A 288,358-nucleotide genomic window follows, 5' to 3' on the forward strand; every position below is an offset into this window, starting at 1 on the left:
CTATTAACGCAGCTATTAACCCTGTGTGACCAACTTTTTACTATTGATGATGCGTATGCAGCATCAATAGTAAAATGATCTAATGTTACAAATAATAATAATAATAAAAAAAAAAGGTTATTTTCACCCTCCGATGTGCACGCTGTCCTTGGCAGTGCAAGCAGCAGGCTCCGGTGGCAAGGATGCTATGCGAGAAGGACCTTCCATAACGTCACGGTCATGTGACCGCGACGTCTTCACAGGTCCTGCGCTCATACCAACCCTGGGACCGGAATCTGCCGCGTGCACCCCACACAGGCGCCACTACGTGACCAGTGTTATTTACTACTAGCCTTTGAACCCGTTCTACGCCCGGGTGGTGAGCATTTATATTGGTATATGGTCTCCATCCTGGTATGTGCTGCTCGATCCTGCGTCCCCATCCTGTCATGTGCTGCTCCATCCTGTGTCCCCACCCTGTCATGTGCTGCACCCATCCTGCGCCCCCATCCTGTCATGTGCTGCTCCACCCTGCGTTCCCATCCTGTCATGTGCTGCTCCATCCTGCTTCCCATCCTGTAATGTGCTGCTCCATCCTGCGTCCCCATCCTGTCATGTGCTGCTCCATCCTGCGTCCCCATCCTGTCATGTGCTGCTCCATCCTGCGTCCCCATCCTGTCATGTGCTGCTCCATCCTGCGCCCCCATCCTGTCATGTGCTGCTCCATCCTGCGCCCCCATCCTGTCATGTGCTGCTCCCATCCTGCGCCCCCATCCTGTCATGTGCTGCACCCATCCTGCGCCCCCATTCTATCATGTGCTGCTCCCATCCTGCGCCCCCATTCTGACATGTGCTGCACCCATCCTGCGCCTCCATTCTGACATGTGCTGCTCCCATCCTACGCCCCCATCCTGTCATGTGCTGCTCCCATCCTGCGCCCCCCTTGTGTCATGTGCTGCATCCATCCTGCGCCCCCGTTCTGTCATGTGCTGCATCCATCCTGCACCCCCGTTCTGTCATGTGCTGCTCCCATCCTGCGCCCCCGTTCTGTCATGTGCTGCTCCCATCCTGCGTCACCATTCTTTAATTTGCTGCTCCCATCAATATGCCCCATACGCTGCTCCATAAAGGTTGATGGCCCCATAAGATGCTCCATAGTATATGCCTCATATGCTGCTCCATTATGGTTGATGGCCCCATAAGATGCTCCATAGTATATGCCTCATATGCTGCTGCATTATGGTTGATGGCCCCCATAAGATTCTCCATAGTATATGCCCCGTATACTGCTCCATAAAGGTTTATGGCCCCCATAAGATGCTCCATAGTATATGCCCCGTACACTGCTCCATAAAGGTTTATGGCCCCCATAAGATGCTCCATAGTATATGCCCTGTACACTGCTCCATAAAGGTTGATGGCCCCCATAAGATGCTCCATAGTATATGCCCCGTACACTGCTCCATTATGGTTTATGGCCCCCATAAGATGCTCCATAGTATATGCCCCGTATGCTGCTCCATAAAGGTTTATGGCCCCCATAAGATGCTCCATAGTATATGCCCCGTACACTGCTCCATAAAGGTTTATGGCCCCCATAAGATGCTCCATAGTATATGCCCTGTACACTGCTCCATAAAGGTTGATGGCCCCCATAAGATGCTCCATAGTATATGCCCCGTACACTGCTCCATTATGGTTTATGGCCCCCATAAGATGCTCCATAGTATATGCCCCGTATGCTGCTCCATAAAGGTTTATGGCCCCCATAAGATGCTCCATAGTATATGCCCCGTACACTGCTCCATAAAGGTTTATGGCCCCCATAAGATGCTCCATAGTATATGCCCCGTATGGTGCTGCGATATATAAAAAAAAATAACATTTTGCGCAGGCGTGTACTATGGAGGACAGAGAATGAACTTCAATCCAATATTGCAGCCAGCATGCAGCCAGCGGGTAAGGAAAGGGTGAATCAAACACCCGAAAACTCCGCCTCTATGGCAGAAAATTGTTCCCTCCAAATTCAGGTGACAGAGTCCCTTTAAACATTAGATTTAGAGTACATTTGCAGTTTTAATAAAAAATAAGTGAACCCATTGATACTACCCCTAATTCTGCAACGGATTGAGTAAAATGAAAGAAGGCAAGCAAGGGTCTGTGTACAACGTGCACCTTTTGCAACCAACTAGAGTAGAAAAATAGCTGCAGCCATAACCTAATTTGATAACCGGATAGTTAATGTTGAAATTTTTCTCTAACACATAATTAAAGGAAAGCTCCAGAAAAACCTCCAAAACTCTGGAAATGCAGCTTCTCCTCTACTGCCATCCAGTGGACAACTTGCATTACTATCTAAGATTTAAAGTTACATCACTTTGTGTGATAAAACAGTGCGCCATCGCCATCTGCTGGCAGGAAATGAATTATGACTGTTTGTAGTTTTGGTCTTCAGCCCCCAGCTTGTATATTGTATATAACCAGACACGTAATTATTGCAGAGGACGCAAATGTGACCGGGCCTGAAAGAGAAGGAGACGTGTCTGGTGACATGATAATGTCACTTCATAACGTCCGTATAATTTCCCCCTTCTCACTAGAGGGACTTTATTTTTCCATTGTTCCATTTTTCCATTTTTGCTTTGTGGGACAAGTTGTACTTTTGAATGAAACGTTTATTGAATTAATAATAATAAAAAAAATTTAAAAATGGAGCAAAATTGCAAAAATCAGCTCAATTTTGCAGTTTTTTGGGGGATTTAGTTTTTACAATGTTCACTATATGGTAAAAAATGAGCCAGCACTATAATTCTCCATGTCAGCATGAGTACGCAGATGCCAAAGATGAAAGTATATTTCTTTAATTTAAAAGGTTAAAAAAAATTCAAAACGTCACTTAAAAAAAAAATTGCCTTTGTCGCTTTTTTCTGAGACCCCTCTTGTTTTCAGTACTCACGGTATGGGCTATGTGGGGGCTTATTTTTTGCGCCCTGAGCTGTCATTTTTATTGACACCATTTTGAGGTAGATACGATACTTTGGTCGCCTGTTATTGCATTTTTTTAGGTGCTGTTCTGGCTCTAAAATGTAAATCTGGAAATTTGATAATTTTTCGTGTTATACCATTTACTGATTGTATTAATTTTAGACTTTGATAGATAGGACTTTGTGTATTTTTTAATTTATTTTTAATGGGATAAAAGGAGAGTGATTTTGACTTTGATTTTTTTTGTTCTTTTTTTAATTAACTTATTCCTGTACTTGTTTGTCCCCTTAGGGGACTTGAATCTGCAATAGTTGGATCGATTGTACGATACACAGTAACACCACAGTATTGCTGCATATAGCAAATCGTGGTCTCCTATGAACACCAGCCACCGCAGCCATCGCATTGCACTAGGACTAATGTTAAACTATGGGGCAGCTCCCAGCAGCCGACTTTTTGTCGGCCGTTTTCCTCGGTCCGAGACAATCACAGCATGCTGCGATTGTCTCGGACTGAGGAAAACTCTCGGCTCACTCGCACCCATATAAGCCTATGGGTGCGAGTGAGACAGCACACACCACTCAAATATCATCCGAGTGATGTGCGTTATAAGCGGACCCCAGCAATGGAGGAGATGGAGAAATTCATTTCTCTGCCTCCTCCGCAGCTGTGCTCCGATCCTCCCTGTGCAAGAGAATCGGAGCACAGACGCATGACACTCGGCTCCTGCTCTTAGAGATAGCAGCAGGGAGGGAGGTATTCATAAAGTTCCACTGGAGAGGGGATAAAGCATTTAGAGACTCAGAGAGGTCAGAAAATACAGGCTATAGAAAAGGAATAAATAAGTGCAGGATAGAAGCAGTAGCCTGGATACACACAGACTTCACATCCAGCCTATATTACTGAGAGACACTCCTATAAGAAAAAAATCCAAAACTTGGATCAGACTGCAAACTGCATATCAGATGGTCAAACTACATATCAGCTGAAACTTAATTTTATTAACTAAAAGTAACCATAGGATATTTTCAAGAGAACATAGGGTAAAATGTGAAGGAAAATCAATATTAAATCGGCATCTCGTGCAGATTTTTAATTCCAGTGTGAACATAGCTATTCACAAGACTGGAAATATATTTGCATTACACGTAATAAATTCCATCACATACATTATAGACCAGAAATATTTAATCATTAATGAACAAATAAATCTGAGAAAACAAATTTTCAAGAAAATTTAATATTTTTTCTTTACAATCTCTTTCCATAAGAAACAAAAACATATAATCTTCTTTCTTAAAAAATAAATTAAAAAATGTACAAGAAAACAATGGGCACGGCTTACAATGGTGTAACAGCTGGAATATGGATCTCAGAATAGAGAGGAAATACTTAGCAATGGCTTCATAAAGATTTTTCCCAAAAATCGACTAAACGGTTAAGGTGCAAATTTTACAGAACCTTAAGCAAAAGAGTAAAAAATTAAATTTTAGGTTGTGAGATTTCAAGTTAAAGTGACCAGTTTCCATGAATATCCAGTAGACTATCGAAAATACTAATGTCCAACCAATTGTCTTATTTTTTAAAGGTTTTTGGGTGATTCAGAAGATACTCAAGCCTATTAGGACATATGGATGCCAATAAGCGGGGAAGGGGGGGGAGGGGGGGGTTTGGGGGGGTTTCCGGAGAAAAGAGCTGCTGCGAATAGTGATTACAGCTCTGGAGGACTTTGTGACATGTGCTATATTCCTATCCATTCGCTTGTAATAGTGCTATGTAGTACTACATTTCTCGTGTAGTGAGTGGTGATCTTAAAGGGGATTTTCATTGTTTATAGGAGGCCTATTACTTGCCAAAAATGTGCCATTTTTTTAGCTGCTGTAAATGCTGCCGTTTTTCTTTTGTTCCTATGACTCTCCATTCCTGAGATATCGCCCTTTATTCTCTGGATATAAATCTACCCCAGTTAGCACAGTGGGTGTGGTAAACAAGATGACGCCCACAGAGAAGAGCTATGAACCACGCCCACTTTACTATCAAGACTAGATTTATATACAGGGAAGAGGGGGCCATATCTCAGGAACGGAGAGGCGCAGAAACAAAAGAAAAACAGCGCCGGATTCAGGAGAACAGCGGGATTAACACCAGATAAAAAATTACATATTAATCACAAGTAATGGGTCCTTTTAAAAGGGTTGTCCAGGACTATCCATAGCTTAACCTGGCTCTGTATAATTAGTGAGTCTTCTGCCACACGTTGTCTTTTCCTTTAAGGCTAATAATGGATTTGTTTATGAAACGCCATCATTTTACATCACTTCTTACATTCCACTAAGAAAGTGGCCTCCAGCCTGCGGTTCTGCATGCAGTTGCTGGCAATTGTTGGTGATCATGTAAGTTGGCCTGTCATTGGTCGCTCAAGTTGCAACAGTGACAGTAACTTTGTGACAGTGATTGTCCGACATTCACAGTAATTGTCCTGAAATGTATGGAAACTTACAGTAAGTTGGAGGGGAAGGGGTTAAAAGCACCATGAATAAATCCCTGATCATAGGACACGCACCTATTGCCCACATGAGGTGGAGGCGGACATTTTTTTTATGCAATTCACCTTCATTATAAATGGGGGTCACCGCACTAAAGAGGACGCCATTATTTACTACTTAGTATCTAGGAAGACATTGGCAGTCAGGCGGGAACTCTATAAATTACATTGGGGTAAAATTAAAATCTACAGAAAACACTTGTGATAATAACAGTACGATATGGCGGATCAAACTCAAAAATAAGAATTTAAAGAGGCTACAAAATCATGGCCTTTTGTCTTCCAGAAACAGAGGCATTCTTAGTGATTGGTTGTGTCTGGTATTATAGTTCAGACTAAATAAAGTATTTATGAAGGAAAGCAGCCATGTTTTTCTTAGAAGGAAACTGTACTTTCAAGTACAGACTAAGCTGTCATATGGAGTAACATTACTTCAGGCCATTATATGACTTATAACTGGCGTTTTCCCCTCTGCAGGCTCTCTCTCTTTTTATTTGCAATTGACTCTGTGCTTGTGAGAAGAGACTAGCTACAATGATGTCTCTCATACACAGCACACAGATTCCTGCTCTTTTTTCCCAGACAGAAGCCGCATAAAGGAAATTGTACAGAAGTACTAAGCAGTGTAGATGTGACTCCATCACCGGAACAAGGTAACAATTTAATCTCTGTGTCTCCGTATGCCCGTTTTCTCTCTCTCCAGAGTATAATATGAGGTGTAACCTGACATCTCACTGTGTCGTCTTGCCTTTAACAAGCTTTTTTTTTCCCCCGGAGTAGATGATGAGTCCAGAAAGCAGGGGACAGGAAGAGGTGGCTCATAAGTAGAGAAAGAAGCAGATTTTTTTGCTAAAATATATTACAAAGTTCCTATATTGTTTTTTTTTCAAAGTTTGTTGAAAGTACAGTTCCTATTAAACCTGTACAACTTTATTTTATGGCCTGGGCTAAAAAGATAATTGAGGTTCCTCCAGTCATTTTACAAAAATCTGTATGTAGCCCCATATAAAAGGGGGTCTTGGGTGACAGTTTCTCACTCCCTACAGCAGAAACAGTAAAGGAGAACAGAAACCTGCTCACTTTCTTGCGAAAATAGCACCACCCCTGTCTACAGGTTGGTTGTGGCATTGCAGCTAAGCCCCTCTCCCTTCATTGCAATACCAAGCCCGACCTATGGACTGGTGTGGCAATTTTCTTGGGAGAAAGCAGCCTTGTCATTAAGTAGCCTTGCCCTTTTGCATGATTCCTATATGGTGCCAACATCCCATGGCATGATCAGTTTCCCAGAAGTCACAGTTACGGTAAATGCAGGTGGCGGTATATCAATTATTATGTAGCACCATAAAATAAAAAAAAAATCGGGAAAGCAAACAAATAACTCCTCCCTCCCCACGTGAGCGAGAGGTAAACATTTAAAAAGCAAATATACAATTCAGTCTTTAGTCACTTCTCCGTTGGGAAATTTTGACCTCGGCAAGAGCCGATGCCGGACGTGGAGCTAAAGAGGTAATAAATACTGTCTTTTCTGCATATATAAAATATAAAATCTGGTGAGGTGGTGGGGGATGTGGGGCCGGCGACATGCTCGCTATCGCTTCTCAGACGTCCTTCGTTGCAGGGAATGGGCGCAGGAAGAACAGCACGCTTGTTTGTAATAGGCGTAGACACAGAGCCGAGCTTGCACCACCACGGCGCAGTTGTGATATCGATCGCGGCAGTTGTCATCTAGATAGGGGAAGATGGAAAAGTTACACCAAGAAAAAGCAAAAGCTTACACAGACAATCACGTGCTACATGTACATGCATTTGGTGCTTATTTGGGATTTTTGGGGTTTGTTTCGTGGTGGGGATTCTTACTTTTAGATGATTGGTAAAAGGGGTGAGATAACAAAGAAGGTCTCTGTTCTTGACGATTCAGAGGAGCCTACTGGGATAACCTGGCCATGCTCATTTCCAGACATCACATCCTCAAATATCTTCGACTCACATGCATGCACATGTCAGTAGACCACAACGGGAGTACGGTATGCTCGGCATCGGGAGGCAAGCAGGGCCGGTGAAGTCACATCAACAGTATCTTCCTGATACAGCCTATCTGCTCTACTCTTTAGAATTTGACTGGTGCAAATCCACTCCACTTTCCAGTGTGGAGAGGAAAATATTGAGCAGCTGTCCTATTCTGTTGAATCGATGCCTGCTCCTCGCACATGCAAGCCAGAAGCTATCTGTAGATGTGACCTCACCGGCTCCCGATTTGGAGCGTCAGGTATCGCAAAGCCATATTACGTCTTGAATAGAGTATCATGACGAGAGCTGTCTTAGGTTACATGGTTCAAAGATAACTTAGGTTCAGGAGAGGCGTACATCTGTGTATTTCATGCTTTTCTAAGCTATCTTTTAGCCATTTTTGCAGTATATTTGGATCTCCTGCTTCTCTTCAGTATAGCTAACCAAGGAAACATGGCACAACATTTCCAGTTTATGGATCTGAATTGAAAAAAATGCAGGAGGGACACACATCTGTGTATTTCCTGCCTTCCTAAGCTGTGCTGTAACCATTAGGCCACTAGTAGAACATACAGTGCCTTGCGAAAGTATTGGCCCCTGGAACTTTTCCCACATATCATACTTCAAACATAAAGTTACCAAATGTAAATTTTTGGAGAAGAATCAACAACAAGTGGAACACAATTGTGAAGTTGAGCGACATTTATTGGTTATTTTAAATTTTTGTGGAAATTCAAAAACTGAAAAGCGGGACATGCAATATTATTCAGGTCCTTTAACTTACCGTATTTTCCGGCGTATAAGACGACTGGGCGTATAAGACGACCCCCAACTTTTCCAGTTAAAATATAAAATCTTCTCAAAAGTCGGGGGTTGTCTTATAAGCTGGGTGTCGTCGTATAGGGTGGGTGCGGAGCAATCTGCGGTCGACGTATATAGTGGGGGGGAGTGGTCCCAATGATGAGGTGAGGGAGCGCCTCACCAGAAGGTGTAAGTGAAGCAAACTGTCAGCGTCTGGGATGCCAGGGTTATGCAAAAAAGAGAGAGAGTGATGCTGTGCCTAGAAAAACACTCCTCTTTCACTCATCTGGCTCGCCCTTGTATCCTATTATCTCCTTCTCTGCCTCTGTTTCACTTACACCTTCCCGGTGAGGCGCCCCCTCACCTTGTCATTGGGACCGCTCCCCCCACAATATGCGGCGACCGCAGATTACTCCGCATCTGCCCTATAAGACGACACCTGGCGTATAAGACGACACCCGACTTTTGAGAAGATTTTCAGGGGTTAAAAAGTACTCTTATTCGCCAGAAAATACAGTAATACTTTGTTGCAGACCTTTTGCTGCGATTACAACTGCAAGTCACTTGGGGTATGTCTCTATCAGTTTTGTACATCGAGAGACTGAAATTCTTGCCCATTCTTCCTTGGCAAACAGCTCGAGCTCAGTGAGGTTTGATGGAGATCGTTTGTGAACAGCAGTTTTCAGCTCTTTCCACAGATTCTCGATTGGACTGAGGTCTGGACTTTGACTTGGCCATTCTAACATCTGGATACGTTTATTTGTGAACCATTCCATTGTATATTTTGCTTTATGTTTGGGATCATTGTCTTGTTGGAAGACAAATCTCCATCCCAGTCTCAGGTCTTTTGCAGACTCCAACAGGTTTTTTTCAAGAATGGTCCTGTATTTGGCTCCATCCATCTTCCCACCATGTTTGACAGTGGGGATGGTGTGTTCAGGGTGATGAGCTGTGTTGCCTTTACGCCAAACATATCATTTGGCATTGTTGCCAAAAAGTTCGATTTTGCTTTCATCTGACCAGAGCACCTTCTTCCACATGTTTGGTGTGTCTCCCAGGTGGCTTGTTGCAAACTTTAAACAACACTTTTTATGGATATCTTTGAGAAATAGTTTTCTTCTTGCCACTCTTCCATAAAGGCCAGATTTGTGCAGTGTACGACTGATTGTTGTCCTATGGACAGACTGTCCCACCTAGATCTCTGCAGTTCATCCACAGTGATCATGAGCCTCTTGGCTGCATCTCTGATCAGTCTTCTCCTTGTTTGAGATGAAAATTTAGAGGGACAGCCGGGTCTTGGTAGATTTACAGTGGTATGATACTCCTTCCATTTCAATATGATCGCTTGCACAGTGCTCCTTGGGATGTTTAAAGTTTTGAAAATCATTTTGTATCCAAATCCGGCTTTAAACTTCTCCACAACATTATTACGGACCTGCCTGTTGTATTCCTTGGTCTTCATGATGCTCTCTGTGCTTCAAACAGAACCCTGAGACTATCACAGCGCAGGTGCATTTATACGGAGACTTGATTACACACAGGTGGATTATATTTATCATCATTAGGCATTTAGGACAACATTTGATCATTCAGAGATCCACAATGAACTTCTGGAGTGAGTTTGCTGCACTGAAAGTAAAGGGGTCGAATAATATTGCACGCCTCACTTTTCAGTTTTTGAATTTCCACAAAAATGTAAAATAACCAATCAATTTCATTCAACTTCACAATTGTGTTCCAATTGTTGTTGATTCTTCACCAAAACATACATTTGGTATCTTTATGTTTGAAGGATGATATGTGGGAAAAGGTTGAAAAGTTCCAGGGGGCCGAATACTTTTGCAAGGCACTGTACATGCTGTAGATTGTCTATGATCTTCAAAGGTACAGGTCACAAAATGTCAAGATCTTGAGATAAAAAGATGCAGGAGAGAAGCACATCTGTGGATTTTTTGTCTGTCATTTTCTCTCCAGGTATAAAAACTGGAACATTTGTAACAAGTTCCCTTGAAGATCAAGGACACCAATGGACACGTATGTTCATGGACACTGTATAGCATGTATGTTCTATCAGTAGGCTAATATTTAATAAAGTAGCTTAGAAAGGCGAGAAATTCAAAGATGTGTGTCTCTCCTACCTCCTTTTCCCTCCCGGTCCGTGAATTGGAAATTTTGTGACATGTTCCTCTTGGCTTCTGTCGCTATACTGAAGAGAAGCAGGCGATCCTGGAAAATGGAACCAAGAGAGTCTGACGTGCCAAGAATTTGGAAACTTTTTGAACTTTATGGAAATTGTTTAAGCTTCTACATCAGCAAGAGAATAGTATTTGATCTTCTCATGCTCCACTCGAGATAATGTTAGTGAGGACATGGAGATGGCATGGAAGCAAAAATTGAGAATATTTGTGCCACATAGTTAATTCCACAACGCACATCAAATAAAGCCAGGACAGACTAAGCTCAGCCACTACAGCTAATGTCTATAACGATTAGGAATGGGTTCTAATGATCAAGCCGCCATCATCGACTTGTGCGCACTGCAAAGCATTTCCGATTTATTAACCTCTGAGCTGCTGGAGCGGTCGGCAAGGGTAATGTCAGGTCAAGGCTGGACGGTTCCCTCTCTCTCCTCACCTAGTACAGAGGAACAGGGCTGCGGATTACATGCTTTCTTCTCGTCAGGTTTAGAATCCAGATCGCACTGATGGCTGTAGGTCTTGTCAGCTGCAAGGCACCGCACCTCCCTTACCTGTATGCCACCTTCGCAAGACTGTGAACACTAGAGGGCATTATGAAGAAAAAAAAAATAAAGAATGAGGTCAATGGTGTGAAACTGATTTTAGATTATGATGGTGCCAATGTCCGCCACTCACGGTGCCCCAAGGTGTGGTGAACCAACGTGACCCGCAAGATCCGGCATTGCATGACTGTAGGCTTGGCGGCTTCTCTAGGTGGGAACACTCGGATGGATCGCTGACATTAAAGTCTGACCCCATTTTACTGACACAGATCACATCACGTCTCTGCGAACCTTCATCACACTCTGCAGAGCACTGTAGCAAAAAAGGAATGAGACCCCATTGGTGAAAATGACCTTAATTTTTCGGGGTTGGAGGGGATAATGATTTGAAGCAGGACTATGTACCTGAGACCAAGGTCCGGTGTACCACTTTATTGTTCGCTCACAAGGCCCACTGTTGCACACTCGCATGTCGGAAGGTTTATTTCCTGGGCAGCCATCTTGTGAGTCGTCACTGGGAGAACTCGAGAGACAAAAGACCGAACGGCGCTGGATCCCAGGTCCACATTCAGAAGAACACTGCAAATTGTGAAACCCAAGAAGAAGATATTACATGGGACATCCAAAAGTGATGGCTTGAGCATTCAACAGGTACTCAATGAAGCAAAGCATTAAATGTCTCAATCCCACTTTAGTGGATGTAAGGTGATCAAACTTCAAAGAGGTTGTGAAAAATTAGAAAATCACTTTCTGGATACAAAGCAACCATGTTTTTTCCAAATGTTCTTTCCCATTTTTGGGTTTATTTTTTACGGCCTTTGTTGAGCGATAAAAATGATTTATAAGAAGATTCTTCAGGTCAGCAAAATTACAGCGATACTAAATTTGCAAAAAAAAGTTCTAAACTTTTTGTAAAACAACAAGAAAATTAATAAAAATTGGTTGGTTTCACAATTTTTCATAGACCATTAACTTTTTTCCTGATTTTTTTTTTTGGTCTATAGAGCCATATGAGAGCCTGTTTTTATTGTTTCTATTTTGGGTGAATACAACATTTTGAAAGCTTTTTATTACATTTTTGGGCAGAAGTGTGGCAACTGAAAATGATCAATTCTGGGGTTTTGCCTGTTTCTATTCTATACGGCATTTACATTTTATGGGTAAAATCATTTTTAGAATGAATATGATTTTTAAAAATTTTTCTTTTTGGATTGAAAACTTTTAAATGTTTATTTTGCTAAATAAAATAAACTTAAGGTTTTAGAGAAACAATAAAGCAACAAACACAATACAATAATAAAACACCATTTGCACTAAGAGAGAAAAAAGGCCACAAGCAAAAATAGAGGCTATGGTAATTCCTAAATCAGAAATTACTGGGGAAAAAAAAGTTAAATATTTTTTAAAACTTTTTTATTATTTTTTAGTCACCCTAGGGGACTTGAATCTGTGATCGCTTGTATACTGCTATACCACATTTCCTATGAAGCCCAGCATGTGGACACCCAATACGGGGTGACACTATGAATACACCCCTTTAATGCCACTGTCATTGTCTGATATGGTGAAAGCCCCTTTTAAAGGTTATCGTCCTGCCCTGATGGCCGTGGATATGAGTATATAACTGTATAGGTCACACGGTTATAAGAGTAGACTTACTGTGGAGCTCCAGTCATTGTGGAACCAGCTCCGGACGCAGGGACCCATATCGCACGCCTCGTTGTTCCTCGGGCGGAGACGGTTGCTGCATTCTCCTTCTCCAACAATCTCCCCTTGATTACTGATACATCGGACATGACGGGTCCTCTGGCCAAGGCCACACATGACTGAACACTGTGGGTAAAATATAAGTTATCTTCTCATTAATTATCCAGTTTCTCTACGGGCGGCTTCCTCGGCAGTCCATTACCGTGCTCCAGTTGCTTTGGATCTCCCAGTGGCTACAGATGCGCAGTTGGCACGTCTGGGTGACATTCGGCTTGGCCAAGTTGCCACACCTTTGTGGGTGAACCATAGTGGTCCGGTTGGCGTACATCTGTCGGCACAAGACTTGCCGGTGTTGTATCCCACTGCCACACGTCCTGCTGCAAACTGACCAGTTACCAACGTCCCAGCTGAAAAGAAGCGAAGAACATGAAAAAAGTAGAAACTTTTCATATGGTTCTCATAGTTGTTCTTTTGCTTCTACAAAATCTTTGATATCCTGTTCTTGGATAACAAAATCACTCAAATTGGACGAAATATTTCTTTCTAGAACGCTGCCGGTGTACAATGCATTTTCCATGGTGACTCAGACAGTTCAGCGCCTTCCAGTTCACATTGCCAAAGACCAAGACTGTCTGGCACGCAGAGCCCTTGGATAACGATTACGAACATTGAAGTTGAGTGAAAATGGCTGTAAAATGGGTCTCAAGTAACTGAAATGTATATCAGGTCTGCTTTCATGCTTGGAAAATTGGGATCAGACCAAACCTCAGATCATTCCTTATCGCCAAGCCATGCTCATTTCCAATAGACCTTTTCCATACCCTATTGGCAGGTATCAAGTTCATGTATTTTATATTTTAAAATATATGGTCTGTTCAGTTTTAATTAAATCTTTGTAACCAATGCCAAATTAAACTCTGGTGACTCAGATCTACTGAGAGAACTCTGCTACATCAGTGTGCTGGCTCTATAGCATTCACTGCTTGGCAACCTCTGCTGAAAATTGCACCTCGGCTCTTATTTTCTGGTATGCAATTTACCCCTTCGGAAAGGTCATCAATATAAGATCGGTGGTGGGTGTCTCAACATCCAGCCGCCCCACAGATCATCTGTTATTAACTCTGATGGCATTCCAATGTTAACACTAGATGGCAAAGCTCTGTTCAATATGTAGTAGTTGCTACCTAAAACTGCAGATCAGCTCTTTAGAGAGCACAGTGACTCAGCTTTGGTTTCTCAACCTTGAGTCAGTTCTGCTACATCACTGTGTCTGCTCTGCTTTATTAAACTCTAATGCTGACTCGACTCTATTATACAGATTTCTCATCGTTCAGTCTATTCTGCTACATCACTGTGCCAGCTTTGCCACATTAAAATCTACTCAGATTCCTCATCATTCAGTAAACTCTGCTACATCACTGTACTGGTTCTGCTACAATTAAATTAGTTGGTAAAACAGCTCAGCTACCCTGATTCCTTATTGCTGTGTCTACTCTACTTAACCTGTTGCAATGACTCTTAGGCTGCCGTCACACTAGCAGTATTTGGTCAGTATTTTCCATCAGTATTTGTAAGCCAAAACCAGGAGTGGGTGATAAATTCAGAAGTGGTGCATATGTTTCTATTATACTTTTCCTCTAATTGTTCCACTCCTGGTTTTGGCTTACAAATACTGATGTAAAATACTGACCAAATACTGATAGTGTGACGGCAGCCTTATTCTACTACTCCATTTGCCTTCGTGCCAGTTTGACCACTTCTGCCATCATGGTACTAACTGTAACCCATCTGCACTGGCACCAGGACCTGCTGTTCTAAAAACTTCTTGAATTATGCCAGTGTAAAACTGGCCTAACTGTGAGCTATGTAAGGCAATACAGATTTTGTTTGAGGGTGACAAAGTTTCAAAACTTTAACAGCAAGTGTAAATTTCCCCTGCAGCAGAAATTAAGGAGTAACTAAACTTTTAATTTGTATTTACCAATTTTCTCCAGCACGGAAAGTTCTGAAACTTTGCATATCAATTTATTAGGCAATTTGTCTTCTTACATGTAAAAATAATTGTGTTTTTTCTAGTCTATGTGGATGCCTTCATAATATGACATGCTCATTTGAAGTATAGATGCTGGCAGTGATGGGTCAGAACTTATCTCCTCATCTCCTTTATCAGCACAATCTCCTGCAGCAGCTTATCCCTAGAGTTAGGGTACCGTCACACAGTGACATTTTGATCGCTACGACGGCACGATTCGTGACGTTCCAGCGATATAGTTACGATCTCGCAGTGTCTGACACGCTGCTGCGATCAGGGACCCCGCTGAGAATCGTACATCGTAGCAGATCGTTTGAAACTTTCTTTCGTCGTCTAGTGTCCCGCTGTGGCGGCATGAACGCATGGTGTAACAAAGGTGTGCACGATATTGTATACGATGTGCGCATAGTAACCAACGGCTTCTACATCGCACATACGTCATGAAATTATCGCTCCAGCGTCGTACATTGCAAAGTGTGACAGCAGTCTACGACGCTGGAGCGATATTGTTACGATGCTGGAGCGTCACGGATCGTGCCGTCGTAGCGATCAAAATGCCACTGTGTGATGGTACCCTAAGTAAGACTTTGTTGCTTCTTATCCCCATAGGTATTGAGACTTAAAGGGAACCTGTCAGCAGATTTTGCCACTACAAGATGCGGCCACTGCCTTTCAGGGCTTATCTACAGCATTCTATAATGCTGTAGATAAGCCCCCAGACCAACCTGCAAGTGAAGAAAAATATTATACTCACCCAGGGGCGGTCCGGTCCGATGGGTGTCGCAGGTCCCGGGTCCGGCACCTTCCATCTTTTTGCAACGCCACCCTCCTGCTTCTTCATCGCTCCTCGGCAACGGCGCTCCTGCACAGGCGTACTTCTCTGAATGGTTGAGGGCAGAGTAAAGTACTCCGGGAAAGGTCAGAGAGGCCCAGCACCTGTGCACTGCAGTACTTTACTCAACAGGGCAGAGAAGTACGCCTGTGCAGGAGCGCGATGCCGGGGAGCCTTTGAAGCAAGCAGGAGGGTGTCGTCGCAAGAAGATGGGAGGTGCCAGACCCGGACCTGCGATACCCATTGGACCGGACTGCATTATATAATGCTGTAGATAAGCCCTGAAAGGCAGTGGCCGCAACTTATAGCAGCAAAATCAGCTGAGAGGTTCCCTTTAATGTCACAGCTGTTGTCGAGTGTCCCCGGACCAGGGGTTCCTTCCCTGTCCCTAATGCTAGGGGTACCCTAGGTCGCCCTGCTCCCTGGATTACTTCTGATGGTGAAGACATCAGGGGCCACGTATCTTGCCTTAACTCCTGAATCCGCCCTCAGTCTGTACCCTTCCTCCACCCAGGGAAGAGGGGAGTAGTAGTGTACCGTGTAAGGAGGTGGTGGGGACCAGTTGCTCCCTCTCTCCTTTATGTCGGGAACGTGTCCCCCATGCGGTGCTTTGATAGTTTGGCTATGTACTAACGTATTACTGTCACGTACTGCTGTTTTATTGTATATGTACTGTGTGACTGTTCTCTTTATTTTATGTTCCTGTATTGTATTGAACATGATTAGTTCAGGGACAGTAAGGGTTAACAAAAATGGGCTGGGTTAGCAGCCTGGAAGAAGCAGCAATTTTCTTCCCTGCTGGGAGCAGAATACACCACTGGAAGGGAGAAAGTGCTGCCAACGGACTGCTGAGCAGCTGGAACGGGCATTAGGACTGTGCGAGTGCCCACCAAGGGACTGTTAGGTTTCAGGAGCCGAATGGGAGCTGCAGCTACTGCTGATGTGCTAGACTTTGTTATGGAGAGCACAGGAAGTCATATCTCCTTCATTTCATCTTTAATAAACAAGTTTTCTACTGTTGGGAACGGAGCTGTTCCTGTGTAGAGAGCAACCGAGTGCTGAAGGTAATTTGACTGAGCTACAGGGCTTTTCATGAGTAAGGGGTCTGGGTGCTCACTGACTGTGACCTAGTGGACTCGCCCATGACTACCACCCTGTGCCACCTTGTTACATACTGTAATACACCAACCAACTAACAAGGTAATATGAACAGGGATACAAGGAAAATACCAATCATACAAATATACTCACACATATAGCAGAGGTATACATCGGAGAGTGGAGGATGGAGTTAAACCAAAGTAGGAGAAGAAAGGGGATTATAACACTCACAAAGCCTAGCAATAGTCACAGATAAATCCACCAAACGCCTTCTCCAATAACAATCACCAACAACCTCCAGCCATGCAGCATAAGTTAACTCTGACACTGAATGCTAGCAAGGGCCCAGATTATATAGGAGAGTGGAATGGCTAACAGTGCACAGCTGAGAGCCTTAATGCAGGAAAGCTTCTGGGAGCTCTCAGCTGAGCAGATTAACCTCTGCACTGCTAAAAGAAATTTACACCGTTTAATAAGAAGGTGAAGTGCTTCTAATCAGCGCCGTAGTAGGAGAAATCAGACGCTGTAGTCTTCTGGTTCCTCTCTGTCACGGTAAACCCATGACTCTTAATTGCTGACTCTTTAATTGCAAGCATCTGTACTCCAAATGAGTATACCCCGATATCAATGCAGCCGAAGGCAGGCAAATACACTGAGGAAAAGCAGGGGTTTGGAAGCCACTTACACACAGGGATGAAGACAAGTCCACTAATAAAGTGACTTTCAAAGTTTCATAACTTCCCACGCTAGACAAAATTATTAAAAAAAACCTGAATGTTTAGTTACTCTTTAAGCTCTTCATGGTATTCAATGGCATCTTTGAAATGCTGGGTCCTCTATAGAGATTGCACTCTGTGTATGTGCTCTGCTGTCTCGCTGATGGTAAATGTTGGATATAGGTGGTCTCACAGTTTGTTATTGTTTATCAGGTATATATATATAAGCTCTGCACTCACAATGCAGGGCAGGGCTGGGTGTTGCAGGCCTCCTCCTGAGGGAACGGCTTTGTTGATGAGTCACATTCATCCTCATTAACTTCATCCAAAGAACTCCTGGAGACGCACTGGTGGACAGGGTACCAGAACCCTAAAAAAAAAAAAGTGTTACTGAGATAAAAAAAACCTGCCAAATAATCTCATGTATTTATATGGTAGGGTTCACAAGCAAAAATATTTTGACCAAAAAATGCTTCAAGTCCTGGCTGAAGGAATCAAGTAAAAGCGTGAGGAGCACAGTTTGTGTAGGGCCTCCTTCCATGTTCCCTTTGAAACTAATAAAATAAAGTGCCATCATGTGCCTAAAAAATACTACTGTACAGTGCATCCATCCTACGAGACAACCCCAACATAAAGGTGCCACTTAGTCCTTCAAGTACCAGGCTTTATGTGACCTGTTTTTGGCGGGACAGTCTTGGGACTTGAGGTGCAAAAGAACTAGATGAACTCGACTGTTAGTTGGGTTCACTGGTCAGTTATGGGGTGGCACTGGTTCACTTCTTACGATAAGTCATCAACCACAGATCAGTGGGGGTCACAACGCTTGATATTCCCGTTGATGAGTTGTTTGCTCCAGCAGTGACCAAATGTCTGGATTTGTACGGCACAGCTCCATTCAATGTGTAGCAGGACCACTCACCTTTCCCACAGGTGACCGAGCATGGCGTATTTCCAACACGTCTCCAGAAAAACTGAGGTTGCTCTGGCCAATAGTGGACAGGGGGAGCCGAAAGAGGAGGGATGCGGATGTTGCGCTGCAAAGTGCCAGCTGGCCGGACTGGAGGTGGTGGTGGCCTTGCTTGAGGCGGTGGGACCACTCGGGGACGTTCCTCCACAGGATGATTTCGTATGCTGGTCTGTGGCAGGGAATCGCTAGAAACCACTGACCTCAGAGATCCTACAGAGAGAATATATGTTAGGTAAAAGTTAGAATCTGGATGAAACCAGATGGTGAGGTCCATGGGTCAAGGATGGTAGCTGGCACACCTTCATTTTTGGCTCTCTATGAAGAAACAGAGGAAGAGAACAGTCTCTAGTGCCACCTACTGAACCCAGAAACAGCTGCCTGAAAATGGCGGAAATCCTGGTTTAGCTGTAAATCCTAACGGGCCTCATACACTATAGATGGCTGTGGGCCGAATGATTGTATACATATCGAACTTACAAACATAGGAGTCTACGAGTGAGGCACTAATAGACTACTCTGGGGCGGCTTATCTTGCCAAGAAAGAAAAAGAAATGTGCGTCAAAATTTTCTCAGAGAGATGAGCTGGAATGCCCCTGCCGGTATTAGCCTCATGTATTTGGGGACCTTGAGTCATGTGACAATGCTCGTTAAAGGGTCAATATTGACTTCTAGGAATGCTGCTTCCAATAGGTGGCACCAGAGACCCTGCTCGCTTCCTAAATAATGAATCTCCAGAAAGGGGTCTCTTACCGTATTCCTGAGATGGGACATGGGAGACATGCCCAGGGTTATCAGAGACGGAGGGTGAGGAGACAAAATACTGAAAAGATACCCCAGGATTATCTTGCTGAAATATCATCTGTAATAAAAATGAAAAAAAAAAGTTAGCTGCATAGATCCTCGAGCATGCTGGGAATTGTAGTTTGGCTACAGCTGCAGTAAGAGGTGTTTGGCACTGGGTGGTGCTGCAGCCCCTATGTATGTTGTATCTGGAACACTCGACATACTGATCAGACACTACAGTTGTGCAATGTGACCTCTATAATTACACAGGACTGCACATTATGACTTTTAATATTACACCGGACTGCACAATGTGACACAAGACTTGTTAGTCCTGAAGACACAAAAGAGAATAGTAAAACCAAAAACACTCAGTTTGAAAAAATGTTGCAGTAATCCGCAAGTGCTAGTAAAAGATGTAAAAAACAGTGTATTTGGTTGATACGTTTTTTGCAAAAAATGTATACTAAGCTGCTCTACCAATCTTCACGGTATACCCTTATCAGAGCAGTCCTAACTAATGTATGCAATCCCTATCTGATGTATTTAAAAACCTGATCATCTGTATATAACCTGTGTGAACAGGGTTCAGAGAGGAAAAATCCATGTGCGCATACAGGGTAGAACAGCTTTTGTGCAGATAGCCCAAGAGGAGTGGTGGAACTCCCCAGTCTTGTAGACACAAGAGAACAATTATGGAAACAGGAACACATGGGCTACTTGCACAGTGAACAAGTCTGTATGATCATGTTCACACACCACCAAGAAACCTGAAGACACAAAAGAGAATAGTAAAACCAAAAACACTCAGTTTGAAAAAATGTTGCAGTAATCCGCAAGTGCTAGTAAAAGATGTAAAAAACAGGGTATTTGGTTGATACGTTTTTTGCAAAAAATGTATACTAAGCTGCTCTACCAATCTTCACGGCATACCCTTATCAGAGCAGTCCTAACTAATGTATGCAATCCCTATCTGATGTATTTAAAAACCTGATCATCTGTATATAACCTGTGTGAACAGGGTTCAGAGAGGAAAAATCCATGTGCGCATACAGGGTAGAACAGCTTTTGTGCAGATAGCCCAAGAGGAGTGGTGGAACTCCCCAGTCTTGTAGACACAAGAGAACAATTATGGAAACAGGAACACATGGGCTACTTGCACAGTGAACAAGTCTGTATGATCATGTTCACACACCACCAAGAAACCTGAAGACACAAAAGAGAATAGTAAAACCAAAAACACTCAGTTTGAAAAAATGTTGCAGTAATCCGCAAGTGCTAGTAAAAGATGTAAAAAACAGGGTATTTGGTTGATACGTTTTTTGCAAAAAATGTATACTAAGCTGCTCTACCAATCTTCACGGTATACCCTTATCAGAGCAGTCCTAACTAATGTATGCAATCCCTATCTGATGTATTTAAAAACCTGATCATCTGTATATAACCTGTGTGAACAGGGTTCAGAGAGGAAAAATCCATGTGCGCATACAGGGTAGAACAGCTTTTGTGCAGATAGCCCAAGAGGAGTGGTGGAACTCCCCAGTCTTGTAGACACAAGAGAACAATTATGGAAACAGGAACACATGGGCTACTTGCACAGTGAACAAGTCTGTATGATCATGTTCACACACCACCAAGAAACCTGAAGACACAAAAGAGAATAGTAAAACCAAAAACACTCAGTTTGAAAAAATGTTGCAGTAATCCGCAAGTGCTAGTAAAAGATGTAAAAAACAGGGTATTTGGTTGATACGTTTTTTGCAAAAAATGTATACTAAGCTGCTCTACCAATCTTCACGGTATACCCTTATCAGAGCAGTCCTAACTAATGTATGCAATCCCTATCTGATGTATTTAAAAACCTGATCATCTGTATATAACCTGTGTGAACAGGGTTCAGAGAGGAAAAATCCATGTGCGCATACAGGGTAGAACAGCTTTTGTGCAGATAGCCCAAGAGGAGTGGTGGAACTCCCCAGTCTTGTAGACACAAGAGAACAATTATGGAAACAGGAACACATGGGCTACTTGCACAGTGAACAAGTCTGTATGATCATGTTCACACACCACCAAGAAACCTGAAGACACAAAAGAGAATAGTAAAACCAAAAACACTCAGTTTGAAAAAATGTTGCAGTAATCCGCAAGTGCTAGTAAAAGATGTAAAAAACAGGGTATTTGGTTGATACGTTTTTTGCAAAAAATGTATACTAAGCTGCTCTACCAATCTTCACGGTATACCCTTATCAGAGCAGTCCTAACTAATGTATGCAATCCCTATCTGATGTATTTAAAAACCTGATCATCTGTATATAACCTGTGTGAACAGGGTTCAGAGAGGAAAAATCCATGTGCGCATACAGGGTAGAACAGCTTTTGTGCAGATAGCCCAAGAGGAGTGGTGGAACTCCCCAGTCTTGTAGACACAAGAGAACAATTATGGAAACAGGAACACATGGGCTACTTGCACAGTGAACAAGTCTGTATGATCATGTTCACACACCACCAAGAAACCTGAAGACACAAAAGAGAATAGTAAAACCAAAAACACTCAGTTTGAAAAAATGTTGCAGTAATCCGCAAGTGCTAGTAAAAGATGTAAAAAACAGGGTATTTGGTTGATACGTTTTTTGCAAAAAATGTATACTAAGCTGCTCTACCAATCTTCACGGTATACCCTTATCAGAGCAGTCCTAACTAATGTATGCAATCCCTATCTGATGTATTTAAAAACCTGATCATCTGTATATAACCTGTGTGAACAGGGTTCAGAGAGGAAAAATCCATGTGCGCATACAGGGTAGAACAGCTTTTGTGCAGATAGCCCAAGAGGAGTGGTGGAACTCCCCAGTCTTGTAGACACAAGAGAACAATTATGGAAACAGGAACACATGGGCTACTTGCACAGTGAACAAGTCTGTATGATCATGTTCACACACCACCAACAAACCTGAAGACACAAAAGAGAATAGTAAAACCAAAAACACTCAGTTTGAAAAAATGTTGCAGTAATCCTCAAGTGCTAGTAAAAGATGTAAAAAACAGGGTATTTGGTTGATACGTTTTTTGCAAAAAATGTATACTAAGCTGCTCTACCAATCTTCACGGTATACCCTTATCAGAGCAGTCCTAACTAATGTATGCAATCCCTATCTGATGTATTTAAAAACCTGATCATCTGTATATAACCTGTGTGAACAGGGTTCAGAGAGGAAAAATCCATGTGCACATACAGGGTAGAACAGCTTTTGTGCAGATAGCCCAAGAGGAGTGGTGGAACTCCCCAGTCTTGTAGACACAAGAGAACAATTATGGAAACAGGAACACATGGGCTACTTGCACAGTGAACAAGTCTGTATGATCATGTTCACACACCACCAAGAAACCTGAAGACACAAAAGAGAATAGTAAAACCAAAAACACTCAGTTTGAAAAAATGTTGCAGTAATCCGCAAGTGCTAGTAAAAGATGTAAAAAACAGGGTATTTGGTTGATACGTTTTTTGCAAAAAATGTATACTAAGCTGCTCTACCAATCTTCACGGTATACCCTTATCAGAGCAGTCCTAACTAATGTATGCAATCCCTATCTGATGTATTTAAAAACCTGATCATCTGTATATAACCTGTGTGAACAGGGTTCAGAGAGGAAAAATCCATGTGCGCATACAGGGTAGAACAGCTTTTGTGCAGATAGCCCAAGAGGAGTGGTGGAACTCCCCAGTCTTGTAGACACAAGAGAACAATTATGGAAACAGGAACACATGGGCTACTTGCACAGTGAACAAGTCTGTATGATCATGTTCACACACCACCAAGAAACCTGAAGACACAAAAGAGAATAGTAAAACCAAAAACACTCAGTTTGAAAAAATGTTGCAGTAATCCGCAAGTGCTAGTAAAAGATGTAAAAAACAGGGTATTTGGTTGATACGTTTTTTGCAAAAAATGTATACTAAGCTGCTCTACCAATCTTCACGGTATACCCTTATCAGAGCAGTCCTAACTAATGTATGCAATCCCTATCTGATGTATTTAAAAACCTGATCATCTGTATATAACCTGTGTGAACAGGGTTCAGAGAGGAAAAATCCATGTGCGCATACAGGGTAGAACAGCTTTTGTGCAGATAGCCCAAGAGGAGTGGTGGAACTCCCCAGTCTTGTAGACACAAGAGAACAATTATGGAAACAGGAACACATGGGCTACTTGCACAGTGAACAAGTCTGTATGATCATGTTCACACACCACCAACAAACCTGAAGACACAAAAGAGAATAGTAAAACCAAAAACACTCAGTTTGAAAAAATGTTGCAGTAATCCTCAAGTGCTAGTAAAAGATGTAAAAAACAGGGTATTTGGTTGATACGTTTTTTGCAAAAAATGTATACTAAGCTGCTCTACCAATCTTCACGGTATACCCTTATCAGAGCAGTCCTAACTAATGTATGCAATCCCTATCTGATGTATTTAAAAACCTGATCATCTGTATATAACCTGTGTGAACAGGGTTCAGAGAGGAAAAATCCATGTGCGCATACAGGGTAGAACAGCTTTTGTGCAGATAGCCCAAGAGGAGTGGTGGAACTCCCCAGTCTTGTAGACACAAGAGAACAATTATGGAAACAGGAACACATGGGCTACTTGCACAGTGAACAAGTCTGTATGATCATGTTCACACACCACCAAGAAACCTGAAAACACAAAAGAGAATAGTAAAACCAAAAACACTCAGTTTGAAAAAATGTTGCAGTAATCCGCAAGTGCTAGTAAAAGATGTAAAAAACAGGGTATTTGGTTGATACGTTTTTTGCAAAAAATGTATACTAAGCTGCTCTACCAATCTTCACGGTATACCCTTATCAGAGCAGTCCTAACTAATGTATGCAATCCCTATCTGATGTATTTAAAAACCTGATCATCTGTATATAACCTGTGTGAACAGGGTTCAGAGAGGAAAAATCCATGTGCGCATACAGGGTAGAACAGCTTTTGTGCAGATAGCCCAAGAGGAGTGGTGGAACTCCCCAGTCTTGTAGACACAAGAGAACAATTATGGAAACAGGAACACATGGGCTACTTGCACAGTGAACAAGTCTGTATGATCATGTTCACACACCACCAAGAAACCTGAAGACACAAAAGAGAATAGTAAAACCAAAAACACTCAGTTTGAAAAAATGTTGCAGTAATCCGCAAGTGCTAGTAAAAGATGTAAAAAACAGGGTATTTGGTTGATACGTTTTTTGCAAAAAATGTATACTAAGCTGCTCTACCAATCTTCACGGTATACCCTTATCAGAGCAGTCCTAACTAATGTATGCAATCCCTATCTGATGTATTTAAAAACCTGATCATCTGTATATAACCTGTGTGAACAGGGTTCAGAGAGGAAAAATCCATGTGCGCATACAGGGTAGAACAGCTTTTGTGCAGATAGCCCAAGAGGAGTGGTGGAACTCCCCAGTCTTGTAGACACAAGAGAACAATTATGGAAACAGGAACACATGGGCTACTTGCACAGTGAACAAGTCTGTATGATCATGTTCACACACCACCAAGAAACCTGAAGACACAAAAGAGAATAGTAAAACCAAAAACACTCAGTTTGAAAAAATGTTGCAGTATTCCGCAAGTGCTAGTAAAAGATGTAAAAAACAGGGTATTTGGTTGATACGTTTTTTGCAAAAAATGTATACTATAGTCCTGCAGGTCATTGCCATCATATGAGAAGAACAATACGATGAATGACCTGTGATAGAGACTTTCCACAGGGGCCAGGATCTTCATGATATCCCACTGGGCAAGGTTTATGTACACCCCTCCCAAAAGTTGGCATTGCTGGGTGTTTTGTGAGTGGACTGAGGGTGGAGATTAAATGTTCATTATTTTTTTATTGAAAGGTTAATAGGTATTCAGACTCAAGACCAGATCTGTTGCTCTCTCCTTGCCCTCCATGTGTAGTGTTGGGTCTGTCACTCTCCCTGTCCTCCATGTATAGTGTGGGGTTGGTTACTCTCTGCCTGTCCTCCATGTGTAGTGTGGGGTCTGTTAATCTATCCTTGTCCTCCATCTGTAGTGTGGGGTCTGTTACTTTCTATGGGTACTCAATGTGTAATGTGGGGTCTGTCATCTCTCCTTGCCCCCTCCATGTGTAGTGTGTTGTCAGTTACTCTCCCTGCCCTCCATGTGTAGTGTGGGGTCTGTCATCTCTCCCTGCCCTTCATGTGTAGTGTGGGGTCTGTCACTCTCTCCCTGCCCTCCATGTGCAGTGTGGGGTCTGTCACTCTCCCTGTCCTCCATGTGTAGTGTGGGGTCTGTCACTCTCTACCTTCCCTCCATGTGTAGTGTGGGGTCTGTCATCTCTCCCTGCCCTTCATGTGTAGTGTGGGGTCTGTCACTCTCTCCCTGCCCTCCATGTGCAGTGTGGGGTCTGTCACTCTCCCTGTCCTCCATGTGTAGTGTGGGGTCTGTCACTCTACCTGCCCTCCATGTGTAGTGTGGGGTAGGTTACTCTCTCCCTGCCCTCCATGTGTAGTGTGGGGTCTGTCACTCTCTCCCTGCCCTCCATGTGCAGTGTGGGGTCTGTCACTCTCCCTGTCCTCCATGTGTAGTGTGGGGTCTGTCACTCTACCTGCCCTCCATGTGTAGTGTGGGGTCTGTCACTCTCTCCCTGCCCTCCATGTGCAGTGTGGGGTCTGTCACTCTCCCTGTCCTCCATGTGTAGTGTGGGGTCTGTCACTCTACCTGCCCTCCATGTGTAGTGTGGGGTCGGTTACTCTCTGCCTGCCCTCCATGCGTAGTGTGGGGTCTGTTAATCTGTCCTTGTCCTTCATCTGTAGTGTGGGGTCTGTTACTTTCTATGGGTACTCAATGTGTAATGTGGGATCTGTCATCTCTCCCTGCCCTCCATGTGTAGTGTGGGGTCTGTCATCTCTCCCTGCCCTCCATGTGTAGTGTGGGGTCTGTCACTCTCTCCCTGTCCTCCATGTGTAGTGTGAGGTCTGTTACTCTCTCCCTGCCCTCCATGTGCAGTGTGGGGTCGGTTACTCTCTGCCTGCCCTTCACGTGTAGTGTGGGGTCAGTTACTCTCTCCCTGCCCTCCATGTGTAGTGTGGGGTCAGTTACTCTCTCCCTGCCCTCCATGTGTAGTGTGGGGTCAGTTACTCTCTCCCTGCCCTCCATGTGTAGTGTGGGGTCAGTTACTCTCTGCAGTCCTCCATGTGTAGTGTGGAGTCTGTCACTTTCAACCAGTCCTCCATGTGTAGTGTGGGGTCTGTCATCTCTCCTTGACCTCCATGTATAGTGTGGAGTCAGTTGCTCTCTACTTGCCCTCCATATGTAGTGTGGTGGGTTACTCTCTGCGTGCCCTTCATGTGTAGTGTATGGTCTGTTTCTTTCTCCCTTCCTCCATGTGAAGTACAGAGCTTGTCATCTCTACCTGTCCTGCATGAGTAGTGTGAGCTTGGTGACTCTCTCCCTGCCCTCCATGAGTAGTGTGGTCGGTTACTGTCTTCCTGTCCTCCATGTGTAGTGTAGGGACGGTTACCCTGCCTTCCATGTGTAGTGTGGGGTCTGTCACTCTCTCCCTGTCCTCCACGTGTAGTGTAGGGTCAGTTACCCTGCCTGCCCCTGCCCTACATGTGTAGTGTGGGGACAGTTACTCTCTCCCTGCCCTCCATGAGTAGTGTGGGGTCTGTCAGTCTCTTCCTGTCCTCCATGTGTAGTGTGCGGTCTGTCATCTCTACCTGTCCCCAATGTGTATTGTGGGGTCTGTCACTCTCTCCCTGCCCTCCATGTGTATTGTGAGGCCTGTCACTCTCTACCTGCCCTCCATGAGTAGTGTTGGGTCTGTCCTCTCTACCTGCCCTCCATGTGTAGTGTGGGGTCTGTCCTCTCTACCTGCCCTCCATGTGTAGTGTGGGGTCTGTCCTCTCTACCTGCCCTCCATGTGTAGTGTGGGGTCTGTCCTCTCTACCTGCCCTCCATGTGTAGTGTGGGGTCTGTCATCTCTCCCTGCCCTCCATGTGTAGTGTTGGGTCTGTCCTCTCTACCTGTCCTCCATGTGTAGTGTGGGGTCTGTCACTCTCTACCTGCCTTCCATGTATAGTGTGAGGTCTGTCACTCTCACCCTGCCCTCCATGTGTAGTGTGGGGTCTGTACTCTCTGCCTGTCCTCCATGTGTAGTGTGGGGTCTGTCACTCTCTACCTGTCCTCCATGTGTAGTGTGGGGTCTGTCACTTACTCCCTGCTCTCCATGTGTAGTGTGGGGTCTGTCATCTCTACCTGCCCTCTATGTGTAGTGTGGGGTCTGTCACTCCCTACCTGCCCTCCATGAGCAGTGTGGGGTCTGTCACTCTCTACCTGACCTCTATGTGTATTGTGGAGTCTGTCACTCCCTACCTGCCCTCCTTGAGTAGTGTGGGGTCTGTCCTTTCTACCTGCCCTCCATGTGTAGTGTGGGGTCTGTCGCTCTCTACCTGTCATCAATGTGTAGTGTGGGGTCTGTCGCTCTCTACCTGCCCTCCATGTGTAGTGTGGGGTCTGTCGCTCTCTACCTGCCCTCCATGTGTAGTGCGGGGTCTGTCGCTCTCTACCTGCCCTCCATGTGTAGTGTGGGGTCTGTCGCTCTCTACCTGCCCTCCATGTGTAGTGCGGGGTCTGTCGCTCTCTACCTGCCCTCCTTGTGTAGTGTGGGGTCTGTCCTCTCTACCTGCCCTCCATGAGTAGTGTGGGGTCTGTCACTCTCTACCTGTCCTCCTTGTATAGTGCAGAGCCTGTCGCTTGCTAATTGCCCTCTCGGTCAGTAAGCTGCAAAGAGATTTCCCTGTAAAACTAGGTGAGTTGACTATGGATTATTCTTTTGTAACTACTGATGCCAAAGTCATGCCCCCTCTTTTTCCTAACCAGAAATTGAAGATGAGAGCTCAAAGAGCAGATTATCACATGACTGCAGGACCAGACTACACACAGGTTTTGTTTGTAGTCTGTTGCCATAGAGACACAGGTCTGCATAGGAGCTTCATACACAAAACAATAGGATTGTCACGCATGCGCCCAGACTGGTTGGCGCGGGCATACGGGGGTGTGGCCCCACTGGACCACAGACCAAACTTCCCTGGAAGGGGCGTAACTAAGTAGCTTCCTAGGTGTTCGTTGGAGCCTCTGATGGTGAGGTCAGACTTGTGCAATAGGAAGCTACCAGGTACCACTCCAGGGTGGTGTCTGGCTGTGGCTGCTGATCCCACCGGGGAACGGAACATAGACAGGCAAGCGGGCATGGCTGTCACTCATGCAGACAGGCGGGCACAGCTGGGACACAGGCAGGCGGACGGGTACAACAGAGACACTGGCAGGCAGGCGGGCACGGCTGGCTCTCTGGCAGGACAGGCAGACAAGACTGGTACACTGGAAGAACCAATAGGGACTGATCTGCAGGCAGGTATGTAAAACAGGTAAGAACCTATTCAGACAGGAGGACTTAAGAATAGGTAGAGAAAGACCGCAAGAGCGGATGCAGAGCGAAAGCACAGGAGCTAGAGCCAAGAACAGAAATGCAGGAGGCAGAGCCAAGAGAAGGAGGCGGAGCCAAGTACAGAAATGCAGGAGGCGGGGCCAAGAGCTGGAGGCGGAGCCAAGTGCAGAAACGCAGGAGGCAGAGCCAAGAGCGGGAGAAGTAGAATCGCAAGGAGCGGAGCCAGGTAGAACCGCAAGAAGCAGAGCGAGAGCTGAGCGGAGCCGCAGAGCAGGGTCACAGAGTGCAGAGCAAAGTGCTGAGCAAAGCTATAGAGAGCAGAGCTGAGAGCAAAGCCACAGAGTGCAGAGCTGAGAGCAAAGCCACAGAGTGCAGAGCTGAGAACAGAGCAAAGTCAGAGTGCAGAGCAAGACACAGAGTGCAGAGCCGAGAGCAAAACCACAGAGAGCAGAGCAAGGTCACAGAATGCAGAGCAAGGAGCAAAGCAAGGTTACAGAGAGCGGAGCCGAAAGCAGAGCAAAGCAAAGCAGAGCAAAGCAAAGCAAAGCAGTACGCGCAGCACAAAAAGCAAACCAAGACAGGGATAAAAACGGACACAGGAACAGGACTAGACTAAGACAGAGTCAGGAACGAGACAAGGCACAGAGACATGGAGACAAGCCAGGGTACGACACCCCTCTGGGTAGCGGACATAGGCCAGGGTACGAAGCTCCGCTGGGTGGCTACACAAGGACATAGGCCAGGGTACTAAGCCCCACTGGGTGGCTACACAGGAAACAGACCAGAGTACAACGCCCAGGGCCGCCATCAGGGCATGACGGCCGTGACTGGCGTATGGGGCCCGGTGAGCAGAGGGGGCCCGCATCGGGCCCCCTCTTATCTGCTCACCGGGCCCCTACCGGCAGCCGCAGGCTAACCGGGCCCTTAGCGCCGACGCTGCAGCTGTTTAAAGCTATTGACGTGCGGGCGCGGGCCCGCACGTCAATAGTTAACAGCCGCGGCGCCGCCAGCCAATCTGAGGCTGGCAGGCGCTGACGTCAGCCGCAGCGTGCGTGCATGTCGCCGGCGTCTGACATCATTGTCAGTCGCCGGCGAGTGCATGCACGCTGCAGCTGCGTGGAGACTTCGCCCGCCGCAGGAGCGCGGCAGGTAAGAAGAACTTCTTTTTTTTTTTTTTAGAGCGGCGATCCGGGGGCCCAAGGAAGAACGCTGGACAGAGATGGGGCAGAGTGCTGGGAAGAGATGGGGCAGAGTGCTGGGAAGAGATGGGGCAGAGTGCTGGGAAGAGATGGGGCAGAGTGCTGGACAGAGATGGGGCAGAGTGCTGGACAGAGATGGGGCAGAGTGCTGGACACAGGGGCAAAACGCTGGACAGAGATGGGGCAGAGTGCTGGGAAGAGATGGGGCAGAGTGCTGGGAAGAGATGGGGCAGAGTGCTGGGCAGAGTGCTGGACAGAGATGGGGCAGAGTGCTGGACAGAGATGGGGCAGAGTGCTAGACAGAGATGGGGCAGAGTGCAGGGAAGAGATGGGGCAGAGTGCTGGGAAGAAATGGGGCAAAGTGCTGGGAAGAGATGGGGCAGAGTGCTGGGCAGAGTGCTGGACAGAGATGGGGCAGAGTGCTGGACAGAGATGGAGCAGAGTGCTGGACAGAGATGGGGCAGAGTGCTGGACAGAGATGGGGCAGAGTGCTGGACAGAGATGGGGCAGAGTGCTGGGAAGAGATGGGGCAGAGTGCTGGGCAGAGGGCTGGACAGAGATGGGGCAGAGTGCTGGACAGAGATGGGGCAGAGTGCTGGACAGAGATGGGGCAGAGTGCTAGACAGAGATGGGGCAGAGTGCTGGACAGAGATGGGGCAGAGTGCTGGACAGAGATGGGGCAGAGTGCTGGACAGAGATGGGGCAGAGTGCTGCACAGAGATGGGGCAGAGTGCTGGGCAGAGTGCTGGGAAGAGATGGGGCAGAGTGCTGGGCAGAGATGGGGCAGAGTGCTGGGCAGAGTGCTGGGAAGAGATGGGGCAGAGTGCTGGACAGAGATGGGGCAGAGTGCTGGACAGAGATGGGGCAGAGGGCTGGACAGAGATGGGGCAGAGTGCTGGACAGAGATGGGGCAGAGCGCTGGACAGAGATGGGGCAGAGCGCTGGACTGAGATGGGGCAGAGCGCTGGACAGAGATGGGGCAGAGCGCTGGACAGAGATGGGGCAGAGCGCTGGACAGAGATGGGGCAGAGCGCTGGACAGAGATGGGGCAAAGCGCTGGACAGAGATGGGGCAGAGCGCTGGACAGAGATGGGGCAGAGCGCTGGACAGAGATGGGGCAGAGCGCTGGACAGAGATGGGGCAGAGCGCTGGACAGAGATGGGGCAGAGCGCTGGACAGAGATGGGGCAGAGCGCTGGACAGAGATGGGGCAGAGCGCTGGACAGAGATGGGGCAGAGCGCTGGACAGAGATGGGGCAGAGCGCTGGACAGAGATGGGGCAGAGTGCTAGACAGAGATGGGGCAGAGTGCTGGGAAGAGATGGGGCAGAGTGCTGGGCAGAGTGCTGGGAAGAGATGGGGCAGAGTGCTGGACAGAGATGGGGCAGAGTGCTGGACAGAGATGGGGCAGAGGGCTGGACAGAGATGGGGCAGAGGGCTGGACAGAGATGGGGCAGAGCGCTGGACAGAGATGGGGCAGAGCGCTGGACAGAGATGGGGCAGAGCGCTGGACAGAGATGGGGCAGAGCGCTGGACAGAGATGGGGCAGAGCGCTGGACAGAGATGGGGCAGAGCGCTGGACAGAGATGGGGCAGAGCGCTGGACAGAGATGGGGCAGAGCGCTGGACACAGATGGGGCAGAGTGCTAGACAGAGATGGGGCAGAGTGCTGGGAAGAGATGGGGCAGAGTGCTGGGCAGAGTGCTGGGAAGAGATGGGGCAGAGTGCTGGACAGAGATGGGGCAGAGTGCTGGACAGAGATGGGGCAGAGTGCTGGACAGAGATGGGGCAGAGGGCTGGACAGAGATGGGGCAGAGCGCTGGACAGAGATGGGGCAGAGCGCTGGACAGAGATGGGGCAGAGCGCTGGACAGAGATGGGGAAGAGCGCTGGACAGAGATGGGGCAGAGCGCTGGACACAGATGGGGCTGGATTGGACACAGATGGGGCAGAGTGCTGAACACAGATGGGGCAGAGTGCTGGACACAGATGGGGCAGAGTGCTGGACACAGATGGGGCAGAGTGCTGGACACAGATGGGGCAGGATTGGAAACAGATGGGGCAGAATGGAGACAGATGGGGCAGGATTGGAGACAGATGGGGCAGGATGGATACGATGGAGACAGATGGGGCAGGATGGGGAGATCATATGGGGCAGAATGGATACTCATGAGGGCAGGATGGGAGAACATATGGCTGGAGCCTGCAATGAGACACACGGGGGCTAGGATGGCGAATATTACCATAGGGGCTAATTAAGGGATATTATTATTGCAGTGATGTATTTATTTTATTTTTTGAGTATACTGTTTTAAATGGGGGGAGGTCCTGTTACTGTGCAGAGTGATATATGTCACCTTCTTTATGTGGTGTAATGTAGAGGCTGTGAAAATTAAGTAATGTATTCTGCAAGTGGAACTCGAGATAACTGTGTTATTTCCTGCAGAGACGAGTCCTGGCTGGAAGAAATGATGGCGGTCTGTGCTGGATGAAAGATGAAGGACTTCACCTAGAGACGTCACTGGTGAGTCAGTGTTAACTATACACTGACACTATACACTGTATACTATATACAGAGCTCCTGTGTATAATGTCACCGGTGATCACTGTATTACCTGTACACAGACACTGCTTACTAATTACAGATCTCCTGTGTATAATGGCACTGATGGTGATAGTATTGTGGTTGTTTTTTTTTATTACTGATCAGTATTGTAGTATTCAGTCACTATGTGGTGGTAATATGCGGTCTGGTCATGGTGTTGTGGTATTTGTTCCTTGTATTTTATATTATTCGATCACTGTGGTGGTAATATGTGGTCTGGTCATAGTGCTGTGGTATTTGTTCCTTGTATGTAGTATTATAGGTCATTTTAAAAATTGAAAAATAAATAAAAATATACCTAAATTGTATTGCATATTTTAACAAATATTTAGTAGGTTACAGTACAGTAGGGCCCGGCCAAAAGTGTCTACCGTGTTCTGGTGGCGGCTTAAAAAATCTTTTGGCCAAAACAAAAGCTGCCGGCTATATGTGTGATCTGGTGATGGGAACTGTTAATGTGTGATAGGTGAGAAGTGGAGATTTTCCAAGAGATAGCGGTGGGACTGTGGACAGTTCGAGGGGTGGAGCCTGGAGGCGGGGCTGGGGTGGAGCCTGGGCGGAGTCTCAAGGGGGCCCCGAAAATTTTGCCAGTATGGGGCCCCAAAATTTCTAGTGGCAGCCCTGACAACGCCCCCCTGGGTGGCGGAACACAAGAGTCACAGAGACAGGACCTGGCACCTCAGCAGCTAAGAACTGACTGAGGGAGTAAGTTGCACAGGCCCCCACCAATGGGTGGGGATGTCTTAAATACAGGAAGCCTCATGGCGATTGGCCAGGGACACCTTAGCAAGGTGCACACAGTCTCCATAAGAAACAGGAGTTGCCGGCGCCGCCCCCCTATGCAGCAGACATGAGGCTCACAGCATGGAGCTGGCAGCAGAGAGAAGTCACAACAAGGTCCAGAGAAATAAGTGAGTTTGAGTGTAATGCAGGTGGGGGATAGGAGGCCATGCAGTGATGCCAGCAGAGTTGTTACAAGGATATTTTTAACGAAGGCTATTTGTGAATTTGTTTTATTTTTTACATTAGCATTACAGGGCCTATCAAAAATAAAAATTGAAGATCCCCTTTAAGAAAGCAGAAAATCTTTGCAAAGTTCCTCTGTATGCTGACGAAACTATTAGCTCATCGGTCAACAAAAGGATATGAATCATTATATTGGGCCTGACTGTGTCCCAACTAGGGCGCAGGTCAGCAAAGAAAAGCAAAGGCCTCGGCCTGCGGATGTCCAACTAATTACAATCGCAGAGCAGTGATGATCTCACCATCCAGCATCCACCATATCATGTGACCTGCTGAAAATCCGTTGGAGATTTCATTCTTTCTGATTACTTTTGTTGTTTTGGAGATTTTTTAGTGTTTGGATAAACCTTTCATGGCCCTTGTGACAGGGCTTGTAAGAGACTGCAAGGATGTGTCGCATTCCTATCAGTGTCCAGTCCCTGGATCCAAAAATTATCAGTCTCCATTGTCGTGGTACATGCCTTAAATGAAACTGGGTCTTAAAAGTCATTTTAATACCATTTGGAGGACAACCAACCCACATGCGCCCAGCAGGCACAGTACCCAATGATGCGTCCTCTGCGCCTATATCGTGGCTAAGCAAGTAGGCCATTCTAGTACTACATGTGAAAATAAGAACATTTGTATGAAAAATTTATAGATAATGTTTTTTTTTCTTGAGGAGATGACAGTTGGTGCTTGTGAAGTTCTATGGAGAGTGAAGAAGGGAGGAGCCACAGGCAGGTAGATTTTCTACTGCAAGTAATGACAGTTTTTAACTGTTGTTTCGGGAGAACTTGCAGCAGAATGTCCGTATATGCCTTTAGCTCCTCCTCCATAGATCTTTATGAGTGCAGCGCCCCAGAGACCTAGTCGTTGCAGTATGGCACTCTGCCGCTAAGGGGAGTAGCGGTACGTCTGATGGCACTAAGGAGTTCTCCTGACCGGGTATCACCAGAACACATTACACTTCACACTCCGGCCACTAGGGGGAGAAAAAGGCTTTATTTATTGGGCCACTCCTCACACTGGTAAAACTAGGGGCTGGGGAGGAAGTCAGTCAGAAGCTGACTGGGTTGGATTCAGGCAACATCCCGTGGCAGGGGGTGTTGCAGGGAGAAGGCACAGGGGGGCCCCTGTCAGGCGTGGGAACCTGGCAGGTGCCTAGCGAACAGAACAGAACGTAACGGAACCGCGCCTGCACACCCTGCGGCGGTATCCAGGAGAGAGACACAAAGGGAAGGATATTGTGGAACCGTGTAAACGAGATCAAGCACAAAGGAGAGCCAGTAAGAGTCGTGCCGAGAGAGAGAAAGGCAACATCTTACTGAGGCGCGTAGTCGGTGGCCGGAACACCGTAGGAGTAACTGACTTCAGGCCTTACTTCAAACTCCGCCGGACAGTTAATCATAGGTTGGCTGTCTACCTTACAACACCTACGAAGACATAGGGGGCAACATTGGGAGAGGGGCGTCTCTAGGGTCCCGGAAGACCTCCAAGCCTTCCCGTCACACGGGTGGCGTCCTAGCCATAACATACCTGGGGGACGTTAGAAACTAGTAACATCTGGAACCAAAGAACGAGAGAGAGAGCTGTAGAGAACGAACGAACGAGAACAGCAGTTGTGAGGACTATTCCGAATGCTCAGCAGGGTAGGACTACAACACACAGGCGCTAGTGGTAGGCAACGATTTCCATCTGCGAAGGAAACTCTGGATGTGCCCATCGGACCGGCCGGTCTCTGAGAGCCCTGTTAAACGTACTTTGGATTGAGGATCCTGAAGCCTTCAGTAAAGAGGTAAAGAGACTTCAACCTTGTGTCCTCATTATTGACTGTACCTCACACCATTACCATCCACCTTACTGGGAAGCCCTGGGGACATACTTCACCTGTGGGAAGGTATACCATCCAGCTGCCATTCCATCATCCCAGCGGACCCCACAGCAGCGTCGGTCACCCTGACCGAACACCACAGGTGGCATCACAAACCCCTGACAGACTGTTCCACTACTCTCATTGGATGCCCCTTAGCAGGGTCGCGGACCGGGCCTAGCCACCGTGACAGCCTCAGAACCGAACCAGAGAGGCCCGGTACCGAAACGCGTGGCCCTGTGTCTGGGGGCGCTCCATGAGCATCAGCTGTCTTCTACCTCAGTAATGGGAAAATCTGGATTCTGTTATTTGAAGATTGTTAATTATTACTTTGTAATAGTAGTAACATAGTAACATAGTAACATAGTTAGTAAGGCCGAAAAAAGACATTTGTCCATCCAGTTCAGCCTATATTCCATCATAATAAATCCCCAGATCTACGTCCTTCTACAGAACCTAATTGTATGATACAATATTATTCTGCTCCAGGAAGACATCCAGGCCTCTCTTGAACCCCTCGACTGAGTTCGCCATCACCACCTCCTCAGGCAAGCAATTCCAGATTCTCACTGCCCTAACAGTAGATTTTGGGTTAATATTTCCCTTCCTCTAAACTTAACTGTGTGGACTTTTCTTGTGTGGCATTTTCTAGGACCATTCGATGATTCAGAATATTAGAAAATCAGAATCTCATAGGTCCCGTTTGTACAAGATAATTTGGCCTCTTAAAAAGTGCTTGTATCAATTTCAGACCATCTAATAATCCAGATTATTAGATAATCCTGCTGATACCCAATTTAAGAGAACCTGTCACTTGCCATAAATATGTAATTTATTTTATCTGGTGTAAATGCCGCTGTTCTCCTGAATCCAGCGATGCTTTTCTTTTGTTCCTGCGCCTCTCCGTACCTGAGATATGGCCTCCTCTTCTTTGTATATAGATCTTGTTATACCCACATAAAAGAGCTGAAGACCATGCCCACTAAAAAGACTAGACTTCTAGGTAGGAAAGAGGGGTCTACATTTCTGGAATGGAGAGACGCAGGAACAAAAGAAAAACATTCCCGGATTCAGGAGAACAGCGGCATTTACACCAGGTAAGACAAAAACATATTAAAGGCAAGTGATAGGTCCCCTTTAAATAAGCATTAGCATGATAACCGAATATTCTGAATTATTGGATGGCCTGAAATTAATATATTCAGTATAACACTTTTTAAAAATAGAAACCAAGCAAAATATTTCCAAATATATGGCATATGACAGGTCCTTTTAAAGGGATTTTCCATTATAATTATTACTAGCTATTGAACCCGTTCTACACCCGGGTGGCGAGCATTTATATTGGTATATGGTCTCCATCATGTGCTGCTGCCATCCTGCGCCCGTTTTGTCATGTGCTGCTCCCATCCTGCGCCCCCGTTCGGTCATGCGCTGCTGCCATCCTGCGCCCGTTCTGTCATGTGCTGCTCCCATCCTGCTGCCATCCTGCGCCCGTTATGTCATGCGCTGCTGCCATCCTGCGCCCGTTCTGTCATGTGCTGCTGCCATCCTGCGCCCGTTCTGTCATGTGCTGCTCCCATCCTGCGCCCCCATTCTGTCATGCGCTGCTGCCATCCTGTGCCCGTTGTCATGTGCTGCTCCCATCCTGCGCCCGTTCTGTCATGTGCTGCTGCCATCCTGCGCCCGTTCTGTCATGGGCTGCTGCCATCCTGCGCCCGTTCTGTCATGCGCTGCTGCCATCCTGCGCCCGTTCTGTCATGTGCTGCTCCCATCCTGCGCCCGTTCTGTCATGTGCTGCTCCCATCCTGCGCCCCCGTTCTGTCATGCGCTGCTGCCATCCTGCGCCCGTTCTGTCATGTGCTGCTCCCATCCTGCTGCCATCCTGCGCCCGTTATGTCATGCGCAGCTGCCATCCTGCGCCCGTTCTGTCATGTGCTGCTGCCATCCTGCGCCCGTTCTGTCATGTGCTGCTGCCATCCTGCGCCCGTTCTGTCATGTGCTGCTGCCATCTTGCGCTCGTTCTGTCATGTGCTGCTGCCATCCTGCGCCCGTTCTGTCATGTGCTGCTCCCATCCTGCGCCCCCGTTCTGTCATGCGCTGCTGCCATCCTGCGCCCGTTCTGTCATGTGCTGCTCCCATCCTGCTGCCATCCTGCGCCCGTTATGCGCTGCTGCCATCCTGCGCCCGTTCTGTCATGTGCTGCTGCCATCCTGCGCCCGTTCTGTCATGTGCTGCTGCCATCCTGCGCCCGTTCTGTCATGCGCTGCTGTCATCCTGCGCCCGTTCTGTCATGTGCTGCTCCCATCCTGCTGCCATCCTGCGCCCGTTATGTCATGCGCTGCTGCCATCCTGCGCCCGTTCTGTCATGTGCTGCTGCCATCCTGCGCCCGTTCTGTCATGTGCTGCTGCCATCCTGCGCCCGTTCTGTCATGCGCTGCTGTCATCCTGCGCCCGTTCTGTCATGTGCTGCTCCCATCCTGCTGCCATCCTGCGCCCGTTATGTCATGCGCTGCTGCCATCCTGCGCCCGTTCTGTCATGTGCTGCTGCCATCCTGCGCCCGTTCTGTCATGTGCTGCTCCCATCCTGCTGCCATCCTGCGCCCGTTATGCGCTGCTGCCATCCTGCGCCCGTTCTGTCATGTGCTGCTGCCATCCTGCGCCCGTTCTGTCATGTGCTGCTGCCATCCTGCGCCCGTTCTGTTCTGTCATGCGCTGCTGCCATCCTGCGCCCGTTCTGTCATGTGCTGCTCCCATCCTGCTGCCATCCTGCGCCCGTTATGTCATGCGCTGCTGCCATCCTGCGCCCGTTCTGTCATGTGCTGCTGCCATCCTGCGCCCGTTCTGTCATGTGCTGCTGCCATCCTGCGCCCGTTCTGTCATGTGCTGCTGCCATCCTGCGCCCGTTCTGTCATGCGCTGCTGCCATCCTGCGCCCGTTCTGTCATGTGCTGCTCCCATCCTGCGCCACTATTGTATTATATGCCCCCGTATGCTGCTGCCATATAAAAAAAAAAATACCATACTCACCTATCATCCGGCTCCACTGCAGGTGTGTGTTCAAGAAAATGGCGCCGGAAAGCGCGGACTGCGCAGGCGCCGATTCCGGCAGCAGGAATCGGCGCCTGCGCAGTCCGCGCTCTCCGGCGCCATTTTCTTGAAGACACACCTGCAGTGGAGCCGGAGTGTGTCTTCAAGAAAATGGCGCCGGAAAGCGCGGACTGCGCAAGCGCCGATTCCGGCAGCAGGAATCGGCGCCTGCGCAGTCCGCGCTTTCCGGCACCATTTTCTTGAACACACACTCCGGCTCCTCTGCCTGAGACTGGACTCTGTCACAGCAGAGGAGGCGGAGACGGAGCCGCACGCAGCGCTGGAACGGAGGACAGGTGACTATACTTACCCTCCCTCCTGGCGCGTCCACGGTCCCTGACTCTCCGGTGGAGATCGCGGTATGCGTTCAGTGCTTACGCATACCGCGATCTCCTGGGAGCGTCACTCTGTGGGGGCCAGACTGCGCCGGCGCTTGCGCCTGCGCAGTCTATAAAGGCTTCGGACAGAGTGACGCTCCCAGCGTTATATTATAGATGTATCTACCAAATCAAAAATATTATTTGGATAACACGGAACATTTAATAATCCAACATAGACATAGTAAAATGTGAATTCTTTCTATTGCCTGTGAAATATTTTGGAGGAGTGGTTTACTAAGGATCTTTGGGAAAATATACAGTGTTGGTCAGTGTATATTTTCTGTGTCGTGTAAGGTTCCCCAAGGATTGCTTAATCCTGCCGGTCAATAAAAATTTCGATAAAATGCACCACTGTACTAATAAATGGACTGTGTTTTCTTTCCCTTTAAACAGGAAATTTCCATATTTTGTGGCTTTCAAAAAAAAACAAACTTGGAACTCAGGGCTCCAGAAAACATTTCAATTCTTTCTACAAGATTTTTAAAATATGGAAAGATAAATATAAAATTTGTAACAGGAGGCATCTAGGCCAGTAATAAGTTAAATTTCCGTCTATTTTTTCATAACTCCCATCTATGGATTTCCAGATATTCTAAATTATAGGATTGTTATACAGAAGTACAGTTTATAAAATGCACTTGTTTGCCAGTCAAGATTATCAATCTTTCTGGTTTAGTGTAAACAGATTACAATAATATCACTATATTAAATGTGTTGCCTTAACTTCTTATCTTTAGAAGCAGCTCCTGGCTTCTTGCTTACCAGTGGAGCTGTGCACTCCTGAATAGAGATGGGCGGACACCTGGATGGTCGGGTTCGGTCAAACAGTTACAAAAAGTTCGGGTCCAGAACAGTACCCGGACCCGGACTTCATTCACTTGAATGAGGGGCCCAAACATCCAGTGTTTGCCATGCTGTCATGTGCATGAGAGCGCGGCTAATGCCACTTCTGATCCCAGTGAAATTAACACTATCAGTCAGAGAGCCGCGGCTCCCACACTGTGAAAAGACAGCACGAGTGCTCAGCTGTGATCGGAGTAATAAAGTTCACCTCCGGTCAGCTGATGGGACTACTGCTCCCATCAATCAACACCTGCTGCCGCCAATAACAGTGAGAACAGTAGCGGCTGATGGGAGTATTCATCAGCCTCTTCTGCGCTCTAAATAAATAATTTTTTTTTTAAATGGCGTGGGTTCCCCTGTATTTTTGATAACCAGCCAGGCAAAACTCACAGCTAGGGACTGTAACCCTCATCTGTCAGCTTCAGCAAGGATGGTTATCAAGAATAGAGGGGGTCCCCCCATGCCGTATTTTTTAAATAAATAATTTTAAAAAACAGCATGGGGTCCTCCCCTTTTTGACAGCCAGCCTTGCTAAAGAAGACAGCTGGGGGCTGGTATTCTCAGGCTGGTAAGGGGCCATGGATATTGACCCCCCCCCCCCAGCCTAAAAATAGCAGACCGCAGCCGCACAGAAAAGGCACATCTATTAGATGCGCCAATTCTGATGCTTTGCCCGGCTCTTCCCACTTGCCCTGTAGCGGTGGAAAGTAGGGTTCATATTTGTGGGGTTGATGTCACTTTTGTATTGTGAGGTGACATCAAGCCCACGGATTACTAATGGAGAGATATCTATAAGACACCTATCCATTACTAATCCTATAGTTGTATGGTAAATAAAAACACAGCCAGAATAAAGTATTTTATTAGAAATAAAACAAAACACACATTTACTTTATTATTTAAAAATAACTGTCACACAGCTCCGTCACACTTACCTCGCTTCGGCGTCCCGGCGTGTCTCTGGACCTGGAGCGCGCCGCTCGGTGTCCTCACTTCCGGTCTCGCGGCCAGATCCGGGATCTCATCACATGCGCATGCGCACCACAAAGCTTAGACCACAGCCACGCACACCTCTGATACCTTATGCGCAGCAGGGCCCCTACCCGGAAGCTTTATGGTATGCACAAAGAGGCAGCCTCTTCCTGTAGGAGGCACCTGATTATCACTTGTGCACCCTTGTGATTTAGGCCCTTGTATGCTCCCTGCATCCCCGACTCTTCCAATTCCCTGCTCTCTGTGTGTACCCGGTGTTACCAAAATCCGTGTAACCTTTCTCCTTACATTCTTGTGTTCCCTCTAGTGCCCATCTATTCCAGTCCTCTCCAGTCTCTGGCTCTCCTCCCATACCTCTCACATGTGGTCTTCTTGGTCCTTCCTGGCCGTCCCGTTTATATCATGTACTCTGCCTTACTTCGGTCTCATCCTCTCCCCCCAGGACACCCTAACCAGTTCTTCTTGTATCTCCAACGGGCTGTTCCTTGGTACCGCCGTCATGGTGATAGTCTCCCCTGGGCCTGCCCCTGATGCTCTCTGTATAGATGGCGGTCCTCACTAGGTTAGCTCACCCAGGGGAGGTTCATCACCATGATCCAGTGGGTTCACCCTTGGAGTTTCGCAAGTTGTCACAATAACAAACACAGTTACACTCACCTAGCACCTAATTCCACTGAATCCCTCGTCTCCTGTAATAAGACAAAAATAAAAAACAACAATATCCCTCACCTCTCCATCGTTCTGTCCCACACCATAATCCATGTCTGGGGATGAACAGTTTTCAACCTGGATGGTGCCAAGATGCAACCGACCAGGCTGAGAACACCTGATGACTGAACTGCTGCAAGTGCAGACTCAGTGACCGGCGGTGACTGCATCTAAGTTACCTCCTGTCACTGAGGCTCTGTTCCCAGCCTGGCTGAACTGCGGGCTGCTATTTTTAGGCTGGGGGTGGGCAGTATCCATGGCCCCTTACCAGCCTGAGAATACCAACCCCCATCTGTCTGCTTTAGCAAGACTAGTTGTCAAAATGGGGGGCAGTTTTCTAAAATTATTTATTTAAAAAATAAGGATTGGGGACCCCTCTATTCTTGATAACCAACCTTGCTGAAGCTGACAGCTGAGCTTTGCATGACTGGTTATCAAAAATATGGGGGAACCCACGCTGTTTTTTGTCTTTATTTACAGCGCAGGAGCTGGCTGATGAATACTCCCATCAGCCACTCCTGCTCTCACTGTTATTAGCAGCAGCAGGCATCGGCTGATGGGAGTGGTAGTCCAATCAGCTGACACCAGTGACCGGAGGTGAACTTTATACCTTCGATCACAGCTAAGCGCTCATGCTGTCTTTTGACAGGGTGGGAATCGTGGCTATCTGACCGTTGGTGATGATTTCACCACCGATCAGAAGTAGTGTTTGCTGCGCTGTCATGCATATGACAGCGCGACAAACACCTGGTGTTCAAGCAGCTGAACGCGACCAGTAACACGGATTTCCTGGTGAAGTCCGTGTTCGGTGTACATGCCCAAATAGTAGGTGTTCAGTATGGAAGCCGAACTTTACTGTTCGGGTTTGCCAATTCTACTCCTGAAGTCTGACATACCGGGGTATCGGATTGGCAGCATGGCTGAGCCACCATGCCGAGGTGTACCCTCTCCCATCCTGCCAGGAGATACAGCTTTGCCTGTGCACTATGGGAGAAGTGAAGCATTTACAAGCGCTCACTCCTCACCTACACAGTGAGGTGGTTGGTAACTTTGGCAGCATGCTGTGCACTACAGAACTTAAAATCTCTCTACTCTTGAGAATAGGGAGACAGGAGACTTTTTAATTAAAGATGAGTTGCAAAGTTACTTGTTTTTACAAGTGGCTGGCAATTTTACACATTTACTACAGTCATGACCGAAAGTGTTGGCTCCTTTGAAATTGTTCCAGAAAATGAAGCATTTCTCCCAGAAAATAATTGCCATTACACATGGTTTGTTACACACATGTTTATTTCCTTTGTGTGTAGTGGAACAACACAAACAACAGAGAGAAAAAGTCAAAATTTCTCACAACCCCCCAAAAACGGGCCGGATAAAATTGTTGGCACCCTCAACTTAATATTTTGATGCACACCCTTTGGAATAAATAACTGCAATCAATCACTTCCTAAAACCATTAACAGGCTTCTTACACCTCTCAATTGGAATTTTGGACCACTCTTCTTTTTCAAACTCCTCCAGGTCTCTCATATTTGAAGATGTCTTCTCCCAACAGCAATTTTAAGATCTCAACATACGTGTTCAATGGGATTTAGATCCAAAGTCACTGAAGCCAGTTCAGAACTCTTTGTTTCCATCCATTTTTGAGGCCTTCTTGAAGTATGTTTGAGATTCTTGTCCTGCTGGAAGACCCATGACCTAGGACGCAAACCCAGCTTTCTGACACTGGGCATTACATTGCGACCCAAAATTCTTTGGTAATCTTCAGATTTCATGATGCCTTGGACACCGTCAAAACAACTCCAAGACATCTTTGAACTTCCATCATATTTGACTGTATATACTGTGTTCTTTTCTTTGTATGCCTCACTCCATTTCTGGTAAACATTAAAATGATGTGCTTTACCAAAAAGCTCTATCTTGGTCTCATCTGTCTGCTTTCCCAGAAGGATTTTGGCTTACTCAAGTACATTTTGGCAAACTGGAGCCTCGCTTTTGTATGTCCCTGTGTCAACAGTGGGGTCCTCCTGGGTTCCCTGCCATAGCATTTCATTTCATTCAAAAGACGACGGACAGTTCGCGCTGACACTCATGCACCCTGAGCCTGCTGGACAGCTTGAATTTATTTGGAACTTGATTGGGGCTGCTTCTCCACCATCTAGACTATCCTGCGTTGCAACCTTTCATAATTTTTCTCAGCAGTCCACGTCCAGGGAGATTATCTACAGTGCCATGGGTTGTAAACTTCTTGAATATGTTGGGCATTGTGGACAAAGGAACATCAAGATTTCTGAAGATAGACTTGTAACATTGAGATGTTGATGTTGTTCAACAATTTTGGTTCTCAAGTCCTTAGACAGTTCATTTTATGCATCCCATGTTTAGTGTGGCACACACAGAAACATAATGCAAAGATTGAGGCAACTTCTCCCCTGTTATCTAGTTTCAGTTGTGATTTTCATAGTGCCTACACCTGTTACTTGCCACATGTGTTTGGAATTGTGGTCCTGTGCTTCCACCGGGGAATGGATCAGGTCTGTGGCTATGCTTCTCTGGTCGCAAGCGCTGCCACTGTCATGACCCTGGAGACGTAGCTACCACGTCAGCAGGGAAAACGCCCCAATCTTATGGAGTGTTGCGTTTTGGAGTAATCTGGTGTGTGGGGATGTAAGATGCTGTATCTCCCACGGATTTCACAGCCCGGGGAACATGGGATGCTGTGTTGGCCGGTTGCCAGGCAATGCAGGACGCTGCTGTGTCTGGTACTAGGCAGTGGTGGGATTGTGTCTATTCTGCTGTCAGGTTAGCAGGGAGTGGTTGTCTGGGGATGATTGGAAGGTATTCAACACCTTATCATTTCCTTTGGCAACAGGCTGGCAGTTCCTATGTGTTGTCTGTGAGTGGTGCTTGCAGTCTTGGTTGCGTTCTTTCAGGGTTGGTCTTAGAGTTTGTTTCCCTTTCTCTTTGTGCTACACTCCCAGGGTTTTTCACAGAGGAATCTACCTATTCCCGACTAGGCTGTGGCCACATCACCAGATGCTCGGTCACAGCGGGCCTGGGATGGGCTCTGCTAAAGACCCTTCCCATGTACTGGGAGCTAGGTGAAGAGTACCCCGGCCCTTGAAGGCTTGCTTAGCTGGGTCAGCTTGCGCTTTTGCTGGATTGGTGCCAGTCTTGCTGGGTCTCTCTGAGATTGCTCATAACAACAGGTGATTTTGAACGAGCATCATATGCTTGAAACAAAGGTGTTTACCCACAATTTTGAAAAAGTGCCAACAATTTTGTCAGGCCTATTTTTGGGGTTTTGTATGAAATTAAGTTCAATTTGCCTTTTTTCTCAGTTTTTTTTATATTGTTCCAATATACACAAAGGAAATAAATTTGTGTTTAACAAAACATGCAGAATTGCAATAATTTTTCAGGAGAAATACTTCATTTTCTGGAACAATTTCAAGGGTGCCAAAATTTTCAGCCATGACTGTATAAAAATATGAGACAACAACTTTAATAAATGTGTAATTTTATTTTATGACCCCTATACATAATAAACTCGGCCGAACCTGTTGTTTACAGTGGCAAAGGCTAACCAGATAATGTTTATGGGGTTCCAATACTCTGCCGACACATGGTGTCTAGGTAGAGATGAATTGTGCATTTGGAGTTTCAATGCCCACTCATTTTGTTCCTAGGGAAGATAGATAGGGAAGTCTATACAGAACATATGGAGGCTTGGTCAAGTACTTATGTATATAGATGGAGGAGGGTCATGAGAGATGGTTGCCGGTGTTTGGCCTACAGTTATCTTAATGGTATGGCCACCTTTTCTCTTTTATGTATTATTATTCTGCATGTTCAGTACATGTCTTCAACTTCTGATTTCATTTTAAGCTTGGCATTCTTAAGTAGATATCACAAACTTAATCTGGAAAGTAGGAGAAGATGGCCCTTTAGGCTATGTGCACACATTGTGGATTTTGCTGCGGATTCGCAGCAGCTTTCCATGCGTTTACAGTACAATGTAAACCTATGGAAAACGCAATCCGCAGTGCCCATGCTGAAGAAAAAAACGCGCAGAGACACTGCGGGTTACATTCCGCAGCATTTCAATTCTTTTTACGGATTCCGCTGCGGTTTACACCTGCTCCATAATAGGAATCTGCAGGTGTAAAACCGCAGGTGGAATCCACACAAATTCCACATAAAAACCGCGGTAAATCCGTAGGTAAAACGCAGTGCCTTTTACCTGCGGATTCATGAAATCCGCTGTGGAAAAATCTGCAGCCCTCAAAAATACGTGTGCACATACCCTTAGAGCAGAGCACATCAATCAAGAGGATCCAAAAGTAATCTGTGGCCACTGGACGGGAGTCCTACTAACTGCCTTCTATCTCTCTTCATCCGTGGCTTCTCTTTTGATTAAATGGCCTAAGGAGATTTCGTCATTGCGGCGTGATGTTGTTACAGGCTGGTTAATCAAAAGAAGAGCTGCAGATTCCGTTTGGTAGTAGGGGGTTCTTAGGGTTCCCCTCCGGCGACTTTATATTACTAACGTGTCCAATTGACCAGGTCCTGCAAATCGATTTGCACCAACTGTAATGGGCTTCTTTGGATTTTTGCTAGATAGATAATGCTAATAGTGTTCTGTCCCACCCATCAGGACATTTATTGGATGTGTTTTGAACATTTTTTTGTTTTTCAGTACCACGTATATAATTATCAGGTTAAAGTGTCTGTTTGGGAAGGGTAATGAAATAATCAGAATTGAAATGCTACATGAACATATAGGGATCTGTAAGCATTGTATTAATGGGATATTTACACAAACAGGGAAGGAGGAATTAGAAGGAATCTCATTGATGAAGATATCTATTAGGATCAGTGACATAGAAAACCAAAACTCTACAAGGTCCCAAGGTCAGCACAGGACTGAATTTCAAAATTGCACATCAAAGCCCACCAACTTATATAGCATTTGGTCCCAACCAAAGACCTGGACTCCTCTACCTTGCTTCGTCTCCCACTTCTCTGTTCTTCTTGCCAAGACCCATATGTTATTTAGAATCTGAAACGTTTTCAGAACTTCTGTTCTTTCGTCAGTCTGGCAGCATTTCTCTAGACTTTTTCCCACCCTAGGAAGTAGCAAGCAGCCCATCTCTTTCATCGCACATGAGGTAACCTCAAGCTTGGCACAGGGTCCAGAACTGGTGCAATCAAATCCATTTTAAATCAGTTAACATAGAAGGTTTCAATTTGACCTCATTTGGGACCTGAGTGCCGAAGATAAATTCCGAGTGAGCCAGATAGTGGATGTAAAAAGGACAAATTGCTACATAGCCTCAGAGTTTGGGGCAATTTATCACTGGACATAAAGTATATAGTGCTAAATATATTCTCAGAGCAATTATTGAAAGAAAAGATAAAGCTGAATTTGGAAAGATAACTATAACGTACTGTTGCCTATGAAAATTCTACCCCATGTATGGAAAGAAGACCATGACCAATAATGAAGATATGTATTTTGAACTCATGCTACCAAAAAGATTGAACTATTAAACCTGCTGAACTTTGTGGTTGAGGGTCCCAGCACACATACCACATGTGTGGTTTGTAAGTACCCACATTGCCCAACGGTCTTTCAAACTGTCAGGGTTTGTTCTACAAACCCTAACCTGTAGCAGAAAATTGTAGAAGTAATGAAGCATATGAGATATGGAAGAAATATGGTGTGACAAGAATAATTTTTATGCGTTCATACTCACATAGACGTCAAGAGCTTCGGAGGTGGGTCCGGAGGCACTAAACGATTCCCCTTCTTGTTCCTCACGTCCAGGTTGGGTGTAGGAAAACACAGTGCTTCCAGCTTCATATTTTCCAGGTGGGTCTACTGCCCAGTTGCCATTAATAATGGATTTTCCAGATCGATTTCTTAAAGCTAAAACATATTTAGAAGATATGGGTCTTTCATACATATGCAAAAATTTAATCTAACCATAGTTTACATGCCAGAATGCCATGAAATGTGCATTTCCTTTGTGTAATTAACAATGGCCAGTTCTAAGATTTACATCCTATCTTGCCTTAATCCCTTCCATTCCACAATATCTAGTCCGCTGCCTTTCGCCTCTTAAAATCAATGTTTTAATTATTTAGTCCTCTTTTATGTAATCTACCAAGTTCTCTACATGTTTGAATTTCTATGCCCATATAGAGCCAAGTTTCCTCTCTACTAAATTCTTCATTTATCTTCCATGTGCCTTGATCTCTTATTATCTGATTCATACTGACCATGGTCAGCCATCAATTATTCTTCCAGAAAACCATAAACATGGTTCACAATGGTAGTATCCTTAACTAATAAGTGACAGTGCCCTCTTTATTATACCCACTGTTTCCTGTCTTTCCTACCTAGGTAGTTAGGGCTCCAAGTAAGTTCTCGGACACTGATTTGTGTGGCTCCTTTTGGGATCTCCAGAATTTTGTGGTAGCCAATAGGAATATTAGTGTCCTTAAAAGTCCCAGTGATGAACTTGCATGAAGAGCCATCTCCACCACACACTCCGCACGTGTCCAGTGTGCTATTCGATCCTAATATGCCATCACAACCTGGGCTCTGCAATTAAGAAAAATAATAGTGTTATTTCCAAAGCCACCAGGACAAAAGTCACAATGTAATGCCTAATATCTACTGTTGAGGCACTGCAGGGAAAGTAAACAGGTTCAGGTTCCTCTACATATTACAGATGATCACTGGAGGTCACATCAGAAAAACACCCTGTGAATGGTTTATTTTCAGGAGTCACAAAAATGGAAGTGAATGTTGTTCTTCATTCTGAATGATGATTGCGATTGTGAATGGTCAGGCCAAAAGGTCTTATATTCTGCTAACAATAGAGGTAGACTGTATGGAGTTGGAGCTTGATTCTATGTTACAACCCCCATGAAAGAACTTGCTTCCTTTATTAAAGGACCAATTTTGGCAACTGTTATATATTTGGAAATGACTAAAAATATATTCCTGGAGCTCTGTGGTAGGTGAGGACACAGATGTAACACATGGTTCACAGCCAGTAAGTAGAGATAGTTCTATGGGTTACACTAACCTAAATTCTGAAATGCACTGCATATTAGATCTGAGATCAGGCATCCACATGTTCATAGAAGTCATTCCAGAAAAAAATTCAGTTCCGGAGTGCTAAAAATAATATATGTAAGGCTACTTTCACACATAAGGTTTTTTGTTTCAGGCTAAATCCGGCGAATGTTGGAAAAACTGGATCCGGCGCAGATTGTGAAAGACTAGCCTATCTAGAGACTAGACCGGCTAGCCTATCTAGATTATTGGATAATAAAAAAATTGGAGCATGCTCAGTTTAAAAAAACGGATCAGGCCGCCGGATCCGCCATTTTCTGCATCCGGCACCTTCAAGCTCCCATATGCTTCTATTCTAGCAAACAGTCAGAAGCGCCAGATCCGGCACTTCAGGCTTTTTCGCCGGAGACAAAAAATGTTACAGTAGACGTTTTTCCAGACGCCGGAATCGAGTGTACGCTGGATCCGGCATCAAACCGGAAGGAACGCTGGGCCATCAGGCACAATCCGGTGCTAATACAAGTCAATGGGGGGAAAAAACGGATCCGGTTCTTATTTTTTCCGGTTCCGTTTTTTCTCCCGAGAGCCGGATTTAGCCTGAAACAAAAAACCTGATGTGTGAAGGCAGCCTAAGAGTATCTCTCAGGATGAGTACGCCTTAGTTCATGGTTTTCATGTTTTGGCTGAGCTTGATCAAAAATACATACATAAAGAAAACATGTCACTTGACATAAATATGAATTTATTTTAACCTGTTGTAAATGTCTCTATCCTCCTGAATCTGGGGTTGTTTTTCTTTTGATCTTGAGCCTCTCAATTCCTGAGATATAACCCTCTCTTACCTGTATGTAAATGTAGCCATTATAGCCAACTAAGCATGGCCCTCAGGAAGAAGAGTTGAGCAGTAAGCCCACTTCACTATAAAGACTAGATTCCGATACAGGGAAGAAAGGCAATATATCAGGAATGGGAACCACAAACATGGATTAAATGGAAACATTATTAATATGTGGACAATGGTTCACGTAAAAGTCCATCATTGGACCACACACGTCCTTCATTATCACATTCTGGACTCCATCTCATATTTTCATTAAATTTGTCTTGATTTTTTATTTTGTGGTTTGGAGTAGTTCATGGGAGTGGATCAGAGAGTTGCCAGACCAACTCTCTGGAATTACTATAGAAAGGCACCTCATTAGAAGGGATGCAGACACTCTGACTCTTGGCATGAACTGGGGATTATGTATGATAGAAGAAGTAAAGAGGCAGGAGATCTGGTGAGCACCAATGGGTTCTTTTGTGTTCACATAAAGCTGAGGCTACTTTCACACTAGCGTTTTTTGACGTACGTTGCAATGCGTCGTTTTGGAGTAAAAGCGCATCCTGAAGGGGTTGCACGCAGGATGCGTTTTTTCTCCATAGACTTTCATTAGCGACGCATTGCGACGTATCGCCACACGTCGCATCCGTCATGCGACGGATGCGTCGTGTTTTGGTGGACCGTCGGCACAAAAAAATGTTCCATGTAACGTTTTTTGGTGCGTCGAGTCCGCCATTTCCGACCGTGCATGCGCGACTAGAACTCCGCCCCCTCCTCCCCGGACCTTTCAATGGGGCAGCAGATGCATTGTAAAACTGCATCCGCTGCCCACGTTGTTCTTTTTTTTCGCAGTTTGCGTCGGTACGTCAGGCCGACGCATGGCGACGGCCCCGTACCAACGCTAGTGTGAAAGTAGCCTTAAACACAAAATAGTCCAATAGCAATGTCAAGAAACAAATGCAAAGTGACAAATACAGAGTCTTCACAACTGGTAAATTAAACAGCCTTGGGCCTTGGAGCATGGTGGATCTCAGCAATTCCCCCAGCCCTATATGAGAAGACCATTTAATGAGAAGGGAGATAGTTGGTGGTCCCAGAAACAGTTTTCACTGAGACCAAGGAGCTTTATGTTACATCTTTACGGACACACAAACTCCAGGATCTGTTCCATCTACCATCTTTTGGATGTGCTCGGCATTGTCATAGGAGTTTTGTAGTTGTGATAAGATGATCAAGGAGGAAATTCTTTGGACTTTTGTCAGAACTTCTCTAAGGTCAACTGGGAGACTACTGGGAAATAAAACTGTTTTTAATCATCATAAATTTATTTCTGGGTTATATTGTGAAATATGTTTTTAATTAAGGACAGCACATGCTAGATATTGTTCGAAAAAAGCTGATTTTAATAAAAGCTGCAGGATGCAGAGACCTGGGCTCTCTGCTGTCTAGAAAGTTTCCAAGAGTTCTGGACATGGTATGGGGTTAACAGACACTCAGTGTTTGGCCTCTGAAACATCCCATTTTCTCTCCACACAGTCATGTACTTTTGCTGGAACTGGACCAGTGGTTCTGGCTCTACATCACAAGGACCTGAAGCTTTATAGTCTCGCATGTGGTCTTGATAGCTGCCGGAGACCATCTCTGAATGTTTGGAGTACGACTCCGTCTCCCATGGATCTGTATGCGACCATGTTACCTACAATCTTTTCTCTGCATGAACTTGATCACGCTTCAGTTGCTAATGAGTCTGCTGTCTAAGAGCCAATGTTGTTTTTATAATCAGCTGGAGGCACTAAACTAGTCTGTTATCTTCTGCCATTCCTTTCGATCCAATAAGTAGTCATACATCTCTGTTGGGTACTACATTGCATCATATGTGTCTTTATACAGTTAAGGTACCGTCACACTCAGCGATTCTGCAGCGATATAGACAATGAGCCGATCGCTGGAGCGTCGCTGTTTAGGTCGCTGTACAGACGTCAAACACAGCAACTCCAGAACGATACAGGAGCGATCCAGTGACGTAACGGCGACTCACTTATCGTTCTCGCTGGTTGTTAGCTCCATGTAAAACATTTCTGGCATCGTTGCTTTTGATGTCAAACATGACGAGTCACGCCGACCTGACGACGAAATAAAGTTCTGGACTTCTAGCTCCGACCAGCGATGGCACAGCGGGATCCAGATCGCTGCAGCGTGTCAAACACAACGAGATCGCTATCCAGGACGCTGCAACGTCACGGATCGTTGTCGTTCTCGTTGCAAAGTTGCTGAGTGTGACGGTACCTTTAGAACAATAGTTTTATCTTGAGATCAAGGCTGTGGACAACCTTAAGCCAGGTGGGAATGAGACATTTTCATAGATTGATAGATAATGTATGACATTCTAATCCAACCTAAAAATATAATTTTGTATAGTCCTTCATACTTTCCCCTAGATTACCGTATTAGGCTATAGGTTGAACTTAGGGGACTTGTGTCTACTTTCAACCTTAAAAACTATAAACCTTATGACTGGTAAATAGCCTATACTTTCTATATAAAGTCTAACTAGTGTTGGAAAAAGGACGTAGATGGTACAGGTCAAGTCAACATCCACATGAAACCTGCCAAGTAGCTCTTTTGTGACTAGCCTTCACGCCTTATTCAGTAAGTTTTAGGTAGCCATGTCCTTTTCTCCAATTCACCCGTAGTCTTTCTATGGACCATTTTTGTCAGGTACTAGGGATGTGAGAATCAATAGGAAGGACCCTGGTCAATCAGCCAGGTTAGTATTCCATAGTCAATGGATAGGAGCAATTCAAATCATCTCCTACCATCCCTGGATCCTGTTTTGATTAGCTGGCCTTCTGCAACATTATCGTTGTGCCATGACGCACACACAATTGCGTCAGACTGTCTAATAAAAAGAGGAGGCGGGGATGTCGAAAAAATTTTTTGCAGAACTTCCACCTTCTTGCAAATTTCTTCACTGATGTCTAGTAGGTTTCAATCACTGGATAACGGTAAGACCCCTAAAGTAGAGGTGATTAAAACAAAAAATAATTGCTCTACTCTGGTCCATGGCAGGCAGACCAGATCAGTACATAATTCCTTGAGGTGACACTCAAATGCCAGGATCTTGGGCACTTATTGCAATTACTAAGCCTCTGGAGCAGGGTAGTGTGAATCCTTTTGCTCATATTTAACCACAAGATTTGCCATTTTGGAGGCGCTTTGACCTAGTTGTCTAGCCATCAAAATTTGGACCTTGTTAACCTTCGTCAGGCTGCATAATTTTACAACGTTAACAGGCTGCAGAGGTACAATTTGTACCTTCATATATATTTTATTGAAATTTGGCCAATATATTCTGGACCAAAATTGGAGAGATGTCACAAAATTTCAGCCCTCTACGGCTTTTCGAAAAAAAAAGTTATTGCAATTTTAAAACGGAATAGTTACAATTGTACCTACTCAGCCGGACGAAGGTTAAAGTCGCTTTGATCTTTACGCTTGCCCATTTTTTTTCCTGCTTTCAACACATTAAATTCTAGAACTGCTAAATTTTTTCCAAATCTATTCCACTCCTTGACCCAAGCTACTGTGATGGAATAACCATCTCCGTAGTTTTAATGTTATGGGTTATCGTTTTTTACAGGTATCTACCCATGTTAGGGGAACATTGGCTATGATGGTGGAGTTAGTGGCTTGGTGAGGCTATATTAAAGCATACTATGCTTTTCATGTTGCGTGAGTGAGACTAGATGGAAGTTTCACAACTTTGTGTGATGTAATTACATATGGAAGCACTAATGTAGCATAGCTGAGTTGTTAATCCAGTAGTTGGTACAACTCATCTGTGATTTCCATTTGGCTCTTTAGACTTCACCTTCACAGCTCTGTTGTAGAATCACACTTCACTTTCTAGAACATGGGAATTGTTTCCTTTTATCTGATAATTGAGTTAATTATTTGTGTTGTGGTTGTTTTGACGCACAATCAAGATTACATCCTTTACCACCTTCCTGTCCCACAGCCTCTGTGGCTTTATGCCAGCGAGTGTCTTAGCCCTAAGGGAACATTTTATATAAGCTCTGAAATGTATGCAAAGTGTGTGCAAGTCAAGCCCGCAGCCCTCATTACTCTCGAGAGAGGCAGCTACATTCGTGTTGTGGTTACAGCTGTGTGGTTACGAGGCACAGCCTTCCAACATGAGAAATATAGGAATCAGTGTAGTCATTTAACACCACCCACCCCCTTCCTCTCTCCTTGCCCCCATTTTCCTTTAGAGGGCTGTAACCTGAACCTTGCAATCCAAGTAAAAATACAAAAAGTAGAACTAATTATGCCAATTTCCCAATTTGAAGATCCCCCATAGCAAGTCTGAGCTGGGTAAGGTAACGAATTTCTCTGGTAGGCCACCTGAAATGCCACGAGGAAAGAACACACAAGTAACTTGTTCGGGAGAAGATCACAGAGTGTTGGGGACATTGTGCCAAGACAACGCCTAGACACAATGCGTTAACAATATGTTCTGACAATGTAAACCCTCCAACAAAAAAATCATGTAGCCCAGGGACAGATGGCTGAAAGAGGAGCCTTAAATTTGTTGGCATGTGGGTAAAAATATGGGCTTTTTTTCTAAGAACTAATGCCCATAGGTCATGGGCATGTCTAACCTCGCATACCAGATCCAAGCAAAGAGCAAATTCAATTAACCAAAAATGTTGCAAATTAGCTCTCTCCTAGATGGAGAAACCTAGAGTCACCTATTGGGGCACCTGCCCTATGAGTCAATGTGCGACCACTAATGAGCCTACTCGACTAGGGATATTAGCCATTAGCCCCTCATAAGTGCCGAACAGGGTTTCCCTGGATTAATCAGACTCTTTGGATCCAGATGGTGCTCATGACAGTAAGTAAGAGGTGCTAATACTTTAAAGCCCCCCCCCCAAACATATTAGATAGCTGTCGGCCGAACCATCGTTCAACAGTCAGCTATCTCTCCTGACTCTCCCATACACAGCAGCGCTCTTGTGCTCTTTATGAAAAAGACACTGCCAGAGATCTTTGGAAGAGGCTTATCTTTATCTTACAGCCAGCTACACCCTGCTTTGCACGGATGAGGAGCAAATAACCCCAAATAAATGTATGTAAATTGGTTTCTGGCTTGGTAAATATGCCTAGTTATGTTTCAAAGCCCATTCAAGGGAACCTGTTACTAGATTAATTTTGCCTGAACCACGGGCAGCATGAATCAGAGCCTGGCTATGCCATTTCAGCCAGGTATGTTTTACCCTGGAAAAGCATGGTTTACTATGTCGGGCACTATAAGGAGAGAAGACAATGTCCAGCTTCACCGAATCCGTGAAAAAAAGTTTTCTTTATTCACAAACTTAAACATGGAGGATACAAACTTCAGCACAAACCATATGGGTAAGAATCTCAACGCGTTTCTGGAGACTAAGCTCACCTAATCATGACATTAATTAATCATGTTAAGGGAGCTTAGTCTCCAGAAACGCGTTGAGATTCTTACCCATATGGTTTGTGCTGAAGTTTGTATCCTCCATGTTTAAGTTTGTGAATAAAGAAAACTTTTTTTCACGGATTCGGTGAAGCTGGACATTTTTTTTCTTGGATTCTACACGCCTGGACACAGCGGGTCCGTGCTCCCGAAACTCAGCTTATGCATCACGGGTGAGCTGATTTATATTCCTACTATAAGGAGAGACTTGATTAGTTTGATGACGCCCCACCTGCTCGGGTTCATTGACATATCTCTATGTTGTGAGACAGTGACCAGTGTTATATGCGAGGGTTACTATGTGTCCCTGAGGATGTGCAAAGAAGCATATGGAGGCCGTGGGAGTGCCTTATAGTCACAGGCATAGCTGTGATTGCAATGCAAAATAAAAGTGAGTATTGGTCAGGGGCATGCTATGTGTCCAGGGCACATATACGAAAACCTGTTTTGGGCTTTTATTTTTTAAACGGACTACAGGATGTTAGTGGGGCAGTCTGTTTCCTCCCCTGCCCTGGGTTTTCCATGTGGCCGACGGCCACAGGTTCTTTTGTAAACACACCTGCAGCAGAGGGTGGGGTGTGTCAGTTTTGGTCTTGCAGGCAGAGAAGAAGGCTTTGCAGAGCTCAACCTGTGTGAGGCAACACAGAGCCAAGCGGAGCCAAATGGCCTGGCACCCTCAGCGTACATGGTGGTGCAGTCGACCATGGCAATCGGTCACGGACTGTCTTTGCTTTCCCGGCTGCGATCCGAAGGATACAGCGTGCTGTGCACTGTGTGTGCTTTGTACATTAAAAACTTTTTGCTTTGAACTTTGCTGGGTCACTGTCTCATCACTGCACAGTGTGGATATCGTTGTACTACAATGTATACACATGGAAGCGACCTGTCAATCAACTGGAGCAGGGCGAAAAACAGGAAAATAGATTGTATGAAAGTTTTGTGGCCCTTCTACAACAACGGGTTAAAAACTCCTCACATGCACAACCCAAGGTAATTTCATATAGAGGGAAGATCTCAACTGTCAATCGAAAATGAAATCTGGAGTTAGTAAGCATGTTGGTATCATAAGTTTTTATCATGGTGGGTGAGAAGTCCTTTCCAAATCTTAGTATGGTGTCACTAAAAAAAGTGTAAAAAGTCAATAGCAATTACTGCCCCCAAATTAGCTGTGTGAACTTGACAAGTGGCACTAGGAATGGTCCTGCTGGGTGGTCTACAAGACCTCCACAGTTTACAGTGAAATATTACTTCCCATCAGCCAAAATTTGTACAGTCAGACACTGCTCTCTGCCCTCACTTGGTATATATCTCCAGCATGTGACATCTATGAAAGAACAAGTCCAGTTTATCTTTCTGAGGGTAGCAGGATTAATGAGGCGGCAGCTTCCTCTTTGAGAACAACAGTTGCTGTAGGAGTGGGGTAGGTATTTTTCACTTCACGGTTTGGTGAGATTGAAAAATATGAGGGATGACCTGAACATTTCTTCATTGACACACACGGAAGGCAAATTTCCCTTTTTGCTAATCATTTGTATATATTACTTTATGCCCTATCTATCTATCTATCTATCTATCTATACAGTACAGACCAAAAGTTTGGACACATCTTCTCATTTAAAAATTTTTCTGTATTTTCATGACTGTGAAAATTGTACATTCACACTGAAGGCATCAAAACTATGAATTAACACATGTGGAATTATATACTTAACAAAAAAGTGTGAAACAACTGAACTTATGTCTTATATTCTAGGTTCTTCAAAGTAGCCACCTTTTGCTTTGATGACTGCTTTGCATACTCTTGGCATTCTCTTGATGAGCTTCAAGAGGTAGTCACCGGCAATGGTCTTCCAACAACCTTGAAGGATTTCCCAGAGATGCTTAGCACTTGTTGGCCCTTTTGCCTTCACTCTGCGGTCCAGCTCACCCCAAACCATCTTGATTGGGTTCAGGTCTGGTGACTGTGGAGGCTAGCTCATCTGGCGTGGCACCCCATCACTCTCCTTTTTGATCAAATAGCCCTTACACAGCCTGCAGGTGTGTTTGGGGTCACTGTCCTGTTGAAAAATAAATGATGGTTCAACTAAACGCAAACCGGATGGAATAGCATGCCGCTGCAAGATGCTGTGGTAGCCATGCTGGTTCAGTATGCCTTCAATTTTGAATAAATCCCCAAGTGTCACCAGCAAAGCACCCCCACACATCACACCTCCTCCTCCATGCTTCACGGTGGGAACCAGGCATGCAGAGTCCATCCGTTCACCTTTTCTGCGTCGCACAAAGACACGGTGGTTGGAACCAAAGATCTCAAATTTGGACTCATCAGACCAAAGCACAGATTTCCACTGGTCTAATGTCCATTCCTTGTGTTCTTTAGCCCAAACAAGTTGCCTCTGCTGGTTGCCTGTCCTTAGCAGTGGTTTCCTAGTAGCTATTTTACCATGAAGGCCTGCTGCACAAAGTCTCCTCTTAACAGTTGTTGTAGAGATGTGTCTGCTGCTAGAACTCTGTGTGGCATTGACCTGGCCTCTAATCTGAGCTGCTGTTAACCTGCAATATCTGAGGCTGGTGACTCGAAGATCACAGGGGGGCACAGAAATCACAGGGGGACACAAAGATCAGAGGAGGGCACATAGCTGGGGGACACAGAGATCACGGAGGGGCACATTGCTGGGGGGAACATAGCTGGAAGGGACAGATCACAGATCACATGGGAGCACAAATATCACAGGGGGTATATAGCAGGGGGCACAGGGATCACAGGGGGGCACAAAGCTGGGAGCCACAGAGATCACAGGGATGCACATAGCTGGGGGGCACAGAGATCACAGGGAGGGACATATAGCTGGAGGACACAGAAATCACAGGAGGCATATAGCTGGAGAGTACAGTAATCACTGGGGGGCACAAAGATCAAAGGAGGGCACAAAGCTGGGGGTACTGAGATCACAGAGGGGCATATAGCTGGGGGGCACATAGCTGGAGGGGACAGATCACAGGGGGCACAGATCACATGAGAGCACAAATATCACAGGGGATATATAGCAGGGGGCACAGTGATCACAGGGGGCACAAAGTTGGGAGCCACAGAGATCACAGGGATGCACATAACTGGGGGGCACAGAGATCACAGGGAGGGGCATATAGCTGGAGAGCACAGAAATCACAGGGGGGCATATAGTAGAGAGTACAGAAAATGAAATCACTGGGGGGGCACAAAGATCAAAGGAGGGCACAAAGCAGGGGGGCATGGAGATCACAGAGGGGCACATAGCTGGGGGCACATTGCTGGAGGAGACAGATCATGGGGCACAGATCACATTAGCACACAAATATTGCAGGAGGTGCATAGCAGGGGGGAACAGAGATCACAGGGCACATAGATCACAGGGGGGCACAAATCTGGAAGCCACAGAGATCACAGGGATGCACATAGCTGGGGGGCACAGATCACAGGGAGCATATAGCTGGAAGTCTCATAAATCACAGGGAAACAGAGATCACAGGGGGTACATCGCTGGGGCGCACAGATCACAGGGGACATATAGCTGGAGGGGCAGAGAGATCACAGAGGGAACAGAGATCACAGGGGGCACAAAGCTGGGGGGGGGCACAGGGGGAACAGATCACTGGGGGGGCACAGAAATTACAATGGGCACAGGGATCACAGGAGGGGAACAGAGATGACATGGGGGCACATAGCTGGGAGGCACAGAGATCATATTGGAGCACATAGCGGGGGGCACAGATCACAGGGGGCACATAGCTGAGGGGCACAGGGATCACAGGAGGGGCACAGAGATGACATGGGGCACAGATCACAGGGGGCACATAGCTGCGAGGCACAGAGATCAATGGGGGGGCATATAGCTGGAGGGCTCAGAAATAACAGGGGGTTACATAGCTGGGAGGCTCAGAGATCACAGGGGGGCATATAGCTGGAGGGCACAGAAATCACAGGGGAACAGATCACAGATGGGCACATAGCTGGGAGCACAGAGATCACAGGGGGGTATATAGCTGTGGGGGGCAGAGAGATCACAGGGGAACAGAGATCATTGGGGGGCACAGAGATCACAGGGGGCACATAGCTGGGGTGACAGGGATCACAGGAATGGCACAGAGATGACATGGGGCACAGCTGGGAGGCACAGAAATCACGGGGCTTATATTTGGGAGAGCAAAAAGATCATATTGGGGCATATAGCGGGGGGGCACAGAAATCAGAGGGGGGCATATAGCTGCGAGGGGCAGAGAGATCACAGGGGGAACAGAGATCACTGAGGGGCACATAGAGTAGCTGAGGCACACAGATCACCTGCAGAGCTGCCAGCACAGAGATCGCTCTGGACTCTGGCTGCAGCAGCTCCTCTTCCGGGACAGTAGGACGGGAGAGCATTTGGTGCTGGCCCTGCCTACCCCGGCATTAGCCTCACCCACCCCGACACTAACCCCGCCCACACTGAAGACACCATTCATGTGCAGGCCAGGCAGCGTTCTGTGATTAACGCTGTGTGCCATGCACTAGGAGTTAAAGGGTTGGCAGGATGCGGCTGCCGTCAGGACATTTTGGACTCTGGGAACCTTCCCGTTGGCTGCATGAAAAGCCACCATGGGCCGGAGGTTCCCCACCCCTGCATTATGCTATATGGTGGATTATGGGGCGGATTATACTACTGTATATGGAGGACTATGGGGAGCCATTATAATATTTTGAGGGCTATGTGGGAGCCATTATACTGTATGCAAGCAATTATACAGTGTGAACGTTTGTGTGGGGTCCATCATACTGTGTGGAGGGCTGTGTGTGGGCCATTCTATTGTATGCAGGACTAATGCAGCCCATTATACAGTGTGGAGAGGTGTGAGGCCATTATACTGCATAGAAGGCTGTGTGGAGGTCACAGTTGGCGGATCATACTGTGTTGAAGTCACCATAATTTGCCTTGTCAGTTGAAGTGGGGAACAGTATGGTCATTATACTGGAAGAATTCACCATGGAAGTATCATACTATGTTTGGGGGGCACTTTTGTTGGCATCATAATTTATGGGGGCAATGAAAGAGGAATCTAGGACTTCAGCAGGAGGAAAATTAATTTGTGAAGGTTGCAAAGTTGTGAGATATGCTCTTCTGTGAACCCGACAAATATTTATATTTATTGCTTTGGTAGTCAGGCCCCAATAGAGCTTCTGCTATGGGGACCTCGTGATTTCTATGTACGCCCGTGCCTCCTCCTGTACTTTTACTCACACTAAGTGTTGGCAGTGAGATCTCTATGTGACCTGGTTACACAGATCAGTTTTACCATATCACAGTTAGGAGAAAGCCAAATCTGACTTTATCTGGGACATTTTCTTTCTTTTAACCCTGTATGTCACTGTCTGCTTATAACAGGGCAACATCATACATGGGGACAAAGTAAACTCCCCAAGTGAAGAACCTCCACTAAGGCCCCCTTGGTTGAAGAGGAAATTAGCATCTAAATTTATCAAGCTATCATCTCTGCAACGGAGATGAGAAATAAACAAAAATAAAAATAAGTTTTATTCAGATCTTCAGCCACTTGATCATTATGTGGCCAGTTTAGCATCTAAAAAGTGTGAATGGTCCTCCTAGATGGTACGGTTGTTGAACTTCCAAATGACAGGAACACCATGTCCCACAGCTCCCAACCTAGATGTCACAAGATGAGGTGATGACTCCTCTTGGAGCTCTCCCCTGTAATAGTACGGTTAGAGAAGTTACATCAAGTGTGGATATTATTCCTTATCCATTGGGGAAGTTATTTTCCTGAAGCCGTTTTGAAGAATTTTTGGAAGAGTTTTTTCCTGGGGCATTTTTTGCAGCCTATTGACATATTCTATCTTGGAGAAGTTTCCATGAGAATCCACTTAAAATGTGGTTCACACTTTTGTTTTTTCCACATTTTCGAAACCTCTTCAGGACTGGATTTTGAATAGACTTGAAGTTTTTTTAAAGCAGTTTTCTAGGAGGAATTTGGAGCACATCCGAACATCGCCTTAGTGTCATTCCTTCACATTGGGATCCTTAGTAGACATAGGGGGTAACAGGAGAACATTTGATCACCTGTGGTTCAGGCCGTAGAAGCCCCGATAAACCACTACGTAAGGTGGCCTGCTTAATTAAAATGGGAAGTCAAAATCCTTCAAAACATTATTTGTCTTCACTTGCTTTACTGAAACCTGAAGAGCTAATTTTGGACAGGGGAATGAGTTACTGCCAGACACCTCTGGTGTTGGATTATAACCCGTGAGAACAAAGGATTGGGCATGCTGAAAATCAACATGCCTGATCCTTCCTCTGATATTGTCTAGTAGGGAAGGAGTAGCAGGCCCCAAACTCTCACAACATTGTCATCTGGTTCTGCCAAGACTTTGCGTTAATGTGCTTTAGGAAGTTTATTACTAGTGAGGCCAACAGCCGTCTAAGGTCTATGGGAACCTTTAGTTCTATAGTAAAGTCTATAGTAAAGATGGAAATCTTGGTGATGTAAAGTTTCAAGAGTATGTAAATCGTGTAACCTTCAGTGAGCAATTGAGCCAATGCAGGTAACGGAGTAGAAAACCCTAAGGAGTTATAAAGTGATATCCCAGCATTAATTATAATGTCATGGCGAGGAGGAGGAAAATATCAAGCCACTGCCTTTGATCTACAATTTAACTATCAGAATGAGGGAGAACTCTGCCATTAAAACCATCACTGCAAGCTGCGAACCACATGTAAGGTTTCATCCAACCCGGCTGTGCCTAATGTACACTGAGGTGTAAATCCTGTATTTGAGTATGGACTTGGATTTATTATCAGGAGTGTATATGATAGCACCTGTAAACATGGAAGCACATACGCGGGCAACATCAGGTCTGACTTACAGCTTAGGGTGCATCCATATGGCTTTTCCAGCATGCCACCATTGGGTAAACATGTGGCAAAAATTGGGGGTGTAACTGAGATGTAGCTCTACATTCATGTCCACACCTTGGAGTCCAAAGCCGCTTAACAAGTAGAGAACTATAAATGATGCATCAAATTTGCTAACTTTCAGCACCTATCTGCCCCCACACTAGTAACCAGGGAACACCCCAACCAACTAGAACCCTCACAAATTTAGATAAAGTTTACACAAGCCTCCCATCTCCTCCTTTTCGTTTACTTGTCCAAATTTACTAGAACTGTGTGTCTAAAAATGTTGGTGTAGAGTAGCTTTTTTGGGACTATGCTTCTTTCCACCTATTCCAAGCCCCTTCCACTTTCCCTTAATAGATGAATCATTAGAAAACAGGTACTGCTCTATAGAAGGTTTTGGCAGTGCCCAAATGATTAACCAACCTTTTTAGGAGCCTTCACGACATTCTGGCAGAGCTGGCAAGTATGGCAATAGTCAGAAAGTCCAGGCATAAATATGTAACATGATATTACCTTAATTGTACAAATTGGGACTAAAAGGAGATAAGATTATAGATCCACACACTTAAGTTTCTATCCAGTAAGTAGTGACAGATTCTGTATATAGAGAATCTGCCACTTGCCATAAATATGGCGTAAATGCCGCTGTTCTCCTGAATCCGACAATGTTTTTCTTCTCTTTTTACGCACCTCCGCTCCTTAGATATGGCCAGTTCTATCTTTAATGTTAATCTAGCCTCGTTAGCCAAGAGGACGTGGTCATAAACTCTCTATTGTCTGTGTGTTCTTGTGGACCACACCCAGCTGACTGACAAAATTACAGGAGGAGGCCGTATCTTAGGAACAGAGAGGCGTCGGAAGAAAAGAAAAATATTGCCGGATTCAGGAGAACAGCATTTACACCAGGTACAAATATACATTTCTTGGCCAAGTGACAGGTTTTTATTAAGATTTCAAAACCGACACCTGTGTACTGGACAAACTGAGCCTTAAAGTCCATCTGCGAATTGTCTTAGTGTTTTCTTTCTACAGCTTTAGGCCGGATGATTCTGTATCCACTAGTTCTTCAGGGAGGAATGCTGGATTTAGTCATCTCCTCCGCCCCCTGATTTACAGCAGGTAGAGTAATCATGACACATCCACATCTCTTCTCAAAATAATCCAGCCATTGGCTTTTATTCTGCAGGTTTCAGCTTGCGCACTTCAGATATTAATAATAAAAAAAATACTTTCCATTACATCCCATTTATTACTGCTGTCATATTTTACTCTTCAGGAGAAGACGTTGTGCTTTTTTGAATATTCAAAATATTCTAGATTGTTAAAAAGTAACCTATCATTAACCCACTTCTAGTTTTAAAGTAATTACTGTAAATTGTTCGCACAATTATTGGGGCCCAATTTCCCAGACTTCCACCGATCAGCAGGAGAATAAATACAGTAGTGTACACATCACCACTCTCCTTGACGTGTCCACGCTCAGGATGGCTGGCGGTTTTGATGGAGCGGCAAACTCGCTCCGCCGAAAGCTCCGCCCCCTTCTGGAGACGCGATGATGCCGGATGTGTTCATTGCACACATCCGGAATCATCGCACCCCACACATAGGGCCCTGTGTTATACCTTGCGGTGGCGCAGCATCGCCGCAAGGTATACAGATATGCTGCAATCTAAAAAGATGCGCCGCATGTCCGAAATCGCAGGGCCGCCGGATGCGTGTTACCACGCATTGAGGAGACGGGATTTCATTAAATCCCCTCCACTATGCTGTAACATCTGGACGCTGCGTGTTAGACGCTGCGTCTCTATGCAGTGTCAAACACGCAGCGTTTCCTGAACGTGGAAACATACCCATATACTGACCTGTCTTTGGCTTCCCACCCGGTCTTTTCTAGGAATTGGGAATGTCTTACAATGCTGAGTAGGCCTTACACAGTCGCGTGGGACACAATGCATATGCATCAGACCTCAAGTGACTACAAGAGTCCTAGTCAGTGCCAAAAAACATTGCCAAGTCAAGGCTAAAGGGAAGCAGTGGAGGACTGGTCGGGGGGCTACGCAGTAAGAACGTTGAGTATAATGGTCTATTATCTCTAACCCTTTCCCTGCACTTTCATTTCAAATTAAAGTTTATTCCAACCTAACCAAATCTACCAGCCAATTCGAATGAATCTGCCCAAAAAAGAATTTTGGGAGTTTGGCTCCTCTCTATGTATACCACTCTATTATAAAAACATGAAAAATCAGGCTAGTTCAGCTTGGAAAAAAGATCTACAAATACAAAACACCTGAACGAATTATTCTTTCCAACAATCAGGAACATTACGCATGGAGGATAGGAGAATCAGGCATGACATGGAAAGGATTATTTACAGCTAGAGTGAAATTTAGAAAAGGGCTAGATCCTTACCTAATAACACACAACATTATGGAAAATAATCAAACTAGCAATGAATAATCTAAAATTGATGAGTAGGCTAAAACATAATGAACCAGTGTCCCTTTTTCTAAGTTATGGAATTTTATTACTTCACTAGGGTGATGTGTCTCTGATATTAACTGCTCCATGATATCACTAGGTCAGAGAGTGTTAATCCCATAGTCTCACTATGCACTGAACGGGATTAAGACAAATTTCAGGCTAAATCTATGTGATTTAGCTTGCAGCCGGAATGAAAATCTGTTGGAGAATTTTAGTAAACATGTGACTTGGATACAGTATAAGAAGGAACGTAGGGATATTTAAGACAACTACTTAGGTGTGTTGTTCGACAGCCGGTCATACACATGTGATGTGGCATGGTCTTCTTGAAGAAACAGCTGGGGGGTGGGGTAGAATAGATTTCGACTTCAGGACTGCGGGACTTTGTCCAGAATAATGAAATGCGCGTCTCTGGATTTGGACAGGAGCCAGATCTTCTCAAAGCCAAGTGCTCAAAATAATATGAATAATGGATCTTCACTATTTGGTTCTGCTGCTGTGTTACAGATTGGTTTAGAAAAGTAGACATATAAGGGCAGCACCAGAGTAGAGGTATGTCCTTGTCTTCATGCAGACAAAAGCCACCAATAATACACCTCAATGCAGACATCCATCAATCTTAGTCTCTCCTAAGTTGGCCTTACATCTTAGATAGATTTTAGCCAAATATTTGTTCCGCCAAAGCTACTATACTGATCCCATGATAGGGAGAGGGGAACAAATTCCTGCCCGACACCACTGGTGTCAGATTATCTCCCATAAAAACAATAGATATGGCATTTTAAACAACAATATGCCCAATCCTTCTTTTCCCCTCAATATCTGCTATCAGTATTGAGTCAGGACGAGTCCTGAGGAGTTTGGGAAACGTTCCAACTACAGTCAAGCAATGTCTACTAACCTTATTAATTCCATCACAAAAGTGTCCATGGTCATTTTTTACCACCAACTTTCAGTATGTGCAAAGTCTCATACCAAGAAGGAATTAATGACTTAAAAATAACGATAAGCAAAACTGATTTGATCCAAATTGAATAACATGAAAATTTCCTAAAAATTAGAAAATTTTCAAGAATACAAAAATGTTTTAAATTCAATTCACTAGCTACCATGTTTTTTTTTTTAATAAAAAAAATAGTATAATACAGTACTCACCTCGTTACTCACCTATCCTTCCCTGCCTAGTCTTCCAGTTTTGACATCTTGGTTTCACGTACGTCCCATGCTAACCCGTCCCCACGCTTATCACTGATGTGTATATTGTATATTGCAACCACATGGGGTGCAACCCAATTCATAGTTGTCAATGACATGCATTGGATTAATCAGAGTCGGTCATAAGTGATGACTAGTAGTCGGAGCCAGAAGACCAAAGGGAGTATAAAGAGGACTGGGTCGGGAGATTACAGTGGCAGTACAAGTGAGGAGAGTATAATATTTTAGTACTTTTTTCAACAATTTGTTCATCTTCATTTATTATACCTTGGGGTCTAGTAAGAAAACTCAAATCAGGACACTGAATGCAAAGCCAATTTTGGGGTAAAACCAAATCCAAATCAAATTCCAGGTGTTTTATTGAACTACACACTTAACAACCCCATCCAGTCTCAAAAACGTACTTCAATGACAAAAAAAAAATGCCTTCAACCATCTTTAAAATGTGTTTGGTAAATTGTAGGAGAATCTGTGAGTTTATCAAGATAGATTTAAATGTCAATCCTCGATAAAAAACTGATAAGAAAAGTCAACATCAATAATCTTGGTGGCCCATTGACACCCAACTTGAAAATAAGGAATAATTGATTAAAGGCAAGGCTGAATCCAGCAAAGTGTGATTTTGTCAGCCATCATGACTAACTCATAGGGAATGACGAGCCTGACAAGCGGTGGACACCGCGTCTTCCACATCTGAGACTCCACATTGATATGTAGGGAGGAGAACCAAGTTAATGGTCTCTCCTGCGTGTCTGGGCCGGAACCGTCGGGGCTGTCACTAGTGTTGCAGGGGAAGAGAATGCTGACCGGAGCAGTACTGGGTACCTGACTGAAGGGGGCGGGTCGGACTTAAATAGCAGTTTGAGCGGGAAGACAGGACACTTGGCAGGGACCGAGCTTGTGAGTAGTAAGATGGTTAACTCCCTCTTCATTGACCCAGGCCCGCTAGCTGTGCCCATACCCCCAGCTAGCCAGACTGACGATGCGTCCTACCCTCAGCCCAGGGAGACTTCCTCACTGGGTATTGATCCGCAGATAGAGTACGTTACTTTGCTCCACTCACCACCATGGAGACTCCGCTTAGTCCCATCCTTGCGGTGCCTGCTGAGGACTGGCCTGTGCCTGTGGCCGTGTCCGCAGGACTGTGTGCTCCTACTGCGGCCTTGCTCACTGAACTCTCTGCTTCTTCTCCTGTGCCGCTGACCATCACCTCTGCCTCACCTTGCACACACGTATCAGGAGATCGCATATCAAGGAGAAAGTGCATCGCTCATCTGCGGGACCAGATCGGAGACATCTCATGCCTCCTGAGGTGCCGCCAAAGGATTTTCCAGCCACCTTCCTCCAGTGCACAGAGACTGATAAGATAAGTTAACCTGTTATATTCTTTTCACATTTGACTTTTCCCCCATCCTCCAATCACATCCTTTACCCCTCTGCTTGTATAATTACTGCTCATATCTATATAAAGAATCTGTTAACCCTTGCTCTGCCTCCTGTATGTTCACTGCATCCTACGCACCTGCTAGCATCCTACAGATACTTGGTACTTCAGCCCCTAATACCTAGGATTAATCCTAGCCAGGTTAAACATACAGACTGAGCAATTTAAGTATTGCTGATAGATCCTCATGATTACTCTTTATATACTCTATTACACTGATGAAGGTCTTGATGACCGAAATATTTGTGACTACTGTATGTATTTTCTTTTTGGATCACATTAAATCTTTTCACCTCGAATAAACAAAGTGTGCCAAGTTGTTTACGCAAGATTGCATGGTTTGGGAACCTACTTGAGAACTCTTTTCACCGGTTGTGCTAACGGTCTATTACTATAACTCATAGGGAAGACTTCTTCTACTTAAGGGCCAGGCACATAAACCTTTCCTTAGACAAGGCAGAATGTGTTTTTTGTGGTCTATCATTCACGGTTGAGCTACGTATTACTAATTTGTGTATTATTATCTACATGTGAAGGCTTGTGGTCTCTATGACAGTCTAAGGTTTTTCACAACTCTTGTAGTTAATCTGGTCTCACAAACATCCTGTCCTTGTACACATTGTAATATGAATCATCTACAGAACCTCTCACAAAATGTCTGGGTTTTACCTCTTGTCAAGTAACAGGTTAATGACAAGACAATGAAGAAAGTGAAGAAGAAATTTTATAGTACCCAATATTTGGTAATCCCACAAATTTATCATCCAGGGGCCGTAAATAAGAAGGTGCATGCTGTAAAATTGTCCAACCGTCTTTGGTTCTTCAGTAATGTGGACAAACTTGACATATTATTAAGAAAACCGGAGGCACTTATGAATCCAAGAGTGAACAACTAACACTATTCTGGCTCATGAGACTTAAGACCTCATACTTACCAGACATTGCCCATCAACACAAAAATCCTGAGAATCAGCTTCACAAGGAGTTCCATCTTGGACCTTCTCAGTATGACGTACGTAGAAACGGTAGCCAATGGGTCGACAGTTTAGGGCGCACCTTTGATTTCCACTCACTGCAAATAAAAAGGAAAGGATATGATATGTTTAGTAATTCTATAAGTTTCTTCAATATTTTTGTTACATTCAGCCATTCCTGAGGCCTCTTCTTCCTCTCTATGGGTATAGATAGCTGAGTCACCATCACTATTAACAGCCACCGCAGTGTGCATCACAGTTGGTACTCGAATGTCCACAGATATGAAGGTCTAATTCAGACACATATTTTACCATATATATTAGAACCACATATTTCAAGTTTCCAACCTGATATCATTTATAGGGTTCACAAAAACTCATGGTAGGTCCAGAAGTTGCAACCATAGTAAGGATGCTAAACTGTGGCCACATTGCAACTGTCTGAATGGGGCATCAGAAGTAGAGGGGGTGCAGAGAAGAGCAACCGAGATTAAGCGAATGGGTGGTCAGCAGTACCAAGACAGGTTATCAAACCTGGAGTTACAAATTGTTTTACACTGACACCTGAAATTGTGACAAGTAGGCATCCTCTACATCTAGACTAGAGGAAAAAAGGTTTAATCATCATCACGGATACAAATTCTTTACTGTACAACCAGTCAGACCATAGATTCTTCATTGTATGAGCAGTGAGACTACAGATTCTTTACTATACAAGTAAGGCCATAGATTCATTACTATAAAAGCTGTGAAACTATAGACTTTTTATTGTTTTGACAGTGAAACTATAGATTCTTTACTGTGCCAGTAGTAAAAATATTGATTCTTTACTGTGCAAGTAGTAAGACTATAGACTTTTTTTGTCCTAATATGGAACAAATACAGTTTTCGTGTCGTTTTATACATCAAAATGTTAGGTCATAGGTTGAACTCGAAGGACTTGCTTCTTCGTTTGACCACTATGAAACTATGAAATTGCTTTTCAAATAAAACCTTCATTTTCAAGGCAAAACTAATGGAAATGATCATTGTAAGATTTCGGTTACTACAACAAAACTCAAAAACACATCCTGTTTATTTTGTTTTTACCTTTCATCCAATATATTTAGCCAAAATAGCATCTGACAGATGTGGAGGACACTTGCAAGATGTTACCTCCAATACAGCTGCTGGATAAACCTAATCCTTAACGATAAGTGATCTGTATATGTTCCAGCCTCTGTTATTATCTGTTTACTAGGGGAAGTTGGCCCATGAGTAAAGAGGCACGCCAGGTGTCATTGGGTCCATGTTTCGTGCACCTTCTCGGCCATCGTGAATCCATTTTGTCTTATCACTTACAAGGGTTTTACACTGACATAATATTTGGCGTAGACAAGGCGTTACTCATATTCTCATGTCAAGCACATTATTTAATAAGTGACTGGTGAGGGCCCCTTTGGTAAACATGTTTTACACCATATGTTTTGTTTCAAATGATCTTTCACGCTTGGATTTCCTCACATACAAACAAAACAGAAAACCCTTAAAATCCCTTGAACATCTGTAGGGCTGGGACATGAATTCTTGAACTTTAGTGTCCTTTAGGTGGAGTTTATAAAATTACAGAGTGCTGCGCTGTAGAATCATGTAGACAATGACAAAAAAGGGGTCTCGGCATTAAAGGCAAATATCACTCTCTTTTGGTGAGGATCAATAATCTTTGGTCTGGTTCCCAGAATGATTAACCCCCAATGATTACTCTAAAAAGTTCTATTTTGGAGAACTTAACCCTTTGGGAAATCAATGAGATTACATTACAAAGGCCTACCACCAATGTTGCTCCTTTGACTTGTCTGAGAAGTTAATAAACTGTGTCAATTAATCTGATGCCCCAAAACCATGGTGAGCTAACCCAGTGGTCAATTTTGTTGCAGCAAGGTCAAATACTGGGTTAACAGAGCATGACACTTTTTGTGACAGACTCCAAAGTCTACAAAAGGCACTCTTGATGGAGCTCTGATGGTGCCAGACTGACTGACTGTCAAAAGTTAAGGCATTACATTTGAAGATAAGATTTGGTGGAGAACGTTTGGAAACCATATAAGTTCCAAAAAGAGAAGTATTCATAATAATAATCTTTATTTTTTATATAGCACTAACATATTCCGTAGCGCTTTACAGTTTGCACACATTATCATCACTATCCCCGATGGGGCTCACAATCTAAATTCCCTATCGGTATGTCTTTTGAAAGTGGGAGGAAACCGGAGTACCCGGAGGAAACCCACACAAACACGGGGAGAACATACAAACTCCTTGCAGATGCTGTCCAAGGTGGGATTAGAACCCAGGACTCCAGCGCTGCAAGGCGCTATCCATGGTTCCATCAGTCAGGCTATCATTAATGTTGTAGTTCATTGACTGACACCCAAAGATGCTGTTAGGCTCACCAGGTGAGATGGATCCTCTAAGTCTTGGATTCGGGTGAGTACACAGACCCTGGGAGTTGATACATCAAGTAGGAAGGCATGTGGGCAGTGAAGACTGTGAATACTCAGTAATATCAAGAGCAGCAGCAGGATGAATTAGGTGACACTCAGCAGGAATTGAAACAAGTAAAACAGTATGTACACAAGGTGGAGAACACCAAACATGCAAGTCTAGAAACTCAATCCCAAGTCACAAGAATGTGTCTAAATTGACCTTAAATATGTCTGTGGAGATGATGTCATTGATCCACGCCAGGCAACTTTCAAAACCCAACGTGGAGCACAACAGAGGGCAGGGGACGGAGGAGAAGGAAGCAAAGCGTGGGATACCCAAAAGAGGTGTGTAACAGATGCTCCTCTGATTAATCTCAGAAGCTGCTTCAATAGATAATGTGATCCCCAACCATAGTGGTACAATCAAGTGGTCCAGCTCTTTTAAGGATACCGGGCTGAAGGATACTTAAGGGTATGTGCACACGCTGCAGATTTCCTGCAGATCTGAAGCTTTTTTTTTCCACGCAGAAGCGCTGCAGATCTGCAAGTGATTTACAACACAATGTAAATCAATGTAAAAAAAATGCTGTGCTAATGGTGCAGAAAAATCTGCACCGAAAACGCAGTAGATTAAAAAAAGGAGCATGTCACTTCTTTTTGCAGATCTGCTGCGTTTCTGCATCCATTCCATAATAGAAATCTACAGGGATAAAAAAAAGGAAGAAATCTGCACAAAAATCTGCAAACGTGTGCACATACCAAAAAAAGGCGCAGATTCTGAACTGCGGTTTCTGCCAAGGAACGCAGAATCTGCACAGAAAATTCCACAGTCAAATCTGCAACGTGTGCACATAGCCAGTCTGACACTTTACAAGGTACAAAGCCAAAAACATTGGTGGACAACCCCAGTTGCAGCCATTGAAAAGAGAAATTATCTTGAAATGATTCTTGGAAACACGAGCAGCACATCTGTTAGTCCAAACTGAGATCATTGATGACTTTACAATATTCTGAGGTGTGATTCCATAAGAAAAGCAACTGTTGAGGTCACAAATATATTGAAACACTTTTTAGTTACATTCAGCCTGTTCCCTCCTTTCTTCTTCAAGGAATAATGATGTTAATAAATATTTGAGGATTAGAGCCCTGGAGATCAGGACTGCTCTGTGCTATGTGAGACCTCCCTGGCTTCTTGTATAGATGTGATCCACGAATTCTCTCTTCGAAGTCCAGATTGAAAGCAGAACGCACTCTATTCACTGGCTGGTGAGTGTGGAGCCCTGCACAGCTGGGAGACATCTGGCTGTGGTGGTTTGTTTCCCGGACCATAGATCTATCCCAACAAGGTCATTCTGTGTTTTACAGTATTTTATCTTGCCTGACAATGAGCTGACTTCAGTATAAGGAACAGCTGATCCAGGCATGAAACAAACAAACCGGGCTTGTGCGTCCATGTCATAATACACAGAGGTGCTGTGGATATGGAGAACTGGTGAGAACTTAGATATCTCTCAAACTTTTTGTTACTCATATTGGACCAAGGTAATTTTTTTTTACAATAATAATATTTACTTTAAAAAAAAGTGCCCAGTCAGGTCTTATGATCTGATAGACGTTCGCCTTCATCCACATTTATGGTGACAAAGAATAAAGAAAACCTACAGAGGAGCCAAAAAGAGACTCCCGTTTGGGATTCTACATTGAAGACTGACATCCTATCCCCTGTTGGGGTCCTGCAAGTCTGGGGAGGCCCTCTTAAAGCCCCCATACACATCAGACTAATTTCGGCCCATATTGACAAGTTTGGCTGACACTCTAATGTGTATGATGGCACTGGATGACTGATTGTTGGGGAAGATATTGATCCAGCATGTCCAATTTCAGACTGCTGGTCACATAGTACTCATGGATATAAGCTTCTGGCCAACGTGTTAGCCAGCAGCTTTCTCACAGAGAACTCAGGAGCGCTCAGCCAAGTGAGCTCTACTGTGTATGGGAGGGTTGGTCAAGATGGCATAGTTCGGGCAACAGCCATCTAATGTGTATGGAGGCTGTTAGGATACTGCAAAATCTCATATGACTAATGGATGCGTTCCATAATGAAGGACATCTTGCTCACTCCTCTCGATCTATCAGAGCAGGGTATAAGAAGCCTGGCAGACTAGTCCACCAGAGGACCTTCCAGGTGGCCAAAGCTCTGGGTTCCAAACAGTGTTGGACTGGGATGCCAAGGGCCCACCAGTAACATCAAATGCAGGGCCCCACGTTTCAGCTAAATGCAAATGTGACATTATCCTCATTCATAAATTTCTGTAGCAATAAACTAGGTTGATTGTCGAATAAATAGGATGCTGCATCTGTATATAGTGAATCAAGTGTTTTGTGCCAAGTACTGCTCATATAAGAGGGTGGTGGCCCACTCCTGCACAGGGGCCCTACGAAGAATTCTCCTGTGTGCCAGTCCGAGCCTGGTCCCAAATGTCAAACAGATAATAACCCCATTTGGAGAGGTCTTTGGAGCCAACCAGTTCTACTAGGATCTATTTCTTATGGGGTGAAACATAAAACCCCCAAACAAATTAAATAGTTGTTGACCGGTCAGCAACTAACTCTCTTGATACCAGGCCAAGGAGATAACAATGATTTAACCAATGCCGATTGTTATGTCCCATGAGAACATTGTTTCACAAGTATCCTTATATTGTTATTCAGGGCACAATTCTTGATCAAAGTTTCCATTAAAGTGAACCTGCTACTTGACATAAATATATATATATATGTATTTTTTATACAGTGTAAATGCCGCTGTTCTCCTGAATCCGGGGATGTTTTTCTTTTTTTCTTGCCTCTCTCCGTTCCTGAAATATGGCCTCTTCTCCCTACTGTATAATGCTAGCCTCGGTAGCCAAAAGGGTGGGATTCTCAATTCTGTTCTGTGGGCATGTTCATGAGAACCTCACCCAGTTGGCTGAAAAGATTGGATTTATATGAAGGCCATATCTCAGCAATGGAGAGGCGCAGAAAGAAAAAAACAACAACGCTGGATTCAGGAGACAAGCAATAATTACACCAGGTAAAAAAAAATACATATTTATGTCAGATGACTGGACCTCTTTATCTGCAGACATTCTACTTGATGCTTCTGCCTTCCCTGCGTCTGTAAAACTGAAAATCTTTACATCTGACAGACAGACAGCCAGCGACCATAAACACCCCGTCACCGAGATGTGTCATAGAAATGTGACTACTGTGTAATCTCTACAGGCCCTATATAAGCACTGAGCAATGGTTACGAACACTTGGCTCTCAGTGTGGAGACATTTTTCATTACTTTTTTTGGGCCCCCCAAAGGTAACATTTACATTAGTTATAAATTGAGTGGATATGTATTTCTGAGTCTCTACGGATGACCTTTACGTTATATTCAGCCATGAAAATTGAAATAACTGGTTATTTACAAAATGGTGGGTGGTGACAGAAATCCTTTTCTGTCTATCTGCTGAGATCATGTATGATTTGGGTATCTGAATGCTGATTTAGGTTATTAGAGCCTTTTATTAATATTGTCCAAATTTTGCAGCAAAAAAAGGTAATAAAAAACACATAATGCCTAGTAAAGTTGCAGCAACTACAGCTTAGTTTATGGGAATATTTTGATTGGGAATCATGGGGTTAACAGTACGGGGTGTTCATCTAGCTCTTGTACTGAGATCAAGCCGGCCTCATCCCTAATGTGTTTTGGGGGGTATTTTTGGCTTGTTTCACTCTGCAAAAAAAGCAAAAAACCGTAACAAAAAAAGAATCAAAAAGACTCTTAGGAATAGGGAGGTAACCAGTAAATCAATTCTTTCATTACTGTGAACTTTGTTCAGTGGCCGCCCTTGCAGAAGAGACTTTGCTTAATGTAGAGGAATGGCCCTCAACATAATTGGTGAACCCAAATGCATTCTTTACCTTTGAGAAAACATTGGACACATCAATTAATATGAAAAGGGACATGAGGTTGCAGAGGTAACAGTGATGCCTGGGGTCTCTGGTCTGGGCACACACTAATAAAAAAAATAGGGACTCAATTTGTAAACTACAGGAGGAGGTACCTTACAGAGGTTTTAGGAAGAGCCCAAGGCGTAGAAGATGTTGTGCATCTCTAATCTGTAGTTGGAGAGTGAGCTTGGTGGTTATGGCAGACTGAAAAAAAGGGAGCAGAACCGGTCAGAGAGGGCAGAGATTGGCCTCCTGGTCCGTAGCAAGAGAGGATTCATCAGAAAATGGCCAATATGGATATGTTTTATTGTGGGAATTCGAGCCAAATGAAACCAAAATAGGAGGGCCAAGCTGTAATAATGATGGACTGCTATGCTGCATTTCTACTTCTTCAAATTTGCGGATGTGACACAGAGATTGAATACACTTTTGCCTGAACGAGCCCTAACTAACATTCCCGTTAGGCAGTAATAAGGCAGTTTAAGTTGTGAGTGACTCAACCTATTTTAAGGCTGGGTTTACAAAAACTGAGCCCCTTTTTTGCCTGGGATGTCCTAAATTTACTGTCTTGCAGTATTGTATCTAAACATTTGGGTTAGTGGTGGAAAATATGGGGAAAATGGCTGGCATGTAGTCAAGAAAAAAAAAAGTTTAAACTTTAATTGTAAATGCTTGATATTTGGAGGGGGTCGGTTTTTCAACTAACCAAATCTAATAGCCAATTCTACTGTAATATGTTATCAAATATGTATTCTATGGGAATCCAATTTTGTATGAATTATTTCCATCTTTTGGGACGATCTTGTCTCAACCCATCCATACTTTCCTTTTTCCAGAATACGTCTGTAATAACGTAATGGTATATTTGGACGTATTGCTTAAATAGAACCTAGGCTCTATAACATATCAAGCACACCCTCCTCATTACTCAGCTATGCTGGATGGCTTGGGAATGAATAGGGGGCGGTGGGAGCACAAGTCGGTAGGAGAAGGGGGAACATCTGGCACGACTAAGCACTCACCACATGTGTGCAGCTCGCTACAGCTTTATCCTAAGGAAGGCTATTAGTCAGACTGCAAAAGGCATTCATGGGACTGGAGAGGTTAATCCCACACTGGCAGTCTTCCCTCCATTTACTTAGCAGTGAATGGTGGAAATTTGTTTTTTTGGGCAGGTGGAAAGAAGGAATTATTTTAACTTCTTATGTCAGAGATTGAAGACTTGCCTACCCAAACGGCGCCTCTCCTCGGGCAGTCGGACGACCCTTGGCACAACATTTAACTGAATAGCATTACATTTTTTTTAATGATTAATAAAGATTTGGGGCAGTTCTTTCTTGTAATAATCTCAAACTCCGACACAGTTGATAGCAGTCCCTTTGCTGAAATTGAGCAAGTAAATGTGGCTTGTTGGCTTCCCACCCAGCAGCCAGGACTAGTGACGTGACTTAAAGCTTTCAAGCCCTAATGCAAAACCTCCAACAGTTCCCCCAACTAGCATGGTTCTTTAGTTTTACTGGTCTTCCCATATGGGCCAAAGGTACTTTTTAGGACCACCCATAATCCAGACCAACCTCTTCTCCCTGGCCAAGACACATGCCCCACTAACCTGACATCTTTCCTTCTACCGTATATCTTGATCAGACCTCTTTACTATGAAAGCCATGCACTTTAGATGGACTTTCTCACTCATAGCGAATCCATCTAATTCCCCATTACGCATACACAATCAGGTCAGTTGAATGTGCATGTGGCCTTGGTAGAAATGGAGGATTAGATCACTAACCTCCCTGATGAGCAGATCGATTTGGGGAACTCCAGTCCAGTGTCCAGGTCAGTAGTACTTTATGACTAGGCAGAAGGCCCATGAATCTCTTACCAGCTGAGGTCATGTCACACAGATGACGTTGCACCAGCCCTGATAAATCAAAAGCCACACCGGGGATAGCCTAACATCTAGCCATCAGGTACCACTGATCTGTACACTGGACAGGAGTCTCACGAAAGGAGACACTCATCTATGCACCCAGAGAACAGAAGGAGCAGCCAATCATAATCCAATTGTCCAATCTAATCTTCCAACATATGCCATCAGAGAGTCAGGAGATCATATACACATGAAATGTTGGACAGTCCCACCACAATTGGTAGATTTGGCCTACATTAATCTAATTTAATATGCAGTTTTGTAACCTTAAAACCATATTGGAAGTATGATCAGTATTCCAGGATAATCTCTGATGGAAGATAATGGCACTTTAGGAACCAGCAGATAAGTGTGGTTGATACATATCTAGTAAATGACAACATCACCGGATTGCATGTCCGATTTTGCACTGCCGATCTTTTTGTACTGCTGGTCGAGATGTTTAGCAGTGTATCTCTCATAGAAACCACAGAAGCAGCTTGGTAGAGAAAGCGTTCTTATGTATGGAAGAGTTGGGTAAGGTAGCTGGTGACCAAACAATGGTTATCTAAAGTGTATGAGGGTCTTAAAAGTTAAAAAAGTTTCCTCCCACACTCCAAAGACATACTGATAGGGAATTTAGATTGTGAGCCGTATCGGGAACAGCGATGATAATGTGTGCAAAACTGTAAAGCGCTGCGGAATATGGTAGCGCTATATAAAAATAAAGATTATTATTATTAAGAAATTCTGTTGGTTGTCATCGTTTTAGAAGGAATATACTGTAGGCAATTACCCCAACCAGTGGCTTACAAACAAGACTTGGCCCCAAAGTAAAGAAGAAAACCTTTAACGTTGTTCTTCACATCATCCCATTTAGGATAATCACCTATCACTTAGAACATGATGTCCTGGTGGCCAGATCCTATTTTCAATCCTCAAATACATTGCAACCTTTTGGAGATCTCATCCCACGGTAAATTCTCATCACCTTTTAAAATGAACCATGCCAACCTTGAGAAAATGAGAGGGAAAACTAGGATTTCTTGTCGTGGTCAGTAGACTGTTGTGGTGTCAAGCAGCAGCAAAGGCCTACATTTTAGTAGTTGTTAAGCTGGCCAAAACTTACATATGGCCATATCTATGACATGTGTTCTAAGCGATAATGGATATGTCACTGTATCAATATCAATTTGGAGTTAATGTAATTATTTTTTTTAAATTTCCAAGGAAACCGCATCAATATCCCGTAGAGCGTTGGGAGGATATCTTGTTCTTATCAGACCCATGGGCGCTACCTCACCCAGTCCCATAGAAAGTCCAGGCTTTTATGTACATCTGTTACCATTTTACGGTCACATAGTATTCAGCTGACTTTGCATGGACACAGGAGCATCAGATTATGATACCAAGGAGGACTTGTAAGATTTTCTAGGACCATATGGTTTTAATACCTATAAGACCCCAGCAGAGAACTCCAATTTCTTCAGGAAAAACCCTTTACTTGTAAGGCATTTACTAGCACAAGATAAAGGATGAAAAGCTTACGTAAAGAGCTACAGGCAATGACGAGACAAGATTTAGTATTAGCCTGAGCAGGGAATGGAGACAAAATGTAGCTAAAGCCTTAATTGAAGGTTATGGCATCTAATATCTCTATTCTATGATAAGTTGCAGAGGTTACAATATTTTCCCCCCACTATCACCTTTCTTTTGTTTGGTATTGTATCTGATACTAGTTCAGGTGAATATGCAATCAGTTACAATACCATACACAGCCTTTGGACAAGAGTGGCACCATTTTTTGAAAAATAAGTTGAGTTTCTCTATTGGTCATAGAAATACCTTAGAGTGGGAACCACCCAGCATCCTTAACACCTCTTCTGATTAACTGGCCAGGCACAGTATCTTTTGTGTGTCGTGCCACAATAATAAGGTAGTACCGAATCTACTACTCAGAAGAGAAGCCAGCAGGTAAGAGGTTCACAGGGTTCTGGTTCTTGCAACTAAGGGCTACCAACATGGCATTGAATATGGGGTCTTTAAATTTTCTCAACTATGTTAGAAGCTGTACAGTATTATAAACACATGATTGTATTCCTCCAAAAACAGAGCTACTCTTACCCACAGGTAGTGTGCTGCATTTTTCCATTTTGTGTTATGTCGCTCCATACCAGAAAATTTACATCATTTCTTCACATTCTTTTCTGGGTGCACGCATTTTCATCTCTCTCTCCCAGATGCTGCCAATGTCAGCTTGGCATTGTCTGAGACTGATAGATTGCTATATCAGCCTGTGACTAGTGATTGGCAGCATATGGGAGGGATGAAAGTGCACGCCCCCAAGGGAAGACTCTGAAGAAACACACAGTTGAACTACAGGTAGAGATTTTACCTATTGCACTCCAAAAGCAAGAAATGTGAATATCTCTGCAGTAGAGTGATGCAGTGCAAAATGGAAAAGAGTGGTAGAATCAGGGGAACTTAGGGACTTTTACAAGATATATATCTCAGTTTTTTGAGCAAGTGACATATCCTTTTTAAACAGATGAAAAATGTTGTAATCAGCCAATGAGGATCATAGTGTGACGGTTCTAAGAGGGAAAATGGAAAGTGGACCCTCTAGACCGCGACGACGAACCCCCCACGGACGAGCTGACCAGATATACCGCCCCCTATACAGTGAGAGTTAGGGGCAGGCCCGTGAGGGACTATTGCCACGGAAGCTGGAGGACCAGGACAGGAGAAGACCAAGAAGAGGCAGAGATGGTAGAACCAGAGGATAGGAGAGTACTGCAGGGACACACAACTGGCGGGTATGACAGGGACAAAAGGATAGCGAGAACACTGCAGCAACACAGACACTGCCGAATCACTGTGGAGGCACAGGGACTGACAGAGGTACTGCAGTGGTACGGGGACTGACGGAGGTATTCCAGTGACACAGGGACTGATGGAGGTACTGCAGCAGTACGGGGACTGACGGAGGTATTGCAGTGACACAGGGACTGTCGGAGGTACTGCAGCGGGATGGAGACTGACAGAGGTACTGGAGAGATAGGATTAACCCAAGGTCAGAGGGTACAAACTCTCAGAGATCAAGGGCGGCCAGGAGCACTTGAAGGAACAAATGATCACCAGGCACAGAGGGACGGCAGCAGGTACGGACTGGGGACGAAATTCAGCCCTGGCATTTGAAATCACACAGGCCCATGGTGTCCCCGTCCCCAATAACTAGATGGGATATATTACTAATATTGCCCTGGATAGAGGAAAGGAAGAATTACTACAAGACCAATATTTGTAATGATACCCACGGCATTCTGAGGTAAGTGACAGAGTGATCGGCTTTGTGCTCCGTTACAATTGTTAACAGTATTGGTGTCTTGAGAACATTGATTATGTTAACAACGTAGCACACAAGGCAGCCCACGACCAGACAGGCCCTTCTGGCATTTGCCAGAATTGCCAAATGGCCAGTCCGGCCCTGGACGGCAGGAAGCAGTTTAAATACCTTAAGGCAGCGCAGCACTTCCGGGTACCAGTCCTCCAGAACCATAGAGAGGACGATATGGAGCACCGACTTCCGGGTACTAGTCCCGACAGAGGATTAGAAGTGCGCGCGCAGCATTGAACCTGGTATGCGCGTGCGCATGAGAAGCAGAGGCCGGAAGCGAGCGCAGAGGGAAAGAAGCTGCAGAAGGAGAGGCACGCCGGGATGCTGAAGACAGGTAAGTATGACAGAGCTGAGGAGGCGGCAGCAGCAGCGGCATAATACATAGAAATGGCCAATAAGGTTACCAAGAAGGAAGATGGACATTAAGGACCACTTAATACTCCTTAAAGAGGCTTAGAACTTCTACAAAAAGGGGTATTAATAAAGTTAATCAAATCCAAAGAACTCCATTTGAGTTGAAAAACCCCTAATACAGGGCTCCTGTAGGCACCAAAATTCTCCATTTGGTGGACCAATTTTTAGCTATGGTTAAACAACTGGCCCAAAGTCAAAAATATATTGTAAAATGGCAGTCTTCAATGATCTGCCAAAACAAGACAAAGGAAGATCTGTTACATCAGGAAGGAGTGATATTTAATGTTCTTGGAGTTGGAAGCCACTGAAGACAATTTTTTGAAATTCCCCAGGGTCAATGCTAAAGCTTCACTTCCTGACCGGACTGAGGGCAAGACATTCATATATTAAGACAAAACGGATGAAATTTAATCATAAAAATATGCACAAATAAACAATCGCAGATAATTCTCCATTAAATTTTTATAGATGGAGTATGCACCAACATTTCCTTCTAAGCTAGTGGATATCTGCCAGGGAAAACAGTACATGAATATGTAAAAAAATAAAATTTGTGTCTGCATAATCTTATTCCCCGTATATGAACTGTTTGCATGATCTTTTTTGTGCATGCGTCCCTCAGGAAAGTTTTGTAAGATTGGTACTCGGGAGAACAGCCGGAGACTGTCCCAGTGAGACCAGACAGAAGTTGACCCAGACCCAACACACAAAGAGGTCTTTCCCAGTTTGCTTAATCTCCCGTGCTTTTTTTCCAGCCCGTTTGTTTATTCCTGTGCTGCTGGAACACTTGATTCACATATAAACCAAGGCAGTTTGTACTGCTAACAAAAGCTTTCTGTTCGACCCCTTGTTCACTCAGCTAGGAAAACCAAATAATAGAGGGCAACTCGAGCAATGCTGGATTTTCTGCTTCCTCCATAGACAAGATTTTCAAATTTATAGCTGTAAAGAGATTTCTTCATCGCATAAGTGGCAAAATGTGAGCGTGAAGAAGAAAACGACTGTAGGCACAATGGATGAACCATTATCATGACCATGAACCAATATAACGACCATGTCTAAAATCTTCATCGGAAGATCGGAAGATAAACATATCAAGGAAAAGCTATTCATATGGTTGCCAACATTGAGACTTTAATGGCACCTAATGATCAAAAAACCATCTCAACTATCATTGTGGTATTTTTTATAATACCACAAGAGGTAGCTCTAAAAATGATACATCTAGTTAGGAAAAGGCAGCAGAAGACTTAGTCCACGTGTCTAAGAAAAACTATGATACAGGAAAGATAAATATCTTGGTACCGTGTTAGCCAGTAGATAGAAAAATATTTAGAATTCAAAGTCCTCAGTGGTTGATACCTTTTAATGGCTAACTGAAAAGATGTTAAGAAATTGCAAGCTTTCGAGACTACTCAGGTCTCTTCATCAGGTGTGATTGATCAGATGTGATTCTTCAGAATTTGCTTTAGTCTGTGTCTGATGAAGAGACCTGAGTAGTCTCGAAAGCTTGCAATTTGTTACCATCTTTTCAGTTAGCCATTAAAAGATATCAACCACTGAGGACTCTCAATTCTAAATATTTTTCTAAGAAGAACTATTCATTTCACTGGTACGGAAGTAAACAAAAGGGAGAACAACTCTGATCACAACGATCAACCAACATGACCTTGGTACCATTCATGGTGTGGGATCTTGCAAGGTTTAAAGAGGTTGTCCGGTGAAAGCAAATGATCAGTGGAGATGAGCGAATCGCTTCACGCAACCCTGGACCACATCACTGCTCTCTGGCCATGGTCAGGAACTGCATGAATTTGCTGAGCCTTTAGGTTCCTCAGAGCGTTGTTTGATTCGCTGGCCCGGTGTGAAGTCATCTGTGTGGCTATCGGCACACAGATGATAAGCTGAACCTGTGTTACCAGAGGTTAAGGAAGTTTTAGCCACAGCCAGAGAGAGCCGAACTAGGTTGTGGACTAGGCATCTCTAGTTATGACGCAACCAAAGGATAGGTGATAACTTGTTGCCCGTTTGGGGTCCGACCACTAGGACTCCTAATGATTGGCAGAATGTTGCACTTTCATCCCTGTTAGAATGGAGGGGCAGTGTGCATGATCGAACACTAATCCAAACATTACTTAGGGAGCTGAGGCGTTCAGCTTATTCTAGCAACTTCATTTTGTTACTGGGATAATATTGCCTCTCCTGATCAGTACAGGCCCCAGCAGTAAGACCCCGACCAATCAGTAAGTTACTTGTTTTCACCACACAGCCCCTCTTCAGAATATGGACACCTTTGGGGGCAGTATTTATACACTTATTCAATTGGGTTTCATTAAAAATATTGCACCGTTTTGCCTTCTTTAGCTTCTCCATTACACTTTCTATTGTTGGTTGCAGAATTAGTTCACTGTGAATCCGTCTGTGAGCTCATCCTGACGGGAGAGTTTACACATTATAATTCTTATGTTTGTAGTCATAATCCAACTGAAAAAAGCTAAGTTCACAAACAGGGCTTTTACGGCGTTTTTTTTTTCCTGAAGCCAAAAGAATAATGAAGGTTATAAGCTATCAACCATCCCATCAGAGCAAGGAAACCCTAATGCAAAAATGATTTTGAGTCAAAATTGCATACATTTAAGTCCAAGCAGTAACTGATCTCCTTGTGGAGAGTGATATGTCTGACATGCCAGTGTACGGAGATTTAAGGGCCATGCAGTGATCCTCTGGGATATTACACTTGCATGTCAGTCATACAGCCAAAGCAGCTCTCTTGCTTTGCATTGAGGCGGGATAGTGCCCCAAAACACAATTCTGGTTTGGCCTTTATCCTAGGTCATTAGTTAAGGATCGTTAAAGGGTTGATACTGACTTTTAGGATTGCTGCTTCCAATAGGTGACAATGAAGTCCAAGTCTTTGTCCTCTCTGAAGAGGCAATTTATATATATGGTTAAGTCAATTGTGTCCATATCTTTTAAATGAGGACTCGTGAAGCAGTACCAACATGGACTACATGATGTTCAAAAATGGCAGCATGATTATCAAAAATGGCAGCTATATTGGGTGTGGTAAATTGAGGCATTGTCGAGTTATCAATCCAACTGACTATACCTCCCATCAAGCTTTTGGATCATGATGCCATCAGGTACAGACAACACGGTCACCCGTGAAGCTCCTCCATTATTGTAAAGCTGACCAGCCCACAATCTAAGCCCAGCCACTGAAAGATCCAACGTCTCCATATCGGAGAATGTTTTCAGCCAGGTCTAGAGAAACAATACGAGGAATTCTTTTATTCACGTAGAGCCGAGGGCACGAGGAACAGTCCTGGGTGTCTACAATGTTTACTTTTAGTATGGCTGCTGACAGACAATGAGCCTGTATAAATGAGAGGGTGATGAAACGGTCCCTGGAATTGGCGCCACACATTCCTCCATCTCACCTCCTATGCCCATTCTTGATAGTAGAGATATGAATTGATTTAACTATTGCATTTCTTGACAGTCTAGATTTAAATATAAAAACATTTTACCTCTAGATGCACCAGTTGACTTTCAGACAAAAAGCCTCCATTTTTGTGTACTATCATGTAAAGCGTAAATTTAAGCCGTATACAGTATGTTACCCAAATAACATCACCATACAGTAACATCACTTCACTATACTGTATTGTACCACCATGAAAGAGTGCTCTAATACTACTAATATAGTCACCAGACATCTTTAAGCTTGAAGAGGCTATCTAATAACAGTATCAAATACTTTGTTTTACACTGGTATGTAAATAAAATTAGGATTTTTGGAGATCACAAGCCTTTCTGAGATCATATGTGGCACCTTCTCTTAAATAAGGGCACTTTGCACAGTCCAGAAGTTGTCTCTGTCCACATTTTAGTTAAACCTCAGGAGCCAATCAATACATTGAACAAGACAGAGATGGCGTTAATTCAATTGCAGAACCTCAGGGGCAGAGCATGACAAACACCAATGAGATAATTCCTGTGTCATGCTCTCCCTCACCAGTTCTTCACTATGTTTAACACTGCACCAAACTTTTACAGACTTTCTTTCAATCTGTCTAGTAACATTGATGTTTGGTTAGAGCAGGAAAACATTTTTGTATATGGCCCACATAAGTAAAAAAAAATATAAAAAAAAATGGTTAGCATCACGTTTAAGATTTATGTGACTTATTAAGGAGTAGGCTGAGACAAGTATTCAGAGTGTATATTAATATTTCATTCCACCTTGAAGATGATGAGGTGAGATCAGAACACACAAAGCTCATATGCAGGTCACCGAGAAAGCAAGTGGCCTTCACTTTATCATGTGTGGACAGGGTCATATGACGTAGCGTCCTGCATACAGTGCACACTATGCAGGGATAGTATCTGGAAATGATTAGAAGTATGAAACAAAAAAAAATACTTTGATCTCTAAAGAATGTCATTATTTTTGAACTGAAGAATCTAAAGTCTGACTTTGTTTTTTTGGAAATTACTACAACGTTATAATTGGAGTGCAGTACCGGGGTTATGGGTTTCGATTCCAACCAGGGCAATATCTGAATAGAGTTCATGTGGGAAGTACTCAAGTTTCCTCCCAAACTTCAAAGAATATTTTATTCAGATGTTCATAGTCATTTTGGTCTTGAGCATGGTTAATTGTTATGATCCGGTGACCTTGGAGCTGCATGAGAACTTTCACTGGAGAAAGTGGCCACTATACTGACCGCAAACCTGAACTTAACACCGCAACTAGAAGTAGCCGTGGAGTGTACCTAACACACCTAGACACCTCGTCACAGCCGGAGGACTAAATACCCCTAAAGATGGAAATCGGAATACTGTCTTGCCTCAGAGAAAATCCCCAAAGGATAGACAGTCCCCCACAAATATTGGCGGTGAGTCGGAGAGGAAAAAACATACACAGGCAGAAAAAACAGGATTTAGCACAGGAGGCCACTCTAGCTGGATAGGACAGGATAGGACAGAGTTCTGTGCGTTCAGTATAAAACCCTTCAAAAATCCACAGCAGAATATACAAAAAACTTCCTACATCTAAAGGTACCTTCACACATAACGATATTGTTAACGATATCGTTGCTTTTTGTGACGTAGCAACGATATCGTTAATGAAATCGTTATGTGTGACAGCGACCAACGATCAGGCCGCTGCTGGGAGATCGTTGGTCGCTGAAGAAAGTCCAGAACTTTATTTCGTCGCTGGACTCCTGCTGACATCGCTGGATCGGCGTGTGTGACACCGATCCAGCGATGTCTTCACTGGTAACCAGGGTAAACATCGGGTAACTAAGCGCAGGGCCGCGCTTAGTAACCCGATGTTTACCCTGGTTACCATGCTAAAAGTAAAAAAAAACAAACACTACATACTTACCTACAGCCGTCTGTCCTCCAGCGCTGTGCTCTGCACTCCTCCTGTACTGGCTGTGAGCCGGAAAGCAGAGCCGTGACGTCACCGCTCTGCTTTCCGGCTCACAGCCAGTACAGGAGGAGAGCAGAGAAGCAGAGCGCAGCGCTGGAGGACAGACAGCGGAAGGTAAGTATCTAGTGTTTGTTTTTTTTTTACTTTTAGCATGGTAACCAGGGTAAACATCGGGTTACTAAGCGCGGCCCTGCGCTTAGTTACCCGATGTTTACCCTGGTTACCGGCATCGTTGGTCGCTGGAGAGCGGTCTGTGTGACAGCTCTCCAGCGACCAAACAGCGACGCTGCAGCGATCCGGATCGTTGTCGGTATCGCTGCAGCGTCGCTTAATGTGAAGGGGCCTTAACTAAAGATGTAGGAGCGTATATCTGCAACTCCAGTGAAACCAACCAGACTGTGAAAACACAGACACAGTCTAATCTGGACAAAAGACAAACAAACGAACAGCACTGAAAATAAGCACACTGCATGTGTGCCACAGGAAAAGAAACAGACACTTATCTTTGCTGAACTGGCAGATAAGCAGGAGAGGCCAGGCAGAGATCCAATACTTCCAAAGAAACATTGACAACTGGCAAGGGCTAAAGGATCCTGCACACCTAAATATCCCAGTCAGAATTGTAATTATCCGATACACCTGGCCAGGACTGCGAGTCAGAGACAACTGCATTCCCACCAACAACCACTGGAGGGAACCCAAGAGCAGAATTCACAACAGTACCCCCCCCCCTTGAGGAGGGGTCACCGAACCCTCACCAGGGCCCCCAGTACGATCAGGACGAGCCAGATGAAAGGCACGGACCAAATCAGCAGCATGGACATCAGAGGCAAAAACCCAAGAATTATCCTCCTGGCCATAACCCTTCCATTTGACCAGGTACTGAAGCTTCCGCCTCGAAAATGGGAATCCAAAATCTTCTCAACAACATATTCCAACTCCCCATCAACCAACACAGGGGCCGGAGGATCAGCAGAGGGAACAACGGGCTCCACATATTTCCGCAACAAAGATCTATGGAAGACATTATGGATAGCAAAAGAGGCCGGAAGCGCCAGTCGAAAAGACACCGGATTAATAATCTCAGAAATCCTATAAGGACTAATAAATCGAGGTTTAAACTTAGGAGAAGAAACCTTCATAGGAACATGACGGGAAGACAACCAGACCAGATCCCCAACCCGAAGCCGGGAACCAACACACCGATGACGATTAGCAAAACGTTGAGCCTCCTCTTGAGACAACACCAACTTGTCCACCACATGAGCCCAAATCTGCTGCAACCTGTCCACCACAGAATCCACACCAGGACAGTCAGAAGGATCAACCTGCCCAGAAGAAAAACGAGGATGAAAACCAAAATTACAAAAAAAAGGCGAAACCAAGGTAGCAGAACTAGCCCGATTATTAAGGGCAAACTCGGCCAATGGCAAGAAGGCCACCCAATCATCCTGATCAGCAGACACAAAGCATCTCAAATAAGTCTCCAAGGTCTGATTAGTACGCTCAGTCTGGCCATTTGTCTGAGGATGAAATGCAGAAGAAAAAGACAAATCAATGCCCAGCCTAGCACAAAAGGCCCGCCAAAACCTAGAAACAAACTGGGAACCTCTGTCAGAAACAATATTCTCCAGAATACCATGCAAACGAACCACATGCTGAAAGGACAATGGAACCAAATCAGAAGAGGAAGGCAATTTAGGTAAGGGCACCAAATGAACCATCTTAGAGAACCGGTCACAAACAACCCAGATAACAGACATCTTCTGGGAGACCGGAAGATCAGAAATAAAATCCATCGAAATATGCGTCCAGGGCCTCTCAGGGACTGGCAACGGCAAAAGCAGTCACTGGTTCCTGTTATGACCTGGTGGTCAGGACAATAATCGACCTGGTGGTTAAGAGCACACGGAATGACCTGATAGTTACTGATAATAAAGGACGAGCTCTGGGACGTGGGAACTCTGCTAACCGCAATCCCTAATCCTATCAAACACACTAGAAATAGCCGTGGATTGCGCCTAACGCTCCCTATGCAACTCGGCACAGCCTAAGGAACTAGCTAGCCCTGAAGATAGAAAAATAAAGCCTACCTTGCCTCAGAGAAATTCCCCAAAGGAAAAGGCAGCCCCCCACATATAATGACTGTGAGTAAAGATGAAAATACAAACACAGAGATGAAATAGATTTAGCAAAGTGAGGCCCGACTAACTGAACAGACCGAGGATAGGAAAGGTTACTTTGCGGTCAGCACAAAAACCTACAAAAAGACCACGCAGAGGGCGCAAAAAAGACCCTTCGCACCGACTCACGGTGCGGAGGCGCTCCCTCTGCGTCCCAGAGCTTCCAGCAAGCAAGACAACAATAAAAATAGCAAGCTGGACAGAAAAATAGCAAACCAAAGAAATACAAGCTGGAACTTAGCTTCTGCTGGGAAGACAGGTCACAAGAACGATCCAGGAGAGAACTAGACCAATACTGGAACATTGACAGGTGGCATGGAGCAAAGATCTAAGTGGAGTTAAATAGAGCAGCCAGCTAACGAATTAACCTCGTCACCTGTGGAAGGAAACTCAGAAACACCCACCAGAGGAAGTCCATAGACAGAACCAGCCGAAGTACCATCATGACCACAGGAGGGAGCCCGACAACAGAATTCACAACAGGTTCTCTCCAGTGGTTGTTGGTGGGAATGCAGTTGTCTCTGACTCGCAGTCCTGGCCAGTTGTACTGTTATGATCCGGTGACCTTGGAGCTGCATGAGAACTTTCACTGGAGAAAGTGGCCACTATACTGACCGCAAACCTGAACTTAACACCGCAACTAGAAGTAGCCGTGGAGTGTACCTAACACACCTAGACACCTCGTCACAGCCGGAGGACTAAATACCCCTAAAGATGGAAATCGGAATACTGTCTTGCCTCAGAGAAAATCCCCAAAGGATAGACAGTCCCCCACAAATATTGGCGGTGAGTCGGAGAGGAAAAAACATACACAGGCAGAAAAAACAGGATTTAGCACAGGAGGCCACTCTAGCTGGATAGGACAGGATAGGACAGAGTTCTGTGCTGTCAGTATAAAACCCTTCAAAAATCCACAGCAGAATATACAAAAAACTTCCTACATCTAACTAAAGATGTAGGATCGTATATCTGCAACTCCAGTGAAACCAACCAGACTGAGAAAACACAGACACAGTCTAATCTGGACAAAAGACAAACAAACGAACAGCACTGAAAATAAGCACACTGCATGTGTGCCACAGGAAAAGAAACAGACACTTATCTTTGCTGAATTGGCAGATAAGCAGGAGAGGCCAGGCAGAGATCCAATACTTCCAAAGAAACATTGACAACTGGCAAGGGCTAAAGGATCCTGCACACCTAAATATCCCAGTCAGAATTGTAATTATCCGATACACCTGGCCAGGACTGCGAGTCAGAGACAACTGCATTCCCACCAACAACCACTGGAGGGAACCCAAGAGCAGAATTCACAACAGTTAATAGATACTTAGGACCTTTCAGCCATCGTAGGGGTAATTTTAGGCTCATCATTGGAAATTAGTTGTCCTTGCTTTTTTATATAGGACCTGTAACTTATCATAAATATATATATTTTATTTGGTGTAAAATCCGCTCTTCTCCTGAATCCGGCGATGTTTTTCTTTTTTCCTGCGCCTCTCCGCTCCTGAGATATGTCCCTTCCTTGCCTGCATATAGACCTAGTCTTGTTAACCCATTACTTGCCAAATTAAAATTTTTACAAGTACGGATTTTTCAGAAAAGGGCGTCCCAATATTCAATTAAAAATGACAATGACATGATTTCCTATTTTGAAAACATTAATTTTACAAACACAAAAAATTGGACCTAATTATAAAAATTATAAAATCTTAGTTGCTAGAAGCTAAAGATTAGGCGTCCCAGAAAAAGGACATTGGTGTTAGGTCTCGAGTTCCCACTTCTGCACAGGGGGAATCTCGGGCCGTCTCCGCTGCGGTCTCCCATTCCTATCCAGCCGCAGTGGAGTCTGCTCAGCAAGGACGTCGGTCCCAGCGTCTTGCTCGGTCTCGCTCTGTACAGAGAGTTACTGCTGCTTCTTCAGCTCCTGCCATTAAAGTCAGTGCTGGTCAGCAACGAGCGGACTTCTCTGGGACTAAGTCCTTATTTGCGCGCACTGAGCATGCCCAGGGCAAGATCTCCCGTTGGAGATCGAGGGTCATGTGCTCAGGCTCTGCAGCGCATTCCATTGGTCCTCTTGGCAGGTCTTGGAAGGGCAAAGTTTCTGTGGCCACTTACTGTCCTGCAACTATATAAACTGCGCATGACCGCACGGCCATGCGCTAGTGTACAATTATTATGTGTGTGTGTAGATGGATGTATGTCGATGGATGAAAGCTCCTAAGTATCCGTCCCTAGAGTTGTTGACTGCTCGCGGATGATGGTAGCTCTCTAGCGCCCGACTATCCATCTGTATGTTACACACATCACAGCGTCCTATAGCTGTGCCTGCCAGTACGGCGCCGTGCGCTTGCCTTGCGCTTTCCATACCCAAGCCTGGGTGGTTAGTGGCGTCCGTCAGTGCGGCATCGCACGCACTCTTGTGCTCATTTGTTACTAATAAGGTTCATTACACACCCAGTTGTGGTGTTGTGCCAGCAAGGGTCTAATCGGACTTCAATCCCTTTCGGGGTTAAGTTCGCTGACTACTTGCTCGCGCTCTATGTGCGGTACCGCGGTCCTGTGACTTAACAGGATCGCTTTCTTCATGTTGGGTGAGGTTTAACCCACGTGTTTATACTTTTAGTACCGCCATATAGTCTGTCATTCACTAGCAGCGGGTTTCGCCTGCACGGTGGACCCCGGACTGCAAACGCATCTATATCATCTTACTTGGTGCGTTCCGCCAGTCCTAACAATTGGTAGATAATGGATTACAGTATAACCAACTGGGCATTAGCCTCATAAACACTCCCACAGAGAGTAGATCACACCCACTTGATTAACAAGACAAGAATTACACTCAGGGAAGAAGGGGTCATATCTCATGGAGAGAAGAAGAAAGAAAAGAAAGGTATCGCCGGTTTCAGGAGAACTATGGCATTTACACCAGTTAAAAATATTACATATGCCTTGAAATTGACTGGTCCTCTTTAAGTATAATCACTAGTGTTTTTTTTAAGATACTATAGATGAGATATTTCAATAGATGTATTAACAATCCTGGCACTTCCTTGGTGGATGAGAGTGGGTCATGTACCTGGTGTCAAGAAAGAGCTGTTATCCATAAAATGGTAAAAATTGGAATCTTTTTAAAATAGCATGCTTTTTAATGAATCACATGTAGCATAAGCCGGGAGATGATAGGACATGGGTCACATCTATAGACATTGTGAAAAAATAGATTACAGCTCACTGCACCTGCAAATCTTCAACCACTGGTGCTCGGTACCAGAAACAAAGGCAATAAATCCAGTATGTAAAGGAGACCGGTACTTTGTCCTCTTTAAGAAAATGATCTGACTTATTTCATGAACGACACTGACGCGTTTTGGAAATTACATCTCTTTATTCATAGGTCATCTATAGACTTAGATCTACTGTATGTCATATCTCCTACCTGCAAAATAACCCAGTCATAGTGCACCCGCTGTCCCCAATAATAGTTTTTAGCGACTGATCTCCACGGTCACGTTATAAAAAAAAAGTGATCAAGCTTTCACATTGGAAGCCAATTGGTTAACCATATGAGTGGGCTATATGTGGCAAAAGTCCATAAGTGCCTTATTCATTTAGCTCTTGATCTGCCTGCAGTCCATGTTTGTGAAGGGGCCCGATCTTCCTCCAGCACACACACTGTTTGGTACATAATTTAGCAAATACTTGGAGCGAACAAAGGGCTGAGTGTGTAAGGGGAGCCGTTAGGCTGTGAGACACAAAGGCTGCTGGGGGCTAATGCAGCCGCTCTAAGCACTCAGGAAACAGTTTTCTCACAAAGCTCTTCAAAGTCTCAAGCACTCTTATCCATATCGATTGATGTCCTCTACAGTAATGAGACAGCAATCTTGCAGAACGTAAGACTTTCATAGCTGCTATGGAAGAAGAAGTATAATGCTCTGAAGAGGCATCCAATGAATGCATAAAGTATAAAGTACAGCAGATAAATATCTATATATATAATTGTCTAAGGGTTTTTCTGTCTGTCTGTCTGTCTGTCCTGGAAATCCCGGCTCTCTGATTGGTCGAGGCCGCCAGGCCTCGACCAATCAGAGACCGGCACAGCATCGACGTAGAAATCCCGCGTCTCTGATTGGTCGAGGCCGCCAGGCCTCGACCAATCAGCAACGGGCACAGCAACGATGATGTCATAAAGGACGTAGACATCCCGCGTCTCTGATTGGTCGAGGCCGCATCGGGCACAGCGACGATGATGTCATAATGGTTGCCATGGCGACGATGATGTCATAAAGTTTGCCTCGACCAATCAGCGACGGGCACAGTCTGCCGCAAATTCTGGAATCATCATTGTCCATATACTACGGGGACATGCATATTCTAGAATACCCGATGCGTTAGAATCGGGCCACAATCTAGTCTACTATATAATTGTCTAAGGGTCACTTCCGTCTTTCTGTACTTCTGTCTGTCTGTCACGGATATTCATTGGTCGCGGCCTCTGTCTGTCATGGAATCCAAGTCGCTGATTGGTCGCGGCAAAACAGCTACAACCAATCAGCGATGGGCACAGTCCGGAAGAAAATTGCCGCTCCTTCCTCCCCGCAGTCACTGCCCGGCGCCCGCATACTCCCCTCCAGTCACTGCTCACATAGGGTTAATGCCGGCGGTAACGGACCATGTTATGCCACAGGTAACTCACTCCGTTACCGCCGCTATTAACCCTGTGTGATCAAGTTTTTACTATTGATGCTGCCTATGCAGCATCAATAGTAAAAACATCTAATGTTAAAAATAAAAAATCATTGTATACTCACCTTCGGCCACCTTTCCCGCTCCTCGCGACGCTCCAGTAACCGCTCCATGCAACCGGCAGGTTCCGGTGGCAATGATGGTATGCGACAAGGACCTGCCATGACGTCACGGTCATGTGACCGTGATGTCATCACAGGTCCTGCGCGCCTGCGCAAGAAGGACCTGCCATGACTTCACGGTCATGTGACAGCGACGTCATCACACCGTGGGACCGGAAGCTGCCGCGCGGTGACAGAACTACAACGGGCCCTCGGATCGGAAGGTGAGTATGCTTATTTTTTATTTTTTAACCTGTGACATTCGTGGCTGGGCAATATACTATGTAGCTGGGCAATATACTACGTGGCTGAGCAATATACTACGTGGCTGGGCAATATAGTATGTGGCTGGGCAATATACTACGTAGCTGGGCAATTGTTGTGAATTCTGTGGCAGAGCTCCCTCCTGTGGTCACAAGTGGTACTTCGGCTGATTCTCTCTGTGAGCTTCCGTTGGTGGAGGAAAGTGGTACTGCGGCTTCTGAGTTTCCTTCCTCAGGTGATGTGGTGAAGTCGTTAGGTGCTGCTCTATTTAACTCCACCTAGTGCTTTGATCCTGGCCTCCAGTCAATGTTCTAGTATTGGACCTGTTTCCTCCTGGATCGTTCCTGTGGCCTGCTGCTCTGCATAGCTAAGTTCTGCTTTGCTATTTTGTTTGCTGTTTTTTTCTGTCCAGCTTGTCTATTTGTTTTTTCCTGCTTCCTGGAAGCTCTGGGACGCAGAGGGTGTACCTCCGTGCCGTTAGTTCGGTACGGAGGGTCTTTTTGCCCCCTTTGCGTGGTTTTTGTAGGGTTTTGTGTTGACCGCAAACTTACATTTCCTATCCTCGCTCTGTTCAGAAAGTCGGGCCTCACTTTGCTAAATCTATTTCATCTCTATGTTTGTCTTTTCATCTTAACTCACAGTCATTATATGTGGGGGCTGCCTTTTCCTTTGGGGTATTTCTCTGAGGCAAGGTAGGCTTATTTTCTATCTTCAGGCTAGCTAGTTTCTCAGGCTGTGCCGAATTGCATAGGGAGCGTTAGGCGCAATCCACGGCTGCCTCTAGTGTGGTTGGAGAGGATTAGGGATTGCGGTCAGCAGAGTTCCCACGTCTCAGAGCTCGTTCAATGTTTTTGGGTTATTGTCAGGTCACTGTATGTGCTCTGACCTCTATGTCCATTGTGGTACTGAATTACCTTATCATAACAGTACTGGAGGCTGAAAGTACTAATGATTCTCAATAGAGGGAAAAAAGAAGTTCTGAGACCATTTTTTTTTCTCTGCACTGTGTTTTGCCTTTTTTTTCCCCTAGACATTTGGGTGGTTCAGGACACAGGTGTAGCGATGGACATTAAAGGTCTGTCTTCATGTGTGGATCAGCTCACGGCAAGAGTACAAAATATTCAAGACTTTGTGGTTCAGAATTCTATGTTAGAACCGAGAATTCCTATTCCTGATTTGTTTTTTGGAGATAGAACTAAATTTCTGAGTTTCAAAAATAATTGTAAACTATTTCTAGCTTTGAAACCTCGCTCCTCTGGTGACCCAGTTCAACAAGTTAGGATCATTATTTCTTTTTTACGTGGCGACCCTCAGGACTGGGCATTTTCTCTTGCGTCAGGAGATCCTGCATTAAGTAATATCGATGCGTTTTTTCTGGCTCTCGGATTGCTGTACGATGAACCTAATTCAGTGGATCAGGCAGAGAAAAATTTGCTGGCTCTGTGTCAGTGTGTCAGAAATTTAGAAAGTGGTCCATACTCACTCAATGGAATGAAGGTGCGCTCGCAGCTATTTTCAGAAAGGGTCTCTCTGAAGCCCTTAAAGATGTCATGGTGGAATTTCCTATGCCTGCTGGTCTGAATGAGTCTATGTCTTTGGCCATTCAGATCGGTCGACGCTTGCGTGAGCGTAAATCTGTGCACCATTTGGCGGTATTACCTGAGCTTAAACCTGAGCCTATGCAGTGTGATAGGACTTTGACCAGAGTTGAATGGCAAGAACACAGACATCTGAATGGGCTGTGTTTCTACTGCGGTGATTCCACTCATGCTATTTCTGATTGTCCTAAGCGCACTAAGCGGTTCGCTAGGTCTGCCACCATTGGTACGGTACAGTCAAAATTTCTTCTGTCCGTTACCTTGATCTGCTCTTTGTCATCGTATTCTGTCATGGCATTTGTGGATTCAGGCGCTGCCCTGAATTTGATGGACTTGGAGTATGCTAGGCGTTGTGGGTTTTTCTTGGAGCCCTTGCAGTGTCCTATTCCATTGAGAGGAATTGATGCTACGCCTTTGGCCAAGAATAAGCCTCAGTACTGGACCCAGCTGACCATGTGCATGGCTCCTGCACATCAGGAGGTTATTCGCTTTCTGGTGTTGCATAATCTGCATGATGTGGTCGTGTTGGGGTTGCCATGGCTACAAGTCCATAATCCAGTATTAGATTGGAAATCCATGTCTGTGTCCAGCTGGGGTTGTCAGGGGGTACATGGTGATGTCCCTTTTCTGACTATTTCGTCATCCACCCCTTCTGAGGTTCCAGAGTTCTTGTCTGATTACCGGGATGTATTTGATGAGCCCAAGTCCGATACCCTACCTCCGCATAGGGATTGTGATTGTGCTATCGATTTGATTCCTGGTAGTAAATTCCCAAAAGGTCGACTGTTTAATTTATCTGTGCCTGAGCACGCCGCTATGCAGAGTTATGTGAAGGAGTCCTTGGAGAAGGGGCATATTCGCCCGTCATCGTCGCCATTAGGAGCAGGGTTCTTTTTTGTAGCCAAGAAGGATGGTTCGCTGAGACCTTGTATAGATTACCGCCTTCTAAATAAGATCACGGTTAAATTTCAGTACCCCTTACCATTGTTATCTGATTTGTTTGCTCGAATTAAGGGGGCTAGTTGGTTCACCAAGATAGATCTTCGTGGTGCGTATAATCTTGTACGTATTAAGCGAGGCGATGAATGGAAAACTGCATTTAATACGCCCGAGGGCCATTTTGAGTATCTAGTAATGCCATTCGGACTTGCCAATGCTCCATTAGTGTTTCAGTCCTTTATGCATGACATCTTCCGAGAGTACCTGGATAAATTCCTGATTGTGTACTTGGATGACATTTTGATCTTCTCGAATGATAGGGAGTCTCATGTGAAGCAGGTCAGAACGGTGTTTCAGGTCCTGCGTGCTAATTCTTTGTTTGTGAAGGGATCAAAGTGTCTCTTTGGTGTTCAGAAGGTTTCATTTTTGGGGTTCATCTTTTCCCCTTCTACTATCGAGATGGACCCTGTTAAGGTCCAAGCCATCCATGATTGGACTCAGCCGACATCTCTGAAAAGTCTGCAAAAGTTCCTGGGCTTTGCTCATTTTTATCGTCGCTTCATCTGCAATTTTTCTAGTATTGCTAAACCATTGACCGATTTGACCAAGAAGGGTGCTGATGTGGTTAATTGGTCTTCTGCTGCTGTGGAAGCTTTTCAAGAGTTGAAGCGTCGTTTTTCTTCTGCCCCTGTGTTGTGTCAACCAGATGTTTCGCTTCCATTCCAGGTCGAGGTTGATGCTTCTGAGATTGGAGCAGGGGCTGTTTTGTCGCAGAGAAGTTCTGATTGCTCGGTGATGAAACCATGCGCCTTCTTTTCCAGGAAGTTTTCGCCTGCTGAGCGAAATTATGATGTGGGCAATCGAGAGTTGCTGGCCATGAAGTGGGCATTCGAGGAGTGGCGTCATTGGCTTGAAGGAGCTAAGCATCGCGTGGTGGTCTTGACTGATCATAAGAACTTGACTTATCTCGAGTCTGCCAAGCGGTTGAATCCTAGACAGGCTCGTTGGTCGCTGTTTTTTGCCCGTTTTGACTTTGTGATTTCGTACCTTCCGGGCTCTAAAAATGTGAAGGCGGATGCTCTGTCTAGGAGTTTTGTGCCCGAATCTCCGGGTTTATCTAAGCCGGCGGGTATCCTCAAAGAGGGAGTAATTGTGTCTGCCATCTCCCCTGATTTGCGGCGGGTGCTGCAAAAATTTCAGGCTAATAAACCTGATCGTTGCCCAGCGGAGAAACTGTTTGTCCCTGATAGGTGGACGAATAAAGTTATCTCTGAGGTTCATTGTTTGGTGTTGGCTGGTCATCCTGGAATCTTTGGTACCAGAGAGTTAGTGGCTAGATCCTTTTGGTGGCCATCTCTGTCGCGGGATGTGCGTTCTTTTGTGCAGTCCTGTGGGATTTGTGCTCGGGCTAAGCCCTGCTGTTCTCGTGCCAGTGGGTTGCTTTTGCCCTTGCCGGTCCCGAAGAGGCCTTGGACACATATCTCTATGGATTTTATTTCAGATCTTCCCGTCTCTCAAAAGATGTCAGTCATTTGGGTGGTCTGTGATCGCTTCTCTAAGATGGTCCATTTGGTACCCTTGTCTAAATTACCTTCCTCCTCTGATTTGGTGCCATTGTTCTTCCAGCATGTGGTTCATTTACATGGCATTCCAGAGAATATCGTTTCTGACAGAGGTTCCCATTTTGTTTCGAGGTTTTGGCGAGCCTTTTGTGGTAGGATGGGCACTGACTTGTCTTTTTCCTCGGCTTTCCATCCTCAGACTAATGGCCAGACCGAACGAACCAATCAGACCTTGGAAACATATCTGAGATGCTTTGTTTCTGCTGATCAGGATGACTGGGTGTCCTTTTTGCCTTTGGCTGAGTTCGCCCTTAATAATCGGGCCAGCTCGGCTACCTTGGTTTCGCCGTTTTTCTGCAACTCTGGGTTCCATCCTTGTTTCTCTTCAGGGCAGGTTGAGTCTTCGGACTGTCCTGGTGTGGATACTGTGGTGGACAGGTTGCAGCAGAATTGGACTCATGTAGTGGACAATTTGACCTTGTCCCAGGAGAAGGCTCAACGTTTCGCTAATCGCAGACGCTGTGTGGGTCCCTGACTTCGTGTTGGGGATTTGGTTTGGTTATCTTCTCGTCATATTCCTATGAAGGTTTCCTCTCCTAAGTTTAAACCTCGTTTCATTGGTCCGTATAGGATTTCTGAGGTTCTTAATCCTGTGTCTTTTCGTCTGACCCTTCCAGATTCTTTTTCCATACATAACGTATTCCATAGGTCATTGTTGCGGAGATACGTGGCACCTATGGTTCCATCTGTTGATCCTCCTGCACCGGTTTTGGTGGAGGGGGAGTTGGAGTATATTGTGGAGAAGATTTTGGATTCTTGTGTTTCAAGACGGAAACTCCAGTATCTGGTTAAGTGGAAGGGTTATGCTCAGGAAGATAATTTCTGGGTCTTTGCCTCTGATGTCCATGCTCCCGATCTTGTTCGTGCCTTTCATATGGCTCATCCTGGTCGTCCTGGGGGCTCTGGTGAGGGTTCGGTGACCCCTCCTCAAGGGGGGGGTACTGTTGTGAATTCTGTGGCAGAGCTCCCTCCTGTGGTCACAAGTGGTACTTCGGCTGATTCTCTCTGTGAGCTTCCGTTGGTGGAGGAAAGTGGTACTGCGGCTTCTGAGTTTCCTTCCTCAGGTGATGTGGTGAAGTCGTTAGGTGCTGCTCTATTTAACTCCACCTAGTGCTTTGATCCTCCCCTCCAGTCAATGTTCTAGTATTGGACCTGTTTCCTCCTGGATCGTTCCTGTGGCCTGCTGCTCTGCATAGCTAAGTTCTGCTTTGCTATTTTGTTTGCTGTTTTTGTCTGTCCAGCTTGTCTATTTGTTTTTTCCTGCTTGCTGGAAGCTCTGGGACGCAGAGGGTGTACCTCCGTGCCGTTAGTTCGGTACGGAGGGTCTTTTTGCCCCCTTTGCGTGGTTTTTGTAGGGTTTTGTGTTGACCGCAAAGTTACCTTTCCTATCCTCGCTCTGTTGAGAAAGTCGGGCCTCACTTTGCTAAATCTATTTCATCTCTACGTTTGTCTTTTCATCTTAACTCACAGTCATTATATGTGGGGGCTGCCTTTTCCTTTGTAGTATTTCTCTGAGGCAAGGTAGGCTTATTTTCTATCTTCAGGCTAGCTAGTTTCTCAGGCTGTGCCGAGTTGCATAGGGAGCGTTAGGCGCAATCCACGGCTGCCTCTAGTGTGGTTGGAGAGGATTAGGGATTGCGGTCAGCAGAGTTCCCACGTCTCAGAGCTCGTTCAATGTTTTTGGGTTATTGTCAGGTCACTGTATGTGCTCTGACCTCTATGTCTATTGTGGTACTGAATTACCTTATCATAACAGGCAATATACTACGTGGCTGAGCAATATACTACGTGGTTCTGTGCTGTATATTACGTAACTGGGCAATATACTATGTGCCTCTGTGCTGTATACTACATCGCTGTGCAATATACTACGTGGCTACGTAATATACTACGTGGCTGGGCAATATACTACGTCACTGGGCAATACACTACGTGGCTGGCCAATATACTACATCACTGGGCAATATACTACGTAACTGGGCAATATACTACATAACTGGGCAATATACTACGTGGCTGGGCAATATACTACGTGGCTGGGCAATATACTACATGGCTGGGCAATATACTACGTGCCTGGGCAATATACTATGTGGCTGGGCAATATACTACGTAGCTGGGCAATATACAACGTGGTTCTGTGCTGTATACTCTGTAACTGGGCAATATACTACGTGGCTCTTTGCTGTGTACTACATCGCTGTGCAATACACTACGTGGCTACGTAATATACTACGTGGCTGGGCAATATACTACGTCACTGGGCAATATACTACGTGGCTGGCCAATATACTACGTCACTGGGCAATATACTATGTAACTGGGCAATATGCTACGTAACTGGGCAATATACTACGTGGCTGGGCAATATACTACGTGGCTGGGCAATATACTACGTGGCTGGGCAATATACGACGTGACTGGGCAATATACTACATGGGTTGTGCAATATACTACGTAGCTGGGCAATATACTATGTGGCTGGGCAATATACTATGTGGGCGGTGCAATATACTACGTAGCTTGGCAATATACTATGTGGCTGAGCAATATACTACATGGGCTGTGCAATATACTACGTAGCTGGGCAATATACTGTGTGGCTGAGCAATATGCTATGTGGCTGGGCAATATACTATGTGGCTGGGCAATATACTACGTGGCTGGGCAATATACTATGTGGCTGAGCAATATACTACGTGGACATGCATATTCTAGAATACCCGATGCGTTAGAACAGGGGTCCCCAACTCCAGTCCTCAAGGCCCACCAACAGGTCATGTTTTCAGGATTTCCTTTGCATTGCACAGGTGATGCAATTATTACCTGGGCAAGACTAAGGAAATCCTGAAAACATGACATGTTGGTGGGCCTTGAGGACTGGAGTTGGGGACCCCTGCGTTAGAATACCCGATGGGCCACCATCTAGTAGATATATAATACTGAATAGTCAAGAGGCATACTTTACTGAACTTTAAGGGTATGTCCATTATCAACACAAGAACATCAAAAGACTGTTGCGGATTTCAGCTTTCAGCAGAAGAATCAAAATTCAGACATTGTGGAGAGGTTAATTCACAGGACACCAAAACAGAAGACTAAAACAATAATAGCCTCCCAAAATTACATTGAAAAGAGTCTTCTGATGACATGTCATCCTATAATTAATAAAAGATGTAAATTAAAATAAGTCACTGAAAATGTGATCTACATAAGAGGTTAGAGAGGTTTCCCAAACTCCCTATTATCAAGTAAAACAATCCAATAAAAAAGATTTAGGCAGTAAATCTAGCAGATCAGAAGCAAATATAAAAATGGGGCTCATATTTCTGTAAATTCAGCTATAAGAAATCTAGAAAAAACGAAAGACAACTCCTGAGCCTTTGTGGGGAAGTACTGATAGTCATGAAGATTTCCACGAAAAATCTTGTAATTTGTGTGTACGGGAATGAAGACTCTTCAGGTGGATACCTTAAGTATAGTCATATAAATGACTGAAAGCTTCAGCTGGAGTTCCCCATAATGATCCCTCCATGAAATTAACATAAGCCCTTAATAAGGAGTAGCTTTTACCCCCACAGCAGTCCCCTTCCCTTCAATACTTGCAGATTGCAGAAAGTGTTTCAAGAAGTTTGAAAAAATAGAATCCTTCTTCAGAAGCTAAAAAACAGCTGGGAAAACTGATTATCGGGGCAAGAGCGGCTGTCATCATCACAATGTTTGATTGTTCCAGAAGACGTCTCCATCTGGATCAAAAATTGTAAGGGCCTCACTGTATTTCCTCTGTCACATTCCTTCACTTAAAAACTTGAAAAAATGCCTGACAACTCGACAGGACATTGACATATAGAGTAAAGATGTTTGAGCTTATGGGGACTTACAAAAAATTACAAACTCAAAAGCCAACATACTTGGATTTCTACGGCTTATTCTTCGATCTTACTATCAACATACTAAGATATAATCTGTAAGTAGTCCCACTTTATGCCATAATTACTAATATAATAATATAATAATAGATCAGTGTTGTCAAAAAGTATTTGCCCCCTTTATACTTTTTTTAATGCTTGGTGGATTTCCAGGATTTTTGCACTACAAAAGTCAAGGTCTCTTATGCAAAATACAAATGGATAGATTTATTCTATTCCTGTTTCCCAATTTCCTACTTTTCAAAACTGGCAAATGGTGTAAAATTGCAAAAAAAAGGCGCAATTTTAGAAACATTTTGAAAATAGGTGCAAAACCTTTAGTAAATTAGTTACAATTTCTCATGACAGTAACACCTGTCAAACAGTACTGTAAACATTGTAAAATGGGTATCCCTGCTTAAGTCCTCCCTTTCAGAGCCAAAATGATAAGCCACTCCCAGGAGGAACTACCAATCTGAAGAAGCCAACTCATCTATGCAATAAATGCTAGATATTCCCTAGAGCTGATAGTTGATGGGTTAAAGAAAACAGACTTGTAACAACTAGCAGATTTGTGGCTTCTTGTTCAAAAACGTTTTTAAAAAAGACCCTTACTCTTAGATTAGCTTAGATTGTGTCTCGTATTGCAGCTATGTTCTATTCTCCTACATTGGATTGAGATGCTAGATGAAATATACTAGATAAAATCTATGGATAAGATTGGGGTTTGGAAGAAAAAAAGAAAATACTTTTTTTGGACTTTTCTACAACCTGTTTTTATTGTTTACCATTTCCATCCCACTAACAACTTTGAAATATAGAACTCCCTGTGACAGAAGGTAAAATTATTCAAAGAGTATATTTAGACATATCTAAGGTGGGAAGGGTCAAAATACTGAACCCAAAATAAATTGTACAAGTTGTATTCACTCAAAGATATCAAGATGGAAAAGTCCACTAATTAGCCACTAACAAACAGTCTATTTATCTGGGCACTCTGAATGCTCTGCATTCATCACTATGTCCTCGTAAATAGATGTACAGTACGAACGCTGGACGCCCCTCCTGTGTTTCTAGTGCCATCAAGTGCTACCATCAAATGTATGGCCCTTTATCAAGATTCCTAGATATTTCCGAGTTCTACAAGTTTAGTACAGATGAACATATCTGACTAAATCTGACTTTGTACTTGAAGGGGTTGCCCAACTGGACCACCTATTGCATATGCCCTTTTATGGGTTACTCTATGCAACCGCAAAGGGTTTGTGAAGCTGGGGCCAAGGGTCTTCATTCTATGAATGCCCTAAGAAGTGGCCTAGGGTAGGGTGTTCTCCCAATAAAGGGAAAGTAAGGGATAATTGTTCCTCAATAACTAGAAACTGTTCACTTTAGAAGACCACTGGCATCAATTTATTACAAAGATGCCCATTAAGACCAACATTGATCTGAAGCCCTGGCAATAACATTTCACCACAATTTACTCAGGTACTTAAAGAGGTCCGGTCACTTTCCATAAATACATATATTTTTTAACCTTATGTAAATGCCATTGTTCTCCTGAATTCCACACTGTTTTTCTTTTGTCCCTACGGCCCTCTGTTCCTGAGGTATGGCTCCCTCTTCCCTGTATGCAATGCAAGATTTTTTACTCAATTGGGCGTGGTCCTCAAGAAGAAGACGATGCCCACAAAGAAGAGCTGAGGACCATGCTCAGTTGGCTAAGAGTACTAGATTTATCGACAGGAAGCGGAGATCATATCTCAGAAACAGAGAAGGGCAGAAACAAAAGGAAAACAACACCAAATTCAGGAGAACAGAGGCATTTACATCACACAAAAAAATATTTATGGCAAGTGACAGGCCTTTAAAAACATTTCTAAGTGGATTATTAACATAGAGATATATACCTATGCATAGGAGCTTTATACACAAAATAGTTGGATATTTTTAATCAAGATGCTTTACAAAATCAGCCCCCATACACATTAAACCATTGACCGTTGCTGCAGATATCGGTTGGTTTCATTAGTCTAATGTGTATGGGAGCCTTTAGGATATATGGGGGGGTAGGGTCCTTTCCTCTCTGTACATGGCTGTCACTAGTAGTTTTTTCATTGTAATTTCTATTAGTGTTTTGTATGTAACCCCTCCTCATGTACAGCAAAATGGGATCAATAGTGCTCTAAAAAGAAATAATAATAATAATAATCCAACCACCGTGAACCCCATTTATCTGTGAGAGGAAGGATGAATGAAGCTCATCTGAAACATTGAAGGTCTATTTCTTAATTATATAAATTATTGGGCCCCAGGAAATTGCAGAATATGAAAAGGTGACTACAACAAGTTCAAATAATATCAGAGTTTTGATAAAAATGGGCAGAATGGACATATTTATAGGCATTTTCAGAAATTTTTGATAAATACTGTTTAAGACCCTGAAGAACCATCTTTAAGAAAGCAACTTCTTAAGAAATAAACTATAATAATCCGTGGATCTTATATCTGTAAACACCCACTAACGGAGGAGAGGTGCTGACAGTGAGCATCTGCACACACTGGACTTAGTATAAACTATAACTCGTGCCAACTCTCCATTAAAGGCTGAAATAGACCTTACCTAAACATAGGCAATGGACAAGATCACGAGTGAAGATGCTCTTACATAATATTTCTCATAAGTCAACCATGGGTTCAAGTCTAGACTGGGATCAAACTACAAAAATGCATAAGGGGCATGTTTCAAGGGTATTCTCATAGAGTGGATTCTCTCAGAGCAGCCAAAACTTTTCTTTCATACTTCAGTTATCAGACTAAAGATCTTTAGCCCAGAACTTAGACAGCTCAGACCACGAGAGGCCTACACCTTACCCATTGTGGTCTGCTATTACCAGTACAATTTTTTTTTATAAAATAAAATGTATTCACTTGGAAAAATGAATTTAGTGAACTGAATGGTCCCTACAGAGAAACATGGTGATGGCAATGTCCTTATGTGGGGTTGTGTGAGTGCTTCTGCTGTCAGGGCAACATGTCATTGATGGTATCAGCAATTCACAGATGTACTGCTCTGTATTAATATTGAAGATGCCACCATTACTCCATGCCCTTGGCAGACGTGCATTTTTTGCAATATGACAGTGATCCAAAACACACACCTGTTGCATTTCTGAAGAAGATCAGGGTGAAAGTGATGCAGTGGTTAAGTGTCTTCTAATCTGAACCCAACCGAACACCTCTGAGGAGTTCTGGAGAGACAAGTTGTTATCACTCTCCATCCAGTATCCAGGCTCTAAAAGAGGTCGTTCTTAAAGAATGGGAAAAGATAGATGTTGCGATATGTCACTACTTGTTCAGTCCATGCACAAAATACTTGGTGCTGTCTTTAAAAGTTATGGAGGTCATAGAAAGTAATAGATGTTGTAGTTTTTGATGTTGAGTGTATTATGAACTAATTTGAGTAAAACTGAAGATTTTATAAATTAAGTTATATTACTACCTTTTTTCAGGTTATGGGTTAAAACTATGTTCTATGAAACTCAGTCTTTTCAAAATTGTTCTTGTGTTCATTGAGATATTGACTGAAATCTTACTTTTCATAGGAGTGTACTCGTTTATGTTGAGCTCGGTGTTTATATACAAACATTAGTATGTACAGTATGACGTTAGAGATGTAACAAAGCTCTTGGGCCCCCAAACAGAACATGGCTTCCCACCTTTGGGTGAGGTTTACATAGACTTCATTGGTTTCCTCCTGAAACAGGCACAAATTTGTTTCCCAACAAATTAAAAAGGTTAAAAATTAAGAATATGTAAACGAGTTATAGAGGCAAAAATAAAGATTAGAAAAAAATGCATGGTCCATGTGGTCCCCATCATATCTCAGAAATAGGTCCTTTACACGTCAGTGGAAAGTTGGTCGGAATTCCCAAACACATGAATCGAGAATTTCCTCTCCATCACGCCAATGACAGTGGCGCGCACTAGACCTCCATTCTCGCAGTGGATGTGAGACCCACATTTACTATACATTTTGGTGTAACTTATGAGTATTCCATAAATGCACCAAATTGGAACACCATTTAAGGGGTTCTGATATTGCCCTGTTATATGGCAGAGGAGGATTTTGGCTTCTTTAGGCCTCAGGGTTACACTGTAACCTTTGCATTCCTACACTTACACCCATGTCTAAAGCTTGTAAATGTAAGATTTGAAGGAGATTTATTATATTATCCCACGGCAGCCAATATTTCAACAGTTATTGCAGTTCTCAGTTGTGGAGGAGGACTATGTTTACTTGCACTTGACTGGAAGCAAGATATAGCAAGACAGGTGCAAGACTTCAGGAGGTGTAGTCTTCACAAGACATCGGCCTGCCATTTTATCACATTCAAAATATGGGTACAGTATGGCAATATTATATTTGCCAGATACATAAAATATTTAGCAACTGGATTATCAGGAGGTGATAGGTAGTTCTTATTGTCTCTGGTCCATGTGGCCAACTTTTTTGGAGGTGAAAAAATTAAATGAGTTTTTCAAGAAGAATACAGTCCAGGTTTTGAAGGAAATAGTTTTTAATTATTGTCTTTTAACCTTTCCCCTACCACCCCATGGATATTTGCAGCCTCACGCCTTGAGAGTGTCAAGGATGTATGGAACAAACTTCAAACGGAACCCGCCCTAAAGAAGTGGCATGACTGAAAAGAGACATAGTTTACACATACCTTACCCACAAATGACCACTTCTGTGCTAGACTAAATGTCCCTAGGATAACAACATGGATATTGGCAATTATGGACTTGTGCCCATTGTAGGCCGCAAGAACTTCTTATCAAACCTTTCTTCCATAAGTATTTTTCTACAAGAAACCTACTCCTATAGTATAGCGTAAGAGGACAGGAACGCCAGTTCCATCAATAGGAAGAAGCAATTCTAAAAGTCAATAACGACCCTTTAACAAGCCTTGCCACATGACCTAGCATAAGAAGCCAAACAAAAAACTCAATTTTCAAACAAGTGTTTTGGGGTGTTTGTCCCTCATGAGTACAAAGCAGGAGAACTGATTCTATTTGGGCTCTTTTGCTTTACACGGATGAGGGGAAAACAACCCAAAACACGTGACTGCAAATGGAGTTTCTGGTTTGGCTACTAATCCTAGGTCAGATGGAGAGGTTCATCAAAGGGTTGATAGCAATCCTATAAGTCAATATTGACCCTTTATAAAGCCTTGTCACATTACCAAAGATAAGACAGACACGTGTTTCAATGTGTTTGCCCCTCATCAGTGCAAAGCAGGAGAACTCGTTATATCAGGGTTCTCTTGCTTTGCAAACACCTCAAACCATGTGTCTGCAAATATAATTTCTACTTTGGCTTATTAGTGAGGAGCGAAAGAGCTCAGATAATGTCTTATCCGAGCATACTCGGGTGTTATCCCAGCATCTGAGAGCTCTCGTATATAATGTTTCGAGTCCCTGTGGCTGCATAATTTGCGGCTGTTACACAGCCTCAACAAATGTGAGGCTTGCCTGTTTGTTAAGACGTTATCCGATCACATAAGCTAATCACTATTCTTATCCTAGGTCTTATGGCAAAGCTGAGGTTGATAACAATCCTAAAAGTCAACATTGACCCATAAACTAGCCTAGCAACATGACCTTGGATAAGAAAACAAATCAGAAACTCCATTTGCAGATGTATGTTTCTGGGTTTTTGCTCCTCATCAGTGCAAAGCAGGAAAACTAGTTTTGGCTGTGTTCTCCGGGTTTAGACTGATGAGGCGCACCCACCCTGAAACACATGGTTTGTAAATTGAGTTTCTGTGTCTGCATGTTATCCTAGTTCACATGGCAAGGCCTTTTTACTGACTTCTAAAATTGTAATTTCCAATAACCAACATCAAACTTGCAAAATGAATTTAAGGTGATAAAAGCTAAGAACTCTCCACAGTCTGTGTACATTTTAGGCATAAGAATGACTGCATTGAAGGAAGCAGAGTGTAGTATACAGAGTCCAGCTAGTCTTTTCATACGTTGTCCTCAATTTAAGAAAACTCTAATCTCTTTGCATACCTTGCCTTCATAACAAGCGCTGGGCCCATTCTCCCATGCCCCCAGAGCCGACCTCACTGTGCCTACTGACAGTGAAACAACACAGCTGGTGGAAGACAAGGCCGCCCCATATTCCCCCGTACCAGTAAGCTGGGCAAGAATTTCACCTTTATAAACGGATTTGTTTTTCCCTATACTGAGACCTAGCAGGTATCCTGCAGCAGGTGCTGAAGGCTCAAAGCGCGCACACAGCGTGCCAGTTAGTTTTGGAGCAGGCGCATGGGATCTTTCACTGTTGATATGTTTTCGGGTGTTTGTGTTTTTCTTTCAGCGCTTACATGCCAGAAAAAGCTAAGAAGAATTGGTTATTTATAATATAGATGGGACTGCATCCCTTTTATGTCTTTAAGGATGGAAGATGAAAAATTCTCACTACTTAACCCTCAATCTGCAGCTTTATTCTATCCATAGTCCACTCTCCTGTCAGTGGGATTGTGAATCTCTTAGTTCAAGTTTCTCCAAACCTATATAGAACTAGAGTCCTGTTGACCTGACTATGGGATCTCTGTAAATGGTCAGAAACCTCCTCAGTCTCCAAAAAACATACAGGGGTTTTCTTATCAGCATAAATGAGAAAAATTGCAAAAGTGCTAAAACATCTTTGCAATTTACCTCTTATTAAACTCATGGATTTTTATTTTCAAAGTCCACTACTCATTGCTTTGATTGCTGGCCACCTCTACAGTGCATCAGAGGTGGTAGGTTTCTTAGGCAAGAAGCGGGGGCTTGCAAGCTGTTTGCAAAGGAGCTTGTAAGCGCTGCTATGAAGATGGCTGGATTCAGCAAGAGGCAAAGCATCGCAGAGCATCCAGTGCAGGCCAGCGGCGAATCAATGCTGAAATGTCATCAGGAGCACACCGTTCCCCGGCAGGCAGAAAGGGGAGCAGTGTACTCCTGAATATTGAGAATGAGAACAACCCTATAAGACAGAAAAGAGAGGACAGTTCGGGATGCAGCTCCAGTTTCTCCCTCTATGCTTATTTGGTTGTAACAGAAAATGGGGCTGGCTTAGCTATTAAAATGATCCAGTGAGCCAGGACCTCCCACACACAGCACTAGTAGTGTGTCAATACAGGAAATGCCATCCTATTCCGAGGCCAGGAACAGAATGACGCTCCAAAGCCGAGACCGGAGTGGCCACTTGACAATTGGGACACCTGAACTAAAAATTAGATTTTTGTAGATTTTTGAAAGGTGGACAACTCCTTTAAGTTGTGTATGTCTTCGTTCCATAACTTCTCGTGGTTCCACGAGTAATCAGGCAGGAAGAAAATGAAAATAATTCTTCAAAAATATACAATTTTTCCCCAATTTTTGAACCACCTGGATAACCCTAAACCTTCCATCTTGTATATAATAGGATTTGGGGGGTTTTTTTTTCTAAAGCTGAGAGCCAGACAGTGAGTCACAATTCCGGATGGCAGACTGTCGAACACCAATTTCCGAAATCACAGAGAGAGGTCTGTACATTCCCTGCACAATGCTGTGTAGTTTTCTCCGTGAGATTGAAGTATACGTCACACGAATTCACTGACAAGTGTTTGCTAAAACAATTATTGGTAATTATCACCCCGATTCACACAGCCTGTGCATTGTGCTGTACACCAGCACCAATGCCTTGACAAGCAGACAGGAAAAAAAAAGAATGATGATTACAATTACTCTGTGCTAATGACCCTGGCAGCCACTTTGAAGGGTTTCCGCTGGGCTGTCAGTGCCCGGAGACACCATGTCACATTCCACGCAGACACACTGGGGCCACACGGCTCCCGCTGATCCCAATATTTACAAAATAATTTCAATTTAATTGGTCTTTCTCAAGGGAAAATTCAAAAGCAATCCATAGCGAAGGAGCCGAAAGGGGATTATAATACAGTCTGTGCTTCTTGTCCAAAAAGCAACTTAAAGAAGACCTATTACTTGCTATAAATATGTGAATCTTCACCTTCACGTGAAAGCTGCTGTTCTCCAGAACACGAAGATGTCTCTTTTTTCGTTTCTGCGCTTCTCCGTTCCTGAGCTATGGCCCTCTCTTTTCAGTATAGAAATTGAGTCTTTAAAGCCAAGTGGGTGTGGTCCTCAAGAACACACGAGGAAACGAGGAAAAAGCTAACATATTAAACACCTTCTTCTCCACGGTATTCACGGTGGAAAATGAAATGCTAGGTGAAATCCCAAGAAACAATGAAAACCCTATATTAAGGGTCACCAATCTAACCCAAGAAGAGGTGCGAAACCGGCTAAATAAGATTAAAATAGATAAATCTCCGGGTCCGGATGGCATACACCCACGAGTACTAAGAGAACTAAGTAATGTAATAGATAAACCATTATTTCTTATTTTTACAGACTCTATAGCGACGGGGTCTGTTCCGCAGGACTGTCGCATAGCAAATGTGGTGCCAATATTCAAAAAGGGCTCTAAAAGTGAACCTGGAAATTATAGGCCAGTAAGTCTAACCTCTATTGTTGGTAAAATATTTGAAGGGTTTCTGAGGGATGTTATTCTGGATTATCTCAATGAGAATAACTGTTTAACTCGATATCAGCATGGGTTTATGAGAAATCGCTCCTGTCAAACCAATCTAATCAGTTTTTATGAAGAGGTAAGCTATAGGCTGGACCACGGTGAGTCATTAGACGTGGTATATCTCGATTTTTCCAAAGCGTTTGATACCGTGCCGCACAAGAGGTTGGTACACAAAATGAGAATGCTTGGTCTGGGGGAAAATGTGTGTAAATGGGTTAGTAACTAGCTTAGTGATAGAAAGCAGAGGGTGGTTATAAATGGTATAGTCTCTAACTGGGTCGCTGTGACCAGTGGGGTACCGCAGGGGTCATTATTGGGACCTGTTCTCTTCAACATATTCATTAATGATCTGGTAGAAGGTTTACACAGTAAAATATCGATATTTGCAGATGATACAAAACTATGTAAAGGAGTTAATACAAGAGAAGATAGTATTCTGCTACAGATGGATCTGGATAAGTTGGAAACTTGGGCTGAAAGGTGGCAGATGAGGTTTAACAATGATAAATGTAAGGTTATACACATGGGAAGAAGTAATCAATATCACCATTACACACTGAATGGGAAACCACTGGGTAAATCTGACAGGGAGAAGGACTTGGGGATCCTAGTTAATGATAAACTTACCTGGAGCAGCCAGTGCCAGGCAGCAGCTGCCAAGGCAAACAGGATCATGGGGTGCATTAAAAGAGGTCTGGATACACATGATGAGAGCATTATACTGCCTCTGTACAAATCCCTAATTAGACCGCACATGGAGTACTGTGTCCAGTTTTGGGCACCGGTGCTCAGGAAGGATATAATGGAACTAGAGAGAGTACAAAGGAGGGCGACAAAATTAATAAAGGGGATGGGAGAACTACAATACCCAGATAGATTAGCGAAATTAGGATTATTTAGTCTAGAAAAAAGACGACTGAGGGGCGATCTAATAACCATGTATAAGTATATAAGGGGACAATACAAATATCTAGCTGAGGATCTGTTTATACCAAGGAAGGTGACGGGCACAAGGGGGCATTCTTTGCGTCTGGAGGAGAGAAGGTTTTTCCACCAACATAGAAGAGGATTCTTTACTGTTAGGGCAGTGAGAATCTGGAATTGCTTGCCTGAGGAGGTGGTGATGGCGAACTCAGTCGAGGGGTTCAAGAGAGGCCTGGATGTCTTCCTGGAGCAGAACAATATTGTATCATACAATTATTAGGTTCTGTAGAAGGACGTAGATCTGGGGATTTATTATGATGGAATATAGGCTGAACTGGATGGACAAATGTCTTTTTTCGGCCTTACTTACTATGTTACTATGTTACACCCACAGAACAGTTGAGAACCACACCCACTTAGTTAAAAAGAATAGTTATACATACAGGGAAGAGAGGGTCATATCTCAGGAACATAGATGCATAGAAAGAAAAGAAAAACATTGCTGGAATCAGGAGAACACTGACATTTACACAAGGATAAAAATCACATATTTTTTGACAAGTATAAAGCCCTCTTTAAGATTTCATGAAATAAGAGAAGAGGATTTATAGGTTTAAGAGAGGCACCTGTAGTCCCGGAACAAAGCATCTGTTTGATATTCAAAACCTGTGGAAAATCTGAAAGCAAAAAGAGGTGCCTTCACTTATACAAACCCTTGAGAGGAAGGCACACACCATCCTGATCAATAGCAAGCAAAAGTTGTGACACTTATGGAGAGGAGGAGTCTGGTGCAAGTTTACAATTTCTATAATCTGTCTCTAAAAACTATTAAAAATTCTCTTCCATGCATATATGAATACTAGATGGTGGCCCGATTCTAACGCATCGGGTATTCTAGAATATGTATGTATGTATATAGCAGCCACATAGTATATAGCACAGGCCACATAGTATATAGGAGTACTACGTGGCCTGTGGAATATACCATGTGGCTGCTACATACATACATACATACATATTGTAGAATACTCGATGCGTTAATATAGGCCACACAGTAAATAACACAGCCCACATAGTATATAACACAGCCCACACAGTATATAGCAGCCATGCAGTATATAACACAGCCCACGTAGTATGTAACACTGGCCACGTGATATATAAGACAGCCCACGTAATATATAGCACATCACACATAGTATCGTAGTATTTAGCAGTGTGGGCACCATATCCCTGTTAAAAAAAATAATTAAAATAAAAAATAGTTACGGTATATACTCACCCGGCGGGATCCAGCGGACCTCTGGCGATGCGTGCAGTTGCCGCCATCTTGCGTTCCCAGGATGCATTGCGAAATTACCCAGATCACTTAGCGGTCTCACGAGACCGCTAAGTATTCTGGGTAATTTCGCAATGCATCTTTGGGACCGGGAGCACATCGTCGGACTACGAAAGGTGAGAATAGCAGGCTTTTTGTTTTTTTTAATTATTTTTAAAAATGCGGCATAACGCGGTCCGTTACCGCTGGCATTAACCCTGTGTGAGCAGTGACTGGAGGGGAGTATGGAGCGGGCACTGACTGCGAGGAGTATGGAGTGGGCACTGACTGCGAGGAGTATGGAGCAGGTACTGACTGCGGGGAGTATGGAGCAGGCACTGACTGCGGGGAGTATGGAGCAGGCGCCGGGCACTGACTGCAGGGGAGTAGGGAGGGACTAATCGGACTGTGGCCGTCGCTGATTGGTCGCGGCAGCCATGACAGGCAGCTGGCGAGACCAATCAGCGACTTGGATTCCATGACAGACAGAGGCCACGACCAATGAATATCCGTGAAAGAAGGACAGACAGACAGACAGAAAGACAGAAGTGACCCTTAGACAATTATATAGTAGACTAGATGGTGGCCCGATTCTAGCTCATCGGGTATTCTAGAATATGCATGTCCACGTAGTATATTGCACAGACCACGTAGTATATTGCACAGCCCACGTAGTATATTGCCCAGCCCACGTAGTATATTGCCCAGCCACGTAGTATATTGCCCAGCCACGTAGTATATTGCCCAGTCACGTAGTATATTGCCCAGCTACATAGTATATTGCCCAGCCATGTAGTATATTGCCCAGCCACGTAGTATATTGCCCAGTCACGTAGTATATTGCCCAGCTACATAGTATATTGCACAGCGACGTAGTATATAGCACAGAGCCACGTAGTATACAGCACAGACACATAGTATATTGCCCAGCCACATACTATATTGCCCAGCCACGTAGTATATTGCCCAGCTACGTAGTATATTGCCCAGTCACGTAGTATATTGCCCAATCACGTAGTATATTGCCCAGCAACGTAGTATACAGCACAGCCACGTAGTATACAGCACAGAGCCACGTAGTATACAGCACAGACACATAGTATATTGCCCAGCCACATACTATATTGCCCAGCCACGTAGTATATTGCCCAGCCACGTAGTATATTGCCCAGCTACGTAGTATATTGCCCAGTCACGTAGTATATTGCCCAATCACGTAGTATATTGCCCAGCAACGTAGTATACAGCACAGACACGTAGTATACAGCACAGAGCCACGTAGTATACAGCACAGACACATAGTATATTGCCCAGCCACATACTATATTGCCCAGCCACGTAGTATATTGCCCAGCCACGTAGTATATTGCCCAGCTACGTAGAATATTGCCCAGTCACGTAGTATATTGCCCAGTCACGTAGTATATTGCACAGCGACGTAGTATACAGCACAGACACGTAGTATACAGCACAGCCATGTAGTATACTGCCCAGTCCCGTAGTATATTGCCCAGACACATATGTAACATGTTAAAAAAGAGTTAAAATAAAAAATAAACATATAATAACCCTCCGAGGGAGCCCTTGTAGTCCTGTCGCCTGTGTGCGGTGCAGGTGGCAGCTTCTGGTTCCAGGGTTGGATGAGCGCAGGACCTGTGATGATGTCGCAGTCACATGACCGTGACATCATGGAAGGTCCTTCTCGCATACCATCCTTGGCCCCGGAACCTGCCGCTTGCACTGCCGAGGAGAGGAAGAGGCGACGGAAGGTGAAAATAGCAGGTTTTTTGTTATTTTATAATTTTTAACATTACATTTTTTTTACTATTGATCCCGCATAGGCTGCATGAATAGTAAAAAGTTGGGGACACACAGGGTTAATAGCAGCGGTTACGGAGTGCGTTACCCGCGGCATAACACGGTCCGTTACCGCCGGCATTAACCCTGTGTGAGCGGTGACCGGAGGGGAGTATGCGGGCGCCAAGCACTGACTGCGGGGAGTAAGGAGCGGCCATTTTCTTCCGGACTGTGCCCGTCGCTGATTGGTCGTGGCTGTTTTGCCACAACCAATCAGCGACTTGGATTTCCATGACAGACAGAGGCCGCGACCAATGAATATCCGTGACGGACAGACAGAAAGACAGACAGACAGACGGAAGTGACCCTTAGACAATTATATAGTAGAAGTGATGCCCATTTGCGTCCCACTTATTGGGGTAAATATATGCAAATACGACTGTAGTTAGCACAAGAGGTAGTAAGGGGGTTCACGCAAACAGAAAGGTCTCTTTTGTGGCCCCAATGTCAGCAGGTGGTCAGCTATTAGCCTACAAAAGTGTCTCTCACTCTAATCCTTTCATTACATGGACATCACACTGATTTCGACAGGATCTGTGTAATGCCTTAGGTCCCCTCTAGGAGTGCTGCAGGGAGATTGCACACTTGCAACTGAATTTCTTAAGTACTAGAACATTTCGTACCCTAAAAATGTGTCTTTTGGAATAATCTTGCATATCGTTACACCACTTGGGTCTCATTTTTCATATTCTAATTATTAAATACCTCGGATGTTTTCTACACAAGTATAAAGCGTGCGAGAGACAAGCATGACCAGTGCGACGATCTGAACTCTGGAGGCTTGGTGTTTTCATAGACTGACAGATGTTAGTTTGCACAAGATATTAGTGATCTTTGCTCTTGGAAATCCTTTAATTGCACAAGGTACTGATTATGTTTCCTGCAGCCTGACACACCGTGCTGGTATGTGCCATTCCACGCGCTTGTACAAATCAGGGGTGATCAACCTGACAAGGCGTCAACCTGCCGACAGAAAGCAGGGGAGATGTTTCTACTTAGACGTCAGTGGGTGGATTAATCTGAAGGCCACAGTTGTAGTATGCAGATGTGCTATTGTATACAAAGCAACCTTTGTAACAAAAAAAAAACTGAGCTACTTTAAAGAGGTCCTATCACTTGCCAGGAATATCGACTAATTTTGCGTGATGTAAATGCCGCTGTTCTCCTGAATCCGGAGATGTCTTTATTTTGTTCCTGAGATATAGCTCCTTCTTCTTTGTCTATAAACCTAGTCTACTTAATTAAGTGGGTGTGATTCTCAGCTCTACTCTGTGGGCGTCTTCTTGAGGACCACGCCTGTTTGGCTATAAAGAAGAGCTAGATTTATATACAAGGAAGAAAGAACCAGCTCTCAGGAACAGAGAGGAGCAGAAAAGATAGTAAATCAAAGTTGGATTAAGTAGAACAGCAACATTTATTCCAGGTGAATAAAATACATATCTATGGCCCTTAGGTTACAATTCTGCAGTTGAAAAGAAACTAAAGAATCTGCTTGTTTGAAGTTGCCTGCACTTATGTAATACATACCATTGTAAAGCACTACATTGTTACACACGGGACATAGTCTGTTTACCTAGTAAGCAATGTGCAGACAGACAGATTATCTAAAAAACATCAAAAACACTATATTCCAAAACCTCTGCACACTAATCCTCCAGCTATAGAAAATGGCCACTAAATGGCATTACTTAGAGGTAGACCAGAGAAAGTCCTAACCATTGAAGATTAATTTTTCTATATAAATCTATGACCCAGAGAATGTAACACGACTCTCAGTGAAAACTTCTAAAGAGAGAACTAATTCCGAGATCAGAAGTTCGCTCTTATCTGTTGATGTACCTGAAGAAAAGCCATAGAGGAACGTGATGACTAAAGTAACAATTACATGTGGCAACATCAAAGCCCCAGGCGAAGAAGTAGGTTGGCATAAACCTGCCAATGTTCCAGAAAAATTACTGATTTTTTTTTATTATTCTCATGAAGGCTAGCATTTGTTGTCCTCAACTCAGCAATTCGAGCTCCAGTTAAAGGTTTAAGCTGGGTATACATACACTGTTTACGGAGTCAGAAGGTATTTTTTGGAGAGGTCTCAAAGTGGTGGATGCTCTTTGCCAGTAAATACCGTAAATAGACTCCTTAGAATTTAACAGTGCTGGCTTTCACCAAGTATGAAGACATGGCCAAAGATGTGAGACTTTGCTTACGAAGACCACTGATTTTGGTGCCAATGATATTATACATAAGTGGTGCCTGAATGCTCAAACCTTTCATGGAGGTCAGGCAAAAGTCACAATTTCTATCTCTTTTGAACCAGATTATTTTGCAGAATAGCTGCAGAATTTGCAAAGCAACATGAGTTCTACCCCACAACCTACAAAATACATGGGGGAACATAGATGTGCACATAATGTGAGATGTCAAATCAACCAGGTACGCAGCAAGCCTATCAGTGTAGATAAAGGCAATGTGCACGATCCCAAAGCCCAATCAATATGGAAAACAAGGACCATATTTGGGTCTCTTTCACTCAAGCATTCCCACAATCCCTATATTGACATATATTGTAGCTACCACTCCTTAGCGGTATTTTCCTTCTGCAAGACAGTTCATTTGCATATAATCTGTAGTAAAAACTACCACTCTACACATTTTTGCAAACTTTATTATTAATTTCTTAAAACCTTTGAACTGTCCATCAAAGCCTAGCCCTGGAATAAAAAAAACTTGAAATATGCTTCAAACATAGACGACTAACCAGGGGTCACGGGTTCAGCAGAGGTCTTGGGCTAGAGCCACTTAGCAGAAGAACAACCTTGCTGGGCTTGGCAGCACTTGTATCTAGAAAAGTTCCTTGTTCTAAAATAGAAGTGTTGGAGGAGGCAACACGAGTGAGGAACGTGGAGTATCTAAAATGAACATCAGTGAGGTCAAAACGTGCATAGTTCGGGAAACATAGCAAAGATCAGACAAGTTCTTTGAAAGTCGTTGCCAACCACAACGCTCCATGAACATAAACTCTCTTTAACCATGTCTTCACCAACCAGGCCAGCTTCGGGTAGACGTAGGAAAATATACAACGGGTGAGAACTCTTAAAATAGAGGAGACCTATGTAATAGCTCCAATAACAATGCCAGTAACATGACAATGATGATTGCCTAGACCACTGACCAAGGGAAACGAGACTAAAACAAAAGGTCAAATGCTACCCAACTTAGCAGAATGTAGATAACCCATGAGTGAGAGGCGCAAACCAGACAATTAACAGGAGAAGGGAAAAGTTCTGCTATGGCCCAAGAGAAGTTCATCAGTGCTTACCAGCTATCGGGATGTTTTATAACTTTTCTATAGTATGTGTAGTGTTTTCTTTTTGTATATATTTTATAAATCCACGTAGCCACATTTATCAATGCTGCAGCCTGGCAGGTGACGGGAAAGGTTGTCCAGGGTGCAAAATTTTTTATAAGTACCCTGCCTCTCTTCTGCATCTGTTCTACATTGTGGGGATTGCCAGGGAATAAGTGCGACCAGTACCATAATTTCATCATATGGCATAATTTTAAAGGATCCCTCCATCATATCGATTCCTACTTTCGAAGAAGAGATGACATCGGCAACTGATGAAGCTGGCCATTTCTTCCGGGGCTCATGATAGCATGGACTGCCTGGAAGTCCAAAATAGGCACTGCAGGCTGCAATCTGTAGCCTGTGTCATCTTCTTGGAAGACAGGATTGATACAGTTGGCACTTGTGCTGAAAAAGGACCTGTCACTTGCTCAAAAAAGTGAGTTAAACAGCTTGTAAAAAATCAATGTGCTCCCCTATTTCTGCCACTCTTTTCAGTTTTGCGCTGTACTGCTCCATTGCAGAGATTCCCTTTTTTTTCAGGAGTGCACTATGTGAAATCTCTACTTTGCAATCCTTCTGGATGTTTCTTCAGAGTCTTCTCTGGGGGTGTTCGATTTCATCCATCTCTCCCAGATGTTGCCAGTCACAGCACTGCAGTGTCTGAGACTGCTTCACTGCTAGACCAGCTGCTGAGCTGTCATTGACAGCATCTGGGAGGGAGGGGTGAAAGCGCATCACCCAGAGAAGACTCTGAAGAAACTTCCGGCAGAGATTTCACATACACTGCTCCAAAAGAAGCAAATGTGAATATCTCTGCAATGGAGCGACGCAGAGCTAAACAGAAAAGCAGCAGCATCAGTAGGGGCCATGGATTTTTACAAGGTTTTTAACACAATGTTTTGGAGCAAGTGACAGATCCTGTTTACGGGGGTCCAAAAGGCCCATAAGCCCTTCAGCTACTGAGGTGGAATCAGGAAAGGCCCTTTATACAAGATATACAGTATAAGTCATTAAAGGGAACCTGTCACCCCGTTTTTTGAGATTGAGATATAAATACTGTTAAATAGGGCCTGTGCTGTGCATTACTATGGTGTATGTAGTGTACCCTGATTCCCCATGTATGCCGAGAAATACATTACCAAAGTCGGCGTTTTCGCCTGTCAATCAGGCTGGTCTGGTCAGGTGGGCGTGTTCACAGCGTTCTTTTCTTCCCCAGGTTTCCGTTGGTGGCGTAGTGGTGTGCGCATGTCCAAGGTCCGGATTCCCTGTGCCCACGTGAAGACACAGCGCGCGATCTGCGCTGTCATTCCTTTCATCGGTGCGGGCGGCCATCTTCCTGGGGCCGCGCGTGCGCAGATGTAGTGCTCTGCTGCACGGGGCTTCAGGAAAATGGCCGCGGGATGCCGCGCGTGCGCAGAAGAGATCGCGGCGGCCATTTTCCCAAAGCCGAGTTTGCATCTCGGCTTTGGGAAAATGGCCGCCGCGATCTCTTCTGCGCACGCGCGGCATCCCGCGGCCATTTTCCTGAAGCCCCGTGCAGCAGAGCACTACATCTGCGCACGCGCGGCCCCAGGAAGATGGCCGCCCGCACCGATGAAAGGAATGACAGCGCAGATCGCGCGCTGTGTCTTCACGTGGGCACAGGGAATCCGGACCTTGGACATGCGCACACCACTACGCCACCAACGGAAACCTGGGGAAGAAAAGAACGCTGTGAACACGCCCACCTGACCAGACCAGCCTGATTGACAGGCGAAAACGCCGACTTTGGTAATGTATTTCTCGGCATACATGGGGAATCAGGGTACACTACATACACTATAGTAACGCACAGCGCAGGCCCTATTTAACAGTATTTATATCTCAATCTCAAAAAACGGGGTGACAGGTTCCCTTTAACAGAGGTTGTCATTTTTGGCAATTCAGTGGCAGGGACCAAATAATTTTTACAGTAGGTCAAGTAACTCCTACTCGCCTTTCAAACACCAGATGTAGGGTAAATCAGAGCACTGACACTTGGTATTACATGACACGCAGTGATGTCACACAGATGGCTTTTATGTCTCTTGCTGTTTAATGATGGGAGGGAACGTCCGCTGGTTCCATTATACCACAGGGAACAATACCGGGTATTAGAGATAGAGGGGCATGAACCAGTAGAGGAAATGGAAACCTCCTGCAGCCTTGTTATATATGCAGAGGCGTAGCTAGGGTCTCAACTTAGGGGGGGTCGAAACATCTGAGTGGGCCCCTGACCAGCTAACCCTCATTACAGCTATGGTTGCGCACTCTAATTGTGAATATAGTGGAACCTCAGAATATGACCACGCTGTTATTGAAAATAAATCTATATGCAAAAACGAACATTGACTTTACCGCCATATTGTGACCATATGCAACTTTGATGGTCACAATACTCTGAGTGCCCCTATAACAATGATGCTTAAGTGCCCACTTAACATTTAATAATGTCCCCTAAGTTCCCTCATGAACTGCTCCATTATACACAGTATGGTGAGCTTAAAGCTTCCATATACACTGTCTAAGGCCCCCACAGCTCCCCTATACACAGAATGATGATTCCATAACTCCCCGATACACCGTATGATGTTCTCACTGCTCCCCTCTACACAGTATGATCCCACTGCTCCCCTATAGATAGTATGAGCCCAATGCTCCCCTATACACAGTATAATGCTGACAGAACTCCACTAAAGTATAATGCCCCCCAGAGCTCCCCTATATACAGTGTAATGGGCCAACAGCTCCCATATGCACACTATGCCTTCACAGTTCCCTATACACAGTATGATGTACCCCACAGTTCCCCTGTACACAGTTTGATGTGCCCACAGCTCCCTTATACACAGTATGATGGACTCACAGCTCCCTTATACACAGTATGATGGGCCCACAGCTTCCTTATACACAATATGATGGACTCGCAGCTCCCTTATACACAGTATGATGGGCCCACAGCTCCCTTATACACAGTATGATGGACTCGCAGCTCCCTTATACACAGTATGATGGGCCCACAGCTCTCTTATACACAGTATGATGGGCTTGCAGCTCCTGCTCCCTTATACACAGTATGATGGGCTTGCAGCTCCTGCCCCTTTATACACAGTATGATGGGCCCACAGCTCCCTTATACACAGTATGATGGGCCCATAGCTCCCTTATACACAGTATGATGGGCCCGCAGCTCCCTTATACACAGTATGATGGGCTTGCAGCTCCCTTATACATAGTATGATGGGCCCACAGCTCCCTTATACACAGTATGATGGGCTTGCAGCTCCTGCTCCCGTATACACAGTGTGATGGGCCCGCAGCTCCCTTATACACAGTATGATGGGCCCGCAGCTCCCTTATACACAGTGTGATGGGCCCGCGGCACCCTTATACACAGTATGATGGGCCCGCAGCTCCCTTATACACAGTATGATGGGCCCAAAGCTCCCTTATACACAGTGTGATGGGCCCGCAGCTCCCTTATACACAGTGTGATGGGCCCGCAGCTCCCTTATACACAGTGTGATGGCCCGCAGCTCACTTATACACAGTATGATGGGCCCACAGCTCCCTTTTACACAGTATGATGGACCCGCAGCTCCCGTATACACAGTGTGATGGACCCGCAGCTCCCATATACACAGTGTGATGGACCCGCAGCTCCCGTATACACAGTGTGATGGGCCCGCAGCTCCCTTATACACAGTGTGATGGACTCACAGCTCCCTGTCATGATTTGGATGTCCCGGTCATTTACTCATCCTCCGGTGTATTCACTATTTTGTAGCACTGTTGCAGTGCCGCTGCTCAAACTTGTGAGCGCAGCTTCTGACAGACCAGAAGTTAGAAGCTATGTCACAAGCGCTCAATGTAAGACTATGAGGCTATGTGCACATGTTGCGGCTTCGTGTGTGGAATTACCATGGATTTCCTGTGTTTTTTGTGCAGATTTCACCTGCGTTTTACCACCTGTAGATTTCTATTGTGGAGCAGGTGTAAAACGCTGCGGAATCCGCAAAAAGAATTGAAATGCTACGGCAAATACAACGCAGCGTTTCCGCATGGTATTTTCCGCACCATGTGTACTGCGGATTGGGTTTTCCGTAGGATTACATGGTACTGTAAACCAGATGGAAAACTGCTGCGGATCCGCAGCGGCCAATCCGCAACGTGTGCACATAGCCTGAGAGTGAGAAAGAGGCCGAGGCTCCCATAGACTCACACTGATTAATGACCTCTGCGCTGCTCCATGAAACACTGGGGCAGCGGACAGGTCACAAACTGCAGGCGACAGAGCCGAGCAGAGACAAAAACAGATGAAGACGCCGGAAGATGAGTATCAGACTGGGGGCAGCGGACTTGGATTTTCAGCACCGCTCCAGCAATTAAATAAAAAATAATGCTGGAGTGGTGCTGTAAATGTGATGCAGCTCTTGGTTCCTGTATGCGGGCTCCTTATACTAATACTCATAAAAGACCCAGGTGGTACGTATCAAAAGCACCCTAAGCCCCCCATCCCCAATCTCCAACCTCCCCAGACAGTAAATATTACATGTGATGGAGCACATATAATATCATAACAAAACATTATAATATTCAGCCCCCAGTGACCTGTCCCCCCTCCCCCACTTCAGCCCCAATACCCCCATCATCTCACATTCACCACCCAGTGCCCTGTTTCCCCTCCCCCACAATACCCCCATTGTCTCACATTCACCCCCCAGTACCCTGTCCCCCCTCACCCACTTTCAGCCCCCACAATACCCCAACGGTCTCACAGTGACATACCTGAATTTAATAAACCTAATAAGTTCCATTCCCACTTAGGCTACTTTCACACTAGCGTCGGAATCTCCCCGTCGCAATGCGTCGGGCAGAGATTCCGACGCTAGCGTTTAACGCACTGCACAACAGAGGCAGCGGATGCATTTCTCCGGCGCATCCGCTGCCCCATTGTGAGGTGCGGGGAGGTGGGGGCAGAGTTAAGGCCGTGCATGCGCGGTCGGAAAAAGCGGTCCGTCAGGAGCAAAAAACGTTACATGTAGCGTTTTTTGCTCCCTACGGTACGCCAAAGCACGACGCATCCGTCGCACGACGGATGCGACGTGTGGCAATCCGTCGCAATGCGTCGTCAATACAAGTCTATGGGGAAAAAACGCATCCTGCAAGCACTTTTGCAGGATGCGTTTTTTCTGCAAAACGGCGCATTGTGACGGATTGCAGTTAACGCTAGTGTGAAAGTAGCCTTACTGATAAAGTTTGCACTGCAGGCAGGACCAGGAAGTAAGTGAAATGCAAGGAGTGGGCACTAGGACCCAGCGTGCCTGAGCCAATCTTAGGTGCACAGGGTGAAGAAAACTGCAGCCAGGGAAAGCTTCAGGATCAGGTCAGACGGGCGAAACCATTCACTGCAGGGGGGAGACTGCAGCCGGCCACTGTGCTAGCAGCGTGCAAAATCTCTGTCAGACGGGAGCAGACATACTGCTTTGCTTCTATGCTGTGCTCTGCCTCCTCACAGAAGTGGCCCTACCCTAGCTCCCAGTGGGCCCCTTCATGTGACAGGGCCCGGGGCGATGGCCCCCTCTGCCCCCCCAGTAGCTACGCTACTGTATATATGGCATCCACTCTATACACGCAGCATGAGTCTTCCTTATTCTTCTCTGCATCCTTCCTGCTGTACTTCAGCTTCTCTCGTCACTTTCTCCATTCAACCCTCTAAACAGCAGGTCTTTTTAACAACCCCTACACTATAACACCATTCACTGGGCACATTCAAACAAAAAGGGAGCTACAAATGGCTGATCTTTGGTGTGGCGGGTGCCAAACGTTGACCCATCTGACATTGATGACCTATCCTATCAATATAAAAGTCCCGAACAACCTCTTTAACTCTAAATGAACCAAATATATGCTGTATCAAAATATTTCCAAATGACTTTGGGCACAAGAGTAGGGCTTTAGCAGTCCACTGTCTGCCCAAAGATTAATTTATTGATGGTTGTACTAATCAGTTTTAAACTAGAGACTGATACGCAATCTATCCTGAAAATGAACTGTTAGGCTATGTGCACACGTACAGGTTTTTTCACTTTTTTTTCGCGCTAAAAACGCTATAAAAACTCATTAAAAACGCATACATTATGCATTCTATCATTTAGAATGCATTCTGTATGTTTTGTGCACATGGATGCGTTTTTTTCCGCGAAAAAAAAAACGCATCGCAGTAAAAAAATGAGCATGTTCATTATTTTTGCGGATTTTCTACATTTTTCCCGCAATTCTATGCATTTGGGGAAAAATGCACCAAAAACGCGTCAAAAAACCCGAAAAAAACACATGCGGATTTCAGGCAGAAATGTCAGGTTTTTGTCAGGAAAATTTCTGCCAGAAATCCTGACGTGTGCACATACCATTACTGACAAGCAATTGCTGGGAAAAGATCTTCTAATCTTTCACTCATGGCTGGTAAGGGTCTATTCCTAAGATATAACCTTAAGAGGCTCAACCAAACCTGAAAACAGACCAGTACCAGTTTATACCATTAATGGAAACTGTGACCTGAGAAACTGTCACTGTCAACTGAGACCAAACCTCTGAAAAAATGCTTTACAATTTAGGGCTGTCACACACATTACACCGTCAGCTGAACCTGCTGATATCAGCGGGCTCTGATTTCAGTCTAAGGTGTATGGGGACCTCCCAACTTAAATGTCAGAGATAAGTCGATGCCAGAGATGTCTGACAGTGGCTCTCTCGTAGTGACCAAGCACTCCTGTGTATGGGGGCCCGGGGGAGATAGCTGCCAGCAGAATGATCAGCCAAACCATGGTTCAGCTGATGGGTATTTCTTGTGTATGGACCCTTCAGCTTAACAGGGGCAATCCAATGCCTGGAGGTCCTCCCTCCATATACATATTAGATGGCTGGCCATTCCCGTTAAGGAAACCTGAGGCTAAAGGACTGCCTATGTTTTAATACATGAGGCTGATGAAATCTCACATCACTTTTATCTGTATCCGATCTAGGCATCTACTTTACCATAGATAAGACCAGTGGTCCCCAACTCCATGCCTCGAGGGCCGCCAACAGTGCAGGTTTTCAGGATTTCTTTAGTATTGCATCGGTGGTAATGTGATCATCTGCACAGGTGATGATTCCAACCCCTGTGCAATACTAAGGAAATCCTGAAAACCTGCACTGTTGGCGGCCCTCGAGGCCTGGAGTTGGGGACCACTGGATAAGACAATGTATTACAGAAGCGGTGAAATGCCCTTACCTTCTGTGAACGCTTCCCACTGATACAGACGACCCATGAACTCCTGGTTGTTAAAAGTTGAACATTGTAAAGTTCTTGCATCAAGTTGACCAGCCGGGCAAGACTGCAAACAAACAAAGGAAGAGATTTTGCTTTTTGTTGTATTTGGAAAAATGTCCACAATCAGTAAAGGTATCACATATTGGTGACTCCACTCAAGGAAGTCGATTACCATAGACCCAGGAAACACATGGGTGACATTTGAGACAAAAGTGGAAACCAGATTTTGAAATACACCATAAACGGAGCAAAGACCTCACCAGACCATCGGCAAAAATCAAAAGGAAAAGCCCATTGTGGTGCCAAGTTTTACAGTCTAGAAAATAAGGGCCTGGTGTTTGTTTCCATTACTGATGGGCCAATTCTGAAGCTTCTGTTGTCTAACAATGCTGTTTCTCTTGAGGGAGACATCTGGCACAGGTTTATGCCATGTAGTGTTGGACAAGCTGGGTTATCTTTCTTGGTCAGACTCTTTAGCAAGGAAATTTTTGCAAAGAATCCATTGCAACTAGCCAGCGTGGAGAGATTGTAAAATAATAAAACATAACTTTTAATGGTGTTGTTTTTTAACAACTTACAAAAGGACAACATACAAAAAGCATCAATAATGATTACAATATGAAGTGCAAGTGCTCAATAAACCAATGCTCATATAAAAGGTCTGGGTTTGGTCTCACCATTGTTCCTTGATGGACCACTGTCATGCAGGCAGGATGTAGAGGCAGAATAGGTCAGGGGCCATATCTTTCATACCCTCTCGTGCCCCATGTATTGCTCCTGCCCTGACAAGAGCAGTACCCAAGTATGAATAGGTGAACTGCAGGGGTAAAAGGGGTTAAAGACAAGCATAACAAAGTTATTGCAGTGGAAGGTAAATAAAAAGCGTCTAACTGGACATGTCAGTACCCTTAGGAGCGGTGGTACTTATGCTTGTCCTTAACTTTTTACCCCTTCTACCCCTGCAGTTCACCTACTACCCTGATGAATCCTCTTCACAGAAGAAGAAATGCGTAGGAAGGTTACATTCTCTTTTTTTTGGGTAGCATTAAGGCAGCATCATACTTGGGTACTGCCCTTGTCAAGCAATACATGGCGGGCAACAGGGTATGATAGATATGGCCCCTGATCTATTCTGCCTCTATATCCTGCCTGCATGATAGTGGTTTGTCAAGGAACATTGGTGAGACCAAACCGTTTATAGGAGCATTGGATTATTGAGCACTTGCACTTTATATCGTAAGCATTATTGGTGGGTTTTGTACGTTGTTGTCCTTTCTAAGTTTTTATAAAACACCATTAAAAGTTATGTTTTATTATTTACAATATCTCCTTGCTGGCTAGTTACATATATTTTGAGAATTCCTAATAGTTTTTTTTTACATGATATTATACCTCTAACTGGTTTCTCAACTAGATTCCACTGCAATCTAAGAACTTTCTTGGCAAACAACTTTATGAACCTATCATCAGAAATTGAAATATTGTATAGATCAATTTTTTGTAAAATTTATTTTTAAAACCTTTTTGACATTTTTTTTTGTTTTTCTTACATATCACAATGTGTATTTAAATTAAAAAATACAACTCTTGCAATTCTCACACTGGCCACTGGGGCTTTTAGACTCTAACTTCTTGTTGTTTCAGGAAGCAACACACGTACAATAGCAGCAATAAACTAACTCCACTCCTATTTTTTATTGAAGCATCTAATGAGAATGTTCAAAGGGGGAGCTATGATACTACTGTGACTGGTGGATCCTGTGTTGTCATCGGTGGATCAGCTGTGCATTGAGGTGTTATCTATCATTGTAACCTTGCCTCTGATAATATGGAGCATTGTAATACATTCTTTCTCAAACGTCAGGAAGTATGAGTCTAATGAAGCCCCAATGGCCAGTGTGAAAACTGCAAAATTACTATTTATTATTATTACTATTATTATTTACAATGCCATTTTTATTTATATACATATTACACAAAAACCTTATTAAGACAATAGCTAAATTTCGGGTGATAGCTTCCCTTCAAAGAAATTTTCTACAAGATAGGTGATAACTCATTGATTCTTGGGAATCTCACCACTTGGACCCCCACCAATCCAAACATCTGCAGTGCATAGAAGGTGCATGCTCAGCTGCCAATCCACTCAACCATGGCTCTGCAGAGTCTGCCATTGTTGAGATTGGTGGGACCATCAATAATCAGAAAGTTATCACCTGTCCTGTGTAAAATATTGGGATGTATTCATAGTCATTACCATATTAAAAACTGAAGCTATGATGCTAAAGTGCCTAATTGTCCACACATACATTAGACAAGTCAGCCGAAAGAACTGATATCAGTGGGATCGTCAGGAACCTAATGTGTATGGGGGCCTCCAAACTCCCAGATGATGTTGAGAGAGAGAAGGATCCAGCATTTTGGATTTCTGTGGTTAATGCTTTTCTTCTCCTGTGAGGTGTTGGGAGAGATAGCTGTACACCAAATGATCTTTCTGTCAAAAGTTCGATCTTGGGTGATGTCAACAACGATAGGATCTACTTCTCTGATTAGAGAAAGCTAGCTGACACTTCAGGACTTGACAGATCTCTATGATTGCTGAGTGTGACAATGTTTTGTGGTCCTCCAAGGAACTGTCGTTGGACACAAGGTCTGAGTATTACAATGCCTACAAACCAGCTGATTTCTCAATAAAAGAAATCAAAAACTGTGATGGAGATTTTAAGAAGCTGAAGCAGATGGCAGATATTTCCCAGCTAAGGTTTTGTGAGAGAGGCAAATGCCAACATGTCAAATGTGAATTATAATTAGGTCTTGTTTGAACAATGCCGAGGGCCGCTCACAGTAGATGTATCCAGTTGCATTTATACCGACTGTCCCACAAATAGTAAAAATGTTTACAACAGGCCCACAAATGGGATATTTTAAGTCTGGAGCCGTCAGAACATGCACAAAGATGGGACTCTTATTTCTCTGCAGTTTGCCCCACGCTGAATTATAATACACCAATTTGCTAAATACCAATGTTAATGCCAACAAGGTGGCTGCTGTGAGGTGAATATGTTAAGCTGTTTCCGAAACTCTCATTGACTTTACGTATTTGTAAACAAACATCTGCCAGTAGCAATGACTGATATGTTGAAAGACTTAAGCCAGCAATACGCATTAGATGGCAGTCGGCCAAGCGATGGTTCATTAAATCTTTTGGTTGGCGGCAATCTCTCCACAGAACAAAAGGGTCGACAGTCTGAAATCGAACTTGCACATTAAATTGTCGCCTGAACCCATCTATATTGGCGGGTTTGGATGAGGATAGTCTAATGTCAATGGGTGATTTAGTTAAATTGCTTGGGTCTGCCAAACATCTATTCTGAACACCATAAAACTATAAGAACTTCTTTTGATCTCTGTATCATAAACTAGTTAAAAAACTATGTCACTGGGGAGCATAAAGGCCATTTTAATATCACACCAATGTGTCTAAAGCCCAAATAGTCATTATTTGGTGTAAGATGAGCAGTAGCAATTAAGAGTTGAACAAAAAGATTTGCAAGACCAGGGATCGGGTTCCTTATAGTTACACTAGGGCAGTGCGAATTTCCTTGGCCGTCATTCGAACACCAACAAACCGGATGCCTCTTGTGATCACTAGGCCCTGCCAATGTCATAAGGTCTAGCAACTAGGCTTTACATGATGTTGTAATCATGATGTTCCTAGTAATGATGATGTTCCTAGTAATCACAAGAGGTGCCCTAGTGCTATGAGAAACTTCACATTGCCCTAACAAGGAGTACTAGGAATCTTACCAATTATTTTGCACAGCTCTACTGGGAATTAAAATGTTGTGAATAAGGAAACTTTTAGATGTCCAGTATCTCCTGTAGTTCCACAGAACTGGACCAAACTCACCATAGGATCTGAAAATGATCTAAGTCAAGTTCTATGGCACTGCGGCAGGTCCGTTCATTGTGACACTAAGAAAACAAAATACAGGGTGGGTCATTTATATGGATACACCTAAATAAAATTGGATTGGTTGGTGATATCAACTTCCTGTTTGAAATGCTAGCACAGGCTTCCAGTATCCGTTGCTTCAGATGCTGCACATCTCGTATCTTCACAGCATAGACAATTGCCTTCAGATGACTCCAAAGATCAAAGTCTAAGGGGGTCAGATCGGGAGACCTTGGTGATTATTCAACTGGCCCACGATGACCAATCCACTTTCCAGGAAACTGTTCATGTAGGAATGCTCGGACCTGACACCCATAATGTGGTGGTGCACCATCTTGGGTGTCAGGTTCAAGCATTCCTACATGAACAGTTTCCTGGAAAGTGGATTGGTTGTCGTGGGCCAGTTGAATGGCCACCAAGGTCTCCCAATCTGTCCTCTTAGACTTTTATCTTTGGGGTCAGCTGAAGGCAATTGTCTATGTTGTGAGGTTACGGGATTTGCAGCATCTGAAACAACGGATACTTGAAGCCTGTGCTAGCATTTCTTCTGTGGTGTTGCTATCAGTGTGTCAAGAGTGGGAGAAGAGGGTTGCATTGACAATCCAACACAATGGGCAGCACTTTGAACACATTTTATAAGTGGTCCTAAACTTGTAAATAACTCATGAAAGAGTAAAGTTATGTTAAAACCAAGCACACAATTGTTTTTGTTTTGAAATTCTCAATGAGATTGATGGTCACATGACTCTTTTCCCATTGAAAAAAATAAAGTTGGATCCAAAATGGCCGACTTCAAAATGGCTGCCATGGTCACCACCCATCTTGAAAAGTTTTCCCCCTTCCATATACTAATGTGCCACAAACAGGAAGTTGATATCACCAACCATTCCCATTTTATTTAGGTGTATGAATATAAATGGCCCACCCTGTAGAGCAAGATCTAGAAACGCTTGGAGACCATTTATAGTTCATAAAATCTGCTGTCTTATATGAACTCTAGTAATTATGATGGAATATTGCCATACCTCTTGGGTGCATGACTTGTATTGCTTCTTTGGACCTGCACAGTGAAATTCTTCTTCTGTTCCGGGATTATATAGGGAAAGTGGAACATCAGAATGCTGATGTTGGCTTTGCCTAGGGTCTTGTCCTCTTTCGAAGGTAAGGGATGGGTTTCTTCCTAGTGAAGCCCAAGCATCTCCTTGCAAAGGTCTGGATGGATGGTCTCTGTAAATACTTGGATAAGTCCTGCCACCATCTGTACCGTGCCTATATGGACTTTGCCTTTGGCTACGGGGTCTAGGACGGTGTGATGAATCAGATTTGTGACCGTTTTGTTCATGTTCGACTCCTTTATCATTTGTAGCATCAGAAGTTTGTGTTATCTCCTCATCGTAATCTTTCTTCCCGTTGAATGCTTGATGACTATCTATAAGTTTTCTCATTACAGTATCCATTCTCTGGCCATTTATTTTGGATTCCATTGGTTTAGAAGTCTTTGTCAATAGTGGAGGTTGAGTTGAAGATATCGTCTGTTCTAGCTTTTCACTGACCCTCATAGTCCTGGTGCTAGTTCCACTTTTCTCATGTTCAGTGGGATATAGTAGATCATCATCTTCTCTTTCGGTCCCAGGATCCCAGAGAGCATCCTGGAGATTGGTGTCATGTCTTTGATGGTTAAAATATTGTTTTCCACCTTCTCCACCAACAAGTGACCCATGTTCTGCTGATTCTCCTTCAAATTGTCTATGCTGAAAACCAGCTGAAGAATTAGAATTTTTTTCTGGCCAAGAAATTTGATGAGGCTGACTAGATCTCTTGGGTTTTTTCAAAGATTGAGCACTCTTTTTCGAAGACACATCAAGAAAGTCAACAGTTTGACCTAGAGATTCACTGCCATGTTCTCCAAGGCTGTCTAATGACTTTTGTGTTGCTGTTAAGCCCTTCTTTCGCTCTCTCTTTGGGCTAGCAGTAGTGCCAAAGTTTATTAACTTGTGATGTCTCTTAAAGCGTTGCAATTCATCTTTTTCAGTATGTAGGGGCAACGCAAATGGTACTTTTCCATAACCGTATCTCCCTGGCTTTATTACATTTCTTACACGAGACCTATGGGGAAAAAAAATTAAGATATTTACTCCCATGCCATGAATTACGTTCAGGCACAAATAAATATGATGTTCAACCGATAACGATAATGAATATGCATCACTTGTTACGAAACGCAAACCTATGACTCAGAATAATGGCCATGTTATCATTTGACCAAAATAAAATGCAAAATCCCCTTTCACCTCATCCGTAATTCTTGGCACAAATGTTGTGTTCACAAAGGAAAACAGATTCCGTGAAGGAACTGCCCATACAAGGCATTAAGAAAGCTGAAAGGATATTTAATTGCTTTAAACCAACTCTCAGTATAGAAAAAAAAGTGAAAGAAAAAAAATGAAGTCGAAAAATTTCCAGCACGGACTTGAAATAAACAAGATTGTTATCCGATGTCAGAATTGCTTTGGCTACTCTGTAAAATAACATCTGCTGCATTAAAAATGTATTAAAAAGTCGAAGTTCTCAAAACCAATGTTTCACTGTAAAGCGGCCCAGGTTTTATAGCCTGACAGCACGGGAAGTGGACAATAGGTTAACGCCAAAAAATATATGTTATTTATACCTGAAGACAGCTTATCTGTAGGTAAAGAACTAGCACAAAGCCAAGAGAGTAGATATATTATAGAGGATATATTCTACTTGTGAACAGTTCTCAGGTCAGTAAAAAATGATCAAAAATATATTTAGATGATGAATTATCAATCATGCAAAATAGGGCAAATCCGCTGTAATAATAATTTTTATAGCCCCAACTTATTCCGCAGCACTTTACAATTTTAGAGGGGACTAATAATAAAGACATTACAGAATAAGCATAACTCAGATATCAAAAGGAGTGAGGGCCCTGCTCGCAAGCTTACAGCTAAAGGCTTATATAAAAGGGCAAGGACTAAAGACTCAAAAGGACTCTCGAGGCCCAGAGCATTACCCAAACCTCCCAATATCGACGGGTTGTGTCAACAATGTAATATGTTTGGGGCCCTTGACAGATCATTAAAAATTAAAAATCCAGTATGCCTGATTTTGGGCTGCCCATCCTTTTGTTCTCTAGGGATAAGTTGTCACCAGAGAAGTCTGGTAGCAGATCTCACATAAAGAACACAAGAGCGTTTCCTCAGTAGAGTGAGCTCTCTTGTGTATGGAGGAGTCGGGACATAGCTGCCAGACAAACCACTATTTGGCTGACAGCTAGCCAATGTGTATGGGGGAATTTACTCCTCCACCTGACACCCTATGTCAGTGGATGTCTTAAAATGGTTGCCTCATAAAGATAGTCTTTGTCCCCATGCCTTCATGTATGACATAAGACGTATTCCTTTGGCTGGGACCTTTAAAAGGCGTTCCATTTGAGTGACTTTCCCTACATCTGGCGGCTATTTTGCATGAATGACCACTCAATGTCAAACTCTCCATCCAAAGGACTATGACTTGTAAACCATTCAGATGTTTGACATTTAAGACCACTTTTGGATTCATACAGCAGTGGTTGTGAAATGAAAAACTCAAGAGCCCCTCAACAAAGATCAAACTTTGTCACCCAGTAATCCAAGATATAAAAAGTCTTCATATCCTGTGCCACCTTGTGATACTGTGCCCTGCATCAAGAGATGGCTGTCCTGCATAGGGTCTTACTACTTTAAAGGAAAGGCTGGGACCCCTCTTTCTAAAGGTAGAATTGCAGTCATACTGACTGCCTCCATAGTGTGTAAAGTATTGCCAAAATCTAGAAATCTTTGCTATTGTTATTCTTTCTTTAGCTGGTGGTGAATTTCTGACCTTTGATCTGATCAACAGGTTCTTTTTTTATCATGAGTTTCCTACCTTCGTGAAAAGCGAGACTCTTTAGTGGGAGATAGAGGTGGCAATGCTCGTCCTGGGTTGGTTTCCTCCCAGCTGTCAGGTTTTAGAAGAGGGATGGAATCTGGAAAGAATGGCCATGATTGTGCAGAGTCATCCATACGCGAGTTGTTCCTTCTATTAAAAGGGACGTCTTGCTGGGGTTTTCTATGAATTGAGATGGTTTCAGAAGCACGTAGTGCATCCTGTCTGAGCGGCATGTCCAGTGAAGATGGCTGCCAAAGTGTTTCTGAGGGCTGAGGTACTGTCCGTCCTCGGTTAGATGTTGGTCTGTGATAAGGAGGTTGATCCCGTCTAGGATATGAAGGCTGAGACCCACCAGCAAATGTTTCTTCTCTGGCATTGCGATTAAATTGATTATGTCGACTGGGTGATGGGTTTCTAGGTATATAGGGCTCCATGAATGGAGCTGCAATCTCCCTTTCTCTATGAAGAGGGTACAATGGCCTGGCGAGCCCTGCAGAGTAAAGATTGTCCCTCTCATCTCGAAAAGGTGGCTCTGGATGTGGCTGAATGCTGTGAGGGTTTGGCTCTGGCCTTGATACCCAAGAAACTTGCCGATATGGAGACAAGCAAGCACGACTTCTTTCGATGATTCCCAAGCCACAGGTCTGTGAACATGAGGACCATGTTCCCCATGAGCCCCATGTGCCAGCTATTTTATTCTCCACCTGGTCATCTTCCAAAGTTTGTCGAGATATCCGATGAGGTATCTGTAAAACATAGAGACACAAAGACAGCTATAAAATCGTCCACTAGCTTTGAACACATCCTGTAGAGTCATTTGCTAACCATATATCATAAGAGGTTAATATTTCTACACTTTTACTAATGTAGCACCAGTCCAGATCTTTTTAAGACCTTCTGCAAATCCCAGAGGATGGAATTCCCCTAGGAAAAGGCAGTCACGTCTACACCAACACACATTGTTCTCATATATCTACCAACAACACGTGTTAGATAGAAACATACCATATGGGTGGAAAAAGCTAATCGCCCATGTAATAACTTCCTTTCAATGATGATGGGAAAAGCATATAATAGATGTCAGCTCCTCCATAAACTTTAGTACAAACATCTTCATAAGCAACTCATCAAAGCAATGTCCCACAGACGTCATTATTCCCCAAACATATTATGATGGTATGGCCCATCCAAAGCACAATACAAAATGTTACGCTCCCCTACAAACAAAGTTAATTTCCATTTTAACTAAATAGATAATTACTTTTGACCTTGATTGTTGGAAGCACAAACAGATAGCAATTTATTAAATCATTCATGGACGGATTTATGTGAGAGGGACACAATAGTGATGCACTCCTCTTTGACTTTGCGTGACCTATCAGGGCTGCGATCTGTATCTTCTATAAAGGGAATGCTTGACAATGGCTTGTTACGGAAGAGGATAAATTTTGCCAAGTCAGAAATAGCTTCACATTCTCCCATGTAACAATGGTATGTGCTGTCACTGGGATTCCTGACAGCAGAAGCTCTATTACGGTCAGCCATACATCATGTGCTGCCATCTGAAGACAATCTAGACCCTGCACCCACAGGGCAACAGATAAATGTAACATCTTCATTTGGCAGCAAATTAGAGAGGCAAAATTCTGATTGCGACTCTGAATGCAAAGTGTGTACTAGAGCCACCCCAAACATCACGTGCGATGTCTTCCAATAATGCATGCTACTAGTTACAAGGGGAAACATTGCAGATGAGCAAATTGATTTAAAACAAATTTAATTCAGAATAAATTTTTAGGAATGTGCTAAATTTCTGATTCACTATGTGCAAATTGCCTAAACTGGCCACCACCACTTTTTTATATTGCAGAAGATTACATCAGGCAGAGAAGGATCAAATGACTTTGGTGGGCTTCCTCACAATAACTAGCCACTATCATATTGCATGTCACTATACAAAAAAAGTTGCACTCTGTAGTGGTAAAGCATGTAGACATGGAATATATGAAATATGAATAGCAATACTGCTCTGGATAGTAAGAAGAAATTGAGACGCTTAGCACATAATTTGGCCAATTCATGCCTGCCCAGCAACCAAAAACAAGGTGGTCCCACGCTGCTGGGATCCTACGTGTCTAGTGTGAATACTTCTCTCCTGGGTAAATGTGGATACCTCTCTCAAAACCGTATCTACCCATAAATGCAGGCTTTTGAGAGAGGTATCCACGAATTATGTGCTAAGCGTCTCAATTATTTCTTATTATCCAGAGCAGTATTGCAATTTATCTATATACATAATTGTCTAAGGGTCACTTCCGTCTGTCTGTCTGTCCTTCTGCCACGGTTATTCATTCGCTGATTGGTCTCGGCAGCTGCCTGTCATGGCTGCCGCGACCAATCAGCGGCAGCCACAGTCCGATTAGTCCCTCCCCTACTCCCCTGCACTCACTGCCTGGCGCCCACTCCGTAATCCCCTCCACTCACCGCTCACACAGGGTTAATGGCAGCGGTAACGGCCCGCGGTGTAACGCACTCCGTTACCGCTGCTATTAACCCTGTGTGTCCTGTTGTGAATTCTGTGGCTGAATTCACTCCTGTGGTCACAAGTGGTACTGCAGCTTCTGAGCTTCCTCCCTCAGGTGTTCTGGTGAGCTCGTTAACTGCTTCATTACTTAACTCCGCCTGATGCTGCTATCCTTGCTCCTTGTCAATGTTTCAGTGTTGGATCTGAGCTTCTCCTGATTGTTCCTGTGACCTGCTGCTCTTTATAGCTAAGTGCCTTTTGCTTTTTTGTTGCTTTTTTTCTGTCCAGCTTGTCTTTTGTTTTGCTGGAAGCTCTGAGACGCAAAGGGTGTACCGCCGTGCCGTTAGTTCGGTACGGTGGGGTTTTTTTTGCCCCCTTTGCGTGGTTTTGCTTTAGGGTTTTTTGTAGACTGCAAAGTTCGCTTTACTGTCCTCGCTCTGTCCTAGAATATCGGGCCCCACTTTGCTGAATCTATTTCATCCCTACGTTTTGTCTTTTCATCTTACTCACAGTCATTATATGTGGGGGGCTGCCTTTTCCTTTGGGGAATTTCTCTGGGGCAAGTCAGGCCTATTTTTCTATCTTCAGGCTAGCTAGTTTCTTAGGCTGTGCCGAGTTGCCTAGGTAGTTGTTAGGCGCAATCCACAGCCGCTTTTAGTTGTGTTTAGGATAGGATCAGGTGTGCAGTCTACAGAGTTTCCACGTCTCAGAGCTCGTTCTTGTATTTTTGGGTATTTGTCAGATCACTGTGTGCGCTCTGATCGCTAAGCACACTGTGTTTCTGGATTGCCTTCATAACACCTGTCATTAGCAAACATAACAGTACAAGGAGCCAAACTAATGATTCTCAATAGAGGGAAAGAAGAAGTTCTGACATCATTTTTTTTTTTTTTTTCTGCTCTGTGTTCATTTTTTTTTTCCCCTAGACATTTGGGTGATTCTGGACACAGGTGTGGACATGGATATTCAGGGTCTGTGCTCTTCAATGGATAATCTCGTTATAAATGTACAAAAAATTCAAGATACTATTGATCAGAAATCTATGTTAGAACCAAGAATTCCTATTCCTGATTTGTTTTTTGGAGATAGAACTAAGTTTCTAAGTTTCAAAAATAATTGTAAGCTATTTCTGGCCTTGAAACCTCATTCTTCTGGTAATCCTATTCAACAGGTTTTGATTATTATTTCTTTTTTGCGCGGCGACCCTCAAGACTGGGCATTTTCTCTTGCGCCAGGAGACCCTGCATTGAGTAGTGTCGATGCGTTTTTCCTGGCGCTCGGATTGCTGTACGATGAGCCTAATTCAGTGGATCAGGCTGAGAAAATTTGCTGGCTTTGTGCCAGGGTCAGGATGATATAGAAGTATATTGTCAGAAATTTAGGAAATGGTCAGTACTCACTCAGTGGAATGAATCTGCGCTGGCAGCTTTGTTCAGAAAGGGTCTCTCTGAGGCTCTTAAGGATGTCATGGTGGGATTTCCTATGCCTGCTGGTTTGAATGAGTCTTTGTCTTTGGCCATTCAGATCGGTCGACGCTTGCGCGAGCGTAAATCTGTGCACCATTTGGCGGTACTGCCTGAGGTTAAACCTGAGCCTATGCAGTGCGATAGGACTATGACTAGAGTTGAACGGCAGGAATACAGACGTCTGAATGGTCTGTGTTTCTACTGTGGTGATTCCACTCATGCTATTTCTGATTGTCCTAAGCGCACTAAGCGGTCCGCTAGGTCTGCCGTCATTGGTACTGTACAGTCCAAATTCCTTCTGTCCATTACCTTGATATGCTCTTTGTCGTCGTTTTCTGTCATGGCGTTTGTGGATTCGGGCGCTGCCCTGAATCTGATGGATTTGGATTATGCTAAACGTTGTGGGTTTTTCTTGGAGCCTTTGCGGTGTCCTATTCCATTGAGAGGAATTGATGCTACACCTTTGGCCAAGAATAAACCTCAATACTGGGCCCAGCTGACCATGTGCATGGCTCCTGCACATCAGGAAGTTATTCGCTTTCTGGTGTTGCATAATCTGCATGATGTGGTCGTGTTGGGGTTGCCATGGCTACATACCCATAATCCAGTATTGGATTGGAATTCCATGTCGGTATCCAGCTGGGGTTGTCAGGGGGTACATGGTGATGTTCCATTTTTGTCGATTTCGTCATCCACCCCGTCTGAGGTCCCAGAGTTCTTGTCTGATTATCAGGATGTATTTGAAGAGCCCAAGTCCGATGCTCTACCTCCGCATAGGGATTGTGATTGTGCTATCAATTTGATTCCTGGTAGTAAATTCCCTAAAGGTCGATTATTTAATTTATCCGTGCCCGAACACGCCGCTATGCGCAGTTATGTGAAGGAATCCCTGGAGAAGGGACATATTCGCCCATCGTCATCACCACTGGGAGCAGGGTTCTTCTTTGTAGCCAAAAAGGATGGTTCGCTGAGACCGTGTATTGATTACCGCCTTCTTAATAAGATCACTGTTAAATTTCAGTATCCCTTGCCATTGTTATCTGACTTGTTTGCTCGGATTAAGGGGGCTAGTTGGTTCACTAAGATAGATCTTCGTGGTGCGTATAATCTGGTGAGAATCAGGCAAGGAGATGAATGGAAAACTGCAATCAATACGCCCGAGGGTCATTTTGAGTATCTAGTGATGCCGTTCGGACTTGCCAATGCTCCATCTGTGTTTCAGTCTTTTATGCATGACATCTTCCGTGAGTATCTGGATAAATTCCTGATTGTTTACTTGGATGACATTTTGATCTTCTCAGATGATTGGGAGTCTCATGTGAAGCAGGTCAGAATGGTTTTTCAGGTCCTGCGTGCTAACTCTTTGTTTGTGAAGGGATCAAAGTGTCTCTTCGGTGTGCAGAAAGTTTCATTTTTAGGGTTCATCTTTACCCCTTCTACTATCGAGATGGATCCAGTTAAGGTCCAAGCCATCCAGGATTGGATTCAGCCGACATCTCTGAAAAGTCTGCAAAAGTTCCTGGGCTTTGCTAATTTTTATCGTCGCTTCATCTGTAATTTTTCTAGCATTGCCAAACCATTGACCGATTTGACCAAGAAGGGTGCTGATTTGGTTAATTGGTCTTCTGCTGCTGTGGAAGCTTTTCAGGAGTTGAAGCGTCGTTTTTGTTCTGCCCCTGTGTTGTGTCAGCCAGATGTTTCTCTTCCGTTCCAGGTCGAGGTTGATGCTTCTGAGATTGGAGCAGGGGCGGTTTTGTCACAGAGAGGTTCTGATTGCTCAGTGATGAAACCATGTGCTTTCTTTTCCAGGAAGTTTTCGCCCGCTGAGCGTAATTATGATGTGGGCAATCGAGAGTTGCTGGCCATGAAGTGGGCATTCGAGGAGTGGCGTCATTGGCTTGAAGGAGCTAAGCATCGCGTGGTGGTATTGACTGATCATAAGAACTTGACTTATCTCGAGTCTGCCAAGCGCTTGAATCCTAGACAGGCCCGTTGGTCGTTATTTTTTGCCCGCTTCGACTTTGTGATTTCGTACCTTCCAGGCTCTAAAAATGTGAAGGCGGATGCTCTGTCTAGGAGTTTTGTGCCCGACTCTCCGGGTTTATCTGAGCCAGCGGGTATCCTCAAGGAAGGAGTCATTGTGTCTGCCATCTCCCCTGATTTGCGGCGGGTGCTGCAAAAATTTCAGGCGAATAAACCTGATCGTTGTCCAGCAGAGAAACTGTTCGTCCCTGATAGGTGGACTAATAAACTTATCTCTGAACTTCATTGTTCGGTGTTGGCTGGTCATCCTGGAATCTTTGGTACCAGAGAGTTAGTGGCTAGATCCTTCTGGTGGCCATCTCTGTCACGGGATGTACATACTTTTGTGCAGTCCTGTGGGATTTGTGCTAGGGCTAAGCCCTGCTGTTCTCGTGCCAGTGGGTTGCTTTTGCCCTTGCCGGTCCCAAAGAGGCCTTGGACACATATTTCGATGGATTTCATTTCTGACCTTCCCGTTTCTCAAAAGATGTCAGTCATTTGGGTGGTCTGTGATCGCTTTTCTAAAATGGTCCATCTGGTGCCCTTGGCTAAATTGCCTTCCTCCTCTGATTTGGTACCTTTGTTCTTTCAGCATGTGGTTCGGTTGCATGGCATTCCTGAGAATATTGTTTCTGACAGAGGTTCCCAGTTTGTTTCAAGGTTTTGGCGAGCCTTTTGTGGTAGGATGGGCATTGACCTATCCTTTTCCTCGGCTTTCCATCCTCAGACTAATGGCCAGACCGAACGAACCAATCAGACCTTGGAAACATATCTGAGATGTTTTGTTTCTGCAGACCAGGATGATTGGGTGTCCTTTTTGCCGTTGGCTGAGTTCGCCCTTAATAATCGGGCCAGCTCGGCTACCTTGGTTTCTCCATTTTTTTGCAATTCTGGGTTCCATCCTCGTTTCTCTTCAGGACAGGTTGAGTCTTCGGACTGTCCTGGTGTGGATTCTGTGGTGGATAGGTTGCAGCAGATCTGGACTCAGGTAGTGGACAATTTGATCTTGTCCCAGGAGAAAGCTCAACTTTTCGCTAATCGCAGACGCCGTGTGGGTCCCCGACTTCGTGTTGGGGATCTGGTTTGGTTATCTTCTCGTCATATTCCTATGAAGGTTTCCTCTCCTAAATTTAAACCTCGTTTTATTGGTCCGTATAGGATTTCTGAGGTTCTCAATCCTGTGTCTTTTCGTTTGACCCTCCCAGACTCCTTTTCCATACATAATGTATTCCATAGGTCGTTGTTGCGGAGATACGTGGCACCTATGGTTCCATCTGTTGAGCCTCCTGCCCCGGTTTTGGTGGAGGGGGAATTGGAGTATATTGTGGAGAAGATTTTGGATTCTCGTGTTTCTAGACGGAAACTCCAGTATCTGGTTAAATGGAAGGGTTATGCTCAGGAAGATAATTCCTGGGTTTTTGCCTCTGATGTTCATGCTTCCGATCTTGTTCGTGCCTTTCATGCGGCTCATCCTGGTCGGCCTGGGGGCTCTGGTGAGGGTTCGGTGACCCCTCCTCAAGGGGGGGGTACTGTTGTGAATTCTGTGGCTGAATTCACTCCTGTGGTCACAAGTGGTACTGCAGCTTCTGAGCTTCCTCCCTCAGGTGTTCTGGTGAGCTCGTTAACTGCTTCATTACTTAACTCCGCCTGATGCTGCTATCCTTGCTCCTTGTCAATGTTTCAGTGTTGGATCTGAGCTTCTCCTGATTGTTCCTGTGACCTGCTGCTCTTTATAGCTAAGTGCCTTTTGCTTTTTTGTTGCTTTTTTTCTGTCCAGCTTGTCTTTTGTTTTGCTGGAAGCTCTGAGACGCAAAGGGTGTACCGCCGTGCCGTTAGTTCGGTACGGTGGGGTTTTTTTTGCCCCCTTTGCGTGGTTTTGCTTTAGGGTTTTTTGTAGACTGCAAAGTTCGCTTTACTGTCCTCGCTCTGTCCTAGAATATCGGGCCCCACTTTGCTGAATCTATTTCATCCCTACGTTTTGTCTTTTCATCTTACTCACAGTCATTATATGTGGGGGGCTGCCTTTTCCTTTGGGGAATTTCTCTGGGGCAAGTCAGGCCTATTTTTCTATCTTCAGGCTAGCTAGTTTCTTAGGCTGTGCCGAGTTGCCTAGGTAGTTGTTAGGCGCAATCCACAGCCGCTTTTAGTTGTGTTTAGGATAGGATCAGGTGTGCAGTCTACAGAGTTTCCACGTCTCAGAGCTCGTTCTTGTATTTTTGGGTATTTGTCAGATCACTGTGTGCGCTCTGATCGCTAAGCACACTGTGTTTCTGGATTGCCTTCATAACACCTGTCATTAGCAAACATAACAGTGTCCCCAACTATTTACTATTGATGCTGCCTATGCAGCATCAATAGTAAAAATATGTCATGTTAAAAATAATAATAATAAAAAAAACCTTCTATACTCACTTTCCGCCGCCTTTCGCACTCCTCGCCACGCTCCCGGGACCGTTCCATTGCAAGCAGCAGCTACGGTCCCAGGGCTGGTGTGCGACAAGGACCTGCCGTGACGTCACAGTCATGTGACCGCGACGTCATCATAGGTCCTGCTCACACCAGCCCTGGGACCGGAAGCTGCCGCTTGCAATGGAGCGGTCCCGGGAACGTCGCGAGGAGCGTGAAAGGCGGCGGATGGTGAGTATAGCAGGATTTCAATGGGCCTTCGGAAGGTGAGTATATGTTTTGGTTTTTTTTAAGTCTCTATACTACGTGGCTCTGTGCTGTATACTCCGTCGCTGTGCAATATACTATGTGGCTGGGCAATATACTACGTGCCTGGGCAATATACTATGTGGCTGGGCAATATACTACGTGGGCTGGGCAATATACTACATAGCTCTGCTATATACTATGTGGCTGGGCAATATACTACGTGGCTGGCCAATATACTACGTGACTGGGCAATATACTACGTGACTGGGCAATATACTACGTGACTGGGCAATATAATACGTGGGCTGGGCAATATACTATGTGGCTGGGCAATATACTACGTGCCTGGGCAATATACTACGTGGCTGGGCAATATACTACGTGGGCTGGGCAATATACTACATAGCTCTGCTATATACTATGTGGCTGGGCAATATACTACGTGACTGGGCAATATACTACGTGACTGGGCAATATAATACGTTGGCTGGGCAATATACTACGTGACTGGGCAATATACTACGTGGCTGGGCAATATACTATGTGGCTGGGCAATATACTACGTGGCTGGGCAATATACTACGTGGCTGGGCAATATACTACGTGACTGGGCAATATACTACGTGGCTGGGCAATATACTACATGGACATGCATATTCTAGAATACCCGATGTGTTAGAATCGGGCCACCATCTAGTATTTCATATATTCCATGTCTATATGCTTTAGCATGACAGAGTGCAACTTTTTTTTGTATATTGTATATGGAGGTGGCTGCTCCTAGTATGAACCTGTTAACATTAGCTTGGAAGTGCCAGTCAGTCTTTTGTCATTTGTATATTAGCTCTCTAACCGAGCACTCTGCCCTTCAACATGTGGTGGTTTTAATTACAGCACGATCCTACCTACCCATAAATACAGGCTTTTGAGAAAGGTATCCACATTTATGTCACCAGAGTACCACTGCTTTCTTTGTTGGGATCTATGCAAAGGAGTTTTTTATTTTTTATTTCCTGAAGTTTATTTCCCGTTGCGTTTTGTGCTTCTCGGAGATAGTTCCTCGCCTTATTTGGTCCTGCAATGAATGGCGTTTTATGGATAAAATTCGCAAACGTCTTAATCGAAGTATGGCAAAGTTTTTGTTTTCGCTCGGTGCAGTCTCATATAGACATAAGGATTTAGCAGGGTTTTGAGGTAGGTCTATATATGAAGGATGGTGTGCATCGCTCAGAAATTGGGTTGGACATATTTAATACGAGTTTGGCCAGTTTGATTGAGGAGGCTGTGGTGGTTTGGGGGCCAAGCTTGCTTGAGGCATGCTTGGCGTGTGGGTGCTTGCCCAGCTTTCGTGTCATTTATTTGGTAAGTGGGGAAGGTTTTAAGAGGCGGGGGAGTTATCCCATGTACAAGCCCCCATTTAGAGCAAATAGCGTGGGGGCTTCATGGGATTTCAGCACCAGCTCCCCCATGTTTTCTATTGGCTAATTGGATTAGAGTTCAGTTTTGGTATGTTCCCTTAGTTCTCTCAATGTTTAGGCTATGTGCATATGATGCGGATATTGCTGCGGATCCGCAGCGTTTCCGCAGCTGCGGGTCAGCAGCAGTTTCCCATGAGTTTACATTTCAATGTAAACCTATGGGAAACAGAAAACGCTGTGCATATGCTGTGAAAAAAATGCACGGAAGCGCAGCGGTTTACATTGCGCAGCATGTCACTTCTTTCTGCGGATTCCGCAGCGGTTTTACAACTGCTCCAATAGAAAACCACAGTTGTAATACGGCAGTGAAATCCGCAAAAAAACTGCAGTAAATCCGCGATAAATCTGCAGCAAAAACACAGCGTTTTTGCCCTGCAGATTTATAAAATCCGCTGCGGAAAAATCCGCAGTGGACCATTCTACGTGTGCACACACCCTTAAGGTTTATTCATATCTCCCCCTGCTTTGATTTGTTATGTTAATGGTATTCACCTGTTGGTGATTGGTTCTTCTAGTCCTCAGGTGACAGGCAGAAATGAGCAACAGGAGTCTGATTGGTTAGCAGATTTTGGCGCCAAGGAGAACTTCTTAAGCACTGCATTCCTGTCAGAAGAAGTTACAGCAGCCGGTATCTTAATTACCACTGCCCGCCCTTTCTAAGTTAACGTTGTTGCGGTATTTATTAGATGTTGCTAACCCAGCTTTCTGGGCGGAGACTGGATGGTTTTATTGTCTATGGAGTAATGAATTTTATTGTTATTTAGTGGTTTAATATATTTAATTTTGAGAAACCGCGGCCTTTTTTCTTCACACCATGTGTTTCGTGTCATTTATTTGGTAAGTGGAGAAGGTGGTTAGAGGCGGGGGAGTTTTGGTGCCTGCTATTTTATAACTGCGTGCACACCAACTTATATAACAGTTCATCTCTTTAGGTTTGGTTTTTTTCGCACTCTGTGCAAATAAAAGTGCGGCCTCCCTTTTCTTTGAGCTGGACATTACATTCATATAGCTCTCCATGGCTGGGTGTCCATTAGCCGGGTCTAAAGGTACCGTCACATTAAGCGACGCTGCAGCGATATAGACAACGAGCCGATCGCTGCAGCGTCGCTGTTTAGGTCGCTAGGAGGCGTCAAACACGGCAACAGCAGAACGATGCAGGAGCGATCCAGTGACGTACTTATCGTTCTCGCTGGTTGTTCGCTCCATGAAAAAACTTTGCTGGCATCGTTGCTTTTGCTGTCAAACATGACGAATCACGCCGACCTGACGACCAAATAAAGTTCCGGACTTCTAGCTCCGACCAGCGATGGCACAGCGGGATCCAGATCGCTGCTGCGTGTCAAACACAACAAGATCGCTATCCAGGACGCTGCAACGTCACAGATCACTGTCGTTCTCGTTGGAAAGTTGCTCAGTGTGAAGGTACCTTTAGTCCTCAGCCCTTATCCACATGTACATCAATTGACATATGATAAGGTTTTAATACTAGAGGTTACGGCCGTTCTGAATAGGGTCATCTTGATGAGGTGGAATGGCTTCTACGTTTTTTTTAATCAAAATTATGCTAACTAAGCACCATGTATTATCTTCATGCACTATTGCTATTTAGGGTGTTAGCGTATTATGTCTTATCTCGGATTTTGTTTTTTTTCCAGGCATTTGGAAACTTTGGAGTTTTATTGAGGCTTATTTTCTGGAAAAATTTGGCAAAGCTTGTGAATTTGAAAAGATTCGCTCATCTCCAGTGACAATAATATGGTCAAAAAAAGTGTCCCATTCCTAGTGAATTCCAATGATCAGATGAGATCTTTGGAGAACCCCACCAGTAAGGGTTCGGTGTTCCTGTAGTGCCACCACAGGAGAAGTTGAGAATTACACAGTGCCTATTCAAATCAATCAGTTTTCTGCGATGGGACAGTTCCTCCACAGCGAGAGATACTGTTTATTATGTCTCTCAACTCTGCTCAATAGATGATGAATCCCATTGCATAAATGGGTCTTCTAAACTAGACAACCCAATGTTTGGCCATTTCTAGTCAATACTGCGTGACAACTACAAAAGACGGTTACTTCACTGTCCTTGGTGGTTTTACCCAGCATTCAGACCCCGAAGAACATATCAACAGATTAGAATCCATAACATGTCAGTAAAAGAAATAAGCACTACCTGCCCACAGCTGCTTTGGTAGGGATAACATTACTAGCTTTTCATCTGCAGTGAAGCATGGTTCCCTCATAACGGAGGTATTAAAAAAACACAAAGACAGCATATTCAGACATCTTCAGTGAAAAAGGTTACACAAAGGTCTCAAGGCTCACAGCGATCAGATATGATCTGTGGTATTACTTTGCAAGATTTAGATTTCCCTACAGCACCACCACAGGAGACACTATGCATTACACAGTCTTCATTAAAATTAATATGCTCTACATAAAACGAATGGACATGTTAGTGGATCGCTCCCATGGGGCCGTGGGGTACTCGGTACCGGGTCCTACGGTTCACAGGGGGATGTCACGGTGGCTGACCCGGTCCGTGGCCCTGGGACGTCCGTGTAAAGGGGAAAGGTCTTTAAGGGGAATGTTTGTGATGCCACCTGTGGTATTCGGTCAGGGTGACCGATGGTGCTTTAAGGGGGTCCGCTGGGGTGATGTTATGGCAGCTAGATGGTATACCTACCCACAGGTCAAGTATACCTTTACTGAAGACTTCAGCATCCACGGTCCAGGACACCAGATCACAGGGCAGGCAGAGTCCGGCCGGTTTGGAGGCAAGTCCAGAGTCCCCTTGTCCAGGTGGAAATCAGTAGCCTTCCCTCGCGCTGCAGTGGTGTAGTTCCTTACTGCCTATGGCTTCACATAAGGGTCTCACAGATGTGATGTCTTTCTCTCTGTCCCCCATAGTCGGATAGGACAAACCCGTATGACTGGTGGCTTGAGGCTGTTTATAGGGACTCTAGCACGCCCCAGCCTCTGAGGGTTGCTACCGTGCCTCCTGGGTGTAAGGCGGACAGGTAACTTGCAATTAGCTGTCCTGTCGGTCTCTGGAGCAAAGTATAAAGGTCCTTACTCCCACAGTGTTCCGGCCACCGGGATTCTGCACCTCAGAAGGAGGCAGCCTGTGTAGGGCTGGTCCCCTTCTGGTATCCTCTTCTTTGCTATGACTTCCTTCATGCTCGCTGCAATACAGTTCTGCCTTCTGAATGTCTCTTTCTGGGAGCTGCAGCTCTGAGGGCATGCACAGCTCCTTTGGACCCTCTCCACCTCAGACTCAGGTCTGGAACGTTCTGCCAGAAGTCCTGTCTGGAACTAACTAACTTTCCCTACAGACTACAGACTACCCGTTATATATATATATATATATATATATATATATATATATATATAGGGAGTGACCTAATAAATAGGAGCAGAAGCTCCCCCTGGTGGTCTGGAGTGTGAAATGTGTTGCATGCCTGTGATACCTGGATGCAGTTATCCTTCTTTGCCTCCAAGCGTAGCATAACTCTCCCCGAGAGGAAAGCAATACACTGCGACGATCAGGACCCTGGGGCGCCGCATTAGGTCTTCCAGAAATCTTTGAAGACACTTTTTGCTCCTAGTAAGGACCATACCCCTTTTCCAGACCCCTTTTACTTAATTTTGTGCTATGATCCCAAAATATACACTACTAAGACCGAGAGCTAGTTTTTAATTGACAGCCGCCACTCTACTGCTACCAACAAGGATCTTTTAGCCTTTACAAAACTCATTAAGGTTGTCCAGACTATGAGACGTTCTTTGATCATGAACTCATATAAAACTTGTAACAGATCTAATACCTATTCCCACTTTCTACATCTAAAGGTACCTTCACACATAACGATTTTGTTAACGATATCGTTGCAACGTCATGCTTTTTGTCACGTAGCAACGATCCCGCTAACGATCTCGTTATGTGTGACAGCGACCAACGATCAGGCCTCTGCTGGGAGATCGTTGGTCGCTGGGGAATGATCAGGACCTTTTTTTGGTCGCTGATCACCCGCTATCATCGCTGGATCGGCGTGTGTGACGCCGATCCAGCGATGTGTTCACTTGTAACCAGGGTAAATATCGGGTTACTAAGTGCAGGGCCGCACTTAGTAACCTGATATTTACCCTGGTTACCATTGTAAAAGTAAAAAAAAAAAAAATAGTATATACTCACTTTCCGATGTCTGTCACGTCCTCCGGCGTCAGCTTCCCTGCACTGACTGTCAGTGCCGGCCGTAAAGCAGAGCACTGTGGTGACGTCACCGCTGTGCTCTGCTTTACGGCCGGCGCTGACACAGTCAGTGCAGGGAAGCTGACGGCGGGGGACGTGACAGACATCGGAATGTGAGTATGTAGTGTTTTTTTTTTTTTACTTTTACAATGGTAACCAGGGTAAATATCGGGTTACTAAGTGCGGCCCTGCACTTAGTAACCCGATGTTCACCCTGGTTACCCGGGTGCTGCAGGGGGACTTCGGCATCGTTGAAGACAGTTTCAACGATGCCGAAGTCTTTCCCCTGATCGTTGGTCTCTGGAGAGAGCTGTCTGTGTGACAGCTCCCCAGCGACCACACAACGACTTACCAACGATCACGGCCAGGTAGTATCGCTGGTCGTGATCGTTGGTAAGTCGTTTAGTGTAACGGTACCTTAAGACCTTCAAGAAAACCTCCAATGGATCACACAATACAGACCTTCAGCCCTTTGATGTGAAGGAGTAATTTACTGGTATTTAGAGCGGCTAATGGTTCCTGCATGTTACAGAGTCTTATGGCAATGAAAACCATTCGATAGTCTATAATATGAGTCAGGTTACCGAAGTCCTGGGGCGTTGGGATGACAACATCAGTTTTACTAGTCCATCAACCAAAGAATGATCACAAGGGCAGGTTGACCAGTTTGTCTTCTCATGGCATGAGCAGAAACCATCAAAGCCCAAGATAAAAGAGTAGCGGTATCAAGTGTCAAAAGTTAACTATGAAAAAGACCAAAGTATTCTGGATTCAATCATATGTTGTGTAGATGGTGGAGCCATAAATCATGTGCCTTAACTTGTGTGCTATGGTATGAGGACATGAAATATTTTTTTTTTATTAGATTTTTTTAAGATTTCACCTTTCTTTGTTTTTATGGCCTGTTTTTGGCCATGCTGAGATTATATCCTAACAGTAATTCTCAGAGTCCTGTGGGGTTTAAGTTGTGTATACATATCAGTTACTGTACATTTTTTCAGAACTGGTTGCTTTCTGCAGGATACGGACAACTATCTTATATGTATGGGGGTCCACAGACTCTCCCTCACTCAACAATAGAAAGAAAAAAGTATCGGGCATGTTAAATTTCAACATGCCTCATCTCTTTGTCCTCCTGCAAGCTAAATGTCTGGTAATGTCCTTCCCACTGAATACATTTGGACTGTTGGTTGAGCTTGGATTTGTAGTAGGGTGATGGAAAATATACCAGTTATACTCAACTTTAGTCAGGCCAAGGTTGCCTACAATCCTTGGGGTTCATGGCAAAAACTACAATGAGAAATTAATAGTCATCACACTGCCAGTGCCAAAACAGTAACACCAGTATCCAGTGTGAACCTGGTCTAAGGAGTTTCATAGATAGATGTTTCAGCCAATCGTTCAGCAGGCAGCTAGCTCTCCCAACTGGCTTACCTTGCTAACAACAAAAGTATCTGCAGACCACAATAAGACATGATGGATTCTTATGAGACGATGTCAGGGCAGAGTCGGAAGCCCCCATGCATATTAGACTGTCAGCGGAGCCTGTGGATATCAGCGAGTTTGGCCAATTGTAGTCTAATATATGGCAGCTACAAGACCCTGATTCATCAAGACTGCCATTTCTCATGCCGGTCTTGATGAGGGGGATATATGGAGTATGAGGAGAAAGTCTCTTAATGAAATTGTCAAGGTGCAAAGTGACCTGCGCCTACAAGTGTGCCTTGCCACAAATCTTACTCCAGTTGGTAAGTGGAGTAAGACTTGAGGCACCCCTTGTCCTGAATTTGACAAGCATGGGTCATCATACCCTGCCATGTCTCTATTCTGATCCAACTCTGCCGACTTGGTCAGAAATGGTGTGACTTTTCAAAGCTTTTTACGCCAGAATTTTGAATCGGAGCAAAAGTATGTAAATAAATAAAAATATAATTCCCCATCCCTAAAAAATAAAGCTTACTTAAAAAAATAGAACACTGTCCATTGCCAACATTTAACTAATTGCTTTTTGACTAATATTTTAAATTCATTGAGAAAAAAAAACATATTTTTTGGGATGACACCTTGGTAAACTTTTTTAAGACATCCATACGCTCTTGAGGGATCAGTGGGACATACTTTGTTCCATATGTCTTTGACATAGGACCACATTAAATGCATATATTCAGGTTTATCCCTTAGCACAGCAGGGGTTAGGATGACCTAAAACTGTAGTCATTGTGTATATTCATCTAACAAACCAACCGTTCCCTAAACAGAAACAAGGAGAAGTTGTTTCTCCGCTCCAACCTCATCGCCAATGCATGACTTGTCAAGCTTTAAGTACAATGAGGTTTCCTGCTGGGGAGGGAGGTGGAGGTGGGGGGGTTAAGAGATGTAATAAGCCGAGCATCTAAAGACCCATCAATAAGTGTAACACAGCATCTGTATAAGAAGAGGGACAAAGGCCAACCACCGAATGCCTGGAATTTGGCAGGTCTTCAGGAACTACATTCCACCATGACCAAGGCTGCAGGGTTTTAGGCAATATACCCTAATATATACTGTATATATATATATATATATACTAACTGAAGAGCCCGGCGTTGCCTGGGCATAGTAAATATCTGTGGTAACTAACTAATTAATAGCACCTCACTTCTCTTATTTTCCCATCACGCCTCTCATTTTCCCAATCACATCTTTCATTTTCCCCCTCACATCTCTCATTTTCTCCCTCACACCTCTCATTTTCTCCCTCACTCCTCTCATTCCCCCCTAACACTTGTCATTTCAACCTCACATCTGTCATTTTCTGATCACTCCACTATTTTTCCTCACTCCTCTCATTTTGCACTCACACCTTTTCATTTTCACCTCACACCTCTCATTTTCACCTCATCACCTCAGTATATACATGTTTGTCATCTCCCTTATATATAGTATACATCTGTATGTCATCTCCTGTATATAGTATATACCTGTATGTCATCTCCCCTGTATATAGTATATACCTGCTGTGTGTCATCTCCCCTATATATAGTATATACCTGAATGTCATCTCCTTCTATATACAGTATATATCTGTGTGTCATCTCCTCCTGTATATAGTATATACCTGCATGTCATCTTCTATATATAGCATATACCTGTATGTCATCTCCTCCTGTATATAGTATATACCTGTAGGTCATCTGCTCCTGTATATAGTATATACCTGTGTGTCATCTCCTCCTGTATATAGTATATACCTGTATGTCATCTCCTCCTGTATATATATGTACCTGTATGTCATCTCCTCTATATAGTATATACCTGTGTGTCATCTCTCCTGTATATAGTATATATCTGTGTGTCATCTCCCCTGTATATAGTATATACCTGTGTGTCATCTCCTCCTGTATTAGACCTCGTTCACACATTATTTGCTCAGTATTTTTACCTCAGTATTTGTAAGCTAAATTGGCAGCCTGATAAATCCCCAGCCAACAGGAAGCCCTCCCCCTGGCAGTATATATTAGCTCACACATACACATAATAGACAGGTCATGTGACTGACAGCTGCCGTATTTCCTATATGGTACATTTGTTGTAGTTTGTCTGCTTATTAATCAGATTTTTATTTTTGAAGGATAATACCAGACTTGTGTGTGTTTTAGGGTGAGTTTCGTTTGTCAAGTTGTGTGTGTTGAGTTGCGTGTGGCGACATGCATGTAGCGACTTTTGTGAGATGAGTTTTGTGTGGCAACATGCGTGTAGCAACTTTTTGTGTGTCGAGTTGCATGTGACAGGTTAGTGTAGCAAGTTGTGTGCAGCAAGTTTTGCGCATGGCAAGTTTTGCGCGTGGTGAGTTTTATGTGTGGTGCCTTTTGAGTATGTGCAAGTTTTGTGTGAGGCAACTTTTGCATGTGTTGCAACTTTTGTGCATGTGGCAATTTTTCCGCGTGTGCAACTTTTGCGTGTGGCGAGTTTTCCATGAGGTGAGTTTTGCACTTGTGGCGAGTTTTCCAAGAGCCTAGTTTTTGCATGTGGCGAGTTCTGCGCGTGGCGAGTTTTGAGCGGCGACTTTTGTGTTTCGACTTTTATGTGGCGAGGTTGGTGTATTTGTGGTGAAATGTGTGCTGAGGGTAATATGTGTTCAAGCACGTGGTAGTGTGTGGCGCATTTTGTGTGTGTGTTCATATCCCCGTGTGTGGTGAGTATCCCATGTCTGGGCCCCACCTTAGCAACTGTACGGTATATACTCTTTGGCGCCATCGCTCTCATTCTTTAAGTCCCCCTTGTTCACATCTGGCAGCTGTCAATTTGCCTCCTACACTTTTCCTTTCATTTTTTCCCATTATGTAAATAGGGGCAAAATTGTTTGGTGAATTGGAAAGCGCGGGGTTAAAATTTCACCTCACAACATAGCCTATGACGCTCTCGGGGTCCAGACATGTGACTGTGCAAAATTTTGTGGCTGTAGCTGCGACGCCTCCAACACTTTTCCTTTCACTTTTCCCCCATTATGTAGATAGGGGCAAAATTGTTTGGTGAATTGGAAAGCACAGGGTTAAAATTTCACCTCACAACATAGCCTATGATGCTCTCAGGGTCCAGACGTGTGACTGTGCAAAATTTTGTGTCTGTAGCTGCGACGCCTCCAACACTTTTCCTTTCACTTTTTTCCCCATTATGTAGATAGGGGCAAAATTGTTTGGTGAATTGGAATGCGCGGGGTTAAAATTTCGCCTCACAACATAGCCTATGACGCTCTCGGGGTCCAGACGTGTGACTGTGCAAAATTTTGTGGCTGTAGCTGCGATGGTGCAGATGCCAATCCCGGACATACATACATACACACACACACACACACACACACATACACACACACATTCAGCTTTATATATTAGATATATATACTAGATGGTGGCCCGATTCTAATGCATCGGGTATTCTAGAATATGCATGTAGTTTATTTATGAAGTTTTCAGAATACACAGGATTCGGCCGGCCGGGAGCGACCAATTAGCGAAGCGTGGTTCAAATTCTGCGCCAATTCGTGGCCGGACTGCGCCTGTCGCTGATTGGTCATGCCTGGCCGCGAATAATCAGTGAAGCCAGGGCCTGCTCCAGGTTTTTGAGGGCCCTGGGTGAAAGAGTTTCAGCGGTCCCCCTCTTTAACACATACCCCGATTCATGATGCGCAGATACAGCAGAGAAATATACCACAGCCAAGTAGCATACAGCCCACGTAGTATATAACACAGCCCACGTAGTATATAACACAGCCCACGTAGTATATAGCACAGCCCACGTAGTATATTACCCAGCCACGTAGTATATAGCACAGCCCCCCTAGTATATAGCACAGGCACGTAGTATATTGCCCAGCCACATAATATATTGCACAGCCACGTAATATATTGCACAGCCACGTAGTATATAGCACAGCCCACGTAGTATATAGCACAGAGACGTAGTATATAACACAGCCCATGCAGTATATAACACAGACCATGCAGTATAGAGCACAGCGATGTAGTATATTGCCCAGCCACGTAATATATACAACAGCCACGTAGTATATAGCACAGAGATGTAGTATATAACACAGCCCACGCAGTATATATCACAGCCCATGCAGTATATAACACAGCCCACGTAGTATATTGCCCAGCCACGTAGTATATTGCACAGCCACGTAATATATTGCACAGCCACGTAATATATTGCATAGCCACATAGTATATAGCACAGCCACGTAGTATATAACACAGCCCATGCAGTATATAACACAGGCCATGTAGTATAGAGCATAGCGATGTAGTATATTGCCTATCCACATAATATATACCACAGCCACGTAGTATATAGCACAGAGACGTAGTATATAACACAGCCCATGCAGTATCTAACACAGCCCACGTAGTTTATAGCAATGTGGGCACCATATTCCTGTTAAAAAAAAGAATTAAAATAAAAAATAGTTATATACTCACCTTCCGTCGGCCCCCGGATCCAGCCCAGGCATTTACCGATGCTCCTCGCGACGCTCCAATCCCAAGAATGCATTGCGGTCTCGCGAGATGATGACATAGTGGTCTCGTGACCACATGGACCGGAGTGTCGTGAGGAGCAGCGGGAAAGGCGACGGAAGGTGAGAATATAATGATTTTTTATTTTGTTTATTATTTTTAATATTAGATCTTTTTACTATTGATGCTGCATAGGCAAAAAGTTGGTCACACAGGGTTAATAGCAGCGTTAACGGACTGTGTTACACCGCGGCATAACGCGGTGTAACATAGCCATTAACCCTGTGTGAGCGCTGACTGGAGGGGACACTGACAGAGAGAAGGAAGGGACGAATTTGCGGCGGGACTGTGCCCTGCCGGTCGCGACCAATCAGACGCGGGATTTCCGTGACAGACAGACAAACAGACAGACAGACAAACAGAAGGAAGTACCCCTTAGACGATTATAGATATATATATATATATGTATATATATATATACAGTGGGTACGGAAATTATTCAGACCCCTTTAAATTTTTCACTCTTTGTTTCATTGCAGCCATTTGGCAAATTCAACAAAAGTTCATTTTTTTCACATTAGTGTATACTCTGCACCCCATCTTGACTGAAAAAATCAGGAATGTAGTAATTTTTGCAAATTTATTAAAAAAGAAAAATTAAAATATCACTTGGTCATAAGTATTCTCAGTATTGAGTAGAAGCACCCTTTGAGCTAGTACAGCCATGAGACTTCTTGGGACTTATGCAACAAGTTTTTCACACCTTGATTTGAGGATCCCCTGCCATTCTTCCTTGCAGACCCTCTCCAGTTCCATTAGGTTGGATGGTGAACGTTGGTGGACAGCCATTTTCAGGTCTTTCCAGAGATGCTCAGTTGGGTTTAGGTCAGGGTTCTGGCTGGGCCAGTCAAGAGTGGTCACAGAGTTGTCCTGAAGCCACTCTTTTGATATTTTAACTGTGTGCTTGGGGTCATTGTCATGTTGGAAGGTGAACCTTTGGCCAAGTTTGAAATCCAGAGCACTCTGTAAGAGGTTTTCATCCAGGATATCTCTGTACTTGGCCGCATTCATGTTTCCTTCAATGACAACCAGTCATCCTGTCCCTGCAGCTGAAAAACACCCCCATAGCATAATGCTACCACCACCATGTTTCACTTTTGGGATTATATTGGGCAGGTGATGAGCAGTGCCTGGTTGTCTCCACACATAGCGCTTAGAATTATCACCAAAAAGGTCTATCTTCGTCTCATCAGACCAGATAATCTTATTTCTCATAGTCTGGGAGTCCTTCATGTGTTTTTTAGCAAACTATGTGGGCTTTCATATGTATTGGACTGAGGAGAGGCTGGCGTCAGGCCACTATGCCATAAAGGCCCGACTGGTGGAGGGCTGCGGTGATAGTTGACATTGTGGAACTTTCTCCCATCTCCCTACTGCATCTCTGGAGCTCAGCCGCAGTGATCTTGGGGTTCTTCTTTACCTCTCTCACCAGGGCTCTTTTCCCATGATTGCTCAGTTTGGCTGGACGGCCAGGTCTAGGAAGAATTCTGGTGGTCCAAAACGTCTTCCATTTAAGGATTATGAAGGCCACTGTGCTCTTAGGAACCTTGAGTACTGCAGAAATTCTGTTGTAACCTTGACCAGATGTGTGCCTTGCCATAATTCTGTCTGTGAGCTCGTTCCTTTGACCTCATGATTCTCATTTGGCTTCACGTGCACTGTGAGCTGTGAGGTCTTATATAGACAGGTGTGTGCCTTTCCAAATCAAGTCCTATTAGTATAATTAAACACAGCTGGCCTCCAATGAAGGAGTAGAACCACTTCAAGGAGGATCGCAAGGAAATGGACAGCATGTGACTTAAATATGAGTGTCTGAGAAAAGGGTCTGAATACTTATGACCATGTGATATTTCAGTTTTTCTTTTTTAATAAATTTGCAAAAATTTCTGTTCCTGTTTTTTTTCAGTCAAGATAAGGTGCAGAGTGTATATTAATGTGAAAAAATGAACGACTGTCGCCTACTGATGACGACCAATTAATAATTGGCAACTAAAAGACTAAAATTACCAACTAATCTATGATACAGGAAAAATATTTATCTTTGTACCTAATCTATGGGAAGTACTAAAACTGAAGATGAGTATTACTAGTCTAAAACTACCCATTAAAGAGTAAATTTTTTATAAATGTTTTAGGCCCCTTAATTCTGAGCAGATCGGTAAGTGTCTGGGTCCTAAGACCCAACCGATCTAACATCTCTTAGAATTGCATAGCTAAAATGACAAGAGTGCCCAGTTTCTGCCTGAGCACTATCAAATCTCCACCAGGACTTAATCCTGCGACGTCTGCTTCTGTCGCCAGACACAATCGTATTCATTCTGCGGGTTGTGCTGGTGATAGAAAATGTGTTGGAACCAGAAGCTCTGGACAGCACAGGCTCTGATCAGCCACTTAGATTTGGGTGGCTGGGATCTACAGTGCCGTCTAGTCTGGCAGTATTGGTGTGTGTGCTGTCCAGGTGGAGAAGCTGCCAGATATAGCTTTGTGCTTCCTTGGTTTAGGTCTGTGTTTTCTGCTCCAGTTTAGTACAGTTTAGTATAGTGTTTTCCTGTTTTGACCTTGGCTTATTTACTGAGTTCTCCTACTTGATGATTTTGTACCTTTTGGATTTGACCCGGCTATCTGTCTATTCTTCTTGCCAGCTTACTCCACCGAACAGCAGCTGACTCTGTGGCTCTAGCCAAAGGACCCATGTGTAAATCCAGATCCCTCTATAGGGGTTAAAGGGTGAAAGCCATGGCAAACCCAGGGTTCTGGGAAGCAGAGTAGCTTGCACCAAGCCTGTTTGTGGTAGACATTTTAGAGCTGCCAGGTAACAACTGACAGCCACCTGTGGAATATGGAATCAGTAGTAAGTTATAAGCTTTCCCTTGCATTTGTTCTATGCTGTGCTGTACGTTCTCAGGCAGAAGTTGGGCACTAACGCACTTCTAAGAGATCTTTTAAGCAATTTGAGAGGGTCCCAGGACTCAGAAATAAAGAGCCAAAAACATAAAAAAAATTATACAAAACTTCACCACCGCTTTAAGCTATGAGAACTGCTAAATTGGAGATACCAACAAATCTTTCGGCACTCCTGGACTGAAGATATCAGCCAACCTATGGGTACTACCATGCTAAAGCGACCAACTAATCTATGGCCAATATTAAAATGAAGATATCTAAAAGACAAGGAAGGAAACAAGAATGTTTTCAGATGCAGTATACCACTGAGTATTAGGCTATGGTCACACGCTGCGTTTTTGCTGCATTATTTAATGCAAATTTTAATTTGCGTTTTACAGTACCAGCAAAAGCTATGAGAGTCCAGAAGTCTCATGCACCCACACTGTTTTTCTTTCCTGACTGAATTCAAAAACTGCTGCGTTTTGAAAACTGCAGCATGTCACTTCTTCCTGCATCGTTGTAGCTTTTTTTCTCTCACTGAAAACAATAAGTGCAAAAACGCAGTAATATGGCAGCAAAAACCACAGATATCAAGTTTTCTGGGTTTTTAGTAAAAAACAAACAAACGCATGTACAGCAGTATGTGAAACCCATTTACTTTTATGATTTTCTCAAGTTTAAACCATAATGTCTTGGTCTCCTCACCTGAGAATGGCAGTTAGGATTAGTACAGTTTAATTAAATTAGTGAAATATGTGAAGTAAACATTGGCCGACCAAGGAGTGAGATTGAACAATACCTGTCCAACTCAAGGGCTGACCCTTCAAAGTGTGAAAGTATACAGTGTCCAATAAACTCAATGCTCTGCCAATGTCTCAGGTAAACTATTCCTGACCAATTCACCTCGCCCCTCTGTTACATTTGTAATTGTGTATTTTTTCATGAACTCGTGTACTTTTTTGTTCACATGAATCACTAATAGTCACTATTATTCAGACATAAAAATCTTTTTACACTAAATAATGTGATCAAATTGCCCTTTTCTCCTAATTGGTTTTATGGTTTCACATATGTCTTGCACTGGTGACCTGTGTTCATGCTTCTTTGGTGGGAACAAAGCTGAACTTTGGGATCCTGAAAAACGCAGCAAAACCTGCTTTGTGTCAGCAGTTTCTTTACTGCCAAGAGAGTAGGGTGCCTGCAGAAAAAAATGCAGCAAAAATGTAATGTGTGAGCATAGCCTTCCCCTCTTAATAGTATTCCTTTAAGTCATATAAGATTAGTGAGGCTCCAGCACCCGACATCATCTGTTATCACCTCTGGCAGTGGTGGGATGTAAAACTGATCTTCAGTACCTTGAAGCAGCTGCAAAACATGGAGCTCCATGAACTGTGTATATCTGCTAGGAGGCGTAAAAAGCTGATTTGTGGGTCTGCCAAGGGTCTCCCACCACCTCATGATCATACATTGGTGACCTAACCTGATAATCTTTAAGAAATTTGGAGAATCAATAGGAAACACCACTAAACATAAACTGAGCATCACTACTGCCTTGATGACAAATTTTGGGCGAGGGAATCATCTCGTGTCCTCCTCAAACTCACTTTTTCATTCCCATGGCAAAGATGAAGGATCAACAGGTGAAGAAACAAGGATTGTAAACTTGACATCCTATGGAAATAAAGAAAAGACAGGATTACTTATAAGGGACTTTACAATCATCCCAAAATTCAGGACTACAATCCATTCTAGTAGAGGTGTTCTCAAACTATTCTGGTCCGAGGACACATGATAAGATTGAGCTACTCCCAAGGGCAACAATAAAATGCTAAATTTTACATTTAGGGTATATTGAAAATATAAGTGCGAAAAGTGGAGTCTTTACTTTCGGGACTCAAACTACTCGAGAGAATGATATTCTCCTTGTCCCCTATTTGGCACTGCAGTGAGGAGACCACGTATGTAACTCTACTGTAGATATTGGAAATATTTCACAAAATAATGAGCGAAACGCTGACAGATGTCTCTTTCTCTTCACCTCAGCTACATCTTTCTGGAGAGTTAAGGAGCCATTTCTTCCCATACATCATCGCTACTGTGATATGAAAAATAACAAAGAGGTTCCTGAAAAGCCAACACTACTGTTATAGCTTTATTTCACGAACGATCCTGTAGGATCTTATTTTACCATATCTTAGGATTGTTGGGGCTCAAACCAAAAAAAATCAAAAAAAGACCTAAAAGAATATGCTTTAATATCAATAATTAAAACTTGTTGGGGCTCATCAAGGTTCACCACATATAGCTGCGGGGTTCTCTCCAGTTTTCCACAGTCCATAACCCACCCTGCGATAATTGAGAGAGTCATGTGCAAGAGTTGGCATGACTTTTATCACAGGGAAAATGCAGTATGTAGGTTGATCAGAAATTTCTCCTAGTTGTTGGTTTGAAAACAACATGTGCTTGAATCCCTTACAGTGAATGACATAACCCTAAGGAAGAAGCCTTAAAAATATCACTTCCATAAATGATGGATGATGGGCAACAGATTTAAGCACAAAAGGAATGACAGAAATGAGAAAAGCACGTCTACTGTCTGAGTCATCTTCGAGATGCTTTGATTTATATGTGGCAATGTTTCTGACTTTCCACAATCTGAAAATAGTAAAATACAAGCCTAAACTTGTTGGTCAAGGTTGGTCAAGTTGTAGCGTAGGCCAAGTGACAAAACGACCCATGAGACTCAACAGCAGACATCCATACTTACGGATGATTCCCTTTTAGGTCTATTCCCTTCTGAGATGAACTAGCTGATGGTTATTTATCCAAATCACTTATATAATCCTTAGTATAGTGTTTTTAAAGTATTTGACGTCATTATGTAGAAATTTTGAACCTCTTCTCAAAGAACTGTCACATGTCCCATTTGCCCCACCTCGCGTGCGGGCAAGATAGAAAAGTGGAACTCAAATAGGAAATGTCAACATACAAGGTGGTCACTCCCTGTCTTTTTTTGGACAAAACTTTGTAAAAACTGAGTAAGCAGATATATTACTCACAACCCAGTCATAAAATATTACAACACAAGCCTCTAATAATGCAGAAGTACAAAAAAATAAACAATAAAAAGAGCCAATTACTGTAATAAGATCAGCAATGATTCATGGCAGAAATGGCAGTAGCCTCTGCACAGAGAACACTAGTGTCTGTAAAGGGGATTACAACATGACTTAGGCTAAGACGTCAAAAAAGAAACTCCATTTGCAAACGCGTTTCAGGAATTTTACCCCTCTTTAGGGCAAAGTAGGGGTACGTTATCTTCTTGTTCAAAGTGCCAATTTAAAATTTGCTACTTGCTTAGTCATATTCCCACGGGAGCATTGCAAGGCCTTACAGTCTCCATATGCCAAGGTGACGATCTTTACAAGAGGAAACGGTACCCCTTAGATTTATACAACATCTAATAGTCATCTATGCTGATATAAACCGCTCATATAGTAGATCACATAAAGCCTACTGTAGGCTTTGTCAGGAGGTTGCTTTCTGTGTGTGTACTAATTGTGGAGACTACTATAGTCACATTATCTTTAAACCTCTGCACTCACACACTTTATTACCAATGTATATGATTTGTCATTTATATAGGCATTTTTTATGTAATATACATAGTGCCTAATATAGAGATATTCTCTTTGATAATAATTTTCAGCACATCTTTGTGTGTTAGCCTAGTATTTGTCTTGTGACAGTCTATATATTTATGAGAATATATGCTTGCATAATTGTGGGGTATATAGTATTTTCTGCTTCTGTTCCTCATTTACTAGTATTTGTAAATTGTGTGGCCACCTATTGAGGTATACCACTGTACGTATTGTTTGTGTGGCCACCTATTGAGGTATACAACTGTACATATTATTTGTGTGGCCACCTATTGAGGTATACCACTGTACGTATTATTTGTGTGGCCACCTATTGAGGTATACCACTGTACATATTGTGTGGCCACCTACTGAGGTATACAACTGTACGTATTATTTGTGTGGCCACCTGTTGAGGTATACCACTGTACGTATTATTTGTGTGGCCACCTATTGAGGTATACAACTGTACATATTATTTGTGTGGCCACCTATTGAGGTATACCACTGTACGTAATATTTGTGTGGCCACCTATTGAGGTATACAACTGTACATATTATTTGTGTGGCCACCTATTGGGGTATACCACTGTATGTTTGGTTTGTGTGGCCACCTATTGAGGTATACCACTGTACGTATTGTTTGTGTGGCCACCTATTGGGGTATACCACTGTACGTAATATTTGTGTGGCCACCTATTGAGGTATACAACTGTACATATTATTTGTGTGGTCAACTATTGAGGTATACCACTGTACATATTGTTTGTGTGGCCACCTACTGAGGTATACCACAGGACATATTATTTGTGTGGCCACCTATTGAGTTAAACCACTGTGCGTATTATTTGTGTGGCCACCTATTGAGGTATACCACTGTATGTATTATTTGTGTGGTCACCAATTGAGGTATACAACTGTACATATTATTTGTGTGGTCACCTATTGAGGTATACCACTGTACGTATTGTTTTTGTGGCCACCTATTAAGGTAAACCACTGTACGTATTATTTGTGTGGCCACCTATTGACGTATTCCACTGTACATATTATTTGTGTGCCCACCTATTGAGGTATACCACTGTATGTATTATTTGTGTGGCCACCTACTGAGGTATACCACTGGATGTATTATTTGTGTGGCCACCTATTGAGGTATACCACTGAATGTATTATTTGTGTGGCCACCTATTGAGGTATACCACTGTACATATTATTTGTGTGGTCACCTATTTAGGTATACCACTGTACGTATTATTTGTGTGGCCACCTATTATTATTATTTTTTATTTATATAGTGTCATTAATTCCATGGTGCTGTACATGAGAAGGGGTTAAATCAAAATACAAATATCACTTAGAGTAAACAAAACTAACAATGACAGACTGGTACAGAGGGAAGAGGACCCTGCCCTTGCGGGCTTACATTCCTATTGAGGTATACCACTGTACGTATTATTTGTGTGGCCACCTATTGAGGTATACCACTGTACGTATTATTTGTGTGGCCACCTATTGAGGTATACCACTGTACATATTATTTGTGTGGCCACCTATTGAGGTATACCACTGTACATATTATTTGTGTGGCCACCTATTGAGGTATACCACTGTACGTATTATTTGTGTGGTCACCTATTGAGGTATACCACTGTACGTATTATTTGTGTGGCCACCTATTGAGGTATACCACTGTACATATTATTTGTGTGGCCACCTATTGAGGTATACCACTGTACGTATTATTTGTGTGGCCACCTATTGAGTTAAACCACTGTGCGTATTATTTGTGTGGCCACCTATTGAGGTATACCACTGTATGTATTATTTGTGTGGCCACCTACTGAGGTATACCACTGGATGTATTATTTGTGTGGCCACCTATTGAGGTATACCACTGAATGTATTATTTGTGTGGCCACCTATTGAGGTATACCACTGTACATATTATTTGTGTGGCCACCTATTTAGGTATACCACTGTACATATTATTTGTGTGGCCACCTATTATTATTATTTATTTATATAGTGCCATTAATTCCATGGTGCTGTACATGAGAAGGGGTTAAATCAAAATACAAATATCACTTACAGTAAACAAAACTAACAATGACAGACTGATACAGAGGGAAGAGGACCCTGCCCTTGCGGGCTTACATTCCTATTGAGGTATACCACTGTACGTATTATTTGTGTGGCCACCTATTGAGGTATACCACTGTACGTATTATTTGTGTGGCCACCTATTGAGGTATACCACTGTACGTATTATTTGTGTGGCCACCTATTGAGGTATACCACTGTACTTATTATTTGTGTGGCCACCTATTGAGGTATACCACTGTACATATTATTTGTGTGGCCACCTATTGAGGTATACCACTGTACGTATTATTTTTGTGGCCACCTATTGAGGTATACCACTGTACGTATTATTTGAGTGGTCACCTATTGAGGTATACAACTGTACATATTATTTGTGTGGTCACCTATTGAGGTATACCACTGTACGTATTGTTTTTGTGGCCACCTATTAAGGTAAACCACTGTACGTATTATTTGTGTGGCCACCTATTGACGTATTCCACTGTACATATTATTTGTGTGCCCACCTATTGAGGTATACCACTGTATGTATTATTTGTGTGGCCACCTACTGAGGTATACCACTGGATGTATTATTTGTGTGGCCACCTATTGAGGTATACCACTGAATGTATTATTTGTGTGGCCACCTATTGAGGTATACCACTGTACATATTATTTGTGTGGTCACCTATTTAGGTATACCACTGTACGTATTATTTGTGTGGCCACCTATTATTATTATTTTTTATTTATATAGTGTCATTAATTCCATGGTGCTGTACATGAGAAGGGGTTAAATCAAAATACAAATATCACTTACAGTAAACAAAACTAACAATGACAGACTGGTACAGAGGGAAGAGGACCCTGCCCTTGCGGGCTTACATTCCTATTGAGGTATACCACTGTACGTATTATTTGTGTGGCCACCTATTGAGGTATACCACTGTACGTATTATTTGTGTGGCCACCTATTGAGGTATACCACTGTACATATTATTTGTGTGGCCACCTATTGAGGTATACCACTGTACATATTATTTGTGTGGCCACCTATTGAGGTATACCACTGTACGTATTATTTGTGTGGTCACCTATTGAGGTATACCACTGTACGTATTATTTGTGTGGCCACCTATTGAGGTATACCACTGTACATATTATTTGTGTGGCCACCTATTGAGGTATACCACTGTACGTATTATTTGTGTGGCCACCTATTGAGGTATACCACTGTATGTATTATTTGTGTGGTCACCTATTGAGGTATACAACTGTACATATTATTTGTGTGGTCACCTATTGAGGTATACCACTGTACGTATTGTTTTTGTGGCCACCTATTAAGGTAAACCACTGTACGTATTATTTGTGTGGCCACCTATTGACGTATTCCACTGTACATATTATTTGTGTGCCCACCTATTGAGGTATACCACTGTATGTATTATTTGTGTGGCCACCTACTGAGGTATACCACTGGATGTATTATTTGTGTGGCCACCTATTGAGGTATACCACTGAATGTATTATTTGTGTGGCCACCTATTGAGGTATACCACTGTACATATTATTTGTGTGGCCACCTATTTAGGTATACCACTGTACGTATTATTTGTGTGGCCACCTATTATTATTATTTTTTATTTATATAGTGTCATTAATTCCATGGTGCTGTACATGAGAAGGGGTTAAATCAAAATACAAATATCACTTACAGTAAACAAAACTAACAATGACAGACTGGTACAGAGGGAAGAGGACCCTGCCCTTGCGGGCTTACATTCCTATTGAGGTATACCACTGTACGTATTATTTGTGTGGCCACCTATTGAGGTATACCACTGTACGTATTATTTGTGTGGCCACCTATTGAGGTATACCACTGTACGTATTATTTGTGTGGCCACCTATTGAGGTATACCACTGTACATATTATTTGTGTGGCCACCTATTGAGGTATACCACTGTACATATTATTTGTGTGGCCACCTATTGAGGTATACCACTGTACGTATTATTTGTGTGGTCACCTATTGAGGTATACCACTGTACGTATTATTTGTGTGGCCACCTATTGAGGTATACCACTGTACATATTATTTGTGTGGCCACCTATTGAGGTATACCACTGTACGTATTATTTGTGTGGCCACCTATTGAGTTAAACCACTGTGCGTATTATTTGTGTGGCCACCTATTGAGGTATACCACTGTATGTATTATTTGTGTGGCCACCTACTGAGGTATACCACTGGATGTATTATTTGTGTGGCCACCTATTGAGGTATACCACTGAATGTATTATTTGTGTGGCCACCTATTGAGGTATACCACTGTACATATTATTTGTGTGGCCACCTATTTAGGTATACCACTGTACGTATTATTTGTGTGGCCACCTATTGAGTTAAACCACTGTGCGTATTATTTGTGTGGCCACCTATTGAGGTATACCACTGTACGTATTATTTGTGTGGCCACCTATTGAGGTATACCACTGTACATATTATTTGTGTGGCCACCTATTGAGGTATACCACTGTACGTATTATTTGTGTGGCCACCTATTGAGTTAAACCACTGTGCGTATTATTTGTGTGGCCACCTATTGAGGTATACCACTGTATGTATTATTTGTGTGGCCACCTACTGAGGTATACCACTGGATGTATTATTTGTGTGGCCACCTATTGAGGTATACCACTGAATGTATTATTTGTGTGGCCACCTATTGAGGTATACCACTGTACATATTATTTGTGTGGCCACCTATTTAGGTATACCACTGTACATATTATTTGTGTGGCCACCTATTATTATTATTTATTTATATAGTGCCATTAATTTCATGGTGCTGTACATGAGAAGGGGTTAAATCAAAATACAAATATCACTTACAGTAAACAAAACTAACAATGACAGACTGATACAGAGGGAAGAGGACCCTGCCCTTGCGGGCTTACATTCCTATTGAGGTATACCACTGTACGTATTATTTGTGTGGCCACCTATTGAGGTATACCACTGTACGTATTATTTGTGTGGCCACCTATTGAGGTATACTACTGTACGTATTATTTGTGTGGCCACCTATTGAGGTATACCACTGTACATATTATTTGTGTGGCCACCTATTGAGGTATACCACTGTACATATTATTTGTGTGGCCACCTATTGAGGTATACCACTGTACGTATTATTTTTGTGGCCACCTATTGAGGTATACCACTGTACGTATTATTTGTGTGGCCACCTATTGAGGTATACCACTGTACGTATTATTTGTGTGGTCACCTATTGAGGTATACCACTGTACGTATTATTTGTGTTGCCACCTATTGAGGTATACCACTGTACGTATTATTTGTGTGGCCACCTATTTACGTATACCACTGTACATATTATTTGTGTGGCCACCTATTGAGGTATACCACTGTACGTATTATTTGTGTGGCCACCCTTGGTAAAAGTTCCTTTTAAAAACACATCAGTGACTAAATCTAGTTGCATATCTGGCCCAAAATAAAAGTTAAAAAAAGATTTTACTGCTTGTAAGTAACCATTGTGAAATATCTCAACAAAAATAATGAAGCAAAATTTTCCAATATCGTTATCTGTAAACCACCATCCGGACGAGACATAAAGAAAACAAATGTTCTTCTGGTGTCGTGTGTGGGAAATATGATATTCTTAATAAATTTTGCTTATCTTTTTTTATGCGGTTTAAGGAAATCTAAAAATTAATTAGAGACTTCTACCACTCATAGAGCACTCACTGACGTTCCCCAAAGGGACAAAAAACATCTGTGAATGGTCCAGGTCTATGCTGGGACCTGCTGAGAAGTTCCTTTTTTTTGTTTAATGTGGGGTCAGGGAATTGATCTGCAGCACTGTCTACATCTTCTTTCTTCTTCATCTGGATATGGCCGGGGTCACACTTGCAAGTGCAATGCGAGAAACTCGCACATCAATACTCGGCACTCTGACCCCAGCCATATCCAGATGACCAAGAAAAACTCTCAAGATGCTTCTAGAAAGCACATCTTCTCCGGTAGGACTCCAATTAATTAGGGAGGTGGACCTTCGTATAAAACAGCTTCATTGAATAAATCATCCAGTATATGCAGAAGTATTTTGGACACCTTAGATAAGATAAACCATACAAAGCTCACAATCCTAGATTTCCAGACTGTATTCCAATATATATTCCCTGGCTGGTCTTGGTCCATAGTTTCACCCTGTGAAGAAGAAGGTGTGGTATTTTTTATATGTGCTTTGTATGATGTCTGCTCATGGAGACACCCATGTGCGTGCTCCTCACGTCCTGTCTTCATACCGAGAGACTGTGAAACACAAACACAGCTGCATTTCTGTCACAAGTCCAATATTTTATGTAAAAGTTGCATATTACACGTCGCTGAGTGATTTGTAACTCAGCAGACACCATTTAACTACCATCACCTGGTCACATCTGTTCGGAAAGTATCATTACCCACAATTTCCTATCTCTACATTGACCAAGACTCCAAGGGTAAGTTAAGACTTTGCATATTTGGTGCAGACTTTGACAACGTGTAGATGACATTTTCTACTATCTACTTAGCAGATATGGTATTATGCGGAGATTTTATGAGTGGAAAATCCAAATTTAACACATCAATTTGATGCCAATTGAATTGGTGTAGAATGTTAGGAAATTTGATGGACAGATTGAATTTGAACAATTTGAAATTCAGTTATCCCCCCAAAATTGCTCACAGACAGCAAAATATTGTATGAGCTAGAAAAGTCTAACGTAACCTCAGCTGCAGTCACTTGGGCTTCCCCATAACTTCTTTCAGCTATCAAACATATAGTATGAAGCAGCCAAACAAGAGGAACTAGCATAGTGCTATAAAATCAGAGGCAGTGAATGTAGCAGCTAAGTTGTAGTGAATCTGGATAATGAGAGAACATCACAGCTCACAGCTTAGCAAAAGATATAAGGAAACTTAAAACACTCTGTGAACATTACAGATAGTGTGCAACAGAATCGCAGTGTTTGCCCACAGACAAATACAGTGGACATTACTAAGGCTGTGTTTGCATTAAAGAGCTTGAATATGCTCAGTACAGAACTAGGAAACCTCAGATTGTCACACACTTGATTTCAGGGAAATTGCAGGGTTTGCCGTACTTGGCAAATCGATTCGGTGCAAATCAAATTTTGCAGAAAAATTGGACAATGAGGGTGAATTTCCCAAGATTTGCTCATCTTTAGAACTGACCATAAAAGTGATTCTCAAGTGAATGATATTAAGTGTTTTGAACCATCTATTGGTCCTGACCAATTAGATAATTGAGGTCTTCACAGCCAACTGGTAATGGAAAAGCCCTGTGACAATTACTAAATTGCACCAAGACAATTTACTACTACGTTCTCCAAGATGCCGGAGCAATAACATACGGTAGGTACTCTGGAAGTAGGTCATGACTCTTCTCACCCAAGTGTCAGGATCAGTAGATTCTTGAAGATCACTTGCCCTCTTAGAAGCAGAGAAGATATACCAACCCATTCGCAAGAGTTATGTATACTACTAAACCCACCACCTGTACAAGAAGAGGAAGTGCAATTTTTTTTCCGAGTAGTACAAAGTACCCTGGATTACTACACACACCTGCACTTCTTAGATCTAATCTTGATATTGCGTTTATGGATCAGCATTTTAAAGTTTTTCTATACTTTTTGCATATTAGACAAGTTCTTCCTTTGCACACTTTACATTCTGATAGCTTGTACAGTGGTTAAGCGTAGGAAGGGCCACAGAGGAAGCTGCCCTGGGTGCAACATTTCAAAAGGAATGTAAAAAAATACCATTGCCATGAAACATGCCTTGGACTTCTGTGCAGTTGTCCCAGTTCTTCAGGCAAGAGGAGCTTTGAAATATACCGATACAGCTGGATCGCGTGGTAGAGCAGGGAGTCATAGGCTTTCTGCTCTACCACTCTCTGTCCTGTAGGCCCACAAAACATCAATGTCATATCGCGCAATGATATCTATGAATTGTTCCGCTCCTGCTGGTGCGCTTTGGGTAAAGGGGAGAAGACTACTCAGTTACTTGGATTATGGAGAATAAACCTTATTCTTTTTGTGGTGGAGTAGAAACAAGGTGGCATTACTACTTTTGAGGGGTCATATTATTTGCCTTTCCCCGGGTGATGACAAACCACCGTACATTACAGAGAAAGTAGAACCATTCACAGTGACTTCTAAGCACCAAAACTGCCTTGTTGGGAGTTGATGCCAACAGTTGGTTTAACTCTAGGTTTTCATATGTATGGAAAGTTTCAATGTGTCGACCGAACAATGCTTTGGATGATCATACGGCCGTCGGCCATATCAGGCATGTCTCTCATATACAAGAGCACTCCTGTGTTGTCTTTGAGAAAGTCGCAGGCTGGCATATCGGTCAGAGGCTTTTCTCATGGAGAACAATGTGAATGACAGTCTGAAATCAGACATGTTCGATTAACATCTCTCCCAACCATAAGTCAGCTAGCACCCTATACAAATTAGACCAATGGCAAAACCCATCGATATTGGCATGTTTGGCTGACATTTGTCTAATGTCTATGGGGTGGGTTAAGAATTGGTTCATGGAAAAAACAAAGAAAAAATGGAGCGCACCACCCAGGTAAATGAGTCACCGCTTTATTAGAACATAATACAAAGACAGCAGGGAGGGATGTGAACAAATATGGACGATGGCCGTTTCGTGTCCTAATAAAGCGGTGACTAATTTACCTGGGTAAGTGCGCTCCATTTTTTCTTTGTTTTTTCCATGGACATTGTGTATTTTTTCCTGGATGCAGCACCCTATTGGTAATTATAAGGATATTTTTCGCTACAGCACATAAAAGGTTGGATTGTATTTTTTTTTTGGGGGGGGGGGGGCAGCTGATCACAGCGGTGCAGAGGTGCATTTTTGCTGTTCATACGTTAGAATTGGTTCAATTGCTACAACTTTAGGACCCCATGGACAGTATTGAAAGCTAAACCCACTGGTGACTTGTGGAGGTCGAAGGTTACTCTTTTTAGACTAATGCCCAGATCTTACTTTCCAGGACCATCACAAGCTCTGATCTCAAGTGAAAACATGAATGTTACATTTGGATGAGTTTATTATTGGGTACTATGAGATATGGAAACTCAGCCCAACTGGAGTAAAGTCCTGTACAGCATCGTTGGACGGAGAGGGTATATACCTTGGACAGGGAACAATATATCAATTTCCTACTAAATACCTCCTGCAAGCTGTGTAAACTCTCTAGTTAAGCAAATACTGTAAGAGGAAAGAAATGAGACATTTTGAATAAAAAAAGTCTTTGTCAGCCCGGTCATTGCCCAAAGCCCTGAGTGTTTACTAATAGTCTAAAATCCATGCCTGAGAGTCCAATTTACATTTGAGAAGTCCTACAAAGAGGCCTCTATTGAGGAAGGGAACAGTATGATCGCTCTATGAATGTTCTTAGTGTGCGCAGTACATGGGTTTGATCCCGTGTTAGTCATCTCATGTTAAGTGTCCTCCTGTTTACAATCAACCAAGTATAATGTGGTAGATCCGTACCAGAAATGATGAAGAAATGTTCCAACCTTTTTAGTATCACGGTCAAGACATCAAACACTGCTGTGGCAGATGTATATCACTGAGAAAAGATGAAGAGCCCCTCAGAAAAGCTGCAGGTTTCCCATGTCAGTACCTTTTTACATCTCCTTTTGGCCACCCGTGAAGGGGAATATTTAGGGTATATTCTGGTTCTACTTTATTGCTTGGATTTTGATGTGGAAAATATGGGCCAATATTTTCAAAGCAGAAGGTTACCATTTCTCCTAACTTGGTTTACAAGAAGTGGCTTGGTTGTGGATCTCAACCTCAAAAGCCATCCATGACGGGTAGTGAAATGTGATGGTACTTAACGGAGGTAGCCATTTTGAACTACAAATCAGCGAAAGAAAACCAAGATTTTGCATCGGATTTCTCTGCTGATTCCAGAACAAATACAACACATTTTCTGAAGGTCAAAAATACTGTTTCAAATATTGTTCCATATAGACAGTATACTGTGCCATAAGATGGGTTGCCAGCACCCACGGCAAGACAAGTATTGTGCCCCCTTAAAATAAATAGTGCGCTCTTTAGTATTAATAAGCCCTCTAAAAATAGTAATGCCATCTTTGAACCATTCCGCTCTTAGCTGAATGAGCAAGTCCTCTTCTCCTCTGCACACAGACTGGGCCGGCACAAGTGGTGATGTCCTTCCACCATCTGCATCAGGACCCTGACGTCGTGTAGGCCATAGGTCTACATCAGTTTGCTTCCTACAAGTGGTAGAGCACTATGGCACCATGCTCTATGACAGGATTCAACTGTATTGAGTGCCTGGGGCATCTGACCAAAAACCCGATGCATGAGAACTGCCCGGATTGTCAGTGCTTCTTACCTTTTGAAATGCACCCCTAAGAAATTTGCTCCCATGGTAGCTGCGCCTATGGCACTCCCCAAACTTTGCCATTGGAGTTCTGGTTATAACAGAATTCAAAAACACTACAATTAAACAAACCAGAGCAGGGCCAGGAGGAGGATGAGGAGGAGGAGGACAGTCCTACAACACAGATTCATTTACGGTAGTTTTGTAGAAAACTGGGCAACGACTCCATTATTTGCAAATTTTACTCCAGGATCGTCACTGGATGAAAGCGCTGGGAATCTGCATCACATGAGAACAATGACCTTCAAGTGACCTCCAACCAGGACATTTTATTTTGCAAATTGAAAAGGAAGACTGTAATTGCCCAGGCATTGTTCAAGTGACATCCAGCGGAGAATGAACTGGCAGAGATCTATCTGTGACTTTTATTAGAGAAGTTATCATAAATAGACCACCTGGCAGAGGCTTGTAAGAACTGAGCGGCTCTGCAATGTGGAGGGAATCTTCAGCTCGCAGCTTAGGGTGGGGAAACAATTGCAACAATATGAAATGACATAATCTGTCAACGGGATGAGTATTATGAGGAAGCGCCACAATCTTATACTGGTGTGACGGCACGTTAAAGAGACAGCAGCAGAAAACATAACATGTACATAAAAACAAATGCAAAGTCCTTTTTGCAACTGGGATCCATTACATTTTTTGTACCATTTTGCTTTTACAGGCTCTTTCTCTTCCTACACATTCAACGTTGATGTGGTCTGTGGTCATTAATTAGAGGAGAGAAGGTGAGAAAAAGACCGATAAAAGATTAACAAATTTTTCCCCCCCATTTTTCAATCTGAAGGAGCTCACTGATTAATCTTCTGTTAACTCATTCAGCACTCTGTAAAAGACACAGAGGCTATAGATGGCAAACAGTGCAAACTTTTTAATAAAATCCAATTACAAAAATGATTTAGAACCCCAAACGCATGCATTTAAATAAAAAAAAAAAAGTCCCCAAAAGTGGACAACCCACTTTAATTTGCAAGAAAGCTGGCTGACAACTACTGTCATCATTGTTACTTTTACAGGACACCTAGTTCCTGTTCTTTGCTCATGTACCCAAAAGCAAATCTGAGTGGCAGCCCCTGTGGTATGACTCTGAATCTGAACTGTCCCAAATCTAGAAGATTATGGTGGAATTCCAATAATACCCGACCAAGATCAATATTCAGAGAAATGGACCAGATGACCCAAGAGGTCCCTTCCAACTCTAGCAACTCTATCATTCTATTTAATGACAGCTAGTTAATCATTGAGGCTCAGTATGTGAGTGAGGTATTCCATTTTGCAGCATGGAACCAAAGAAACCACTCAGGGAAATTAGAACTATTGGTGTCAATGTTCCTCGGACCTCGATCACCTTTCGCCTCCACACTGAGTGCACACAGCATTTTAACAGCAGAAGCACAATATCCAGGAATGTTGCTGTGAACTGGTTACGACAACACAGCCTTCCAGTATAAACACTTGTCTCTTTCAGGCTTTCAGTTGTTAAACTGGGAAAAAATGGTGGCATAGGTTAACCAGGAAATTGTTACATAGTAAGCCTAAGGGTACCGTCACACAGTGCAATTTTGATCGCTACGACGGCACGATTCGTGACGTTCGAGCGATATAGTTACGATATCGCAGTGTCTGACACGCTCCTGCGATCAGGGACCCCGCTGAGAATCGTACGTCGTAGCAGATCGTTTGAAACTTTCTTTCGTCGTCTAGTGTCCCGCTGTGGCGGCATGATCGCATGGTGTAACATATATCGTATACGATGTGCGCATAGTAACCAACGGCTTCTACATCGCACATACGTCATGAAATTATCGCTCCAGCGTCGTAGATTGCAAAGTGTGACAGCAGTCTACGACGCTGGAGCGATATTGTTACAATGCTGGAGCGTCACGGATCGTACCGTTGTAGCGATGAAAATTGCACTGTGTGACGGTACCCTAAGGCCAAAGAATGTCAATATTTGGTAAAATGCAGTAGATGCAGTAGTGCGCCAGAAGGGAGGAGGGGATAAAGACTTCAAGGGATTCTTCTATCGGAAACACTGGAGACCATTAATAGCAGCGAATATGATGATGGCTTCACTCTGTGACATCACTTAATGAGGTCATAGTGCTGGTAAAAAAGTAAAGCATGAACTAGGCTAATTATGTGGGGTAGGATTGGAGGCCAACAGTCCCAATCGTGGCATATCACGGGCAGAAAAGGGACAGGGTCTATGTAAACATGCATGTTACTGCCTGATATTGAGGGGCAGCAGTTAAACATTCCTACTTTACCAAAATAGATGTTGGCAAGTGTGCCAGAAGGGTTCATGAAAGATATCCCTAAGGCTACGTTTACATTAGCGTTACGCTAATGTGCGTCGCTGTTGCGTCGGCGACGCAGCGGCGACGCAGCGGCGACGCGCCCCTATGTTTAACATAGGGGACGCGTGCGTCTTTTTGCACGCGTTTTCCGACACGTGCGTCGTTTTAGACGCTAGCGTCGGACGCAAGAAAACGCTACAAGTTGCATTTTTCTTGCGTCCGATTTCGGCAAAAAACAGCGGCGACGCACGGCGACGCACGGCGACGCACGGAAAAACGCGCGCAAACGCGCGCAAAAACGCGCGCGTTTTGCGACGCGTGCGTTTTTGCGCGCGTTTGCGCGCGTTTTTCCGTGCGTCGCCGCTGCGTCGCCGACGCAACGGCGACGCGACGCTAATGTGAACGTAGCCTAAGTGCCTCCTCACAAATGTCCATTAAGGTCCCTGACAGATGTCCCTAAAATCCCCCTGAGAGATGTCCCTAAAGGTCTCCTGAAAAACATCTCTAAAGGTCCTCTTAGGCTACGTTCACATTAGCGTTGCGCGCCGGTGCGTCGGCGACGCAACGCACGACGCACAAAAAACGCGCGCAAAATAGCTGCGTTTTGCGACGCGTGCGTCGTTTTTTGACGAAAATCGGACGCACGAAAAATGCAACTTGTTGCATTTTCTTGCATCCGACGCTAGCGTCGGAAACGACGCACGTGTCGAAAAACGCAACCAAAAAAACGCACGCGTCCCCTATGTTAAACATAGGGGCGCGTCGCCGCTGCGTCGCAGCTGCGTCGCCGACGCAACAGCGACGCACATTAGCGGAACGCTAATGTGAACGTAGCCTTAGAGATGTCCCTAAAGGTCCTCTGAAAAATGTCCCTAAAGACCCCCTGAGGTGTACATAAAAGGCCCCCTGAGAGATGTCCCAAAAGCCCCCTGAGAAATGTCCCTAAAGGTCACCTGAGAGATGTCCCTAATGGCCTTCTGAGATGTCTCTAAGGGCCTTCTGAGAAGTACCTAAAGGCCACCTGAGAGATATCCTAAAATCCCCATGCAGAGATGTCCCTAAAGGCCCTGTGAGAGTTATTAAAAAGCCCTCCGAGAGATGCCCTTAAAGGCCCTATGAGAGTTGGTATTAAAGTCCCTCTAAGAGATGTCCCTAAAGGCCTTCTAAGAGTTGTTATTAAAGGCCCTCTGAGAGATGTCCCTAAGGCCACATACACATTAGACTAATGGCTGAATTTGCCAATATCAGCAGGCTCAGCCAACATTCTAATGTGTATGTGACACAAGACTGACAGATGATGTCAGGAAAGGAAAGAATCAAGTGCTGCGGAATATGTTGGCGCTACATAAATAAAATTATTATTATTAACTGACATGTTGGATAAGCTGCCACCAGAGAAGTCGTAGAGAACACAGGAGCTCCTGTGTATGGGAGAGTTTGGCAAGATAGCTGCCAGACAACCATTGGACAAATAATAATCTTTATTTTTTTTATATAGCGCTAACATATTCCGCAGCGCTTTACAGTTTTGCACATCATTTACCCAAAATCTACCTATTATGTATGGGGTCCATCAAGGGGTCTGCCACAGATGAAGTCAAAGAGCCTACTGAAGATGCACTCAAGGCAAATGGCCTCAAAAAAGTCCTCTACAATTCCCTTACAATCACTGTGTACTAGGCCACGAAAAGTCTTTTGTGAAAAGGTTTCAAAGTGCAGTAAAGAAAAATATTCCACAACCTCATGGTCCTATAAATTTTGCTAATCTGACATGAAGCACAAATTAGTCCCACGCTGGATTAGCTATACTAAGCCCTGTAGGGCACTTGACTCCCCTTTGATCCCTATTAGGCCTGGTACAGATGGCCCGTTTTTCACAATCTGTATACGGACTGCAATGCCTGACCCAACATACAACCTCATATATACAGTACCCATGGGGTTGTAAATTTGGGTCAAGAGAAGCCTGGTCAGCCCGAGAATTGTGGTTTGTATACACAACATGTAGTGTTGGCGCTCACAAACTGGCCCAATGGCACACAAGCCCTGAAAAGCCTCGATAAATCAGGTCTCTAGATCACAGGAAAGATTGTATGCATACACTTACGCTCGATTATAAAATATACTACAGTACAGTATAAAACGTACACAATTACTATCACCATAAAATGTAATTCCACCCCGTAATCTGTATATCAGCCCCATGGTTATAATAACACAACAGGAATGATTGGACAAATTATGATTATTGGGTACAGGGATAGTTATAGATAAAGGAAAATGAGAAGAACAAGTAGAAGCGTGTTCACAAGACGCGGGTTACACAAAGGAAATGCACTGGATGGGCCAACGTCACCGGTGAAATAGGTGCGATACACATGTGGCATGGGGTATACAGAGTCCTGGCCACAAAACAAGCAGGTTTCTTCTGGTACTTATCCCAAGCTGTGGTATTAGGCCCTGTGTTATGTGGGATTTATAAGGGTCTGCGCTCACTGTGTGGCACTATTATGTGAGCACTGTATTTGTCATTTTTTTATTCAGCACTAGATGTTGGTATCACTTAAGTGATGGATCCCGTGGTAGAGCAAGAAGCCATTGTCTCCCTATCCCACCACTCTCTATGGCCTAAAAGACGTCAGCGTAAGGCCACCCCTGCATTGCTCCACCTGCCCGCTCCATCTGCAGAGAAGAAGACTAGCTCAGATTAGGGAACTATACACTTTATTATTTGGAAGGAGAGGTGGCACTGTTACTTTTTAAAATTACATCAATACTTGTGTTTTGAGGGTCGAAGGTGGTTGGCACTATGTTTCTTTGTTTCAAGGGTGCACTCTTTGATTTAGAGGTGTGCTCCTTGTTTTGAAGGAACACTCGGGCACTCCGTTTCCAGGAGGCACTCTGGGGAGCAACCTTGTTTCCAAGGGGCACTCTGGGGAGCACCCTTTGTTTCCAAGGAGCACTCTTTGTTTCCAGGGGATATTCTGGGGGCACTCTATTTCCAGAGGGCACTCTGGGGAGCACTCTTTGTTTCCAGAGGCACTCTGGAGAGCACTTTTTGTTTTCAGAGGGCACTCTGGGGAACACTCTTTGTTTCCAGGGGGACTCTGGGGAGCACTCTTTGTTTCCAGGGGGACTCTGGGGAGCACTCTTTGTTTCCAGAGGGACTCTGGGGAGCACTCTTTGTTTCCAGGGGCACTCTGGAGAGCACTTTTCGTTTCCAGAGGGCACTCAGGGGAACACTTTGTTTCCAGGGGGACTCTGGGGAGCACTCTTTGTTTCCAGGGAGCAACCTGGGGAGCATTCTTTGTTTTCAGGGGGACACTAGGGAGCACTCTTTGTTTCCAGGGGGACTCTGGGGAGCACTCTTTGTTTCCAGGGGGACTCTGGGGAGCACTCTTTGTTTCCATGGGGCACTCAGGGGAGCACTCTTTGTTTCCAGGGGGCACTCTGGGGAGCACTCTTTGTTTCCAGGGGGCACTCTGGAGAGCACTTTTTGTTTCCAGAGGGCACTCTGGGGAACACTCTTTGTTTCCAGGGGGACTCTGGGGAGCACTCTTTGTTTCCAGGGAGCACTCTGGAGAGCATTCTTTGTTTCCAGGGGGACACTAGGGAGCACTCTTTGTTTCCAGGGGGACTCTGGGGAGCACTCTTTGTTTCCAGGGGGCACTCTGGGGAGCACTCTTTGTTTCCAGGGGCACTCTGGAGAGCACTTTTTGTTTTCAGAGGGCACTCTGGGGAACACTCTTTGTTTCCAGGGAGACTCTGGGGAGCACTCTTTGTTTCCAGGGGGCACTATGGGGAGCACTCTTTGTTTCCAGGGGGACTCTGGGGAGCACTCTTTGTTTCCAGGGAGCACTCTGGGGAGCACTCTTTGTTTCCAGGGAGCACTCTGGGGAGCATTCTTTGTTTCCAGGGAGCACTCTTTATTTCCAGGGGACACTCTGGGAAGCAATCTTTGTTATAAGGGTGCACTTATAGGGACAAGGTGGCTCAGTGGTTAGCACTGCAGCCTTGCAGCGCTGGAGTCCAGGTTCAAATCCACCAAGGACAACATCTGCAAGGAGTTTGTATATTCTCCCCGTGTTTGCGTGGGTTTCCTCCGGGTACTCCGGTTTTCTCCCACACTCCAAAGACATACATATTGAAAGGGAATTTAGATTGTGAGCCCCATCGGGGACAGTGATGATAATGTGTGCAAACTGTAAAGCGCTGCGGAATATGTCAGCGCTATATAAAGATTATTATTATTTAAGGATACACTCAGGAAGGGCACTCTTTGTTACAAGGGTGCATTCAGAGGTAAAGGGGGGTACTCTGTTTCCAGGGTGAATTCAGCGTCCACATAACTCATATGATAAATGCTAGCTTTATCACATGGGCTACTAAGGGTTACTAATAATGTTTGTGGTAAGAAAACCGAGAAAGAAATAGAGGACATAAAAAATAAAATGTCTTATGGGGATCATTGAGATAGAGTAGGGAATAGTTGAAGCGTTTCAGTATTGGAGGTTTGCTGGCGCTTTAAGAGGCGAATGCTGGTATATGTTTATAGCGTGCGCTGCCAAGGAATGTGGCACACTTTGGCTTGACAGCACTAACAGCTGCCGATAATGGACCCAGCTCATTTGTTTTGTTTCGTACTGGTTCACTAGGAGAACTGGATCACGTAATAATGGGTTAATGGCCGGCACTTCCATTTTCCATCACAGGCTCATAGTGAATCAATTTTTGGACACCGGGCCAGAGAACATCAGGACATTGGTATCATTGTCCTATAGTCTGCCTAACACGAGCTCACATGGCTACATGCTTGCTCCCTGGTCTCGGCACTAATCACTTAGGAGCAAAGTCCACTAATCGTATGTCAGTAAGGAATGTGCCACAGGTCCTAGGTGGCACACGGAACAATATGCCCACCCTTATATATGTACAGTGAAGCAACCAAAAGTATTTTTTTTAACATTCTTTAAGAGCCACTATTGCCCAGCGTTTGTATTTGGTTTTACAGCTTAATATGACTTTGATGCAATACCAGATACAACCACTGAACAAGAGGGGTGCTGTTCCATTCAAACTTTTTTTTTTTTTTTAATATGGTCATGATGAAATTGTCTTAAAAATATATATCAAGACAACGCTTTTGCTTTGACACAAGAGGAAAAATAATTTAAAGTAATAAAATAATGTCTGCGTTCTATAACAAGACAAAGTTTTTGGTTTGACACAAGAGGAAAAATAACAATAATAAAAAATGGCTGCATTCTCCCCATATAATCCCTTCCATATGTCCTGCCTAGACCTTACAATCCCTCCTGACGCAACTTTAAGACACATGGAATGCATTCTACGAAATGAAAAATAAGGGCAGAACCGGCCATTCCCCGTAGTATATTAAAAGCACAAAAGAATAAAAAAAACTGTAGCATCAAACGCCCATTAAAAGCACAAAGTCAAAAAAACAAAACAAAAAAGACAAACAAAAAACAGATTAGTCTGATGTAAAGAGTTAAAACAAAACAGTGAAGTAAATGAGCTGTTCATCAGGGGCCTGCACAGTAAACAGGAGTAAGCTCCAAGTTTCCTTGAGTTTCAGGGACTGGATCCAGTTTTTGGACAGTTCCCGGAGTGATTCATCGGCGTCACTCTAACCTGTAGGACCGTTTATGGGGTGCAGGTAAGGTCAGGAGATTACCCGCGCACAGGCAATCGAGGACACAGACATTCCTGCAGGATGTTACAGATTTTATGGCGTTACCACCTGGGTGTCAGTGTCACAGTTCTAGGCTCGGTGCCCGCTAATCTCTGATTGCCTTTGTTTTGGCTGGAACAATATGCCACCAGCGTTGCCCAAGCGAGTAGAATTTATAGCTGCAGGGCATTCACCTCCAGCAGGCAATGGTGGAGAAAGGGTGCGTAAGGGCTGAAACACCTCGATCATCCTCCCCCTCTTACCAGAAGAAAATTGATCTTGTAAAGGTAATGTGTCATTAGAAATTGATCTATTATTAAAAATAGTTTTTTGTGTTAATTTTTGTAAAAAATTTCACACTGGCATGTTTTTAGATTCTGACATCCTGTTGTTTCTGGAAATTCACACGTAGATTAGCAGCAATGAACCGACTCCGCCCCTATCTTATGCTTTGAAGCCTCTAATGAGCGTGTGCAAGGGTTAATGTGAAGCGAAAGGAAGGTGAGCTGTGACATCACCTATTGTGAAGGGTGGATCCTACTATCTACTGTATATAGAGGTGTTATCAGTCATTGTGCATGAGGAGGAGGTGAGCTGTGACATCACCTATTGTGAATGGTGGATCCTGTGTTATCTACTGTATATAGAGGTGTTATCAGTCATTGTACAGGAGGGGGAGGAGGTGAGCTGTGACATCAGTTATTGTGAATGGTGGATCTTGTGGTAGCTACTGTATATAGAGGTGTTATCAGTCATTGTACAAGAGGTAGAGGAGGTGAGCTGTGACATCACCTATTGTGAAGGGTGGATCCTGCTATCTACTGTATATAGAGGTGTTATCAGTCATTGTACATGAGGAGGAGGTGAGCTGTGATATCTCCTATTGTGAATGGTAGATTCTGTGTTATCTACTGTATATAGAGGTGTTATCAGTCATTGTACAAGAGGAGGTGAGCTGTGATATCACCTATTGTGAAGGGTGGATCCTGCTATCTACTGTATATAGAGGTGTTATCAGTCATTGTACATGAAGAGGAGGTGAGCTGTGATATCTCCTATTGTGAATGGTAGATTCTGTGTTATCTACTGTATATAGAGGTGCTATCAGTCATTGTACAAGAGGTAGAGGAGGTGAGCTGTGACATCACCTATTGTGAAGGGTGGATCCTGCTATCTACTGTATATAGAGGTGTTATCAGTCATTGTACATGAGGAGGAGGTGAGCTGTGATATCTCCTATTGTGAAAGGTAGATTCTGTGTTATCTACTGTATATAGAGGTGCTATCAGTCATTGTACGGGGGGAGGTGAGCTGTGACACCACCTATTGTGAAGGGTGGATCCTGCTATCTACTGTATATAGAGGTGTTATCAGTCATTGTACATGAACAGGAAGTGAGCTGTGATATCTTCTATTGTGAATGGTGGATCCTGTGTTATCTACTGTACATAGAGGTGTTATCAGTCATTGTACAAGAGGAGGTGAGCTGTGACATCACCTATTGTGAAGGGTGGATCCTGCTATCTACTGTATATAGAGGTGTTATCAGTCATTGTACATGAGGAGGAGGTGAGCTGTGATATCTCCTATTGTGAATGGTAGATTCTGTGTTATCTACTGTATATAGAGGTGCTATCAGTCATTGTACGGGGGGGGAGGAGGTGAGCTGTGACACCACCTATTGTGAAGGGTGGATCCTGCTATCTACTGTATATAGAGGTGTTATCAGTCATTGTACATGAACAGGAAGTGAGCTGTGATATCTTCTATTGTGAATGATGGATCCTGTGTTATCTACTGTACATAGAGGTGTTATCAGTCATTGTACAAGAGGAGGTGAGCTGTGATATCACCTATTGTGAATGGTGGATCGTGTGTTATCTACTGTATATAGAGGTGTTATCAGTCATTGTACAAGAGGAGGAGGTGAGCTGTGACATCATCTATTGTGAATGGTGGATCCTGTGCTATCTACTGTATATAGAGGTGTTATCAGTCATTGTACAGGAGGAGGAGGTGAGCTGTGACATCACCTATTGTGAATGGTGGCTCCTGTGTTATCTACTGTATATAGAGGTGTTATCAGTCATTGTACAGGAGGAGGGGAGGTGAGCTGTGACATCACCTATTGTGAATGGTGGATCCTGTTGTTGCTACTGTATATAGAGGTGTTATCAGTGATTGAACAGGAGGGGGAGGAGGTGAGCTGTGACATCACTTATTGTTAATATTGGATCCTGTGGTAGCTACTATATATAGAGGTGTTATCAGGCTTTGTGCAACAGGAGGAGGTGAGTTGTGACATCACCTATTGTGAGTGGTGGATTCTGTTATCTACTATATATAGAGGTGTTATCAGACATTGTACAGAGGGAGGAGGTGTGCTGTGACATCACCTATTGTGAATGGTGAATCCTGTGTTATCTACTGTATAAAGAGGTGTTATCAGACATTGTATAGGAGGAGGAGGTGAGCTGTGACATCATCCATTGTGAATGGTGGATCCTGTGTTATCTACTGTGTATACAGGTGTTATCGGTCATTGTGCAGGAGGAGGTGAGCTGTGACATCAGCTATTGTGAATGGTGGATCCTGTGCTATCTACTGTATATAGAGGTGATTAAATATACCCCCAGGCTCATAATGCAAAGTGTCCAAATACCATGTCCTGGACACTATAAATCCTACTCCAAAAGATACTATTATTCAAGGAGAACAAAAGGAGCGTTCAAAAAGACAAACGTAAAAAAGTACAAAATTTATTGAAACATATAACAGACAACATATACAGACACATATATGAAATCAAGGACACTAAAACAACCCCAAGCACCCGCAATGGTCATCAGAGCTATATAAAGTGTATATGGTATAGGCACAAAGGTAACGTAAGTGGCACAGAATGGATGACCATATCCCTATCCAGCCCCATGAACCCCAGCTAAAGTCCCCCTGGTTACAAAGTATAGACCTAGATGGGGCTAGCAGAAAGTACTGCAAAACTGACAATCCATGGGACCGGACACACTCCAGGAGGCTGATATCACTACCGGTCAAATAAAAGCATATAGCATCACAGGCACAGTGAGACCAATATCCAAAAGGTACTTCTTACCCGGGTGCAGGGATCGAAAAGAGAAGGGCGACACCCCCGACGCGCGTTTCGCTCCAGCGTTGTTTGCTTTATCAAGGGGAAGTGTCACAAACTCCACCAAAGGAGCCTTATATCCCCCACTTCCGGTCGCGTGAAACTCACGTGACCCGGAAGTCAGTACGGCTGCTCGTTAGCGGCGCGTGCGTCCATGGCACCCGGCGCCGCAACCACCCCGCCCAGCCAGGCTCCCGAGGCAAGTGAGTGGGAGCCTGGAAACACCATGGCAACCAGTCACAGACTCGGGAAGCCGAACGGCCGGACAGAGGAGGGGCGGAGCCAAGAGCAAACGGGCGCACGCGCACTGCAACCGGAACAATAACAAGGCATGTAACCACTAAGGAGAACGATATATGCAACAAACATAGAATTAATCACAATCTGTAATGAAATAATCATGAAGTATATACAATTAGCATATAGACCATTATAGCAATAATTCATATACAGGCATACATTGAATCCATCCAGTATTGTGACATGCCAGTCAGAGTCCAAAGGTATTTTCAAGGGATACCAGGAACGTCATGGAAAATATTCAAAGAGTAGCAGGAACATCAAAGAAAAAACTATAAAAAACACAAAAAGACAAATGTTAAAACCAAAATTAAAAAGGTGAAGCAGACACCTAATAACGGAGGGGAGCCCAAAGATCTTAAAAAGAGCTACAGGAACGGAGCAAAATTGAGAGATTCGTTAAGGCCACCAGGTCTAACGGTGCCCAGGGTCACAATCCACTTAAGTTCACGTTGGGCAAGGAGTTGCTTGATATTACCCCCTCGTATACCTGTGTGGACAACATCAATTCCCCTTACCAAAAACTGGCTAGGGTCACAGTTGTGGTACTTTTTAAAATGCCTCGCTATAGTTTTTAATTGAGAGACATCCTCTATCACATCTCTCCTGCGGTACCAAAAATGTGATCTATTATGCTACCTGCAGCTGCCGTCTCATCTATGTAGGCTTAACATCACGTGAATTAAGAGTAAGGGTGAGGGAGCATGTGCGGGACATTGGCGCAGCCAGGACGATAGAGGATGTCTCTCAATTAAAAACTATAGCGAGGCATTTTAAAAAGTACCACAACTGTGACCCTAGCCAGTTTTTGGTAAGGGGAATTGATGTTGTCCACACAGGTATACGAGGGGGTAATATCAAGCAACTCCTTGCCCAACGTGAACTTAAGTGGATTGTGACCCTGGGCACCGTTAGACCTGGTGGCCTTAACGAATCTCTCAATTTTGCTCCGTTCCTGTAGCTCTTTTTAAGATCTTTGGGCTCCCCTCCGTTATTAGGTGTCTGCTTCACCTTTTTAATTTTGGTTTTAACATTTGTCTTTTTGTGTTTTTTATAGTTTTTTCTTTGATGTTCCTGCTACTCTTTGAATATTTTCCATGACGTTCCTGGTATCCCTTGAAAATACCTTTGGACTCTGACTGGCATGTCACAATACTGGATGGATTCAATGTATGCCTGTATATGAATTATTGCTATAATGGTCTATATGCCAATTGTATATACTTCATGATTATTTCATTACAGATTGTGATTAATTCTATGTTTGTTGCATATATCATTCTCCTTAGTGGTTACATGCCTTGTTATTGTTCCGGTTGCAGTGCGCGTGCGCCCGTTTGCTCTTGGCTCCGCCCCTCCTCTGTCCGGCCGTTCGGCTTCCCGAGTCTGTGACTGGTTGCCATGGTGTTTCCAGGCTCCCACTCACTTGCCTCGGGAGCCTGGCTGGGCGGGGTGGTTGCGGCGCCGGGTGCCATGGACGCACGCGCCGCTAACGAGCAGCCGTACTGACTTCCGGGTCACGTGAGTTTCACGCGACCGGAAGTGGGGGATATAAGGCTCCTTTGGTGGAGTTTGTGACACTTCCCCTTGATAAAGCAAACAACGCTGGAGCGAAACGCGCGTCGGGGGTGTCGCCCTTCTCTTTTCGATCCCTGCACCCGGGTAAGAAGTACCTTTTGGATATTGGTCTCACTGTGCCTGTGATGCTATATGCTTTTATTTGACCGGTAGTGATATCAGCCTCCTGGAGTGTGTCCGGTCCCATGGATTGTCAGTTTTGCAGTACTTTCTGCTAGCCCCATCTAGGTCTATACTTTGTAACCAGGGGGACTTTAGCTGGGGTTCATGGGGCTGGATAGGGATATGGTCATCCATTCTGTGCCACTTACGTTACCTTTGTGCCTATACCATATACACTTTATATAGCTCTGATGACCATTGCGGGTGCTTGGGGTTGTTTTAGTGTCCTTGATTTCATATATGTGTCTGTATATGTTGTCTGTTATATGTTTCAATAAATTTTGTACTTTTTTACGTTTGTCTTTTTGAACGCTCCTTTTGTTCTCCTTGAATAATTGTATATAGAGGTGTTATCAGTCATTGTACAGGAGGAGGAGGAGGTGAGCTGTGACATCACCTATTGTGAATGGTGGATCCTGTTATCTACTGTATATATAGGTGTTATCAGTCATTGTACAGGAGGGAGAGGAGGTGAGCTGTGACATCGCCTATTGTGAATGGTGGATCCTGTGTTATCTACTGAATATAAAGGTGTTATCAGTCATTGTACAGGAGGGGGAGGAGGTGAACTGTGACATCACCTATTGTGAATGGTGGATCCTGTTATCTACTGTATATATAGGTGTTATCAGTCATTGTACAGGAGGGAGAGGAGGTGAGCTGTGACATCGCCTATTGTGAATGGTGGATCCTGTGTTATCTACTGAATATAAAGGTGTTATCAGACATTGTTGAGGAGGAGGAGAACTTGAGCTGTGATATCATCTATTGTGAATTGTATTCAAACCAAACAGGGAAAAGAGCGGTAAGTCCTGGGCATTGCCACGTAGTGAAGACAAGGGTGTATGTTCCCTTCTTCTTCATCGGGTATAGTATATTATACAGAGTTGCCTGTCTTTTATAGCGGAGGGAAGAATTGTCTACACAGTTAAAGCAAAATAATAATTATATATATATATATATATATATATATATATATATATATATATATATATATATATATATATATATTCATGTATTATTTTTATATACAATTTTATGACATTGTACATGTACTCAACATGCCGTAATCCCTTTTATACATAACAAATGGTCCCTCGCTGTGCATTTTACATATGTCACTTGTATATGGTAAATTGTATGTTCAGTCATATATTGTTTAGTATATTGTTTACTAATTACTAAATTGGAAAAACTATAGGTCATTTTCTGATTGAACAACCCTGACATCACAGTTAACCATCCCATGGGCCTAAAATGATTTAAAAATAAAAAGAAGATGGATGGATTTTGCATGCAGCCATGAATTCAATGGTGGAAAAAATACTTCAAGGGACAGAACATGAAGATTTTTTTACAGACAATTTGGTGTACAAAAGCTGTTCTGCCCTGTATGCACATATGGATTTTTCCTCTCTGAACCCTGTTCACACAGGTTATATACAGATGATCAGGTTTTTAAATACATCAGATAGGGATTGCATACATTAGTTAGGACTGCTCTGATAAGGGTATACCGTGAAGATTGGTAGAGCAGCTTAGTATACATTTTTTGCAAAAAACGTATCAACCAAATACCCTGTTTTTTACATCTTTTACTAGCACTTGCGGATTACTGCAACATTTTTTCAAACTGAATGTTTTTGGTTTTACTATTCTCTTTTGTGTCTTCAAATTTGGTGTCTCTGTAGCGTCCATGCTTCTCCCTGCTAACATTGTACCGGCCGTCCCTTGGCCTTCCAGCTATTCCAGGAGTTCCTGGCATGAGTAATTTAGTGGCACTTTTCCAAGTCCATTACTCCATGTGTTTTCACCATGACGCTTTGTTAGTAAACATCCATAGGCCATATGTCAGAGAAGATGGAGGCTCTTTGCTGCCCATGGTAACCAATCACGGCACAGCTTTCAGTTTAGCATTGCTGCTAAAAAATTAAAAGCTGAGCTCTGATTGGTTGGGATGGTCAACAAAGACCATTTTACCTCAAACTCTCCATAAATGAGGCATATGTGATTGTACTAGTAATGTTTTACTTATTCAGGAGCCGAAAGAATAAAATGGTTACCTAATCTATAACCGGATAAATGAAACCAATCACATTCCAGCTCTCATATTTCTAAGGCAAGTTGAAAAATGAAATTACGGTAGGCACCTGATTGGATGCTAAGAGCAACTCCTCCATAATCACCTGACAGGGTATATAAAAACAAGTAAGATCATTTCAGTCAAGATGGCTGCCAGAAAATAGAAATAAAGGCCTCACAGCGTAGTAATGACAGCTCTGTCAGCTATAGAAACCACCCAGACTCCTCAGTTCAAGAAATGTCTGACAGAATGTGTATCTAAGTGAATTGTTTGACACTGATCCAAAACCCTCTTTAAGGAAGCTGCCATCCCGGTAGTCATTGCAGGGAAAATAGTGCAATATGGGTTGCTTTCTATAAAAACAACCTCAATTCCTACAGTAATAAAAATAAATTCATTGCTTTAGTACATAAATATACATTAGGTGTAAACGCCCTTTAAGAAGGGCCACTTTGTAGTTTATATCTGCCATGGTGACTAAGGCCAGGAGTCATCTCCTCTGGTATTTGGCATCCTCTCACCGAGCTCATCCTACATAGTGTGAAAATACCTGTCACTCCATGTCATCTGCTGCGGCCAGGGATAGCTGGGGAATCACCAGATTAAGGGGGCATCTGCTTACAGCCGCCATCTCTACTTATCACTGTTACTATAGAAACATTTCATACCTTTACCTAAAGTGAAAGCCACACACCCCAAATACTGGGATCCCACTGTGACTCGACAGGGATGGGCCAATTCCATGTAGATGTGGCCCCATTCCCACTTTCTTGCTTTGACAAGCATACCCAGCTTATCACTGACCTTCAAGGCATGTTTTGTCCCCTTAACCTACCAATAGCCTCTTTAGAAAGTGTTAATGCCCCATGAGTGCCACCTACAAAAGTAATGTCACCTTTGTGCCTGCACAGGCGGCACTGATGTCTTGTAGGCCTACAGCAGTCTGTGTCCTTTGAGATGTAAAGTAGTAGGGTACGGACAGGAGCCTATCACTCCATGCTCTGCCACAGTATTGGCACTATTGGTACGCCGGTACTACTCAAGGTGGCGCTTGGCAGAGATCCAGGGCACAGGGCCATAAGTATTGAGCAAGCGGCTCTTCAATGCCAGGGGCCCCATTTTATTTTAGTGTATTTTCTCTTGAAATGTTGCACGCACCCCAAGAACTTTGTGCCTGATGTAAAAGCCACAATATGGCTCCAGTGTATCGGGGAAGTTATAGACAGCCCCTTAAAATGTTATACTGATTGTTAAGCTCCTTCTTTGAGTGTTACTTAAATCCAGAGTTCTTCTAAAAAAATGGCAAAGCGCTTTTTAAAACCTTGTGTAAAATTCAAAAAACTTCATTGCTTTCTTCCAGTGCACAAACTGAGCTCTCTTGTCCATGGATTGGGTTGGCATGAATGCTATTCAAAGGGGTAGAATTGAGTTGCAATACTCCGAAGAGCTTATGGATAAAAATGGCGCTCTTTCTAAAAAAAAAAAAAGTCTTCCATATCTCTGACTACGACTGTAACATGTTTTTTTCATGATATGGTTACAGACCACAACTACTAACAGCGACATTTTTCCTGGCCAGAGCTAAGGAGCTGGTACAGAATACATAGGAGACAGGCCTGACCTCATGGTCACCATTTACCTAGTTAAGAAATGCTAGGACTTGTAAAGCAGACATCAGAAGATCTGTAAGTTTTGATACCCGAGGCTTGAGGAAATAAATAACTCTCCAGGAGCCACTCGCTGATATCAGACACGCCACTTACCCCCGCCTCCTCTACCCCCAGGGCAGGTAACTTGTCGGAGTAAGCTTATCTACAGGTCTGAAAGCCTCAGCCGTGTTCTCTGAGATTACAAGTAGTAGGAAATTTGCATGTTCTGCTAAAATGTTGGAAAATGTGCACCAAAATTTCAAGCGTACCTAAAATCCCTTTGCGACACATTCCGTAATTCTTCAAATGTCCACCTACAGTGGCTACCTTAAAAAAAAATGGTCTCGCACAAAAAAATGGACCTCAAAAAGGGCGCAAATGGAAGGATGAATATAGCGCAAAGAAAAAAAAAAGCACAAAACACTTAAAACTTAACAAAAAAAAGGTACAAATGCAATAATGAAAGCACCGTGGTGATACAAAATGGACCTGTCAGCACAAAATGACCATTCAACCCAATAACAGATGCTCAGTGAACCGTTGGCGTGGCCGAACAGTTGAGTGCACCTTACCACCTACTTTACAGAAGCCAGTGGATGGAGATAGATGCAAAACAAGAAGATCAGAAGATGTCCTGAACTGCTCCACCACACTAAGGGTGCACCAAGTGACTGTGCTTGGTTTGAGCAGTGATTCTGTGCTGACAGGCTCATTTCAAAAAGATTTATATATCATATCAAATGTCCTTATAGACATAGTTCTGAGCAATGCCTATGTTATACCACCATGGCTTCTATTATCACTGATGCAATGAGCTCTAGAGGTCAATCATGTCTTTACGATCCTGCCTTGAAGGCCATCCAGATAGCTGACACCGTAACATCACCTTTTGGACAACATTGACCAAATGGACCAAATGCTTCCGAGAAGCTTCTGAGCAACTTCAAAATGAAGACTTTCTTCTCTATTCTTGTCCAGCTTCCAATTTTTTCCAAAATTCTAGTAGACCTCTCATGTAAATAGTCTACATGCGTACTAACATCCTGACTTACTGTCTCAGGCTCTGATCACATGTACAAATGCTTGTCTGTTCCATTTTAGGAACATGCAAAGGTAATAAGTGATCCACTTCATCAGCTAGGTAAATGGAAAAAAATTGGCGTCGTTTTTTTTGGTATAGGGAAAAAAAGTCCTAAATGCAGAACTTTATTTTCCATTCCAGACAGACCCCCACAAAAGTGAAGCAACGGATCACTTATTCTGTTTGTCCCTAAAATGGAATGTCCGAGCGGATGTGTGAACAGAGCCTTATCAGACAGTGAATCAAGTACTCAGATAATGTAGATAATTCCATCCAAGGCTACATTCCCAGGATGCAAAAAGACAGCGGGTCTTCTGAACCGTTAAGGCCAGGGCAGGCTCCAGGTTTTTGAGGGCCCTGGGCGAAAGAGTCTCAGTGGCCCCCCTTTAACACATACCACGATTCATGATCGCATATAAACACAGCCATGTAGTATATAACACAGCCCACGTAGTATATAACACAGTCATGTAGTATATAGCACAGCCCACGTAGCATATAACAGCCCATATAGTATATAGCACAGCCACATAGTATATAACACGGCCCACGTAGTTTATAGAACAGCCATGTAGTATATAGCACAGCCCACGTAGCATATAACAGCCCACATAGTATATAACATGGCTCACGTAGTATATAACACAGCCCACGTAGTATATAGCACAGCCACGTAGCATATAACAGCCCACGTTGCATATAATGCAGCCACGTAGTATATAGCACAGCCCACGTAACATATAACAGCCCATATAGTATATAGCACAGCCGCATAGTATATAACATGGCCCACGTAGTTTATAGAACAGCCATGTAGTATATAGAACAGCTGTGTAGTATATAGCACAGACATGTAGTATACAGCACAGCCCCCCTCCCCCCAAGAATGGCCACATAGTCCAGTACTCACTGTTAGTTACAAAAAAACACTCCTCACCTCTCAACGTTCCCGCGCCGCACTGCTCCCTCCCTGCTCTAGTCTCGGCAGCTGCCGCTGCACTGCCTGACAAACAGCGGGTGCGCGATGACGTCATCGCGCACCCGCAGCGGCAGTGTCAGAGGCAGAGCGGGGAATGATGGGAGAGGGAGCGTCAGGTGACGCTCTCTCCTCCATTATTTGCTTTGAACTTTACCGGCAGGCGCCGGTAAAGTTCAAAGCAGCAGCGGGGGAGTTGGCGCTTGCGACAGGTGGGCCTCCCTGCCACACAGGGGCCCCATAGCAGCTGCGTGATGTGCCGCTAGCTGAGGGGCCCTGGGGGAGCGGGGGCCCTAGCCACTGGCAGCTGCCTGCCCCTAACGCCGGCCCTGAATGGGCCCCCATGTCTCGCCAGGGCCCCGGTACTTGCCCGGGTACGCCGTGTGCTGACGTCGGCCCTTGTTAAGGCACTCAACCATAACTAACAAAATGAACACTTTCAATCATGATGGATGTTCAGTGGGTGCAATTTAACCTTAAATAACCAACGACGGACAGAAATATTCCCATAAATTACATTTTATCACCTATCTGTAGGTTATAGATCCTTCTGCTGCTACTGCCACATTCCCAAACTCCTCTGCGTGAATGGAGCAACAGTGAGCAAGTGCAGCTCTAGCAGTGGTTGTGGTTGCACATGCTCACTACTTCTTTGGTCTCTTATTCAGTGGTGGTTTCAGCAGCTTCCCTAGAGATCGTACAATCATCATCTATCCTGTGGATAGACGATAAATGTAATTTACGAGACACCCCCTTTTTACCTTTTTATTTCTTTAATTTTCATACACCATCAATCAGAAGAGGAAAATCATCCTTCACAGGTGTCTGACAGAGACATGTCTCCCCTAAAAACAAAAGGATTGGGCACCAAAGTTCAACATGCTCAATTTTTTTTTGCCAAAGAGTCAAGATGCACCGTACAGGTTAGATATGGAGGCATTGACCGAATCCGAAGGCCAATATCAACTGAAATGTCACAGTGATGAGGAGGAAGAAAACCTTGCCATGTGGGGGGTCATCTTCTGACAGCAGCTTATCTGCCCAAGGAACAAAAGAATCAAATGATTAAATTCCAACTCCCCAATCTATGTGTCCTCTGACATAAAGCTTAGGTGCATAGTCAGGAAGCCTCCATATTTCTACATATCTTACAAAGAAGACCGCAGACATCCCTTTATAAAAGCACTACCTGCCAACTTTTGGGCTACTATGGAAGATTTGAATAAAGCAAGTGGAGAGAAAGTGTTGAAAATTTAGCAATAAGTTAGTTATGCAATTTGTTTCATTTAGGAAATTATTCAACATGCTTGACATGCTGAGAGTTGTAGATTGGCAACAGCTAGATGTCACAGCTTCATATTGATAAATGCCCTATAGGTCAAAACTGATCACAAATGAAGGTAATCCCCATAACCCCGAAACTTCCAGACATGCTGGAACTTGTAGTCACAACTTGTACATTTGTAAGTGACCCAGATGTCAAATGTGATGGTCACCATGATTGTCCCCAGAGATGACCAGCAGCCTGAGCCTTACCTTCAGGGAGGGATCACATGTATCTTCTTCTCCTTGTAAATAGTTCAAAACAAAATCAAAGTATCCAGGATCCAAGTGATACAATGACAGATCACAGCGAGTCTTCCAGTCCTCCTGACATAGTCACATCCAGCCTGCTCTCCTCTCACCTCCTGCCCCAAGAAAAGTCCTACAACATTCCCAGCACAATCCAGCTGAGGTCTACACTGAGTCAGTCCCCAAAGCCAAGGCACCTCCCTCCTCTCCTGTCTCCCTGATCAATTTCACTCCCCTCTGGAATGCGATCCCTAATTCTGCAGTTTGCCAGTGGCATCCATGTATCTCACCCCTTCCCCAGCCCAATCTGCCTGGTGGGCTTCTGAGTCTGCACACTATACTGCTCCCACTCCTCCTCCTCCCCCGGTGACAGCTCCAGCACAGACCTGCACTTCCATGTGCTCCAGCCTCCCACCCCTCACACACCCCCTGCTGCCGATCTGCAGAGTATTGATCACTTGTGGGTCTATACAGCCAGCTATGGACCCCCATACATGTAGCCCCCCAGGGAACAGCAGCAGCCAGGGCAAAGCAAGCATTGCACTTCCTAACCCAGCAATAAAACGTCCTGAGTGAATGATGCCAGAGGAAGGTAAGTATTTCTCCCCTTTACCCCTAATTAATGATTCCTAAGTGCCCCCATAAAAAAGTAATACCCCCTAGTGTCCTGTCAAGACATAGTACCACCTTAAAGAGTAGCTATGCTGTGATGTAGCTCCAGAGGGCAATGCCAAAGGAAAGCAAGTAGTACACCTAATCCAGTAAAATGACCACCTAATATGAATAATGTCCCCTGAGTGCAGTAGGGATGCCTTAGGGTAGCGTGAGTCGCTAGTTCCCGTGGGACGGTAAGTATTGTGGCCCCTAAAGCAGTAAGTGTCCCCATAAAACAAATAATGCCCCCCAGTATTACCTTTAGAAATAGTAGTACCACCTTAAAAAGTAATGATGCTGTGTCACAGCATGGGTTTCTAGTGCCCAGGGCAAGGTAAGTATTGGACCCCCCTAACCTAGGAATGCCCCCTGAAAGCCCCATAAAACAGTAATGCTCACTAAGAGACCCCTTTAAAAATAGTAGTGCTGCCTCAAAAAGTATCGATGTAGTGGGATAGCGTGAGGTATGAGTGCCCACTAATGCCCCATGAGTGCCCCCTTAGAAATAAGAAGTAATGGTGCCCCAAGGGGCATTCTCCAAAAGTAATTAAAATAAAAAATAACAAAATTTTGCTTCTATTCACCTTCTGCAAGTCCTCTTGTACCTCTTACACAGAACAGCTCGACCACAAAGGCGCAGGGTGGTGACATCATTGTGCCATCTGTATTAATGTCATGTTGTTGCCAATATAGTTGAAAGTGGCGCTTGGCCAATGATCCGGGCACACAGCCAGAATAATGGGGTACATGCGCTGCCCTGACTCTACAGCGCTAGCTTTGGGAACGTTGTGCTTGCTCCCCTGAGAGTTTTGCACCTGTGTGGCCCCCTTTCATAGCTACCAAGCACCAAGTATCAGACCGCCAAATGTGTGTGCATGGGTTCCTTATGTGATGAAGTTATAAGGTGCACCTTATTGGGGCCTTCTCTGGCTGCCACTGCTTATGCGGGCCTTCTCTGACTGACACTGCTTATGGGGGCCTTCTCTGACTGACACTGCTAATTGGGGCCTTCTCTGCCTGCCACTGCTTATGGGGGCCTTCTCTGACTGACACTGCTTATGGGGGCCTTCTCTGACTGACACTACTAATTGGGGCCTTCTCTGGCTGCCACTGTTTATGGGGGCCTTCTCTGACTGACACTGCTTATGGGGGCCTTCTCTGACTGACACTACTAATTGGGGCCTTCTCTGGCTGCCACTGCTTATGGGGGCCTTCTCTGACTGACACTGCTTATGGGGGCCTTCTCTGACTGACACTGCTAATTGGGGCCTTCTCTGGCTGCCACTGCTTATGGGGGCCTTCTCTGACTGACACTACTAATTGGGGCCTTCTCTGGCTGCCACTGCTTATGGGGGCCTTCTCTGACTGACACTGCTTATGGGGGCCTTCTCTGACTGACACTGCTAATTGGGGCCTTCTCTGGCTGCCACTGCTTATGGGAGCCCTGTGTGATTGGTCATGGTAATGGAACTCTTGATGCCATGGTTTATATTCTCACTTTCTGCTGTGACTGTATATGGCCAAATTCTCTTGCTTCCGCTATGTGAACAATCGCAAACTGAGGGGGTCCCTCACTTTTACTCTGTTTACAGTATTACTGGAGAGGATCCACTCCAAAATACCCCTAAAAAATGAATTGTTAACCTAGCCACTGAGGACTCTCAATTCTAAATATTTTTCTATCCACTGGCTAACACGGTACCAAGATATATTTCTTTCCTGTAACCTAGCCTTAGACAACTGTCCACATTGCTTGTCCAGGTGTCAGTCCCAGTACCCTTTTACATTTTGCCCACACTGTCTCCCTTCAAGCTAGTGTTGTCAAGTGTCAGCCATAGTGCCTTCAGGTGTCAGTCCAACTTCCCCCTTAAGTTTCAGCCATATTTAATCCCCTGTTGCCAGCCCTAGTTCTTTGGTTGTCAGATACAGCGCCTGTCTTTAAGGTGGACCTGTGCCACTGCCAGGTGAAAAGTGTCCAGGTTTAGTTCTTATTTTATTATCGCTGTTCCCCTATGTAATGCCCTTTTCCCTTTTTTAAAATCTGCCATACAGTTCCAGAGATATGGGCCTTTATAGTTAGTTCTGATTGGGTGTGGGGCACAGGATCCTCTGGGGCGTGTCTGTAGGCTGCTCTGCTTATTCACCTGTGAGCAACTCCCCCTTGTTAAAAAAATGTTTAAAAAATAGTACTAAATAAAGTCTCATATCTTTGGGATACGGTAGTTTGGCAGATTGTATAAAAATAAAAAAAGTGGAATACTCAGGGGAATATCAAGTATAAAATTAGAGCCCAAAACAGAGACTTTTCACCTGATGACAGGTCCTCTTTATTCTGCCATTCTCAATACAACTTCAGATGTCAGCCAGATACAGTTCCTTGCGCCCTCGTGTCCCCAAATGTGTCAGCCACTGTGCCCCCTTCAGGTGTCATACAAGTACTACAACTACTGAATGTAAATTTTTACTATGTGGCAAATGGGAAACACAATTCTTGCCCCTATTATCAGGTGATGTCTTCGAGGTACACTGTTTGTCCCTCGTCTGGCTCTTACTATTAGAGTCTCATGTGTTGACCTCGCTCTTTTCATCAGGGGCTTTGTGGAATCCCCTCCATGCCCCCTCCTCCTCTTCTCCGCTACTTGTGAATGAAGTTACTGTGAGTGCGCTCTGTATACCTTCACTGAGGGGAAACTAGGAAGTAATGAAGGAAAGGGGGGCTTCAGGGGAATAAAAACATACCCCAGGCTGCTATTTTCAGTGTCAGATAGCGTTTAACTGTTTCTACACGGCAGGTCGGGGTTCTTCAAAAGAAATGGGCCAGAGGGATCTAGGGAGATGGGTTTCCCTTTAACTCTACTAGTATGGGAGGTATCATTGCACCATTGCATACATAGCTTTTCCAGTGGGATATTAATATTGTTGTTGTTGTTATGGTTATTGTTTTGTTGTTGTTGTTGTTGCTTTGTTATTTTTATAGCTTCATGCCAGACATTTGTGCTTTCAACTATGGTAAAATCTAGGGATCAATTAGATGTGTCCTATAGGTGACAATTAGAATGGTGACCCCAACCTTCTAGGAAGGGTTTAGTCCATCTGGACACCCCCTTTTCTAAATCCAGCTGCCCCCAGTGATCAGCTTATGGCCTTGGGTCCAGCTGCTGTAACCACCTGTGGTCAGCTGTCAGCACTGGGGGGTGCCATGCATTTCTCTGGCAGATGTTATGCAAGGTTGCGCATGGCTGGTGATCGTTCTCATTATCAATGCCATAACCCTAGTCAAAATCTAAAAAAATGTAAGGCAGGCTGCTGTTAACCTTAATATCCCAGTGCCATTTGCCTTTCGTACATCCTTGAATACCTGCCAACACTTTCACATTACCCTCTAGGTCAGGCCTGCACAACGTATGGCCGCATGCTTCCTGCCAAAGTTTGTTGCGGCCCCGCAGAGCTGTTCAGGACACGCCAGATACCATTCTTCCCATATTCAAATGTATCCGCGTATAACAGACGCAAATACATTTGAACACTTGGTTCCAGGACTGAGGCAGAGGAGTGTGCATCAGCCCCTGCCCCAAAGTGCAGCAGCATGATGAGGTCATGACTCTGCTGACATCACTCTGCTGACCTCATCACACTGCTGGTGTCACCGATGTAATAGAGGCAGAGAAGACCGCAGGCACCAGTAATCGTTCCAAGGAGGAGTTTAGGATTAAATGTACCATCACATTAGATGAAGGGGAGGGTGAGAGGGGCAGGTTGGGGTTACTGCGAGGGCACATTATGGAGCAATGGGGGACATTTTGGGGCAATTGAAGGGCCTTGTGAAAGTGGTAGTGGGTGGGGAGACTTTATGCAGAGGGACAGTGTGGGGGGAATATTATGGAGATGGACAGTGTGGAGGTAATATTACAGTTAGGGGCAGTGTTGAGAGGAATATTATGGAGAGGGGCAGTGTAGGGGATATTATGGAGAGGTGAAGTGTGGGGGGATATTATGGAGAAGAGCAGTGTGGAGTGGATATTTATTATACAAATGGGCAGTGTGGGAAGATATCTTTTTATGGGGGAGAGCAGTGTGGGGGATATTATGAAGAGGGGCAGTATAAGGGGATATTTTGTGCAGGTAATACAGTGAGGGGCAATTATTTATTCAGGGTCAACATTATATAAAGGAACAGTGTGGGGAATATTATGGAGATGGGCAATGTGGGGGATATTGAGGAGAGGGGCAGTGTGGGGGATATTATGAAGAGGGGCAGTGTGGGGTGACATTATGGAGAAGTACAGTGTGGGGGGAAATTATACAGAGGGTCAGTGTGGGAAGATATTATGCAGAAGTGCAATGTGGGGGATATTATGCAGGTAGCAGAGTGAGGGGCAATTATTTAGTCAAGGACGTAACATGGGAGATATTTTTATTTATGGGGCAGTGTAATGATACTTTTATTTTTAAGGGCACCATGTCAGGAAGAGCTACTGAAGACGGAGAAGAGGGCAGTCTGCAGAGAATAGCTCTGGGCATGAAATATCATCATGGCATCTGTACTACATGGAGACAAAAGGGATGGGAATAACTTCAGTCAGAGAAGATTTCACCTATAAAGTACCTGGATGTAAATGTTTATTTATATATGGTCCGCAGTCTGATGATAACTTGTAACAACACCTCACAGCATCTCCTTACCATAGTTAAAGACACACTGGCAGTTGTAGATTCATGCAATACAGTTCTATATGGGGGTGACCCTCAATTGTAATTGATCGCTGTACTAAGCTTAGTGCTGTATGCATGTACTGCTGTGTTTCTGGCACTGCATTCACGTACCGATGGTGGTTCTAGATCTGCATTCATGTGCTGATGATGGTTCTAGAACTACATTCATGTACTGATGGTGGTTCTTATGCTGCTTTCATGTACTGACAGTGGTTCTGGTGTTGCATTCATGTATTGATGTTGGTTCTGATGCTGTATTCATGTATCGATTCTGATGCTACATTTATGTACTGATTATGGTTCTGGTGCTGCATTCATGCACTGACAGTGATTCTGATGTTCCATTCATGAACTGACAGCAGTGGTTCTGGCTCTGCATTCATGTAGTGATGGTGGTTCTGATTCTGCATTCAGGTACTGATGGTGGGTCTGGTGTTGCACTCATGTGCTGATGATGGTTCTGATCTTCTACGCATAAAGCAATCCAAAAGGTGCTTCATGGCTATGCTAAAACTTAATCTCAAATCTCTTAGTTTTGGGGAATTTTATGAGAAGGATTTGGTGAGTTTCTGCTCTAAAAACTAAAACTAAAAGTTAGCGTACATTCACACTGATTTTGTTTAAGAGCAGAAACTTTCCAAATCCTCCTCTGATATTCAAAACTTGGTTCTTGTGATATATTAATGTACTGATTGTGTTTCTGGTTATATATTCATATAAGTGCATAGTTAATTTTTTTTGCAGCCCTTGGGATTGGTTCAGTATATGGCTATGTTGCCCTTGAACCTAAAATATTTGTGTACACCTGCTCTAGACCCAAGTCAGAGGCTTCTCTCCCACGCAGCCAGTACCTTGTTCTGCAATGATGAGGTTCTTCCATTGAGGACAACGGTGGGAATCCTCAATGATGGGACCTTTAGACAGGTCTCGTACAAGAGAGGGTCCTAAGTACATAGTTCTCGTCTTTTCCATCTGATAAACATGTTTTTCCAATTTAGGATAGATTGATAAAATAATTTGATAATGTAGGCAGGAATTTCCCTGTGGCATGCTGCACCTGCCCCATGTGGAGATGTTACCAAGAAAACCTGTAAATCATTTTGCAGATAGAGGCACGCAGGTTACAGGAGAAAGCACTGAGGTGCAGATTTATAGAAAACATCAGGAAGTTGAGGTCAAACTTACACATTTTTGTTACTGCATCAGAGTACACCGTAAATGGCATAATGCACCTTCGGGACAATCCCTTTTTAGTAAGAAGTTCCACTGAATACAAACTGATAAAACAGTTTCTTCGGACCTCATGGTCAACTGTAATCTGTAGGAGAAACTGGCAATTAGTGTTCAGTTACCCCTCATACGAAAGAGATGCGTAAAGTCCGTTACACACAGTGGATAGATTTTCGGCTCTTGTTCTCTAGAGAGATTTGTCGTCAGAGATTTATGAAATTGGAAATATCCCCCAACAATCAGTTTTCCGTAGCCCCTTACACATTAAACTGATTGCCAGACCTGTCGATATCTAAATTGTATGGGGGCTTAAGACACTACCAGACTCTGATGGCGTCAGCTTATTTTCTTGAGAACACAAGTTATCAACCAGTTATCATCCAGTTGAAATCTTTACCTTCTCCAACATCTGCCATTGGGAAGAGTCGAGAGGCCAGCGTAAAAGATTGTGCCGACTTAGCAAGTTATCACCTAGCGCTCTGCTTGATCGTTCCGAAAATAATGAAAAAAGTTGTGTATGTACGCCCATAGGTCCTTCCAGATTGGAGAACTTCAGAGAAGCAGTAGAGGTTCCATAAGTGATCAGTAATCACCAATTCCCACCCAGTGGTGCAACTTTAAGATCAATAAATCCGCAATAGAATTGGTCTCCCCATGTGGACCAAAGGAACCTTTTGAGCCCTCCCTGATGTATGGATCTGGGTGCGCATACACATAATATAGTTTCACGCATTTTATCACCTATCCTGTAGATTGTTGAAAAGCACTATGTTGGAACAACAAAATAATGATGGAAGCAATGGTAAAGGTGCATCTCACAAAATTAAAATATCATCCATCAAAAAGTTAATTTATTTCAGTTCTCCAATACAAAAAGTGAAACTCATATATAGAGTCATTACAAACAGAGTGATCTATTTTACGTGTTTATTTCTGTTAATGTTGATGATTATGGCTTACAGCCAATGAAACTCCAAAAGTAATTATCTCAGTAAATTAGTATATTTTATAACACCAGCTTGAAAAAATGATTTTAAAATCCGAAATATTAGCCTACTGAAATGTATGTTTAGTAAATGCACTCAATACTCGGTCGGGGCTCTTTTTGCATCAATTACAGGTCCTTCTCAAAAAATTAGCACATAGTGTTAAATTTCATTATTTACCATAATGTAATGATTACAATTAAACTTTCATATATTATAGATTCATTATCCACCAACTGAAATTTGTCAGGTCTTTTATTGTTTTAATACTGATGATTTTGGCATACAACTCCTGATAACCCAAAAAACCTGTCTCAATAAATTAGCATATCAAGAAAAGGTTCTCTAAACGACCTATTACCCTAATCTTCTGAATCAACTAATTAACTCTAAACACATGCAAAAGATACCTGAGGCTTTTATAAACTCCCTGCCTGGTTCATTACTCAAAACCCCCATCATGGGTAAGACTAGCGACCTGACAGATGTCAAGAAGGCCATCATTGACACCCTCAAGCAAGAGGGTAAGACCCAGAAAGAAATTTCTCAACAAATAGGCTGTTCCCAGAGTGCTGTATCAAGGCACCTCAATGGTAAGTCTGTTGGAAGGAAGCAATGTGGCAGAAAACGCTGTACAACGAGAAGAGGAGACCGGACCCTGAGGAAGATTGTGGAGAAGGACCGATTCCAGACCTTGGGGAACCTGAGGAAGCAGTGGACTGAGTCTGGTGTGGAAACGTCCAGAGCCACCGTGCACAGGCGTGTGCAGGAAATGGGCTACAGATGCCGCATTCCCCAGGTAAAGCCACTTTTGAACCATAAACAGCGGCAGAGGCGCCTGAACTGGGCTACAGAGAAGCAGCACTGGACTGTTGCTAAGTGGTCCCAAGTACTTTTTTCTGATGAAAGCAAATTTTGCATGTCATTCGGAAATCAAGGTGCCAGAGTCTGGAGGAAGACTGGGGAGAAGGAAATGCCAAAATGCCTGAAGTCCAGTGTCAAGTACCCACAGTCAGTGATGGTGTGGGGTGCCATGTCAGCTGCTGGTGTTGGTCCACTGTGTTTCATCAAGGGCAGGGTCAATGAAGCTAGCTATCAGGAGATTTTGGAGCACTTCATGCTTCCATCGGCTGAAATGCTTTATGGAGATGAAGATTTCATTTTTCAGCACGACCTGGCACCTACTCACAGTGCCAAAACCACTGGTAAATGGTTTACTGACCATGGTATTACTGTGCTCAATTGGCCTGCCAACTCTCCTGACCTGAACCCCATAGAGAATCTGTGGGATATTGTGAAGAGAAAGTTGAGAGACGCAAGACCCAACACTCTAGATGAGCTTAAGGCCGCTATTGAAGCATCCTGGGCCTCCATAACATCTCAGCAGTGTCACAGGCTGATTGCCTCCATGCCACGCCGCATTGAAGCAGTCATTTCTGCCAAAGGATTCCCGACCAAGTATTGAGTGCATAACTGAACATTATTATTTGATGGTTTTTTTGTTTGTTATTAAAAAACACTTTTATTTGATTGGATGGGTGAAATATGCTAATTTATTGAGACAGGTTTTTTGGGTTATCAGGAGTTGTATGCCAAAATCATCAGTATTAAAACAATAAAAGACCTGACAAATTTCAGTTGGTGGATAATGAATCTATAATATATGAAAGTTTAATTGTAATCATTACATTATGGTAAATAATGAAATTTAACACTATATGCTAATTTTTTGAGAAGGACCTGTACTGCATCAATGTGGCATGCATAGAGGTGATCTGTATGTGGCACTGCTGAGGTGTTATGGAAGCCCAGGTTGCTTTGATAGCAGCCTTTAGCTCATCTGCATTGTTGGGTCTGGTGTCTCTCATCTTCCTCTTGACAATACCTCATAGATTTTCTATGGGGTTAATGTCAGGCGAGTTTGCTGGCCAATCAAGCACAGTGATACTGTTGTTTTTAAACCAGGTATTGGTACTTCTGGCAGTGTGGACAGGTGCCAAGTCCTGCTGGAGAATGAAATTTCCTTTGACAAAAAGCTTGGCAGAGGGAAGCATGAAGTGCTCTAAAATTTCTTGGTAAACGGCTGCGCTGACGGGTCTTGATAAAACACAGTAGACCTACACCAGCAGATGACATAACTCCAGAAAACATCATTGATTGTGGATACTTCACACTAGACCATTAGACCTTGGAAATCAAGGTCCCAAAATCTGGAGGAAGAGTGGAGAGACAGACAATCCAAGCTGCTTGAGGTCTAGTGTGAGGTTTCCACAATCAATGATGGTTTGGAGCACTATGTCATCTGCTGGTATAGGTACACTGTGCTTTATCAAAACCAAAGTCAACACAGTAGTCTACCAGGAAATTTTAGAGCACTTCATGCTTTCCTCTGCTGACAAGCTTTTTGGAGATGGAAATTTCATTTTACAGCAGGACTTTGCACCTGTCTACCCTGCCAAAAGTACCAATACCTGGTTTTAAAACAACAGTATCACTGTGCTTGATTGGCCAGCAAAATCACCTGACCTTAATCCCATAGAGAATCTGTGAGGTATTTGGAGCGCCCCCATGGGGCCGTGGGGTACTCGGTACTGGGTCCTGCGGTTCACAGGGGGATGTCACAGTGGCTGACCCGGTCCGTGGCCCTGGGACGTCCGTGTAAAAGGGAAAGGTCTTTAAAGGGATAAAGGGTTTATGTTCGTGACGCCACCTGTGGTATTCGGTCAGGATGACCAACGCTGCTTTAAGGGGTCCGCTGGGGTGATGGTATGGCAGCTAGATGGTATACCTTCCCACAGGTGAAGTGTATCCCCAGGGCTTCCCGGTATGTAGATGGAGGATGGTGAGAGGCGCAGAGAAGAATAAGGACACAAAGTTGCAGTCTCTTTACCTTTACTGAAGTCTTCAGCATCCACAGTCCAAGGCACCAGATCACAGGGCAGGCAGAGTCCGGCCGGTTTGGAGGCAAGTCCATAGTCCCCTTTGTCCAGGTGGAAATCAGTAGCCTTCCCTTGCGCTGCAGTGTTGTAGTTCCTTACTACCTAAGGCTTCACATAAGGTCCTCACAGACGTAATGTTTCTCTCTCTCTGTCCCCCATATAGGATAGGACAAACCCGTATGACTGGTGGCTTGAGGCAGTTTATAGGGAATCTATCATGCCCCAGCCTCTAAGGGGTGCCACCGTGCCTCCTGGGTGTAGGGCGGACAGGTAACATGAAATTAGCTGTCTTGCCGGTCTCTGGAGCAAGGCATAAAGGTCGTTACTCCCTCAGTGTTCTGGCTACTCTGATTCTGCGCCCCAGAAGGAGGCAGCCTGTGTAGGGCTGGTCCCCTTCTGGTATCCTCTCCTTTGCTATGACTTCCTTCACGCTCGCTGCAATACAATTCTGCCTTCGATGTCTCTTTCTGGGAGCTGCAGCTCTGAGGGCATGCACAGCTCCGTGTCCTTCACCTTCGTTCTCTGACAGGATCCCACCCCTGTCAGGGACCAACCAACTGAGCAGAGCTCAGCCAGCAACTGACTAACTTTCCCTACAGGCAACCAGTTTTACCAATGTGGGGAGTGACCTAATAAATAGGAGCAAGAGCTCTCCCTGGTGGCCTGGAGTGTGAAATGTGTTGCATGTTTGTGATACCTGGATGCAGTTATCCTTCTTTGCCTCCAAATGTAGCATCACTCTCCCCGAGAGGAAAGCAATACCACTGTGACGACCAGGACTCTGTGGCGCCACACTCCCCTGTTATGATACGGTGGTTTAGGAGCAACATGGAACGAGCTCTGGTAAGTGGTAACTGTACTGACCGCAGTACCTAAGCTCAACACAACACTAGAAGTAGCCGTGGAATGCTCCTAACTCTCCCTAGGCATCTCGTCACAGCCTAAGAGCTAACTACCCCTAAAGATAGAAGCAGGAAAGCTATCTTGCCTCAGAGAAAATTCCCAAAGGATAGATTAGCCCCTCACAAATAATGACTGTGAGTGGAGAGGGAAAAGACATACACAGAATGAAACCAGGATGAGCACAGGAGGCCAGTCTAGCTTGATAGATAGGACAGGATGGAATACTGTGCGGTCAGTATAAAACACTACAAAAATCCACGCAGAGTTTACTAAAAATCTCCACACCTGACTAAAGGTGTGGAGGGTAAATCTGCTTCCCAGAGCTTCCAGCAAGACAGAATTAATTCATACTGATAACGCTGGACAAACATAGAAGCACAGAACGGATAAGTCCACAAACTGTGAACAGAAAAGAGCAAGCAAAAACTTAGCTTTGCAGAACTGGTCAGGATAACAGGGAACTCCAAAGAGATGTGAATCCAACCAGGAACATTTAGAAGTGGCACTGGCTGAAGGACAGAACCAGGCATAAATAGCCGAGCAGAAAAGACGATCAGTGGAAGCAGCTGAAGACAGCTAACTCCAAGGAGCAGCCATACCAATTGAAACCACAAGAGGGAGCCCAAGAGCAGAACTCACAAAAGTGCCACTTACAACCATCGGAGGGAGCCCAAGAGCAGAATTCACAACAGTACCCCCCCCCTTGAGGAGGGGTCACCGAACCCTCACCAGAGCCCCCAGGCCGATCAGGACGAGCCAAGTGAAAATAACGAACCAAATTGGTGGCATGGACATCGGAGGCAACAACCCAAGAATTATCCTCCTGACCATAACCCTTCCACTTGACAAGATGCTGAAGCCTCCGCCTCGAAAAACGAGAATCCAAAGTCTTCTCAACCTCATATTCCAACTCTCCCTCAACCAACACCGGGGCAGGAGGGTCAACCGAGGGAACAACGGGCACCACATATCTCCGCAACAAAGATCTATGGAAAACATTATGAATGGCAAAAGAGGCTGGAAGAGCCAAACGAAAAGACACCGGATTAATAATTTCAGAAATTTTATAAGGACCAATAAACCGAGGCTTAAACTTAGGGGACGAAACCTTCATAGGAACATGACGAGAAGACAACCAAACCAAATCCCCCACACGAAGCCGGGGACCAACACACCGACGGCGGTTAGCAAAACGTTGAGCCCTTTCCTGAGACAACGTCAAATTGTCCACCACTTGAGTCCAAATCTGCTGCAGCCTGTCCACCACAGAATCAACACCAGGACAATCAGAAGGCTCAACCTGCCCAGAAGAAAAGCGAGGATGAAAACAAAAATTACAAAAGAAAGGTGAAACCAAAGTAGCCGAACTAGCCCGATTATTAAGGGCAAACTCGGCCAACGGCAAGAAAGACACCCAATCATCCTGATCAGCAGACACAAAGCATCTCAAATAGGTCTCCAAGGTCTGATTAGTTCGCTCAGTTTGGCCATTAGTCTGAGGATGAAACGCCGAAGAAAAAGACAAATCAATGCCCATCCTAGCACAAAAGGCCCGCCAAAATCTAGAGACAAACTGAGAACCTCTGTCAGACACAATATTCTCCGGAATGCCATGCAAACGAACCACATGCTGAAAAAACAATGGATCCAGATCTGAGGAGGAAGGCAACTTAGGCAAAGGTACCAAATGGACCATATAAGAGAACTGGTCACAAACAACCCAGATAACAGACATCTTCTGGGAAACTGGAAGATCCGAAATAAAATCCATGGAAATATGCGTCCAGGGCCTCTCAGGGACCGGCAGAGGCAAAAGGAACTCACTAGCGCGGGAACAGCAAGGCTTGGCTCGGGCGCAAGTCCCACAGGACTGCACAAAAGCACGGACATCGCGCGACAAGGAAGGCCACCAAAAGGACCTAGCAACCAAATCTATGGTACCAAAAATCCCAGGATGACCAGCCAACTCAGAACAATGAACCTCAGAAATCACCTTACTCGTCCATCTATCAGGAACAAACAACTTCCCCACAGGACAGCGGTCAGGCCTATCAGCCTGAAATTCCTGAAGCACCCGCCGCAAATCAGGGGAGATGGCAGAAAGAATCACCCCTTCTTTAAGAATGCTAACCGGCTCAAGGACTCCAGGAGAATCAGGCGAAAAACTCCTAGAGAGGGCATCAGCCTTAACATTCTTAGATCCCGGAAGATACGAGACCACAAAATCAAAACGGGAGAAAAACAGAGACCATCGAGCCTGTCTAGGATTCAGACGCTTGGCCGACTCGAGGTAAACCAGATTCTTATGATCAGTCAAGACCACAACGCGGTGCTTAGCTCCCTCAAGCCAATGACGCCACTCCTCAAACACCCACTTCATAGCCAACAACTCCCGATTGCCGACATCATAATTGCGTTCCGCAGGTGAAAACTTTCTGGAAAAAATGGCACACGGTTTCATCAAAGAACCATCAGACTCCCTCTGAGACAAAACGGCCCCTGCCCCAATCTCAGAAGCGTCGACCTCAACCTGAAAAGGAAGAGAAACATCCGGCTGACGCAACACAGGGGCAGAAGTAAATCGGCGCTTAAGCTCCTGAAAGGCCTCAACAGCCGCAAAGGACCAATTCGTCACATCAGCGCCTTTCTTCGTCAAATCAGTAAGGGGCTTAACCACACTGGAAAAGTTGGCAATGAAACGGCGATAGAAATTAGCAAAGCCCAAAAATTTTTGAAGGCCCTTCACAGATGTGGGTTGAATCCAGTCATGAATAGCTTGGACCTTAACAGGATCCATTTCTATAGACGAGGGAGAAAAAATAAAACCCAAAAAAGAGACCTTCTGAACTCCGAATAGGCACTTAGACCCCTTCACAAATAAATCATTATCACGAAGGATCTGGAACACCATCCTGACCTGCTTCACATGAGACTCCCAATCATCGGAAAAAATCAAAATATCATCCAAATATACGACCATGAATTTATCAAGATAATTGCGGAAAATATCATGCATGAAAGACTGGAACACAGATGGAGCATTAGAGAGCCCAAATGGCATCACAAGGTATTCAAAATGGCCTTCGGGAGTATTAAATGCAGTTTTCCATTCGTCACCCTGTTTAATAAGAACAAGATTATATGCCCCTCGGAGGTTAATCTTAGTAAACCAACTAGCCCCCTTGATCTGAGCAAACAAATCAGTAAGCAGAGGCAAGGGGTATTGGAATTTAACCGTGATCTTATTAAGAAGACGATAATCAATACAGGGTCTCAAGGAGCCATCCTTCTTAGCAACAAAAAAGAAACCCGCTCCCAATGGTAACGAAGAGGGCCGAATATGCCGCTTCTCCAAAGACTCCTTAACATAACTCCGCATGGCGGCATGCTCTGGCACAGACAGATTGAAAAGTCGGCCCTTAGGGAACTTGCAACCAGGAATCAAGTTAATAGCACAATCACAGTCCCTGTGCGGTGGAAGGGAACTGGACTTGGGCTCATCAAATACATCCTGGAAATCCGACAAAAACTCAGGGACCTCAGAAGAGGGGGAAGAGGAAATTGACATCAAAGGAACATCACTATGTACCCCTTGACAACCCCAACTAGTCACAGTCATAGTTTTCCAATCCAGCACCGGATTATGTTCCTGTAACCATGGAAAACCCAGTACAACAACATCATGCAGGTTATGCAACACCAGAAAACGACAATTTTCCTGATGTGCTGGGGCCATGTACATAGTCATCTGTGTCCAGTACTGAGGTTTATCCTTGGCCAAGGGTGTAGCATCAATACCCCTCAAAGGAATAGGGCTCTGCAAAGGCTGCAAGGAAAAACCACAGCGCCTGGTGAATTCCAAGTCCATTAAGTTCAGGGCAGCGCCTGAATCCACAAATGCCATGACAGAAAAGGACGACAATGAGCAAATCAGGGTCACAGATAAGAGAAATTTAGGCTGTATAGTGCTAATGGTAACAGACCTAGCGACTCTCTTAGTACGCTTACGGCAATCAGAGATAACATGAGCCGAATCACCACAGTAAAAACACAGCCTATTCTGACATCTGAATTCCTGCCGTTCTGTTCTAGTCAAAATCCTATCACATTGCATAGGTTCAGGACTCTGCTCCGAGGACACTGCCATATGGTGCACAGCTTTGCGCTCGCGCAGACGCTGATCAATCTGAATAGCTAGAGACATAGATTCGCTCAAACCAGCAGGCGTAGGAAAGCCCAGCATAACATCTTTAAGGGCTTCAGAAAGACCTTTTCTGAAAATAGCAGCCAGAGCCTCCTCATTCCATTTAGTGAACACAGACCATTTTCTAAATTTCTGGCAGTATAATTCTGCCGCTTCCTGACCTTGACACAAGGCCAACAGGGTTTTCCCTGCATGATCCACAGAATTAGGTTCGTCATACAATAATCCGAGCGCTTGAAAAAATGCATCTACATTCAATAATGCCGGATCCCCTGTTTCAAGAGAAAAGGCCCAGTCTTGAGGGTCACCACGCAGCAAGGATATGATGATTTTTACTTGCTGAATGGGATCACCTGAAGAACGGGGTTTCAAAGCAAAAAACAATTTGCAGTTATTTTTAAAGTTCAAAAACTTGGATATGTCCCCAAAAAACAACTCAGGAGTAGGAATTCTAGGCTCTAAAGCCGGAGTCTGGACAACATAGTCCTGGATACTCTGTACTCTTGCAGCAAGTTGATTCACACGAGAAAACAAACCCTGAACATCCATGCCAGAGCATATATCCTGAACCACCCAGATATCAAGAGGAAAAAAAGACAAACCAGAGTACAGAAAAAAATATGGTTCAGAGCTTTCTTTTCCTTCTTTTGAGATGCATTTAATTCATTTTTGGCCACTTGTACTGTTATGATACGGTGGTTTAGGAGCAACATGGAACGAGCTCTGAAGGAAGTGGTAACTGTACTGACCGCAGTCCCTAAGCTCAACACAACACTAGAAGTAGCCGTGGAATGCTCCTAACTTTCCCTAGGCATCTCGTCACAGCCTAAGAGCTAACTACCCCTAAAGATAGAAGCAGGAAAGCTATCTTGCCTCAGAGAAAATTCCCAAAGGATAGATTAGCCCCCCACAAATAATGACTGTGAGTGGAGAGGGAAAAGACATACACAGAATGAAACCAGGATGAGCACAGGAGGCCAGTCTAGCTTGATAGATAGGACAGGATGGAATACTGTGCGGTCAGTATAAAACACTACAAAAATCCACGCAGAGTTTACTAAAAATCTCCACACCTGACTAAAGGTGTGGAGGGTAAATCTGCTTCCCAGAGCTTCCAGCAAGACAGAATTAATTCATACTGATAACGCTGGACAAACATAGAAGCACAGAACGGATAAGTCCACAAACTGTGAACAGAAAAGAGCAAGCAAAAACTTAGCTTTGCAGACTGGTCAGGATAACAGGGAACTCCAAAGAGATGTGAATCCAACCATGAACATTTAGAAGTGGCACTGGCTGAAGGACAGAACCAGGCATAAATAGCCGAGCAGAAAAGACGATCAGTGGAAGCAGCTGAAGACAGCTAACTCCAAGGAGCAGCCATACCACTTGAAACCACAAGAGGGAGCCCAAGAGCAGAACTCACAAAAGTGCCACTTACAACCACCGGAGGGAGCCCAAGAGCGGAATTCACAACACTCTCCCCGTTAAATCCAGTACTCCCGGACTGGGAAAAGAAAACATGAGTTCGCAGGTTAGCAAAAGACATTCAAATTTTTGAAATGCAATGAAACAAATTAATATAACTGTTGCTTTCCTTTATGGGAGGTGAGGACTCTTGAACGTTGCATAACAAAAACATATTTACATTGTGTGCACACTTTTAATAAGGGTGGTGAACAGTTACTACCTATGAAATACAATTACCTGAATGGGTATACTATCTGTTAAGTGCAAAAGCAAACGTTCTAACTTTATTCAAGTGCAAATCAACATCTGATTACTTTTATTCTTCCTCAAGTGCAAAGTTTCTGTCCAACTTCATTCTCTTTCTTTTATCAACAGTGCGTCAGGACATCAATACTCATTATCGGTTATATTGAAACACCATTCTAACTAGATTCAAGTTTCAGCTTTCAATACTATCTACTATATTAACTCTTCAGTATACTCTGTCAAAGTGCAACTAGCAAATATTTCCTTGAAGGATTTAAGAATATTCAAGTCTTTCTTAATGAGGTAGTGCAAAGTATCAATACTCAAGCCAGTCAATAACGCTGTAACAGCAGGAACGATGCGAGGGACCCGTTATTGGCCCCCCAATGTTGGGCTTGGGCGTGCTACAAGGCATGTATCCTGACCTGGAATTCTGCCATACCAACGGGTTTTTCTTCAGGTCTCTGTAAAACAAAGCAGTTCTCACAACAAGATTAGAAACAGTCTCTTTTAGAAGCAGTCTCTGTAAAAGCTTCCTTTGTAAAACCAGTACGAAGCACCTTTAAGAAGGTGCAAACTATATACAACAAAGTGAACTTTGGCAAACAGTTAACTATTTACAGTCATGGATCAGGTTTTTGGTTTCCTTATTGCAGTTCTGGAGGTAGCACTGGTGAAGGTAATCCTTTAGGGTACGGGCAGCTACAAGGTGCTACGTATAGAGCTCCTTCACTTCTGATGGGGGTCTGGGTGCCCACTGACCTCAGTTCCACAACAGCAGCTTTGGTGCAGGTGACAGTTGGTCCTGTAGCTACTGCAGTCTTGGTAGTAGTGATGGTGCACACTGTTGTTTTGGTAAGGGTGCAGGCAGGGGTGACTGTAGGGGTAGTGGTAGTTGCAGCTGCTTTAGCACAAGGAGGCGCTGCTACTGCATGAGGAGGCATGGCTGGTGTCTTGGAGCTAGACAGTCTGGTGATGGGGTATCTGTATTTGTGGACATTGAGAGCGAACCACCCTTTGGCGCCAAAATGCCTGGTGTAGGTGACACGATCCCCTGGGTACAGATCCCTATCCGGGTGTCCTTCCCACACGTCCCTCCTGTTAACAATGATCTCCACATAGAGTCCCTGTTCCTTGGTGAAACCCCAGCCTCCAGTCAATTTAAAGGCCACTACTATGCCCTGCTTACGCGGGGCCTGGTTAACTGAGCGGTCCTTGCGGGCCTGGGCCTTGGTCTGCAGATCCCTTTTATCAAAGGCTCTGCGCTGGGCCTGGTGTTTTTCCTCCTGTGCCTACCATTTACGGGCGAGCTGGCCCTGGTACTCATCCCAGTTCAGGACCTCCAGGGTTTCTCCCTCACTCTCCTTCCTTCCGGTACACGGTCTTTTCAGCGTATACCTCCCCAGGTCGGTTGGTGGATTGAATTGGGCCTTTAAGAACTGCTCCATCCCATTGCTCCAGGTTTTGGATGCGGCTGGACCTGCAGGGAAGTGGTGCTGCTACGGGGCCTACTAAGAGTTCCTCAGTCACTGGGGCAGGGTCGGCGTCCTTACCTGCCGCAGCGGTGTCTCCGGTGCTGGTCGGTCCTGTCGGTGGTGGAGTCTGAAGCGGTGCTGGCGGCAGTGCTGGAAGTGGTGCTGGTGGCAGTGCTGGAAGCAGTGCTGGTGGGTCTTCCGCAGGCACCGCCCGACATGTGGCCTTGGCTTCCAGCTGCATTGGCAGGAGCTGGATTATGAGCTCCTCCACTCCGGCTTGCAGGAAGTCAGGGCCAACGGGTGATGCCTGGCCGTGGTGTCTTTCCAGGTGGCTGGGGGAGTCCTCCGCTTCCGCCCCACGCTCTGGTTCCGGGCGGCAGGCCATCGCGTCCTCCACGTTGCTTGCTTTATCCTGGTCTCTTTCCCGCTCTCTCCTCCGGGGGCGGTTCCTTTTTCTTGGTCTCCTCCTGCCATTTAGGATGAGGAGGCGGATCTCGGCTGCTGACAGACACGTCCTCAAGGTACAGAGGTATTTGGACGGGGCGGCGATTATTTTTCACGCTTCTCAGTTGGTTCACTCCCACGATGGCACGCCCTTCTTCTCCAGCGCTCCTCGTGGCGCGGTAATGGCGGCGGCAAATTGTCAAGAGGAAGATGAGAGACACCAGACCTAACAATGCAGACGAGCTGAAGGCTGCTTTCAAAGCAACCTGGGCTTCCATAACACCTCAGCAGATCGCCTCTACGTCACGCCGCATTGATGCAGGACTTGGTGCCAAAGGAGCCGAGACCAAGTATTGAGTGCATTTACTGAATATACATTTCAGTAGGCCAACATTTCCAATTTTAAAAACATTTTTTCAAGCTGGTGTTATAAAGTATTCTAATTTACTGAGATAAGGACTTTTGGGTTTTCATTGGCTGTAAGCCATAATCATCAACATTAACAGAAATAAACACTTGAAATACATCACTGTGTTTGTAATGACTCTATATGATATATAAGTTTCACTTTTTGTATTGAAGAAGTGAAATAAACTAACTTTTTGATGATATTCTAATTTTGTGAGATACTCCTTTATTTTATACTCCTCCGGTTACGCCTTCCTCCATCCTGAGAGAGTGTGATATTTATTTTACCTTCTAAAGTTATTTAGATATTTTTTAAGCCACCACTACAAAGAAGCCCAAGCCCCTAAGCATGCATTGCTTACCGTTCCCTATGCTGTCATTGAAAAAAAAAAGCTAATGGAAATCTCTCAGTCTCCTTTGAGCTACATGATACCACTGGCAAAGGTTACAATCCATGTTTGTTCCAGCAGACAATGGATATCCCCCGAGGGGGTGATTTGTAATTAAAGTGATGTAGACATCGAGTCTTCATTGTCATCATGTCAGCCCAAATAAACAGGAGTCAAGAAGGAGGCTCTAAATACCATTGCAACCGCATGTGTAATCCCCGGATCAGGTTTACACCCATTTTCAGGATTCTGACATGAAGTTCCTACAGGTTTACGCTCACCACTCCTAGCTACTTATTTATATGTTTTTTCATGTTTTTTTTCTATATCTGTGTATTTTATTATACAGTTGTGGCCAAAAGTATTGACACCCCTGCAATTCTGTCAGATAATACTCAGTTTCTTCCTGAAAATGATTGCAAACACAAATTGTTTGGTATTATTATCTTCATTTAATTTGTCTTAAATGAAAAAAACACAAAAAGAATTGTCCTAAAGCCAAATTGGATATAATTCCAAACTAAACATAAAAAAGGGGGTGGACAAAAGTATTGGCACTGTTCGAAAAATCATGTGCTGCTTCTCTAATTTGTGTAATTAACAGCACCTGTAACTTACCTGTGGCACCGAACAGGTGTTGGCAATAACTAAATCACACTTGCAACCAGTTGACATGGATTAAAGTTGACTCAACCTCTGTCCTGTGTCCTTGTGTGTACCACATTGAGCATGGAGAAAAGAAAGAAGACCAAAGAACTGTCTGAGGACTTGAGAAAACAAATTGTGAGGAAGCATGAGCAATCTCAAGGCTACAAGTTCATCTCCAAAGACCTCAATGTTCCTAGATTTAGATATTATGGCCATACTAATCCTCTACATTCATAGGGGGCCTATGGAGCGCCCACCAGGGCCGTAGGGTACTCGGGCCAGATCGGACAGTTCTTAAGGGGGATGTGTCACGGCAGCAGTGACCCAAGTCCGTGGCCCTGGGCATCCAATAAAAGAGTCAATGAAATAAAAGGGGAAAATAAAGTTTATGGGGAATAGTTTGTGATGCTAGGGATGGCCGACGCTGCTTAAAGAGACCTCTGGGGCTGATGGTGATGCAGCAGAGTTGTTACAGAGCTCCACAGGTAGAGCTTAGTCCCAGGGCAGTTATGGTGTTAAATGTAATGGGGGATGTTGTGGTGCAGGGCAGGTGATAATTCAGAGAACACAGCAGGGTGCAGTTTCCACACCTTTACTCACAGTTCTTAAGGTACCGTCGCACTCAGCGACGCTGCAGCGATATAGCCGACCAAAACTAGATCGCTGGAGCGTCGCTGTTTAGGTCGCTGTAGAGACGTCAAACACAGCAACACCAGAACGATGCAGGAGCGATCCAGTGACGTAACGGCGACTCACTTATCGTTCTCGCTAGTTGTTAGCTCCATGTAAAACATTGCAGGCGTCATTGCTTTTGATGTCAAACATGATGAATCACGCCGACCTGACGACGAAATAAAGTTCTGGACTTCTAGCTCCGACCAGCGATGGCACAGCGGGATCCAGATCGCTACTGCGTGTCAAACACAACGAGATCGCTATCCAGGACGCTGCAACATCACGGATTGTTGTCGTTCTCGTTGCAAAGTTGCTGAGTGTAACGGTACCTTTAGATGCAGTCCCCAGCCGGGGTGCTGTGTCCTTCAGGTCTGTAGTCCAGCCAACTCTCAGGTAATTCGGGGTACACTTGGCCAGAACCCCCTTCTTATGTTCCTTTCCTGGCCGTCTCACTGCGCTGGCTCCAACCTTTTCTGCCCTGCGCCTTCACACACAGTGTCCCAAGCCAGCAGCCTCGGATCTTTTCGGGTGACATCTGTCTAGTCCCCTTGGTCCTATGTGGCTGCCTTTTCAGTGAATGTGTGTGGATGTGGCTGTGACACATACTGTACAGGTACCACAGGCGCTTCTCTTCCTCCTTCTCCCACTTAAGCACTAGCTGCTGATTGTATTCTTCCCAGCTGAGGACTTCTATGTGGGACCCCTCTGGTTGGGCCTCCCCAGGGAACCCAATCATTTCAGTCCCCAGCCTTTCCCAGCGGAACACCACCTTCTCCGCGCTCACCTCTAGTGGTATACCTGTGGGCTCCAGCGGAATCTTCAGGCAATTCTCCATGCCTGATGTCTGGTCCCAGGCTGGATTATAATGAGGGGGTGTCAGGGTTGGAAGTGGGCCCACTAAAGTCTCTTTGGTAACCGGAGCAGGGTCAGTCACCATGGCAGGGTCGGTCACCGCAGCGGGGTCAGTCACCAGGCAGGGTCGGTCACAGTACCTGCTATTGTGGTCTTACCGTTGTCGGTCTCCTCCTCCGCTGGGGTTGGGGACGTTGGCTGCTCCTCCAGCTTGATCTTCCTCCGCAGGGCCGATTTCCATCAGCTCCGTGCCCAGAAGCAGGCAGCTCAGCTCCTCCACCTGAGCTCCCAGGAGCCCCGGATCCACGGCTGTCAGTCCGGATCCTCATCCCGTGAGCTGGGGAAGTCCTCTGCTTCTCCCCCTCGCTCCGGGTAGCCACCGCTCGCATTCTTGGGTTCCGGGTTGTTTGCAACAACCATGTGTTGTTACTTCTCCTTCCTTCGTGGGCTAACCTTCTTCTTCCTGTCCCCGCCATACCAAATCAGGAGGTGGATCTCTCTAGCTGATAGACATGTCCTTGTTGTATAGTAGTATTTGCAGTGGGCAGGCATGGTCTTCGCGCCTCATGGTTAGATCCCGCCCACGATGACACGTCTTTCTTTTTTCCTTGCACGCCACGTGGCATGATAATGGTGGCTATTAATTGGTTGAACACAGTCTATGGTGTACAGGACCCAGTTTGCTGGGTCAGTCCATCCTGTTTGTGACGCCAAAATGGATCGCCCACCAGGGCCGTAGGGATACTCGGTACCGGGTCGGTTCTTAAAGGGATGTGTCACGGCAGCAGTGACCCAGTCCGTGGCCCTGGTCATCCAATAAAAGAATGATGATGAAAAGGGGAATAAAGTTTATGGGAAAAGGGGAATTGTTCGTGACGCCACCTGTGGTATTTGGCAAATAGAAATGTTACCCGACACTGCTTGAAGAGACCGCTGGGGCTGATGGTGATGCAGCAGTGTTGTCCAGCTCTCCACAGGTAGTGCTACATCCCAGGGTAGTGATGGTGTTAAAGGGTGATGATGGTGGTTGTTGTGCAGGGCAGGTGACGCAGTAATAATTCAGAGGACACAGCAGGGTGCAGTTTCCACACTGTTACAACTGCCGCTTCTTCTTACCTGTCCAGGCGTAACACTGGCTCCTCTTCGCTCGCACCCATTCCCGCTGCGGGTTCTGCTGCAATGTCCGTCGCCTCTCTTCCTCCTCGCCGCTCTTCTCGTCTCGCTGTCCTTCCCTCCATTGCGGTCACTGCTGTTCCCGAGCTTCCTGTGCGGCCGGCTTCTCCTCGCTCCAGACGTCTTCCTGGTTCTCTGTTTCCTTCTTCTGCCACTAGGGGGCTTCAGCATGGTTCTCCTCTTCCTGCATTCTCTCGGTCAGTCTCTGCTCCATTCAGGTGCTTTAGGGCATGGGAGCGGACTCCTTGTTTCAATTAACTCTTTTCTGCTCTCTCCCAGCAGTCCTTGCCTTCCAATCAGATTTAGGCATCAGGTATATCTGGCGTCTCCTCCCTACCAGCGGCGCCTGATTTTCGTGTGCATTCCATGCAAGCTTCTGGCCCCATATCTGACTCGTCTTTATTTCTCTGTCTTGCCTTTTTGCTGGATTTCTCTGTAGTCCGTTTTCTCTCGCTAAACTCTTCTGAGCCGTCCCTCTTGGTTTCCAGCAGTTGCGGTATCTGACTCCTCGGGCCTGCTCCTCATGATCCCTGTATAGGGGTTGGTCTCCCAGGTTCGCTCGCCTATTGGAGCTTCAGTGCCGTGACCCAGAGGGTCCACTCTCTGTCCGTTTCTTCCGTCCTCACGGTCGCAACACACACGTTTATTCACAGTTCTTAGTTGTAGTCCGCAGCCAGGGGGCTGTGTCTTCCAGCTCTGTGGCCCAGCCAGCTCTCAAGTAAATTGGGTGCACCTTCCAGAACCCCCTTTCTATGTTCCTTTCCTGGCTGTCTCGCTGCGCTGGCTCTCACTCTTCTGCCTTGCGACTTCACACACAGTGTCCCAATCCAGCAGCCTCAGATCTTGTCAGGCGACACTCTCTGTTGGTCCCCTGGATCCTATGTGGCTGCCTTTTTAGCGAATGTGTGTGGATGTGGCTACAGCACATGCAGATGCTGCAGCCTCCGGCTTGCTAGCTGAGCCTTGTAGTTCTCCACTAGTCTTGGGGGCCAGTTCCGCGACCTGGTCCCTCCACCTGACTATGGTCGGTGTGGATGTGGGCCCCACGGGTGGATTCCTCACTACCCATGCCCCTAGGACCCCTTCTTTCTCTTCTTTCTGTAGCTTCACCTTTCTCTAGCTCCCTCTCTCTGGGAGCTCCTTTCTGCTCGTCTCACTCCTTCTACTTCCTCTCACAATCTCTCACATCTGCTCTCGTCCTCCCCACAGACTGACTACACACTGCCCTCCAACTGTCACCACCCTTCTTGTCTGAGTGAGATCCCGCCCCTTTTTCTAGGGTCTGCCCATCTTTCCAGGCTCAAGTGATGTGATGTTGAATGCAAGTATGTGGGTCCTAGGTAGTGCCCCCTCCTTACCTGAGAGCGAAGTCCCACACCTCTTGATGAGGTGCAGTACCTCTGTAGCGATTGAACCTCAGGTGCACCACACCAAAAAAATCCTTAAGCTTTGCATGTGAAGACTAGTAATAGTTGGGGAGGTAGTGTTAGTTTTAGGTGATGCCAATTCATGTTAATGCCCTGGGACTACATTTCCTAGAAAGAAGACTGGACCCCATAGGAGCACCCTGAATTTGTTAATCCATTTACTCCTCTAGACAACCAGGGATCATATACTGCTCATGTGGTGCCCCTGAGGATCCAGTCACCACAGAGGTACTGTACCTCAGCCAGAGGTGTGGTACTCCGCTCTCGGGTAAGGAGGGGGCACTACCCGAGACCCAAACTTTAGCTTCCAACACCACATCACTCCAGTCCAGGGGATCTGGGTGGACCCTATTGAGGGAGGGCCCCATCTCAGGCTGGAGGGGGAATTAGGTAGAGGGTATGGGTGGAGAGAGTGTCAGTTGTGAGGAGTTGTCATGGAAACAAGAGGGAGGGGTTAGTGAGTCAGAGAGAGGAGTGAGAGGAAGTGTCTGCGAGAAGCTCCTGAGAGAAGGAAGGAACTAGGAAGGGATCCTAGGGGCCAGGGAAGTGAGGAATCCACCCTGGGCACCCAAATGCATGTCGATCGTAGTCAGGTGGAAGGACCAGGTCACAGTGGGGGTGACCAGCCCTCAGACTAGTGGGGGAACTACGAGGCTCAGCTAGCAAACCAGAGACTGTGGCATCTGTATGTGACACAGCCACATCCACACACATTCGCCAAAAAGGCAGACACGTGGGATCAAGGAGACCAGGAGGACATCGCCCGACAGGATATGAGGCTGCTGGCTTGGGACACTGTGTGTGAGTTGCAGGGCAGGAGGGTGAAGCCAGAGCAGAGAGATGGCCAGGGAAGTAAGAAAGGGAGTCTCGGGAAAGTGAACCCCAAATTACCTGAGAGCTGGCTGGACCACATACCCAGAGGACACAGCACCCTGCTGGGGACTGCATCTAACAGCTGTGAGTAAAGTGTGGAAACTGCACCCTGCTGTGTCCTCAGAATTATTTACTGAGTCACCTGCCCTGCACCACAACATTCAGCATCATTGACTTTAACTCTTCAACTGCCCTGGGGCCTAGCTGTAACATCTCTGCTGCATAACCACCTGCCCCAGTGGACCTGAACTGCAACGTTGGCCATTTTCCTTATTGCCGAACACCATGGGTGGCGTTACAACCAAAACCCCTATAAACTTCATTCCCCTTTAATTTACTTTTATTGGATGTCCAGGACCACGGACCGGTTCACTGCTGCCGTGATGGTCCTAGCGGGCGCTCCACTCGCCCGCCAGGGAATTTTTCACTGCTCTAGAGCATCAAGACAAGAAATATGAGAAAAACTGTCTAAATAGAATATACAGTATGTAGAGTGCTGAATACATTTTATAAAAATGTATTAATCAGAATGTGTGATAGTGTAAGGGTTAATCACAGTTTACTGTATTGTTGGAGATTTGTGATGTAATATATGATCTGGCCAGTAGAGGGCAGCGGTGAGAGGCTGGAGTTGGAGCGCTGGGGTTTCTGGCAATTGGGTGGAGTCAAAGGAGAGTCCCGGTGAAGGTGAGGCTGTAGATTCTTGGAGAAAGTCTGGATAGGGTGGTATGACTCTGGATCTGTTGTTGGTGACTCTGGAAAAAGTTCAGCTTGACACGAGTCAACTCGGTGAGGACAGCTTAGTACACAGCATCTTGGGCTAGGCAACGTGAGACCTTATCTCTAAGTACTTAGGGAATCTCTGTGTTGGAGAGATTGGCATTCCCTAAGAGCTTCAAGACGATGTTTCTGATTATTTGGAACTCAGCCCAGCAAAGACCCTTCTACTTCAGTTCAGGACGTACCGGTACCATCTTACAAATGAATATAAATGTGCATATATAAATAGCTTTATAGAGGTCCAGTTAGATAGGAGAAAAGGCCTCTTCTATAAGAGAAGCTTCAAAAACTGTTTGGAGTAGGCGATTACTAAAGTACTGGCACTATACTGTTATTGATTTATGAATTGAAAGGGTTAATTTTATTGTTGTCACAATACGTATTGCAACCCAACGGGTGGTCAGTCAGCGGATGGTGCAACACACACAACAGGATGGTATTGGGAGAGGAAGGCCCTACAGATAGGGAAATGGGGGATGGTCACCACCTGAACTCAAACCTGAGCATGTCCCTACACTCCCCTAATGCCCTAAGCGGGTCCTCCCCCCATTGCTGTCACAAACATAAGTCCCTTGCTGTCACCTAATACTTCTCTGGCTAGTGCACTGGCCGGCAAGGAGCACTAGCCTCACCACTGCGGATAATACAATACAGGGGACAATAACAAACACCAAAGAGACAAGGTGAAAATACAGCAATTAGCTTCCAGACACCACTGCCAAACTCCACACCGCAGATAGCAGAGCAACAGGACTCCAAACACAAGAAGTTGCTGAAACCAGAGAGCTGCTCCTGCTTGGCTGGTCTCCAAAGATACAAACTCCATCACCAACAGTCAGCTGATGCATCAGGTGACCATGTAAATGATGGTGGGAGTGGTCACCACCACATCAGCTGACTCTGCAAAACACTGCAGTTATACCAGATTACCAGTGGGGGGGACTTGCATTAACCCCCAATGGACTGAAAGGAAAAAAGCTACCTTTAAACAAAGTGGAACCAGAGCTGCCACAAATCCATAAATGGATCGTGACAATTGCATTTAGCTCGCACTTAACTGTTAATTCTGTTGGGTACCTGCGTATACTGTGAGACAGTGAGGGCAGTGGCGTAGGAAGGGGGGGCGGGCCGCCCCGGGCGGCACAATGCAGGGGGCGACCGGCGCTGCAGGAGGAGGAAGAAAAAAAAAAAAAAGAGACGCGGGCCCTTTAAATCTTCGGGTGGCAATACTGGAGACCCTGGAGCAGATTTCTGGACACATTGAGGCAATGCTCGAGACCCTGGGGCAGATTTCTGGACACACTGGGGCAGATTTCTGGACATACTGGGGCAATGCTGGAGACCCTGGGGCAGATTTCTGGACACTGGGGCAATGCTAGACACTGGGGCAGATTGCTGGACACGCTGGGGCAATGCTGGACACTGGGGCAGATTGCTGTGCACACTGGGGCAGATTGCTGTGCACACTGGAGCAGATTGCTGTGCACACTGGGGCAGATTGCTGTGCACACTGGGGCAGATTGCTGGACACACTGGGGCAATGCTGGAGACCCTGGGGCAGATTTCTGGACACACTGGGGCAATGCTGGACACTGGGGCAGATTGCTGGACACACTGGGGCAATGCTGGACACTGGGGCAGATTGCTGGACACACTGGGGGCAATGCTGGACACACTGGGGCAATGCTGGAGACCCTGGGGCAGATTGCTGGACACACTGGGGCAATGCTGGACACTGGGGCAGATTCCTGGACACACTGTGGGCAATGCTGGACAATTGGACATACTGGGGCAGATTGCTGGACACACGGGGGGCAGTGCTGGACATACTGGGGCAGATTGCTGGACACACTGGGGGTAATATGCTGGACACTGGGGCAGATTGCTGGACACACTGGGGGCAGTGCTGGACATACTGAGGGCAGATTGCTGGACACACTGTCCAGGGGCAATACTGGACACACTGGGGCAATATGCTTGACATACTGGGGCAGATTGCTGGACACACTGGGGGGTAATATGCTGGACACACTGGGGCAGATTGCTGGACACACTGTCCAGGGGCAATACTGGACACACTGGGGCAATATGCTTGACATACTGGGGCAGATTGCTGGACACACTGTCTGGGGGCAATGCTGGGCACACTGGGGTAGATTGCTGGACACTGGGGCAATATGCTGGACATACTGGGGCAGGTTGCTGGACACACTGGGGGTAATATGCTGGACACACTAGGGGTAATATGCTGGACACACTGGGGCAGATTGCTGGACACACTGGGGGCAGGACTTGAGGCATGGGCAGAATGTAGATACGGGGCATGATTGGAGACACGGAGCAGAATGAAAGACATGGGGCAGGATTGGATCATGGGGCAGGATTGGATCATGGGGCAGGATGGATATGATGGAGACTGATGGGGCAGGATGGGGAGATCATATGGGGTAGAATGGATACTCATGAGGGCAGGATGCGAGAACATATGGCTGGAGCCAGGAATGAGATAAACGGGGCCAGGGTGGGGAATATTATTACCATAGGGGCTAATTAAGGGATATTATTACTGCAGTGATGTGTTTATTTTATTTTTTGAGTATACTGTTTTAAATGGGGGGGTGGTCCTGTTACTGTGCAGAGTGAAACTATATCACCTTTTTTTCTTCATGTGGTGTAATGTAGAAGTTGTGAAAAATTAAGTAAAGTGTTCTGCAAGCGGAGCTCGAGATAACTGTGTTATTTCCTGCAGAAACGAGTCCTGGCTGGAACAAATGATGGCGGTCTGTGCTGGATGAAAGATGAAGGACTTCACCTAGAGACGTCACTGGTGAGTCAGTGTTACCTATACACAGACACTATACACTGTATACTATATACAGCGGTCCTGTGTACAATGTCACCAGTGATCACTGTATTACCTATACATTATATACAGAGCTCCTGTGTATAATACCACCAGTGATCTCTGTATTACCTCTACACAGACACTGCATACTAAGTACAGATCTCCTGTGAATACTGGCACTTATGGTGATAGTATTGTGTTTTTTTATTATTATTACTGATCAGTATTGTAGTATTCAGTCACTATGTGGTGGTAATATGTGGTCTGGAAATGGTGTTGTGGTATTTGTCCCTTGTATGTGCTATTTGGTCACCAAGTGGTGGTAATATGTGGTCTTGACATGGTGCGGTGGTATTTGTCCCTTGTATGTAGTATTATTCGGTCACTATGTGGTCTGGTTATGGTGTGGTGGTATTTCTTCCTATATGTGATATTATTGGTCTTGGTATAGTGGATTGTGTTGTGTATGGCGGTCATTTGTTCTCTTTGATATTAATTAGGAGAAGATCCTTTATTTCCATTAGTTTTAATGCTTTGTACACAGGGGCGGAGATGCACTTACAGGGGGTTTCCTGTGGAAAAAAGTAATCACCTCTCCACAGGATAAGTAATAACGTATTGATTGGTGGGGGTCTGACTGCTTGGACCCATTCAGCAAAATGTGGAACTTTTTATCCCCATTAGACTGGAGTGGCATGTCCGACTAGATCACTGATCCATTCATTCCCTCAGTGGCTGCACTTGTTTTTTTCTGAAAGCCCCAAAGAGAATGAATGGAGCTGCGGTCAGAAATCCCACCTGCCGCTGCATTTTAAAATAGTGATAAAAGTGTCCTGTCAGGGATAAAACTTCCCCATTCTTCCGATCGGTGCAATTTCTAATGGTCGGATCTAAGTGATCACCTATCCTGTGAAGCCCATGGATCAGTGATAACTTGTTTTAACCAAGAACCCCATTAATGTAAACTACCGTAATTATACATCCCAGTTATTGGGGCACACGGTAGACGTGCAGCAGCCGCCGGTGTTTTACAGCCGATGCTCCACTATAATGACAGATATTTGCATATAGCTGTAGGGTGGGCCCCTAGAGTCCATTCCTCTGGTGGGCCCCAGACACCCCAGTCCGACCCTGGCTGCAGCTGTTTAACGCTATTAATGTGCGGGCCGGGGGGGGGGGGGGAGGGGGCGCCAAACTCGGGAACAGCCTCGGGCGGCAAAAGTTCTAGCTATGCCTCTGAGTGAGGGGAATTATATGCGAGAGCCGTTATGTATTCCCTAGGATGCGCATAGAGGCATTCTGAACATGCTGGAGTGCATTGTAAGTAGAGCGCCACAGCTGTGGTTACATTGCAAAATAAAAGTAAATGTGGACTTGGTCAAGTTATTTCACCAGGTCAGACTTAGGAAATCTTTACATTGGCTTTTGTTTTTGGAGAGACCTATAGGATTGGCAGTCCTCCACTCTGGATTTTGGGAGTGGATCATGTCCACGATTCCCATTTACCGTATATACTCGAGTATAAGCCGAGATTTTCAGCCCATTTTTGGGGGTTTAAAGTCCCCCTCTTGGCTTATACTCGAGTCATACAAATGGGTCAGCAGGGGAGGGGGAGTGGGGGCTGTCTAATTATACTCACCTGCTCCTGGTGCGGTCCCTGCGCGTCTGTTCCCCGGCGCCGTGGCTTCTTCCTGTACTGAGCAGTCACATGGTACCACTCATTACAGTAATGAATATGCAGTTCCACCTCCCATAGGGGTGGAATCGCATATTCATTACTGTAATGAGCGGTAACGGTGACCGCTCAATACAGGAAGAAGCTGCGGCGCCAGGGAAGCAGGGACTGCACCGAGCCAGGAGCAGGTGAGTATAACGGGGAGGGGAGCGCAGCGCGATATTTACCTGCTCCTCGTTCCGGCGCTGCTCCGTCTTCTACAGTGACGCTCAGGTCGGAGGGTGCGATGACGTAGTTAGTGAGCGCCCTCTGCCTGAACGTCAGTGCAGAAGACGATGGAGCGGCACCGGAACGAGGAGCAGGTGAATATTGAAAGTGCCGGGGGCCTGAGCGACGGAGAGGTGAGTATGTGATTTTTTTTTTTATCGTAGCAACAGCAAATGGGGCAAGTGTCTGTATGGAGCATCTTATGGGGCCATAATCAACGTTTGTGCTGCACTATATGGGGCAAATATCTTTATGGAGCATCTTATGGGGCCATAATTAACGTTTGTGGAGCATTATATGGGGCAAGTGTCTGTATGGAGGATCTTATGGGGTGATAATAAAGGTTTGTGCAGCACTATATGGCGCAAATATCTTTATGGAGCATCTTATGGGGCCATAATCAACATTTGTGCAGCATTATATTGGGCAAATGTGTCTATGGAGCATCTTATGGGGCCATTATTAACCTTTATGCAGGATTATATAGGGCATATTTTAATATGGAGCATCTTATGGGGCCATCATAAACTTTATGGAGCATTATATGGGACTCCTGATTCAATATGGATATTCAAAAACACTTAACCTACTGATATCTCAATTAATTTTACTTTTATTGGTATCTATTTTTACTTTTGACATTTACCGGTAGCTGCTGCATTTTCCACGCTAGGCTTATACTCGAGTCATTAAGTTTTCCCAGTTTTTTGTGGCAAAATTAGGGAGGTCAGCTTATACTTGGGTCGTCTTATACTCGAGTATATACGGTAAATTTTCAGTTTAGTTTTGGGTGCGTCAGTGTTCGTTTTGCAAGTTCAAGAGCATGAGGTCTCTGCACCACAGATCTCTATAAGACTGAACACAGGCCAGAGCCAGAGAAAACAAAAGCAGTGATGGACCCACGAGAGATAAGGTGGTGTAGTCACCCATGGCAACGGAGTGTTACGGGCTGTTATGGAATATCCAGCAGTGATCCGGAGGATCACATTTGCCTTTTTGTTGTATATTGTACATGAAGGTAGCTGCTCCTGGTATGCACCTATTCACACTAGTCTGGATGTGCCAGTCAGATTTTTTGTCATTTGTATGTTAGCTTACTGACCGAGCACTCTGCCCTTCAACATGTGGTGATGTTTATTACAGCAGGTCCCTACTTACCCATAAATGCAGGCATTGCTGAGAGGTGTCCACATTCACGCATGAATTCAAATATCAGCCTAAGAGACGTGTTCACGCACGTAGGTATACATCAGTTTTTGAGACCACCTTAACAATGGTTGGTGGGCAGATATAATTTGGCCAAATTTTATGCTAAGTGTCTCAAATTTTATTTTTCTTAATATTCAAAAGCCGTATTGCTATTCATATTTTCTATATTTCACATTGACATGCTTTAGCATGATAGTGTACAACCTTTTTTGTATATTGTACATGGAGGTAGCACCTCCTGGTATGCACCTGTTCACACTGGTCTGGATGTGTCAGTCGGTTTTTGTGTCATTTGGAGTGCTATGGACTGTTATGGAATATCCGGCAATGATCCGGAGGATCAAGTTTGCCTTTTTGTTGTGAGTTGTCAAAATAAAGACTTTTAAGTTGGACTTACCTGGGTCACTGCCTCTTTACTGCCCTGTGTGAACACCGCTGCATTACATATGGTGGAGAATGCAGGCAGTATAAACTGAGGCATACCCCAAGGCAAGCTGCATGTCTGTAATTAAGCCTGCAACACTACAGCCCAGTCTTGCCGATAAAATGGAGATGCCACTAAAGCAGTTGACCCTCAGTCAGCGGAAACAGCAGGAGCAGCATCAACAGCAGCAGCTACAGCAGATTGCGGCCCTGTGAGAGACGCCCACCTCTGCTGACCCCGATTCGTCATGAGCCCCAGGACAAAATCAGGACAGCGTTGAGAAAGCTGAGCACGAACATACAGCAGAGCGGGAGAGCCTGCTAACTTTCCAGTGGAACAAGTTCCACTGATACATATCAATCAGAGACTCACAGGGATGCACCCTTATAATGGACACGCATTAAATAACAGGGAAAAACTCCACTACTAGATATATCCTACACAAAAAACACGGAGCAAATATAATCCCGAGACCATAACTTACTAAAAAAGTAACAAATTTATTAATAAACACAAAATGTATACAGACTTGATAAACAGGGTACAAACAGAGCTCGTATACGGAGGACAAAAAACCACTGAAAATCGCACCACGGGCAAAATAGAACAGAGCCAGAGACACTAAAAACATGTCATGCTAAATACCTATGTAAGGAGCTAGATCATAAAAGTGCATAGTGCCTGATAAAGTGTAGCAGTTCATGTTCCTAGTGCGGCCATGATAGTAACTGGTCATATAAACCTTAATAGGAAAAAAGTGATAGTAGGGCCTTGTCAATCTTAAGGCCCCTTCACATTTAGCGACGCTGCAGCGATACCGACAACGATCCGAATCGCTGCAGCGTCGCTGTTTGGTCGCTGGAGAGCTGTCACACAGACCGCTCTCCAGCGACCAACGATGCCGGTAACCAGGGTAAACATCGGGTAACTAAGCGCAGGGCCGCGCTTAGTAACCCGATGTTTACCCTGGTTACCATGCTAAAAGTAAAAAAAAAACAAACCGTACATACTTACCTAACGCTGTCTGTCCTCCAGCGCTGCGCTCTGCTTCTCTGCTCTCCTCTTGTACTGTCTGGGAGCCGGAAAGCAGAGCGGTGACGTCACCGCTCTGCTTTCCGGCTCACAGCCAGTACAGGAGGAGAGCAGAGCACAGCGCTGGAGGACAGACAGCGGTAGGTAAGTATGTACTGTTTGTTTTTTTTTACTTTTAGCATGGTAACCAGGGTAAACATCGGGTTACTAAGCGCGGCCCTGCGCTTAGTTACCCGATGTTTACCCTGGTTACCAGTGAAGACATCGCTGGATCGGTGTCACACACGCCGATCCAGCGATGTCTGCGGGAGATCCAGCGACGAAATAAAGTTCTGGACTTTATTCTGCGACCAACGATCTCCCAGCAGGGGCCTGATCGTTGGTCGCTGTCACACATAACGATTTCATTAACGATATCGTTGCTACGTCACAAATAGCAACGATATCGTTAACAATATCGTTATGTGTGAAGGTACCTTTACCCATAGAGTTAGTGCCAGTGTCAGTCCAGCAGCCCCGATGCGCGTTTCACATGGGCTTTCTCGGGGGGCTCCTTTGTTTTATAAATTGGTTAGTAAATATTTATATTATCTAGTCTTGTGCATGTCTGCTGATTGTTGCTGTACCCCTCATCCTGTGGCCGACCCTCATCCATGTTTCAAAAGCATTTGTGATAAATTGCTAAGAAAATTGGTGGAAGCCCTAGTTTAATGTGTAAACTCGGATTATATAGTATATAGGAAGGGTTATTTATTTGGGGTTAGGCAGTGCCAAATTTAAATACTGTCCTTGTTTTTGTGGGAGTAATACACAGGGCACAACAGGTCTATCCAGTACCAGGTCCAATTATAACACTGCTACCTTGTATGTTGGAGGGATACATCTCACCAAGAGTTGGTGAGATCAAATGTTTTTTATTGGGCACTGGCTATTTTTGAGCACTTGCACTTTATGTAATTTGTATAGGTTGGTTGTTCATTATCTTTCACCTCTAGGTGCATATGCTTTAATGACATTATTAAAAGCTTGTTTTTTATATATATTTTTTCTCCCTTTGCTGAATATATCACGAAGCCCTAGTTTAGCAATTCCTACTACTGTAATTGTCTATGTTGCTCATTTCTCCTAGATCCAGCATTGGGCCCTGCCTGCTCTTTCTGCTGTCACCTCCTACTACAGCTCTGACATCATGCCCCAGTCCTTAAAGGCAAGAACATGTGGTGGGTCGTTGCCTGAATATTCAGGTAGTTGGTGTCCACTATGCTCCCATGGTCGTCTAACAAATCTTGCTCTGTTACTTGTACCCTGCAGTTACAAGTGCTGGATATGCCGTGAACTCTTGACAAACCCAGCTCTGATATATTGCAGGTAAATACTGCCTTGGAATCATGACAACGAAACCCTATGAAATTGCTGGGTACTCAGCTATACTGTCTGTCAGTACTCCTTTGGACTTGTGACAAATCCAGTACTCTGCTATACTGCTGCTCAGTACTGCCTGTGACTTGAGACAAATCCAGTTCTGGTGAAATACTATACTCTGCTATAGTTCTGGTCTGTACTATAGTCCTGGTTTGCCATATAGTCTACCATAGTCCTGGTCAGTACTGCCTTGGATCTGTGATATATCCAACTCTGCTACAATGCTAGGTGTTCTGCTATACTGCAGGTCAGTGCTGCTTTGGATTTGAAATTAATCCAGCTCTGATCAAATGTTCAGAACGCTGCTGAGCAGGTTTGTATTGGATTCTGTGACAAACTCAGCTCTATTATGTTGTAGAGTCAATTCTACTCCACCACTGAAAGCTCTTGGACTCTGTGACAAACTTAGCTCAGTCTACCAATCCTTCATCTCAGAGTCTACTCTACTTCATCTGTACCATTTGCTATTCCAGTTGCCAGTTTGCCTGCACAAACTACACCGGCACTAAAGAATCCTGCCAAAAGTTTGGAGTCGCATAGCATGACTTGAGCGAAAAGCCTGGACAACCCCTTCAAGTACTTACTGCCTGGAACACCCCCGATTACACCAAGGAACTTCCAAAACATAATCCAGTTGTGGATGGAATTTGTATGATCCTGCATCTGCACAGCCCTAGACATTCTTGACAGGAGTGTTTCCCCAAAAAATCGGGACAGCCTCTGAAAATACGGGACTTATGATGAACAATTGGATTTGTGCTGCCTGGTAATAAGTGGCAACCTTAAACCATCATCCTGGATTCCTCTCAATGTTGAAGAGACTAGTGAGTGGCAGAGGCGCCCAGGATGCCATGCAAAAGGTGAAGACCAGACTGGATGAGAACCGGGACAGGGCAGATCGAATTACCTCTTACCTCCTATGGTTTGGTTCAGCTGGTCATGTATGTGTTCTCAATGAAGAGGTGATATATACATTAGGGGGCTATCTCGGCCGGGCCTCCCATACTCTGGAGCACTCTGCCAAGCGAGCCCTCCCGTGTTCTCTATGAGAGAGCCATCGCCAGACATGTCTAAAATCGATTAACATCTCCCCTAACAATCTGCGCAACTATAGAATACTTTTCTAAGGATCCATTTTAAGCAAAGTAATCCTACTAAATCCTTAGTTTGTACCCTTTTGATCATGGGTACGAAGTGGGTGCTCCATTGTGAGTAGACCATGGTGAGAACGTCCGGCTACAAGGGTGCAGCCATGGTCACCTGAGTGAGCATGTGATGATTTTCAGGTCTTGCTTTGTTTTTCAGTGTGAGTTGTAAAACTATGTGAAATATGTGTATTTCATGCCAAGCACAGTATTATTGTATTCCGGGTAATACCCTTGATTTGTGCAGATGACAGATTACTACAGTTGTGTTGAGAAACTGATTCTTTTTTTCTTTTTTCAGTTTTTTCATATTCCCTCTGAGAAATGTGGGACATTCCATTTTAGTGAATAGCACGATATTTTCTAATCTTTGAACTTATCGCTCTTTGGATTCGCTTCAAGAGACCTTGTGAATAGTCAGATAGTCTAGATAAATTGGTCTTAGAAGATCCCTACACTAAATGATTTCTATTCCACTTAGGATCAAAAAAGTATAAAAAAAATAAATATAGTAGCAGTAGAATTAGAACTCAAAAAATATTTTTTTGGCTTTATTTCACGAATTTTGTGAAAAAACAAGTGGCACCCTTTCATGGCCAGGCGCATTAGTTTTATTTTATTACTAGAAACTGGCATCAATTATACCATAAATTTACTGCCATAGATTTCCACTTTGGTGCAAGATGTAAAAAAATCTGCAGATTGAAGTGCTCGTCATAATAAATTTGGTGCATTTTAATAAGTGATTTCTTGGGATTAAGACCCTGACTCATGAAAGCAATTTCCCCAGACTTTTGGAGTACGGTAAATTGCTTTGAAAAGTCAAAACATTTTGGAGCAACTTAGACTTGTTCCAAAATGTTGCCACTTTTGACGTTTTAACGCCAGTTTCTCTGAGCTACGGCAAAATGGGAGTGATGGGGTGCAGCAGGGGCATCTTATTTTTGATGGGTGGTGGCATTATTTAATCCAAAATCTTACACCAGTTAAGAAGAAGAAACCATATTGCGAGATCGGAGAGGCGCAAGAACAATCTCTAAGTTCTTGAGATATGGTCCCCTCATTCTACTATATAAAACTAGTATTTTTAGCCAAGTGGGCATGGTCATCAACTTCTGGCTTTTGTGAACCATGCCCATTTGGTTAAAAAAAAATGGAAGACAGGGCCATATCTCAGGAACAGTGAGGCACAGGAAGAAAAGAAGCTCAAGAAGCAACTCTGCCTCATTCACGGGAATTTAATCCTACACAACCCATGCAAAGCAGGGACAGCTTTTCTAGAAGAAAATGGCTACTTTTTCCTTGGGCAAAACCGACCTATCAGTTAAAATTAAAATATATTTTTGTTATAATTTGGTGAATCCGGCAATGTTTTTCATTTTTCCCTGTGCCTTTTTGTTCCTGAGATATCGCCTGGGCATCATCCTCAAGAAGACCATGCCCACTTGGTAACTAGACTATACTAACAGGGAAGAGGGGCCATATCTTGGGAATAGAGAGGCGCAGAACAAAAGAAAAGCATCGTCAGATTCAGGAGAACAGCGGCATTTACACCAAATAATAACAAAAATATATTTTTAAGGTAACTGACAGGTCGGGTCACATATTTATGGAAAGTGACAGGTCCTTTGTAAAAATACAATATATTTTCGTGAGTGCATACCAAGACTTAATAGCAAGGGTAGGTTCATTGATCTTCATGTATATCTCAGGAAACATCATAGGACAAGGAATCCTAATGAGGAAATTATCGGAACAATCCTTCAGCTCAGGAAGCTATGCACACAATCATTTTTGGGGCCACTGTGAGCACTTGTAGACATCTATCAAGGAAAGTTTAAAGGTCTTTAATGGGCATTGCTGGTGGAATTAGGATGTTCCACACTAAAAAACTTCCCCATACATTAAAGGACACGGCCAAAAGCAGGAAGGATTCAGGAAACAAACTCGATAAAAATATATAAGGCAAAAGGTCATTCGCTAAAAGGCTGGATGTGATGGAAAGTGTTGACTTCTCTCCCTCTCAACGCTAAAGAGAATGTAAAGAAAACACTCATAGGGAATCTGTCAGTAGGATCACCCTTCCTAAGCCATTTATATTGGCATGGAGGTCATATGAAGTTGAATAAACTGATACCTTGTTATGTGTGATCTGATGTCTTATTCCATACAGATTAGAGATTAGAAAAAACTTTTTGACATTGAGGGTGATCAATGAGTGGAACAGGCTGCCACGAGAGGTGGTGAGTTCTCCTTCCATGGAAGTCTTCAAACAGAGGCTGGACGGACATGTATGAGATGGTTTAGTGAATCTTGCATTGAGCAGGGGTTGGACACGAGGACCCCGGAGGTCCCTTCCAACTCTACCATTCCAGGATTCTATGATTCAATCCAGAGAAATCCATATTTTTCTAAATATAAATGAGCTGTTAAGATCTATTGGCCAGATATAGATCTCCCTGAGAATCTGCCTCCAGAGCCTATCTACTATATAATTGTCTAAGGGTCACTTCCGTCTGTCCTTCTGTCTGTCACGGATATTCATTGGTCGCGGCCTCTGTCTATCATGGAAATCCAAGTTGCTGATTGGTCGTCGCAAAACAGCCACGACCAATCAGCGATGGGCACAGTCCGGAAGCAAATGGCCGCTCCTTACTCCCCGCAGTCACTGCCCGGCACCCGCATACTCCCCTCCGGTCACTGCTAACACAGGGTAATGCGGACCGCGTTATGCCGCGGGTAACGCACTCCGTTACCGCCGCTATTAACCCTGTGTGTCCCCAACTTTTTACTATTGATGCTGCCTATGCGGCATCAATAGTAAAAAATGTAATGTTTAAAATAATAAAAAAACAAAAAACCTGCTATACTCACCCTCCGTTGTCCACTGAGCCGCTCGCGCCGGTGTCAGGAATCCCTGACCGCTGCCACCAATTTGTCACGATTCACACCGTGACCGTCACCCCTACGTCACGGATCGGGGTGACTTTAGGCCAACAGACGGCTATCACATGTGCAGGGGGGCTTATCTTAGTTATCCCTCCACTCCACAATGTGATGAAAAAACACACACAAGGCTATTGACCTCTTAGTTTACAGCAGGGGCTTATTCTAGGTATCCCACTGCTCTTCAATATACCACGAACTGCAGGGATTTATGTATATCCCGCAATACAGTTCCACTTAACACTTGCAGCTCTCTGGCGCCCCCCTTACTCTCAGGTCAGATTAGGTACTGCACCCTGGGTAATTAGTCGCCACACAGGCTGCCTGCTATGTACTGGCTATTGGGCACGCTGCAGCAACGCGATAAAATACTCCCGTTCAGGCAGGAACAATAATTATCAACGCAGCAGTCGCTACAACAACACCCAACTACCCAGTACAAAACGTATGCTGCCACCAGCTTCGATTAAACAGGTCCGAAGCTAACCCAAAAACAGTAGCGTAATTCCCTTCAGGAGACTTAGGGTACGTTTAGAGCATGGAGAGAACTAGTATTAAATAATATACCCCACAAAATTTAGGCAGTGCTTTATCAAAATATTTTACAAAGATGTTACAAATGAGACAATTGCAAATATGAACAAGGTAATTATAACATAAAGGGATTACAGGAGAAAAGATAACACTCACATGTTTTCAAAGCATTGCAGGCAACCAGGCTAGTGAAGTTTCCATACGTCCCAGTTAATTGGACGTGCTCAGGGCTCTTCAGGAAAAAAGACAAGAAGTGACTGTTGGGATCTGGGCAGACAGTTATAGCTCCAGCCTGTGACATCCCAGAAAGGGGTTGGATCACCTCGTCCCTCCTACCTCGTCAGTTAACTAATCTTACCCTAACTTTTATCTAATTTCTATAACTCCGCTACAAAACATGTCATAGTCATAACAAACCCAGCGTTCATCTCGGATTAACGTGGGCATTCTAATGAGATCAAATATGTTCTATCTGTGATACATATTTACAGAGAAATCCCTACTTCTTTACCAGATGGAGTTAGAAGCCCGTGTTTAGAGTGATGGGTAGATCCACCGAGGAAGATTAAGAATATATATTTTCGTATTCTTAACTTAAATGGTTTGCCTAATATCTTACAACAATGGAACAAAGGACTTCCATGAATTTTGGAGCCATTTTTCCAGTTCTAGCTGGTCACTTTCCACTGCAGGGATGCCGGTCGTAAATACCTTTGCTCTCAGAGCTAGAAGCAATAAACTCCTCTTCCCCCATACCTTGGAAAGGAAAGCTCTTGGCTGAGTGAAAGGGAAGGGGGGCTTTTTAGCCCACAGCCTGCTAGCAAGAGAAACTACTTATATGATATGTCATACCATATCGTGACAGCCGGCGATGCATTGCGAAATTACCCAGAAGACTTAGTGGCCTCGCGAGACCGCTAAGTCATCTGGGTAATTTCGCAATGCATCCTGGGAATGGAAGATGGCAGCAGCCGCGCGACTATCGCCGGAGCTCCGCTGGCCCCCATGAGGTGAGTATATAACTTTTTTTATTTTAATTATTTTTTTAACAGGGATATGGTGCCTACACTGCTGTATACTACATGGGCTGTGTTAGATACCGCGTGACTGCTATATACTACATAGGCAGTGTTATATACTCCGTGGGCTGTGCTATATATTACGTGGCCACTGTTGTATACTGTGTGGGCTGTGCTATATACTACATGACTGGGCAGTATACTATGTGGCTCTGTGCTGTATACTACGTAGCTGGGCAATATACTACGTGACTGGGCAATATACAACGTGACTCTGTGCTGTATACTACGTGGCTTTGTGCTGTATACTACGTGGCTCTGTGCTGTATACTACGTGGCGCTGTGCTGTATACTACGTCGCTGGGCAATATACTACGTGACTGGGCAATATACTATGTGACTGGGCAATATACTACATGACTGGGCAATATACTACGTGGCTGGGCAATATACTACGTCGCTGGGCAATATACTACGTCGCTGTGCAATATACTACGTGACCGGGCAATATACTACGTGACTGGGCAATATACTACGTGACTGGGCAATATACTAAGTGGGCTGTGCAATATACAGTCATGGCCAAAAGTATTGACACCCCTGCAATTCTATCAGATAATACTCGGTTTCTTCCTGAAAATGATTGCAAACACAAATTATTTGGTATTATTATCTTCATTTAATTTGTCTTAAATGGAAAAACACAAAAGAGAATGAAGCAAAAAGCAAAACATTGATCATTTCACGCATAACTCCAAAAATGGGCCAGGCAAAAGTATTGGCACCCTCAGCCTAATACTTGGTTGCACAACCTTTAGCCAAAATAACTGCGACCAACCGCTTCCGGTAACCATCAATGAGTTTCTTACAAAGCTCTGCTGAAATTTTAGACCATTCTTCTTTGGCAAACTGCTCCAGGTCCCTGATATTTGAAGGGTGCCTTCTCCAAACTGCCATTTTTAGATCTCTCCACAGGTGTTCTATGGAATTCAGGTCTGGACTCATTGCTGGCCACCCTTGAAGTCTCCAGTGCTTTCTCTCAAACCATTTTCTAGTGATTTTTGAAGTGTGTTTTGGGTCATTGTTCTGCTGGAAGACCCATGACCTCTGAGGGAGACCCAGCTTTCTCTCACTGGGCCCTACATTATGCTGCAAAATTTGTTGATGGTCTTCAGACTTCATAATGCCATGCACACAGTCAAGCAGTCCAGTGCCAGAGGCAGCAAAGCAACCCCAAAACATCAGGGAACCTCCGCCATGTTTGACTGTAGGGACCGTGTTCTTTTCTTTGAATGCCTCTTTTTTTCTCCTGTAAACTCTATGTTGATTCCTTTGCCCAAAAAGCTCTACTTTTGTCTCATCTGACCAGAGAACATTCTTCCAAAACGTTTTAGGCTTTTTCAGGTAAGTTTTGGCAAACTCCAGCCTGGCTTTTTTATGTCTCGGGGTAAGAAGTGGGGTCTTCCTGGGTCTCCTACCATACAGTCCCTTTTCATTCAGATGCCGACGGATAGTATGGGTTGACACTGCTGTACCCTCGGACTGCAGGGCAGCTTGAACTTGTTTGGATGTTAGTCGAGGTTCTTTATCCAACATCCGCACAATCTTGCGTTGAAAGCTCTTGTCAATTTTTCTTTTTCGTCCACATCTAGGGAGGTTAGCCACAGTGCCATGGGCTTTAAACTTCTTGTTGACACTGCGCACGGTAGACACAGGAACATTCAGGTCTTTGGAGATGAACTTGTAGCCTTGAGATTGCTCATGCTTCCTCACAATTTGGTTTCTCAAGTCCTCAGACAGTTCTTTGGTCTTTTTTCTTTTCTCCATGCTCAATGTGGTACACACAAAGACACAGGACAGAGGTTGAGTCATCTTTAATCCATGTCAACTGGCTGCAAGTGTGATTTAGTTATTGCCAACACCTGTTAGGTGCCACATGTAAGTTACAGGTGCTTTTAATTACACAAATTAGAGAAGCATCACATGATTTTTCGAACAGTGCCAATACTTTTGTCCACCCCCTTTTTTATGTTTGGTGTGGAATTATATCCAATTTGGCTTTAGGACAATACTTTTTGTGGTTTTTCATTTAAGACAAATTAAATGAAGATAATAATACCAAATAATTTGTGTTTGCAATCATTTTCAGGAAGAAAATGAGTATTATCTGACAGAATTGCAGGGGTGCCAATACTTTTGGCCATGACTGTACTACGTGGCTCTCTGCTATATACTACGTCGCTGTGCACTATACTACGTTGCTGGGCAATATACTACGTGACTGGGCAATATACTACGTGGCTGGGCAATATACTACGGGACTGGGCAATATACTACGTAGCTGGGCAATATGCTATGTGACTGGCCAATATACTACGTGGACATGCATATTCTAGAATACCCGATGCGTTAGAATCGGGCCACCATCTAGTTTTAAATAAAAAGGAGCATTACCAGTGTGAAATATGTAGATCAGTAGAGCAGATTGAAAGTCATTACATGTCCCACACTGGTAACTCTTCCCTTTTATGTAAAATATCTCTGGAGACAGATTCTCCCGCAGATATATGTCCGGCCCATAGACCTTAACAGATCATTTACATATTGATAATAACGTGTATTTCTTGGAAATAAGATTTCGGATCGCAGAATTCAAGGTATCATTTTAATCAACTTTCTATAACCTATGTGCCCATATAGACAGTTTATTATGAGGGTTGATCATGTTGACAGATCCCCTTTAAAGAATTCTGATAAAAATTGAGTCCACAAAGTTAGGCTTCACTGGTTTTGAGTCTAGTTTCGTCTGTACCCTCGATTACTCGCTGTAGAGAAAATCCACAGCATCAAACTTGATTTTAAATATCTGCAATGGAACCCACAATAAATGTTCACAATTGAGGTGGTGAATTTGCCGACTGACAATACAATCTTCTACACAGACGCTGATCTATATGCCTCTTTCCAAGTAGGAAAACTGTTATGATTTCTATAATATCAAAACTTATTTTTTTAAAATAAAATAAACCCCATAATGAGACTGAGCGGAAACAGAGCCTTCATCTAAAGCAGTGGTCCCCAACTCCAGGCCTCGAGGGCCGCCAACAGTGCAGGTTTTCAGGATTTCTTAGTATTGCACAGGGGTTGGAATCATCACCTGTGCAGATGATCACATTACCACCGATGCAATACTAAAGAAATCCTGAAAACCTGCACTGTTGGCGGCCCACGAGGCCTGGAGTTGGGGACCCCCGATCTAAAGTATTTTCGCTAATTCCCTTGTAAGCGCCATTAATATGTTAATTCATGCGGTATATAAGCTTCATAAATAGCTATGCCCAACCTGCTGTCTAGAAACATTGCTGTTGTCTGGTTTTCATTGTCAAAGTGCATGACTATTAATTGTCTCAGTGGGGGGATTAGTGGAGCACCCCCAGACACAGGGCCACGAGTTCTCGGTACCGGGCCTCTCTGGTTCGGTTCTGAAGCTGTCACGGTGGCTAGACCCGGTCCGCAACCCTGCTAAGGGGCGTCCAATAAAGGTGGTACAGTCTATCAGGGATTCGTGACGCCACCTGTGGTGTTCGGTCAGGGTGACAGACGCTGCTGTGGGATCCGCTGGGGTGATGGAATGGCAGCTGGATGGTATACCTTCCCACAGGTGAAGTGTGTCCCCAGGGCTTCCCAGTAAGGTGGATGGTGATGGTGTGAGGTGCGGGCAATAGCGAGGACACAAGGTTGCAGTCTCTTTACCTCTTTACTGAAGACTTCAGGATCCGCAATCCAGAGCACGCTTAACAGGGCTATCTGAGACCGGCCGGTCCGATGGGCACTTCCAGAATTCCCTTTGCAGGTGGAAATCGTTGCCTACCAATAGCGCCTGTGTGTTGTAGTGCTACCCTGCTGAGCATTCGGAATAGTCCTCACAACTTCTGTTCTCGTTCGTTCGTTCTTTCTAATGTGTTCCAGATGTTTCTAGTTCAACGTCCCCCAGGTATGTTATGGCTAGGACGCACCCGTATGACGGGAAGGCCTGGAGGTCTTCTGGGACCCTAGAGACGCCCCTCTCCCACTGTTGCCCCCTATGTCTTCGTAGGTGTTTAGGTGAGACAGCCAACCTATAATTAACTGTCCTGCGGAGTTTGAAGTAAGGTGTAGAGTCAGTTACTCCCTCGGTGTTCCGGCCACCGGCTATGCACCTCAGTAGGATGTTGCCTCAGTCTCATGGCATGATTCCTACTGGCTCTCCTTTGTGCTTGATCTCGTTTCTCACTGTCTCACAATATCCTTCGCTTCGTGTCTCTTTCTTAGGATACCGCTGCCGGGTGTGCAGGCGTGGTTCCGTAACGTTCTATTCTGGTCGCTAGGTGCCTGCCAGGTTCCCACGCCTGACAGGGACCCCCCTGTGTCTTCTCCCTGCAACACCCCCTGCCACGGGATGTTGCCTGAATCCAACCAAGTCAGCTTCTGACTAACTTTCTATCCAACCCCTAGTTTTACCAGTGTGAGGAGTGGCCCAATAAATAAAGCCTTTGGCTCCCCCTAATGGCCGGAGTGTGAAGTGTATTGTGTGCTGGTGATACCTGGTCAGTAGAATTCCTTCAGTGTCATCAGACATACCATCACTCCCCTTAGTGGCAGAGTATCATACTGCAACGACCAGATCTCTGGGGCGCTGCATTAGCACTTGCCAGGGGTCCTTCTAGACATAACTGCACTTTCACTAAAGGTACCTTCACACTGAACAACTTAACAACGATAACGATAGCGATCCGTGACGTTGCAGCGTCCTGGATAGCGATATCGTTGTGTTTGACACTCAGCAGCGATTAGGATCCTGCTGTCACATCGCTGGTCGGAGCTAGAAGGCCAGAACCTTATTTCGTCGCTGGATCACCCGCTGACATTGCTGAATCGGCGTGTGTGACGCCGATCCAGCGATGTCTTCACTGGTAACCAGGGTAAACATCGGGTTACTAAGCGCAGGGCCGCGCTTAGTAACCCGATATTTACCCTGGTTACCATTGTAAATGTAAAAAAAAACAAACACTACATACTTACATTCCGGTGTCTGTCGCGTCCCTCGCCGTCAGCTTCCTGCACTGACTGTGAGGGCCGGCCGTAAAGCAGAGCACAGCGGTGACGTCACCGCTGTGCTTTACGGCCGGCGCTTACAGTCAGTGCGGGAAGCTGACGGCGAGGGACGCGACAGACACCGGAATGTAAGTATGTAGTGTTTGTTTTTTTTAACATTTACAATGGTAGCCAGGGTAAATATCGGGTTACTAAGCGCGGCCCTGCACTTAGTAACCCGATGTTTACCCTGGTTACCCGGGGACCTCGGCATCGTTGGTCGCTGGAGAGCTGTCTGTGTGACAGCTCTCCAGCGACCACACAATGACGAAACAGCAACGCTGGAGCGATCGGCATCGTTTTCTATATCGCTGCAGCGTCGCTTAATGTGACGGTACCTTAAGAGCCTGTAAGGCCTTGGGCTCCAGAACAATATCCCTTGCTCCCCTGCTGGGGTGGGCAAACAAAGTAATCTCAGCTGGGAGAATGAATTTGAGAAGCTGACATGATATTTGGGGGATATAATAGGGTGTGCCGTTCACCCTACTGTATACTGCACTTCATGGAGTATTTCTATTTCAAAGCCCCCATCTATAGAGGTTCTGTCACCAGGTCAAAAGTGTCCAGTTTTTTATCTTATTGTATTCCCGCAGTTCACCTGAATATTATATGGTTTGTTGTTTTTTTTAAAATCTGCCATATAGTTTATAGTTCCAGAGATATGGGCTTTTTTATTTACTGATGATTTGATAATGTTTACTAATTGGCTCACTGAATCCTCGAGGGTGGGTCTTTAGGCTGCTCTGTCTGGGTTTGTATTTGATTAGGCTTGGTGTGGTCTGAGGACTATATTACTCTCTAGGGCATCTGAAATAGGGCCTTTTTTTTTTTGGGGGGAGAGGGTCTGGTGTCTTTATTTGTTTAGAAAGTTTGTATCAGTCTGATTTGAGATTTATTTAGCGTGTCTAGTCTAGTGTCAATATTTGCTAAGGAAGTATGACCTTGATCTATACTAGTTTAGGGGTCTGGTTTGTTTAGGAGTCCTGGTCTGGGTATTTGTTTAAAGGGCTTGTGGTCTGTAATTCTTGGTGGGGGGCCCATAGATGGTCACACAATACTTACCTATCCCTTTTTCAGCTAGTCCTTTTCTTTTTGGCATGGGAGATACAAGTTGGCATTTGCCACACACACAAGCATGTCTGTGACCAGATATTTGGGGGCCACATACAGGGCCGCCATCAGGGCAGTACTGCCCTTACTGCTGTATAGGGCCTTTTTAGCAGCAGTACAGAGGGGGGCCCAGGGCCCACCTCTTATGCTTCTGCTCACCCGGTCCCATCGTGCGCTAAAGTGCTGTGCGCTGCAGGCCTCCGCCGCACACGTTGGCGCTGGGGCCTGGGAGAGTTCTCAGAGTTGTGCATGGCCATCTAACCTTGATAGCTGTGCTCCCTCCATCTTCTCTGGACTTCTGGTCAGGTGACGTGCCAACATGCACGAGGAAGCCAGAAGCAGAGCTGCGCCTGCAGAGAATCATTTGTGTGGTACGTATGAAAAACATTTTGTTTTTCTTTGCAAAAGTAATTAAATGGGTGAGGGTAGGGACATGACTGCACATGATGAAGTGGGGAGAGATTGCAAATGATGAAGTGGGAGAGGGGATGGGGACTTCAAATGATGAAGTGGGGGTGAGGGGTACTGGACATGATGAGGTGAGGGGGGATGGGGACTGCAAATGATGAAGTGAGGGGGGCTGCAAATGATGAAGTAGGAGAGAGGGGGACTGCAAATGATGAAGTGAGGGAGAGGGGGACTGCAAATCATGAAGTGAGGGGGACTGCAAATCATGAAGTGATGGGGGACTGCAAATCGTGAAGTGAGGTGGGAGGAGGACTGCAAATTATGAAGTGAGAGTGGATGGGGATATCAAATCATGAAGTGAGGGGGTGGGGGACTGCAAATGATGAAGTGGGGGTAGGGTGACTGCAAATAATGACATGAGGGGGGAGTGGGACTGCAAATGATGAAATGAGGGTTAGGGATGGGAGACATCAATTGAATTTAGGTGGGGTGGGGAGAGCAAATGATTAATTGAAGGTTGGGTTGGGGAGAGCAAATAATGAATTATTTGATGGTGGGGGAGTGAAGGATATATTGAATGTGGGGGAGAGCAGTTGATAATCAACAGAGGGTGGGAGAGAGAAGACATGACAATGAATTGAAGCAGAAGGGGCATGTAAATATAATGAATTGGGGGGAGCGGGAGGTACATAATGGTGGCGTTGAGGATGCAGTAACTGGTAATAAATTGGGGGAAAGAGTACAGGTGTTAATTTAATTTATATATTAGGTGGGGAAAGTGGCTATGTATAGTTAGTGGGGGCAGAGTGGTGGATTATAATTTATATTTGGAATGATGGTTTGCATAATAACTAACAAGTGCTAAGACTGAACTCAAATTACGTTTTGAAGGTCAACTTGTCAAACACAACTTCAATCCAAAGTATTTAGGCATAATCCTTGATAGAAGCCTAACCTTCAAATCTCACTTGGAAAAGACAGCACAGAAACTGAAAGCACGCAATAATGTTATTCAGAAACTCTGCGGATCCTCCTGGGGTTCCTCCACACCTGTCTTGCGAACATCTACCCTGACCCTGGTATTGTCGAAGCTTCTTGGGAAAGAGGGAGATACCCCCTACTGACACTCTTACCATCCCTTACCTTTTTTCCCCCAGCGCGACCACCCGAACCCCTTCTCCCAATTAAGACAGAGACAAGAGTTTCTTTGGAATTATGTAGGCCACAGCAGCCTGTTTATTAAACAAAAACAACGGTTAACAATTAATGTAAAAGCATACATTTCAAAACTAGGGGAAGTCCTTGGAGCCCAAAAGAATCTGGTGATTTTAACCATACCGCGAACATAACTCAAACCATATTTTACTCCCAGCCATTGTAAGCCTGGCTCGGGAGCACCAAAAACCCCGCAAGAGGGTTCACTGTTCGCGGTAAAAACATGAGATCCGACCACCCCTGCCGGAACTCCCCATCACCAATCACCAGATCCAAAACATAATAAACTTCAGAACAGAGGAGCCATATACCTATGGACCCCCCAAACCAATTTCCACCAACTCCAAGGACTCCCCCCAACCGCCCAGGCCGCAATGACCCAAAAAGAACCATGTGCATACTAAAACCACCCGCTCACCGCGAGTAATTTACACCCACAGAACCACAAACCAAAAAGGGCGGGAGGGAGGGATGCTTTCAGTGCTGGTGAGCGGGAACTGACCGGCCCCCGCCCCCTGACACTTCCCTAACCCTCTCTTCAACTATCTCCCCCGCCCCCTATACTGTTAACCCTTTCAGCCCCACCCCCTCCTCTCCAACCCATTGTCATGCTGGCCTTCGCTTAGCCATGGGGGGGAGGGGGCAGCTCGCTCCGGCCTGTCCTTGACCCTGGTATTGTCGAAGCTTCTTGGGAAAGAGGGAGATACCCCCTACTGACACTCTTACCATCCCTTACCTTTTTTCCCCCAGCGCGACCACCCGAACCCCTTCTCCCAATTAAGACAGAGACAAGAGTTTCTTTGGAATTATGTAGGCCACAGCAGCCTGTTTATTAAACAAAAACAACGGTTAACAATTAATGTAAAAGCATACATTTCAAAACTAGGGGAAGTCCTTGGAGCCCAAAAGAATCTGGTGATTTTAACCATACCGCGAACATAACTCAAACCATATTTTACTCCCAGCCGTTGTAAGCCTGGCTCGGGAGCACCAAAAACCCCGCAAGAGGGTTCACTGTTCGCGGTAAAAACATGAGATCCGACCACCCCTGCCGGAACTCCCCACCACCAATCACCAGATCCAAAACATAATAAACTTCAGAACAGAGGAGCCATATACCTATGGACCCCCCAAACCAATTTCCACCAACTCCAAGGACTCCCCCCAACCGCCACAACGAGAGGCCTTTGAAAACCTTAAAGGCCCGAGACCCCACCCGACCGAAAAGCTATGGCCTTCTCAATGCCCTCCTGTAACCCGAGAGCCCAAAAATCCATTCCTACAGCATTCAAATGCACGCCGTCCGCCAACCAATACTCCCCATTTCCAGATTCCAATTCAAAATGTCTGACCGCCGCACCCCCATTCCTAACCACAAAGGCAGACACCGCCCTGTTCACCTTTATGCGGGCCTTATCAATTTTTTGCAAACACTGCATGTGCTTCCACCGTTTCCACGGCACGATTTCGGACCAGACGACAGTCAATCCCGGGTACAAAACCCACAAACGTAAACAGTCCTGTTTGATGTCTCTAACCAACTCCCGAAAAGGTCGGACCCCAAGATCGTTACCCCCCACGTGCAAAACCAAAACGTCGGGAGCTCTGTCCAGTCTCACACTGTTCTGGATTTCCCGCAACACGCGATTCCAGGCCATACCCCGAAAACCGAGCCACCGGATGACTGCGACGCTTCGATCAAATCCGAGTTGCCTGCCCTCCGTCCGAACGTCGGCTCGCAGAGCTCCCCAGTGCACGTACGAGTGTCCAAGAATCCACACCAATAAACCTTGGTGACCTGGAAAACAAACACAAACTTAACAACTGTCCCCTACTGCAGCAAAACGCTCCATAAAGCCTATAAAACCCCATCGACCACCCCCTGTGGCCGCACATAACTTCTAAAGCGGTTGGAGCGCCACCTACCGATCCTACGAATGGCGGAATCCTCCAATCCCCCAATTGCCGCTTCAGTTGCGGCACCTATCCGGAAGGAGTGAGGGGCGAAACAAGCCCCATCCAACCCCACCGAGGAAATCGCCTTTTTGAAAACCGCCGTGAACTGGTATCGAGACAAGCAGGAACCATCCTGGTGACATAACAATGCCCCATCCCGCTTAGGCTGCAGGCCCCAAAAGTTGCTAAGGCAAGAGACTGGACACATAACGGACCCCGCAACTGAGCCCACCACAATTCTGCTGCTCCGCCCCTCCTGATCCGACTTTGACCTTCGCAACCATAACTCCACCTGGCCCCCAGCCAACAATACGTCCCTGGCCAATAAACCCCCCCGGCCCTTTTTTGTTTGGTGCCACCAACTCTCCTACTCTAAAGGCCCCAAAAAAGGCCAATGAAAAGGCCAGCCGAAATAAACAAAGCTCAAAAAACGAAGAACACAGTGATGACAATGCTTCGCCCAATTTTTCCAAAACGTTAAAAGACACCGGCCTCCTAGAATCTGTTCCTCTGGGCCGCCGCCTAAAACCTCTTACGGCCCTCTGCACCAAAAAGGACTTGGTGATATCGTCCTGACCCCGCAATTTGCAACCCGATCTGATCCTGGTAGCTCCACCCACCAGATTCCGCTGCTAGCAAAAACTCCCACTCCCGCCAAGTTGCCTGATAAGCCTCCCAGGTTCTGGGAGCCAACGACGCCGTAATCAATGCCTGAGCGTCCCGGACACCGCTAGCCAAAGTTCTGGAGGGCACTCCAAACCGACCATCTCCGCCTCCGGGGCCAATGACCGAAAACGATCGAACTGCAAACGAGAAAGAGAGTCAGCGATGGAGTTATGAACTCCCGGCACATGCGACGCTGTGACATGCGCGTTCAAATTCAAACACAACAGCACCAAACGCCGTAACACGCAAACCACCGGCGGCGAAGATGCAGACAAACTATTAATCGCGCAAACCACCCCCATGTTATCGCAACGAAAACGAACACGCCTGTTCCGAAAATTATCTTGCCACAAGTGCACCGCTACCAAAATAGGGAAAATCTCCAGGAGAGCAATGTTACGAACTAAACCAGTAGAAATCCAACTCGCAGGCCACTTTGCCGCGCACCATTGCCCTTGGAAATATGCTCCAAAACCCGAACCTCCGGCTGCGTCAGTGAATAATTCCAACGACTCGTTGTCAATCACGCCCGCCATAAACAACGACCTACCATTATATGACTTCAGGAACTCACTCCACACTGCCAAATCCTCCTTATGCTCAGCTAATAACCGCACAAAATGGTGAGGAGCCTTAACTCCCGCCGTAGCGCTAGCCAACCTCCTAGAAAAAACTCGCCCCATTGGCATGACTCGACAAGCGAAATTAAGCTTACCGAGCAGAGATTGCAGGTCTCGCAAAGGCACCTTACGCAGGCGACCAGTTCGCACAACGTCTTCCCGTAGTCCCGTCAATTTGTCCTCAGGCAAACGAAACTCCCACCGCACGGTATCGATGACTATGCCTAAGAAACACAAGCACGTACTCGGGCCTTCCGTCTTACCCGGTGCCAGCGGGACCCCGAAGCGCGAAGCCACCCATTCAATCGCATTCAAAATCCTTGCACAGCAATCGGACCCCGCCGGGCCGATGCACAAAAAATCGTCTAGGTAGTGTAGGACCGCATCGCAACCAGACACGTCCTGTACCACCCATTCCAAAAAGGAACTAAACGCCTCGAACAGAGCACAAGACAGCGAACAACCCATGGGCAAACATCTGTCAACAAAAAATTTTTTCTCCCAAAAACATCCAAGAAGTCTAACGCTAGACGGATGAACCGGCAACAATCGAAAAGCGGCTTCTATGTCCGTCTTTGCCAACAGGGCACCTTTTCCGCATCTCTGCACCCAAGCTACCGCTTCATCAAACGATGCGTAAACCACCGAGCACAAATCAGGATCAATGCCGTCGTTCACCGACCTACCCTTAGGATACGACAGGTGCTGGATAAGGCGAAATTTTCCCGCTTCCTTCTTAGGGACCACCCCCAGAGGGGAAACAACTAAGTCCTCAAACGGAGCATGGTCAAAAGGGCCAGCCATGCGGCCCAAAGCCACCTCCTTACGTAACTTCTCTGAAACCACCTCAGAGTGTAACAAGGCTGAATGCAGATTTTTCCTAACAACGGGAACCACAAAAGGAGGTGCTGGAATAACAAAACCTTCCGTAAAACCGGACAGTAACAGTGCCGCCTTTTCCTTATCCGGGTACCTACTTAGATAAGGGACCATCCTTTCCACCATCACCGGAGTCTCCCCCATGGGAATTACCTGGACCTGCTTTTGCCTTGCCCTTCTTAAAGCATTTTGCGGCTCCGTGGGAGGAACCACTGCAGTGGGAGCACAAATGTCTAAATCTACAATTGCTTCCAAATTTGCACTGTCCCTCATTAAATTGCCAGCAGACACCCAACTTCTGTCCTCCTGCCTGACCGGCGTTGCCTGAGGAGCTCCCTGCACCGGACTGAGATCCATGGCCGGACCCACCGGCCCCCCCTTGAAAGGGATGGCCGAACTTGTACTGCGCCATCACGCGCAACCAGAGACCAATATCCTTCTGGTCCCACCTAATAGCCGGCCGCACAGCTTTTCTCTGCCTAAACTGCTCATCGTATCTCAGCCACGCCTGACCGCCATACACCCTATGAGCCTCACTGATGGAATCCATGTAGCAAAACAGCCCCGAGCAATTCTCCGGAGCCTTCTCGCCAATAACACTGGCCAAAATGGCAAAAGCTTGAAGCCAATTAGCAAAAGTCTGGGGAATCAAACGCCAACGCCGCTTTTCTTCCTCCTCCTTTTTTAAATCCATCTTCTTCCCCTTGTCAATGTTAAATTTCTCCAAGGGGAGCAGTGAAAAAATTTCCACGTACTCATCCTTACTAATCTTTTCCCTGACCTCTTTCTTAAGATGCGCCCCCAACGGGCCCTCAAAACACACGTATACCTCGCCGTGCGCCCTATCATCTAAGTGGACCCTACACTCCTTCTCCTTCTCAGTCTGCACAGAAACCGAAACTGGCTCCGCAACCTCGGCCTGCGCTGCTGCCGCACTAACCGGACTCCGTGTTACACCAGACCAAGCACCCAAAAAACCCTGCGGAGCCACATCACGATCCAATCTAGCTAGCAGGTTCTGCACATTAACCAAAAGCTCCCGCACCCCTGCCGCTTCACCGCCGCCTGCTACCCCTGCCGCAGCTACGCCGCTAAGCGCTCCCTGACCACCACTAAACGCAGACGCACTAGCATCATAAGAACAAGCACGAGACACAGACGCATACTCACCGGGCTGCAAGGGATCTGTGGTCCCTCCAGCCGGAGTGCTGGTATCCGGACGTCCACGAACGGCCCAATCCGCCACCGACCCGTCCAACGATGTGCCTTGGAGGTGTCCGTCAGACCCGCTGCTCCCGGACGCAGCTGGCCCGTGGGACACTGGATTCGGACTCCCCGCGATGGGGGGAGACGCCGCCTGGACCGGCGAGGGCACATCTTGCTGACCGGCGCCAGCCGCAGTCCAGGCCGCCGTAAGAGGCTGTCCGCTCCAAGGCCCTGGAGCAGGGGGACCCCCCGCCACTGTAGTAGGGGCCGACCCAGCGCCATCCTGCCTCGGGCCGCCCGCCCCGCTTCCATCCACCGCTCCTCTGGGCCCCGCTCTCACCGCCGAGGCAGACCGCGCGGCGGAACCGGCACCGCCGCGGCCTCCCGCTGCTCTAGGCCCCAAGCGCTGCCCGGCGCGTCTTGGCTCCGCCCCCACCGCACCACGAGGTGAGGGCCTAGCAACCGCCGCTGCGCCCCCCCTGGCAGTCGGATTCCTCCCAGGCCGGGGCCTACTCGCCGCTGCTCTTACCGGCGCCCGGCCTGGAGGGTCCAGGGAGGGGCTCCTACGCCTGCAGGGGGGCGCTAGGCCCAGGATCCGGCGATAGGCGCTCGGGGGGCCGTGTCCGCCGAGCCCGCCGATCAAGATGGGGGACCGCCGGCGGGGATCCGCTGCCGCCGGCGCCGCCGTCCAGCAGGTGGGCCACCTGCGCCTCCAGCCATCCGGGAGGCCGAGAGGCTGCAGCCGCCCTCAGGCTCTGCAGCACAGCGTCCACACCTGACATGCTGCTGCTTTCAGTGCTGGTGAGCGGGAACTGACCGGCCCCCGCCCCCTGACACTTCCCTAACCCTCTCTTCAACTATCTCCCCCGCCCCCTATACTGTTAACCCTTTCAGCCCCACCCCCTCCTCTCCAACCCATTGTCATGCTGGCCTTCGCTTAGCCGTGGGGGGGAGGGGGCGGCTCGCTCCGGCCTGTCCTTTACCTTACAATTCAGCACATTGTCAAGGAGTGTCCCCTCAGATCTTATACTGTGACAAGAATGATTTCTATACTGGAAATGTCAATGTTATTGCATACATAGAAAATCTGGATATCCGACTCTGATTTCTGTTCCTTTGTTCTTTTCAATCACTGTTTATCATTTATGTATTCTTATATGATGTTTAAATATATGTCCATACGATTAAATAAAAAAATAATAACTATGTATATATTAATGGTGGGTGCACGTCTGTATTCAGCTGTGTAGTGTAGAAAAAAGGGAAAAAGTGGGGAATGTGCTCTTGAAACGGTGTGCTAGGTAACTATGTGTTATTTTATGCAGAGACGAGTCCTGGCTGGAAGAAGTGATGACTGTCTGCGCTGCATGAAAAAGAAAATCAAAGATAAAGGACTTCAGCTAGAGACATCACTGGTGAGTCAGTGTGTTACCTGTACACTGACACTATACACTGTATACTGTGTACAGAGCTTCTGTGTATAATGTCACCTGTGATCACTGTATTATCTGTACACTATATACAGAGCTCCTGTGTATAATGTCATTGGTGATCACTGTATTACCTGTACACTGACACTATATACAGAGCTGTGTATAATGTCACTGGTGATCCCTGTATTTCATGTACACTGACACTATATATAGAACCCCTGTGTACAATGTCATCGGTGATCACTGAATTACCTGTACATTTTGCACTATATACAGAGTTCCTATGTATAATGTCATTGGTGATCCCTGTATTACTTGTACACTGGTTATATACACTAGATTCCTTGATAGGGCGTTGATCCAGGGAACTAGTCTGATTGCTGGAGTTTTCTTTCCCCCAATGTGGAGCTTACTGTTTGCCACATGTTTTTTTTTTACTTCCACTGGATCAACATGTTAGGGCATGTTAGGTTAGGATATGGGTTGAACTAGATGGACTTAAAGTCTTCCTTTAACTTTAAAACTATGTTACTATGTTACTATATACAGAGCTCCTGTCCTGTGTATAATGTCACTGGTGATCCCTGTATTACCTGTACACTGACATTATATACAGAGCTCTCCTGTGTATAAACTTCACTAGTGATCACTGTATTACATGTACACTGGCACTATATACAGAGCTCCTTTGTATAATGTCACTGGTGATCACTGTATTACCTGTACACTATACACTATATACAGAGCTCATGTGTATAATGCCACTGGTGATCACTGTGTTACCTGTACACTGTATAATATATACAGAGCTCCTCTGTATAATGTCACTGATCACTGTATTACCTGTACATAGTATTTTTTTTTTTATTAATGATCAGTATTTTATTATTCGGTCACTATGTGGTGGTAATATGTGGTCTGATCATGGTGTGGCGGTATTTGTTCCTTGTATGTGGTATTAATGGTCATTTAAAAAAATGTATGTGATGCATCCCCTTAAAGGAAAATACATAAAAATATATGTAAAAGGAGTATTGGATATTTTAAGAATTTTTTAACAGGCTAGCGTAGAGTAGTGCCTGGCCAAAAGAGTCTGCCTTCTCATGATCATGGCGGCTTAAAAAAACTTTAGGCCAGAACAAAATCTGCTGGCTGTGTATGTGATATGGTGTTTCATGGGAACTGGTAATATCTGATGAGGAGATGGTGCAGAAGCTGAGTTTTTCCAACAGTGGGCGGTGTGGAAGGTTCGAGTGGAGGAGGCAGAGCTGGAGTGAAGCCTAGGTGGAGTAATTTGGGGGCCCAAAAATTTTGCCATTATGAGTGTCTGAAATTCCTAGCGGCAGCTCTGGCCACACAAAATGGCATCTCAGGACGTATATAGCTGTAAGGAAGGGCGGTGATGCCCAGACCCCAGGCACATTGTGTATGTTAACAGCCACTCAGTCAAATGTCAATACCTATCCTATAGCTTGGGGAGTGGGTAATGTTCATGAAGGAAGATGGTCGCAGAAGGTGGTCCGTGGTGGCAGTCTTCCGGTTAGTGGTGAGGTCAGACAAAGAGGAGAAGACCTGGGAGGTGAAACCATTGCCGCCGCTAGAAGTGTCCCCCACTACTTGTCCCCAGGTTGGTTGACAACTGCTACTGTACCTGGACGTGTGCCTGAAGGTGTCCCCTGCTGAAGGGAGGTCAGACTTCAGCTCCTCTATTGAAGAGCCAAGACTACAGGAGGGGTTTCCCCAAGACTACCAGGCCCTATAACCAGCACAGCTGTGGTCAGTGTGGTCCAGGGTGCGCATTCAGTTGTGTACATGGAGGAAGAAGGGTCCAAAAGAACCTGGGTCTAGAAAATGACCGTGAGTGAAACTACAAAAGAGTTGGAAGATGGAGAAACTACCTATTTTTGGTTGTTGCACCCTCAATGCCTGGAGTAAACTCCAAAGAAGCAAAAACCAGTTGACCTGCTGTCCAATAATCCTGGACTTTAAAGGAAAAAAAGAGAGGACTGTGTAATAGTATGCCATAACCTAGGGTTGAGTAAGCCTCCTGTTCATTAACCCCTTTACCTCCGGGGTGGTTTGCACATTAATGACCAGGCCAATTTTTACAATTCTGACAATTCTGAATTTATGTGGTTATAACTCTCGAATGCTTCAATGGATCCCGGATATTCTGAGATTATTTTTCATCACATATTGTACTTCATGATAGTGGTAACATTTCTTTGGTATAACTTGCGTTTATTTGTAATAAATCGGAAATTTGGAAAAAATTTCGCAATTTTCCAACTTTGAATTTTCATGCCCTTAAATCACAGAGATATGTCACACAAAATGGTTAATAAGTAACATTTTTACATGACTATACAGTATTTTTTCTGTTAGGAAGTTATAAAGGTTATAAGTTGACCCGCGATTTCTCATTTTTACAGCAAAATTTACAACACCATTTTTTTAATGGACCACATCATATTTGAAGTAATTTTGAGGGGTCTATATGATATCAGATAGCTAAAAGTGACACCATTCAAAAACTGCACCCTTCAAGGTGCTCAAAATCACATTCTAGAAGTTTATTAACCCTTTAAGTGCTTCACAGGAATTAAAAAAAAACAAAATTAACATTTTTTCAGAAAAAATTGATTTCAGATCTAATTTTTTTTATTTTGACAAAAATAGTGGAAGACGGATTCAACGGATCAAGTTTTTCAACAGATCCCTTGAAAAACAGGATCCGTTGTATCCGTCGCATCTGTTTTTTCCAGCTGTTTCATCCGTTTTTTTAAATATAAAATGTTGGCCTGCACTCTATGATAGATCGGGGTGCTGGAATGACAGACCGTGTGGTCTAATGACAGTATATAGTAATCTATCGCACTCCCTGAGTGGAATATCTTATGCAGAAATGTAGTTTTTCAAAATGCTAATTTATTCAAATACAATAGAAAAACATTGGATCAAACACGAAGTGAGTAACAATATGTACAAAAAATAAATACAATAGTAAAGGATACAACATAGTAAAGATGCCGTAATGGAAGTAGTTCACACTTATATACGTTCTAATATTGTTCATAGCTCAGGGCAAAATATCATTTACATAAGCAGTGAAGCTAAAATGGTTGTTTCACTGAACGTAATGTATCGCATTAACCGGTATCTAAGGGGAACCTATTTAGTGGTGACCGGGTATTACCTTAATCCAGGTACTGTGAGTGATTCTTATGGACTGAGGTATCCCTGTAATATCCAGGGGCTAAAAAGAATAATAGTGGTATTAACATTTCGTGGTTAAATGATAGGTTAAATGGTAGGTTATCAGCCTAATGGGGTTTTATTTTACCGTTTAAACCTCATAGAATGTGTGACCTGGTTGCTGATACTTATAAGAAGAAAAACCTGGAAGGTCATAAATGTGGTGGTGAGGGGAATTGCAATGTATAGCAGGTCTTAATGTATAGCAAGTTTTAATAAGGTGCCCTTGTGCTATGGAATAGGCATTTACCTTGATAGCTTGTGCTTTAAGCGGCGCATCTGCGTCTTGCTTTAGAGGAAATCTGCAAGGGTCACCAGGGCATAAAGTAAAGGTACTGTTACACTAAACGATTTACCAACGATCACGACCAGCGATACGACCTGGCCGTGATCGTTGGTAAGTCGTTGTGTGGTCGCTGGAGAGCTGTCACACAGACAGCTCTCCAGCGACCAACGATGCCGAAGTCCCCGGGTAACCAGGGTAAACATCGGGTTACTAAGCGCAGGGCCGCGCTTAGTAACCCAATGTTTACCCTGGTTACCATTGTAAATGTAAAAAAAAAAAAAACACAACATACTCACATTCCGGTGTCTGTCACGTCCCCCGCCGTCACCTTCCCGCACTGACTGTGTCAGCGCCGGCCGTAAAGCACAGCACAGCGGTGACGTCACCTCTGTGCTTTACGGTCAGCGCTCACAGTCAGTGCAGGAAGCTGACGGCGGGGGACGTGACAGACACTGGAATGTGAGTATGTTGTGTTTTTTTTACTTTTACAATGGTAACCAGCGTAAATATCGGGTTACTAAGCGCGGCCCTGCGCTTAGTATCCCGATGTTTACCCTGGTTACAAGTGAACACATCGCTGGATCGGCGTCACACACGCCGATCCAGCGATGACCGGGTGATCTAGCGACGAAATAAAGTTCTGGCCTTCTAGCTCCGACCAGCGATGTCACAGCAGGATCCTGATCGCTGCTGCGTGTCAAACACAATGAGATCGCTATCCAGGACGCTGCAACGACACGGATCGATATCGTTATCGTTCAAAAGTTGCTCAGTGTGAAGATACCTTAAGACGTGGGTGAGGCGCAACTAGGTATGGAGCGTAAGCTCCATCTGTGGTGCGACAAGGGGCTAGCGTGGGGCTGGCATTTTACCTTGTATAGTGGAAGGGCAATGCTCCTGCATCCTGCTGTGTGGTGTGTCCTGATCGCTATAGAGCAACCTTATCTAGCCCTGCCGCTCTGTAAACCGGAAATCGTAAACCGGAAGTGACGTTGCGTCACTACTGTCCTACCTAATGCGCATGTCAGAGCGCTGTCAGGGACTCTCCCTGCCTGGTAACTGCAAGCGCTGATGTGCGCTGTGTGGGGACATACATGTATTTGAATAAATTAGCATTTTGAAAAACTACATTTCTGCATAAGATATTCCACTCAGGATATAATATCCGTTTTTTTGGCGGATCCGTTTTTCATACCCCAAATGGGAGGCTCCCAAATGTGATTGGCTACTGGAAAATAATGGAAACCTATATGTTGAGTGTTTTAACACCCCATCTTTGAGAGGTTTTAGCGCAAGTGGCAGAAATGGAAGGAGTTATAGCAAATATTGTGACCATCTATGCGGATTTTCCTTTTGAGGACAATAGGTTGGCAGTGATTGTTCGGGAAAAGGAGGAAACAAGATAGTGCATCCTTCATCAGCGACGTCGCCAACGCCTTTGGAGCGATCCGATCACTGCACAGCGATTGACCCGTGGTGTCTATTCAACGCTGTACATGGAATTGAGGCAAAACCTGGAGAAGTTCTTCAATTACGTTCGCATGAGAGCTGAAAACTTTGATGTTTTGGTGGAACGGGTTGGAGAACTAATCCAGAGAAAGGACACCTATTTGCGCTTTTCAATATCACCGGCGGAGCATCTGATGGTGACACTTCGGTAAGCCTTTAATTTTTTTTATGGTTTCTCATTCATCAGACTAACTGTAATGTTGTTGCTGGTAGTTTGTAATAATAATTTTCTGTGTCTTTTTTTTACAGATTCCTTGCAACTGGCGAATCCCTTTCCTCCCTCCATTATCAATTTCGGCTTGGGATTTTGACAATATCAAGGATAGTAAAACAGACCTTCCGGGCATTGTGTGATTGTTTACAGGAGGAGTACATCCCACATCCAACAATGGAAAGGTGGCTGGAGATTGCTGCAAATTTTGAACAGATTTGCCATTTTCCAAATTGCTTGGGTGCCGTGGATGGCAAGCACATAATGACTGTTAAACCTGCAGGATTGGGCTCAGAATATTTAAATTATAAAATATATTTTTCTATTGTGTTGATGGCCATAGCCGAATGCAAATTCATAGCGGTGGATATTGGTGCCTATGGCCGCTCCAATGATTTGAAGGTTTTTAAAATTTCCGCAATGGGGTGTTTTTACGGAGACACATTTCATTTTCCACCTCCAAGACCACTCCCTGGAACCTCTGGCCCATCAATGCCATTTGTGTGTGTGTTGGAGCTGAAGCCTTCCAACATTCGACACACTTGCTCAAACCATATGCAAGTAGTGGATTAACACGAAGGAAAATAGTATTTAATTATCGGTTAACACGAGTGAGACGAGTGGTGGAGTTTGCCTTCGGGATTTTAACTGCAAAATGGCGAGTTCTCTTGACCGCTATCAAACTGAAAACTTAGACTGTGGATGAGGTGGTGAAGGCTTGTGTGGTGCTGCACAATTTTGTCCTATCCAAGGAGCAGGCTGCCAATGCCATGGAGGAAAATGAGTCTGAAACCACCTTGCGTGACTATCAAAATATAACTTTTCATAGCGCTGCTGCAGTTTCCAGAATGAGGGACCAATTTGCCGATTACTTTATGTCACCTCAAGGCAGAGTTGAATGGCAGGATGTCATGGTTTGATATGTGTTGTGTTTTTATATAATGTATGTTGCTGAAGTCACACTTCTGATTTTATACCTGCTGAAGTCACACTTGTGATTAAACCATGTTTTTTTGTTTTACACTAAGTTTTATACCTTTCACTTTCAGTAAAGTTGTGTATGTATTTTTTTTGTAAAACAACCTTTTTATACCTTTACAACTAGTGTTTTATGTTTTGTACCTTTTATACCAAATCTTATATAAATACAATTGACAATAAATGCTGCTTCAAACCAAAAATGTTTTTATTTACAATTTTACAGATTGGTAAACTGTTGGGTGGAGATAGTATCGGAGGGGCTGGCAGGGTGGACAACGTCGATAGTGGTGGAAAGGTGACTGGGTTGGGGTTGATCAGAAGTGGAAGGGAGGGAGAAAACATGAGGTTGGGCAGGGAGGACAGGTTGGGAGGGGGGTGGGCTGTTGTAGGTGGGAAATTATAAGGTACAGGAAGCTGGGCCGGGAAAGGAATATGTAACGGGGAAGGAAATTGTGGGGAAGGCATGTGGAACTGGGACGGATTTTGGAACTGGGACAGATTTTGAAAATGGCAAGGATTTTGGTACTGGGAAGGATTTTGGTACTGGAAAGGATTTTGGTACTGGAAAGGATTTTGGTACTGGGAAGGATTTTGGTACTGGGAAGGATTTTGGTACTGGGAAGGATTGGTGGGAGAGACAGTGGCTGGGGGGGAGATGTGGGAGCAAATACCGGGGTAGGTGGAGGGGCTTGGGAGGTGGCCTGCGCTAGAGCAGCATGGCAGCCTCGCATTACATGCATCTGCTGGTCAGGAGTTAGATTTTCCATGCGCGTGAGTACTGCCTGAAAAAATATATTATTAGGTGACCAACTTGCATCTGAATGCATCCTATCCAGACGACTGCTGAGTTCAAGGATGCTTTTATTCAACATGTTGAACCCAGCAGTCATTTGCTCAGCCAAAAGCTTGATCGAGTTCTGGAAGGCTGCATTTAGATGCAAGAACTCGGGTGCATAGCTCCTTTCCTGACCCCTCTGGAGCTGCTGCCCAGAACCTATAGGTGTTCTAGAGGTGGCAGCATCAGAGGGGTGGGGTAAAGGCAAAGCTAACTCGACACCAGCAGCTTCATGTGATGAAATCTGAGATGATGCTCCAGCGCTGTTGGATGGGGCCGAAGGATCAGATGTGAGGGAAGAGTCAGACGAAGGGTCAGAGGGGTGGGGTCTATCGACATGGTCCCCGGTGGCGGACTCCTGTGGGATCGCTCCAGAGGGGTCCAACACAGTAGCAGGCTCCCGAGTGCTGCAGATGGTGCTGTGAAGGAAAAGAAAAACAAAAATTAATATATTGATATTACATAGCCCTGGCTGAAACAAAAAAATAAGGTTAGACAGGTAAACAATGTGACTTCATAAATGGGCTGTGGAATATTTACCTTCTGCTAACCATTGTCAACGGAAGGAACGACAGGGCCCTGCTGTACTTGTATTGGCTCCTGCGTCCTCCCGATCCACTCGGAGCCTGCATCTCCTTGTTGAACTCCCTCTTGAAACGATCTCTAAGTGACCACCACTGCTTCATTACCCTTTCACCTGTAAAGTGAAAAAAAATAATTTTGTTTACAACACATTCCGTCCTGCAACCTAAATGACTGAAACGTGAATACTTACGCGCTTGAGTCTGCTGCCGAGGTTCGAGGCCCAGTTGTCCACAATGATGAAGCATACTTGCTCCCAGATCAGCATGGCTGCGGTCAGCCATGTTCCACGCGGCTCCCGCTCGCGTACCTCTTTGATGAGGCGGTCCACTTCAAGACCCCCCTCCTCACCATCCGAGTCGGGAGCACACTGTGAAGACAGTTAAAAAATAAACAAAAAAATAAATTAAGCTGAAATCCACATCTAATATATATATATAAAAAAAAGAAAATTGTACTTACCGGAGGCTGACCTCAGCGGCGATCACGACGCCGACCCTGGGAGCTGCTGGGAGGACCTTGACCAGAACGTGCAGCAGACTAGAAAAAAAATAAATTATGCTGGATGTAGGCATATGTTTTGTGTGTACTGTGATGTATGATGATTTTTTTATGTGTTGGGTGCACTGTGATGTCTGTAGGAACTGTTTCTGCACAACTTACACTCTGCGCTGCCGCTCCGGGCATTTCTCCACCCGCCTGGTCTCCTTCTGGGAGGCCCTCTGCTGCTTCAGCTTCCTGTGAAAACATAATGAATGCATATAGTGTTAATCCTAAATTTTAACAAGAACAAAAAGAAATAAATTAATTTTTAAATTACCTCAATACTCTGACGCCATGAAGGAGGGCTCCCAGAAGAAGACATAATGTTTTTTTGGATCTGCAAGTATAAAGACACTTGTTAGCTACTATACAAATAATATGCAAAGCTTTGTGTTCTTTAATACTTACATCAGGAGTTCTGCTTACTGGCCTGGTTGGTCCCTGATGTTTGACCTGGTATGGCCTGGTACTGCAAGTATAAACACAATTATAAAATTATGTGTAGGCAGCTGAATTAGAACATAAAAAGTTGCTCCACAGCTAGTAGGACTTAAAAATCCTCCCCCCTAAAATAATCCCCATAGGACCCACAACCAATAAAAATGCTAAGTAATTTAATAGGTTTATAAACCACCTCGCTCTAATTTATTTCTGAGCAATGTGCAAGCAGGCAAAAAATTCACTGTTCTGTAACCCCCAAAAATATACCAAAGGCACACAAGTCTGAACTTGATATCCTCCTTCCATAATATGTGCATTGCGCAAGCTGGCAAACCTTTACCCCTCAAAAAACCATACCTAAACCTTGCAAACAATACCCTCCTTCAAAGTTTAAATGCCTAAACCTCAGTTGAAAATCTATTGACCACATATGCTATTTTTAAAAATCCATTAAAAAAATTAAAATACTCAATTTCTGCTATCCACATTTTCATACACCTTTTATTTGAACAAATATACCCTCAGCCAACTCTGTATTGCATGTTGTGTGTTCCAGTTTTACATACACCACACTGTAAAATTTACCCTTGTGAAATGATACTACGTACAGTTTTAGGAGAAATTTTTATTATTTGCTTTTTTTTGTTTTACTTTTTTTTAACATCACAAGTAGGAGCTACACTGATCTTTATTTTAAATACAAGTACATTAAATACAAATTTTGTACCAAAAAAGGAACACGCTCTACGCACACACATGCCACACACACACACAAACACACCACAGAACTTTGTTTAAAATACATGTAAAGTTGTAAAAAAAAACTTTGGTCACACAGACATGTAATAGTATGCAGGTACTGAGTATGTCACCACGGAACAGACAGACCAACAGTTGAGGGGTTTAATAACAGGAATAAGGTTCTCCTCGCAGGGAGGAAGCAATGGAAAATAACTGGCAATAAAATAGTGCAAAAATATGGGAGTCAAACAGTGTAACAGAATTAAGCAGGATTTTCTTGAGAAAAGAACACTTATCAGTCTGATGAGGACTTGCTTGTAGGGTCGTCTTCTCCAACGTAGGCGCCGAGAAACAGCAGCACTTGTCGTCCCTCTGTTTTGTATGTGGGCTGAGTAGTCTCTAGGAGCCTGCTGCCTGGGGTTTCGGGAGTTAATGTGATATGCACAGGCTCTGAGTCTTTAGCTTTTACAGCACAGCCTATCCCGGGAAAACAATGGTCAGTCTATTATTAAGTCTCTCACCAGGAATCAGGGGCTCTGCACTGTTAAGTCTCTCACCAGGAATCAGGGGCTCTGCACTGATACCGCGGGTATCAGGGGGTCGCAGTCTCTATATGGGCCAATGTCTCTACATGGGTCACAAAGCGCCGCTCACCAGTCACAGCAGAGTCCGCTTTCAGGTACTCACAAGATGCAGTCTTTCTGGGCAATCTCCCTGTATTTGTCCTCTGACCGGGAGCTCTCTCTCTCTCTCCCGGAGCGCAGCTGCACCCTGCTCTGACCGCTGCTGACGCTGCTCTGTCCCATGCGTGAGTGCCTTTCCCGCTCTTTGCCCGGCTTCCTTCATGTCCCAGTCTCTAAGTCTGTCCCTTCGGGAACCTGCAGCACAGCTCAATGGTTCCAGGCACAGAGCCGAGAAGGTAACCACCCCCAGACTCTCCTTGTGCTTCACCTTCTTACAGACACGCAGCACACACACACTGAATTTTACACACACATACCACGCACACGCCGCACTCACACACGCCGCACTCACACACACACCGCATTTTACACACACACACCGCACACACGCCACATTACTTTGGAAATACATGACAGCAATAAAAAACTAAACAACCACGGCTGGACACACACACACACGCACACACAAAAAAAACACTGGCAAGACTCACGCTGGCTGGCAGTCCTCTGGCTGGCAGGACGCTGGCTGGCTGGCCGGCCTCTGGCTGGCTGGCATTCGCTGGTATTCGGCTGGCAGGCAGTCCTCTTGCTGGCTTCTATCATTCTTGCTGGCACATTGAGGAATTAAGACACATGGCAGGTTTATATAGATTTGGGGCTGTCTGGCCAGTTGGCTACTAAATACAAATTTGGAGCATGCTCAGTGTAAAAAAAAGAAATCTGTCACTGGATTCCATCATTTGACGGACAGCATTGTATCCTGCGTCCATAGGCTTCCATTCTAGCCAACGACATATGACGCTGGATCAGTCATTGTACATTTTTCCGACACAGACCAAAAAACATTTCTTTGTACGTTGTTTGCAGGCGACGGATCAACAAATTCCAACGGATCCTGCGTACGATGGACGAAACGTGAGGCCATGTGTCGTAATCTGTCGCTAATACAAGTCTATGAGAAAAAGACGGATCCAGCGGGCTAATTCGCAGGATCCGTTTTTTTTCACAAAACGACGCATTATGACGGAAACAAAAAGATGGGAGTGTGAAAAAGGCCTAAACAGGAAATATTTTTCAGGCACAGTGCAAAGCTCAGAAGGCAAGGAGCACCAGATTTTACTGTTATGGTTTGCAGGTGCCATGACCCACTGTGAGAGCCCATGAGGTGCCAGAACAGCAGAATCCCCCATAAGTGACCCCATTTTACAAATTAAACCTCTCATTGAATTCATCTAGGGGTGCAGTGATCATATTGATGCAGCGCCCCAGAGTCCTGGTCGTTGCAGTAATGTCGTTCTTCCACCAGGGGAGTGATGTTACGTCTGATGGCACCAAAGGAGTTCACCCTGCCAGGTATCACAGCCATACACACACTTCACACGCCAGTCCACCAGGAGGAGCTAAGGGTTCTGTTCACTAGGCCACTCCTCACACAGGGTAAAACTGGTGGGTTGGTTAGGAAGTTAGGCAGTGAGAGTGAGTCAGGAGTCGGAAGGAGAGGGAGAGAAGCAGACTGGGCTCGGCCCAGGGAATTCCTGCCAGGCAGACAGAGGAAAAAGGAAGAACATCAGTGGCTCAGTGGGAAAGAAGGACACGGAGCTGCGCCTGCAACACATGCGGCAGCCTCCTAAGATAGGACAAGAAGGGAAGTATGCTGTAGTGAGTGAGCACAGAATTCATAGCAACAGGAGTGAAACATCAACGGGAGACCAGCTAGAAGCAGGCTGCCTCCATCTGAAGCGCAGATCCGGTGGCCGGAACACCGAGGAAGTACCGTATATACTCGAGTATAAGCCGAGATTTTCAGCCCAAATTTTTGGGCTGAAAGTGCCCCTCTCGGCTTATACTCGAGTCAATGTGGGTGGCAGGGTCGGCGGGTGAGGGGGTGAGGGCGCTGAGGTATACTTACCTAGTCCCAGCGATCCTCGCGCTGTCCCTGCCTTCCTCCCCGTCTTCTGTGCTGCAGCTTCTTCCTCTCTTCAGCGGTCACGTGGGACCGCTCATTAGAGATATGAATAAGCGGCTCCACCTCCCATAGGGGCGGAGCCGCCTATTCATTCCTCTAATCGGCGGAGCTGCGGCACCGAAGACCAGGCAGAGGGACAGCGCGAGGATCGCCAGGACTAGGTGAGTATGTCATATTCACCTGTCCTCGTTCCAGCCGCCGGGCGTCGCTCCATCTTCCCGGCCGGCGCCTCCATCTTCCCGACGTCTGCGCTCTGACTGTTCAGGCAGAGGGCGCGATGACGCATATAGTGTGCGCGGCGCCCTCTGCCTGATCAGTCAGAGCAGAGACGCCGGGAAGATGGAGGCGCCGGAACGAGACGCCGGGAGCTGCAATCAAGGGAGGTGAGTATGTGTTTTTTTTTTTTTATTGCAGCAGCGGCGGCGGCGGCAGAGATTTCTATGGGGCACAATGAACGGTGCAGGGAGCAAAGCTGTGCATATATGTGGGACATGCAGGGAGCAGAGCTGTGTATATATGTGGGACATGCAGGGAGCAGAGCTGTGTATATATGTGGGACATGCAGGGAGCAGAGCTGTGTATATATGTGGGACATGCAGGGAGCAGAGCTGTGTATATATGTGGGACATGCAGGGAGCAGAGCTGTGTATATATGTGGGACATGCAGGCGGCAGAGCTGTGTATATATGTGGGACATGCAGGGAGCAGAGCTGTGTATATATGTGGGACATGCAGGCGGCAGAGCTGTGTATATATGTGGGACATGCAGGGAGCATATGGCACCGTATATGGCACAGCAATGGGGCACAATGAACGGTGCAGAGCACCGTATATGGCACAGCAATGGGGCACAATGAACGGTGCAGAGCACCGTATATGGGCACAGCAATGGGGCACAATGAACGGTGCAGAGCACCGTATATGGCACAGCAATGGGGCACAATGAACGGTGCAGAGCACCGTATATGGGCACAGCAATGGGGCACAATGAACGGTGCAGAGCACTATATGGGGCACAGCTATGGGGAAATAATGAACGGTGCAGAGCACTATATGGCACAGCTATGGGGAAATAATGATCTATTTTTATTTTTGAAATTCACCGGTAAATGCTGCATTTCCACCCTAGGCTTATACTCGAGTCAATAAGTTTTCCCAGTTTTTTGTGGCAAAATTAGGGGGGTCGGCTTATACTCGGGTCGGCTTATACTCGAGTATATACGGTAATAGACTCTACGCTTTACTTCACAGACTGGCAGGGCAGTCGATTCCAAGTTGGCTGTCCGACCTAAACACCTAAGCAGACACGGTGGCAATCACGGAGGAGGGGCGTCACTAGGGTCCCTATAAAATAGCCTCAGGCCACCACCGTCATACGGGTTTGTCCTATCCATCTGGGGGACAGAGAGAGAGAAGTAACCACAGTGAGGACCTTATGGTAGCTAATGCAAGTAGGGACCTACTGCGTTACTGTGCGCAAGGGGAAGGCTACTGATTTCCACCTGGATAAGGGGACTCTGGAATTGTCATCAGACCGGCTGGACTCTGCCTACCCTGTCATCCGGCACTCTGGACTGTGGATGCTGAAGCCTTCAGTAAAGGTAAAGAGACTGCACCCATTGTGTCCTCGTTATTCACCGCGCTTTGCACCATCCACCATCATCATCTACACTTTTGGGAAGCCCAGGGGATATACTTCACCTGTGGGAAGGTATACCATCTAGCTGCCATTCCATCACCCCAGCGGACCCCTAAGCAGCGTCGGTCATTCTGACCGAATACCACAGGTGGCGTCACGAACACTACCGTTATCTACGAACTCTGCCTTTTATTGGGCGCCCCTCATAGGGCCACGGTCTGGGTCGGGCCACCCTGACATCCTCGCTGAGGGAACTGAAGGACCCAGTACCGAGTACCCCATTGCCCTTACGTGGGGGCGATCCATTGACACCACAGAATTTTATATAATTGGGCAGTAAAGAAAAAATAACTATATTTTTACCACCAAAATTTTGTTTTTGCCCCAGATTTTACATTTTCACACAGGAAGTGGGTAAAAATTGCACCAAAATTGGTCCCACAACTTCTACTGAACAGGGCAATACCCCAAATGTGGCTGTACAGTGCTAATTAGCCACACGGAGAGACTTGGGAGGAACAGAGCTTTATTTGCCTCCTGGAGCGCAGATTTTCCTAGAACAGTTTGTGGACTCCATGCACAGAGCCCCTAATTGCCAGAAAAGCAGAATTCCCCCTCAAGTGACCCCATTTTGGAAATTATACCCCTTGGGGAATTTATCTACAGATGTAGGGACGATTTTGATTCCATGGGTGTTTTCCAGGAACAAGCAGCAATGAATTTTGCCAAGTGAAAATTGCAAACTGCCGCTGTAGTGACCAGTACATTGCAGTCACCAGTACGTTATGCCCGACCCGTGCTTCTGGAGGCATGCACCCATAAGTTAGGCGGGCTCTCATTGCTTCAGAAATGCCAATCGTGGATGCAATTTGAGGATTAGGCACACTGTTGGGCTCAAAAGTGTGTGGGGAGAGCATTTGCATTTGGGAGCGGAGAATTTGCTAAATTTCTTTTGGCAGATGAGGAGCCATTTTGCTTTTCCAGAGGCTTTGAGGCTTTGTGCTACCAGTAACATGGAAGCCCCCTATATTTCAGTTAACAGATGACAGACCTGAGTGGGGACTAGCTTTTTTTTGGTGGATTGAGTTGAAGCTTTTATTGGGAACATTTTACATAACATTAGGGATCACAGTTAGCCAGCTCTCTACACTGAGCACTTACTTTGGGGTTTCCATCTAAATCTCTGAGTGACGTGATTCAGATGAAACCACCGTAGAGATCCATTCACTATAATGAGGCAGCAGAGTTGCTCTGGACTTCGTCTGGCCTCTGTTCAGCAGTGTCCTTCTTTTCAGAAGTGCACAAAACTGTGGCCATCGGTACTTTTATACAATCCGAAAAAGACAGACACCGCTGGATCACAGATCAGACAGCGTTCACAGTGCCTCCATCTGCCTCATTTTAAGGAATCAAATCTTCTGCCAGAGGTTCCGTCTGAATCACGTATTTCAGACAGTTACACAGAAACCCCGGTGTAGGCACTTAGTGAAGAGCGCAGAATAAATGTGCGCCAAGACTTACTGCAATCTTTGGGAGGCAGAATGAAAAAAAAAATCAACAGAAGGTGAAGAATTGGTTTTATTTATTTTTTATGCAGTTCCTCGGGCGGTATAAGTGACTAGGCGACTTTATTCTTTGGGTTGGTTCGATTATAGCGATATCAGATTTACACTGTGTGCAGAATTATTAGGCAAGTTGTATTTTAGAGGATTATTTTTATTATTGATCAACAACTATGCTCTCAATCAATGCAAAAGACTCATAAATATCAAAGCTTAATATTTTTGGAAGTTGGAGTGGTTTTTTTTTTTAGATTTGGCTGTCTTAGGAGGATATCTGTTTGTGCAGGTAACTATTGCTGTGCAGAATTATTAGGCAACTTAATAAAAACTAAATATATTCCCATCTCACTTGTTTATTTTCACCAAACCAATATAACTGCCCAAACTTTAGAAATAATTTGTCACATGCAAAAACAAACCCCCCCAAAATTGGTGACCAATATAGCCACCTTTCTTTGTGATGACACTCAACAGGCATCCATCCATAGATTCTGTCAGTTGCTTGATCTGTTTACGATCAGCATTGCGTGCAGCAGCCACCACAGCCTCCCAGACACTGTTTCGAGAGGTGGACTGTTTTCCCTCCCTGTAGAGCTCACATTTTTTGAGGGACTACAGGTTCTCTATGGGGATCAGATCAGGTGAACAAGGGGGCCATATCATTATTTTTTCTTCTTTGAGACCTTTACTGGCCAGCCACGCTGTGGAGTAGTTGGAGGCATGTGATGGAGCATTGTCCTGCATGAAAATCATGTTTTTCTTGAATGATACCGACTTCTTCCTGTACCACTGCTTGAAGACGTTGTCTTCCAGAAACTGGCAGTAGGTCTGGGAGTTGAGCTTCACTCCATCCTCAACCCGAAAAGGTCCCTCAAGTTCATCTTTGATGATACCAGCCCATACCATTACCCCACCTCCACCTTGCTGGCATCTGAGTCGGAGTGGAGCTCTCTGCCCTTTACTGATCCAGCCTAGGGCCCATCCATCTGGCCCATCAAGAGTCACTTCATCAGTCCATAAAACCTTCGAAAAGTCAGTCTTAAGATATTTTTTGGCCCAGTCTTGACGTTTTATCTTATGTTTCTTGTTCAAAGATGGTCGTTTTTCAGCCTTCCTTACCTAGGCCATGTCCCTGAGTATTGCACACCTTGTGCTTTTTGTTACTCCAGTTGCAGCTCTGAAATATGGCAAAACTGGTGGCAAATGGCATCTTGGCAGCATCATGCTTGATTTTCCTCAATTCATGGGCAGTTATTTTGTGCCTTTTTTTCCCAACACGTTTCTTGCGACCCTGTTGGCTATTTGCCATGAAACGCTTGATTGTTCGGTGATCACGCTTCAAAAGTTTGGCAATTTCAAGACTGCTGCATCTCTCTGCAAGATATCTCACAATTTTGGACTTTTCAGAGGTCGTCAAATCTGTCTTCTGACTCATTTTGCCAAAGGAAAGGAAGTTGCCTAATAATTACGCACACCTTATATAGGGTTTTGATGTCATTAGACAACACCCCTCCTCATTACAGAGATGCACATCACCTGATTTACTTAATTGGTAGTTGGCTCTCAAGTCTGAACAGCTTGGAGTAGGACAACATGTATAAAAAGTGTCATGTGATTAAAATACATCTTGCCTAATAATTCTGCACACAGTGTATTTCGGGTTTTTATGTTTGGCTGCTGTCACACACTAAAAGACGCTTTTTATTGGAAAAAATAGTGTTTGCATCACCATATTATGAGAGCTATAATTTTTCCATATTTTGGCCCACAGAGTAATGTGATGGCTTTTTTTTTGCGGGACGAGTTGATATTTTTATTAGTACCATTTTCGGGCACATGATATTTTTTCATTGCTTTCTATTCCGATTTTTGGGAGGCAGAATGAACAAAAACCAGCAATTCAGGATTTTTTTTTTGTGGGGGAGGAGGGGGTTATGCCGCTTTGTGTGTGGTAAAATTGATAAGGCAGTTTTATTCTTTGGGTCAGCACGATTACAGCAATACTTCATTTACTTTTTTTTATGTTTTGCTGCTTTTACACAATAAAATCTATTTTATAGACAAAATAATTATTTTTGCATCTCTTTATTCTGAGAGCTACTGTATATCTTTTTACTTTTTCACTGATGGAGCTGTATGGCGGCTTGTTTTGATGACTTTTTCAGTGGTACTATGATTATTTATATCTGTCTTTTTGATTGCGTTTTATTCCACTTTTTGTTCGGCTGGAGGGTCTAACACTCTTAGTTATGGACTGAGCCAGATCCACGACCAACACTGCACTTTATGGACTGTTCTCCAGTCCTAAAAACTGTTGATGAGCTAGCAGACTAGGCTTCTGTCCTACGAAATATCTTCAAATTGATGGACTATGTTACTGGATCGCCCCCAGACACAGGGCCACGCGTTTCGGTACCAGGCCTCTCTGGTTCGGTTCTGAGGTAGTCACGGTGGCTAGACCCGGTCCGCGACCCTGCTAAGGGGCGTCCAATAAAGGTGGTACAGTCTGTCAGGGGTTCGTGACGCCACCTGTGGTGTTTGGTTAGGGTGACCGACGCTGCTGTGGGGTCCGCTGGGGTGATGGAATGGCAGCCGGATGGTATACCTTCCCACAGGTGAAGTATGTCCCCAGGGCTTCCCAGTGAGGTAGATGGTGATGGTGTGAGGTGCAGACAATAACGAGGACACAAGGTTGCAGTCTCTTTACCTCTTTACTGAAGACTTCAGGATCCTCAATCCAGAGCACGTTTAACAGGGCTATCAGAGACCGGCTGGTCTGATGGGCACTTCCAGAGCTTCCCTCGCAGATGGAAATCGTTGCCCACCACTAGCGCCTGTGTGTTGTAGTCCTACCCTGCTGAGCATTCAGAATAGTCCTCACAACTGCTGTTCTCGTTCGTTCGTTCTCTACAGCTCTCTCTCTCTCTCTTTAGTTCCAGATGTTACTAGTTTCTCGTCCCCCAGTATGTTTTGGCTAGGATGCACCCGTATGACGGGAAGGCTTGGAGGTCTTCCGGGACCCTAGAGACGCCCCTCTCCCAATGTTGCCCCCTATGTCTTCTTAGGAAATTTAAGGTAGACAGCCAACCTATAATTAACTGTCCTGCGGAGTTTGAAGTAAGGCCTGAAGTCAGTTACTCCCGCGGTGTTCCGGCCACCGGATACGCGCCTCAGTAGGATGTTGCCTCAGTCTCACGGCACGACTCCTACTGGTACTCCTTTTATTGCTTGATCTCGTTTACACTGTTCCACAATATCCTTCCTTTCTTGTCTCTTTCTTAGGATACTGCCGCAAGGTAGTGCAGGCGTGGTTCCGTAACGTTCTGTTCTGTTCGCTAGGCACCTGCCAGGTTCCCACGCCTGACAGGGACCCCCCTGTGTCTTCTAACTGCAACACCCCCTGCCACGGGATGTTGCCTGAATCCAACCCAGTCAGCTTCTGACTAACTTTCTATCCAACCCCTAGTTTTACCAGTGTGAGGAGGGGCCCAATAAATAAAGCCTTTTGCTCCCCCTAGTGGCCGAAGCGTGAAGTGTAATGTGTGCTGGTGATACCTGGTCAGGAGAATTCCTTCAGTGCCATCAGACGTACCATCACTCCCCTTAGTAGCAGAGTGTCATACTGCAACAACTAGATCTCTGTGGCGCTGCATTACTCTTTTTCCAGGGTCCTTAACAAGAAAGACCAGACCAAGCCTATGGACTATGACCAGATTAATAAACTTTGAATGTTGCTGCTCCAGGACTCTTATCAAGAAGGACCAGGTCAACTCTACCTTAAAGGAGAAGATAATTTAGAACCTAGAGTTCTAAGAATGTATTATATATTGCGCTGTGGTGTGGTTGCCTTTGGTGTTTTGCAAGTTCGAATACCTGAGGACAACGATCATTAAAGAAGGCGGAAATATAATGAAGTGGATGTGATGCCCACTGTTGTGAATTCTGTTATCGAACTCCCTCCTGTGGTTATGAATGGTACTTCGGCGAGTTCTGTCCATGGACTCCCTCTGGTGGCTGTGAGTGGAGCTGCTGGTTCTGAGGTTCCTTCCACAGGTGACCTAGTTTAGTCTTAGGCTGGCTGCTCTATTTAACTCCACTCTGATCGTTACTCCATACCAGCTGTCAATGTTCTTGTACTGGTTCAGTTCGCTCTTGGATCTTTCTGGTGACCTGTCTACTCCAGCAGAAGCTAAGTCCCTGCTAGTTAATTATTTGTTCATTGTTTCCTTGTCCAGCTTGCTATCATGATTTTGCCTTGCTAGCTGGAAGCTCTGGGATGCAGAATGGCACCTCCGCACCGTGAGTCGGTGCGGAGGTCTTTTTGCACACTCTGCGTGGTCTTTTTGTAGTTTTTGTGCTGACCGCAAAGATACCTTTCCTATCCTCAGTCTGTTTAGTAAGTCTGGCCTCCCTTTGCTGAAACCTGTTTCATTTCTGTGTTTGTGAGGGGCTGCCTTTTCCTTTGGGGAATTTCTCTGAGGCAAGGTAGGCTTTATTTTCTATCTCTAGGGCTAGTTAGCTCTTAGGCTGTGAAGAGGCGTCTAGGCAGTGTTAGGTACGCTCCACGGCTATTTCTAGTTGTGTGATAGGATTAGGGGTTGCGGTCAGCAGATCTCCCACTTCCCAGAGCTTGTCCTGTGTGAGTTTAACCATCAGGTCGTTCCGGGCGTTTAACCACCAGGTCCATAACAGTACAGCTGGCCCAAAGTATTAATGCATCTCAATAGAGGGATAAGAGAAGTTCTGAGACCATTTTTTTTTCTCTGCAGTGTGTTTTGTCTTTCTTTTCCCCTTAACCTCTGGGTGGTTCAGGACACAGGTGTAGATATGGACATTCAAGGTCTGTCCTCTTGTGTGGATCATCTCACAGCAAGGGTACAAAACATTCAAGATTTTGTGGTTCAGAATCCGATGTTAGAGCCTAGAATTCCAATTCCTGATTTGTTTTCTGGGGATAGATCTAAGTTCCTGAATTTCAAAAATAATTGTAAACTGTTTCTAGCTTTGAAAACCCCGCTCCTCTGGTGACCCCGTTCAACAAGTAAAAATCACTATTTCTTTGTTGCGTGGTGACCCTCAAGACTGGGCATTTTCCCTTGCGCCACGAGATCCTGCATTGCGTGATGTAGATGCGTTTTTTCTGGCGCTTGGATTGCTTTATGATGAACCAAATTCAGTGGATCAGGCAGAGAAAATCTTGCTGGCTTTGTGTCAGGGTCAGGATGAAGCGGAGGTGTATTGTCAGAAGTTTAGAAAGTGGTCTGTGCTTACTCAGTGGAATGAGTGTGCCCTGGTGGCAATTTTCAGAAAGGGTCTTTCTGAAGCCCTTAAGGATGTCATGGTGGGATTTCCCACGCCTGCTGGTCTGAATGAGTCTATGTCCATAGCCAATCAGATCGATCGGCGCTTGCGTGAGCGCAAAGCTGTGCACCATTTGGCGATATTCTCTGAGCATAGGCCTGAACCTATGCAATGTGATAGGACTTTGACCAGAGCTGAACGGCAAGAACACAGATGTCGGAATGGGCTGTGTTTTTACTGTGGTGATTCCACTCATGCTATCTCCGATTGTCCTAAGCGCACTAAGCGGTTCGCTAGGTCTGCCACCATTGGTACGGTACAGTCTAAATTTCTTTTGTCCGTTACTCTGATTTGCTCTTTGTCGTCCTATTCTGTTATGGCATTTGTGGATTCAGGCGCTGCCCTGAATTTGATGGACTTGGAGTTTGCCAGGCGCTGTGGTTTTTTCTTGGAGCCCTTGCAGTATCCTATTCCATTGAGAGGAATTGATGCTACGCCTTTGGCCAAGAATAAGCCTCAGTTCTGGACTCAATTGACCATGTGCATGGCTCCTGCACATCAGGAGGATATTCGCTTTTTGGTGTTGCATAATCTGCATGATGTGGTCGTTTTGGGGTTGCCATGGCTACAGGTCCATAATCCAGTATTGGATTGGAAATCTATGTCTGTGTCCGGCTGCGGTTGTCAGGGGGTACATGGTGATGTTCCATTGCTGTCAATTTCGCCTTCCACTCCTTCTGAAGTCCCTGAGTTTTTGTCAGATTACCGGGATGTATTTGATGAGCCCAAATCCGATGCCCTACCTCCTCATAGGGACTGCGATTGTGCTATTAATTTGATTCCTGGTAGTAAGTTTCCTAAGGGCCGACTGTTTAATTTATCTGTGCCAGAGCACGCCGCTATGCGGAGTTATATAAAGGAATCCTTGGAGAAAGGTCATATTCGCCCGTCGTCATCACCGTTGGGAGCAGGGTTCTTTTTTGTGGCCAAGAAGGATGGTTCTTTGAGACCTTATATTGATTACCGCCTTCTTAATAAGATCACAGTCAAATTTCAGTACCCTTTGCCGCTGCTGTCTGATTTGTTTGCTCGGATTAAGGGGGCTAGTTGGTTCACCAAGATAGATCTTCGAGGGGCGTATAATCTTGTACGAATTAAACAGGGCGATGAATGGAAAACAGCATTTAATACGCCTGAGGGCCATTTTGAGTACCTGGTTATGCCATTCGGGCTTTCTAATGCTCCATCTGTGTTTCAGTCCTTTATGCATGACATCTTCCGAAAGTACCTGGATAGATTCATGATTGTATATTTGGATGATATTTTGGTCTTTTCGGATGATTGGGAGTCTCATGTGAAGCAGGTCAGAATGGTGTTCCAGGTCCTTCGTGCGAATTCCTTGTTTGTGAAGGGGTCAAAATGTCTCTTTGGAGTTCAGAAGGTTTCATTTTTGGGTTTCATTTTTTCCCCTTCTACTATCGAGATGGACCCTGTTAAAGTTCAGGCCATTTATGATTGGACTCAGCCGACATCTGTGAAGAGCCTGCAGAAGTTCCTGGGCTTTGCTAATTTTTACCGTCGCTTCATCGCTAATTTTTCTAGTGTTGCTAAACCGTTGACTAATTTGACCAAGAAAGGTGCTGATGTGGTCAATTGGTCCTCTGCGGCTGTAGAGGATTTTCAGGAGTTGAAGCGTCGTTTTTCTTCCGCCTCTGTGTTGTGCCAGCCAGATGTTTCACTCCAGTTTCAGGTCGAGGTTGATGCTTCTGAGATTGGAGCAGGGGCTGTTTTGTCGCAAAGAAGTTCTGATGGCTCGGTGATGAAACCATGTGCCTTCTTTTCTAGAAAATTCTCGCCTGCTGAGCGCAATTATGATGTTGGCAATCGAGAGTTGTTGGCCATGAAGTGGGCATTCGAGGAGTGGTGACATTGGCTTGAAGGAGCCAAGCATCGCGTGGTGGTCTTGACGGATCACAAGAATTTGACTTATCTCGAGTCTGCCAAACGGTTGAATCCGAGACAGGCTCGATGGTCGCTGTTTTTCTCCCGTTTTGATTTTGTGGTTTCGTACCTTCCGGGCTCTAAGAATGTGAAGGCTGATGCCCTGTCAAGGAGTTTTGTGCCTGACTCTTCGGGTGTTCCTGAGCCGGCGGGTATTCTCAAAGAGGGGGTAATTTTGTCTGCCATCTCCCCTGATTTGCGGCGGGTGCTGCAGAAGTTTCAGGCTGATAGACCTGACCGTTGTCCAGCGGAGAAACTGTTTGTCCCTGATAGATGGACTAGTAGAGTTATCTCTGAGGTTCATTGTTCGGTGTTGGCTGGTCATCCTGGATTCTTTGGTACCAGATATTTGGTGGCTAGATCCTTTTGGTGGCCTTCTTTGTCACGGGATGTGCGTTCTTTTGTGCAGTCCTGTGGGACTTGTGCTCGGGCTAAGCCCTGCTGTTCTCGTGCCAGTGGGTTGCTTTTGCCCTTGCCGGTCCCGAAGAGGCCCTGGACGCATATTTCTATGGATTTTATTTCAGATCTCCCTGTCTCTCAAAGGATGTCGGTCATTTGGGTGGTTTGTGATCGCTTCTCTAAGATGGTCCATTTGGTACCCTTGTCTAAATTGCCTTCCTCCTCTGATTTGGTGCCATTGTTTTTCCAGCATGTGGTTCGTTTGCATGGCATTCCGGAGAACATCGTCTCGGACAGAGGTTCCCAGTTTGTTTCGAGGTTTTGGCGGTCCTTTTGTGCTAAGATGGGCATTGATTTGTCTTTTTCTTCGGCTTTCCATCCTCAGACATATGGCCAAACCGAACGAACTAATCAGACTTTGGAAACATATCTGAGATGCTTTGTTTCTGCTGATCAGGATGATTGGGTGTCCTTCTTGCTTTTGGCTGAGTTCGCCCTTAATAATTGGGCCAGCTTGGCTACTTTGGTTTCGCCTTTTTTCTGTAATTCTGGTTTCCATCCTCGTTTCTCTTCAGGGCAGGTTGAGCCTTCGGACTGTCCTGGTGTGGATACTGTGGTGGACAGGTTGCAGCAGATTTGGACCCATGTGGTGGACAATTTGACATTGTCCCAGGAGAAGGCTCAACGTTTCGCTAACCGTCGGCGCTGTGTTGGTCCCCGACTTCGTGTTGGGGATTTGGTTTGGTTGTCGTCTCGTTATGTTCCTATGAAGGTTTCCTCTCCTAAGTTTAAGCCTCGTTTCATTGGTCCGTATAAGATTTCTGAAGTTCTCAATCCTGTGTCATTTCGTTTGGCCCTTCCAGCTTCTTTTGCCATCCATAATGTGTTCCATAGGTCGTTATTGCGGAGATACGTGGCGCCTATGGTTCCCTCCGTTGACCCTCCTGCCCCGGTGTTGGTCGAGGGGGAGTTGGAGTATGTGGTGGAGAAGATTTTAGATTCTCGTATTTCGAGACGGAAACTCCAGTACCTGGTCAAGTGGAAGGGTTATGGTCAGGAAGATAATTCCTGGGTTGTTGCCTCTGATGTTCATGCTGCCGATCTGGTTCGTGCCTTTCATTTGGCTCATCCTGATCGGCCTGGGGGTTCTGGTGAGGGTTCGGTGACCCCTCCTCAAGGGGGGGTACTGTTGTGAATTCTGTTATCGAACTCCCTCCTGTGGTCATGAATGGTACTTCGGCGAGTTCTGTCCATGGACTCCCTCTGGTGGCTGTGAGTGGAGCTGCTGGTTCTGAGGTTCCTTCCACAGGTGACCTAGTTTAGTCTTAGGCTGGCTGCTCTATTTAACTCCACTCTGATCGTTACTCCATGCCAGCTGTCAATGTTCTTGTACTGGTTCAGTTCACTCTTGAATCTTTCTGGTGACCTGTCTACTCCAGCAGAAGCTAAGTCCCTGCTAGTTAATTATTTGTTCATTGTTTCCTTGTCCAGCTTGCTATCATGATTTTGCCTTGCTAGCTGGAAGCTCTGGGATGCAGAGTGGCACCTCCGCACCGTGAGTCGGTGCGGAGGTCTTTTTGCACACTCTGCGTGGTCTTTTTGTAGTTTTTGTGCTGACCGCAAAGATACCTTTCCTATCCTCAGTCTGTTTAGTAAGTCTGGCCTCCCTTTGCTGAAACCTGTTTCATTTCTGTGTTTGTGACTTTCATCTTAACTCACAGTCAATATATGTGGGGGGCTGCCTTTTCCTTTGGGGAATTTCTCTGAGGCAAGGTAGGCTTTATTTTCTATCTTTAGGGCTAGTTAGCTCTTAGGCTGTGAAGAGGCATCTAGGCAGTGTTAGGTACGCTTCACGGCTATTTCTAGTTGTGTGATAGGATTAGGGGTTGCGGTCAGCAGAGCTCCCACTTCCCAGAGCTTGTCCTGTGTGAGTTTAACCATCAGGTCGTTCCGGGTGCTCCTAACCACCAGGTCCATAACAGTACAGCTGGCCCAAAGTATTAATGCATCTCAATAGAGGGATAAGAGAAGTTCTGAGACCATTTTTTTTTTCTCTGCAGTGTGTTTTGTCTTTCTTTTCCCCTTAACCTCTGGGTGGTTCAGGACACAAGTGTAGATATGGACATTCAAGGTCTGTCCTCTTGTGTGGATCATCTCACTGCAAGGGTACAAAACATTCAAGATTTTGTGGTTCAGAATCCGATGTTAGAGCCTAGAATTCCAATTCCTGATTTTTTTTCTGGGGATAGATCTAAGTTCCTGAATTTCAAAAATAATTGTAAACTGTTTCTAGCTTTGAAAACCCCGCTCCTCTGGTGACCCCGTTCAACAAGTAAAAATCACTATTTCTTTGTTGCGTGGTGACCCTCAAGACTGGGCATTTTCCCTTGCGCCAGGAGATCCTGCATTGCGTGATGTAGATGCGTTCAATATATGTGGGGGGCTGCCTTTTCCTTTGGGGAATTTCTCTGAGGCAAGGTAGGCTTTATTTTCTATCTCTAGGGCTAGTTAGCTCTTAAGGTACCTTCACACATAACGATATTGTTAATGATATCATTGCTTTTTGTGACGTAGCAACGATATCGTTAATGAAATCGTTATGTGTGACAGCGACCAACGATCAGGCCCCTTCTGGGAGATCGTTGGTCGCTGAGGAAAGTCCAGAACTTTATTTCGTCGCTGGACTCCTGCTGACATCGCTGGATCGGCGTGTGTGACACCGATCCAGCGATGTCTTCACTGGTAACCAGGGTAAACATCGGGTAACTAAGCGCAGGGCCGCGCTTAGTAACCCGATGTTTACCCTGGTTACCATCCTAAAAGTAAAAAAAAACAAACACTACATACTTACCTACAGCGCATTTTTTTTTCTAAAGGCTCTGTAGTCTATATTTATTTTGGGCTCTGGATTTGTTATGAGGATCTGTTTTAATACGGCCATATACAAGTGCTTTTCTCAAAATTCGAATGTCATCAAAAACTTAATTTATTTAATTTCTTCAATACAAAAAGTGAAACTCATATTTATATAGAGTCATTACAAACAGAGTGATCTATTTCAAGTGGTTATTTTTGTTAATGTTGATGATTATGGCTTACAGCCAATGAAAACCCAAAAGTCATTATCTCAGTAAATTAGAATACTTTATAGCACCAGCCTGAAAAATGATTGTAAAATCCAAAATGTTGGCCTACTGAAATGTATGTTCAGTAAATACACTCAATCCTTAATCGTGGCTCCTTTTGCATTAATGCGGCGTGGCATGGAGGCGATCAGCCTGTGGCACTGCTGAGGTGTTATTGAAGCCCTGGTTGCTTTGATAGCAGCCTTCAGCTCGTCTGTATTGTTGAGTCTGGTGTCTCTCATCTTTCTCTTGACAATACCCCATAGATTCTCTATGAGGTTAAGGTCAGGCGAGTTTGCTGGCTAATCAAGCACAGTGATACTGTTGTTTTTGAACCAGATATTGGTACTTTTAGCAGTGTGGACAGGTGCCAAGTCCTGCTGGAGTATGAAATTTCTATCTCCAAAAAGCTTGTCGGCAGAGGGAAGCATGAATGCTCTAAAATTTCCTGGTAGACGGCTGTGCAGACTTTAATCTTGATAAAACACAGTGGACCCACACCAGCAGATGACATGGCCCCCCCAAACCATCACTGATTGTGGAAACTTCACACTAGACCTCAAGCAGCTTGGATTGTGGCCTCTCCGCTCTTTCTCCAGACTCTGGGACCTAGATTTCTAAATTAAATGCAAAATTTACCTTCATCTGAAAACAACACCTTGGACCACTGAGCAACAGTCTAGTTCTTTTTCTCCTTGCCCCAGGTAAGACACCTCTGACGTTGTCTATTGGTCATAAGTGGCCTGACATAAAGAATGCGACACTTGTAGCCCATGTCCTGGATACGTCTGTGTGTGGTGGATCTTGAAGCAATGACTCCAGCAGCAGTCCACTTCTTGTGAATCTCCCCAAAATTTTTGAATGGCCTTTTCTTAACAATCCTTTCAAAGCTGAGGTTATCCCGGTTGCTTGTGCACTTTTTTCTACCACACTTTTTCCTTCCATTCAACTTTCCATTAACCCCTTCATGACCCAGCCTATTTTGACCTTAAAGACCTTGCCGTTTTTTGCAATTCTGACCAGTGTCCCTTTATGAGGCTTCAACGGATCCTAGCGGTTCTGAGATTGTTTTTTTGTGACATATTAGGCTTCATGTTAGTGGTAAATTTAGGTCAATAAATTCTGCGTTTATTTGTGATAAAAACGGAAATTTAGCGAAAATTTTGAAAATTTTGCAATTTTCACATTTTGAATTTTTATTCTGTTAAACCAGAGAGTTATGTGACACAAAATAGTTAATAAATAACATTTCCCACATGTATACTTTACATCAGCACAATTTTGGAAACAAAATTTTTTTTTGCTAGGAAGTTATAAGGGTTAAAATTTGACCAGCGATTTCTCATTTTTACAACGAAATTTACAAAACCATTTTTTTTAGGGACCACCTCACATTTGAAGTCAGTTTGAAGGGTCTATATGGCTGAAAATACCCAAAAGTGACACCATTCTAAAAACTGCACCCCTCAAGGTACTCAAAACCACATTCCAGAAGTTTATTAACCCTTCAGGTGCTTCACAGCAGCAGACGCCACATGGAAGGAAAAAATGAACATTTAACTTTTTAGTCACAAAAATTATCTTTTAGCAACAATTTTTTTATTTTCCCAATGGTAAAAGGAGAAACTGAACGACGAAAGTTGTTGTCCAATTTGTCCTGAGTACGCTGATACCTCATATGTGGGGGTAAACCACTGTTTGGGCGCACGGCAGGGCTTGGAAGGGAAGGAGCGCCATTTGACTTTTTGAATGAAAAATTGGCTCCACTTTTTAGCGGACACCATGTCACGTTTGGAGAGCCCCCGTGTGCCTAAAAATTGGAGCTCCCCCACAAGTGACCCCATTTTGGAAACTAGACACCCCAAGGAACTTATGTAGATACATAGTGAGCACTTTGAACCCCCAGGTGCTTCACAAATTGATCCGTAAAAATGAAAAAGTACTTTTTTTTCACAAAAAAATTCTTTTAGCCTCAATTTTTTCATTTTCACATGGGCAACAGGATAAAATGGATCCTAAAATTTGTTGAGCAATTTCTCCTGAGTACACCGATACCTCATATGTGGGGGTAAATCACTGTTTGGGCACATGGTAAGGCTCGGAAGGGAAGGAGCGCCATTTGACTTTTTGAATGAAAAATTATCTCCATCGTTAGCGGACACCATGTCGCGTTTGGAGAGCCCCTGTGTGCCTAAACATTGGAGCTCCCCCACAAGTGACCCCATTTTGGAAACTAGACCCCACAAGGAACTTATCTAGATGCCTAGTGAGCACTTTAAACCCTCAGGTGCATCACAGAAGTTTATAACGCAGAGCCATGAAAATAAAAAATAATTTTTCTTTCCTCAAAAATGATTTTTTTAGCCTGGAATTTCCTATTTTGCCAAGGGTAATAGGAGAAATTGGACCCCAAATGTTGTTGTCCAGTTTGTCCTGAGTACGCTGATACCCCATATGTGGGGGTAAACCACTGTTTGGGCGCACGGCAGGGCTCGGAAGGGAAGGCACGCCATTTGGCTTTTTAAATGGAAAATTAGCTCCAATCATTAGCGGACACCATGTCACGTTTGGAGAGCCTCTGTGTGCCTAAACATTGGAGATCCCCCACAAATGACCCAATTTTGGAAACTAGACCCCCAAAGGAACTAAACTAGATGTGTGGTGAGGACTTTGAACCCCCAAGTGCTTCACAGAAGTTTATAACGCAGAGCCATGAAAATAAAAAATATTTTCTCAAAAATTATCTTTTAGCCTGCAATTTTTTATTTTTCCAAGGGTAACAGGAGAAATTTGACCCCAAAAGTTGTTGTCCAGTTTCTCCTGAGTACGCTGATACCCCATATGTGGGGGTAAACCACTGTTTGGGCACATGCCGGGGCTCGGAAGTGAAGTAGTGACGTTTTGAAATGCAGACTTTGATGGAATGCTCTGCGGGCGTTACGTTGCGTTTGCAGAGCCCCTGATGTGGCTAAACAGTAGAAACCCCCACAAGTGACCCCATTTTGGAAACTAGACCCCGAAAGGAACTTATTTAGATGTATGGTGAGCACTTTGAACCCCCAAGTGCTTCACAGAAGTTTATAACGCAGAGCCGTGAAAATAATAAATACGTTTTCTTTCCTCAAAAATAATTATTTAGCCCAGAATTTTTTATTTTCCCAAGGGTTACAGGAGAAATTGGACCCCAAAAGTTGTTGTCCAGTTTCTCCTGAGTACGCTGATACCCCATGTGTGGGGGTAAACCACTGTTTGGGCACACGTCGGGGCTCAGAAGGGAAGTAGTGACTTTTGAAATGCAGACTTTGATGGAATGGTCTGCGGGCGTCACGTTGCGTTTGCAGAGCCCCTGATGTGCCTAAACAGTAGAAACCCCCCACAAGTGACCCCATTTTAGAAACTAGACCCCCCAAGGAACTTATCTAGATATGTGGTGAGCACTTTGAACCCCCAAGTGCTTCACATACGTTTACAACGCAGAGCCGTGAAAATAAAAAATCATTTTTCTTTTTTCAAAAATGATGTTTTAGCAAGCATTTTTTTATTTTCACAAGGGTAACAGGAGAAATTGGACCCCAGTAATTGTTGCGCAGTTTGTCCTGAGTACACTGATACCCCATATGAGGGGGTAAACCACTGTTTGGGAACACGTCGGGGCTCGGAAGTGAGGGAGCACCATTTGACTTTTTGAATACAAGATTGGCTGGAATCAATGGTGGCGCCATGTTGCGTTTGGAGACCCCTGATGTGCCTAAACAGTGGAAACCCCTCAATTCTACCTCCAACACTAACCCCAACACACCCCTAACCCTAATCCCAACTGTAGCCATAACCCTAATCACAACCCTAACCACAACACACCCCTCACCCTAACCACAACCCTAATTCCAACCCTAACCCCAACACACCCCTAACCCTAACCACAACCCTAATTCCAACCCTAACCCTAAGGCTATGTGCCCACGTTGCGGATTCGTGTGAGATTTTTCAGCATCATTTTTTAAAAATCCGCGGGTAAAAGGCACTGCGTTTTACCTGCGGATTTACCGCAGATTTCCAGCGTTTTTTGTGCGGATTTCACCTGTGGATTCCTATTGAGGAACAGGTGTAAAACGCTGCGGAATCCGCACAAAGAATTGACATGCTGCGGAAAATACAACGCAGCGTTTCCGCGCGGTATTTTCCGCACCATGGGCACAGCGGATTTAGTTTTCCATAGGTTTACATGGTACTGTAAACCTGATGGAACACTGCTGCGAATCCGCAGCGGCCAATCCGCTGCAAATCCGCAGCCAAATCCGCACCGTGTGCACATAGCCTAATTCTAAAGGTATGTGCACACACTGCGGAAAACGCTGCGGATCCGCAGCAGTTTCCCATGAGTTTACAGTTCAATGTAAACCTATGGGAAACAAAAATCGCTGTACACATGCTGCAGAAAAACTGCACGGAAACGCAGCAGTTTACATTCTGCAGCATGTCACTTGTTTCTGCGGATTCCGCAGCGGTTTTACAACTGCTCCAATAGAAAATCGCAGTTGTAAAACTGCAGTGAAATGCGCAGAAAAACCACAGTAAATTCGCCATAAGTCCGCAGCGGTTTAGCACTGCGGATTTATCAAATCCGCAGCGGAAAAATCCGCAGAGGAACAGAATACGTGTGCACATACCAAAACCCTAACCCTAGCCCTAACCCTAGCCCTAACCCTAACCCTAACCGTAGCCCTAACCCTAACCCGAACCCTAGCCCTAGCCCTAACCCTAGCCCTAACCCTAACCCTATTCTAACCTTAGTGGAAAAAAAAAATTCTTTATTTTTTTATTGTCCCTACCTATGGGGGTGACAAAGAGGGGGGGGGTCATTTATTATTTTTTTTATTTTGATCACTGTGATAGATTATATCTCAGTGATCAAAATGCACTTTGGAACGAATCTGCCGGCCGGCAGATTCGGCGGGCGCACTGCGCATGCGCCCGCCATTTTGGAAGATGGCGGCGCCCAGGGAGAAGACGGACGGACCCCGGCAGGATCGGTAAGTATGATGGGGTGGGGAGAAGCACGGGGGGGTGGATCGGAGCGCGGGGGGGTCGAACGGAGCACGGAGGGGGTGGAACGGAGCACGGGGGGGGTGGATCGGACCACGGGGGGGTGGATGATGCACGGGGGGTGGATCGGAGTGCAGGGGGGTTGGATCGGAGCACGGGGGGGTGATTGGAGCACGGGGGGAGCGGACAAGAGCACGGAGCCGGAGCAGTGTTCCGGACAGATCGGTGGCTTGGGGGGGCGATCGGTGGGGTGGGGGCACATTAGTGTTTCCAGCCATGGCCGATGATATTGCAGCATCGGCCATGGCTGGATTGTAATATTTCACCAGTTTTAATAGGTGAAATATTACAAATCGCTCTGCAGGGACGCGATCTTTCCATGACGCCACTTAGGCGTCATGGGTCGGATTGGCACCGACTTTCATGACGCCTACGTGGCGTCAAAGGTCGGGAAGGGGTTAATATGCTTGGATACAGCACTCTGTTTACAGCCAGCTTCTTTAGAAATGACCTTCTGTGGCTTACCCTCCTTGTGGAGTGAGTCAATGACTGCCTTCTGGACATCTGTCAAGTCAGCAGTCTTCCCCGTGATTGTGGAGCTACTGAAACAGACTAAGGGACCTTTTTAAACACTTAGGAAGCCTTTGCAGGTGTTTTGTTAATTATTCTAATTTACTGAGATAATTACTTTTGGGTTTTCATTGGCTGCAAGCCATAATCATCAACATTAACAGAAATAAACACTTGAAATAGATCACTCTGTTTGTAATGATTCTATAATATATGAGTTTCACTTTTTGTATTGAAGAACTGAAATAAATTAACTTTTTGATGATATTCTAATTTAGTGAGAAGCACTTGTACTTTACATTAATCCATTAACCCTCATTTCCAGAGCCATAACTTTTTTTATTTTTGCGTCAATATGGCCATATGAGGGCTTATTTTTTGCAGGACGAGCTGTACTTTTGAACGACGCAATTAGTTTTAGCATGTCATGTAGTAGAAAACGGGGAAAAAATTCCAAGTGCGGTGAATTTGCAAATAAAAGTGCAATCCCACACTGGTTTTTTGTTTGGCTTTTCTGCTAGGTTCACTAAATGCTAACACTGACCTGCCATTATGATTCTCCAGATCATTACAAGTTCATAGACATGTCTAGGTTCTTTTTCATCTAAGTGGTGAAAATAAATTCCATACTTTGCTAAAAAAAAAATAGAATTGTGCAATTTTCCGATACTTGTAGCATATTTTGCATGCCAAGCTGATGTTTATAATGATACCATTTTGGTGCAGATACGTTCTTTTGATCTCCCGTTATTGCATTTTAATGCGCGTTTTGACTTTTTTCTCGCTACACCGTTTAGCAATCACGCTAATCCTTTTCTTTTTATTGATAGGTTGGGCGATTCTGACGGCAATACCAAATATGTGCATATTTGTGCGGCGCCCCGGGGTTCTGGTTGTCACAGTGGCATTGCTTTCCTCTCGGGAAGAGTAATGCTATGTTCGGAGGCAAGGAAGGATAACTGCATCCAGGTACCACAAGCATGCAACACATTCATACTCCAGGCCACCAGGGATAGTAAGGACCTCTACACCTTACTGCAGAGACCGGCAGGACATCTAATTGCATGTTTACTGTCCGTACCTACACCCAGGAGGCACGGTGACACTCCACAGAGCCGGGTTATCTAAGAGACCCTATAAAACAGGCTCAAGTCACCAGTACAGTACAGGCTCAAGTCACCTTACAAGAGGTTTAGCAGTAAGGGACTACAACCCTACAGCGCAAGGGAAGGCTATTGATTTCCACCTGGACAAAGGGGACTCTGGACTTGCCTCCAAACCGGCCGGACTCTACTTGCCCTGTGATCTGGTGCCCTGGACTGTGGCTGCTGAAACCAACAGTAAACAAGGTAAAGAGACTGCAATCTTGTGTCCTCATTCTTCACTGCACCTCTCACCATTCTACCATCTACACACACTGGAAAGCCCTGGGGATATACTTCACCTATGGGAAGGTATACCATCTAGCTGCCATAACATCACCCCAGCGGACCCCTTAAAGCAGCGTCGGTCACCCTGACCAAATACCACAGGTGGCGTCACGAACATAAACTTTATCCCTTTAAAGACCTTTCCCTTTTTCATGGGCGCCCAGGGCCACGGACCAGGTCGCAGCCACCGTGACATCCCCCTGTGAACAGCAGGACCCTGTACTGAGTACCCCTAGCCCGCAGGGTGGCTCTTTCTTGGCGTCACGAACAGGATGGACTGACCCAGCAAATTGGGTCATATGCGCCTAAAGGACTGTGCCTAACTGTTTTGTGCTCAGAGACTGTGTATCGCAAAAGACAGCCAATATTGCCGCCAAAACCGCCGCCATTACAGTGCCAAGAGAAGTGCCGGAGAAGAAGGGCGTGCCATCATGGGAGTAGACTACCAAAGTGGCGCGAACAGTGATGAACGCCCCCTACGAATGCTATTACACAATGAGGACCTGCCCATCTGCCAAAGAGGTCCGCCTCCTGATCTGCAATGGCAGGAACGAGGAGGAGGAGCCCTGCCCCCAAGAGATGGAGGAGCAGCTTGCGCGTGTGGCTGCAGACCCAGGAGAAGAGATGGCGACCAGCGGGTACCCGAAGGATGACGAAGGGATCCAGGACTATCTCAGGCAACTGGAGGAGAACCCAGAGTCGTCGCCGGACTTCTTGGAACCGCAAGTGGAGGAGCTGAGCAGCCAGCTCCTGGATGCCGAGCTGACAGTAGTGCAGGAATGGAAGTCGGTCCTGTGCAGGAATGGAAGTCGGTCCTGTGCAGGAAGATCGCACTGGAAGAGTCGCAGTCCGTGCTGCAGCCGACTCCAGCATCCTCATCAGTGGAGCAGACGGGCATCAGTGGAACCACATCAGATGAAAGCGACCCTGCCCCGGTGACCAATCCTGCTGCAGCGACCGCTCTTCCCCCAGTCACTAACCTCGCTCCAGCAACAGCGTCTGCCCCAGATGAAGGCCCTGCTCCAGCGACTATTACCACCGACCATGAGACGCTGACAGGCCCGCTCCCAACAACCATAGGCACACTGCTGGAGGTGAGCCCTGAGTGGGTGGTTTTCCAATGGGACAATCGGAGAGCAGAACCAATCGGTTCCCCTGAGGAGGAACAACCAGAAGGGTCCCATATTGAAGCCCTCACCTGGGAGGAATATAACCGAGGTCTGGTGCTAAAATGGGAAGAGGGAAATGGGAGTGAGGCCCAACGCAAAGCGCAAACCCATAACACACAGCGAGGTGACAAGAGCCCAGCAAGATGGGGTATCGTAGTGGCCTTCTACCCTAAAAGGGGTTGGGGTTTCATTCAGGAATCTGGGCTATTGACGAAGGTCTATGTCACCCGCAGTGATGTGGAATCTCATCTCTGGGAGAGACATCCTGAACGGGATCTGTGCCGAGGTGATCATGTGACCTACACCGGGATGAAAAGGGCTGGTGCACTCGGAACGTTAGGAAATGCCTACCCACCACAACGCCACCTTGTGTCAAAGTTGATATCACCACTATCCCACTATCCCTCCAGTTACAGAGCCTGCAACTCCTCAAACCAACACTACTACTACTGTGTGCATAATCACCACCACTGAGACAACTGCAGTGGCAACCTCACTAGCTGACATACGTACTTAAGCTACACAAACTTTGATAGCAGCTGATGACTTGACCATACATGAGAGGCAAACCCATGACGTTGATCTAGCATCAGATGAGGATCTAAATACAAATCTTTCCAGGCCAGGAAGTGTTCGGTACAGACTGGTGCCTTGGCAAGTGGCAACTGCTATAATAGAACAAAGAAATTCTGAAAATGACTGTAAATAGTGCATTTAACTCTTTTTGCTGTTTAGAAGTTTATTGAACCCGACCAGGGTTTCCACTTAAAGGGTCCCACGTTAAAAGGGATCCTATGTTTTGCACAGTTGCCTTTTATTTAAAGACACTGGAGTCATGGACAGTGAATGGCTCAAAAACTTTCAATTGTAAATAGTTTGCACCTTCTTAAAGGTGCTTCCTACTGGTTTTAAAAAGTAGTTTGAAAAGGACTGCTTCTAACATTGTTGTGAGAACTGCTTTGTTTTCCGGAGACCTGAGGAAAAACCCATTTGGCGCAGCAGGATTCCAGGTCTGGATACATGCCTTGTAGCCCGCCCGAGACAACTTTGGGGGTTAATGATGGGTCCCTCGCATCGTTGCTGCTGTTTTAGAGTTAATGATTGACTTGAGTATTAATTGCACTACCTCAGTATTAAGAGACATGAATATTGTTTGCACCCATAAAGGGAATGTTGAATCGTTGCACTTTGCCATTGACAGTTAGAATTGTATGTTTCAAGATAGAAGGTTAATATATTACAGAGCTAATATAGTAAATAATAATGAAATTGAGAGCTGAAGTTAGATAGTATCGTATACAGATAGTTATGATGATGCACTTTTGAATAAAATTGAGAAGATATAGTGAGCCTGTGGTGGTTAGTTGAAAGTTTTGCACTTGAAGAAGAGTAAAGATAAAATGATTGTTTTGCACTTAGAAGTCCTAAGATAGTATACCCATAGTGGGTAATAGCTCTTCATAGTTAGTTAGTTAATGTACTGCTTTATTAAATTGTTCTTAAAAGTAGGCCTACAATGTAAATATGTTATTGCAACGTTCAAGTGTTCTCACCTCCCATAAAGGGAAGCTCTAGATTACATTATATTATTTAGTTTTATAAATTTATAGCATTCCAAAAACTGTATGTCTTTTTGCTAACAAGTATTGTTGTTCTTCTTTTCCCAGTCTGGAAGTACTGGATTTAACGGGGGGAGTGTGGCGCCCCAGGGTACTGGTCATCACAGTGGCATTGCTTTCCTCTCAGGGAGAGTGATGCTACGTTCGGAGGCAAGGAAGGATAACTGCATCCAGGTACCAAAAGCATGCAACACATTCATACTCCAGGCCACCAGGGGGAGCTATTGATCCTATTTACTAGGTGACTCCCCATATATATATAACTGGTAGTCTGTAGGGAAAGTTAGTTAGTTCCAGACATCCGTCTGAGGAGGACAGAGGGTCAACGGAGCTGTGCATGCCCTCAGAGCTGCAGCTCCCAGAAAGAGGCATTTTGAAAGCAGAACTGATTGCAGTGAGCGTGAAGGAAAGCAAAGCACAGGAGAGGATACCAGAAGGGTCCCAGCCCCGAGCAGGCTGCCTCCTTCTGAGGCACAGATAACCGGTAGCTGGAACACCGAGGTAGTAAGGACCTCTACGCCTTACTGCAGAGACCAGCAGGACAGCTAATTGCACGTTACCTGTCCGCACCTACACCCTGGAGGCACGGTGACACCCCACAGAGCCGAGTTATCTAAGAGACCCTATAAACAGGCTCAAGTCACCAGTCATACGTGTTTTGTCCTATCCTATACGGGGGACAGAGAGTGAGAGAAACACCACATCTGTGAGGACCTTACGAGAGGCTTAGCAGTAAGGGACTACACCACTACAGCGCAAGGGAAGGCTATTGATTTCCACCTGGACAAAAGGGACTCTGGACTTGCCTCCAAACCGGCCAGACTCTACTTTCCCTGTGATCTTGTGCCCAGGACTGTGGCTGCTAAAACCAACAGTAAACAAGGTAAAGAGACTGCAATCTTGTGTCCTCATTCTTCACTGCACGTCTCACCATTCTACCATCTACACAATGGGAAGTCCCGGGGATATACTTCACCTGTGGGAAGGTATACCATCTAGCTGCCATAACATCACCCCAGCGGACTCCTTAAAGCAGCGTCGGTCACCCTGACCGAATACCACAGGTGGCGTCACGAACATAAACTTTATCCCTTTAAAGACCTTTCCCTTTTACATGGGCGCCCAGGGCCATGGACCAGGTCGCAGCCACTGTGATATCCCCTTGTGAACAGCAGGACCCGGTACCGAGTACCTCTAGGCCATGGGGCGACTCATTCAACTTTATTGTTTTATTTTGAATGGGGCAAAGGGGGTGATTTCATTTTTTTTTTCTTTTCATATTTTTAAAAACTTTTTTTTTTTTTACTTTTAGCATGCTTCAATAGTCTCCATGGGAGGCTAGAGGCTGCCACTACTTGATCAGCTCTGCTACATAGAGGTGATGCTCAGATTGCCTCTATGTAGCAGAATTACAGACTTGCTATGAGCGCCAACCACAGGGATCGCGATTCCACCCGTGCCTATTGTGGGCACATGTCAGCTGTTTCAAAACAGCTGACATGTCCCAGATTTGATGCAGGCTCACCACCGGAGCCCACATCAAAGCGGGGGATACTGCCATCGGACGTACTATTCTGTCCAATGGTAGAAAGGGGTTAAAATCGGCCGATCCCACCGATCTCTGAGGGACCAGCCTACCATCTGATGATGAATGGGGGCCTTCAGACTCCTCCACAAAAAATGGCTCAGGAAAGAAGGATCCATGAAAGATTAACTTGAGTCCGACTGCTGGAAACCTCTCTGATTGGCAGAATTGGGCATTGTTACCCTCGTTAGAGGATGTGCTGCACTCAGGGGCGGTCATAATAGGGTCAATCTGGGAGGTAGCCCAGGGCCCAGTGGTGTGGGGGGGCACTGGGCTACCGCTCAGATTGCCTGCCGCCATCAGGGCATTACTGCCTTGACTGGCGTATTGGCCCGGTGGGCAGAGGGGGCCCGCATCGGGCCCCGTGTCATCTGCTCACCGGGCCCTTACCGGCGCTGCGGCAGTTTCACCTATTGACGTGCGGGCGCGTTACCGCACGTCAATAGTTAACAACAGCCGCCAGCCAATTGGAGGCTGGCAGCTGAAGTCGGCCGCAGGCGCAGCACACACGTCGATGGCGTCTAACATCATTGTCAGACGCCGGCGAGTCTGCGCTGCTGGAGGGAGCTCGCCACTGGAGCGCCGGTCAGGTGAGGAGAACTCGTTTTTTTTTTTTTGCAAACGGCAATCCGGGGGGCCCGGGCAATATGCTGGACACACTGGGGCAGATTGCTGGACACACTGGGGCAGATTGCTAGACACACTGGGGGCAATGCTGGACACACTGGGGCAGATTGCTGGGCACGCTGGGGCAATATTGGAGACACTAGGGCAGATGGCTGTACACACTGGGGGCAATGCTGGAGACACTGGAGCAGATTGCTGGACACACTGGGGGCAATATGCTGGAGTCAGACACTGGGGCAGATTGCTAAACACACTGGGGCAATATGCTGGACACACTGGGGCAGATTGCTGGACACACTGGGCCAGATTGCTGGACACACTGGGGCAGGATGCTGAACACACTGGGGGCAGGATGCTGGACACATTGGGGAAGGATGCTGGACACATTGAGGGCAGGATGCTGGACACATTGGGTCAGGATGCTGGACACATTGGGGGCAGGATGCTGGACACATTGGGGGCAGGATGCTGGACACATTGAGGGCAGGATGCTGGACACATTGGGGGCAGAATGCTGGACACATTGGGGGTAGAGATGCTGGACACTGGGGGCAGAGATGCTGGACACTGGGGGCAGAGATGCTGGACACTGGGGGCAGAGATGCTGGAGACATGGGCAGAATGTAGATACGGGGCATGATTGGAGACACAGGGCAGAATGAAAAGACATGGGGCAGGATTGGAGACAGATCGTGCAGGATCATGGGGCAGGATGGATACGATGGAGACTGATGGGGCAGGATGGGGAGATCATATGGGGCAGGATGGATACTCATGAGGGCAGGATGGGAGAACATATGGCTGGAGCCAGGAATGAGATACATGGGGCCAGGATGGGGGATATTATTATTACCATAGGGGCTAATTAAGGGATATTATTACTGTAGTGATGTATTTATTTTATTTTTTGAGGACACTGTTTTAAATGGGGGGGGGCGGTCCTGTTACTGTGTAGAGTGACACTATGTCGCCTCTTTTTCTTCATGTGGTGTAATGTAGAAGTTGGGAAAAATTAAGTAATGTGTTCTACAAGCGGAGCTCGAGATAACTGTGTTATTTCCTGCAGAGACGAGTCCTGGCTGGATGAAGTGATGGCGGTCTGTGCTGGATGAAAGATGAAGGACTTCACCTAGAGACGTCACTGGTGAGTCAGTGTTACCTATACACTGACACTATACACTGTACACTATATACTGAACTGAAGGGTAAATTGACTAGATCAATGGATGTTTGACAGGTTATAGTTTCACACAGCAACTATTTTTCTGAAATAACCTGGTTCAGGTATATGATGACTCCGTCGCATGACCCCGTCACGACCCCATCACATGACCCCTTCACATGACCGGCGGGCCCGCAGTGTCTGAACAGCCTGGGGCCCTGGCTACTCTTAATCCACCCCTGGCTGCACTCAGCTTTTTCTGGCAGCTCTGTCGAGAATGAATGGAGTGGCCTTCGAGCATCCCCATTTTTCAACAGGGACAAAAGTGCCTAGCTCGGGACAAGAACTGCCCCAAGCCGATGGGTCTGTAAAGTGTTCAGTGCCCTTAATGAATCTTCTGTTCTTCACAGAGTTTCGGAATCTCATCTGTGCTTGAGAAAAAGAGACATTATTATGTCATTACATTTCTCCATCAATCCAAAGTTTGAGAGTTGGCCTCAGGGATAATGTACTTACATGTAATTTGGTTGGAGGCTGACCACAAATGTTACTGTGGTTTATCTATCGGTGCTCATTACCATGCCTGAAAAATGTTCCTGCGGAGAGATAATCTAATATGCTGTGTGGACCTCCAACGAAGGTGGGCCATGGAGAATAGCTCAGAAAAAAGTTATTTTTTTCTTTTAACCTTTATAAAGAATTTTTGGAACTTATATGGGAAAATATCAACAAAATAATTCCACAGAAGAATATCATGCCTTGTAGGCGTGCATGTAACAGCACAAATTTATAATTTTGCAATATGGAGTGAATTAAGCAGTTAGGCCGTTTTCTGAGTTTTATGGTCCATGTGTGAACCAGCCGCAGATCTCCTGGTCTTGACTCAATAGCCTCATCTATACCTATAGTATATGAAAACTCCCGCGGCAAGACCAGAAATCAAGGTCTGCACATGGACCTCCTTACTTATGTGTTCTCTAAGGCCGGGGTCACACTAGACCGTAATACGGACGAGTGCAATGCGATAAAAAATCACATAGCACTCGTCCCAATGTTAATCAATGGGGCAGCTCCCATCATCCGATATTTTCTCGGCCGTATTCAGGATCCGAGTGAAATCACAGCATGCTGCGATTGTCAGCGTTTCTCGGCCGAGAATCGCCAATGAAAGTCTATGGGGGTGAGAAAAAATAGAACAGCACACGGACCATCAGTGTGACTTGCGAGAAATTCTCAGGCATTGGGCAGGTGACAGGAAAGGCTCAGCCATTATTTGCTCATTTTGCAAGTGTGTGAGAAAATCTCACCATACGGATGCCATACGGATGTCACACGGATGTCACACGGATCATTTGATGCGAGAAAATCGCATCCTCGCACTGCACACGGATCACTGTTTTGGTAACATTTGTGCGATTCTCGTCCGTGAAAAACGGACCGTTTTTTTATACGTTGTGTGTGTGTCCCCGGCCTTAGGGAGAGTCACTGCCAAAATAGTCTTGGCTTTTCCCACCAAGGGAAAAAAAAAGGAATGTCAGTCCTAAACCAAACTGTGCTACCAGATTGCACCCAAAACCTACCGGGCAATTAGACTTTTTTCTAGATTTTTTCAGGCCACATAGACAATGATCGCTCTCAGTCTTGCCGTTACCAGGCATTGCCCTTGCCATTCCCACAGCCCTAGCCAACCTCTCAGGATGACCAATATGGCTTCAACGGTAGCCCTCACAAAATGGTAGGGCTGGATTTTATCAGCCTATGTACTCTGCTGGCTCACTGTCTGCTCTGCAGCACACGCTCATCAAAATGTAGCCATACTGCTTTACGTAAAAGGGAATCTGTCAGCAGGTTTTGCTATGTAATCTGAGAGAAGAATAGTGTGGGGGCAGAGACCCTAATTTCCAGTGATGTATCACTTAGCTTACTGGGTACAGCAGTTGTGATAGAATCACAGTTTTTTTTCCTCTGCTACAGATCTAGCAGAGCTCAGAATGCTGAGCCGTGTATACCCCCGCCCACAGCACTGATTGGCTGCTTTCTGTGTACATTATAGACTTACAGAAAGCTGCTAATGGTGGGGTGTGGTTGGACCAGGAGGCATGAGACACCTAGCTCTCTAGTAATAATCACCTGCTGATAAAACACTGATTTTAATGGAAAAAAGCCTAGTGACACATCACTGGAAGCAGGGTCTCTACGCCTACATTATGCTGCTTTCAGATTGCATATCAAAATCCTGCTGACCCTTTTAGAGACTAGCTCACTATTTGGAGAAAACCTCTCTTTTGAGTTCTCATGCCATTCTTGAAGTACGGCAAGCTTGTGGGTCTAGCACCTCATAAAGATTAGGCACCAAGGCACTTCCTCCAGTATCTGAATGGTTATGCTTGAGCCTTCTCCCAAAAGCTTTCACTAGCAACAGGTGCTGACACCATGTGCTTCCAGCCACATACTGCTTTGGTCTTCTGTTCTAGTGACACCTAGTGTAAACAATGGCCCTTAAGGTACCTTCACACATAACGATATTGTTAACGATATCGTTGCTATTTGTGACGTAGCAACGATATCGTTAATGAAATCGTTATGTGTGACAGCGACCAACGATCAGGCCCCTGCTGGGAGATCGTTGGTCGCTGAAGAAAGTCCAGAACTTTATTTCGTTGCTGGACTCCCTGGAGACATCGCTGGATCGGCGTGTGTGACACCGATCCAGCGATGTCTTCACTGGTAACCAGGGTAAACATCGGGTAACTAAGCGCAGGGCCGCGCTTAGTAACCCGATGTTTACCCTGGTTACCATGCTAAAAGTAAAAAAAAAACAAACAGTACATACTTACCTACAGCCGTCTGTCCTCCAGCGCTGTGCTCTGCACTCCTCCTGTACTGGCTGTGAGCCGGAAAGCAGAGCGGTGACGTCACCGCTCTGCTTTCCGGCTCCCAGACAGTACAGGAGGAGAGCAGAGAAGCAGAGCGCAGCGATGGAGGACAGACGGCTGTAGGTAAGTATGTAGTGTTTGTTTTTTTTTACTTTTAGCATGGTAACCAGGGTAAACATCGGGTTACTAAGTGCGGCCCTGCGCTGTTACCCGATGTTTACCCTGGTTACCGGCATCGTTGGTCGCTGGACAGCGGTCTGTGTGACAGCTCTCCAGCGACCAAACAGCGACGCTGCAGCGATTCGGATCGTTGTCGGTATCGCTGCAGCGTCGCTAAATGTGAAGGGGCCTT

At 44.9% G+C, this 288,358-nt stretch overlaps 1 protein-coding gene across 2 annotated transcripts; it reads right to left on the reverse strand.

Annotated features, from left to right (window-relative positions):
- Window positions 1-4,186: 4,186 nt before the first annotated feature.
- On the reverse strand, window positions 4,187-190,355 carry ADAMTSL4 (ADAMTS like 4). 2 transcript variants are annotated; one of them, XM_069727043.1, is made up of 17 exons: window positions 190,197-190,355; window positions 157,035-157,101; window positions 132,095-132,843; window positions 129,193-130,273; window positions 124,174-124,276; window positions 67,782-67,918; window positions 47,764-47,968; window positions 47,118-47,290; window positions 19,163-19,271; window positions 18,365-18,622; window positions 17,686-17,815; window positions 12,967-13,171; window positions 12,717-12,890; window positions 11,463-11,636; window positions 11,191-11,370; window positions 10,952-11,096; window positions 4,187-7,234 (listed from the first exon to the last, which is right to left on the reverse strand). In XM_069727043.1, exons 2-17 carry the CDS (start codon window positions 157,098-157,100, stop codon window positions 7,098-7,100), a joined length of 4,026 nt encoding a protein of 1,341 aa, XP_069583144.1. In that variant the 5' UTR covers window position 157,101; window positions 190,197-190,355; the 3' UTR covers window positions 4,187-7,097. The 2 variants fall into 2 exon arrangements, with proteins under 2 accessions (XP_069583144.1, XP_069583153.1); XM_069727052.1 differs by having other exon boundaries at window positions 7,107-7,234; window positions 10,881-11,096; window positions 190,197-190,334.
- Between the last annotated feature and the right edge of the window lie 98,003 nt (window positions 190,356-288,358).

This window comes from Ranitomeya imitator, chromosome 1 (genome assembly GCF_032444005.1).
Source record: "Ranitomeya imitator isolate aRanImi1 chromosome 1, aRanImi1.pri, whole genome shotgun sequence".
In the NCBI taxonomy this organism is placed as follows: domain Eukaryota; kingdom Metazoa; phylum Chordata; class Amphibia; order Anura; family Dendrobatidae; genus Ranitomeya; species Ranitomeya imitator.

What these genes read in the sequence shown, in the direction of transcription:
- ADAMTSL4 (XM_069727043.1), bottom strand. Translation starts at nt 157,100, where the DNA reads ATGTCAAGTTTACAATCCTTGTTTCTTCACCTGTTGATCCTTCATCTT. An exon ending in TTTGCCATGGGAATGAAAAA is followed by an intron (nt 132,844 to 157,034) that starts GTGAGTTTGAGG and finishes TATGTTTTACAG; the next exon opens with ATACCTCATCGGATATCTCG. An exon ending in TGTCCCATCTCAGGAATACG is followed by an intron (nt 18,623 to 19,162) that starts GTAAGAGACCCC and finishes TTCTCTCTGTAG; the next exon opens with GATCTCTGAGGTCAGTGGTT.